The sequence below is a fragment of the Electrophorus electricus genome, chromosome 14 (assembly GCF_013358815.1).
Source record: "Electrophorus electricus isolate fEleEle1 chromosome 14, fEleEle1.pri, whole genome shotgun sequence".
Taxonomy (NCBI): domain Eukaryota; kingdom Metazoa; phylum Chordata; class Actinopteri; order Gymnotiformes; family Gymnotidae; genus Electrophorus; species Electrophorus electricus.
The window spans coordinates 17,235,996-17,522,059 of record NC_049548.1 but is presented as its reverse complement, the minus strand read 5'-3'; the positions used below and the strand labels follow the sequence as shown (position 1 = coordinate 17,522,059).

The window sequence follows — 286,064 nt, the reverse complement described above, 5'->3', positions numbered from 1 at the left end:
GATCCCTTGCCACTTTTCTGCTTTCCATATTAATGGCTCAGATCTGAAATTCAGTCGGGAGAGTTTAAAGGGTTCCTAGGGGTTCCTAGGTGTCGGAGCCACCCAGAAGCTCCGCCCTCACTCATAATCCCACACAGGTTGTCAGTGTTCATTTGCTCTGAGAACAGGAAGTGTTGACTTGTCACCGTCCGTCATTATGACGCTGTTGTACTGTTGCATTGTGGGAAGGTACCGCTTGTCACAGGCTGAGTGCTGCTCATTCTACCGTTGACCAATAGGGTTTCAAGAACGTGAAGAAGGAGAGAGCTGAGAGCGACGAGGTCCGGGTGGTCTTTTAGTGTCAGGGACAGGTGGCACTGATGCCCCATGGGACTTTTACCAAAACGGCTCTTCTGGGCTGGACTCCTTCGATTCACCTGAACATGTGATCTTGAAGCGTATTCATCTGAGACTTAAGGAAAAGTTGGTGGTAGCATTTCTTCTCGTGTCCTGCTGCAGAAGTTTGGTGAAGTTTTTCAACTGTGACCCAGAGAAGCCCTCAGCTCCCTACTTATGCACACATGGCTTTTTGGAAGGCGCCGGGTGGACATATGGTGCCACCCGTCTGCTGGGAGAGCCGACAAAATGGCGCACTTGGCTGCGCCAACCAATGTCCTGGCACACCTTAGCCATCGGTCTGACGTCCACTCTGTCCACGTCACTGGCAAAACATGGGGGTCCCCTAGAACACACCACTACACGAGCAGCATGACCCCAGAGTCTAGAAACAGAGAGAGAGAGGGAGATGGAGAGAGGGAGATGGAGAGAGGGAGATGGAGAGAGAGAGATGCAGGATAGTGGGGCACTCAGACTGGGGCAGGCAGTGGAGCAGAAGATATAGTGATTGAATCTGGCATCTGTTTCAGGGAGGATGAAAATGTAATGCAGGCCACATGTTCTGACGCGGACCAGGGGACGCGAACTAATGTGAGCTGGGCCTGGTACGAGAGTTGTGACTGGGCTCATCTGTGGAGCAGGCCATGCCAGTATTCATCTCCTTCCTCATAACAGTATTAGACAGCCAGGCACATGCTGATATTTGCTATTGTTTCTGCTTTGCTTGGTTTGTTTGTGTCATGGTGTTCTGCCAAGCGATCGATGACGCTGGGCATATATTGTACCATATCTTGGCAGTTTATACACGTGAAAGAGTGTCGTTTTTCTAATATCCAGTCTCCAAGATTCGATTACAGACACTGTCTGATTACAGACGTCGGTTTAACCGTTGTAAGACCCGGCTGCATTAATCGGCGGTGATATGGTCTGGGTTTTGTACCGGCCAGCGGTACGTGGCAGACGGACTGGAAAAAGTGGGGAAAAAAAATGATGATTTTTGAGAGGTGTCACATGTCCGTGCAGGTGGAGCAGTCTGATTTGGCGCAGGGGATGGAGAACCGGAGACAGACGGCGTCCTCATCTGCGCTAGACATTTTTAGCCTGTCTAATGTAATGCGCTGTGTACCGTTTGCTGCTTGGCGGAGAGTCGGAGAGTCTGCGCGGGCCGGGTTAGAGTGCCGTATGACTGTATGACTGTCACGTGCGCCATTATTCATGACACCGAACTGCTGGCTAGACTAGACCCACGTATTATGTTCAATATTTCATGCGAGTGATTTTTAATTTGACAGCAGGAATTATAGCTGGGTATGGAGGTAGCCCAGTTTAAGTGTATGCTAGGCTATTCCGCTAAATCTAATAAGTCTCTATCCGCTTCCTTTCCTATGATGTTAACTCACTTCAGTGGAATTGTTTTGATGTACCATATTGTCTTATCTCTTCTTTCTTGCCATATATTTCATCCTGTTTTCTTTCCTCTCCGTCTCTTTCTTCCTCTCCCCTGCCGTCTTGCTGCCTTTGTCTGTCTCTCTGTGCTCACACGGACCACAATGCTGCACACTGCGGGTGGAGGTTTTCTGACTGGAACAGCGATGGCAGCGTCTCTTCCAGAGCACCGCTGTCGCTTTGCATTTGGACACGTCAGGCCCGTCTGCTTTCCGCCTGCCATTCTCAGCAGTTTTCCGAGACGTCTGTGCTCTTCGTGCCTTTCGGCTGGTTAGTGGAATTTTCCCCCGAGGTGATCGGAGCTGACTGGCCAGGCCAAGCGGCTGATGACACAGAAAGACTGGGCGCGTTCATCAGACAGTTGGCCTTCACTGGGAAAGTACGGAAAATGGGACGAATCCCAATCATAGCAAGAATTCCGGCTTTGAGAGAGAGAGAGAGAGAGAGAGAGAGAGAGAGAGAGAGAGAGAGAGAGAGAGAGAGAGAGAGAGAGAGAGAGAGAGAGAGAGAGAGCTTTTTATAGGCACTGTTGATCAAGACGAGCTGGACTGTCTTTAATAAATGCACCTTCTCTCTGAATAGCATATTGTGCTTGGGGTCCACTTCAACACAGCCTCCCGGACTAAAACGAACCGTGCCCTATGGAGAATATGCAGCTTTGGAGGTTTTCTCCTGATTGACATCTATACTGCACGTGAAGAAGAAGGAACCTTGAAGCTTCAGATCGTTTTTTTTCCCCCTACACTGCAGGAAGTGCACCACGGTAATTGATCCACGGCACGAGGATTTTCAAGGTCACCGCACAGCTGTAGGAAGAAGGTTGGGTCTCTGCGTTAATCCGCGCTACTCATAATCTGCGTGTTAATCCATGATGCAGGGAAACCTGGACTGTGAGGATTTTGGTCACCCCATTCGTGCCTAGTGGTACTTCCTGGTCACCTGCCATCACTATTGCCATTTTTCTCTTTACATGTTTAAATGAATTAATTAGTTTCATTAATTTCAGTCTCTTTACTGTTCCACCTGCATTATGGGAAGTGTTCAAAGCCTGAGCTCCCTTCCAAATCGAGAGCCAACCGAGATTGGCTTCGAAACCAGGGGCATCTAGTGGTGTCTCACTGGAAACGTATATGAAGTCAGTACCATTAATCGCGACATTTGCATTCCATTCAGTGAAATGTTTCATTCCAGTTGGCAGAGATGCAGAGATCCAGGGAAATGCAAGCAAAAAAAAAAAAAAAAAAAAAAGAAAAACACAAAGTCGAATCCTCGAGCTGCAGCCGATGCTGTGAGCCTGAGCATTTCCTCAGGGGAACACAAGCCAAACAGCTGCTCTTAGTGTAGGCGACAGGTAGAATGAGTCACGATCTACGAATGGTCGGGTAGCCCACAGCAAAAAGGCAGTGTACAGTTGTTCGAGGTTGAAGAAGCTACGTGGGCCTTGTTAAAGTACCGTACGTTTGTGTTGCCATGAGCGGAGGCGTTCAATGGACCGAACCATGGGCAGACCAGAGCAACAATGCTCGTTCGATATTTGGTGTGAGTGACTGTTAATTTGACAGCAGGAATTAGAGCTAATCCAGCAGGCGGCCTCGTTTCAAGATGTTCCCTTCTTGCTAATCTGGGTTCTACCCAGTTTCTGCATTGCATCTCTGCAGGAAGGCGCTATGGCCCACAGGGGGTTTTTCCCAGCTCAGGGTGGAGGGCGTGGCTTCTGCATTTTTCCCCAGAAACCGTGTTCGCCATCTTACTCACCTCACCTCACTCACACCTTTCCTGGAACGTCGCCTCCTGCTGATTCATGAGCTGGGCTCGTGCTGGAAGCACTGGCGAGAGGAAGCAAGTTGGACCGATCTGCCCATTGTTTTTGGTTTTGTTTTATTTCATGTCTATAATCAATTCATTTTCTGGTATTTTCATTACCGCGTTTGCGTTCCCACCTGCACAGCTCCTGTGTGAGCGCGTGATCTGGAGAACGAGGGATCCGGCAAACGGGGAGCTCGGGGTTCCGCCTGCTATTCCAATATTTTCCGTTGCTTGTGCTCTGGTCACTCCAGAGGTCTTCATTATAGAACACGTGGCAGGAGAGGGAATACTAATGCAGGGAAGTCATCAGCATTCCGAGTGCTCCCTTTCCTGTTCCGTGTCAATGACCCTCATGCGTGCACCCACACACACACACACACACACACACACACACACACACACACACACACACACACACACAGACACACACACACAACCTGCCTGACAAAGCTGTCACACTTCCTAGCTCCAGCGAAAGGCCTCGATATATAAACATTCATTGCGCTAGTTGGTCTTGTTTAATTGGTTTTCTCAGGGATAAAACCTACTTAGCACGGTATCTAGAATGATAATAACAAACACTCCATATGCCAAGGCATCTTGTGATAAGAGGACTTTCATATTCTTAGTGGTGTGCGTCCTCTTTTATTTATAGCTTTTTTGTTTATTCATCATTGCACGTATTACATTATACAGTAGGTATTATATTATGAATAGGTTTCAGGGAGATTGGGGTACAGGGAGGGTAGCGTGTGATTGGTTAGTGCAAGGTGGGGGGGGGCGGGTGTTGGTTGGGGCCAGCCTGCATCCGCCTCCTTGCTGGGAGAGATGATGTGAGCTGTGGCGGTCAGAGGCAGAGCGGGCTCCTTCACGCCTCGCCGGCCCCCTCTGGCCCTGACACTTCTGCCGCTTGTGCACGCGCGGGCTGACCTTGTGGGCGGAAGCTGCCCACCCTGCAGACGCCACCCGGGGCCACGGGTCGCGACCTCTCCCGTCTCGGTCCGGATGTTACCGTAATGAATCATTCATTTATTTAGATTGTATTTACACTGGATGCCGAGAAAGCACCAGTGTCTGAACGCAAGATACCACCCCGGTGAATCTTCTGAAGGCTCACTTAACCAGTCCACGCTGAGGCAGTTAGCGTGAGCAGCGGCGTGGCTAGCCTGGGTCTCGCAGGGCTTCATTCCAACTTGCCAGAGAGCAAGCCAGCGCAAAACCAGGCAGGACACACCACCCCTTTAACAAGAGGGGAACCATGCAGCACGCTAATGCCACCGATCCCTGAAGCACGAACGCTGCCGCCTTCTGGACCCAGTGGGAATTGTTCTGATTATGCTGGAGCTGAGGCTAGCTGAGATAGAGGGAGAGTAGGAAAGTAAGTGAGAGAGAGGCAGAGTAAGAGAAAGAGAGAGTGTGAGTAAGACAGAGAGAGAGAGAGAGAGAGAGAGAGAGAGAGAGAGAGAGAGTGGCTTGGTAAATGAGAGAATGGCTTGGTTTTGCTGGAGCTGAGATGAATGATCTCCTGGCTGGGATCCCAGCTCCCTACTCCACTCTGTGCTGTGTCTCCCTGAATAATGCTAATCCACTGTCCATTTGGGAGCAAAAAGCCCCGGGAAGCTTCTATGAAGCCCATGCTGACCCGACCTTCGCTCTGTAAAAGGGCTGTGAGGCTTTCCCAGAGCATGTGCACTGGTCTCTGGGGGATGCTGGAACATTCAGGCATGGCTGCGCTGAGCATGCATGGTGCCATCTCGGATCAAACCTCTCATGCTTGGGGAACAGCACCTAACCAGTGCCTAAAACTACATAACCAGTGCCCAGAACTACATAACCAGTTCTCAGAACCACGAAATCAGTGCCCAGAACTACATAACCAGTGCCCAGGACCATGAAACCAGTGCCCAAACTACATAACCAGTGCCCAGGACCACATACCCAGAGTCCAGGACAACCTAATGTATATTTTCTGTCTGAGACAGACATCTGTCCATTACAGCTACTGACATGTGCTATATATATCATATATAAGATAAAACCTTTAAGCCTTGAACGTCCAGGATTCCATAACTGACTCAAGTGGCCACAGCATACATGTTTATATTTTGTATAATACTGAATAAATTAAAACACACACATTTGTTACAATAAGATGGCAAAAAGTGGTACGTTTTGTTGTTGTAGCATTGTTGTTGAATCATTATTAATTTTTCAGTTTTTTATGGGATGTTTTCTGAGGTAAATCAGATGAAATGTGCTGGCTATCTGTTGCCAAGGTAACGTCTGACTTGCTGGAATAGCAAGAAAAGAGGAGGCAAGGTGCCGTTTAATAATGTATACGGTCAAAATGACCACTATGGCCTTTTAAGGTAGAAATACTACGAAATTGTTTGTGCTTCTTAATTCTGCTCTCATATCAATATCATACTAAAATATTCAGACTAAAAAGTCAGAGAACAGGAGACATGGGTGGTTTGTCAAAGCTATTACATCTCAAATTTTCCAAACATTCAAAATGACCGTTTTGGCCATTCAAATGCCGACGTAATTAAATTAGGCTTCTTCTCTTCTTTCTTCTTCATTTAAAAGCCATTACACTTGACTCACTCTTCCTGTCTAACTGTCACTGAGTCTATTCAAATTGAGACCAAGTGCTGAAAACCAGCTCCTCTGAGCTCCTCCCATCTCCACCCAGCTCAAGCCAGCTCCTCCCATCTCCACCAAGCTCCTCACACCTCCAAACAGCTCCACTCAGCTCCACCCAGCTCCTCGCAGATCTACCCGGCTCTGCCAAGATCCTCCCAGCTCCACCAAGCTCTTCCCAGCTCCACTCAGCTCCTCTCAGCTCCACACAACTCCATCCATCCCCACCCAGTTCGTTTGTGTTGTCCGGTGCAGGCAGCTCCTCAAGCGCCCACCGACAGCTCAGGCATTCCGGGCTTTGAGCGCTGTTTGCTCAAGAGCTCCGTCTTAGGCCTCGACGAGACCCAGGCTCGGGACTCGGAGCTCCGTCCACCGGCTGATTCCAGAACAGCCCCTTTCTGATACAGACGGCTAACGGCGCAGTCACAGACTAATCTGAAAACGACAGGTCTCCTCCACTTTCCCCTGAGTTCCTCTCTGAGCTTCTCTGGGCTGAAATTGATGGAGTATCGAGGCAGTGTGAGAAACATCCATTTGAAACTGGAGTGCTTTCCCGGTATTAAAATGAGATTTTGTGACAGGTGACATATTTGATGTCTAATGAAGCCCAGGGGCTCCTCTCCGACTGTGCTGTCTGGGGAATAGTTGTTCTCCTTTCCTCTTCCTGAATGCTTAATATAAATATTTAAGATTAGTTCATTAAATATGAGGGAGGACTGGATTTTTATTTATCACCCCAACACCCCAACAAGACCCATTTACTGCAGAATAAAGCACGCTGTTTGTGCTTGGGTACTTACGGTAAATAGTCCAACAATGAACGTAAATCTGGTTCCTCTGCTGTTCGGAATGCCCATCGAGGATGCCTACGGCTCACTATTCTGGAAGGTTCTTTTTTTTCTGCCTGTGCGGAACCGTTTGGGCTTCTCGGTGTGTGTGAGCTCAGTCCTACCGCAGTGGTTGATGAGCACAGGGGGGTCAGTGGAGGACACTTCTGCCTCAAGCCTGCTCACGCGCACATCATCCAGCTGCTGCTCTCGGCGGGTTCGGTGGTGCCACCCTGAGCCTGCATCCCAGTCTCAGGCTTGCGATAGGCAAATTGTTTTGTTTTTTTTCCCACAAATATTCCCTGTCTCGTCTCAATTAACAAATACACCCCCCCCCCCCCCCCCACACACACACACTTCCCAGAAGCAGCTCCATCCCCACCGAGGCAGTATGGGTAGACTTTGGCTGCTAACTCCCAGACTGTGTGTGTGTGTGTGTGTGTGTGTGTGTGAGTATGGGATCAAAGCACTGCTTGGGCACCATCTGACCCACTTTGAACTCACAGAGGCAGAACGCTTTTGTAGTATTTAGCTGGCCAGTGCAGATCACAGAGCATTTGTTTCTAATAACCCTGAATGGCAGAGGCACAAAGCATAATTAATCTTCATACTGTTTTTTTATTTGCCATCAAAGAACCTCCAGTCCCTGTCTGATTTTTCTCTCCTTGCCCTGTTTAAATATCTGATTGTATTATGTCCTGTTTAAATATCTGATTGTATTATGTCCTGTTTAAATATCTGATTGTATTATGTCCTGATTAAATATCTGATTGTATTATGTTCTGTTTAAATATCTGATTGTATTATGTCCTGATTTGTGCCATATCTGCTGTCTGCCAAATTTAGGATCTACGTTTACCACTTATCTGACCTGTGATAGGTACTGAAAAGTCTGGCCATGGAGCTTGGTGGTTCATTAGTCAGTACTGGAGTTCCTCTCCTCAGTTCATTAGTCAGTACTGGAGTTCCTGCTAGTAAAGAGACAGGAAAGGAATTTTGCGTTTGTTCTCATCTTTTCTACACACCCATCTTGAGGATTACAGTTCGTCAGGCTTTTCTCCCCTACATAATCTGCTTAATCCCGTTACACAGATGACTGACTGCAGTATCTCCCTCTGATCATACAAAAGGAATGTCTCCTATTGTCAGGGATCTTGCAGGTGATGCCAGTTCACGTCTCTACCACAGCTAATGCCAGAGCTTTCGTTTCTACCTCTACCGATTTCTAAAACCCCCACCCCTGGATGCTCCAGTATCCTCCTGATAGCTCCACTTGCACTGGCCATTCCATTCATTTGCTTTTAGATTAGATTAGATTAGCTCCACTCATGGGTGGGTGCCTCGTCCTCCACCAGGAGGCAGAAAAACGGGGAGGCGCAGTTTTCTTTGTCATCGTTTTCCCCGATGCTTCCGATACGCGTCATCCGTAGTGCGGCCGAAGCTGCTACCAGATGGCATCCTTGGCATTTACTGCCTCCAGAGGGGCTGGAGAAATGGTGCCACCTTCATGGAAGAAACAGTAAACATTAGTGAATATGTATGGGGCGGGAAAAACTGCGTACGGAAAGGGGCGATCACTCTTCCTGGTGGACGGTGCGTCTGGTGAAAGCATGAGAGGGGAAAAAAAAACTCCTCAGCGGAAATGAGAGAACAACAGATGGGCCACCATATTTCAAGCCCGTAGCTTACGCCATGTTCTGCTCTCTTTCTCTCTCTTCTATTTTCTCTCTCCATCTTTGTTTTCTGCTCTTTCTTCCTCTCTTATTTCTCTTATGTCGCCCCCCCCCCCCCACCATCCAGCACTTCATCACAGCACCACTGAGCTGTCAGACACACGTATCACCTGGCAACCGGTAACCTTGTCTTGACCTAGGTATACACATATATATCTACGTAAACACCCCCACACACCTGTTTGACTGAGAGGCTGGTTTGCTGTCGTCTGAGTCTCAGAGGAGTCATGTCTCTATATAAATAGAGCCCATTCAGCTTAGATCTGCGTCTGAGGCACCCTGCATCAATGCCTCCGTGCTGCAGACTCGCCTCGGTGAGGGGACTAGCGTGCCCTGGGAGACTACGTGCTGTCTGAGTGGGACACGCCGTGATTCCCTGAGGACACATGTCAGAGTGGACAAGCTCTATATCCATCCCTGTACGCACTCATTTGTTTGTTTGTTTTTTCCGAATCACGACCACCTTTCCTCATTCGGTTCCGAGTGAAAGCCCGAGTAATCACATGTGATGTTCATCTTAGAGTCATTTCAGCGGAGGTGTTTAGGCTACAGTTAATCCAATTACCAAGACAGGCGGATACTCTTCATTATACAAGCAAGGACAAAGTCACTTAACAAGTAGCATGAGGCATTCCCACGTAATTACATCTCAGGACACAGGGGCAGAAACATCTGTCAGGTCTCCGTTAGCCCTGCACTTGCTCCCAGAGTTTGCGGTGGCATGCAGCCTGCGCCTGACGATGGCTCAGCACAGAAGGTCCGACATAGACATTCTTGCACTTATCTGCTCCGGTAACTCCGCGGCTCCCCAGCAAATTAATTCCAGCATGGCGGCGGCAAACCGTTTCCCCAGGAATCTTCTCCTGTCCCACCGTTGATTCAGGAAGAGAAAATCAAATTAGCGGATGTGGTTCGGGGTCTTTGCAGTATTTCACAGTGTAACCATAATCAGTGTAATGGAAGATTTGTTTGACAAGAATTAATGAAATGTGAAACTCGATATAAAACATTACTGCACAGACACTAGTGCCTTCAAATGCTTCATTTTTGGTCTGTATAGAAAAAGCATGAAATATTTCGTGCAGCCACAACCTAGCCTTTGGAAACCTTTACCTGCACTCACTGGCTACTGCGACGAGTCCGTCTATCTGGTAGGGGCGTTTTACGGGTGTGCAGTTCCAGGCTGTGACCCATCCTTTGCCTTGCACAGTTTCTAAGGGACCTTTCTCCCTCTTCCCCTGCAGATGAGATATTTGTTCATGTGCTGGACTGCTCCCAACACCGCGGTAACACTGACACGGTGCTGGATGTACTGGTGGGAAGCAAATCCGGTAGAGGTTCTGTCATTAGAGACTTGCTAGATATGAGAGCTAAATAAGTGGTTCTAATAAGGTTTGTGGTAAGTGTGTACTCCAGCTCTGTGACTAACATGTGCTAAAAGTGTCCTTCTTAAAATTGAAGCGTTGCTTCCATTTAAGTAGTTAAATCTTTTAGAAAACAGTTGAATGGAAAGCAAGGGGGCCGGCGTAGTCACATAAAAGCCATCTGCAGACAGAGAACAAAGCGGGGACTTTCTGATGTTTAAAACCAACAAACAGCAACAGAAAGACATTACATATTGAACAACAGGAAAATGGGTAAATGGATTTAATGCCTACTCTCAAAGACAGAAAGATAGCTTCTAATTTCACAACTCCTATAAAATAAGATTTTAAAAGCGTCGTCATTATCTTTGCTTGGGAAATGGCGATAATGTCTCCAATGCAAATGATTCAGCACTGCTCATGAGATGCATCGCTCATATAAACATCTTTGCCAGTTACCTGGTATGTACAGGGCACAAATGCACCAAAAGTAAAAAAGCAGGCTAGGTGTGAGTGTATGAGAGTGTTGTGACAAGTGTGTGATTTAGTGCTATTTGGTTATTGAATATACCGCAGTATGCAATTTGCTATGCGAGTCTAGGTTCTGTTGTCTTTTCTATTCTTTGGCTTTAGTAAACACACCTGTGGCACTCCCCACACATAAAGGGTTTGATTCTGTAATACTTATCAGTGCCACTTTGATTAAGAGGGCCTGCAGGCATTCTCTCTTCTGGAAGGGTTTTTTTTTTAGTTTTTTTTTTAGCAACTGCGTTTAAATGAGTCTTCGTTCCCTCACAAAACGGACTAGCAATGTGGCAGAAAGCATCGTGTCAGGTGTTGGAAAGGTGCGTGTGTTCCGTGTCTGTGCATGCAATGGAGCGAAAAGGTAATTGTGCACATTTCTGTTTGCCTGTCCACGTTCAGATCGCAGCTATCCCATTTGCATACTGATGTTCAAATAGTCCAAAAAAAGGTGGGTTAGCGCACCTCATTTTCAACGGCCCGTTGGGTTTTTTTATTCACTGAATTGAGCCTGATTTGATCGCATTACTCGTACACCTCTTCTGACGATCTTCCTGTCCCATTCTGTAGAAAAAAAGAAAAGAACAGGGAATCATATCCATGCCCAAAACAAAGCCTGGAGCTTCTACTCCTTGCGCTAAGCGATCGAATCTGGTGCTAGAACCGGCGGACGCGGCGCGTCCTGGGGTGGTTGGAGAGTCCCCGTAAGTGAGTGAAATGAAAGGCAGGAGGATCGAGTGCATCATCATCGCTGTGTGTGTCTCTCGAGACGGGTTTTCCTTCTCTATTCAAAAAAGCTAATTGCATCATTTTTCACGCCAATGCCCGGTCCGAGACACAAGCCGGGCCACATTAATCACGCTAATGGAGAAATAAGTGGTCCAAAATAGAACCTTTAATCATGTTTTCCCACACCATTGTCGTTCACACTCTTTAGTGCCTTAGTTTACCCTGCCAAACTGTAAGGTATCGTGTGGTTTGGGCTATTCTCATCTTTTCTGCACACCCAGCTCGAGGATTACAGTTCGTCAGGTTTCTTCAGCTATGGGCGGTGGTTAAATTGAAGTTGCAGAGGGGAGGCGACGTAGTTTCTCATCTATGTTATCAAATGACAGATGTTGGGGGCAAGATCTCAGCTCCCGGTGGTTCTTCAGTCTTCAGACCTTTCATTGTAATTTTAACATACAGTTTAAATACAAAAATGACAAACCACTATATGAAGTGTTATTGATTTAATTAAGGAAGAGATCAGTGTCCACCAACTGCATCATGTACCATAAGTGCTCTAAAACTACTCAAACTTTCTTGCTTGATTGCTTCAAAATGCACACACACACACACTTGGAACTCTTGAAACAGTTCCACCAGCCCCTACCAGTGAGAACAACTGCACCGAACCATCGCCAGGTATACCTTCTGTGAATAGGCACTCGAACGTGCTCAGAAAGTGCAAAGTGCGGTCTATGCATCCCGATTTTAGAAAGTTGCTATGACGGGACACATCAAAACAAATAATGTACCCCAGTGCTAACTGGAGACATCTTCTCTAGTACCTCTGACCTGACTGCCCCATAGTCTTGAAGGTTTGTGACAGGAGCATTTTCAATTAGGGAGGAATGCGTGAGGGGGGCGATATGTAGTAGAGGTGAGTCAGGAACGAGGTGTCCGTCCTGTCAATCAAGTGTGTGTGGGCACTATAGAAAACAATGCAGGTGGAGATGAAACAGGTTTCACTCAGGACGTATTGAAACTGCGGCAAATCCAGCAAGTCCAGCACCACAGCTGGGTTTCAGTCTACCTCGACTCCAGCCTCGGCTCAGTTACACTTTAATGCATCATTAAAGCTGGATTAGATAAAAAAAAATTGGTATTCTTCAGCTCATTCTCACACTCACATTCTCTCTCTCTCTCTCTCTCTGTCTCTCGGCTGTTCCGGGAGCCGTGCTCATGTTTCTGCAGGTCAGAAAGCAGACTGACATTGATGGGAGAGAGAGAGAGAGAAAGAGAGAGAGAAATTGAGGTAGCAAGTTAGAGACAGTTGTATCACTCCAGTAATGAGACCCCGGAGGAGTTGAGAAAGGTAAAGACTGCATGTGTACTAAGGAGCATTTTGAATTACATTGCACCTTTTTAATAGAACATCACAACAAGTTGTTTGTACATGCAAATTGAAGCTCCGGACTTTTCCCTAAAGTAGCGGGCAAAGTGTAAACAGAAGCTGTGCGGGCTGGCTAAAAAAAAAAGAGGCAATTTGAAGGTATAGAAGAGAAGAAAGCGGCTGATGTGTGGAGAAGGTAGTTAATTTGAAGGCTTTTTGAATAGGCTTGCCAATAAAAGGGTGAGGGAGTCTAATTTCAGTGGGGAATCAGAAATTGGTTCATGTATCTACACGCCAGTCACGCCAGCCTTCCGCACTTTGTTGTTGTTTTGGATTTGCTGTGGTTTCTGCCTCTTGTTCTTAAACAAAAAGAAGAAGAATTGTTTGGCCCCATCTTATTTCCACACCGAAACACACACACACAACACACACGCACGCATGCGCGCGCACACACACACACACACACACACACACACACACACACACACACACACACACATGCGCACACATCTTTGTTGTCCGTGGATCAATGACCCATTATATTCAATCATACAGCCTCCACTCTTAATAAGTGCGTTATGGAGGCCTCTCCTAAACCAGGTGCCAATTCGCTTCTGTGGAGCAAGATACACAGAAACTACTATGATGAGTCACAGTGTCAAAAGATGTCAGTATTTATCTGTGTGACTGATTATCCCACAGGTGGAAAGAGATTAAAAGTTTGGCATCCTGATTACTGCGACAGCAATGGTGGATGGGTAGGAAAAAATTTTTTAAGGTGGCTGAACGCGGAGTCTGCAGCACCCGGTCGTGCTATCGGTCGAGCTTTAAGAGGGGAAAACATTCCGCCTCTTAGTTTCGCAGCCCACCGAGAGCATTTTAATTACAGAGTTGTCATCGCAGTTGTGGGCAGTGGCATGCCAGTGGAACGCTTCTGTTCATAGAAGTGTGAACAGCTGCGCCACATCTGTGTTGCTGGGCGAATGTGCTTAGTCACTGTTAAAGAGTACTTGGTGCGAATTGGCTGGCATGTCGAGGACTGAGTTTCCATCAGAAAGTTCAGAAAGAAGGTGGATCATCTTTTTGCAAGTGCAACTGAATTACACACACACACACACACACACACACACACACACACACACACACATCATTGTTTTGAGTTCAGATCTCACATTGTGTTCATTCTGCATGGCATTCGGCGGACAACTCTTGCCGTAAATGCAGTGTTGCCGAATATAAACAGGTCCAATCTGTGAGGGTTTTTTTTTTTTTTTTGTCAGCCTGGCAACGCCTCTCCCCCTGTGGTCAACAAGCTCTCGTGTTTTTCACACTCTCAAAAGTTTTGTAGAATGGTCCCGATTATGCCATCTTCGCTCTCCCAGACAAGTCTCTGGAGATTGTCCTTCTCGGAATCGCTATTTTCAGATGCCTATTATCTAACTGCCTCTCATCGGTACCCGCGTGCACATTACGGGATGTAATCGTCGAGCCTTCACCCTGGTCTGCTTTTAAGCTGCTGTATTGTGCATCAGAGCCGTCTTCAAGAGCCGCAAACAGACCCAGAGGTACAGGGAAGGCGCAATAAACGACGCCCCCCACTGGGGAACGGCCTTCGGTGCGTCTCTGTGTTGTTACGGTGTTGGAATGAAGCTCCCCACGGAGCACGTCCAGATCTCCACCTTTCTTTGTATGGGTTCCGTGAGGTCTCTCCCATCTGCATACTATAATTGAGGTCAGTCTTCATCTCTCTCTCTTTCTACTTCTCTGTCTCTTTCATTCTGTCTCTCTCACCTGCATCACTCTCTTCATTTCTGTCCCTTGAGTTTAACACCTCAGTAGGCATTCAATCAGGGTTGGTAGGCTGGGTGCGCTCTCTATCTCTCTCTCTCTCTCTCTTTCTCACTCTCTCGACTCTGTGATTTGTAGTTTATGAAATGCCAGGACTCGTAACTTTCAGATCAAAACTCCTTTAATGGTTTCCAGGGGGAAATTAATGCTCGCCACAGTGCCTGCACCTCTGGCTCCCCGCGCCGAACGCGCCTTTGCACGCTGAAGTGGCCCATCTTCCTGCAAGGGAAATAACCCTGAATGGCGCCGGCGTGAAAATATGAACTCATAAGATCGCTCCTGTTAAATGAGTGAACACAAGCGCGTGAAGGGAAGAGCGCGGAATAGGCAGCTGACTGTCTCGAAATTCGTCGGAAGTCGCGTCGAGGGAAGGCAAAGAAAAGGCCCGGCGATGAGAAAGGATGACAGCGAGCAGGCTCCGCCCGCACGGCGAGATCAGACGGTCAGACCGATGGAGCATATTCGGGGGGTGTGGCATCGGCTGTCTAGCTGTCAACGGGGGGCTGCTTCTTGGTCCATGGCAGGTAGGGAGAGTTGAGTTTGCGTGAGTGCGTGTAGTTAACCCCTCAACTCTCAGGAATGGACACCATCCATACTACTGGAAAGCTTTTAGCGCTTTAGTGTACTGTGTCAGCAAAACAGCCTTTCCTTTGCGTTTTAGATGCATGTTGCAATGTCCAAACAACAGCCAACAGAAAAACTGAACAATGGAAGGCTGTGGGAAGTCGAACTGGATTGCGCCACCGTCCTCAAACTCATGCTCAGTGATCCACAGGCAAATAGCAATAACCAGTAATTGAAACAAGCATCTTTTGAAGGTCTGGCCTGTTGGAGTGGAATCAGAACCATAGAACCACCATGAAATCTGTAAGGAATAACCTTCAGGATCAGGGTATATATTTGCCATAAAGTGAAACTGAACAATTATTTAAACAATAGGAGCTGAGGGTTACTGCTTTACTGAAGGGTTAACACGCATACTTGATGATCTAGGGTTAGGGTTAGTTAGGGTGAATGCTTTACTGAAGCACTAATAAGCATACTTTGTCTAATTTACCATGGACAGTACATCCAATTCTATCGAATAAATGCAAATATTATATGCTTTCCCCTTGGTGGAAATGATCTGAAGTGATTCATGCAGACAGAGACATTTATGCTCCCTGCAACTTGCACTTGTGAGTCTGCCTCATCGCATCATCTCTCCTGCATCCCGGTCGTGACCTGCTCCCACATCTGGTAGGGCAATATGGCGTTTGAGCTCGTACGTTTGGGGTCACCCCCTGCCCCGGCCTGGCCCGGCGTCAAACGGCCATCCTTCCTAATTGCGTCACGCAGTCACTATTCTCCTCGAGCCCATTCTCCGACCAGGGCGGAGCTTGTTTCAGAGACTGGGGGGCACGCCTCTGGCGCTCGACCAGCATTTTGCTTCCTTCCCAACGCAGCGGGCAAAATCAGTAGGAGACGCTGTAATATTAACACGTAACGATCGATCCTCGTAGAGGCAGACAAAAGGCAAAGCCCCAAATTGGGCATTTGCTTCCCAGGGTTGTTAAAGAAAGACTTCAGATGAACAATTTATCTCGATATCACCTGGTCTCAGGGGCAGAAAAAGTGAAAATTTTGCTCCCTGTTGTTAGCCATTTATAATGGAACAAGAACCATCTGTTTCTGAATGGCCAAATGAATGAGTCATATCCTAACTCATTAACCCAGGTTACTAGTGATATGTTGTTTTGATTTACTCTGCAGCTAGACAATATATCTGATTAATCCTTTATTACGGCCTGGAATTTCAGCTGTGGAGCATTTGTTCCAGTACCTTCCGAGTACTCCAAGCGGTGTGAAAGAGGCCTGACTTCTGAAACACTGTGCGAAGCAGGCAAGAGCGTTAGCATGTGCGTCCATCGGGAAAGCCTTCTTGGACTGGCAAGCAGCAAGGTCGTGTAGCCTGTGTTCTCTTTGTATGGCATGACCACGTTCCGGTGCCATGTTGTTTGTCCATTTTACGTTTTCTTATCTAGTGTCTCGTTTGTATGGCGGTTGCGTTGCAGTTCTATCCTCTGAACAGCCGTCTGGCCTGGTAATGACGCTGTCTGTATTACATATTCTCCCAAAAAGGCTATTATCTTGTGAGCATTAGGGAGCTTTTGAAACTCTTTTTAATCTAGTCCTGATTGTTGTGAACATGTTTTTTCAAGGGGCTTAAAGATTCTTTTTTTTTGTTTTGCCAGCCCAAGTTAGTCTTTCGGCCGATTTATGTTCAGCATATTGTTAGATGGTTTTTTTTCCTGCATAATGTTCATGTTCGTGCGTCTTGCTTCATTCTCTGCTGAAAGGGCTTGATTCGTTTTATGTGGGAGAGGAACGGTAAGTGCTGTCAGCAGCCTTTGCGTTGTGAGTTAGCCGTCATTATCCTGCTCTTCACCAAGACTCGCGCTGCCCACTCCAGACCGAAGCCGAGGGACGCGGTGAGGGGCCATGGATCGGCTCTCTTCTCGAGGTGTAAAACGGAAAGGCTGTGTCGATGCTGCTGATCTTCCCTTGATCTTCCGTTTGGAAGTTCTGAGAAGCTCTGCCGATGGGCTCTGCTCTCGTGGCGGCCATGAGCAGGCTGCGTTCCTGAGTGGCCTGTGTCGGTTTCGTCGCATTTCGAGCTAATCTTCAAAGCCCTTGCTAAATGTGAGCTTTTCATCTGTCATCTGTCCCTTACTTGGTGATCTCGAATCAATCGACCCTTTCCCTCTCCCATGCGACCGTCTGGACATGTCCGTTAGCGGCGGTCCTGTCGTGCTCTCTCCTTCTGTCGTCCTGCTGTGCTCCGTGGCGCCGCCCTAGGGGGCGACTTTATTCGCTGAGCTGCGTCAGTCAGTCTGACAGTGTGCTAACTGGGACTAAGCAGCCTTTTTGCCTAGCCCTGCGGGTCCAGGCCACCAGCAGTAGGTCACTTCTGCCCACACCACACAGGCAGCAGGCGGCTCGTAGGGTCTGATCGTGTCCCTCCAGGAAAAAAAAAAGGCCTGGCGAGTAACTTAATTTGGTAATTTGAGACCCTGTAGGGAGAGGCCGGGGAGGAACGTTTAGCAAAAGTTGGTCAGCATGTGCCTGGTGTTTCCTTGGCTGTTAGGGACTACGTGGAAAGTGCCGTTGCTGGGAGAAAGGAGGGATGTTTTGACTCGTTCGCGGCTCGTTGACACCTGCCGCGGGAGTCCTCATGTCCCACTGCTGAGATTTACACCTCTGTTTCCCTTGGGGCGTAGGGTCAGAGCCTGTGACTTAGACCACTGCAGGCCAAGATTCCAGCTATAAATCCGCTGTTTTGTGAGCCACAGGAGAGCCAAACACCTGATCAAGTAAACATTTCCGACGTCACATAGAAAAGATGGTTGCAAAGATAATCGCAGCAGATCAGGGCGGAGTCAGAGCTGGTATGGGTGTGGACGTGTGACTGCCGATGGCTCAGTGATTGCGTGGCTGCCCCGATTGGCCTGTGCCGGTGCCGGAGGGCACTGACCCCGGTACCGGCACACACAGACCTGACGGCATGAAGATTTTTGTGAAGAGCATGCTGCTCACTCTTCATATTTATCAAACATTTATCAAACTTTGATGTTATCACATTGGGAGGCGGGGCTGGATTCGGAGGTGGGCCGTCGTTTTGACGAACGCAGACGTTTTATGGCGCGCAACAAGTAAAAGGAAACCAAAGCACCAGGAACACTTGCCGATAACAGAGCACAAGAACGTAAAGCGCAGACCAAACGGTTTAGCGCAGGACAGGGTAGCTGAAACAGCCCGACTAAACAGAACCTTAAATACACGCATTAACAAGGGACACATGGACCGGTTAACAAGGGAGGGGCGTGGCAGTGTAGGGTCATCTTAATCACAGTCGCCTTAATCACAGACTGTTAATCACAGACTGTTAATCACAGACTGTTAATCACAGTCTGCGTTTGCACCAACGATGGCCTGATGGAATCGGCCCACTTAACTCCTTAGCTGTCTCCACACGCTTTGCTGACAATGTGGCCCTCCAGTTTCCAGGGGACATCAGAACAACTGCAGAGTGTGTGACACTGGCCAGGTATGGTCCGAGAGTGTGTGTGTGTGTGTGTGTGTGTGTGTGTGTGTGTGTGTGTGTGTGTGAAACATGCTGAGTATGGTCTCAGAGTGTGTGCATGTAAAACAGGCCAGTTATAAACCTAGAGTGTGTGTGTGTGTGTGTGTGTGTGTGTGTGTGTGTGTGTGTGTGTGTGTGTGTGTGTGTGTAAAGCAGGCACAGTCCGAGAGTGTGTTCACCATGCCATAACTCCCTTCAGCCGAGGTGAGATGCTGATAGTTTTTTTTTTTTTTGTTATTCGCAGTACATCATGTTCCTTGTAGGCATATTAAAATGGCACCTCCTGCCGCCAGCTGTGTGCAACCTGTGTCTGCTGACTGTACGTCTGAGATGAGACGTGAGGATGGAATAAATATGGGCCATCGAGACAAGTTCTTATACAGCATAATGAAACGAGCACTCGCAGACAAGACACGCCAACCCTAGAATGCACCGGCTGCTCTTGGCTCTGCCCCTTGCCCGAGACAGAGGTAGACACCAGAGACGTCTGGGCAGAGGCCTGCCTTGTGTGTGTGTGTGTGTGTGTGTGTGCGTGTGTCTGTGTGTGTGTGTGTGTGTGTGTGTGTGTGTGTGTGTGTGTGTGTGTAGAGAGAGAGACAGAATGTACTACATATTTTGTTTGTTTTGAAAAGAAAAACAAAAAAAACATCTAGACAATGAGTTCACCCTCTTTCTGGATCTTCATAGATTGTTCAGTTTTCAAAACGTCACCTTTATATCGATCTTACTATTGGTAACACGCAAAACTAATGGCTTCAAAAACAACTCATGTGTTTACCCAGACTGCAATGATATCTACATTTTTAATACATCTCTGACATTTGTATTGAAGCTCATTAGCATTATGCTAATGTGGAAGATGAATACAGGGAGTATTAAAAGGATCAAGCATTCTGGGAAATGAAGGTCTGCTGGTAGGCTGGATCTCCTGGACTGGACGCTCAGTGCTGATGGGGGTGGTGTTAACAATAACACCAGTGAACAGCCACGTCTCCTGGGTCGAGCGAACTCTTACAGTGTTTATCTGTGCCCATTTGGACTCAAACGCACATCGTATGTGTTAGTTCGACACAGTTAATTCCACTCCAGGGATTTTGGCGTAACGAGATTGGCGGTAGTTCTGGTGTCTGTCTGTTTCTGAAGGGGGGAGACCGGGGCCCTCGTGAACAGCCCTGCTCGTGCGCTAACACCGTATCGGTGGGTTCCGCAGATGCTCCAGGGTTAACCATGCCGTCCGACCAGAAGCTGAGATCACCGCGGCTCCGACTGCACTGTCCAATCAGACGCAGAGATCTACCCACTGCTGTGACCCGCTGCCCGCTGTAGTTCGGTGGTGCCTGTGCTGAATTCAAGGATCCTCTCACCCAAGAAGACACTGGTGTTGATCAATATTCCCATCATGGAGATTTGTTTATACCTCCACCTTTCAGGAAAGACCTCTGCAGGTCTCGAAACCCTATCTTGCAAACACGCACCGCTCCCAGAGGCACGCGCAGCCCGACGCAGCCCGCAAAAAAAGCCCCACCGCCGCAGCGGTGCTCTGTCACCATAGCGACCAGGGACCTACTGTAACTTTTCAAAGTCCCGCTGAGAATTGGACAGGATCGTGCCAGCTGGCGCCGGAGACGCAGTGTGGGGAAAATCGAATTCAGATCCGCGGCATCTGCAGATGGGCCACTTCGACTCTTTCGCGAGGACTCGATCGGGGGCGTCCGTGGCGCATACGCGGATTTATTAAGGCGAATGCGCGCCACTTCTCATCAAACAGGAAGCGCGATAACAAGGCAGGGCCTGGCACAGCTGTCCGCTGTGGCCTGACATTACTGCTACTTCTCAGGTGCTGCTTCTGTGAGAACTGAGCATCATTACCATTCCATGACTAACTCAGAACTTTAGAAAGCAAAAAAACAAAAAAAAACAAAACCCTGAGCCGTGAAATAGGATGCAAAGAGCTTCGTTCTGCTATTGCATTATGTCTCTACAGTGCCCTCTATACTGATATATCTGCTCTATCTATACTGCACCTTAACAAAGGCATACCAAAGACTCATTCTGTTTATACCAAATCTCACCCAGCAGTAGTAACACTGTAAGGCTTAATTTAAGTCTGGGGGTTAGCCTGGGAGCAGTTATTTTGAATCTGAATTTGAATTCGAATTGCGTTTTTCTCTACGGCTTGAAACAAGCCAGAGATGGAGATCACATCTTATAAATTTACTTCGAACCAAATAAGAAAGCAACAACAACAAAAAGAAGGTTTATTTCAGTTGCTATGAGACTGCACCTCGATACTGCCCCCCGGCAGCTGACCCCTCCCAGGATTGCTGAAGATGAGAGAAGTCCCAACAGGACCATATTTGGGAGTCTGCGTAATCCCTCCATCCAAACATCAGAGGGAATCCGTGCATCTTTCATGACCGGTGCGATGTGGCGAGGGGTGGGGTCTCTACTATCCTCCGGTACCTTTAAAAACGAAACATTCGGTTCACGTCGTTCCCAGCGCGAATGATCCACTTGCCTGCCACGTGCGAGATTCATAGGAAATCCATTATAGCTACGAGTTAATGCCGGATTTGCATCGCACACCTTCCTCGAGTATATCTAAACTGACGGATCCCTTGCCGCCTCCCCCTAACAAGAATAAGACATCGACAGCAGAGCATCCCCGAACGTAGCTTTTAAGTGCTCATTAATTTGCTTTATTTAGATGACTGACCAAATTCCTGGGAGCTTTGATAAAGAGAGGCAAGTGACAGCATGATGTCTACATTATTGCGTGATCATGGTTAATCGAGGCAAAGACGTTAAACGCAGAGCGGGGCCGCCTCCCCCTTCGCATATATGATGGCATGTGGCTTGCTGTGCACTCGTGATCTGATGGTCATGACTGTGCTCGGAGGGGTCACTCGCTCTTTTTGCCGTTTCTCCCTGTCAGGCCCCGTCTCCGCAGCGATGCAGTGCGAGACTTTTAATTGGACTATTTTTATACCTGCATTGCAGTGCCTTCCGGAGCCCTTGTGTAGCAGTAATTATGGTACGAGTATTGGGGCAGGAGCTGCCTGTCTGGGGTGGGATTCTGTGCTCAGTCCTCGGAGTTTATGTGGTCAGGAGGACGGAGGGAGGGAGAGAAGCATGCAGTGCTGACCTCTCTTTGTAAAAACCCACGCACAAAGCTCCAGGGTTAATGCTACGCTAACCGTGTTTGCGCCCTGTGCTTAAAGCAGGTGACCTCCACCGGCCCACGCTGCCTTTCTGCTCAAGGAACCGGGTCACGGTCCAATCACCACCTCGTTAGTGGCTCTTGGATCTTCTGCGCTCATGCCGCGGCCTCTGAGAGACCCTCCCGCCCCCTACGCCTATCATACACTCCAAAAATCACAGCCCCCTCGCCTACAGGTGGAGAGGACTATACAAGCACTGGCAGCCACTCTGCTGCCCGGTCTCTAATCAGAGAGCTGCAGAGAGTCAGTTTGGCGGGGTGGGGCGGGGGCGGGGCAGGGTGTTGCTCAGGGTAGGGGCTCGCTCGTTTTGATTCGCTCCCTGCCTCTCCTTTCCGCAAGCCATGTCAAACCATGCGAGGGCTTCGCAGTTGACGCATTAGTCCATCAGATTAGTCAGCTGTCAGGAGGGAAATGTCGTGGACATGAGCTAGATAGAGAGAGAGAGAGAGAGAGAGAGAGAGAGAGAGATGTCGCGTGTAGGAGGGCAACCCTACATGGACAGCATTGCGGAGACAGCTAACTGAACAAACGTGTCAAGGCTGGTGTCAGGAGCGAAGGAACAAGCGCGTGCTGCCTGCTTTGCCTGATCTCTGCGTCGAGGCTCTATCAGCTCCCAGCAGGCAGCCACGCATTCCACCCTAAACAACAGTGTCTTCTTTCTGCCGTACTTTCCCGCGTATGCCTACGCAGGGAGAGGCGCTCATGTTGGAAAGGCCTGAGTCGCAGTAGATAGCGGGAGGAGAATCAAGCAAGAGGCAGAAGATCACTGGGACATTTTGAACGCGTTCGAATGCAGAGGGTTACTTATAACATAACTCGCCATCGCAGAACCAAAACAGCCTAGTGGAGATACTCAGACTCCTTCCCTCTCTGTTAGTGTGACGTGTCATGACGTAGTACTAGCTCTGTAATGTGTTTGAACAGTCTATAATAGCACCAGGCCATGTAGGCTGTGGTATTGTAATTGGATCCCGGCGAACTGAAATCGCTAATAAAGCAGAGTGTATAGATACATGCACAGAAATGTTCACTGTATATGAGTAAAACCTTTTGTTTTTTTGGGGTTTTTTTGGTCTGTTGTTCACAGCTGTACATGCATTCATTTGTAGATCATATAATATGAATACAGCTATGAATATTACCCATTAAAGTTCGCATGACTTTAAAATCACCTGGCAAAGCGTGGTTTGAATTGAGGTGGCCAAACTACCTGAGTTGGTTTTTTTTAACTGGACAAACTACCTGGGTTGTTTTTTTGACTGGACAAACTACCTGGGTTGTTCGTTCGCCTACCTGCCTGTTTTCTTGTTTGTTTGGTCCAGTGATGTAATGGATGCTGTGATATGGCAAGCACACTTCGGGAAATCATTCCCAAAGTTCTTATGATGTTATATATGATGAATTTTACATGAGTTCTGGCACTTTAGTGTAGTCCTAAAGTCTTTCAAGAAGTTATTATTTTGCTCTGCATTGTTTGTGTATGTCCATGGAGGTTGCAGGCTTCACTGGAGATAGGCAACGCCTTGCTAATAAAGGCCCAGATGAAAGAATCCATACGGACACATCTCTGATCCAACTCCACAAGCCACACACTGTCTTTTACACATACTGCGCCCAAGCACTGCATTTCAGTTTACCAAAAAAGCACTTATAAATAAACAAAAATATAGACTTGTCACTGCCGATAACGACAAGTATTTCATGGGACGTGTATTCAACCTATTATATCATAAACACTCTTCACTGGTTTACATGTAGTCTACATTTTTAACCACCCAAAAATATTGCCTGATTTAACAATGATAGAAACACAGCCCTTTAACTGAATGTTTCATTAACATGGCTGGTTGGTTCACCCTGGTTCTAAGTAATGGACTTGCTCAGAGGCAGAGCTATATCCCGGTGACTGTTTACATGTGTAATGACATCTAATGTAAGGAGAATAAATGAGACAGAGGAAGTCCATCTGGCCAAGCCCACCTACTTCAGGACATGCTCTCAGGACTCGCTCTCAGGACTCACTCTCAGGACTCGGTCTTAGGACTCGCTCTTAGAACTCGCTCTCAGGACAATCTCAGCACATGCTCTCAGGACTTGCTCTCAGGGCAATCTCAGGAGATGTTCCTCAGGACTCACTCTCAAGACTCCCTCTCAGGACATGCTCTCAGGTCATAGTCCATGGGTGTGCATCAGGCCACTGGGTCTGCTGATGTTTGGCGTACACGCATCTCCTACGCAACCATACTGTGTTGACGGCAGAATGTGTGCATTAAACATGAGGAAAAGCCACATGAGAATGGACGCAATAGTTTCAGCGCTGGTTATAGAAGACTGAGGGAGGCTTTGAAGTCCTGTATGCCTAGACATACTGCATGGATCAGTTGGAACTTAAATGTCTTATATGGGCATGGTTTTGTCTTTAAGCGCTCCTTCATAGCAGAGCGCACGCCAACTTTGCAGCGGACCTTTGTGCAAATGTCACGTGTGAAGGGTGCAGGAAAGAACGCCCTCGTCCTGATGAACGCAGCATGTCTATGAACCAAGCAGAGGGGCTTGTCCTCTGAACCAGCTGCGCTACGGTCTACGCAGACATGACGGCCTCTCTCCTCCCCGGGCCTCATGGCCGGGCCGGGTCAGGCCAAGCGAGCCCGGCTGCGGCCTCGGGAGAATTCTGTTGCTCCCTCTTCCTCAATGACTGCTCACTCATTCTCCACTCTGTCTCTGTGTGTCTCTCCACAGGCTGTAGAAACGAACCTGGCCTCCAAGGACAGCCACTGGGTGTTTGTGAACGAGGTAAGTGCTTCTCCCTGTCTTGTGTTGCAGATCACGCAGTATAGATTCTTTGTTTCAAGAAAATGGCAAGGAAAAGATAAAAGAAAAAAGAAAAAACATGCCCCCGGTGCGGCGTTGCCGGCACACGTGAGACGAGCAGGCCCGCTGCAGTGTGTGCACCCTACTCATCATTCTACTGTTGGTGCGGAGGAAAAATAACCCCGTGATGTATCTTTTTTTACTAGGTTGAGGTGTGATGGCCTGTGTCATTTTTCAGTCTGAAAGTGTGTCCCTGCAGCGGCACAATCAATTTTCAGAAAATAGGAATCTGTGTATTTAGCAGTAGGCTGTGCGACGTATGCAGTCCTCTCGAGCCCTTCATCAATAGGTCACCTTCAGTGTCTAATTAAAATGTAAAATGAGGTTGGAAGGCTTAGGGGATTGTGAACCGTTATGAAATTACTTCTTAAAGGAGCTTTATCCAGAAAAATCAGAGATTTCAGTGATTTATCCTTTGTACACCGAGAAGTTTGCATTTCTTAAGAGCTTCGGAGTTGGTTCAATTTGTGACACTGATTCTGTGTTTTCTTTTTAAATATGCCCACCTCCCATGTATGCCCCTGATCACCAGTGAATGCATGACCAAATGTCTCCTCCATGTCAATATCAGGGAGAAATGAGGGGACAGGATAAGTTTGACAGGCCATGTAAAATGTGCTGGCGTCAGTCAACCAAAGGCTCTGATCATATACTCCCGGAAGAGAGCAAGAACAGAACAGAGTTGGCCTGTGTCAGTGAGGTCAGCAGCTCAGTCCATCAACTTCCACTTCGCTTAGCGCACTTTTCGAGGACTGTACCAAAGAAATGGATGCAGTGCTCAATTCAGCCGTGGACTAATCTTGACTCGCCAGCTGGCTCCACCCCTAGTACGGTCAGCCAGTCAGGGCCTTGGGATATTACCCAGCATGCCCAATGACACATACAACAGCCACTAAAAACAGCATGCGAATTCAAAGGGAGAGAGAATTACAGAACATTCATAATTTAATTATTAATAAAAACACAAATAATGATAATTATCAAAGAAAAAATGCCTTTTGAGGAAACTGAATTATTGTTGAACCATTATCTCATTAAAAGATTTATTTTATTGCTGTAGATTAGGTGCAAGAAATGGCAAAACTAAGTTAATGTAATTTATTTAATAGACTTGAGCAGTATATGAATTTAAATACATATGCGTTCAAATACAGCTGCAGACAGACTCGTTCACATTTTTTAATGAACAATTCAAGTACTTAATTTTTTTTTTTTTAAATATATAATCGAAGCCAAATTCCTTCTCTCAAAGCATTATATGGTGCGTTATCTACACCGCCTGAAGACATTCTCTCTGTAAATGGTGTTTCACCCTTGTGAAGGGAAGGTTTATATGACAGCAACCTATTTGATGAGTCTAACGTTATAATTTGCACAATTTGTTTAATGCAACAAGTGGACAAAAGTCAATATGCAAAGGAGGGCATGAGGTCAAACTGCGCTTCATTTCCTAGGGCAGAAGGCATCTAGTTGGAGGTGCGCTCCTACTGCAGCGTTCCCTTCACTGTAGTGGCTACGTAGTGAAATACGCAGGGAGGTGCACGAGGTGCACTATGTAGGGAGCAAATTATGTCCCTAAGACCTCACAGAGTGCACTATGTAGGGAGCAAGTTAATGTCCCTAAGACTTCACAAAGTGCACTATGTAGGGAGCAAATTATGTCCCTAAGACCTCACAGAGTGCACTATGTAGGGAGCAAGTTAATGTCCCTAAGACCTCACAGAGTGCACTATGTAGGGAGCAAGTTAATGTCCCTAAGACCTCACAGAGTGCACTATGTAGGGAGCAAATTATGTCCCTAAGACCTCACAGAGTGCACTATGTAGGGAGAAGTTAATGTCCCTAAGACTTCACAGAGTGCACTATGTAGGGAGCAAGTTAATTTCCCTAAGACTTCACAGAGTGCACTATGTAGGGAGCAAATTATGTCCCTAAGACCTCACAGAGTGCACTATGTAGGGAGAAGTTAATGTCCCTAAGACCTCACAGAGTGCACTATGTAGGGAGCAAGTTAATGTCCCTAAGACCTCACAGAGTGCACTATGTAGGGAGCAAGTTAATTTCCCTAAGACTTCACAGAGTGCACTATGTAGGGAGAAGTTAATGTCCCTAAGACCTCACAGAGTGCACTATGTAGGGAGAAGTTAATGTCCCTAAGACCTCACAGAGTGCACTATGTAGGGAGAAGTTAATGTCCCTAAGACCTCATAGAGTGCACTATGTAGGGAGCAAGTTAATGTCCCTAAGACCTCACAGAGTGCACTATGTAGGGAGCAAGTTAATGTCCCTAAGACTTCACAGAGTGCACTATGTAGGGAGCAAGTTAATGTCCCTAAGACTTCACAGAGTGCACTATGTAGGGAGAAGTTAATGTCCCTAAGACCTCACAGAGTGCACTATGTAGGGAGAAGTTAATGTCCCTAAGACCTCACAGAGTGCACTATGTAGGGAGAAGTTAATGTCCCTAAGACCTCACAGAGTGCACTATGTAGGGAGAAGTTAATGTCCCTAAGACCTCACAGAGTGCACTATGTAGGGAGAAGTTAATGTCCCTAAGACCTCACAGAGTACACTATGTAGGGAGAAGTTAATGTCCCTAAGACCTCACAGAGTGCACTATGTAGGGAGAAGTTAATGTCCCTAAGACCTCACAGAGTGCACTATGTAGGTAGAAGTTAATGTCTCTACGACCTCACAGAGTGCACTATGTAGGGAGAAGTTAATGTCCCTAAGACCTCACAGAGTGCACTATGTAGGGAGAAGTTAATGTCCCTAAGACTTCACAGAGTGCACTATGTAGGGAGAAGTTAATGTCCCTAAGACCTCACAGAGTGCACTATGTAGGGAGAAGTTAATGTCCCTAAGACTTCACAGAGTGCACTATGTAGGGAGCAAGTTAATGTCCCTAAGACCTCACAGAGTGCACTATGTAGGGAGAAGTTAATGTCCCTAAGACCTCACAGAGTGCACTATGTAGGGAGAAGTTAATGTCCCTAAGACCTCACAGAGTGCACTATGTAGGGAGAAGTTAATGTCCCTAAGACCTCACAGAGTGCACTATGTAGGGAGAAGTTAATGTCCCTAAGACCTCACAGAGTGCACTATGTAGGGAGAAGTTAATGTCCCTAAGACCTCACAGAGTGCACTATGTAGGGAGAAGTTAATGTCCCTAAGACCTCACAGAGTGCACTATGTAGGTAGAAGTTAATGTCTCTAAGACCTCACAGAGTGCACTATGTAGGGAGAAGTTAATGTCCCTAAGACCTCACAGAGTGCACTATGTAGGGAGAAGTTAATGTCCCTAAGACTTCACAGAGTGCACTATGTAGGGAGAAGTTAATGTCCCTAAGACCTCACAGAGTGCACTATGTAGGGAGAAGTTAATGTCCCTAAGACTTCACAGAGTGCACTATGTAGGGAGCAAGTTAATGTCCCTAAGACCTCACAGAGTGCACTATGTAGGGAGAAGTTAATGTCCCTAAGACCTCACAGAGTGCACTATGTAGGGAGAAGTTAATGTCCCTAAGACCTCACAGAGTGCACTATGTAGGGAGAAGTTAATGTCCCTAAGACCTCACAGAGTGCACTATGTAGGGAGAAGTTAATGTCTCTAACATGTGTTTCACTGCCTAGCGAGGTGTGCTCCCGCTTCGGTTCCTGCCTTTCGCTGTAGGCCCCTCGGTGCCTTATCACCGCACTGCAACACAAACGCACTTGCTTACCTCCAGTGTCTCAGACGCCAATCGCGAGAGAATTATATATCCAAGCAGATGGTGTATAATCAGTCGTATGTGTGCATGTTTACTTTGGGAACCTCTGACGTGGCTCCTGTCAACTTCACAAATTCTGTCACTGAAACACTGCTCTTGTTTGACTCCGGTTTATAAAGATTGCTGTTAACGTGCCGGGACATATTAAGAGCAGCTGTTAAATATTCAGAAATGCAGCATCTGACAACACTGTGCAAATTGCCTGTTCTGCATAATTCAGAAGGGGTGAGACCAACTAATACTGCACGGCCTCAAATCCCTTGTCCTTATTATTTATTCAGGTTGTGGTGCCCATTTTATATTAATAAGAGTGCACTGGGAAAAAAAGGATTACCACTCACCGGCCATTTCAATTGCAGTCATTACCAATACAGGCATTAACATCGCATCCCTTTTCAATAAGGTGTTTAGCGGTGTTTGGTCAATATTAAATGTTCCACTATGCCCATAAACTAGACTGTCGTTTGGACATGGCAGACAACAATAGGTTTTTTTCCCTCAGCATCCATCTGTTTTCCAGTATAGAGGATACAAGATTTATAGCCAACTGAAACACGAGAGACTGCAGCTCAGGCACCAGTTTATTTGCTCTCTCATAACACACCAATTTAAGCTACCGTACCCTGATTGGCTTTATACAAAATTAGAAGTTTCAAAATATGCATCATCCCAGGCATCCAAACACACTATTTAGCCTCATTAGGATTCTGGCACATGTATTGGGGCTTTATGCTAAAAGTATCTCCCAGCTTGTGCAGCGTGTTAAAATCATTAGCTGTATTCAGACAGTTTGCCTCCCATGCCAGACCTGAGGTACGTCAGATGCTCTTGAGTTTATTTATGATATGGCATGTTTTTTTTTCCACTGGCACATGCTGTCATTCAAACAAACTTTAGAGGATATTTAACTTATTTGTCGGGAATTCACTAGTCGTAAAATCCTTTGCATTCCATGCTGTTCTGTAAACAATGGCTAGTGCATGCATACTGGTGTATGCAATAGGTCAGAACTAATGTAGGTGGACCTGCAGAAAGCCACTGGTTGAACAAGTACACTTGCAAAACAGCTTAAGAGCTTGACCTGTTATGTGCAGACCTTTGTCACTGCTCCGAGCCCTGCCCCGAGCATCTGAGACACGTTCGGCTTCTCTTAAGCAAGCAGTTTCCTGTGCACAGAACTCCAACATAACCCCTCCTCCTCGAGCTCTTCCGCTCAGATGTTTGAAACAACGGAGTGTGAAATTAAGAGGGCCATTGCAAGCCTCCGGGCATGGTGGGAACACTGTCAGGCTTTTAGCGTGAACGCACCACAGATCTCCCAGTCCTACAGCCTCTGGGGGAGCGTCAGCGGGCCCACAAAGAAAACGGCTTAAAATTGGAAAAGGATGTTGACTTTGGCACCTTTTTCTAGGTCACCCCCTTACCTGTTCCCTCTAGCCAGGGAGCGAAGGAGAGAAAGAAGGGGACATCATGCCTCTGGGACCTTGTAGTGGTCTGCTCCGCTTTCATCTGCTATTTTACTCGCGACACTTCGCCGCTCGTGAGCGGTGCTCACGAGTAGCAGGCGCATGGCGTCTCACTGATGAATATTCCACGACCGGAGACATTTGTTCTTAATTTATTTACAAAGCGTCTGTGCCCTCAAACTTTCCATTTTATCTTACAGAAAGTGGGTAAAGCCATGTAAGGATATGCAGAGGAAGGACAGGGCCTCGAGGGAATATTATGAATCTTTGAAATCCTTTCACAGCTGCCGAGTTTAAAAGGACATTCAAATTTTGCTGTGCCAGCAAAGCTTCTTAGCTGGACTTTCTCTACAATTTTCATCTAGTGCTTTTTTTTTTACGGCCAAAGACAATTCTGTAGATGCCACCTTAAAATGACAAAAATGTGTATGTGTAAATATGTATATATACATATATGTAGATAGATTTGTATTATGACATAAGCAGGAAATTACCTTTCTATACCCTCACGACTATGAGGCAGTGTATAATTTTACAAACACGATCAGCAATTATTATGTAAATACCAAGTCATAAAGGACGCCTAATGTTAATTCTGACCTTTTCCTTCCTCGCTGCTTCTTAAAAATAGCTGTTTATATCTATTAGGATGTGTCGCGATGATGCAACACTGAAACTCCAGTCTGAGTCAGACGCATTAGAGGAGCGCCAGTGCACGCAGACGTGTGTGTGAGACAGGAGGGTCCATGCGGAAGAGACAAGGGTCAGGATGGGAGATGGCTTACTGATAACAGCCCTTCAAACGCAGACTGAAGACCCGTCTATTTGTGGAATATTTAAATGACCGCTCCTATGTTGACTAAACTCTAGTACTTATTGTAGGCTGTTGTTTATTATGCTGATTGTTGTCTGTTATAGATCTTATATGTGTTTTGCACTTCTAGGCATCAGCATTGATTCCTGTATTTCAACAGTATTCTAGTTCAATTGTATATTGGACTCTAAGCTACTGTACTGGCTCGGATGGATTCTATGAATAAATGACGAAGCACTTTTGTAAGTCGCTCTGGATAAGAGCGTCTGCCAAATGCCAAAAATGTAAAGGTAAATGTAAAATGACATAATCCCTGCCGCAAGGAGGTATGAGACACCTCACAAATGCCCATACAGACTCAAAGGTCTCTTCAAAAAAATGTGTATGACTTGCTAAATATGAAACAGTTTTTAATGACTTTAACTGTGTTGTCATATCGTTTAAGAAAACTCCTCCAATAATTTGTTCTAGTCACCACAGTTCTCCAACGTGCATAGTGATTTTTTTCTGTCTTCTCCTCAGTCTTTGTGGCAATTTGCTGAAACCAAGGTGTGATGTCCTTTTACATTAGAACAGGATGATACTGGACGTCATTACGTGTCCGCACCCCCGAGAGCTGAACAGAGCTCATTGTGTGACCTCATAGCTACAATTGAGCTACATTTCGAAGCTTGAACAGGAGCATCAACAATAATTGCCTCCACATTAAGGGCATTAAAATATCCAATGGAAATGATTGCCTTATCATTATGTACTATTTTGAAAATTACCGCATCAATTCAGCTTCTGTTTTCTTTTGTGATAATGCAGACAACAAGCAAATGAAAACAATGAACAGAATACACAACCATTGGCAATTACAAACTCACCTGTTACCTGTTAAGAATATAGTTAGTCATATGAATAAGTTTCCCATAACATTGTCAATGACTCTCTCTCTCTCTCTGTCTCTCTCTGAAGGAAATCAGTGACACGGAAATCATGGAGCTGGCCCACAGTGCCTTGGGAAGGATGACGGTTATCCGTCAGATTTTCCCACTGTGGAAAGACAGCAGTGTGAACTGCATGAGGAACAGCCATCGCATTTCGTCCCTGCTCTGTGACCCTCAGGAGGGCTACCTGCAATCACTAGAGGTCAGTTTCCATTGGTACACTGTCACTGGCCGGGTCCTCAAGGGAGTTCCACAAGTGCCAATCTTTGGCCTCATGTTGAGTCGATACATTTATGCTAGAACATGCCTCAAAGGCAGCTAAATTCAATTGGCCTGAAACTCTTAATGAAAATATATATTGCTGTGTGAATGCTAATATTAGATTGACACCTTGAGGCTAGAGGGTATGTCTCAGTCTGTGCTCTGGCATTTTATGATTGCGTTTGCTGCTCAGTAAAACATGTAGGTGTGATTGCTAGTGATTCCTGTCATGTAGCACCTACAGCTCAAAATAAACAATGAATATTTTAGTTAAGGAGGTAAGGTGATGAAACCTATTTATATATATATATATATATATATATATATATATATATATATATATATATATATATATATATATATATATATATATATATAAAAAATTTCAATGTGTGATGAAACCTTATGCAGGATTTACATTTTCAGGACTGCATAAAGTCCTTTCATTGCTGCCTTGTCTTCAGTCAGTGGACTGGGCCCAGGGTGGACACTTGCGTCCCGTGATGTAAGGCAAGTGTCCAGTGGGGAACAAGTGACAGAGCTTTGCTCCAGCTCCTTCAGCAAGTACTCTCCTCAATAATCCACGCAAAAGAGGGTTAAACGCTGGCCGATGTTAGCTCACCTTCAGGACAACAGGACCAGTGGTTCACGGACGTGAATCCGGCCGTATTTCGCAGTTTTGCAGTTTCCATGGAACATCTCCCCACTGCATGACACGGAGTCAGCTAAATGAACTACCACTGTGTTCCCATCTGTCCTTCACTGGTCAGATGATAAAAGACCCCAGTGGTAGATTCAGACCTTTCATACTTTAAATGAGCCCTTGCTACAAAAAAAAAAACACGGAAAATCAGCCGTTACCCCTTTTCGTGTAATCAGTTATTTTAGTTTTTGATTTTGTACTTTTACATTGAAATTACATTGAAATGCTAAATATACTTTACCATACTTCATGTGGACATTTAATAATAAAACTTGCAATAACACTTCATATTATTGTTTTTATTTGGTAGAATGTGGAAAAAACAGTGGATGAACATTCATTGCAAGGGCTCAAATAATGTTTATAGAGTACAAGGCTAATCTGCAACCTGACACATCCCATTCTGCACCAACCACTCAGCCAGTCTTGTATTTTCATTGCTCAAAAATCAGACTTCAATTGCTCAACAAGCAACACAGTGAGGTCAGAAGGTTTATTTCATACATAAAACAAAACCCAGCAACTGGTTGGCAGAATTAGAGAGCGCACTTTGTCAAAATCCTTCATTCTTTTTCTTCCCAAGTTTTAGGACATCAGAGGGTTCGATTCTAGTCATGGTCTGGTTTCCAGTCGGGTGGGGGCAGGGGGCTGCACCACCCTCCCCAGAAGATGCCCCCTGGCTTGAAAAGTGGCACTAGTTACCCTGAGCATTAAAACTCCAGCCTTGCATCAGAGCTGCTCCACCTCTGTCTCACAGCAGTTAAAGGACAGTTAAAGGATTAGTTACATGATGCAGGATTATTATTGTACTATTGTACTATTGTAACTTCTGGTAGTAGTTATGATAACACTACTACTAATACTACCAATCATCATCATCATCACCATCATCACTGTTTCGATCACTAAACCCAACTTAACCTTAACCATCCATAAGCTCTCATATGAGTTGCATCTGAGTGAAAGCAAAATGACTTTCTTAGAGGGGTGTGCTGATGGACCCAGAATAGTCCTGCCTGGAACTTCCTCTTGTGGGCTGTGAGTGTGGGTTGTGTGCGCTCACAGGCCTCGGCCCAAAACGGCCCTGTCAGTGGGGATGACGCCATGCATTAATTACAAAATGCCATTGTGAGACATCCCTCTTGGCTGAGCAGTCAGGGCTGTCTGAAGCCCACCTGGATGTCAGGCGAGCCTCTCTGCTGGGTTTTTACAGCATTTGATTCATTTCGACTCCCGACACACATCTGGGGGATGTTATGCGTGGTGACAGGTTTTAGGGGAATGTGTCACTTATATAGTCTGTGTGTATACGCTATGTGTCTATGTGTGTTTGGGTCTCATGGGAACCATTGTGTGGATGATAGATTCCAGATGTGATATCATCCCCATCCCCCATCCCCAGTAGCGTTCCTCAATCACAGACATCCAAATTCACACGCACACACACACACACACACACACACACACATGCACTGGCCCCATAAAAATTTAAGGGCCAGTTTCCTAGATTAGTATCAAGCTGAGACTAAAAGGGAATTTCAATGTTCACTTGAAAGTTACAACTTATCTATTCCAAGACTTTGCTTAATGGATATCCAGAAAGCTACTTATGGACTTACTCAGCCTACTCAGTACTGCACATAAATACAAAAAAAACATTTAAAAATAAAGAATACAAAGACAATTGGTAATAAAACTGTGCTACATGGGGAATTGTCTGGTAAAATCGAAAAACTATCGGTTTTTGGTTTGGTTTGTTATTTATTTCGGTTATTAATAATGAACTTTTTCAATATGTATATTTTACACTCACTAGACACTGCATTAGAAACCTCACATTAGACAGCTTAAATAATTGTTTGGTTAGTTTTTGACCATACAACCACTGTGAGATGGATATTTCTGCATGACAGACCACTCTTAGCGCAGCATGCAAATCTGAAGGAGACTTTGATGTGTCAGACTTGTACCATCTCTAAGCCACTAATCATATCAGTGTCAACACTAGTAGTAGTAGTAGTGATTAGTGTTGACAGTGGCTCGCTTCCCAGATAATATCTACTCAGCACTGGTCTTCTGGTTAGAAAATGACCAGTGATGAACAAGATATTGGGCGACTGCAAACTGTGCATGCAAATAAAATTTCATCCTGCGGTTGGTAATTGTATCCTTATAAACCATATTACAAGATTTAAAGAGTCAGGTGTATTTACAGAGGTCATTTAGTGTAGGTAGAAGTTAATTGTTTCTGATAAAGTGGCTATTGAGTGTATTTGAAGTACACAATTTCCCAGTCCCATAACATTGTCTGTTTGCCATTAGGAATGTATTGATTTCCGATGAAGGTTGCCCTGTGTCTTTCAATTTCAGGTGTCCAACCTGTACCTGTACGACAGCGTTCTGATGCTGGCTAACGCCTTCTACAGGAAGCTGGAGGACAGAAAGTGGCACAGCATGGCCAGTCTGAACTGCATACGGAAGTCAACCAAGCCATGGAATGGGGGATGGTCCATGCTGGAAACCATCCAGAAGGTACAACCCCCAACCCCCCCCCCCGTGATATTTCCTCCCAGTGCATAACTCACGGTAGCTGTTAGTAGATCTCTCATTTCTACACTTTATTGTACTTTCTGGGCACGGCAGGATAAAGTGACAAGCCCCTGGAGTCGCAGAGTAAAACATGAAGTGTATGAGACACATGCTTCCTCTGCTATATGTCCGAGCCCCAGACATGTTGCTGTTTAAAATGCAAGTGGATGTTTCTGCCCCAACACCCCACCCTCACGCCCACTATGCTCCTTCTGTTACACTCTCCTTTGTCGGGTGTCCTCTTGGTCACTCGGGGGCTCTTATGTTGGCCCGGTGGCCGGGTTTCTCCAGCCAGCGTCTGTTGGATAACTCGCGGCTTGCACGATCTCCAATTTCATGCTTCTTTCATGTTCTGTGAGGCACAGAGAGCTGCAGAGAGCCTTTAATCTGTCCCCGGAGGCTCCTAGCACGGATAAATGTGTTTCTGTTTCTCCGGCCTTGTCCATGTTAGCCAGGCAGCGACGGTTGGTCTACAGCTAAGACAGTAGCCTCACCGTGATCATTGGCATGCGCTTTCTGATCAAGCTTATGCTTATACAGGCGCTGAGAATCAGCTCTAGATGTGTTGCCAAACTGGCATGTCCATTTTAAAAGTTGTCTCGACTCTTTAGGGGCGCATCACCGGACTCACTGGAGCGATGGACTTCATGGCGAACGGATCCAACTCGCATGTCCAGTTCGAGATTTTGGGCACCAGTTTCAGTGAGACCTTTGGAAAAGACATAAAACGAGTAAGTTGGAAGAAAGTCCAAGGAAACGCTGGCCCACTGAGCTCGAGCCATTGAGACTTTATTTACCACAGGCTGTGCAGTTTTAGGAAAATGTAGCAAAACCTTATCGAAGACCAAAACCGAAATCTGCTGTGAAAGCTTCAGCCCATGGTGTGTGTTTCATCCTTAGTGAGGGCAGCTGTTGGTGCAAACTTCGAAACGTGTCGGCACGAATCTTAGTTTTTTGTTGTTTGTTTGCATCACCTCTGACCCTCTTCCTTCAGCATGGCACACTGTAAAGTACAGTACATTGCACTCACTGTGGCTGCCATGTAATGCATGTAGTGTCACAGGGTACATGGGTCTCGTGAACTAATTTGAGCAACACACCAAAGGTACTCTTGGGAGCTGAAAGTGTAGAAAGGGAGCTGGTGTACATGAACATTCATAGGGTCCTAGAGGCCAATAAAAAAGGACATTTTTTTTTGGAAGCTACATGATACCAGAAAATAGCAAAAGCATACGCTGTTCTGTTTTGCCACGTCACAAAAAGCCCAGGCAGTATAACCATCACCATTAAAGAGTAATGTTAAAATTACAATTAAAGAGTAATGTTACAATAATTTTTGAAGTAGCATTTATATTTAACACCTAGCAAAGAAGCCTGAAAACAAGGATTAGCTAAGTTGCTCAGCTGACTTGTTAACAAGGTTGTCTTCATGCTAATTATAATAGCCAATAAACAGCGATAAATCATTCAACGTTGAATCACAGCGTTAACACTGATAGTAAAATGACCTGATTTTAAATCTTATTGCATTCAGTCACTTTAGCCTCACCATTTAATTCCATTTGAGCTAGTGGACATTTCATTGTTATTTCAGTGTAAAACAAGCTTAAGCTTGAGAGGCTTTCAATAAGGGAAGTCTTTATGCAGAACGTAAAGGAACTTGTTGACAATTTGAGTTTGACAATCCAGTTAATAGAATAATACACTATGCACTGATTTATCAGATGCAAATTGTTTTTTTAAAGCTGCAGTAAATACATACAACTCAAAAACTCAAATGTAGCACGTGCGCCCAAGGTTTGAATTGGTCATGACATCTCACGCAGGATAGTGAACCTACATGTGTCATCCAGCATGTAAACCAGCTTTTAGCTGATCTGGGCAACAAGCTAGCATGGGCCAGATGATGCGCACGAACAATAACCTGTCACTGGTTCCTCTTGAAAGGAACATGGTGCCCAGTTATTGTAGTACCCCGGGGCGTAGCAGACCCTGCAGACCTACTGCCTGCCTTCTGGGCACTAGGTCTCTCCTAATAGCATGGGGTTTCTCCTAATAGCATGTGGCAAACATAAGGCTGGGATGAGTGAGTCGGTAGTGGGGGTGTAGGTGACTCTCTGAGTTGGCCATGTTCTGCGAAAGAAAGTTCCCAGTGGCTTTTATTTAGTTACTAAGCAGGCAGGTTTTAGGAAATCTGATGAGAAGCACCTTCCATAAATCTCAATCTGTTCCTTCATAATCTTGAGGATTCATTTTTTTTCTTGGCTGCTTTTTTTGGTATGTTTTGTTTTTGTTTCCACCAAGATTTTGGGCCCCATCTATCATTTGAAATAAAGAGTAATGTAAATTGCAGGAGAGCGGACTGAAACAGTCCACTGGTAATGAAGATTTAATCACCCTGCATCCAGACTTGAATTATGAACCCAGCATATCGCATTATGGCCATTAGGATCCTGAGAGGCTTGGCCATTTAGCTCGCACACACACGCTCACAGGCGCACGCAGACCCACACACACACACACACACACACAGGCGCACGTGGACCCACACACGCGGAGACACACTCTCCCACTGGGGCGTTGAAGCCCCCTCATACGCTTGGCACATTTATTAGCTGTAATGAAAGGCAAAGACAGCTAATGGCACGTCAAGTGCACTCAGCGCGGTTGTTGTTCTTTATTAGAGCTCTATCCTCATTTTCCTTGCTAGCACCTCCCAACAAGCCTAGAATCCGGCCGACTCCATTCCCACCAACTATGGAGACAAATGGAGACCGTTGCTGTTTATTCGGTATACGGCATGCTTCTGAAACACGGACACGTTCGCTCCATCTCCTGCCTGAATTAGAAGCCCTTCAAAGGCGGACGGCAGGCAGGAGACTCCCGCACGGGCCTCGAACACACGTCTTCGGTCACCCGGGCCGTCAGTCTCGATGTCTCGGATGCCTCTCTCATCTTATTTCAGTTTCCCATCTCTCCAGCGCGCTTGGCGAGATGCGCTCCCGCTTCTTCTCCGAGCAAGCGTTTCCCGTTAGGCAGCACGGCTGGTGGATTAAGCGTAATGGAGATTGAGATGTTATTTTCTCATCCCTGTTCCTCTTCGTTCTTGCCAGACTGTTTTTATTTTTTAATCTGCACATTTGTCCCTCTGGTAGCCTTGATTTCCAAGGCACAGTATCGCCGGTAGAAACATTACAACAGCTCACCCCCCCCCCCCCCCGCCCCAATCAGCCACCCACCCCAAATCTGGCCAGATCCTAGTGGGTCCTATCATGATTCAAAACGTCATGGCGATATAATGGGGCAGGACTAACATCCCTTTTTTCTTCATTTCTTATGGTGCTTCCAACCAGGTGGCCTCCATGCAGTAATCTCCAGTCAACCACACTTGCTTGTGGAACTTAAGATGGCAGGGACATGTTAAAGAAAAAAAAAAACTCTCCCAGACACCGCTTCACAAAACTAACCCAGCACACTAGCAGCTGCTTTCATTAATGGTCCTGGAGTCCCTCAAAGTTCAGTGCGAGGGTCATTCGCAGCACACATTGATGCTGCTGAGGTTTATGGGAAATAATTGGGGAGCAGTAGTGAGCAGACGCTCAGAGAAGGCCATCCACAGCCAAGCTCTCAGCATCCCCATGGCCGAGCCATTAACCTTCCAGTACCACTGTAGTCCAGTTAAGAGGGTCTGATGAGCAGACTCATAATTAGTCTAATTATCTCACTTGTGGAAAAGTGAAAAAGCTCCCTGCATCCCTCATTTCCTAATGCAGTGTAATATGTGACAGACCCTTATTACTGTTTTCATGCAAAAAGTGGGTTGTTTTTTTTTTCTGTTTTTTTCCTTTACGCCATGTGGTGATAAAAATTAACCAGAATTACAGCATAATTGGGTCAAAAAGAACAGCATGCTGAGGGCAGTGCATGCAAAACCACTGCCGCCGAGCTATGGGAAATTAACTGTGGAATCAATTTTGATTCGTTCAAAGTTCAAAGATTTGATTAATTCAGAGAGTCTGCGATGGTCAGCTCGGCCCGGATAGGAGCCGACAGCAGCGTCTGACCCTCTGATAGACAGCAGACCACCATCTCTCAGGTTTCTGGTAAGAGGGTGGAGAATACATTTAGTCACATTAGCATTTAGAATGAGCTATTCATGCGCTCCTTCTTTCTGATCTTCTCTAAAGGACCGGGGCCAGGGGGGAGGCCCTGTGACACACCACAGGTGTTTGTGGACATTGTGGACCCCTGGGCTTTCAAACCCTGATTGGATCACAGCTGGGTCTGTTGGCTTTAATCTCTTCTGGAGCGACAGCGTGATATGGGATGGGTTTGGATGGTGGTGGTCGGGGGGAAGGGATCACAAACTGTGACTATCTATCTTCAGGCAGCTATTTAGTCAGGTTGGAATCCAGCAGCAGACATCTGAAACACGCTGGGTCCCATCAGAACTTTGGAAGGGTTGAACAAGCATCCACAGATTGTTCGGGTCCCATTACCATTTCAGTACAAGTCACAGTCAAAAGCAATAAAGATCAGTTACATGCTCTAAGTATGCCAAATTAATTTGTCATGAAAGGCGAAAGAGCGCTCAGTGTAATAGGTAGCCCACAAAATCACTATCTACCAAGTGACAGCATCAACATTTCAGCTCAGCCTCCGCAGCGCAAATTTAATTGACAAATTACCGACTCACTTTTGAATGAGGTCTTCCTTTGCTAACAATCAAACCACTCTTTGTCAGATTTAATCTCTGTGAGTAATCGTTGCATATGTAATTAGATTTGCAGTATTTTTACATTAGTATATTTACTTAATTTTATTCCCCATTATCCAAGTATGATTAATGGGTGCACAAATATGTAAACAAACATGTTTGAGGTATCTACAAATATGTCTTTCACAGAAGGAATAGGGTAAAAAGAAATGAAACAGTTTGTTTTGTATGTCCTTCGAGCATAATATTACCCTCTTGAGTTCCTTCAAGTCTCTGTTCAGGTGGTCCATCCATCAAGCTCTCAAATTCATTTGTCATCATCCAGAATAGTTTGGCATGGCGAGGTGACATGTGACAGGGCCTTGACGAATCGCCACCCTCCTCTGTTGCCCCGCCCCTCTCCCTGCCCGTGAACTTTCCTCGATCATCACTCCATGGCAGCGGGCTCTCCCGACGGACACGGAGGGCCGGCGTTTAACCCCGTGCCTGCCGGCAGCTGATTTTCCCTCTACAAGGCGGTAGTTAGCCACCAGGCGGGAACTGCGCAGTTCACACGCATGTGTCCCACATGTGTCATGCATGCGTCACTTTTGGAGCACATGCTTTCTGTGCATACCCCTCACAGACACGGGACAGAGGACCTGACACAGGTTCTGGAGCTCTTATGGGTCTCTGCTCAAGGTCTTTTGAAGAATAAGGCAGGAACACAATATCAAAAAGTAGCACGCTTCAGAGAAGGGGCCTAGGGCATGCTTAAAGCAACTTGTGGACTGAAAGTCAGTGATGTATGATCCATCCACATTCTCTGTGGTCCTGTGGCTTTATACATTTTAGCATGTATAACTACTAAATCTATAAAGATTATTTTCATGGAGTTGGAGAAAGAGTTACAAAGCAATTAAACACAATAACAACATTTTTATTAAACCCTTAATTGATATCACTGCAAGATGGATGTTATCTCCATTGGATAACCAGAGCAACTTGTTAGATGTAAATTGCTAGGCAGATCTAAAACTATCATCAGTTTGCCAATCTTTGTCTTTGTGTCCAGATTAGCCACTGTTTCAGGTCAGTCCCATCACATCTAAGCCTCAGCTCATATCCCTTACAACGGAGAGCTTTTGCAGAGGTATTTAGACAGTTCTGGCCATACCTGATGCTCACTGCAGAGCAAAGCCTGGACCGCAGGCGGTGTGAGTGTGTAATCAGGGCATCCCAAGTAGGAGAGGGACCGCTGGAGAGATGGATGGATATTACGACTTAGAAAATGGGGTTTTAGTGCCCCAGGTATGCGATGGTGTGTCTGTGTCGTCTATGGTGGTGTTTACAACATTTTGTTAACACGGTGCTTCGGCACAGCATCTAATTTTCCATTAAAAAGCCGGGAGGAGAGAAATGTTCAGGAGTATTGGCTAAACGTGAGGGCGAAACATTGCCTTTGACATTCGGATGAATGATAGGCAGTAATCACAGCCTATAGAGTGTGTCTGAATTATACGTACATGCTGCTCGGAAGGAAGCTCAGAAGAGAATGGCTTACTAGACATGTAAGCTTCTTCTTAGCTGTTATTCTGTATCATTACTACATTCTGGAGATTAAACCTCATTTGGCCATGTTTCTGCAGGTGATTTCATACTGAGATTCACTGTCCACCTCGGTTTAAGTATGGGGATATGGTTTATGTCAAATGCAGCTTATAACCGTTTCTGAATGTGCAGTGTGTGGATCGCTTCAGTGGGTTGAATCTGATCCTAGCTCTGTGCTTTACAATCAAAACGATGCTGGCGTATAGTGTAGTGTGTAGCTCATGTACAGTAGTGCGTGGTTTTCCCAGGTGTAAACACAGCGACCTGCAGGGGGCGGTAATTAGCATCGAGAGCTAGGTGCGGCCTGATCCAGCACCCAGTCTCCGTGGATGCTGGTCAGACCCTTCCCCACTAAGCTCTGGGAAGCAGGAAGAGCAGAAAGTAGATGTGCCAGTCATCCAAGTTGATGCTCATTTACAGTGAGAATGCCGTAGAAAAGACAAGACACATGAGAGACACAACTGAGCGGGAGACATTTTCTGAATATGATTGAATAATTCGGATTCCACAGTGGTAGAAATGTCAATAAAAGCTTTTATGAAGGAGTTATATCAGTGTTCTGTAATTATATGAGTACTTAAATTAATATTTCCTAGAATTCCTAGAAATTACATATTCCTAGAAATTACAAAAAAAGTATGCGTGTGCAGGGTTTTATTTTATAATTTTCCATGTTGACCAATAAGATGGTATTGATTTTGTAGTTTGTTCTTCTCAGCAAGAAACAAAAATTACATGTGATTCTCACTGCACCCTGAATTCAGGAAGCACCTTTGATATCCATCCTAAACAGGAGGTTCTAGGATGGCAAATGTTTATTTCAAAAATAATTCAAGTGGAACAGGTTAAAGATGGTAATGCAAAGTGACCAACTGGGCATGTCCCACCCAACCTTTCTTATTGACCCTTTAATGACTGTTTGAGTAAGCTGTTTGAGTGAGCTGTTTGAGTAACCTGTTTGAGTGAGCTGTTTGAGAGATCTATTTGAGAGAGCTGTTTAAGTGAGCTGTTTGAACGAGCTATTTGAGTAACCTGTTTGAGTGAGCTGTTTGAGAGATCTATTTGAGAGAGCTGTTTAAGCGAGCTGTTTGAGTGTTGTGGATCTCTTACAGTTAGCCACGTGGGACTCCGTTCATGGCCTTAATGGCAGCCTCAAGGAGAGCCGCATTGAGAACGGCATGCAGGGCGTGATGGTGAAAGTAGTGACCCTGCTGGTGAGGCTTTCAATCCTATTGCCTTCTCTGTTTGCTTTTCATGCCAGAGTAATTTCTGTCTTATTGCCATCATCTGAATCCTTTATCCTCCATGTTTTATACAAAATGTTTTTTAATGTTTTAGCATGGCAGAATGTTTGACATAATTTCGTGTATTCGTTATGCTCCAGTCTTACGTCACATCCTGGTTGTTCAGTAGTGTTCAGAAGATTATCAATTCTTAACGATTCAGAGCTGGCAGATAAAATCAACTGAAGCAAACAATTGATATCTCCCCTCCAAAGGAGGATCCATTCGTCATGGTGGCAGAGAACATTCTCGGGCAGCCCAAAAAGTACAAAGGCTTCTCCATCGATGTCCTCGATGCCTTGGCCAAGATCCTTGGATTCAAATATGACATCTACCAGGTGGCAGACAGCAAGTATGGCTCTCAGCTTCCCAACGGTTCATGGAACGGCATGATTGGGGATCTCATCAACAAGGTGAGCATCACCTCATCAATGGCTGGGCCTGCAAGGTTGATTTTCCATTTCTCAGAAGGCAGATCACTCAAACGACCAAGAAAGGGTTTAGCAATAGTCTACTTCTGCATTATACTTAGGCTTGTGGGTACAAGTCAATCCCTGGTTGTTCATGGTTCACAAAGTTCATAGAAGAGAAACCCAACAAATTAATCCACATGAGGGTAATTATGGAGTATCTAAGGGTGTGATGTGTCCCTTTTGTTATAGCAATAAGGGATTCTTTAACTGTAACAGGCCTTTGTGGCCCTCGAACCCGATTCGGGAACTGTCGTGAACGTGCTCATGTCTCCATAGCGGGCTGACGTGGCCATGTCAGCCATCACCATCACGCCCGAGCGGGAGAACGTGGTGGACTTCAGCAAGCGCTACATGGACTACTCGGTGGGGATCCTTATGCGCAAGCCTGAGGAGAAGATCAACATCTTCTCGCTGTTCGCGCCCTTTGACCTCACCGTGTGGGCCTGCATCGCCGCGGCCATCCCCGTGGTCGGTGTGCTGATTTTCCTGCTGACCCGGATGCAGTCTCTGCGCTCTCAGAACCCCCCAGGACCCCATCAGTCGCAACCTGTGACCAGCACCTTGCACAGTGCCATATGGATCGTGTATGGTGCCTTCATGCAACAAGGTAACCTCCAGGACTTCAAAGGCACTGTCGCCCGGCTCGTATGGGCTTAGTGCCAGCAGGACGTCAAGTGTTTGTTTTTTGTTTTTTTTGAATCATAGAGATGACAGAACAGAAATATTCTGCCTGCCAGTTTAGAGGGCAACTCTGCTTTCAGAGAGTCCTTCACAAATTACTATACAAACACTTAAAGTAAAGGTCAGGATATGAGTATTGAGTTGAGCTGTATCCCACCTAACTAACAATGAGCAGACTCTTAAACTTCACATGTTGTGCTCATTAAGCAGTGGTCTCCTAATTGTAATCGATGCGCTATGCCTTTTCGCCTCGCTAACGAGGGCCGGCATTGTCAGCTGTCACCCAACACCTTGTTTTGTGTTTTATAACCAAGACAGAGCGCTTTTGGCATGGCTCATTCTGCAGTCTGCCTCAAAGCGAGGCGGTACGCTGAGGCACGGGCACACCCGCGCGCACGGGAGTGTGCTGGAGGTGCCTTTGAACAGGAGACACAGAAGTCGCCGCTTCCAGTCCAGTAAAGCTAAAAGGCAGCAAGGTAGCCAGCTCAGCAAGTACGGCATGGCATTCCAGCTGCCTGTGTTACTGCCTGGCACCCAGCCGCCGATGACTTTTATGTCAAACGGCGCGTGATTAAATCAGGAGGTGGTGTTGTCCCATTGGTCCTTGCCCTTCCACCATCTCGGCTCTCCGGTGATGCATAGCCAGCTCACAGCGCGGCCCTTAACTAACCGCGTGGCGAGTTTTTCGACGTTTATCCTTTCGCGGGACTCGGTTTGACAGGTGGAATTAGCATTCATGAGGCAGATAATGAGTCCAGCCTAGCACCCGTGTTTAGCTGATCATTGCATCCTGCTCTGAAGAAAACGCATAGCTGTGTGGAATTGCCCATTTTTACTGATTATTCATGGGCACATGGCTGAGATATAATTACCTTGGTTTGATTTGTTAATTCCCTCCTGATTAGGCATTCCTGTGTAATTATTGCTTTTAGGATTTATTTTGGGAGTTCAGGGTTACGATTATTTACAGATATTTTGTAATCCTGTGGAAATGAAAGAAACTGAATTGATATTTATTGAACATTGAGGTCAATAGAATTAATTGAATTGAGATTAGTGGAGAGAAATTTAAAGTACTGTTTAAAACACTGGGTTTGGCTTTTATTGAATTTGCACCAAAATTCAAATACAGTTTGAACTCAATAACTACTCAGAACAACATTCTCACTAGGCTAGAATAACCACCACTCGTGTTAACTGACTACTAACTGTTCACCACATTAGCAATTGTTAATGACTGTGTCACTGTTTTTAGTGTTTGCAACATTTGGGGTTTTGACGTTAGCAACATTTGTGTCTCTGCTGTTAGCAATGTTAGCGCTTCCATCGTGAGCAGCGTTAGCATGTTGGGCAGTGGAGGTTTAAGCGTGCCCTACTCCCCCCCCAGGTGGAGACTCACCTGTGGGCTCCGTGGCCTTGCGGATCGTGATGGGCAGCTGGTGGCTGTTCACCCTAATCGTATGCTCCTCTTACACGGCCAACCTGGCGGCCTACCTCACTGTCTCGCGCATGGACAACTCCATACGGTAGGTCCCCTTCCGCCCCTCCACTCTGACAGACACGATGTTCCTTGAAGTGCGGGGCCATGCTCCCGGTCACTCTGGTGCTGTCATTCACTCCATGTGTCTGCTGATCCCCTAACAGAGCTTGCTCGCTAGATGCTGTTGCCCCATCCTTATTAAACTAGTAATGCTAATTTCTGCAGCTTGAAATCATGCAGGGCTTTGCCTATACTGCTCCGTTAGCGTGCTGTACACACTCTACACACATAACTCTTTAATGAGTTCCAACTATACTTCATAGGAATTTGACCCTCAGATATCCTAGGATTTTCCAGTGCCTTAATTACTCCTTGATTCAATTATTATAAGTAATATTATATATTTAAAGCCTCTCATTAGATCAATTATTGGCTTGTTAGTTGACTGTTAAAAATTATTTTTTAGCCTCTCAGCCTTTTTACTGAAATGACTTTGCAACTGTGTGTCAGGCCATGCGCCGACTCCCTGCTTTGGTGGGTCACGCAGTGATGTTCAGTACCACCAAACCAACAGCCATTTCCTCCTCTCCTCATTCGGCAGTCGTTGTTTATTTTGTTGTTTTTCTCGGGATTTCGAGCCACACGAAAGCTGTCGCGGGTGCCAAGGTTGTGCTCCTCCTTCCTCTAGCTGTGGGCCCGAAGGGGCGGGAGGCTAATTTGCCATTCACCTCATTTCTGCTTTACTTGCCATAGCCTTGTTGGGGTTTTTTGTTTTTTCTCCCGCTCTTTGGGAGGTCTGGCCTCTGTTTGCTTCTCACTCTCTCCTGCTGACGCTTTCCTGCCTTAGCGATGGACGTGCTGTTTAGGAGAGCTGCCTCCAGGGCTGACCTAATCCCTCCCAGCTGCCTTTCAGCGAAAGGTATGAGCAGGTCCATCAAACCATACGAAACAGCTTAGAATTCAGTGCCAGGAATTCTAGTCATAGTGCGCTGGGGGTTGAGACGATCCTTGGGTAAATAGAAACTCCCTCTCCTCCGAGGCCTCTTAATCTACCCCTCTACAGGAGTCCCCGTCTAGCATCCTGGAAGGGAAATGTATGTTACAGACAGTTAAGACTGCAACAGTAGAAGTAAATGCTCCCAGTTATTGACACACGCACAAACAGACACACACACACACACAAACAAGCTTCAACTTAATTAATGATTCAATGAATAACGATTCAAACTGTGAGCTCTAAGCAGACATCTAAAAATGGCCTTTCAACCTACTGCCACTAAACCCCATTTTAGGTTTACAGCAGAGGTTACCAAAAAGGTGTGTGTAAACAAGTTTTGTGAGAGGGCTAACTAATGGCTGTGATTGGTATGCCTACAGAAACATGACATTAAAATGAAGATTACGAATATGAAAACTCAAATGCAAATTGCAGCGTCACAAATCCATCTAAATGAATTAGAAATGAGAAAGGAGACACTTGGAAGCATGTCAAATATAGGAAATGTCGATAAAACAGTCCAGGTTACAGCAGCCAGACCCATTCAGAAAAGGATACTGCTCATACATAGTACTGAGTGCGTTTTTATTCTAATGCCCCAGTTTTGGTATAGATGGGGTGCCATAGCTCATTGGTTTCCCTGGATACGTCCTGTTGATCACTGGATGAGTCGGGACTTCCTGTGCCTCCGCAGAAAGAAAAAAACAAAACAAATGGGGAACCAAAATCTGTACATTAGTAGAGGAGCAGAGGACAGCGAGGGAATATCTGATTAATTCCTCCTGGGGTCTATACAGCTCTCCAGAGTTCTGCAATTGGATCTGGACCCAAGGCAGTCAGAAGGCCCAGGGTCCATGTAAACAGGAATATTATTTAGTTTAGTTGTTGACATGAAGTATAACCATATGGTATGTAAGTCAGTACCTGTATGGAAACACATCTACAAGCAGATAACATTCCTTTACATCTAACCTTCACTTCAACCAACCATATCCTGCACAAAGCCTCAGCAGATCCATCTATGTAACATGTCCCTTAACCTTTATTGCAACAGGTGCTCTTACACCTGTTACAATAAATAAAAATGAAATCTTACAGTTTCAAACAAGAGCATTGCCACCAACTTAAACACAGAGAGAAGATATGGAACCATGCTTACTGATACTATAACACTAGGCGAGGCAGGACAGTGAGGAGACATCTTGATTAAGCGCAATTAACATCTTGATTAAGCGTCTAGCTTGTCAGCAGGTGTCAGTTATCGTTCGAGACCACTGTTGGAGTGTTTTGGGTGTGCAGGCCTTTCTTAAGCTGTCAGTTACAGACGTGTGGAAAAGCTCCGGCCACACTTCTGGTTCTGATCCCAATCCCAAACTCGTGGTTGTAAAAGCAGTCCAGATTTAAGAATCCAGTAGTCACAAAAAATGGTGAACTCATTATAACCAAAAACAACAACAGTAGCATGTAAGACAGGGAGCCAAAAAATGTTACCTTTACCAAGACTTTGCAAACGCTAAATGAAATATGAGCGGCGTAAACACACCAGGACTAAAAAAGGCACAGGCGAGGAACCTTAGGGGTCGGTAACACCTAAACTCGACAGAGCAGAAGCATGAAAATAAACAAAACAAAGTGGCACGGTCACCATTGAAACTGCAAAAACAGGGGGCCATGACATACATGCCCTCCAGTGGGTGGGAGGGGATGTAGTTAGGTTGGTTGTTAGAGTGTATAGTTGGGATGTAAATGGGGTGTGTTGAACAGGACAACATATACAGTAGAGTCTAGGGGACTTGAATTACTGCAGAGCCCCTGTTGTGTCCATCTGCATGTGCTTTCATGTCCAGAGGTGAAAGGTTAAAGGCATAAGGGGTAAAGCCATTACCTACCTAAAGTTGTGTTTGTTGTGTCAGGTGAACCTGAGAATGATCCAAAGCTGCTCTGACTACTATGTGGAGAAGATGTAGCCAAATGGTGTAATTTGGTGTAATTGTCTACCCCTCTACACCTACCCTTCCCCTTAATAAACCACACCTGAACCTAATCTACCCCTCTATACCTATCCTTCCCCTTAATTAACCACACCTGAACCTAATCTACCCCTCTATACCTATCCTTCCCCTTAATTAACCACATCTGAACCTAATCTACCCCTCTATACCTATCCTTCCCCTTAATTAACCACACCTGAACCTAATCTACCCCTCTATACCTATCCTTCCCCTTAATTAACCACATCTGAACCTAATCTACCCCTCTATACCTATACTTCCCCTTAATAAACCACACCTGAACCTAATCTACCCCTCTATACCTATCCTTCCCCTTAATTAACCACACCTGAACCTAATCTACCCCTCTATACCTATCCTTCCCCTTAATAAACCACACCTGAACCTAATCTACCCCTCTATACCTATCCTTCCCCTTAATTAACCACATCTGAACCTAATCTACCCCTCTATACCTATCCTTCCCCTTAATAAACCACACCTGAACCTAATCTACCCCTCTATACCTATCCTTCCCCTTAATTAACCACATCTGAACCTAATCTACCCCTCTATACCTATCCTTCCCCTTAATAAACCACAACTGAAACCTAATCTACCCCTCTATACCTATCCTTCCCCTTAATAAACCACACCTGAACCTAATCTACCCCTCTATACCTATCCTTCCCCTTAATAAACCACACCTGAACCTAATCTACCCCTCTATACCTATCCTTCCCCTTAATAAACCACACCTGAACCTAATCTACCCCTCTATACCTATCCTTCCCCTTAATAAACCACACCTGAACCTAATCTACCCCTCTATACCTATCCTTCCCCTTAATTAACCACATCTGAACCTAATCTACCCATCTATACCTATCCTTCCCCTTAATTAACCACACCTGAACCTAATCTACCCCTCTATACCTATCCTTCCCCTTAATTAACCACACCTGAACCTAATCTACCCCTCTATACCTATCCTTCCCCTTAATTAACCACACCTGAACCTAATCTACCCCTCTATACCTATCCTTCCCCTTAATTAACCACATCTGAACCTAATCTACCCCTCTATACCTATCCTTCCCCTTAATTAACCACACCTGAACCTAATCTACCCCTCTATACCTATCCTTCCCCTTAATTAACCACACCTGAACCTAATCTACCCCTCTATACCTATCCTTCCCCTTAATTAACCACATCTGAACCTAATCTACCCCTCTATACCTATCCTTCCCCTTAATTAACCACATCTGAACCTAATCTACCCCTCTATACCTATCCTTCCCCTTAATTAACCACACCTGAACCTAATCTACCCCTCTATACCTATCCTTCCCCTTAATTAACCACACCTGAACCTAATCTACCCCTCTATACCTATCCTTCCCCTTAATTAACCACATCTGAACCTAATCTACCCCTCTATACCTATCCTTCCCCTTAATTAACCACACCTGAACCTAATCTACCCCTCTATACCTATCCCTAACCTCAACCAATGATATCCTGAAGATATATCATACATGTCACAGGGTACCGTCCACGTCACTGTGACTGTACCAGGTTGACTTTGTGCTGACAAGCGTCTCTTGCGGTAGGAAATTCTTCACCTTAGTGGATGCTGTCCAGTGTCTGTGCTAGAATCACATCACATGGTTGTGTGTTATTTTCACTTCCTCCACCAGACGGATGCCAAAAAAACTAGCCGGATCCTGTCACCTAGCAACTTTAGATCAGCCGGTTAATGAGCACTTTAAGCTGTCACTCTGTTGTAAACTCAAATGAGTCATCATCACTCCAGGCAGGGCTCATATAAGAGTTGTTACCTCCATTCTGTCTGCCATTTCCCCTAAGAAGCTTTCATAAAGAGAGGATACAATGTACTGCAAAGAGGTCAGTAGCAGTAGTAACAGTGATTATAGCCCTTCTAGTAGCAGTAGTAACAGTGATTATATCCCTTCTAGTAGCAGTAGTAACAGTGGTTATAGCCCTTTTAGTAGCAGTAGTAACAGTGATTATAGCCCTTCTAGTAGCAGTAGTAACAGTGATTATAGACCTTCTAGTAGCAGTAGTAACAGTGATTATAGCCCTTCTAGTAGCAGTAGTAACAGTGATTATAGCCCTTCTAGTAGCAGTAGTAACAGTGATTATAGCCCTTCTAGTAGCAGTAGTAATAGTGGTTAGTGCCCTTCTATTAGCAGTAGTAATAGTGGTATAAGCCCTTCTAGTAGCAGTAGTAATAGTGGTTATAGCCCTTTTAGTAGCAGTAGTAATAGCACCTCTATGTTTATAGGTGCATAGATACACATGATAAAACTTTTGCAAGAGTACTTCTGAAATTTGCCCTTTTTGCTTATTTTTATTGTATTATTGCACTGACATTGCACAATGCTCATCGGAAGAGGTCACTGGTAATGAATGGCGAATTAACTTGAACGGACAAAACGGAAACTTTTCAAAACCTCTCCATGGTGTGTTATATGCCGTGGCAACAGGGCTGTTGGCGTTCTCCAGCACTGGAAACTAAATTAAAGGTCACTAAGCCAATTCTTTCTGGAATTAGCTTTCATCATAAGAACAGTTGTTCAGCAGATGGTGAGCACAGAGATGTTTATATCTTTCTTCAACCCTGTGAGCATAGTCTGTGGGTTTGCTTCTATATCTGATCATCATGTCTGCTGGGCGGTGTGCTGCTTTAAGAAGGTCCACAGTTGATAAAATGCTCACTTTATTAAAAAAAAAACACTTCATAACAAACTGCTAAAAGCCACGCACGGCCTACCCTCCATCTGTCGTCGAACACTGGCTTTGCTAGCCAGCGTCTAGCCTGTCAGCAGGTGTCAGTTGTCCTTCGAGACCACGGTTGGAGTGTTTTGGGTGTGCAGGCCTTTCTTAAGCAGTCAGTTGCAGACGTGTGGAAAAGCTCCGGCTGCACTTCTGGTTCTGATACACCGCCATCAGGTAGACCAGACCAGTATAGTGCTGTGTGGAGAATTATCCAGCATCCATGTTATATCCAGCTTGGGAATGTTCTCGGATACTGACCACGGCTGAGCACTACTGACCACTGAGCGTTACTGATACTGACCACTGATGCACCGGATGGACAGACAGGCTGAAGTTTGAAATTGTACGCTTATAACGTGTGTTTATAAAATATATGTAGCTAATAAAAGGTAGATGCAGGGTGTTTCTAATAAAATATCTGGCGAGTGTATGGAATACTAAATGTAAAATAATCTCACGAATACACCGTACTGTTAAGTAACTTAAAGACTAAAGCAGTAACTCAGTTGCTTTCATTTTATTCTCTCTCCTTCTTTCTCCTTCCCACTCTGTCTCTATACTGCCAGTCCATTTCTCCCTCTTTCTCACGCTTGCCCTGTCTCACGCCCTCTTTCTGCCCCGGCTCCCTTCAGGACCTTTCAGGACCTGGCGAGGCAGGTGGACTTGGACTACGGCACGGTGCGGGACTCGGCCGTGTACGACTACTTCCGGGCCAAGGGGACGAATCCTCTGGAGCAGGACAGCACTTACGCAGAGCTCTGGAGAACCATCAGCAAGAATGACGGGCAGGACCACTCTGTGTCCAGCCCCTCCGAGGGCATCCGCAAGGTACAGCCCGCAGAGCCCTGCTACATCTCCAGACGCACTCCCCGACCACTGCATTGCTTAAACAGGGGAGACTTGCGGTATGGAGCAGGGGAGGGTCCATTTTGGTAGGGCGAGACTCTAATTGGGTTAGAATATGAAGTGATAAAATGATGACCTCAGTGACATTTAATGGAGCGTGATGGGTGTTAATCTCACTCACACTGATCGTGTGAATGGTTTACATTCGTTTTGGATAGAGGTCTTTTCACTGTGACCCAAAAACATTGTCACAGAAACAATACACAGCATAAATTAACCTCCATTATAGCTTCTGGCACAAAGACGGAAAAAGAGAAAGTATTCGCCTCGTTTTCAACAACTCCAATGTGATATGACAACAAATATCCCATTCTCCAAAACGAGTTCCACCCGATCTCTCTGACACAAAAGCTACAGAAGCATATTAATATTTATGAAGGTTAATCTCTAAACTGGCTCGTTTCCACACATGTGGGAGCAGAATTTGTTGCTCACACGTGTGCTGGACGTGTCACTGACTCATCCGTGGCAGTTATTCACAGTTTAAGCAGTTTAATGCGTCAGTGTTTTGAGTGGGCCCCTGCTGTTGGTTTTTTTTTTGTTTTTTTTATGAGCACTACCAACACAGCAGCTTCCGCTCAGTGTCCAGTGAAATACCCACTCGCTAAAGAATCTGTCCCACGCAAAACAGCTTTGTTTGTCCTCCCAAGTCGTCGCGCTAAAGCCGACGTGTGGCATCTTTCAATTTAAACAAGGGGTGCTTTTAAGCGTTTGTTTAAACGTGCAAGAGAGGATACCAGAGAGTAAAGGATCACAAATACTGCAGAAGAAGGACAGAATCGTATTTGTGTCTTTCGGCGAGTAATGATCTTGAGCAGCGGACGGCTCTTTTACGGGTCTTCCTGGAGCTTTTTGGTCGGAGCACTATTGCACTTTGACAGCTTTACATGTATATACGGGAAATCCGTTTGCCCTTCAAACAGCAGCATAACACATTAATCCCTAAAATGTTACCACTGTAACACATTCATCCCTAAAATGTTACCACTGTAACACATTAATCCCACTTCTTTCCTCATGGTAAAACGTACTGCAGTTATCATGAAATTGTCCAAGTTGCTTTATTGGTGGCAATAAAGGCTGTAAATGAGAGGTCTGGATTCCAGATCCAGCTCAGCAGTCACATAGAACGACACGTACGCTCATCCTACTGCTACTATGTACATCCGCAGGCCAAGAAGGGCCCGTATGCCTTCCTGTGGGACATGGCGGTGGTGGAGTATGCGGCGTTGACAGATGACGATTGCACCGTCACTGTGTCGGGCGGAGGCGTGAGCAGTAAGGGCTACGGCCTCGCCCTGCAGCACGGGAGCCCCTACAGAGACCTCTTCTCCCAGAAGTGAGTGCCCGTCTGTCTGTATAACCCCGCCCCATTCTGCCTTCATCACCGTTCACATCCAATCAGCCAACTCACACCCCACAGTTATCCAGGGAGCCCTGGGTGGCCGGAAAACATTCCGTATAGGTGAATTTTATCCGGACGAAGCATAGCCAAGCAAAGCAAGGTGGATATTCTCCTGAGGATATTTCACTATTTGCTTTTGTTTTTACAAGCATCAAGTCCTTCGGTAACCTAAAGTCATTAACCCAAACTTGGTAATTTGAGGAAAATGTCAGCAGAGATGTCTGAAACCTCTTCTTTTGTTTATCACTGCCCCCTTTTTTAAGTGCAAAGTGCTGCTTAATTAGATGTGTTTTCCTGAGCCAGGTTTTACCGAGCATAAACTGGTTCCTTTGCCAGCAGAACAGTTGCGGGCAGATTATACAAATCTCTACTTGTAACCAACTAAGATTGTATAATCATACTGTTCCTGTATGTGGAGAACAGGCAGAGCAATCTTTTCCTCTTGACTTCTCTTTCATGCAGTCTGTATTGATCCATCTAGAATATCCGAGCATGACTCAACATCTTGCAACTCCGACCGCGTATGATTGCTGATCGTCAAGAAGCTTGCGTAACTCTCTCAGATCCTCGCAGGAGCCTTAATGACTGCCAGACTTCTCAATTAGCCTGGACCGTGTGGACTTAACCCCCACGAATCCAAAAGCCAATTACTTCTTCAAAATGTTGGAAAGTCTGGCTGCATGAGCTCCAGCGATGACCAGATGTAGGAGCTAAGAACAGTGCTAGTATGTTTTTACGCTCTGGCACTTGGTGAGAGAAAACCGGAGAAAGAGCCGGACTCCACTCAGACTTGTTTTCATGTAAAAAGTTCATTTCAGCCTGATTACATCATCATGTTCACAGAGGAACTAGTGGATAGTGGATAGTGAGCACAAAGTTATTGAAAACTATTATTTAATTTCTACCTACTCTGTACCAACTCTGGTACCAACTTGCAGCAAAGAATTAACATAACAGGCACAATGTGGCTTAAAACCTAAACTGACCTTAAAACAGGGTCACTGACCAGTGAGCAACAGATTCTCTTCTATTGCAATTGCTGGTAAAATAGATATTTTAGTTTTAAATATTTTTTTTGTTTCTTTCTTTGTTTACCTGCCTGACAGATCAGCGTAAAAAGTGAACTTCCGTCCATGGAGGCCATCTCCACGTTAACTCCCCTGTGGTCATCTGCCAGGCAGCTCTAGGGCTAATGGGCCTGTAGCCCGCATGTCATCTTCTCTAGAGAGGACGATTCATCTTACTTTCTCATTTTCTGCACCCCCCCCTCCCCAAGCCCATAGTGCTCCCATTTATCTGCTCCCCCCGCCCGCAGGTCTCTTGCCGATAAAGGTGCGACTTGTGGCTCTGTCGTGGCTTTCCCTCATTAAATGTTTCTTTACACATCCAGTGCCTGTTTGTTTCACTTCCATTTCCGTCAGTGGGCGACCTCACAAAGTTGACATTTAATTAAGCTGGCCGAGGAATTAAATGTAGTCACGTCGGGCTCGGCGCAGGCGAGCGGTCCCAAATGACATTGCCTGCAGACATACGAGTGAGCGCTACGTCATAAATCAAACATCCTCATAGTTTAATGCCACTTCATACAGTTGGGGTGCAGTTAAGAACAACATATGCAACTTTAATAAACCACCTTTGATGAAAACTCGCCAAACTTTTATGTCTAAAAACCTAGTGCCACCCATGGGTCTAAAAGCGCGACTAATGCATACAGTGACACTGCTTCTCTTCCTTTTATTATTTTCTTATAGGCTTCTTACTGATTAGTTCCAATGTGAGGATGGACCTTTGAAGTTGCAGGTTATGGTGAATGATGCAGCCTAATCTGGGATGGTTGAGTGGTTTTTATGCATCCAGGCCAAATCTGGGATGCCTCTTCTCATGCTGAGTGGTTTTTTTTTTTTTTGCATGCAATCCTTTGTGCTGACTTGCTCACTCCCTCCCGTAGGAGCATAGTGTCTTTCCTTCCCCAACACACCTGGAAAGCCCTGGAAAGGCGTCGGAATCACCCGATGAATCAAAGAAGAGAGTGTGCAGAGTACTAATCCACTTGAAAGGTCCATCTTCACATGGTGCTAGTTAGCAGGCCTATTAACTGTCTCTCTCTGAGCTCCAGACCCCACTTCCTCTTCCTGCAGGATCCTGGAGCTGCAAGAGAAGGGCGACCTGGACGTGCTGAAGCAGAAGTGGTGGCCACGCTCGGGCCGCTGCGACCTGAGCGGCCGCCGGGGGGCGCCGCCCGACGGCCGCTCGCTCAAGCTGCACAGCTTCGCGGGGGTCTTCTGCGTCCTGGCCGCCGGCCTGGTGCTCGCCTGCTTGGTGGCTGCTCTGGAGATGTGGTGGAGCGGCAACCGCTGCCGACAAGAGCAGTCCAAAGAGGTGACCGAGCTCAGAGCGCGGAGGTCCATGCAGCAGGGCGAGGACAGAGCCACACTCTACTTTAAGGATCCAGCCACAGACGCAGGCCCTGACTTAGTCGAGCTCCAGTACACTCAGTTATAGGTGTGCTCTGCTGAAATCAAAATTGGTCTCATCCATCCTGACAGAGGAAAGCCCCAGGAGCAGGTTGTCTCGGGGTCGCCACATCCACCCGCACCAAACCGCCCCGCCCCCGCTCACCTCGTCACCACCCTGCCAGGCCAGGCTCAAGGACAGAGTACTGTCTTTTACCAATACAGCATGAGTCCAGCAGTTATTGGGTTTTGGGGGAGCCGCTGAAGGATCTTTGAACCAGATGGCTTTTTAAAGCATTTACAAGAGTATTTATGTAATTGTGTAACAGAATAAGAGCTGTATTCTTTTGTTCTATTTATATTGTAAATGATCTCTTTGGCTTTTTATTTCATTGTAAGATTTGAATTCTTTATTCAGAACTCCACCAAATTGCGTCAGTTGGGGGAGAGGGTTGGTCTATATTAATATTATTCCGTCAGAGTTCTGTCAGATAATACTTCTGAGTGCAATAGAGATGACCCCCCTGATTCTGTTTCACCAGTTCATTAAGAAACAGGTTCCAGGTGACTGAACTGGGATTAATTCATACCAGAAGGTCCATGAGAACCTCTTCCAAATCCCAATAACTAAAGACTGTAATAGCTAATACTCTGTAAGGAGAGATTTAATTGCCTAGTCCTTTGACTAAAACCCCTTTCTCTGCCAGAGCTGACATTTGTATTACTATTTTGACTGTTTTCTTTGTATCCTTTCGAATTTTTTCTTTCATCATCGTTGCTGACCCTTCATGCTGGCAGACAAACGTTCACTTTGCTGAGCCGTTCTGCTTCTTTGTTTTTTCCTTCAGCAAACCACAACCGCAACTAAGCTTCTTAGCCAGGCTCGCACTCGCACCTTAGGATGAGTCGGGTGTCCTCTCAAACGAACCCTGCCACTTTACCCCAGAACCCCCCGCACAAACTCTTCGTGATAGGTTGGCGCGGCTTGACGTGGATCCATAAACTAAAGTGTCGGCAGGAGGTTGCTTGCGTGGGTCTGTCTGTTCAGTAGTTCAGCCCCTAGCAATGAAGACACACCAGTGCACACCCCTCACTGCAACCTGACTAGTCTGCCATCGCCAGCAGCACACAGCGTGACGTCATTTTGCAATGATATGTCAATGTGGACCAGTTTGAATTTCTCTTTATTATTCCCCTCCCCCCATTTCTTCACATTTACTTCTATATTTATTTCCTTTTTTTGTTTTGTTTTGTTTTAATTTCGCTTGCTTTCTTGATATGTTTATGATCTCGTGCAGGTTACTAAGGATTACAGAGGGGCAAGGGTGTCAGATCCATTGAGATATAATGATATTGCTACTGCGTCAGCGGAGGGGAGCAAGAACATTTGGACAGAGAGAGAGAGAGACTGGGATGAAGCAGAGGCTATTGACACAGGTCAGAATAGCGCCCGTTAAGATCTGACATGCTACGCGGGGGCAGACCGGGGGCCGAGAACGACGGGGTTGGGGCAGAGGAGGGGTAGATACCCATCTAACAGGAGATCATATGTCGGACTCATCTAACATGACAGCATGATAGGTAACGCTCGTATAACATGATAAAATGATGACATGATATATAGGACCGATATAACATGATATCATGACATGTAGGAAGATGATATTATAAAATGTAAGACATATGACATGATAACATCATATGTTGGACCCATCCAGCATGAGAACACAATGTGTCAGCCCCATATAACATGATAACATTACATATACGACCCATATGACATCATAACATTATATATAGGACCAATATAACATGAAAACACAATATGAAGGAGCCATATAACACAATATGTAGGACCCGTTTAACATAACAAGATATGTAGGACCCATCCAGCATAAGTGGATATGTAGGACCCATCTAACACGACGAGTTCCAGTTTAGCTTCTCTTGTTTCATTTGATCTTCTCTCAAAAAGTAAATGTACTCTTGACAGCCATCACGCTAAGAAAAGGACATCATCCCTTGTGAAACCACTGTGAAATTCCTGACACCCAGTTTATAAATAACTGATTTGATTATACATTGTTTAAAAGACTGCTGTCAAGTTGATTAAACATGAAGTAGTCTGTCTCGTCAGCCACCGGACATGCATTTCTGAGCTGATTTGTGATTCAGTAATAATTTGCAAATTTAAAGTTTGTCTTTACAAAACACAGACGTGGGTTAAGTGGTGGCATTTATTAGTGTTGCCTTCTGATAAGTGCACCAAGATCAGGAACATAGAATGAGAACATTTTTCTAAGACAGCAGCATTATCAAAGGGTGTCGTCTACCGTAAATGTTGTGTTGTCTGGACTGATGGCGTGGGGTTTGTCTTTTGCAGTAGCTTCCCCAGAAAACCAACACAGACCATTTTACCCAACACCACAACACGCACGAGACAGTGACAGCCCTTATTATATATGACGCATTCGACAAACCCGGGGAGGTCTTTTAAAAAGCATTTTGCAAAGTGCCAGGGGGGAGATCAGTGTAAACGCAGGCGAGTGCATTTCAAGCACAAGTGTGTCGGAATGATCATTTGGAGCGAAATAGCTGGTCCACTTTGAGCAAAGTTAGTTAGAAGTTGGGCAGGAACCCATTGGCCCATGTCCTTCAGGCCTTCCTGGGACAACCAAATGGTCAATGGCTAATAAACATTCCTAAGAATCTCAAGTAATTGTGCTCTAGCTATAGGCTCTTTGGTTCTAATAGTGCCGTAGTAATAGTGAGAGTAGTGCGCGAAGTGGCAGCGGAAGCAATGCAGATTCACTGATATAGCTTAATTGACCTGGATGAGTTCTTTCTGAGGTCCTGTCCTCAGAGGAGAGTTAAGGCCTTGTGCTGAGGTACTCGCCGACTCCATGTAGGCCATGTAGTTCCCTGTCTGGGAAGCCCCAAGCTATTCCGAGTCATCAGTAGCTCTCCTGCCTTCCTCGAATTAATAAAGAGCTTCTGGTATTCTGCCTCCTTGGTTAATAGAACACCTCATCCCATTCCTCCACCTATTAGATAAGTCAAATTGAATTACTCCAACGAGATGTACAGACCACCATTCTGAAATAACAGCAATTCCTGTAATAAAAAATCCGCTTTAACCTGACATGCCTAATTCACCCACAGTAAATGGCTTTGTTATCCCAACTCGAACTTCCTGCCACCCCACCCCCCCCCAGATTTTGATTACTTCCCGCTGTGGCTCTGTAATTCCCACTTGTGGCTCAATAGTAGAAGTGTTTAAACATGCTCACACATCTCGCGGAGACAGAAAAGGAAAAAAGGCAACGTTGATTCAGATCGCCTCGGGAGTCAAGCTGGGCAGCTTTTACATATCTTTATATCATTTTAAAAATATTTTTATAACACCATTAAAACCCCACTGTTTCACATACTCGAATTTAAAAAGCCGACACGAATTCAAGGATCTAGAGTGGCAGACGTCTTTATTAGGAGGCGGTCTTTATTCCAACTTCATAATTCTTCCCCTGTAATTCCATCTCCCTGTGCAGTAATTAAAAGCTTAGAACCGGAGCATAATATCGTTTAATGACTGTGTGGTTCGCGGCATGGTGTTGGTGTGAACTAGCATTCGAACGCTCACACTAAGCAATAAATTAACACGCAGGTCTGTCTGCTTGCTGTTATTAGCACCATTAGAGAACGCAAGAGAACGCAAACCATATTGGCTAATATGTTTAATCATTATAATTACACAGAAAAGGAACATTTGTAGTTACAGATAGATCTTCAAGAAAATTTCACCAAGAGATTTTCAACTGATCAGAAAGCACATTTCTTCTCGCACTGATGATATTGTCAATAAAGTAACAGGAAGCCCTTAAATTACAACATAATCGTGAACAAACAAAACGTACACGCTCTATTGAAGGAGAGTCACTCTGATGATGACATCGTAATCCACGCTCATTGCCGCTTGCGATGGATAAACACACCCATGATCACGAAAGCACTTGGCAGAACATCTCTCTGAGATTTTGGTCCAAACGCAGCAACCAAAAAAGATCTGGCCAGTCCTGCTCGTGAATCAGCTGGAATCGAGTCTCCTGGCTCCTCAGACGTTTCCACAGAGCAGTCCGGCTCCACCGTTATCTCCATGTGTCTCACTTTTCTCCCTGAAACGCCAGTCTCACTTGGCTTTAAAATGGTTTCCTGTCCTCTGGCCAAATTTGATTTCAAGGTGCACATTCTATACTCTCATTCCAAGCCTCATTCAGCCCCTCGATGATTCCAATTGGCCCTATATCGTGTGCGACCCGACCGGCGAAACAAACCAAAAACAAGGGTACAAATGAATTGCATGGAGCTTCGGTTCTCAGACAGAAAGCTAAGAAAAGCAGGCTGCCTGCAGGCCCAGCCAATCTCAGCCTCTCTGTCCCTTCCTCCCTCTCTCCCCTTCCTCTCTTCTCTTGCCCTCCGCAGGACAGGGAGGTGAACCTGGAGCAGGTGCGTCCGCGTATGAACAGTCTTATGGACGAGGACATGGCGCACAAGCAGATCACCGGCCACTCTATCGAGACCTCTGCCCTGGACATCGCCGGCATGCAAGCCAGCCAGCCTCGGGAAGCTGGCCGAGATTTCCCGGGCGTGGCGGCGCTGTCTGTGAGCACGTTTCTCCCCGAGCAGACCCATGGGGTGGGCCGGGCCCTGGCGCCGGGGCCCGGCAGCGCCCTGCCCTTACCTCTCAGCCTATGTCCCATGCCATCCATCCAGTGCAAACACAGGGCTCCCAACGGGGGGCTCTTCCGGCAGAGCCCCGGCAAGATGCCCATGCCAACGTCCTATCTGCCAGTACCGGGAGGACCCATCCCAGAAGCCACTGAGCCCACGCACAGCACGTCCATCTGAGGCTGCCCGCCAGGCGAGGGACCCCTTTTGCCAGAGGGGTGCAGGGACGAACGAGGGGACAAACAAGGGAAGAGGCGACTGGACCGGCCGGAGTGAACCATGTAAAAACAAAATGCAAGGATGGATTGAGGAGTAAGAGATTTTTAATAAAGATACAAAATGAAAACATCCCTTTTCTTGTAAATATTTGTAAATAATGAAAGAGCGAAGTGAGTAAAAGTGTATTTTGAATATTCTCAATTTTTGAAGTTGAGTTATAAAAACAAAATGAAAACAAAAAAAAAAGAGAAACTATTAAAAAAGACTCAAGGATGACTGTTTGAATGGCTTTGTACATTTTGTTCTCTATGGATAAAGACGCAAATTCATTGTGATTGTTTTCTAAGTGCCGAAATAAAAGATGTCTCTCTACCCTTTGGTACTAGATTATCAGACACTTCTGTATGGATTATCAGACATTTCTGTATGGAAATCATGATGAATATTAATAATTTTGCACCCTTTTTATGGTTCCAGACATTCTTTGGTCTCAAAGTGCACTGTGTCCATTTGGATGTTCCGCTGTTTAATTTTGCTGTCTGCTTCTCTTGTATGTCTAATTTTGCTGTCTTTTAAGCGTCTTGCGTTAGCACCAGGCCTGCGATATGCCCGTTCATGTGAGGTATTCAACATAAACATTTTGGAATGGTAGCAGGGCCATGGGACTCACTCTTGAAGTCCTTGCTGGATACGCGTTAACGCTGAATTGTCCGGTGAGCCTGCAATTCTTTGAGCACAAGAATCCTTAAGGAGAACGTGGGATATCCACATCACACGGTCACATTTTCTAACTCATATTTACCAGTGTTGGGCTGCTGGAACAGTTTTGTGATGGATAGTGATACAATGGAAGTTTTGTTTCTTTTTTTCATAATTTCTTGATGAATTACATGATGATATAATGTGTAACATATAGAGATAATTCCCTTTACAGAGTAAACTGCAAATAAATTATATGGTTTTATTGTTCAAGAATATAAGAACACTGTAGAAACAGTCATGTAATGTACAAAAGGTATGAAAAATACATACTGTGACTATTTTTTAACAGAAAAAAAAATACAATCGTGCAAAGAAAATTATGATTGTATCTTTATGAAGTAAGTCACTGTATTTTTTATGAGGGAGATTGTGTTTCTTTGATGGAATTATAATGAGATATTTCTTCACAAAATGACAGGTTCTGCCCCTAACGATATAATTATTTCCATTACATGATACGAGATCTTGCTGGCTAAATTACTATATCGGTAGAAAAAGATATTTTTTTCACTAAATTTTCAATTGTGCAGTCACGAATATTCTTTGTGTTTTCTATTCTGTCTTTTTTTTTTTGTTGCTTTTTTAACTTTACCCAACGTGACCACCTCAGGCTGTGAATGAGTGCGTGTTACATTTCAGCCGCAGTTGACCATGCCCGCCTAGTGCTATCCAGCCAATAATCAGGCTAGCTGCCTGGCTGACAGACCAAACACCCTACACCAGCTCCACATAGAAGGGTTTGTCTCTAGGAGGTCCACCAAGCAATCCCTAACATTTTACTCATCTTTTCCAAATTGCCAGTTGCAGGACGCTCCTTTTAGAAAGCAGGTAACATATCAGCAGGTTCTATGGGAGGAGGGGAGGGATTGTGACATCAGCAAGCTCCACCTATGCTTTCTTGCCAATCACAGTCGTAGCCTGTATGTTTTGTACGAGTCTAAGTAGTTTCTAATGTGAACCAAAGTGAATATCATATTACACTGTGTAATGCAGCTTGTGGCTCTGAGACGCTGTTAGTGGAAGTGTGGAAGAACTTTACAGTACAGCCTTGCGGGCTCTCATCGCCTTACACACACACACACACACACACACACACACACACACACACACACACACACATCCCTCCCCTTCCCAACTTCAGAAAAGGGTGATATAAAATTTAAAATATTTATAAAATAAAAAATAAATTAAAAAAGCAAAGTCTATCATAGTGTAGTCTGTAACATTACACCTGAGGGAGACTCTTATTTTGTTTATGAATATGCTGCTTGGAGTTTCTTAATCTTTAATAAAGAAATATGGTTTACATGCTTTGAATGATGGCCGGTCAATTGTTCAGCCGGGGTTGTGCAACGGCATCGCTCTCACAATGCTGCATGCAAAAATGATGCTGAATTCAGTGTTTTGCTTCCTTGTTTTTAAGGCCCAACTTCTCAGCAGTAACATTTGTGCCACTGAGCTTGTTGCTTGGGTCAAGTACTCTGAGAAAGCCTTCCAATAATATGGAGGGATCCCATAAAAAAAGCTACCCTCACACGCACACACACTCACCCATCAATGTCTCTCAGATCGGGTTGTATGTAGTTGCTGAAGGACGAAGGATCGGGAAGTCCAGCCTGTCATCGGCTGGTCCGGTCTGCCGCTGCCGTCTCCACCGTGAGCCGACGCAAAATTTGTCCTCTCACATGACATATAGCAACCAGAGTGCAAACGCTCAAACTGGCAACTTCCAAAGCCGTGTTGCTGCGGTTGAACGTGTTGTCAGACGGGGGACAGCTCCTGAATGCTCCTGATCCCTGACGTCCATGCCTAGATGAGACACATCGTGTCTCCTCTAAAAGCAGGCGGCTGATGAGCGAGATGACTAAGAGACGCTGGGCACGCACCGATACGTGCAACGTAGCTAAGGTTGAGTTGAGTGCGCTTATATAAACCATTAAGTCCAGTTCAATGCCGTATGTTATCCAGAACAGCTTAAGGAACTACAACTACATCACCCTACTGCAGAGGGTGATTGGTTATTGCTCCATAGAGCTCATAGTGTAAGCAGGCCTTCTCTGAAACGCTGGCCAAGTCGTTGTGTTACATGACATCGTACAAACAGAGCCTGAGTGTTTTGTATGAGCTATATAGCAGGCCCCATAGGGCCAGCCAGAGACCGGGTGCCCCCTGGCGCACCCAGCCATCCTGCCTTAGCAGGGTCATGGAGGTTGCGTTCCAGAGCAGAGTGGAACGAGTCAAATCCAGAGTGGGAAAAATGACACACAGTGGGAAAAAATAACTAAAGATCTAAAACACCCACCTCGCACAGAAGTTCTGTTATCAAGACAGCGAGACGGCGTGGTCAGCGAGAGAAAAGAGACAGTAGAGTCAGCGAGACGAGGCGTCGGCCTCGCAGGTGCTCTGACCACCTGATCAAGTGCCAAACACAACACGGCCAGTCAGCGAGCTCTGTTCATAATGCGGAGGAACAGATGTGCCCCATGGGTGAAACCCGTGGAACATAATGTACCAAACCTTTCCTCAAGGCCAATTGCACCTGTGAGAGTTTGACACTCCTAAACCTGTCATCTCCGTAATCATCAGATGGGCTGTGTTGACACACCACAGTTGCCCAGGTGTTGCGTGCAGAGATGAGGACAAACAAAACGCTGTGGGAGAAGCAACGCGCACACATCATTCATTCAGGTGCGTGCGCTGTTCCAGCAGCGTACATCGGTGTTGAGGCAGAACGTGGGGCGAATATTTCAACTGAGGTGGAAATACTTTAAAGGTCTTGGTTGTCGACTGCCACCCGAGCTGAGCGAACTCTTGTGTCAAATTGACAAAACTCTTGGTTCAGACAGACACCAACCCCTGCCACCTAATCTCACTATCCTCTACTGTGACACTCCCAACTGTGTGATCACAGAGTCGAACCACAGAGAGGCTAACACCACCCTCCCCGGGAGGCCAGTAAGCAGGCGGCTGCAGATGAGCAGCAGGGGGTGATGAACTGATACTGGGGGAAATTGCATCAAACGACACAACTCCCTGATCGTCTTCTCTCCAGGTCCATTTTTCGCTCTCTGTAAAAATGGTCCGACCCATCCGCGAAAGTGCATCGCACATGCAGCGAGCACTGAGCTGTTAATCAATGGCAGGGACCTACAGTCAATAAACTGAGAGCTATCAATAATCGTTTCGGTCCCACATGACACCAAAGGGCCCCGTGTTCTGCTAACAGCATACGTGAGCGCGCCCTGGCGCTGCGTGAGCCCGACTCGCGTTTATCGGTCCTAGCAGGTGGCTGAGGTTAATGAACCCCTCTTGCACCTCATAGAAAGCGACCCCTTTACGCACTGCGTTCTGCCATACGGCACCACACAGCAAAACCAAAAGAGTTAGCACCCATGGCGATCGTTTAAGTCCAGCTGGATGCTGAGTCGATCCAATGGCGGGGATTTCACAGAGCGAAACGCAGCTCGAGGACAGCCGTCACGTCGCCCATGGGTGATAAACCGTGCAGCCGGGAGCCGGTGGGGAGAGGCCGCATGGATTGAGATCTGAGAGCATGCGAAAGTAGCACAAAGGGAAAAATCAAAGGGGGGGGGGGGTGGCACTCACTAGCACACGTCCTCCGATTCCCCGCAGCCCAAATCCAGCGCCTCCGCCCAGGGCCTCTGTAGACACAGCCGAGAGCTGGAACTCGAGAGATATCGGCACTGAGTAAAGGAGAAGAGGATGCAGGGATGGACTGTTCAGATGGGCGCCAGTCAGAGGGATGGGGAGACGTCCGTGGAAAAGTCTAATTCCATAAGCATGTGACATTTCACTTGAAGAATTTCTCATAGTGAATGCTGTTGAAGTAAGCAAACGGTAGGTAGGTGGCCTATTATACTATCATCTTTAACCTCTTAAACTCATTCCTACTTCTGCAGTCATGATCTGGGTCCTCAAGTGTGACAACTTGTGCCAGAGAATTTTTTTTGTCATTGTAGAGAGAAGGATTTCTTTAGCACTGAATTAATTGTTCCCCCGGTATGGATAGCCACTCACAGAAAGGTAGTAATTGGTAATTGGTAGCACAAACATTGAGCTGTAGTCTTTATCGTTCCCTCAGGCATGCCGATATTCCTCTCAGATTTGGACGACCCGAAGAAGCGGTCAGAATGCCAGCCTGAGCGATGCACCTCTGGAGCTGCTCTGGCAGCCAGATTTCACTGCTAGAAGATGCCTGGCTTAAGCTGCATAACAGAATAAGGTGGATTCGATTTTAAACCACAATCTTTGTCATCACATGGTTAACACCAGTTCACCACATTCCGTCCCTTGCCAATCCTCTTTCGGGAGGCAGACGTTGCAGGCGATGCAAAGACCTGCCTGGAACCTGCACGAGTCCACCAACAACAGGATATAAACGGAAAAACTCTCTCCCAAGCAGCTCTTCAGCTGAGAGTAAAAAATGCCTGACAAAAGCATTACTCAATCGGCTGCCTGGATTTTTCTAAAGAGGGCTGCACAATGAGAAATCACATCCTGTTCTTGCCACGGCACACAGTATCGACGGAAGGTGACAACAGCACCCACCGGTTTGCTTAGTCTGGCACGTGTTACACTGCGCGTCGCCGCTCTGACGGTCCACGTTGGCCGTTTATTCCGCGTTCGGGTATTTTTGCGGGACGACTCTTGGCTAAAGGCTCAGGCCGCTCGCTGAAGAGCGCGACGACGACTGTCAGGACTCCCTCTGCAGGCGTGCAGCTGGCGTGGGAAAACATGGAAGCCGAGCGGCGAGACGCCACGTGTCTGCTTGTGCATGCTTCGCGCCGCTAAATGGCCGTCTGCTGATTCCTACTCCTCCAACAGTGATTCATGGACCAAATAAAAGACGCGCAGCACATCCCAACAGGTTTTGTGGCGGAGGTCATGTTTTCCGGCAACCCCCGACCCCTTTGCCATGCTGCATGTGTGTGTGTGTGTGTGTGTGTGTGTGTGTGTGTGTGTGTGTGTGTGTGTAAGTGTGTGTCTGTATGTTAGGGTGGTCCAGACCCCAGTGTAGACATTACCAGATTAATCACAGTGACAGCACTGATAAATGGAAGCCCCTCAAGAGGGCCAGCTCACTATGCTGGGGCCGTGTACAGACCACCATTAATTATCATTCAGCCAAGCCCCGTGGGCCCTCAGATCTGTCATCGGCTAGCCACACCCTCAAGAGCCGGCCCCGTCTACTCACACACTAGTTTCAAGGACAGTTTCAAAAATTTCTGACTGATATCATGAAATTATATATTTGATGATGTTCAGTGTAGTTGTAAAGCTTATGTAATTTGTTGCTGACAAGTTTACCCTCCAAGAAATATAAAGCAGGTCTGGTTTGTTTAGGTTGTAAATGAATGAGATATTACCGTAGTCAATTTTATTGTTTTCATCTCTGAAAAAAAAGCCCTTCTGTTTTACCTATTAGCATACAGCCATTGCTATTCTGTACTCACAGTTAGAGACGCATATATGGTTAATACACTGTTCACCTTATTGTAAAGTTATTCAAACAGTCCCATTTAAAAGTTACTAATGCCTTGCCCTTTTTCTTAGCAGTTCTGAATTCACAGTTAAGTATTTAATTGTACTTCGTGTCTGCAGTCCGTGAACATTTAGCGGCAGACAATTTACCCCGATAGCCTCATGAATCACTCGCCGTCATTTCCTAATGAAATCAGCCCATGGGTTTGAGCGTGTCAGTGCAGGTGCCACGGCATTATCTGTGACCTCGCCGTTCAGCTAATCTCACGCAAACAGAAAAATTGCCCCTAAATCAGGGTTACGCCCCGCCAACACTTTTTGAGATGAAGTAATGATAATGCCGTTTTATATTGGCCATGCAATTAAATATCTGAACATGGTTTATTAGCGTTCCGAAGTAATGGTCTTAGCGAAATGTGCAATATTATTGGTGCAGGCTCACAATACATCGCCACCAACAACTGGTTAATTACGCACAGACATTTATGTCATTGTGCAGTGAAAGATGTTCCTGCAGAAGGGAGCGGCTGCGTGCATTCTGAGTAGGCAGCACGCAATGCAGATTCAGAAAGCCATCAGAACCTAACTGGCACCGCACTGATTAAACTATTGTTTTATTGAATATGTGGTATTATGTGATAGCACAATGTGAGCGTTGTATCAAAGTTACTGTGTTGCAGATCGGTGATGTCTGTGGGTGTACACACAATGGAATTTCCATTTGTAAATGAGTTTTTGCAAAAAGTGATTTATGTATTTGTCTAATTCATATAATTAATCTTAATTATGAATGGAGCATTTTTAGTAAAAGTTTCTGATCCCATTTTTTTTATATTATAGATAGAACATTACAAACACACACACACACACACACACACACACACACACACACACACACACACACACACAAACACTTTGTCGTCATTCTTGCCACTAGCTTTGAAATAAATGTTATGCTTTAAACTTTAAATATCTTTTGAATTTGAATATCAACTCATTCACCTCGTTCAGCAACAGAAACACTTGTATGTGTGATTAAAGGACTACCTTCCAAAAATATTCACCATACATATGCACCACACAAGCAACTCAAAGAAAGAGCACTTAGGATCAGCTGTTCACTCTCACAACAGAACCACGTTCATTAGGACCTGAGTGGCATAATCTGGTCCCAGATCTGCCCTCACACTGTCTCAAAGGTCTGGTCTGCATGGCGTGAGCTTGCTGCTCACACAGGGATGGATGCTGGGCGAGGAATAAGAGAAGCCTTGGCCTGGGCAGCCGGGACGCTGTAAACAACCTGCCAGCTTCAGATCAATAACTCGAAGACAGGTCTACGCTGGATTCTGACAATCCATTAAAGTTTCATCCGATTCTTCGGAAGCGCCAGGCACAAGCGTGAGACTTGGGTTTAGGAATAATCAACAGACACAGTCTCTCTGTCTCTTTAACCGTTGCGTTTCTTGTCAGTGGTCTCCATAAACATCAGTGTTTGTGTTTTTAGTTAACTGGCGCCAAAACCTAGGGCTCAGCGCGTAATACATACAAGCGCGCAAACACGAGGCGTGCTGTCTGAAGGGAGGTTCAGCAGCGTGCATACTGGGGCTGCCCTGCCTCGCCCAGGGTTCACGGCTTCTCCTCCTGCGTGGGCCGAATGCTGAAACAGGGGCGGTGGTCTTGGCTATGTGCAGCCTGGTTTTGTTTCTCTCGTATCAGCTTCCCGCAGTGTTCAGCCGACAAGGGCACGCGTCCCCATCAGGGACGTCCTGGCGGTTTGGAATTAACAGATTAAATTGGGGGGAGGGGGGAATTTATTTATTTTTTTGCATTATTATTATTATTATCATTTATGACTGCATTAGGAATGACTTCTATTTTTTTAACACATGCAAGAGTGTGCAGTGCTGCACTATCTTGTGTCAAGACGCCTTGCACCTTGGGGTTTATGCGCTAATCCAAGTCACTGCAAAGAAATTACACATGGCACAACAAAAATGCAACAGACTAAAGATCGCTAAAACGCATTCTGTGCAGAGTCTCCGTCCAGACGCAGTCTGTGCAGAGTCTCAGTCCAGACGCAGTCTGTGCAGAGTCTCATTCAACATGCAGCCTGTGCAGTGTCTCAGTCTCATAGCACAGTTCTCTCATTCAAGATTCAGCATGTTATTGAACATTGCCCAGACAGATCTCATTGAATCTGATTCTGAATGGATCATGGGATACTTCTTGAATGTGCCTATTAAATGTAAGATGATGGTTTGTTTGAGAAGTCTTTATATTATGTTATATTAGATGGTAAAATCATACAGCATCCCTAAAAATGCTCTGGATGTTGTCCCGGGGGCGTCAGTGAAGAGTACGCCTCAATTGATATAGAAAGCATTTTCTGCTCTGAAGCCTTCAGAAGCATCACTTTAAAGTGAAAGGCTGCAGTGAGGAGAATCTTACAGGTATGAAGTGATGTGGTATAAGTCAGAAGAGATCTGGCTATTGGAAGCAATCAGGACAATTACAGGCTCACAGTGCAGAGAGTAGCGGAAAGAAGAGATGGTCTCATCACGTGGAAATATCTCTAAAATATCTCTCTCTCTCTCTCTCTCTCTCTCTCTCTGTGTGTGTGTCTCTTTCTCTTTCTACTTTTGTTATGATTTGATCTGAGGTGTGCTTGTCGGCTTATTTGTTCAAGCATTTTTCAGACATGCACCACGTGCAACATTTATTTATTTAAATCCAGTTTACTTCAGGTTGATCTGTACAGTCCTTTTTGCAATAGACATCAGCTAAATGTAGCAGTACCTTCAACTAGGTACAGGCCTCTAAGTAAGACAGGGCAACAGGAGAAGGCAAAAATGTTCAGAGACGGTAAGTAACCGCGAGCAGAAACAGGACTCTAAAGGGGAAGCCATTAGAACTAGAAGATTACTGTCTTTCTCACTTTTTCCTGTTTTGATTCCGCAGTAGCATCACGGCAGCAGCACTGATAATGTTATAACTGAAAGGAATGCATGGTAAATCTCTCCCTTTCTCCCTTTCTCGCTCTCTCTGCTCCCATGCAAGCCTTTTTGCACAGTACAATTTCAGTTAACTTAGATCATATTTGCTACAGCAGGCGTTTGATTTTGAAAAACAAGATCTAAAAAAAAATTGGTCACAGTGCCAATGTGACCGGTAGTAAAGCACCCCATCAACACGCTGTAATACCTTGGGGGAGGAGGCTTTAAATCAGAGCCGCTTGGCTTCTAAGGTCCAAGCGATGGCAGCGCTAATCAGCCAACACCACTTAACGCGGTATTAGCACCAAAAGGAAAAGCTACAAATTTGGTTTTCCATTTGCCGAGACGTCGCGCTAAACAGCGCAAGGGGCGTGTGCCTGCCCGAGATCACACAGTAACCAGCCTGCACATTAGTGCCAGTGCTGTTGATTAGTTAAAGATAGAGCGGCTTGTTAGCGGGCCCCTCGCAGGCGTTTGGGGGAGGGGGCACCAACTTCATCGCCGAGCTCCTTGCCAAAGATATGGTTTTCTGATGTACGGCTGAGCAGAAGGGTTTCGGAAATGTTAACAGCACTTCGCAGCCTTTTGTGGCAAGTGCACTGTTGTCCGGGAACTCTGCCGAAATAGCACGGCAGACGAGCTGGAACAAATGAAGCAGCCTTTCATCAGGCACGACTCTGCAGTCACGCCGCACCGTGGGAGCCCGCGCCACACGGCACCGATGATGAATGGAAGTTGCAAACCAGATGCCTGCAAACGGTTTATCTTCCAGGAGCGGAAGAGATCACGCGCAGGGGCGGAGGCGGGGGCGGGGGTGGGAGGGAGGTGAGGGATGCGTTTGTCTCCTCGGAGATATCCGAAGGAGAAATGGTGTGCAGCATCACGGACAATGGACCGAATTTGCGCTCTCCGCCCACATTGTTACAAACATTTATATATCAGAAAAGTCTCACGGGGGCTGTAGTCAGAGACTGAAGCCCGTCTGTTACTGTGCAAGTGGGACCGGAGTCCACAGCACCTACAGATCTGCCATTAGTGTGTTTGTTCTCAGCTGATCAGCTCTTCCTCTGTGGTCAGCTCATGAGCGCCAGACTGATGCGGACCGCGGGGATTTACAGCATCACAGCTGTGCCTGGCTCACCACTGAGGAATGGTAGCTTGGGTTTGCCTGCCAAAACGTGCCCAGAACAAATGGACTGTCACTGCACATCTGTAAAATGCACATATAAGGGGAATGTACGTAATAAATTTCCCAGTGAGTGTAGGTGAAAGGTACGGTCTTTCTAATAAACGGGTGGTGAGTTTACCGAAGGTTACCAGTTTTTGTGCTTTCAACACTGTAATGGCTGCCTCTTCTATGCCCTTGACCATGTCATGCCTGTTTGGTTTTGTTTGTCAGCATGTCACCATATGTGCTGTGTTTCTGCTTCGTTCCTCTTCTGCTGCCACAACCCACTTTGTTCCCCTTCTGTCAGGTCCGGTTAGCGTCTAGTTAGCGTCCTCATCACTACCTGTATAAATGTCATCCATGACTTTCTCATAGTTGTCGGTTGTTGTAAGTGAATGTCTTCATGGATGTATGTTATGTTATTTTCTTGGCTTTTGCTTTCATTAAACACATTCATTTAGGATCACTTTTTTAGCTGTAGGAACATAGCAACAGTAATAAAACTTCCATGTTATTTTTTATCATCACTCTAAAATCATTAGCGAGGTATCTTATCAAATAATAAATGTATCACAATGACTTTATCACAGTAATATTGACCAGCTTGAAAAGCCAAAGGCAGAAGAAATTTCAAAGTCTAGTTTTTAAAATGTAATAAAAAGGAAGATGGAGCCAAAAGGTAATGCAAGTATGAGGGCACTCTTGTACAGTCCACATTTAGAGCTGAGTATTCTCAGTATACATCTCATTTAGAGCTGAGAACTTCTCAGTCCACACATCTCATTTGGAGCTGAGTACTTCTCAGTCCACAAATCTCATTTGGAGCTGAGTACTTCTCAGTCCACAAATCTCATTTAGAGGTGAGTACTTCCCAGTCCATGCCGCATTTAGAGCTGAGTACTTCTCAGTCAACACATCTCATTTAGACCTGTGTATTTCTCAGTCAACACATCTCATTTAGACCTGTGTATTTCTCAGTCCACACATCTCATTTAGAGCTGAGTACTTCTCAGTCAACACATCTCATTTAGAGCTGAGTACTTCTCAGTCAACACATCTCATTTAGAGCTGAGTACTTCTCAGTCAACACATCTCATTTAGAGCTGAGTACTTCTCAGTCAACACATCTCATTTAGACCTGTGTATTTCTCAGTCCACACATCTCATTTGGCACTTACTTCTCAGTCCACATGTCTCATTTATGGCTGAGTACTTCTCAGGTCTGACCTGTGCTTCTCTAAGGCAGGGTGCTCTTAACCCCGTACGTCAGTACATACTCCATTTACAAGAACTGCTTTAAACGAGGGAGATCTAAAAGTCATAACCACAGTCTGCTGCCTGACCTCAGCTCTGGGATCTCAATAACAAATGACAATGAGAATGACAAAAAGTGAGGCTTGCCTTTAAGAGCCTCCCAGTTATTACCGAAGCCCATAAGGTGTGAGCTGGCTAGATACTTTATCCCGTGGGGTCCATCACCACGAGGAAGGTGGGCAGGACCAGAGCGCACACCGTTAGGAGTCGTATTGCTGTATTTAGCCTTCCAACCCCGTCTTTCTATAAGCAAAAAAGGTGTAATGTATGTAAAACATAATAAATGTATGTGACTCCAAATTATGATTGCCAATTATCCTGGGAAGATGTCAGGGGCGATTCACTGGGAATGGATTAGTGCAAGTTATGAAAAATGGCTGTAACCAACTAGAAAGTTTCTCATCGCTAAATTACCTGAATGTATGGTTTTGGCAATACACAAAACTGTAGCTGTTTTTTCACTCCTGTTAGTTAGTGCTTAAATATTTACATTATGTGCTTTATTTTTAGAATGATCTGATCTTCATATGAGCTTACCTGTTCAAGGTAATACAGGCTTTATTACCAAAATACAAGCCAATCAGTTGCACATCACAATTGGATAGATATTGTAATGAAGCTATACAAATAATATTTTAAATATAGGAATGCATTATAGAAAATACTACTTGAATGTTACCTAATAGATGGAGAGAGAAAGACCATGGGAGAGATTTTTCCAATACAGCCTTGTTTCAGCTCCACTCCAACTCTCATCCCTAGATTTCATATTCCTTCAGTCTTACCTTGACCAATCAAAAGTGACTTCACACTACGAGCATCGGGTCAACCATCAGGCATTCACTGTCAGGATTTACAGGCCAGAATAACAATTTACTATTGGTGGTGGGGAGGACCAGGGGGACCACTGTGTTTCAGACTCCCTTATCTGTTTGAGAGACCACAGATGTGCATAGCAGGGTGGGCAAAAGAGCATAAGACTTCAAAGACCAGCATCTGGCCTACAGCTGTGTATTCCTCACAGAGCAGGCAGAAAGGTTGCGGTCGGTCATTTTGAAATCATGATCACGTGACCAAAATTATACTGCTATTCCACAAAAAATATACACTGCCTGGTCTCACACACTAATATTTAATTGGACCGCCTTTAGCTTTGATTACGGAATGCATTCACTGTGGTATCGTTTCCACAAGCTTCTGCAATGTCACAACATTTATTTCTGTCCATTGCATTAATTTTTCCCCATGATCTTGTATTGATGATGGGAGATTTGGACCACTGTGCAAAGTCTTCTCCAGCACATCCAAAAGATTCTTAATGGGGTTCAGGTCTGGACTCTGTGGTGGCCAATCCATGTGTGAAAATGATGTCTCCTGCTGGTGAACCACTCTTTCACAATTTGAGCCCGATGAATCCTGGCATTGTCATCTTGGAATATGCCCGTGCCATCAGGGAAGAAAAAATCCACTGATGGAATAACCTGGTCGTTCAGTATATTCAGGTAGTCAGCTGACCTCATTCTTTGGGCACATAACGTTGCTGAACCTAGACCTGACCAACTGCAGCAACCCCAGATCATAGCACTGCCCCCACAGGCTTGTACGGTAGGTACTAGGCATGATGGGTGCATCACTTCAGCCACCTCTTTTCTTACCCTGATGCGCCCAACACTCTGGAACAGGGTAAATCTGGACTCATCAGACCACATGACCTTCCTCCATTGCTCCAGAGTCCAATCTTTATGCTTCCTAGCAAATTGAAGCTGTTTTTGCCGGTTAGCCTCGCTTTATTAAGGCTACACAGCTGTTTAGTCCCAATTCCTTGAGTTCCCTTCACATTGTGCATGTGGAAATGCTCTTACTTTCACTATTATACATATCCCTGAGTTCTACTGTTGTTTTCTATGATTTGATTTCACCACATATTTAAGTGATCACCAATCACAATCATTCAAGAATTTTTTCCGACCACATTCCTTCCTCGAAAAAGATGTTTCCCCACTGTCCTTCCACTTTTTAATGCGTTGGACGGTTCTTAACCCGATTTTAGTAGCTTCAGCAATCTCCTTAGATGTTTTCTCTGCTTGATGCATGCCAATAATTCGATCCTTTCCACGACCACAGGATGTGTCTTTCAACATGGATGTTTAACAAATGAGAAGCTACTCACTGCATCAGTTAGGGTTATATAACTTGTTGCCAGCTGAAGCATAATCACTCATGCAGTAATTATCCAATGGGAGGCTCTTACCTATTTGCTTATTAAAATCCAGTTGATGACCTTTTTTTTGGCCAGGCAGTGTGTGTGTGTGTGTGTGTGTGTGTGTGTGTGTGTGTGTGTGTGTGTGTTTGTGTGTGTGTGTGTATGTATGTATGTATGTATGTATATAAATATATATATATATATATTAGTTTGATACGGTCTGGACTGAAGGGAATAACAACGCTGGTAATTCCTAATTCATTTGAATAAGAAGTAAACAGAAGCAAACTGATACTTGTCCCCTGAAATACGCACTTGCCTCTGAGCTGGATGAATCTAGCTGCAAGGTGGAAAGTAATTTAGCACATTTTCGATCAATAACATTCATGTTTACACAAATGCTTCGCACCTTGTCACACATCTGAAATCTCTTGAGGTCTGTGTAATGCATAACGTGGTCTTGAAAACCTGTGTCACTACTCCTTTCTTTGGTGTTATTTATTCATGTATTATGGAGTTTATTATGGAGTTGGTGTTATTTATATGGATATTATAAGCCTCTGGGAGACTGTGTACATGGAGTGTAATAGGCTGCGTGGACAGGTTGATGATTGATCTTTCCAGATTGATGATTGATCAGGAATTGGCTGCAAGCAGCATGGTCAGGAAGCTTTAGTTATCCCGACGCGTCCGTGCGTGGCGCCGGTGCCAGCCGCGATGCCACTTACCGCCGGCATTAAACGCAAGTTGATCAATCAGCACAGCACGCGGGGGCAGAGCTACGAAGCATTACAAAGTGCTATGAAGCGCTAATGCACTGAATGATATTAAGATCCCCGAGAAGCTGTAGGGAACAAATCACATGGGCCCGTGCATGTGGAAAGACTGATCTTTAAAACGCTGCCTACTTGCGCATTAATTCCATAGGCAGGTTAGGTCGGACAGGGGTGGGGGTAGGATTGTGCTGAGCAGGGGACCACGAGGAGCAGGGCCAGGTATTAGGCCTCTCCAGGAACAAGAGCGGATCCGTCTCATAACACGCTCACGGCCTTGTTTGCACTTCACTGAAACGGTTAACCTTTGATCACTGCTCAAGCTCCTGGGTCACGTACCCGTAGCTGAAACCGATGAGCATTCATTGCGGGGAAATCCGCAGTTTGATGCCCTTCTCACGTAGACAGCCGGGCAGTGCCCTGCTTCACGGCAAGCCCACCTTTCGTTTTGGTGGTCGAAAAGGGCATAAGTCATCTGGCGGGTCCCCTTAAAAGACATGTCAATGTTCACTCCGAGCTTGTCGTCTTGCTCTATGCCGTTGAGGAGACCCTAGCAAACCTCGCTGGGACACGCTTGGACAGGTCCGCCCAGATTTCAAACACCGTCCTCTACAATGTGGCAGGTTATGTTTAGTTTTTACGGTCTGCTATTGGCGTGGATTCCAGTGCGGGCGTGAGTGACTGATGCTGTTCTCATTCGCATTAAAATAAAAATCAGACCTCGTCTTCTTTTCCTTTGTCCTGTAATGCAGTAAGACGAATTGGAGGAAGTGGTTTGTATGCAGATCACACGTTTGAACCGGCGTGAACAGTGTGCCGGGAGTCCTCTGTGCACGCAGTCTGAGAACAGCCATAGGAATGATAGCAACCAAGATTGTTGTATCGGTCAAACTTGTCCTAGAGAAATATATAACATGCTGGTTCTAAAGAAGACTCATAAGAGCAGTAATCAATTACAGTGCAGAGTGCCACAGTATCTTTCCAAATCAGACTTAAATGCAGGCATAAACTATTTATGTAGCATTTTTTATGCAAATCAAATGAGACAAAAATCGAATATAAAAAGGCTACCATGAAACAATCATTCAGAATTTAAAAAGAAATTGGCCCAAAAAAGAAATAATTTTTTAAAGAAAAACTGCATAAAATAATGTGATTTCAAAATGGTGTAAAAATAAAAGGGGAAAAAAAAAAACATTTATGAAGTCCAGTAAAAAAAAAAAAAAAAAAAAAAGCCAGTGTAAAAAAGCCATGGGAAAAAAGCCAGTGTAAAAAAGCCATGGGAAAAAAGCCAGTGTAAAAAAGCCATGGGAAAAAAGCCAGTGTAAAAAAGCCAGTGTAAAAAAGCCATGGGAAAAAAGCCAGTGTAAAAAAGCCATGGGAAAAAAGATCTCGAACCCCCCTCACAGTCACATGCTTCAACAGGTGGCCCAGTGGCAGGGGTTTTTTCCATCAGGGACTGCGCATGCTTCATGGCTGCAGAGAATGACTCTTCCCCTGCACGTTGGCTGCATTTTTGTTTCTGTTTATGTCACCCCAAGAGGCACAGGGAAGCAGGCGGCCTGAACTCAACGGCGTGGAAGGCATTTCCATTTAATTATGTCGTTTGGTAGCTTATTTTCAAATTATGACTCAAAGCTTGCTGGTAGCACTTGCTATGACCCCTTTTTTGCATAATACATTATAAATACATTTATAATGGGTTACATGCTATACGTAATGCCTTATGATGATTGACATTAGCCATTATAAATACTCATAATTAAGAAAATAAGATTTGTTAAATATATGTTCAAAATAGTGCCGCTTACAATTTTTTATGAAGTACATGTTTATAGTCAATTATAAACACGTTATAATATATATTTATATAACATATTATAGAGCACTGATAAGGTATTATAGTCTTTTAAATATTCAAAAAATGAACAGTAATAGTAATGATAATGATGTGTTATGAACTGTTCTCATGATGTATTATAATTATAATTTATAACAAGCTCTATAACTAAAGCCAAAGCAAATGTGATTTATTAAAACAAGGACAGTTTTCTAGGTTGCCTGAAACAGCATAACCACTGTAATACTATATAGCTCACGTCAATCGTTGGAACGTATATATACTATATATAGTATTGCTCTGTTATAGTATGTAATATGTCTTTTCAATGCCTAGATTTGCTGCTGTGTTCCACACTTAACTAAAATGATATGCAATTGTAAAGAATAGTAGAGGGCATTATAAGTTATTATAAGGCACTGTAATGGCATCTTATAAATGTCTTTACAATATATAGATAAGAATATATCACATATATAGAATTTATTAAGTGTTATGCATGTTTTGAACCTCATTTGTCCTATTTGGTGCATACTGGCATACTGTTTTGTCTCATGTCCAAGATTTGGAACACCACTCCTTCTTCCCTGTTAATTCATTTTAGCACTCCAACCCCCCACCCCCCGTGCAGGGCAGCAGATTGAGAGGCTAAAACCAGCAGTGCTGGGCTGGTCAGTGAGCCATTAAATTCGCTCAGGTTCGTGCTGTGCTCGCCGATTCTTCTCTTCCCCAAAGGGCTTCCCAGAGGACAGAATCATCTACTGTGGGAGGTTAACAGGAGCACAAACACACACACTCCCTGTTCCCACTTCATTACCTGCCGTGTTTCTTACACTCCCCTCACTCTGTTAGGCCTCCACCGAACTTCACCCTAAAAGTGGAATTTCAGGTGCTCACCCAAGGGAGTTTTCCTAAACCAACCTGAGAAAGTGTCGCTAATTCAAAGAGGACGGAAAAAAAGATTATCCATAATCAAAAGTTAAGTTTGATATACAGAAGCGTGTTTGGCAGAGGGGACATGGCCGAGCGTTGCCTGTGGGCAGAGAGGCAGCGCAGGTGAACCAGCAGGTGATTAAAATTGGTCGTACCTGTGGGTCATTTACGGTAGCCTGTTTACATGCTGTCTTTTATCCAAGTAGGCTACCAGACTCAGAGAGCCGACCTCCAGAGACTCCTGCTAGGAAGCAAAGCACCTTTGCTGAAAAGTGAATTTAGAAAAAGAAATCTTGCATTCTTTTCGTTGCTGCTGTTGTTCTTGTGTTTACAATAAAAAGGGACTGATTGTCATATCCCTGCCTGCTACATCCTCATTCCATTCCCAGCAGCATGGAAGTGCTGCAGTATGTTAGCGTGGCTATAAGGAAACCTGATGTCCCTAAAAATGCCATATTATAGGAGAAATGTAACATCTTGTCAGTGAACCCACTAGATTTTATTCCAAGTCATTTTGGTCCATTTCTGTTGGTCTATTCATCATGCAATATTCCTACAACCTAAATGGCAGTCTATGTTTTGGATAGGTATATTTCTGTTCTTGAATACCGCAAGTTGTTTGTTTAATGGACCGCCACTGCAGTAAAATTACTGTGCAAATGGCAAATGTCCCTTTTAGAATTGAAAGCTCACCACCAAGCTAAACGTAGGTTGATCGCGCATGACCTCTTCCAAGTTTGGAAATCTGACTGAAACAAGCCACCTGCGCATGCATTCTGCTCTCTATGTCAGTCTGCTCTCTGTGCTCTGTGAAAAACATCACGGAACGTTTCACAAGCGGAAACTGCTGTCTCAGCTATGATGCCACTTAATTAGCTGCTTGGCTAAAACCTCTCATTTAGGCAGATTAAGATGTGCTGAAGTGTTAGGAGGTAAATAAGAACAGTGCGGTATCCTGTTGCTGCTTGTTCACTGAACAACAACTACTTTGCTACCTTCGGTAACTGCTTTACCACATGTGCTCACTTAAACCCGAGTTCTCTGTAGAAATGATCCATGATAGTGGGATCACTTAACCAGTTCCATGCAACTCAGACTTTGCTGCTCAGATAAGGCCTGGTGGGTGTAGCGTCCCACTACGATAGTGAGAAACAAGTGACAGACCATCAGAGGACAACGTGGGAAAAAAATCCCCAATCAAAGCGGGAAGCAATAACCACCAACACCTCTGTGACTAACCTGTGCTGACACAAAGGGTGTGCCAAACACACCTGCAGCTGCAACAACTTTTAAAATTAGGTTAAGGTTCTAAATAATGAGTCCTAACTACAATTTGCAACCCTTGTGTACAACCTACTTTTGTACTACAGTGGTCAACACTGATTAGGCTTGTTCTGTTTCAAGTACATTCAGTCTCTAACAGCACCACCTCATGCATCCAATTCTCTGTGAAATGAACCTAGCAAGACGCCCAGCCTTGAGCCCACATTTTAGCATATTCAGGCAGGCCCATAGCACTACATTTATAGGCCAATCTGGAAAGTCACAAGCCAGCCCTTTTAATATTACTCTCCTCAAATTCTGCCTGTGCTCGCTTTCCACATAAATCACCAACATCATAAATTCATCGTTGTTTCTGGCCAGCCTTATCACTGTCAGCTCCAATCAGTTGAACAGTTACCATGCGAATCTCAGACCTTGTTCTTACTAAAACCATGGAGTCTGTTAGACTCCAGATCACTGCTCAGTTCTAAGACCATTTGTTCTAAGACCACTGCTCAGTTCTAAGACCATTTGTTCTAAGACCACTGCTCAGTTCTAAGACCATTTGTTCTAAGACCACTGCTCAGTTCTAAGACCATTTGTTCTAAGACCACTGCTCAGTTCTAAGACCATTTGTTCTAAGACCACTGCTCAGTTCTAAGACCATTTGTTCTAAGACCACTGCTCAGTTCTAAGACCATTTGTTCTAAGACCACTGCTCAGTTCTAAGACCATTTGTTCTAAGACCATTGCTCAGTTCTAAGACCATTTGTTCTAAGACCACTGCTCAGTTCTAAGACCATTTGTTCTAAGACCACTGCTCAGTTCTAAGACCATTTGTTCTAAGACCACTGCTCAGTTCTAAGACCATTTGTTCTAAGACCATTGCTCAGTTCTAAGACCATTTGTTCTAAGACCATTGCTCAGTTCTAAGACCATTTGTTCTAAGACCACTGCTCAGTTCTAAGACCATTTGTTCTAAGACCATTGCTCAGTTCTAAGACCATTTGATGACCAATGATCTCTGGCTAGCTTTCCAATCCAGCTTCTGTAAATGCTCTTTCAGCAGGTCTGGATCACTCTGTGTTATTTTATTGGACCTCGGTGCAGCTTTTTCACACCATGAACTTTAATGCTCTCTTCCGAAGGCATTACTGGCCTGGTCTGTGAATGGTTAACCCCTTATCTCTCTGACATTCAAGAGCTCATATCTCTAAACTCTCTCAAATCCAAATTCCCCTGTTACTCCTGGTGTTCTACAGGGATCAATATTCGGCCCTGTACTCTTTATCATTTATCTTTTTCTGCGGGGCCTTACAATCAAACAGTACAATAGTGGGTATTCCATTGTTATGCTGATAATACCCAGTTCTACATTTTCACTTTGTCTACTCCCTCCTCTGTCATATCTTGCCTCTGTAAAATATCTAACTGCATGACTCACCTTTTTAATGCTCAGCTATAACAAAACAGGCCATTTTAACAGGCTCAAACAATCTCAGCAACCTCTAAAGCACCTATCTAATATTTCCTTTGATGGTATTTCTCTGCCCCCTTCGGCATGAGTTTAGACACCGTTCCCGACAGCACTCTTTCCATGGAATTTCATTCTAACTCCCGTTAATGACACTGCCTGTTTTCATCTCCAAAACATCTCCAGACTTAACCTCTCCTTTTTCCCCCCACATAAAACTGAAATCCAGATCCATGTCAATGTTATCCAGGCTAGACTACCATAATGCTCTATTAATGGTTTACAAAAAGATTACTCAGTAGATTCCAGATGGTTTAGAAATCTGCAGCTTGTATTATCACTACATTACCCTTTACAGTCCATGACCTGGCTTCCAGAAAGGCAGATGTTTTTCAAAATAAAGTTAAAAATGTACACATTTTACCATTTTGTTTTCTATATGCCTTTCATAACAATATTATTATAACATGTTTTATACAGAGGAACAGAAATCTGCTGGCACTGGGAGCTCATCAGTATAAAAAAATATGCTTGTTTGCTGAATCACCATGTTCTATTTACCAGCCTGAAAAGAGCAGATAATGGCTGAACTTCTGAAAACCCATATGCACACACGTACTTACGCGCGCACATGCTCGCACACAGATGCTCACACACACATACGCACACGCACACACACACACACACACACACACACACACACACACACACACACACACACTAAATATGATTCATACAACGTAATATGGAAAGTGTTAAGTTCATAAATCTCTACAACGTGTATTTTTAATTCTATTCATTAGCAGATATTTCCTTGACAAATTTCTTTGTGTATGGACTTTGAGTCAGAATAGGAATTTAACTCCATGTGGGTGTTTAAATTACAGGAACTTCTTGGTCTTTGTAAAGACAGCAAGGCTCCGGGTAGGGGCTATATGAAAGAAGGGGAGAGAGATTGAAAGAGGTTCCAGTAAGAGCATCTGATAGGTCATCTTCGCCACCATGCTCTCACCAGTGAGGCTTCTCTGTCCCGAGCCCAGTGGGCCAGGCCCGACAGCAGCAGGGCAGACTTTCAGCGTGTAGCTGCACGTGGCTTGGTCGCCTCGTCTCTCGAATCATGTACTGAGGCGCTGTCCCTATCAGCAGTGCTGAAATGTTAAGCATGGTCGCTGTCCATGGTCCTGTTCTAGAGACAGGGCAAGAAAGATACCAAATATGGCAAAATAGTTTCTTCTCAAAGTGCCTGACATCTGGCAGTTACTAGAAAGAACGCTATGCTTTAGTTACAGGAGTTGAAAATATATCGAGGAAATAGAAAATCTAAATATATAATTAAGCCTTATGTTCATACAGGTCAAAGGATAAATTAGTTAGCCGGAATCCAATGTTGCAAAGTTTTTATTTTCTCCATCTAATGAATATTTTAAAAAATTATAAATAGCATTATATAACAATCAATGGCCCAGATAAAAAAAAAAAAAATTAAAAATAAATAAATAAATAAAAAATTGCTGAATCAGTGGACACAAAGTCATAAAATTTCATAAAAAATCCTAACAGTGCTGATTCAAAAGTGTAATAAATGGTAAATCTAGAAGCTGGAGCAGCTCTAGGAAGATCACACATTATATTTCTCTCTTTTTTCTCACTCCCAGCCCTTCCCCAGCTCATCTGTCTTCCTCTGGCCTCCCTCACCACCACAAACCCCTATGATCTCTCATCGATTGCTTTCCCCTGTCTGTCCCTCTCGTGACACAACTGGCCATTGTGACGATCAGTGCTCTGAAGATCAGATCTTATTGCTTTTTTGTCAGGAAAAAACTAACTAAAGCTTTTGCCTAGAAAAAAAAAAAATTCCCAGCACGCAACAACCTGTGTCATCTGAGCCCATTTGAAAGCCACTTTTTGAAAAGTGCCAAAGGAAATATGGCGTTAGTGAGCAGTCCGGTCATTGACGCTGGAAAGCTCGTGTCAGGCTAGGGCCAGTTATAATGAGGGTCAGCTGCAAAGGCCTCCATGATACTGCGCTCTCTTCACAGACTGTGATGCAAGCTTCATGTTGAAGAGACCTGCCAACTTCATGTTGGACAGACATGCCAACTTCATGTTGGAGACAGATAGCCACCAGCTTCATGCTGGAGAGACCCACCAGCTTCATGCTGGAGAGAGACAGCTACCAGCTTCACGCTGGAGAGAGACATCAACTACATGTTGGAGAGACCCGCCAGCTTCATGTTGCAGAGAGACGCCAGCTTCATGCTGGAGAGCATTGCTAGCTTCACGCTGGAGAGAGACGCCCACTAGCAACATCTCAGCATCTGCCTGGTTGTCCTTTAACTGCCTGAGGCCACAACTGAACCAAAGCTTTGTCTTCCTGTAGAATGCAAAATGAAATGGTGTTTTTGGACTGCTGAGCGAGAGAGAGAGAGTGAGAGAGAGAGAGAGAGAGAGAGAGAGAGAGGGCGAGAGGGAGAAATGTGCCTCTTCGTGTCATTACCTTTACCTCCACAGAAATGAAACAGGGGAAAAGCTGATAAATAGTGTATTAACTGTTACTGTGTGTTAGGTGCACAGTAGAAGAACATTTCAGTCCCTCTATATTTTTTATTATCTTCTCTTTTGTTTCTGACACTGACACATCAACACTTTGGGAAAAAAAGCTTGCTTGATATGGAAGTAATAAAAAACAGTAAAAAACAAAAAACCTTCAATAAGATCTGTTTCAAATAGCAAAGGAAGGCTTGGTGCAAGGGGAGATTTACAACTGCTGCACATGACGTAAAGACATTTTGTACTTCCAGTGACTATTGTTTAAGCACAGCTGTTCAATTACAGACCATTTAGCACCAAGATTAGACATCCATATTCTGTCCTGTTTGATTAATGCCTCAGCTACTGGACTCAAAGAGGGCTCCACCACCCCCACCCACCCCACGTCCTCCATACACCCCGCTCTGTGTCACTGTGTCCCATGCTGTCTGCTGTGTTAAATAACCATGTTTCAGCCACCGTTATGAATCATTATCATGTCAATGTGCCGATAGGGAATGAATGGATTGTGAAATTCTGCGTGCACTGTACTCAGGAGGAAAACTGACTTACATGACTTATGGGGGCGGGCCGGGGGAGGGGTGTTAATAGCTGCCATCTATATGTGCTGAAATAATGGCGTCACTGTTAACTGCGCCGTCGGTTTTCACCTCATTTACCAAACGCTGTAGTTTTACAGTTTCATTTGAACCACAGGAGTGCGAATAAGGAGCATGTGATGCACATCCTACGCAACATCACCAATGAATGTTCATATGAAATGTTTCTATGGAAAGCTGAGCATTTCTGGGTTGTGCAAGTTGGGTCTTCCTATTGAACCCTTGTACTGATAAAAACCGCTCAAAATCATAAGAGCACAATCACGGGCGGAACTTTGTCCTCCGGCAAAAGAAGCCGCGGTAATTGATGTGTGCTGAGCAGCAGGCAGACCCTAGTCCATGGTCGGCGAGTCCCACCAGGAAAGGCTGCTGTTTCAGAGCCGAGGACGGGAACGCAAGCGGCACAGGGGTGGATCTGACATCATCGGACTGTGGTGCGAGTGATTGGCCTCAGTGAAATCAGAGAGATAGACAGAGGGGGGCAACGCTATAGAGAGGGGCATAAATATATTAAGAGCGAGGGGACAGAGATAGAATGAGAGAAAAAGAGGGGAAAATATAGGCAGAGAGCAGCTGGGAGAGAGAGAGAGAAAATAAGAAGATGAGAAGAGGAAAAGATCGAAAGGGACCAAGGCAGGGAAAGAGAGAGAGAGAGGCAGAGACAAGGAGAGAAAGAGGCAAGGATAAAGGCAACGATAAACGAGAGGGAAGAGAGAGAGAGAGAGAGAAAGAGAGAGAGAGAGAGAGAGAGAGAGAGAGAGAGAGAGAGAGAGAGAGAGAGAGAGAGAGAGAGAGATCGCCCTCTATGCGTTGGAGACTGAAGACTCAGTGTTCTCCCAGAAACGCCAGCATCTCAGTATCCCACATTCACCTGGGCCACACAGCCTCTGACGCGATTTGACAGCTAAAGCACGCCACGTTTTGTAAGTGCATTACACGGAGTGTAATATGACGGCTTGAACTGGCCATTTATATCCTGACCTCTATGCTTAATGCAGTAAATGTCAGTGTGGTGTGATTACTGGCCCGGACGGACAGTGCCAAATTCATAGGGCATGACTCAAGGCTTTAAAAAAACAGATAAAAGGACGAAAGGGAGTTTGATGGCCCCTCTGCAAAAGCTGTGTGTGTGTGTGTGTTTACTGTTCCTACTCACTGCTGCCACCAGCCTAATTTAAGCTGTTTCTGTTGCTTCATTCATGCCATTTGTCTGCAACCAATTACACACAGTCAGAGAGTCAGGAGATGGGCATCTCCAAGGCCCAGGAGGGAGCCGGGCTGTTCTCACAATCCCAGGCCCAGATCAGGCCTGCGTGCATGTGGTAGCCCTGTATAAGCCCGGCAAGGAGTTGTGAGGTCCACCTTGAAGCGTTCGAGCGTGTGCAGCGGTAGTATCTGGAGTGAATGTGCAGTGCTCAGGTGCAGCCTGTCATGAGTACATCACTACTGTCACTCTCACAATAATGCTAATACTACCATAATATTTTGACAGAAAACTAATACTGGCAAATTTCCTGGTTCGTTAAAATGATCAGAACCCCTAATGCATATCAAATGCTTGTATGCAGATTTTCAGCGCCATGGTCAAACATTTTAATAAAATTGTTGTTTATTAACACTTTGGTTGTAATAGCTGTTTTAATTAGCCATTAGAGTCCATCAAATATAAAAATGTTGGTCACTAAAATGTTGTAACGAGATGTGAACCAAAGCCAGAACATTCTGTCAACCCAATTAAAAATAGTCAATAGCAATATAATTAATCTTCCCCTGCAGAGAGAAATCTGCGGTCCATTGACCTGCCGCGACTAAATTCTGCTTTCACAGTAAGAACAATGATAGCGATTATTACATTACTTTTAATAGCTGTTTCGCAAATAAAGCGTCAGGAAAGTTAGGAACGCTCTGTGCCGCCTGAGTTTGTTCCGCCATGTGCTCAGTAGTTGATTCTGTGTACAGGATAGCAAGGATCAGGGGAAGGAGAGATTCTGTGCTGGTTTCAGCACCGGGGCCTTTTGCCAATGACTCGTCGTTTATCGTTTAATGAGCCATGCGTCACCCTCATCTCTTCGGTTTGGGCAGCCTCCTATACTGCCTGCTCGCTGCGGAAATGACCGCAGCACTAATTACTTCGCTTCAGTGTGGATTTTAGTGTGTGTGTGTGTGTGTGTGTGTGTGTGTGTGTGTGTGTGTGTGTGTGTGTGTGTGCGTGCTTTTCCAAATACTCTGCTGTTACATTACTAAAATCTGGCATGCAGACGTAGTGACTAGCTATCACTATCTATCTGCACATTCATATGCAATTTCATATTAGAAACCAGACAGCGAAGTGGTGTATAAATCTTTTTTTGATGGAAACCACCTTGGCGTGTAACGCACATAGTATAAAACAGGCTCTAAAAAGCCATTATGGGACATAATGTGTCATGCAGGAAATTCTGGGAGGAAAGATGGCCAAAACTGTGCAGGCATGTCATTTCAGTGCACGATTAAAGGTTACGCACACCTTCTGACGAGCGGTCCTTAGCTTCCCGAGGGCTTCGCCGCATTGTCAGACACCCGCAACTCCGGGCCAAAACGAGGCTGTATGTTCCGAGTCATTTCCGGGCCCTGCTGGAACACAGAGAACCCGACCGGGAATCTGACACGAAGACATAATTGAGCATGAAACGCGTGCAGCAAAATCACCCTGACTCCATTTACATAAGTCTACAGTTTTTTATGTGTTAATTAGCCTCTATTTTAACATATAGGCTGGTGACAATTCCATTAGCACTATTCCTTTAAATGCTCTAATTAAGTAATAGAACTCTGGCCATTTCTGTCTATTGCAAATCTTTCCCAGGAGTGTTGTTTGTTACACTACGCTTTATGGAAGATTTCAGCGAGGCCTACTTGTTTGAAACCAAAGTTGTGAAACCTTTTGGTGGACACATTCCTCTGTTTCATTGGGGTTTTTTTATTTATTGAACAGTGATGTCAAAGATGGAGTTTACACGCTCACTCGGAAACACAGCATCTCAGAATAAAATGGAAATACTGTAGCACCACTCTTGCAGCATGTCCATTACAAGCTACTAAATCCATATATTGGGTCAAAAGATAGACACCATTTGCTTTGTTTGCTGTGTGTTTACTGTCATGATATATCTTCAGCAAGTCATCTTATGTAAAAAAGGAAAAGAAGAAATGAAATCCTTTAATATAACTATGTTCTCCTAGATTGCCATGAAATGAGATTTAAAGGGCTTCCAACGTCGTCTTTGAGATTCCCACACACTGTGCCTCTTCTTCAGTATCAACAGAGACCGCGACAAAGAGCACAGTGTGCTCAGATGTGAAAAATGATGGCTACATAATCATTTTCATGCATTTCTGAGACTGATCAAAATACAAAGCCCCAAGTATGAACTCAAAACACTTTTCCCTCCAACACTAAATCACTGAATTTATGATCGTCTTAGCAATCCACATTAATTGGATAACTCTGTACATTTACTGATTCTCTATTGACATTAACATATTAGTACATTTTCTCATCATTTCACAATTTATATAGACACTTTAATACAATTCTTGTGCCATTAAAAAAAATCGATATATATTTCTTGTATTATCCAGCGGTACATTTTATAGTTTGTCCACTCATTCAATCCAGTGCTTCACTGAATGGAAAAAATTAGGAGATTCCAGCAAGACAAAAAAAATGTCCTGTGTAGTGCAGATTATCCTATAAGGACATTTAGGAGAAATATATTTGGCAAAAGCTGACAGTAGAAACAGATGTGGGATTTACCGTTACCATTACTCCTGAGCTATTGAAGCTTGACCCTTTGAGCAATAATGTTTTCCTATGGGGAGGTGTAAGATTCAAAGCACAGAGATTAAAAAGTCGAAAGATAAAACGCACAAAATCCTGTGGCAAAGAACTCTTGCGCTCTGTAAACGTGGTTGCACCTTTCAGTTGCAGCCAGGAGGAGCTAATTGAACAAAATGAATATTTGGCCTTCCTGGCTAGGGTGGGGTGCTGGGATATGTAGTCTGAGCTCTACAATGCTGGGTTATTTTTGGAGAGTGTGAGAACACTTCACCCTCGCTCACTAATTTTCACATTCTGCTAATACCCTGTTTAAGAGAGCTGAATACTGCAACTGTTTTTAGGATATTTGCCGGTGTGGCGTCGGCTCCTTATTCCGTGGCGTTTCAGAGATGAGCAAAACCGGAATATTTCAAAGATGATTCACCGATTGACTGCGAATGAGTGACTGCGACAGCTTGCCAATTCCCTATAGGCACCTTTCAGTCTTTCCCTGTCACTAGCTGTTCTGGATCGCTGCTGCCAGGCCTCGAGAGGAATTTTTGGCCCTGACACTTTCTAATGTTACAGCGCGAAGTGAACCAGCTATACATCCGATCAGTGTGACTACACGCTCAAAGAGAGACCAACCGGGGACAGGATGGGACGACCGAGGAACTGGCATGTCTGTGAACAGGACGAGTCATCCCAATGTGCTCAGTCAGGGATCTATAGCTATATTACTACCAGGTGAAGCGCTGAGAAAACTGTGGATGTGACAGATTCCTGCAGCTGCCGGATGATCCTGCAGAAACCGCAGGACGGCAAAAGGAAGTCATGGCGCAGTAGCGTGGGTTACATTCAGATTCATCATGCCGTATCGCTCCCAGCGAAGGGGACCATCGCTCCCGCCCGTCTACGCCAATGCGGAGGAGCTCCACCACAGCAACAGTCACTGATGCAATCGCCACCGGAAACGAAGGGACTTCGCGGCCTGTCAAATCTGGCGGGCCTCCCCGCAAACGCCCGCGCACGACGGCCCTCTCCCGCTGCCCCCTCCGCTCCTCCTGCATGCCACTGCGGCGAGAAGCGATCGGGAGAGCTCTCTCCAGGCCGCGTGTCGACGACGCGAGCGAGCCGAGCGGGGGCCGTAACAGCAGCGCGACCCACGCTGAGAAAACGGCCGACGAGGAGGCCCGGCTGAGAAATAGAGAAATAGAGCCGACATGGTCGGCAATCCCACGCATTCCACCGCTGTTTCGGAACGTGACGCATCACCGACATTAGCCGGCATGAGGAGCCAGGGATAGACAAGGACAAACAGGAAGACAGAAAGGAAGGGCGTCTGCGGCAAATGCGCCGGCCAGCCCATGAAAGCGGGACCGGCTCTCCTTTCACCGTTATTGCTCTCCAGTAATTCCTACCCTCTGTAGACAGGGATAAATCGGAAGACAAAGACCCCCACATTCATAGTTACCTATGGGAAAGAGGTGTCGCTCCAAGCCTTATTTCAGTTTTTTTTTTTTAAAGATGAGAAGGGAATTTAAAAAAACCAAAAACAAACAAAAAAAAAAACTGCCAGAGTGATTTTGACAGCTTGACATTTTAAGCATTTCTTAGATCAAGTTTGTGGTCTGAAGCCGCGGCACAGAGAGTGAAAGGTCTAAACGATGTGGACGTCATCGACCACTGAGGAGGGGGAGGGGCTTTACATCTGCAGATCACATGAAATGCCAGTAGTGTTTGCATATGTACCTAGCCCTTACATGTACACACTTGACTGTTGACACTGCGTGGAAATGAATATTTAACTGGCACTCTCTGTATAGATCAGACCGCCACCTCTCAGACTAACTCTGCATGTACCCTTGCTCACAAAACACACAGCAGCAAACATCTGACCCCAGACCTCATCTCAAAGCAACACCTAAAATCTAAATAAATCACAATTAATAAAGCAAAATCTAAGCTAACTACCAAGTGGTGTGATGCAGACATGCCCATATTCACCTATTCCTTCACAAGCATATGCACCCAGGTTTCCTGTTCACCACTGAGAAACTGACTTGCTCATCTACCGTACCTAAATCACACTTAACGACTTTTTGTGGCAGCTTGCGGCCAGTTAGTGGGAGCACACAATACCACAGCAATCTCTGCTGTTCACAGACACACAATACCACAGCAATCTCTGCTGATCACAGACACACAATACCACAGCAATCTCTGCTGTTCACAGACACACAATACCACAGCAATCTCTGCTGTTCACAGACACACAATACCACAGCAATCTCTGCTGTTCACAGACACACAATACCAGAGCAATCTCTGCTGTTCACAGACACACAATACCACAGCAATCTCTGTTCACAGACACACTTGCACACACACAGAAATTAGTAATGCAGCAGCAGAGGCTTGGAGGAACACACACACAGACAAAACACACACAAGAGTGTGTGTGTGTGGCGGGGGCGGTTAGTTAGTTAGGTTGATTCTTGGGGCTTGTGGTGTCTTTCTGGGACCCTAAAAATGTATTTGGTGGTGGGCCGTATTTTATGCAAGGGGCCCATATCTGGTGGCATGCATGTGTATGTGCCCACACACACACACACACAGGAGAGGAGGAGTAGATGTTGGAGTTTAATGTGGGCATTAAACTCCCATTGATCAGACATTTGCCTCACCACTACGGACTGACCACGGCGCAGAGGACATCAGGACAGATCAGTGCAGGACAGTGGGGTGACATGCAGCATGCTGGGATTCAGGACGGTAAACCGCAGGGCAATGTGGTGATGCTTCTTGCAGAATGAGAGAAACTATGTTCCAGACAAGATTAGTCCCTAAACCTAGCCACCCCCCCGCCCCCAAAAAAACCCAAAAACTAGTTAGTCTATGGCTAGCCGTTACCCATGTCTACAGAACATATATTATTATAAATGTAATAAAAAAACAACATGAAGATGTTAAAATAATGTGCCGCAAAGTCTTGCTGTCTTTCTGTGGAGAGCTGATTGCATACTGGAGTCAGCGACTACAATCAGCCTCTACTTCATGCCCACAAAGGATTCTGAAGGCTTGCCAGAAAAAAGGGGGGGAAAAAACCTAGACTGTAAGTGAAATCAAGTGCCCAAAACTCAGCACACATCAGTGGAATGCTGTTTGGATCTCAGTTCAGTGGCGAGATTAAACAAAACCAGAGGCTCAGGAAAGTCAAAGCGCCAAGCCTGAGCCTGGTCCGGATCTTTCAAGAGGACAGCATCCGAAACCCACTCAGGAGCGGTTGCCGTGGTCATAGCAGGCGCAGAAAGCCGGCAGGGGTGGTTGAATAGAGGAAGAGCCCCAGCCACTTTTTATATTCTCCCTCACTTCATTCTGTACTCAGTGAGAGTCCGTTATCTTGACAAAGGAATAAAAGGTGCTAATAATTATGATGTATTTTGAAAAATGAATAAATAGATAGATATATACAGTATATAATGTAGTTTTCTCAAAAACACGTCACAGTAATAGGCACTGACGCACTCAGAACTTCTTTTAACATCCTCTTTTCTTTTGCATAATTTTACCTCACCGAAAGGTTAGAGTTCTTTCTGTGTCCATTGAGATGATCAACAAGAAAGATGTTATTTTCAAAGCTTTTCAGTTTTTCACTCTTTTTTTTTTAGTAATTCGTAACAGCGGCGTTCTAATCTTGCCACCGAGACCTCGCGACAGTCGGATCAGACAAAAGCCTCCATGCGTACGGCGGGGAAGTAGGGTTCCAGCGAGCAGCCCTGCGTGGACGCGGCAGGTGGTGGGACCACGGTAGGACGCGTTGGGCTCTCCTCAACACTCATCGCCCCTACGAGCCTTTCGGGTGGCAGAGGAGATCTGCACCAGCGTTCACACCAATCCAATTTCTCCATCCAGCGTTTCTCACATGTAGTGGCATGGTTTTCTAATCACTGCTTGCTTATCCCCTTTAATTGAGATTTTAGTTATTTGTCTTGAAAGGTTGCTCAAATTGTGATACAAATGATCAGATCATTTACAGCATGCTGTTTTAATGATTAAAACAACCATATGGTGCCATATAAATAATTACTGTGTGTAGTGCAATAAATTAACAACAATCCAGATTACATGCCTCACAGCTGCAGAAGAGAAACCACATTGGCATCTCAATCCGTCTTTGCTTTCTCCACAGATTAATGTGATGTTTGCTGGCCTTAGTTTCCTGCAGAGTAGATTTTTAAAACTGTTTATGCATTTTTCAGTTTTAACTAATCCTTTGTACTGAAATTTCTAGCCTGGAACACTATATGTGCCTGACTTCAGATATTTGTTTGGTATGTTGATGCACAAGGTGTATTCTACTCTTCTTCTTCTCTCTCTGTTTGTGTTTTCCCCAAGTCCACAACAGTGGGGGAGCAGACATTTGACCCCTACTTTAAGTCCCGGGGCAACACCCCACCACTCACTTGGTTGGTTTATTTCGAAAAAAAATACTCCACTCTGCTTAGATTTCTTTTTACAGTAGGGTTACATGCATTTATCAACACTGAATTTACTTTTCCAAAACTCTTCATACAGCTTTCTGAACCAACATACTGCCCACCACTGCAGTTGATCTCGCACAAGAACATTTGGTTATTCATTATACTTTATGCTGAAAAACAACATCAAGTAGCATTATAAGATAGTTTTGTCTCTGATGGTTTTATTATAAACCAGTATTCTGTTACAACACAAAAATGAAAGTGCTTTACTGTGTAGAATGTACAGTCCTTATAACATGAATGAATCAGAAATGATGAAATACGTTTTAGTGTACTTTATGTCTGCCATTTTTGCAGATAGTAATTCCAAAATATGCTAAATGAAACAATGGTTGTCCCAAGAATGTATATAAAAAATACATTTCATTCCTATACTGCAGATACACTGCCACATACAGATATAGACAAGTAATAAAAATACCCTGATGTAAAAATGTAAAAAAAAAAAAAAAAAAGTGATGCGCTAAATTTACGATTCAAAATTGAATAAATAATTCATACTGCAGTGGCTGTGCAGTGACTACACTGATGTATTATTTTAATTATATTGTAATGTGGAAATTATGTAAAACTGAACTACTGCGCTGTAACGCTAATCAACTGTCTCCTGCATTTGGCTGCATGTTCTCACCCACATCACACAGGACACCATGTGGAGCAGTGCACCTGGGACAGAATCTCTTTTCATGCCTGATCCGCCGCTGGCGACCTGCTACGGTTATGTCCATGGCATCCAGCATGCACCGCAGTAAGGGGGGGATATCGGGACATGAGGGTGCTGATCACACGCCGCCCACTTCCACTTCCAAAAGAATTCCTCCACGGGACTGAAGAAAGGAGAGTAAGGAAGGAGGAAAAGGAATATAATGCTTGGATGAGCCGTGAACTGTTTGGTTGCTGCAAGGGTGGAGTGAAATGTCACACTGTCCAGAGCTATTCCGAAAGTCTGAACGTGTTGTCTCACATGCACGTTCTCCTCGGGGGGCCATGAGCGGTCCCTACAGGTCACGCAAGAATGTCATGAGGCGTTCTGCACTGCATGGTCCAGTTAGTGGTTTATGCATGATCAAGCCATCTGGGGCTACTGCTGCGCTCATTTTGTTATCCGCTCCCCTCTGGTGCTGGAACGTTCGCGCTTGCTTGTTCCCAACTCACATTGCTCCCTCTTCCACGTCGGCGTGCTTTGGCCAAGATGGGACCGGCTTCATCCACAAAGATGAATGCATGGGGTGTTTGGCTGGCTTCGCGCTCCGTGACTCGGCCAGAGGAGGACGGGCCCACCCTTTGAGTCTTGGTTTCTCTCAAGGTTTCTTCCTCATGCTCTATAGGGAGTTTTTCCTTTCCCCTATCGCCCTTGGCTTGCTCAGTAGGGGCTTGAACTTGGAGATTTGTAAAGATACTTTGTGACATCATCTGTTGTAAAAAGCGCTATATACATTTTGATTTGATTAGATTTGATGACTCCGTAGGTATCAGCATTGACTCCTGTATCCAAGTTCAGTGGTATCCTTGACTCTGACCTATTGCACTGGCTAGGATACATTCTATGGTTGGATGAAAAAGCACTTTTGTAAATCACTCTGGATAAGAGCATCTGATAATTGCTGAATATAAGTAAAGTAAAAAATTACATACATTTTCAAATATTCTACATGCATATCTAAAACATGGATGTGTGTGCTGTGCCAATTTTTATTACATTTTTCAAAACCAGTTGCTGGTTATGCGTCCTACTTTTTTCTTTGTCAGTACTGTATCAATCTTCATCACATACATTTCAAACATTTCCAAACATAGTGTTGTCTGTCAACGCTCCATCATATTTCATGACATTTATGAAGTTTTATGAAACTGGTAGCGACCAGATAGATAAGATTTAAACCAGGAAAGGGCTGTTCCCCTAATCCCAACAACATTTTCGTATCTATCTAGTAAAATGCTGTGAACTATAGAGTGAAATGCTGCACTTACATCAAGTAATATAAGCAAAGAGACATAACCCTGGTCAGAAGCCAACAACAGGTCATTAAGTACTTTAATTAGTGCTGTATCCGTACTATGATTAGGCCTAAATCCTGACTGAAAGACTTTATGTATTTGGTTCCGATTCAGATATGAGTTTAGCTGCTGAGCTACATCTTTTTCTAGGATCTTGGAAATAAATGGAAGGTTTGAGATCAGCCTGTAGTTTGATGGCTGACATGGGTCAAGGTTAGATTTTTAGATTAGGTTAGATTACAGTTATGGCTAATAGAAAAACTGATATACAGCAGGCTTGGGATATTTCAAGGTCAGTGAGTTATGCTCAAGTTAGGACACGATATAGCCTGTAAGAATGTTGTTTAGGTGTTTGTTTGTTTAGGCCTACTGTTTGTTTCATCGACATGTTGAAAATGGAGAAGGTACTTTAATAGGTTCAAAATAAGAAATTACATTTCCAAATTATTTTCTGCAATCACCAGGAATTTACTCTTGAATGTGTCTAAACAGCCAAGCTACTACTAAGTTTCAATCCACCACATTTGGAGGTCTGGTGCCACTGCTAGTTGAAATTGTGGATTATACCAAGAAACATAAATACCTTGCACTGACATAGCACTGACTGTCACACCGGCTCCCACTAAATCCTAGAGGATCAGGCGTGATCCCATATTTGACTAGGAAATGCCAGCTTGTTTTGTCTTCATCAAAAACTGTGCAAAGCAGTCACTGTAAATTTCATCACTTAATAAATTCTATCACAAATCCGTAAAAACGTAATTTAATAACCCGTAAATCTTAATTAAGCTTTTAATGTGGAGCTCTTGTAACAGATTGACTCCATGACCCGCCGGGAGGTGTTGACATTCGGCAGTGAAGAGCGGTTAATAATAGTTGCTTCGGTATCAGTCCAGCTCTTTTTCCTCTTACCCGTAACCTTCACACTTCCAGCCACTGATCATTCACACCAGTAACACCGTTCTGCTCGGTGAAGAAGTAATTCTGCACAGTTCTGCAGTGTAAAGACCCTCCTTCGTAGATCGCCACACTGTGCACTTCACCCATCTTTGGCATGTCATGCTCACCCTTCCTAAACAAACGCAGTCATAATTTTAAAGAAGCTTATTAAATTCAGCAATGCTAAATGAGGATTTTAAAGAGTTTTATGCAGTTTCACTACAGGAACAGCCCGTTGTTTATCATATCCCTAAATTAGCGTAATTAATGAAACCGTGGATAATCACAAGGCACTGGATCCTAGCAGAGTTGTGACGGAATTAGTGTTTGTGAGGATCAGTGGATCCTCACCTTTAGAGAGAGAGACGAACTTCAGTCCAGCTCACAAACCGGGTGCGCAGTTCGTGTTTATTGAATTGAGTCTTTTTCCTGCTCTCGGTCCAGAAGAGGAAAATGTCAGCACGGGGGGCTGCTGTTCTCCTTTTTTAAAATGAAGAGTACAAAAATGAGCACGGTGCCATGCACACGGCGATCGGGTGAGCAGTGGTGTAAGAGGATCCCTCTATCCACCATTTGGGGTAAATTTTAGAGCAGCATATGGTTCAGTTCGATGATGATAAAATATTAAAAGCTTATTCGCGGCCTGGGGCGATAAAGAACTTCTGCAGTCTTCAGCACTGAGGGTCAGCAGAAATATATTTGAGTGCCAGTAAAATCCACTCAGACAAAAGAAGAGCCAAACCTTCCTAATGAATCGATCTTTCTTGAGCAAAGACAAAAGCATTTGCATGCAAACGTGATATCAGGATTTTTATATCCATGAATTTTAACACATTCGTTAGAGATTTACCTCAAGGAATGAGACCACCATACAAGAAGTTCTTAAACCTCTTAAACGCCAGAATTATTCAGACATTAGGCATACTATTCTAGCGTGAATTATTCCATAACTACACCGAATGTAATACAAAACGTGGAGTTACACAAGTGAGGAATGAGACTTCTGGGTCCACTAGTGTAAGGGTCAAAGTGTCATGGCCAAATGGCCAAACGTGTTGTATAACCCCTATCAAACACCTCCTCATGGAGCAACTGTTTACTGCAATAATACTATGGTTCAAGATCCTAGGTCCTAAACCCTAGTTCTTCCTGTCTGAATGTGACTGCAGTACCATTTAACAATATGCCAGTTATTCAACACGGTCTCCAAAACTGCAATACCAGTCCCTCTGGTCAAAACAATATAATAGCTTAATGCACCATTATACTGGTGGCCAGGGGCTGTTAGATACATCTTTTCACTTGGTTATTTCTATTTGCCCTTTCAACAGACCGAGCCCATGCTGATACAGCGGGCCACTCACCACTGCTCCTGCCAGTCTGTGATGCACTTCCATTCCTTCAATAGCGAGTTAGCTAATCGCCATTTCATTCACAGGGGTGTGTCAGGCACAGGTCAGTGGGGCACCAGTAGGAGATTCATCAGAAGGGGGAAGGCTGCTACCCAGAGAGCCATTTTGCAGGGGAGGGGCTCTTCACTCCAGAGGGCGGGGCCAGAGGTTGCAGGAACATGTGGTGTGGCAGAGATGGCACGAGACGGAAGGTTCCACTGAAGCAACTGGGCACTTTAGCGCCACAAGATGGATTGGTGCGGTGGAAAGCAGCATCGGCCAACATGGACTATTTTTTAAAGACAAATACTGAAAATGTTATTCCACACAAACAAAATACTGCCCCCTCTCTACACAACACAAACAAAATACTGCCCCCTCTCTACACAACACAAAACAAATACTGTTCCCTTTCTACACAGCACAAATACTGCCCCCATTTCTACACAGCACAAATACTGACCCTTTTCTACACAACACAGTGAAATACTGCTTCTTTTGTTTACAGCACAGCACAAATACTATCGCTCCTTTGCTACAAATCATTGACAAATACTATCCCTTTTTACAACAAATTAATCTTTGTTTATATATAACAGCATAATACTGCCCCTTTTATTTAGAAGTGAAATGCTACTCTTCTGCATACAACACAACCACACACCACAGCCTCCTTATACAAAATAGTTTGTCCCCCAAAGGCAAAGTTTGCTGTTGAATTTGCCTCCTTCATTTTGGAATAAAAGCATGCTTTGAAATTCCTAAAAATGGCCAAACATTCATTGAATACAAAATAATTGTCCAAAAAAATTTTAGGAGAATCTTGTATGTTTTCACTGAGAGTGCATGATATTCCGGGAAGGAAGAAGGTATTTATGTAGCCAGGAAGAGGAACATTCGGTCAATGTGATGGGTTTTTCTGGAGAGGACCAGGAACAACATGTGTTTGAAGTGTTACCATAGGTCCCCATTTTGTGAGCTACTTTTAGTTTGTTCACCAGAGCTCCTTGTTTTTATATGATCTTTGTCATGTACTTTCTTCACTGATGCCTTCATGTCAAAACAAATCAAGTTCATGTGATATTTTTAAGGTAGGTACATATTGCCCCGTAGCAACAGGAAAAAGTCTTCACCTGGGAATTTTGGAGTATCTCTGATCTCTTCATTGTAAACCTGGATCCAGCTGTTCACATTCAGACATTTCCTCAGCAGACCTTTAAACCAGTGGCAGCTGTTGTTTTATTGCATGGGCTAGAGACTGAGACTGCTCTTGTGCCCAATGATTTCTTGTCTTTTATTCATGCTGATTTTCCAACAAAAGGAAATAAAGAGCTAAGGAATCTGACCTTAATCCATAAAGGAGAGAGATTTTACAGGTCATTTAGCATTCATGTTAAGTACTGCTGTCTTGAGATCATATGACTTCATATAAATGAGTTCATTAGCTCAGTGTATGTCTATTTCAAGACAGCCCATATAAAATAGTACTTTAACTCATAACATGAAATGCATTGATCTTGATTTGCCTAAACATACTTTTACAAAATTGACACATGGAAAATAATTTTCTTTGTGCGTACAAAACTTTTGCATTATTGCTTTGTAAAAGCTTTCATAAAGCACAGTTAAAAAATTTGCTAGGCTGTACCATGGTGAGATGGATAGTCATGGAACACAAAAGAATATTAATATTCTCTCAGTCTGCACCTTTAAGCTATTTATTCTTTTAAGTGGTCTGGCGTGCTCTAATGATATTGGCTGAAGCTGCTTAGCATGGGATATCATGCCCATACAAACTTCTTTGCTAGAAAAATGTCATTTGAAGCACCTCTGACTGTGTTCATCTGCTCCTTCAGCACTGAGCGTGTGGGCCATTGGCCTTGTAAAGCTCTCTTTAGCTGGGAGTGAAGCAGGTGCAGATGGATGGACTCGGTTGTGAGAGACCTCTGGGACGAGTCTCCTCACTGCAGGTGGCATTCTGTTCTAATCATGTTCGTCAGGTCATCCATCCCTGGGCCTGAATCACATGCTCCTCCAGCCGCGGGCCACCCGTCCATCTCCAGATCCCACCTGTGGTGCCAAGCCCCCCAAATTAATTGCCGTCACCGGCCATTGCTCCCTAACTCGGTGTTAGTCGTTTCAGCGCCAGTCATTTCGTTTCTGTTTGCCCTTTTTCCTTCTTCGAGTATCTTTTTCCCCCTATCCTTATCCTACCTTCCTTATGTGCCAGAAAGGTTTTTCCCTTTTACTTGACACATTTGCCCCGGATAAAAAAATTTCTCTGCATGGATTCCATGCTCCCTCTGCTTTAATGTCACTGGGAAAATCTCAAACTTTTCTGGAATGACTGCATAACTGTGACACTCTGAATAATACCAGTGATGGATCAGTGCTGGGTTTTTGACCTTTTACTAAAATTACAACCACTCACAACAGGGCCAGTTCTGGATTATAACGCCCACCCCGTATTTAACGTGTCATTCTGCCATTCTTTCCCACTTGCTAATGTGCGTTACCTTGCCTGTTACCTTCCTGATCGACTTGAGAACCTAATTACCGTGAGATCTGAGTACCACTGGACTATTTGGTAAATATATCCATTTCAGAGCTTTATTGACTAATCTAAGGATAGCCATTCCACATCCTCACCCCCGCCCCACCCCAGACCATCATTAGATGAAGCTCAGTCAGACGGAGCCAAAACGCTCCTCTTGCTGAGCGCAGATACAGGACTCTTTGCCCAAACTGTGTGTTCCTTTCACTAACGCTCAATAGGCTGCTTGACTCATCATGCACCTCTCCAGACCCCTGGAGACCGGCTGGTGAGCTTGGACATGTCCGCCAGCGGACCCTCAGCAGAGCGGCGCCAGGAACGAAGGGTCTGATAACAGAACGGTGTGGTGGACAGGGGACACAGAGGGAGGCCTGGCACTAGCGAGTATGGCATCGCAAAAAAACACCTCCTTCCTTATCAGTTGGCAGCACTGGAACAGTACTCTGACACTCCTAACATAGCCCAACAGTTATTTACAAAACCATACGTTCAAAATGTAGCATTGGCTCAGGTATAGTATGGGTAAATCCTAAACTGTGCAATGTAGTGCTGGGGTCCTCTGAGACTGGAGAAGCCCTTCCCTTTAACACAAATCCCTTTAATAATGTAACATTGTCACAATGACCTGCTCCTGAACAGCTACCAGGCTGCAGACCTTCAGCTGCAATCCATTCCCCCTGTCTAGGTATACTATACATTTCGACTATTTATCCATCTGTCTGTCTCTGTCTGTCTCTCTCTTTATTGCTGTCTTTAGAAGGATTAGGTACATTAGATTAGGGCTGTAGATTTTTATCTACAGGACCTTGTTGGGCACCTCTGTTACAGCGGTGGGAAAGTACCTAACTCATGGCTTTCTGTCTCTCCTACCATTTTATTGGATAGTGAAGACTGGACCCTTTTCTAGGAAGGTTAATTTAGTGACTAGGCCTACAGTCAGCTAAAGGTGCTGCATCCCAGTCCTAGACAGTCACAGTAGTGTCCTGGTGCCAGATTCAACTGATTCAATTCATCGACTATTGAAAAGGTTTCCCAAGCATTGAATCACCTGTGTCAGAATAGGGGAAAAAAACACCCAGGTCACCTTCGAGGTCTGTGACTGCACTCATCATCCTACCATTCTTTACAGGCCCTAAAACCAGTTACAATCAGCTGTCTAACTCCTAGATCACTGCAAACAAATTGAGATAAATAGTCTCATCCTCACAGTTGCACGTGTGATGCTTGCTAATGTACATACATGCCATATTATTAGCATATTTTAAATTGCCATAAATACTACACTGGGCCTGGTGATCACACTGGGAACAGAAAGGTATGAATATTTAATGCTGACATGTTTTATGCATTTTTTCCCATGCCTTCTGGCTGAATGTCCTGATTACCTTTGATGACAATGATAGTCTCTAAACTGCACTAAACTGTTCCAGAGAAGCAGGGAAGACTCACTCCCTGACAGACTCTTTCTCCGTTTGCACATCTCTAGGGTCCAAGGATATACTGAATTTGGTCGTTCACCCTTCGGAGACTGTGGCGTGCCTTCCATTACTTCCACATTTACGATGTAACAGTGCTCCCATTTTGACTCCTAACTATGTACAAGCTACAAGTGCAGACTCCCCGATTCAGCAGTCCCTGAAATGGCTATTGGCTGGGTACTGATAGGAAGAGCATCTTTCAACAACCATTTGTTTTGGGTGGGCCATAGTACTTCTGGCCTACAATAAGAGAACTTAGAAAGTATGGCAAGTTTTAGAACTATATCTCAGCTGTCAGGAAAGATTTGATGCTTGCTCCCTCCTTAATCAACAGTACAGCCTAGCTCCCAAAGACCGGTACTCACCCCTGTCACACATACAAAGCCCTGTTTTCTTACTGATTATCAATGAACATGACAACTCATCCCAATGCACAATTATCCCTTCCCCAATCCAATACAAATTGCATTTGTTGCCCATGGCTCCGTATAGGTTTTGCAAAATCCTGGCAAAATCCAGCCCCATTGGACTGGGCCAACCCAGGTCGCCGCAGGCTGTGCGGGTGCACATGTGTGTAATAAAATTTTCTATCATTACTGTTTACAGTTTCAGACACAAGCGCAGTAGCCTGGGTGATTCAGACACTGCAAACGGTGACAGAGAGACCAGAAAGCGCGAAAGCGCCATGAGAGAGCAGAGAGGAGCAAAGAAGAGCGCTTACATCACCACGGCAATGTACTGTCATTTCAAGCTTTTTCGCACTGTAATCTCACCCAGCTATCAAACCTGATTACAGCTCTATTACTTATATGTCTATTTTTTACTCTAAATGGGCAAATATATGCATCTTGTATGCACTAGCCTTGTGTATGTGTATATAAAGATATATATATGACAGCAGGGTTTTTTTAAACTCAGATGATTATGGTTATCGTTTGTCTCGTCGTTATATCTGTCTCTCTCCGACGTTCCCCGTGGAGCCTTGTCTTCCATGCACTTTTTTCTCACTCCGCACGCCCAGACCGATCTCCATTACCGGGGAATTGGCTGCGGCGTTCCCAATTTGTAAAAGCCTGTCAGTGAACCGGTGGGGCCCCCCACGTACCCCACCGCTCCACTAAGCAGTCCAGCTTGCAAAAGCTATTCAGCTCCAAGACCCCATACCTGTCCAGAGAGGATATTCGGGGTATTTTGGAGGGGACAGATGGGTAAGGAGGAGAAGGTTGAGGGGGAGTCTGTTCTGAGTAATGCTGTAGATCTACAGAAAGTTTTTTTGTTTTCTTTTATTTTGCTTTGTTTTTGTATCAGAGTAGGCAATGTATATCAAAAAAAGTTGTTTTTTTCCTGGTGATTCCAGGAAGTGTTTTTTGGGAACACTGGAAATAGCACACATTTCTGTTGCTCTTGATGGTGTCTCTTAAATGGCATGTGGGGGAATGGAGGCAGGAAGCCTAACCCGCCTCTTTTTTTTCTTTTTTTTTTTGCTGCGTTTGATTTGCACCTGACTGTGGATCAGTACATCTGTTTTTGTTTGCCAGCTCTCCAGCTGTAAAACTCTTAAGACGTGTAAGGCCAAAACGTGTCCCTGTAATTATATATTTAGAAGGATATGTTCAGGGATATGAAGGTAGAAGTTATGCACAGCCCGAGGAACTCTGTTAGTTCACATGAGTGTTGTGCATTTTCTGCTGAGTACATTGTAAGTGCAGAGAAATTCACATGGTATGTTCAAGGTGGTTTATAGTGGCATAAATTATATCGCCATAATAAAAAGGATGACCATCTGTCTAATGGAACATAAACGCTGCTTATCTAATGTCTAGGATTTTTATCTGGTTTATGTTGGCCTTCTAATAGGCTACTAGAGAGACTTCAACACTGTAATCCATCTTCAAGACTACTACTATTGCAACAGCCATAATCTAAAATTGGAATTATTAATTTACTGATTACTGAAACAGATAAAACTGTTTTTAAAGCACCTCTGACATCACATATTCAGAAATTTGATATTTCTAAGTCAGCCTGAAGCATTTTTTCATTATCACCTCAGTAAGGATCTAGTTTTTATGCTCTGGTTTTTTATCTATGTCTTTATAACTTCTGCTGTACTTATTATTTGTTACATTTTATGTTGATTTTTGATGTCCCAGAGGGAATACAACTTTGGTTTCAGTTATTTATGTGCTGAAATGTTGCAGAAATGTCATAAAAGAGAGAAAAAAAAGGCTTACTCTCACTCACTATCACATACTATCACAAACATGCTATGTTGTACAGGGCTTACTTATAGCATGAAGAGGGAGAACCCATTTATAGGAAAAACTACCGCGGGGTTCAAGCGGACCATTGAAGGAGATCATTAAATCCGGAAGACTTGGCTGAGGGGTTCTAATTGCTGGGCATCTACCCAGCTGCACATGCTAGCAGGTAGTATTAGCATGACACTGCTAACATAGCACTTGACTGACAGGGCCTGGGGAATAGTAGTCACTAACTGAGCCTTTGATTACGAGCTAAGAGCATCCAGGTATGCACTGTGGCTCCATCTGAAACACTTTCCCCTCGAGTTCTCCAGGGAATGGTCCTCCAAATAGCATGAGGAGGTTGCTCTGGATGACAGAGAACATTCCTTCTGGCAGTCTGTCACAGTGTTATTAATCCGTCCAGTGTTTCCATTTACCACAAAAAAAACCAAAAAAAAAAACAGTCGAGGCATAATTCAGCATTGGTGGCAACTAGAAGGCAACTGCAAACCTCTAGCCTTAATAAACCATTTGTAGATTTTTGCATGAACTAAATTGTGCAAATTACTGCAAGTCATTGAGAGCCTGTTGAGTCCCACAATCCTAGGGTTTTATAAAACTAAGAGGAGTAGAAGTTCTCTGTGAAATTCGGTGACTATTGTGAAATGTTGCGCAAACTTGATGCATTGCACCGAACATCACCTCTGCTCTGCTGGCTCCTTCATTTTGTGACGCCTTTCACTATTCTGTGAAAGACGCACTAGTTAGCCCTGCCATTTCCTTCAACGCTAATTAGCCAGATTTGACTTCACATTATTCTCACGAACCCAACAAGTGAACATTGAGAGCAAACTGGCGCTTTTTTTGGAAGCATAGCTACCTTCTGGACTGCTGAAAACAAATGCCCCAAGAAAAAGGCAATCAGGCATGACTGAAATTAAGACTTAAGACAGGGCAGATAAGTTGAAATTTATGATCGGGGAAGATGCCAATTGAAATCTACCTCAGACCTCCAGCCATACCAAACAGGTTGTGTTAAGCTCAGTGGCTGCTGGGATTTAGGTGTTATGTAGGTGACCCAGGGCATGCAGATAAATAAGTGTGTACTGTTTGGAATTTACTGATAGAGCGAGATATTGCTTTCTCCTGCTGGAAGACGCAGTCTCGTCACTCCAAAACACATCCTGTAGATATCTACACTTAATTGACAGGGGATACGAGCTCGACAGGCCAAAGCAACAAATCCCTGCTGCTGACAAACAGTAACTCGATATTGGACAGCTTGTCTGGGGACACCCCCTCATTAACCCATCAAACATCAGCCGTTCAAATGGCAGAAAAACAGAAGTCGCGTCAATTCCATTTCAGACTGATTCAATTAGAGTGCTGATGGCAGCGGTGTTTAATTGAAGGCACTTTTAATTAAATGGCATTGTTTGTTTGTTTTTTTTGGAGTTTGAGTTCCAATCTACGGAGGAAAACAGAAGGCTTATGTCAGGGCCAGCGTGATGTCAGAATCTGCTTTGGACTTGCAGTAAAAGCAGCTTCCAGTGATGTGAATCTACCCTCCTTACTTGCCAGTCACCTACAGATCTCAGGTGCAGCATCATGATGGCCAGCCTTTTCAAGTCCCCAGTGCATTCTGGGACTTTGGTATCATGAGGACCATTAGGCTGAATCAAATCCGTCAGAGCGCACATGACGCGCAATGCATCAGAAGGGGGAAAAAAAGACAGAAAACAAGTTGCGCTCATTTATGATCCTAACAGCTGTTGACATTTGTGTCCAAATATAATCATATTTATTTCTGAATGCGTTATGGCAGGCTGGCATGTAAACTAACTAGGCAGACAGAATCTGTCATACTCAGATGAATGTGTTATTGACCCTGCACCCCAAAGACTGCGGTGTCATTATGAGAACGAATGCTCTCGCATTTCTGAGCATGACAGGGCAGACCGCTGTGCAGAGGAGACCGATGGGGTGGGCTGCTACATGGAAGGTTACAAGAAAGCTCTGCAGATACCGTTGGTTTGCGGCTGCGGTTGTCTTAGAGGGCAGAAGGATGAAAATACGCAGCTGCTCACAGAATCCCTTTTTAGGACAGATTCAATGCATTTAGGGCATTACAAAACAAAACAAAACAAATGCAAGGATGTGATCTTAACCACGATTATCCCAATGATCTGCTCTCATTTGTGCTATTTCCTGAAACTGTTGTAGGCACCAGTTAGCTACTTTGTTTGTTTCCGTGACAGCACTAATTACTGTTAATTACTTTTACTGTTAATTATATAGTTATTTCCCATGCTTGTCACAAATCACTCACCTTAAACATTTTAAATAGGATATAAAAATACACTCTGCAATTGTGTGCCTGACGTGAAAATAAACCTTGATACGTCTGACTTCCTATTAAATCAAAGTGGATTCAGTGGTTCAGAACCAAGCTGGCACAAGGTCTCAGGGCATTAAGACAAAACAGATTGCATACACTCGCTTTGGACAATCTTCTCTATTGATCCAAGGGCAAAATTTCCCTAGCCAGTTCATGACCTACACTTTAGCCATGAAAAGCTGTGTGTCTCTGATCCTCATGTCAGCCAGGACTGCGCCCCCCCCCCCCCCCGACACACACATACACACACACACACACACACACACACACACACACACACACACACACAGCGAGCAGCCTCAGTCTGTTTTTTGTTTATGCTGTCTCTTTTGTTTCACAAGCTTTATTTTTGGTGACACGCCATACACAGGTGGCACAGGTTTCCATCCCTTTCGCCGCACCACCTGCGTGTCATGTTCTCATTTCCTTCCATTCAAAGCCTTCAAACCTTTTTGTTTTAACCACTTGGTCGGTTATTAACGCTGCTTGGTGTTTCGTTCATTTTCACCCGTGCGCCAGTTTTGAGTTTCATTCCACTCGCTTTTGCTTAGTCTTTTCTTGACCGTTCTTCGTCCATGACACCAAGTCAAATGGGAAACATGGACCAAGATTTCAGGCCTGTACCTTTCTATCAGATTCCAAACGCGGTCTTCATTAGGGAATGTCAACCCCCCGCTGCCGTGTTTGGAAAGGGAGTCCGTCGCAGTGGGTTTGTCTATTTGTCACAGGCAACTACGCCGAGATGTGGGTAGGCTACTGCCTCACAACTCCACCAGCCAGCACAACTACAGGCAAAACAACTCCACCACAAAAAAGCTCTGTCACTCGTACACTACACTATAGTCCTATACAAGAAACAAGTGAATTTTTTTCCCCCCAATCTATAAACACATTATACTAAACACTTGTTGTAATCCCTTTCTAAAACAAGTATATGTGGCATTTCGGTAATTTTAGCCCTTGTCATTATAATGACGGCCAACGAGGCTGTAATTGCAATAGCAGAAGTGTAAGAGAGGGAGAAACAGGACGTAATTAAGGTAGCCAAAAAGGTCTGGAGCCCTAGGAATCTGTTCAGTATGTAGGCTAATTGCCACGGAACTATTCAGCAGTGCTACGTTCCATTTGTTTCTGCTAAAGAATAAGAAATAGATAATGAGATAACGATCTCCCTCTGCATTTGCTTGAATAGCACAAAAGGGTGAACCGTGCTGTCTGCATATCTGTGCATGAATGAGGTGCCCTTTCCTAATTATTAATGTGAAATTGAAGTGTTGTGATGCAAAGACATCAAGGATATTCTGACAGAAAAATAAGGCGCATACAAACTAAATATAAGCAACAAATAAAGCAAAATAAACCCATGAAGCAGCTGGTGTAGTGGCATCCAGCTATGCATGCTCCAAGATAAAGCATTCTTTCAAGCAAACAACTTTTAATAAAGATTAAGGTTTGCTGTGGATTTTATACATTGACTTTTTTCAACCACCTACAGGTGCAGTTAGTTAAGCAGCGTAGTTACCTAGACGGTTTCAATAATCGTCACTTAATTGCAGTGTAAATGACAAATGTTATGAACAATATAATTGTAATTACCTTTGGCAATACTTCCAGAATATTCACACAAATTATGCTAACCACAAGGTGATCGCCAAATCCACTATTATACATATTACACTTATATTACACTTATATGATATATACCAATATCAAAAACCTAATTTAACTAATGATTACACATGGCATATTAAGTTAGCTACCTAGTCCCACATCTTGTTATTGGCAGTTTCAAATTAAACATACAAAGTTCTGTACGGTCCACCTGTTTAGTTTGTGGGATATTAAACGAGATCTGATTAAAGAAATAATTCACGTCAGTCTTTATTGGCTACCTGATCTCATAATTTTACTTAAGTAAAAGAGCAGGATCATTTCAATTACTGTTTACTTCTAGTTGAATAATTAATATTTGACACTAACAATACCTTGAGTACAGTTTATGGGTCCTTGACCCACCTCTGTATCCATCGCTTGGCCATGCAGATCCTGGCGCGCTGGAGAACGCAACGGCATCATCAGCTGCTCCAGCTGACTTTAGCGAGCTAGCAACGTCAGCCTGTGCTGCCACAGCGCTTACAGCGCCGGACGCCTGGCCCTGAATGTGACCCAGCCTGTCCCACTGTTTGTATAAACATGCTAAAATTATGTTTATTGGGTCAGTGTGGATGAGAGTGTGGAACGGGCTCTTTATTGGGCAAGTTAGAAACCACGGTTGTTCAAGCTTCAGGGAGTTAGCATATTAGCTTTAACAGTGACGTGTCCCTGCCTCGCCTTGCAGATACTCAGCACTGCCATGCCAAGAGCATGCCCTGCAAGAATGACATCCATTGTAAAAGTCAGCTTTACTGGGTAAAGTTCTTCCGTACAGCTGACAATCAATGATGATTGATCCGTTTCCTCCCCAAGTTACCACGGCTACTACACACAGATACAGGAAAATGAAAGGAACTGAGAATGAGTTCATCCAGACTGTGCAAAGGGGATTAGCTGTGTGAGGAATAGTACCTAGTAAAACATGGTGCGGTGGCTTTAGAGAAAATATTAGAGCACAGAAGAACATTAGAGAACAGAATTGTCTTTGTGTGGTGATTTATACATAGCCTACACAAATTTGGTAATATCTATTGGCAAAGAAACATTGTATTAAAAATAAATATATTGTTATATTCTTATACAGCACTTAAAAAAAAAAAAAAAAGATAATAGAAGTATCAAACACCATGAAAATCTCCCCAAACCCTGGCAATTGTAACCATAGATCATGACATGCTGTGGATCAACAAAGATGCTGTGGTTTACTATTTAATTGAGGGTTAAATGGTTGTAACTTTAAGGCACAAATGTGCTTGCAGGACATATTTTTGTCCAGCTGGTTTCAGTGGGGTAGCATGTTAGCGTTAGCCTGTGGCAGGAGATGGCAAGCTGTTGAGTCAGAGGCAATAGCTGGACCAAATGGTTGTGATCGGCTGCTCTCCGCTCTGCTGTGGTACCTGCAGTGGTTGGAGACGGTGCTGTGGTGGGCGTGAGTGCCAGCTGGCCTCAGATCAGGAGCTAAGCTGGGTTATTTTTCGCCGCTGTCAGATGGAGCACCACCCTACGCCTGGCAGCCTTTGTGCAGACACCTCTGCACCTGTCGAGGAGGTGCTATGAGGGATTTTCAAGCTCAAACCTGACCCAAATTAAAAAAAAGTGTAACCCCGTGAAGTGACAGAAAGTTAGGTGGAGCATTGGCAGGGGGGATTGAGAAAAATGCAAACGACGTGTCGGACAAGAAGAGAGCTCTTCGGGCCCTGAAAGTGAAGAAGCTATGATGCCCTAATCCAGCATGTCGAATCTAGCTGAAAGCATCTCTCGGGTTCATCCAAGCTCAGTGTCATCCATCACCTCCGAGCAGCTCCCAGCAAACCGCCGTCCTTCCCAAATCTTAACTAGCAGTAACTGGCGGAGCCTAAATGCACCGAGTGATTCGGCAGTCGAAGCCTTGACTTTCTGACTCAGAGCATTGCTTGCTCCTGACTGAAAGACTCACCTCCCTCCCAAACTCCTGCAAAGGGCTCAGCAGCTGGTGCCCGGAAAACATCCTTTTATCGGCGCGTCACAGACCCCTTTTCCCACTTGCGTTACTTCTATCCCACTGATAAAAGCGAGAGCTCGTCACATCCATATCCCATCCAGTCCCCTTTGAGTGACGTTCAGCAGTGCAATGTTGGCCATCCATGGTTCAAATTTGAAATCAATTTTGAAACATTTGGAGGCATGTAGCAAGGTGTCGCAAGCAATCTTTCTGCACGCATAACAACGCGGCATGAATAGCGCAGATTGGTCCGACATCTTGTGTTTAAGGCATCCATTTCTGGGGACGGTTTTGCCATTTCTTTAATTAGAGCACTAATGCAACATTTACTACCCAGCATGCTCTAATCTTTGATTGAAGCTATTAAAACGCACGTGTGGGCTGATGTTAGGCTGAGACTTCCGTGCTTATAGTCGGTATGTCTGCGTTCGAAGACAGGGAGAGGAGGAGTCTACGTACATGGCATGGCATGCAGCCAGGTTTGGGTTCCAGCGTTTGACAAATGCATTTAAAGTAATAGTTTCAATCACCTTACATAATGAGTTTTTGTGGTGTCTGCCACTAATTGAAAAAGAAGCAAATAGAAAACACAATCAGTCACTTTAATTAATTATGTTTCCCACCAAAAGCCTGAATGAGTCAGGGCTACAACTCAATATTCATGCTGAGAGAGAGTGTGAGAGAGCAGGGGTGATAAAGAAGTTGTGTCGAACTGTTGCAAGCATAGGTAACTTTACTGGGTTTCCTGTGCATCACTTGAGAATGGCTAGGACAAGTAACCCTAATCTTTACCTGTAACTTTTTGAAGTAACTTGTGAGTTTCTAACAAGTGTGCAACAATGATATCCCATTGGGGAAATAAGACAAGGAGATCTACCGTGCCTTTCCTATGCAAATGTAAGGCTCTCTCTGTGAATCTGTCGCTTCTAAGCAAGTGCTGCCTGTTTCTTAGAGGCTTTTGGGTGTCGCTGTGTCTAGGTGCCTCAACCTTATTCATACTTTGTCTTAAAACTTTTATAGTGTCAATCGTTAGATCCCCCCTGGAGCATACACACTAATAAATGTATATGTGTTATTCCAGATTAGGGCATCTGTCCTGTGCTGTAAATGTACTGCAACTGTTTATAACAAGGCAATTCAAGACTCATCTTTCAGGAAAATATATTAATCATTGCTGTTAAGTCAGCATAATACCTTTCACACAGCACCATTTTTATCAATACGGAGAATTAAATAAACAAATTATGTGTACATTAGTCTTCCCCAGGCAATAGAGAAGAATATATTTATGACTGTTTAGCTAAGAGTGAATGTGTTCTAAAAATGACATGTTCTCCCCCAAACACAGTTTGCTTCCAATTTTGCAGTCATTTATGTCAGCGCGTCCATACTCAAAACATCGAAACATCACGCCTTTTATTGTATATTTCACTAGAACATCAAGTTCCTTCACAGATGAATTAGTCTTCTATCTCTACACTGACCATTTTCTATAATCTTTTCTAGGCATTGGTCCAGTGATTTGCTACAGGGGAAGCATTAGTAGTTATTTCTCAGTGCTGACTGTTATATGGAGATTTTTTTCCTGGTAGTTCCTACAATAAATAAGCAGCCGGGTATCACTGCAATTCTCGATGTCTTTGACCGAGTAACTTACACGGCTGCAGAAACCGCTGCATTGGCCATAGCGTTTCTGTTAACGTCTCCTTCCCTCAGCCGTGGTTACTGCCAATGCACGATATTGTACATGCAAGCAGAACACTTCCTAACAAGGTGTTGGGTGTCTCCTTCACTCGCGACCGTTTCCCTCTCAATTTTGAGATATTGCCTTCTTGCGCTTCTTATGCGCTTTAAGAATTATTTATGAAGCAGGCTCTTTTTTTTTTTTTTGGTTTATTTTTTGATCGCGTGACGCAGATACTGGCGTGCCCTCCCGCGCTGCGGCAGACTGGCTCCTCCGAACGTCCCGCGAGCTGCAGCGCGTTTTTTTCTGCCCTTAGATGCTTGGAGCAGGACTAAAACAGGCCAGGCATGTAGACAACGGCACTGGAGGAGGAAGAGGAATGCTATACCGTGCTGTTAACACACGTGCTGTCCTCCCCGGCGGGGCCTCAAGGCTTCTGCTGCTTTGAAATATTCATACACCGAGAATACGATGGAGGATTAAGCGCAGACCAAGATGCATTTCCACCAGAAAACAAACAAACAAACAAACAAACAAACAAACAAAAAAACCTTCACACCTGTTTTTCATTGTTTTGTTTTGTGTGTGTGTGTCTCTCTCTCTTTATCTCCCTCTTCTTCTGTTTCTCTTTCTCTCCCTTGATCTCTTTCAATTTTCAAATTTCAATTTAAATTAGCTTTAATGGCATGACAAAATCATATTGTATTGCCAAAGCATTTGTCATAAACATAAGTAACACAAACAGGAATATTTAAACACACATGATAAACAGAGTAGTCAACAGAAGTTTGCACATTACATACCCTTTACAGTGTGTGTGTGTGTGTATATATATATATATATATATATATATATATATATATATATATATATATATATATATACATACTATAATATGCATACAAATACTGTATATATACACATACATACAATATGCTATACATAGTACTGCAGAGAGCAGCATGTACTAATGTAATGTAATGTAATGTAATGTAATGCAGCACATCACTGATGACTCTTCCCTCAGTCTGTGAAAAGCATGGACATTTTGCAGCAACTTCATTCTCTCCAGTAAGATCTGCAGTAAGTGATTATCCTTCAGTGTTTTAAATTCTAGAAGAAGTGTTTAGAATCTGGGGCAGAATATATCTTGTAGTTGTGTATATTGACTACAGGTGGTGAGGAAGTGTAGCCCTGTCTCCACTGTGGCTCGACTACAGTGGACACAGAGGCGCTATGGTATGGCCAGCCAGGTGCGTCTGTATCTGAACCATCTCTACTGCATGGCTGTGTTTCTCAGTCTGTACCTTCTTAGAGTTCTTCTTTGTTTGTTGTTAGTCACTGTGCTCAGATAATCTTCTGTTGTGTATTCTCCGTGGAGGGGCAGAAGGTTGATTTTGGTTGTTTTAGTTCAGATTCCATTTTCTTTTTATTAGTATGGGCCGAATTCTCTGTCACAGTCCTGCTGTTATCTGTTTGCCCTGTTGATACCAGCAGTGTGTGAGAGTGTGTGGAGCTTCAGTTCTGTCTGAATCAGGGGACTTGTTTCAGTGTTCATCTCTTGGTTCTTTAGGGCTTTGAAATAGTAGCAGCTCGATTTACTGTATTTTTTTATCATTTCAGAATTTGGTGTTTTTCAATGTGGAGTAATCTTGTGTCAGTGCCTAACCCTGCCCTGCATGCGCTGTCTCTGAGGATACTCTTACAGGACTCTGCGTGCAGTGTTTCAATGGGTGTTTGTCCCATTTTTCATATGCATAACTGGTTAGTGGCTGTATAATGCAACAGGTTCTATCATTGACTGGAAAATTTAGAGTCGGGTTCTTAATGGTAATTCACACTGAATAGCTCTTTTAATAGCCCAGAAAATCTTCCTGGTTTTCACTTTTACATTTTTCATGACCAAGTTGAAATTACACAAACTGATTTTCAGCCCGAGATGTGTAAGATTTAGCCTGCTGGATTGTGGGTGTTACAATGGTTAAATTGGATTTGTTTTCCTGACACTTCGATTTTTTTTCTGGAATGTTAGTATCCAGGTTTTTTGATGGTTAATAGTCAGGGCCCAGACACAGAACTGTCTTACAGAACAGATTTAGTGTGTCTATGTGCTGCTGTAAAGCCTGGTTCTGTTGGGGATAAAAGAACCACATCATCTGCAAAAAGCAGAAATGTAATAATGAAGTCATGTAAAGGGAGACAGGAGCTGGAGAATGGTAGAGTGACGTAGCCGATTGGTTAATATAGATGCTGAAGAGGGTAGAGACTGGTCGAGTGACATTCCTGATTGGTTGATATTAGATGTTGAAGAGGATGGGTGAAAGTGGGCATTTTTGCCTCACACCACATTTTGGACTGAGGAACTGAAGATTTTTTCCAATCTTAATGGCACATTGGTTGAGTACATGTTTTTATAATATTGTATGTTTTCCAACCCTTTCCATGTTTAGTCAGTTTTGAAAATAGATATTCGTGCCAAATGGAGTCAAAAGCCTTTTGGAAATCTACAAAGCAGACAGAGTTTAGATTTATTTTGGTGCATATATTTCTTGATTAGAATATTTGCTCATTAGAATATGTGAGAATGTGGTCTGACATTCAGCAGTTTAGTAAAAATCTTGCGTTAAATAGCTTGCCAAGATGACTACTTGCAGATTTAGCTGGCACTTTTATCCAAAGCAACTTATAGTCAATACAGCTTGAGCAATTGAGGGTTAAGGGCCTTGCTCAGGGGCCCAACAGAGGCAATACCAGCAGGGCTTGAACCAGCAACCCTCCAACTATAAGTCAAGTACCTTAACCATTGAGCTACCACTGGCCAGACTGCACTGGAATTATTGGAGTGTAGTTTGTCTCCACTCCTAAATATGGGTGTATTGAGTTCAGGTATCAGGGAAGTAATCCACAATCAGTTTTAGGATAGCCAGTCAGAATTTTTTTAGCATCTCTCTCTCTCTCTATCGCTCTCTCTCTCTCTCTCATATATATATATATATATATATATATATATATATATATATATATATATATATATGTGTGTGTGTGTGTGTGTGTGTGTGTGTGTGTGTGTGTGTGTGAAGCACACAGTCCACTTTGAGTTCTTAGCGCTTGGTTTTTAAGCATGTTTACTACACACTTGGGCTACAAACTCTCTATAATCTCCTCACTTACGTGTGTGTGTGCAGTTCTGAGGGCTCTGCAAAAAATATGATTAAAGCATTCTCATTTGATAGGTTCAATCCATCATAAAAATACCATAGACTCAAATGGCTTCATGCTTTACCTTAAGATTTGCATTGTTATCCTTGCCGAGTTGAACCTAGAGCAGGTCCCTAAAGACACATTTACTCTGCAGGGAAAGCAAAACACACCATAAATGTTTGCACTATTGATATTCAGTAAGGGTCTTCATCAGAATAAAGTACACTAACACGGCAATGCTTTTGATTAAAATGCTATCCTTAAATTCTGCAGCCTGTATGAATTTAGCACCTTTCAAGAGCTTCACCATTGAAACGTCACAACACATTTGCTAACATGTGCATGATGCTCAGGTATTGTGTGGGAATAGAGTTTTCCTAATGATCAGTGGAGTTCAACAGTAGCTCATTCACTTCACGACTCCTGGTATTTAGCCTGGAGCTATCTCTGCCTCTCACATCCCCCAAAGAGGCTTTGCCTGCTGAAGGTTCCGAGTTTTTTCCAAACTAATGTATTTTATATTATCACTGTTGCTTTGCCACGTTGCACAAACCCAGCTGGAGTCAATAGTGCTGTTGTGCGGAGAGGAGAAGCATCACTCAAACATAAGTCGAACATTCTCCTTTGAATCGAATAATTAATGAAATGCAAATCAGACCACAGAGGTGTGACCAAATTCAATTAACTTTGCTAAGCAGGCCCGTGGATTCATCATCCCCAGAATCCAGCTTGGGAAGCACAATGGAGTGATCTGGCAGTGGTAAATTTCTCCCTCGGTTGACAGCCTCATTAGTGAGAGGTTTGGCTTTTTTTCTAACATCTTCACTGAACGGGGCGTGAAACCTGACGTTCCAGGTGACACCACAGGGAGTCCAGAGGTTACAGCTACTTCTCAGAAACCGAGGGCTTCTTTTGATCATAGGTGAACACGTCGCTCCGCACGGCTGCAGCTGTTTGATCACTGCTGTTGACCTATTTAATTGTGGCTTGCTCCTGGGTGAGGTCCGACTCCTGGCAATCCCTGCATCCACTTTGGAAATGCTGAAAAAAACTTCTTCTCTGACTTGCCACCTATGCAACATTTTATTTCATACTACCGTGAAATTCTCTAAATATTTAACTAAGAACAGAACTAAGATCAGGTGGAGTGGACACGAACCCCAAACATAATCCTAACCTGATCCTCAAACCTAAATCTCATAAGGGAACTCAAAAGAGTGCTCTAAGATAATGAAAAGGGGGGAATCTTCCACTCAGTTGGGTTTTAATTGCACAGTACGCGGGGAGCATAACTCCTGGCCAAGCTTAATTTCCTCAGATTATCTGTACAGGGCAGGCAGGTAATAAATAACCTAAAACCCTGGGCTGAACCTGGATCACACATCCCAGCTCTCTTCGCTCATAGACACAGCTTTGAAGCAGCACATCTGAAAGGATGCCAAAGGAATGGCGGGGAGGTGGAGAGTTGCTCTGTCTCTTCCCAAGCTCAACCTCCCGATAGGAGCTATTTTGAGTTCGACAGGGAAAGGTGGTTCCTGGATATGCACGTAAACCAGTGGTTTTACCCTCAAGAAAGAAGAATGACTGCTTCATGTATAGAGTATGCAGTTAAGTTCAGTTACTGTGGGTGTTTACAGTGCATCCTAAGAGTCAACAGCTAAGATTGTGCCGAAACTGTTGGAAAAACTTACTATGGCGGTTCATTATACGAGTTCATGTCTACAGGATTCTCGGCTGCACCTGTAGCATCGGCAGTGAAGAAGGACCAGGAAGTGCCGCTCTTTCAGATGAAAATGCTCTTTTAAAGAAGCCTAACAACAACAGGAAAGAGACTGAACTACTGGGGAAAATGGGGAGGGTGACTAAAATACACACACGACTCTCTCGCCCCGTCTTCTCTCGCTCCGAGTCCCCTATCACCATGTACCCTCTCACCCCGTGTCTTTTCTTGTCCCAGGTCCTCTCTCATCCTGCTTCCTTTGACCCAGGCGGACAGCTGAACACAAGCACGTGAGGTATCCTGAGCTCACAGCTTGGGCGAAGCCCTTAGGGGATGCCCGAGAGGTGAGGGCACGTCATGCAGTAGTTTCACACTTGCTTGCTCCACCGTCGTATGGAAATCAAAACCTCCTTCTCCTCCATGAGTCCCCCCACTACCTAGCACTGTGTTTTTCTCCATAGCGTCTTTACACCGACAGTTAATTTCTGCCCTCTCAGCCTGAAAGGCGGTCGCTCGGAGGCTGGCAGTGCGGCGATCAGCAAGCACCTGCAGTTCTTTCCTTTTCTGTGTTAGGCAAACATGTGTCGCATTGACGTTCAGCCATGATGCCAGGTGGCTACTTGCAGCTGACCGGGGTATAGTTCCCAGGCATGCAGGGAAGACACGTATCGTCCAAGCCATTGCCTCTCTCTTGCCGGGCACCAGCAGTCTCAGCCTTCCTTGCAGGCTTCTTGCTCTCGGCTGGCTGGACCCATCCTGCAGCGGGCGGGCGTAACGCACGGCACCCACTTCCTGTGAGCTACTGTGCCACCCTCCGTCAAGTTCATTGATGTGCCGCTGGATTTCTTTCAGTTCACCAGCCACATCCCACTTCAGACGCCAGCTCAGCGGTTAAGGTACTCGATTTGTAATCGGACGGTTGCTGGTTGAAGCCCCACCGCTGCCCAGTTGCCACTGTTGTGCCCCTGAGAAAGGCCCTTAACCCTCAATTGCTCAAGTTGTACTCGGTCCTAATTGAAAGTCACTTTGGATAAAAGCGTCAGCTAAATGTAGATCAGGATGTGACATTCCTTCAAATGAAAATCATAACAACAAGGAAGGGACTGAACTAACTGGGAAACTGGGAGATGGTAAGCATTAGAATATCGAACCATTTCATGCTCATGTTGCTGGAGAAGCAACACGTCAAACCACAGGCTCTGTCCAGTTCGAATGAACTCAGTTTAATGAGCTCACATATGGCACAAACCTAAGACACACAGGCCAAGGCTTCTCAGCTACGTCATTAGAAAAACCAGCCCCTTCCCTTGATTTATGAAAGCCCCTACCGGTCCTGGTTTAGCATTAGATTTAGGGTTTAGGGATTAGGATTAGGTGTTAGCAATTAAGATTAGGTCTGGGCTCTCCACCAGGCCTGCTCATTCGATTTGTTCCCAGCAGCCCAGCGACACAATCATGAGCAGTTAATCTTTCCCTTCCTCCACAGGTGGAGAAATTTTTTTTTTATCCACAGCCCTTCTGCTATCTCTCTCTCTCTCTCTCTCTTTCTCTCTCTCTCTCCCTCCCTCTCCCCTGACAGAGCCGTATTAATAAATCTGCCTCTTTGTCAAATTAGCTCACGAATGTCCCACAGTTTACCATCCATAATGCTCTTCATCATGCTATGGCTGCACAGTTCGCTGGACCATGGAAAGCAGTCTCGACCGTCCTTCTGCGTGCTAATTGGTGTGGGCGGAAGATCTGAAACCGTGTGGGGCTCCTCGCCCGGGAAAAATGGGAGCGACAGAGGAAGGCTGTCTGGAGGGGAGCAGCGTGGGCGGAACAATGCCAGGGGAAGTTATGAGGTGTTTCTCGAGCTGGATTTCAAAGCCCACGTGCAGCTGTGATAATTGCAGTGGCATTCCGCGCCATCTCTGGCACGGAACCGATCCGAAAGTATTCCCCCGCAGAATTCTATCAGGGGCGTCCTCGTCACTCGGAAAGCCCGAGGGCTCTTTTCTCGGTTGCTTTCTGCTTTAGAAACTGCGGCAACAGAGCATGCCCTGCCTATCTGCCTCAGCCCCCAGCTCTTGGCGGGAGAGAGCGTACGCTGTGCCGCATATATCCTCCTCTCACGTTAAGGAACCGTATATTCTTAAACCCTCCTTCACAGTCTGCCTGTGGCTTTCGCTGATTCTCTGGCAGCCTGTTTGGCATCTCACAAAGACATGCATGTGCACACACACAAACACACACACACTCACACAGAGTGGAGGCTCAGCAGGTGTGAATGGCTTCCACCGGGTGCTCATCTGCGGCCTGTGGATTAGAGCAGGTGGGGGGGGCGTTATGGCCCTGGAAGCACACACCTGATTTACTTTCACACTAATTACTTTTAAAAACAGACACCGCTCCTCCTCTCCACCACGCGAGCGCGCTCGCTGCAGGTTTAAGCGTCGAAATCCAATTATGGATTGGCAGATTAAGTGGACTGCAGGACTGGAGACTCCTACGCTCCGAGGACTGTGTGGGAGGCCATCCCCAAGGGAGCGGATGGACACAGACAGCTCTATTCACCGGGTCAGGAGACGAACGCCACGTAGTTCTTCGTAATCTGTATACAGCCGCCGCGAGTGCATATGCAGGTTGGCTTTATTGTTAAGAGCAATATCCGTGCTCGGCCATTCTGGTTTTGAGGTCTTAACACAGGATAGGCATTACACAGTTATCCATTTTGTGGAACTCCTGTGTGTAACAAGTGTCTGATCCACAGGGACTGGATGTACCGGACTGGATGAATGAGAATCCATGAATCTCTGAAGTTGGGAACAAAATCTATAGACTGGAGTTCATATAATGACCTCAGGAGGAGTGGCCATATTTCTCGGAAACTGCCTCGTTTTATAGTGTTGGTACTTCAGAGGCCAGAGGTTCTAGCCACGTTTTGAGTGCCTGCCTCTGAACGAAGGCTGAACGAAGCCCGGCTTCTTTACGAGTCCTGCAGTGGATGGAGAGAGTCTGAAAGGGCGCCGGGGGTTTCTCTAGAAAATAAGTGCTGTGTGCAGACCCACACTCTGCTCGGATTTGTTTAGCCTCCTCAGTATCACACCTGAACAAAGGGCAAAGCAGTCATCATACCCCCCTCCACCCACCCTTGCCCCACCCTCGCCCCCACCCCCGCCTCACCCTCGCCCCCACCCTGAACCCCTAAAGTCTTGCCTGGCCTTGCTAACACGAGGGCTCATAAAAGCCTCACCAGGGGCCTCTTCAGCAGTGTGCCAAGCCATCTTTACTGCCTATCAGCCTTATTTTTACTTTTTCAATTGACAGCGTTAGGGGCGGAGCTTGCTGTCTGGCTCTGCTCGGCCTAGACGCGGGAAGCCTCACGGTAAACCCATGAGTCAGCTTTGGCCCACGCCGGCCCCGTTGATAGCTGAAATGACAGCTGGACACATGATTCTTTCACATGATTTTTATTTCCAGCAAATCAATTCACAGATGTGACAGGACAGAATTTGCTGTTTTCCATCAGTATGGCCACGACCCCAGTCTCGCGGCGTCGCCAGACCGGTGTCACTGGGAGGACTCCGGCTCGCGTGCGTACGGTTGAACCCGACTGCTGTTGGTGTCACACACGAGGCCACTCCCTCACTTGTCTGCTGGCACGCATTTAAATGTGCTACAGCAGATCTGGGTGAAAGGGCATCTTCTTCCCTGAACAGAATAGCATTAAGACGTGCCTACCGTTGCTCTCCTGCAGGTCTTGACAGCTCGGGTCTCGCCGGTGGTCATTTTCGATCGCGCTCACCTCTGATCTGCCGGCACTCTCCACCTGAGAAGCGCTGCATCTCCCTCTCCAGGCTGGCTGGGGATTCAGCCCTTTTATGATCGCCGGTCCGGTCGATTCCGTCAGCTCCGCTACCCCGTCACGCCCTGCCATTACCTCTGTTTTCCCCCGCAAGCAAAAAGCGCAGCGCCCCCCTCCCAGGAGAGGCTTTCCCCTTTTCACAGCTTAACTTAACTTTACTTAACAGCACTTCCCGGTACGAGCCCCGCGCCTGCATTTGCATGTACGAGTCTAACATGCTTCGACAACCTTGACCTCGAAGGCTTCATTGTAAACAGAACATGATGAGAGCGACGTGCGCCTAGCAACGGGCAGCACCCCACGCATGCTCAAAACATGCCTGAAAGTCAGTAAGCAGACAGCCTCACACATATACGCTGGAACAAACAGGCAGGCTCCCTGCTACTCGGACAACGTGGCGGGCACACACGGGCCCAAATCCCGCCCTCCCCCGGACCGTCCGCTTCCCTTGAAAGGCTTTCTGTTATTCTTTCCCTGTCCTTTATCTTGTTCTATCCTTCTGTCTCCATTCTTTCTTTCTCTCTCTCTCTCTCTCTCTCTCTCCCCCCCTCCCTCCCTCTCCCTCTCTTTCTCTCTCTCCCTCTGTCTCAGTGTGATGCCTTTGGTTCCCCTCGTCAGCTAGTTAGACTGGAGATCAATGGTGCCCTCAGACACTGTTCTAACGATAGAAACACAAGGCCACACTCATCAGACACCACCATAATCCCCAGGAATTCTGTGTGTGTGTGTGTGTGTGTGTGTGTGTGTGTGTGTGTGTGTGTGTGTGTGTGTGTATGTGTGCGTAAGAGAGAGAGAGAAAGAATGAGAGTGTTTATGTGCCGATCAGACAACCCCTAATTGCTTCTGATGCATATTTGAGTCGATTTAAAGTGTTAGTGAATACATCTGTCCACTCCACAATTAACAGTTTTTTTTCCAGGGACAGGTGTGCTTTTTCGGTGGGTAAGGATTTGAGAACCATTTTCATGAGGAATCCTTGAGTGGGAAAAGTGGATCCTTGTTTGAAAGCATGCCAGGGTTATACAGATACGCTTTCTCTTGTGGTTCGGTCCTTGTAGGTGATGAATCTGAACAATGCACAGGCCATCTGATGAAATCGCAATCCAAAGCTACTCTAATTAGAAAAAATAATATAATACGTGGTGCGCATCTACACAGCCTTCTTATCCATCATTGTAATACGATCCCATGGAGCCCTTCTGACAGAATTAATTATGCGCCAAGCCCTGTTGCTTACCTTTCACTGCCAATATGATATAATTAGAGATGGTCAGATTTGCAGGTCTTGGCAGTTCAGCTCTGTACATCATCTAGTTCAGCCTATCACGTAGTAGCTGACTGAAAATAAACCACAACTACAGCTTTATCGAGTTATTTTTAAAGCTTCTAAACACGCTAGAATCAAGATGATGAAATTTGTACAAAACATCTTGGAAAAAAAAGACACAAGCGAAATCCCAGATAAATACTGTCAGTAGGAGCAGCCGAACAGACCGAACTGGACAAAGACTCAGAGGTGCTTCAGACAGAAACACCTCTTCTCATGTCAATAATGAGCATTACAAAGGCAGGATGAGGGCGTTGGGAAGGGGAGAAGGAGGAGGGAAGAGTCCTGACATTCAGGACCATTTAGACCAGGAACAAAATGTCAGCACACACCTCTGCTGAGGCTGAAGCTCTAATCACAGTCTCCCCACGCAGCCATGGTGCGTCAGAAAGTGAGGCCTGCTCGGAGCCCTCGGTCAGGTCGCCCCGCTACTTTTATATTATAATTGCATTCAAATTAAATCCTGCCTCCCAGCTCTGTTCATTCTGCTGGTAAGGGGGGAAAAATGTCCATTTAATTTTGTAAGGGCCAAAAAAAAAAAAAAAAGATTAAATAAATAGAAAATGAGTATGTCTCAGTACTCCTAGTGTCAGAGTAGTATGTGTGGTCAAACAATGGCTTTTAGATAGAACATCCTGTATAATTGCACACTGCTTTTTCTTTACATATACACTGGCCGTGTTAGCACTGGCACAGAATAAATTAAGAATAAGCAAAACTCACTTTCATCAGGTGCTCGGAATATAACCTCGGGGTAAACCTATTCACCGGGGCCGGATTTCTCAAAGCATGGCTACGGCGAGACGGCGATGACATCAGCATGCCTGCCACCCCGCCTCCCTCGGCCCATTCGCACAACGGGGGCGCCATACGGAGTCGTAGGAGTGACGGAGGTGAGCGAAAGCACAAGAGCAGCTGGTGCCTAGCTACGCTGGCACGGGGCTCGCTGGCAGGACAGTGTGTTGAGGGCCCGGGCACCGGAGGCGAGATGAAACTCCACAGTAATCCAACTTTTTTTCAGCAGCGAGTCTGCAGGTCGGCTTTGTTGTGAAAACGCCGCGCCAAGGTGGAACCGGTGACTTTATCGTAAATACAGTACGAAGTCTTAGCATGGTGCTACAAGTCAAATACAGTAGGCTGTCGGAGGGATGCCAAACACAGCATTCTAGAGTTTTGCTCAAACGGACGAGAGTAGAGGTATGAGCAGGAGCCAGACAGAAGAGGAGGGGAGAGGTTGCTGTTTTTCTCTTATCCTTTACCCACTCCCAGTTCTCATTAGCTCAGATATTTCTCTGTTCTTCTCAAAGGTTTAAAACCAAAAAAACCAAAAAAAACAAATTAACAACTGCACAGTATTTTCTGATTTTCCATGTGCACTTGATGTCCCTCACCAAATTAGGATACACCGACCGTACGCAGACTGCTGTATTAACAGTTGCCATGGTAGCTGCATACAAATGGTGGTGGTGATGGGATGGAGGTGTGGGTGGGGGGGGTAATAAATGAAAGGTGGGAAAAACGTTTCTTCTTCCTCATGCGCCACTCGCTATGCACACAACCCTCCAGCTCCCCCTAGTGAGTCTGTAGCGCAACTTGCCAGCGGCACTACAGGTCCTGCAGCTGGACGCCACGGGGCTCCCACATGTGGCGTTTGCAAATGTCACCGCCTTTGTAATTAGTTCGCAAAACTGGGCCTGGTGGTCCCAGTCCCAGGCTGGTTACTATGGCAACCCTTCCAACAGCGTCAAAGGACCCCTTTTATCTGAGAGGGGTTAGAATGACTTGGGGAGAAAGATTTAATGGTAAAATGAATGGGTGGAGAGGGGAGGGATCGAATGATCCCATGGCTATAAGTGCTCGGCGAAGAAAGGATTTTATCATAAAGGACACAGGGTCTCTTCTGGTAGAAGAAGGACAGATTTCACACTAGTGTCTATTTTTTATACAATAAAATGAGAATTGTGGTACAGCTCTGTTATCTTAATTCTAAGACGGTGCAGTGAACCTAACTTCACCCAGAAGGCCAAATTAGCACGTCCATATGCTGCTCCGAAAGCCCCGGTGTTATAGGAGGGCGGCCGGTGAATTACACTCTGTCGTTCTCATTTTCTTTAATGAGAACCCTGGCTATATTAGTACACACCACATGGTGCCAATAAAGAAAAGAGAATCTCAAAGCTTTTTTTTTTGTTTCTGTGTCTGGTTTGTTTGGTTTTTTACAGACCATGTGTGCCACAGGCATGTGTTCGTTTGCTGGAACCGCTGCATCCGTACAAGTTAAAAAGATTTTCTTGGACGTTTTTGGTCATCGTTTCTAGAAAATGACGAGAGCTACTTAACTGGATGAAGCCAAAAAATTCTTTGCAGTAATGCACAATGCAGTAATAGAAAATTCAGTGACAGAGAACGCAGTAAGGGAGAAGTGCAGCAGTAGAGAGTGCAGTGAAGAAAACTATAATGCAGTAATGCAGAATTCACAAATGGAGAATGAAGTGGGGAGGATGCTGTAATGAAGAATGCAATAGTGAACAATGCAGTAACGGAGAATACCGTAATGAAGAATGCACTAATGGAGAAGGCTATAAAGAATACAACTGATTAACCAGAGAAAAGAGCATCAAATGGGTAAACAGAACTTTGTCATCTTCAAATCAACGTCATCCTAGCTGCTTTTGATAAAAATAATACCAAAGAGAAGAACATTATTCTTTTTTGCAGTGAACACATATGGGGGAACCCCTTCCCCCCGTTCGGAATGAATCATACGCTGAAAGGGTGCCGTGTCAGAGGTGAACAATTCATTATTTACAAGGGCTCCTTTTAGAAAAGGTCATGAGGCCTTTTGGCATGGCAACATCCCCATCTACCGCCTCGGTCCTTAGCTCACACGGAGCGGTAATGTATGTTATTATCGATTAGATAGGCTCGAGTGCGGAAAGCAAAGAGAACAGAAGGTGCTGTAGGCGCTTCGTACCACGCACTCACAAGGCGAGGCGTCACGCGGTGAGGCGTCACGCGGCTGCAGCACTGAGCTTCCGGACAAGCCAAGCGTGGCCAGGGAGGACTTCGCCGTCCGCTCCGCCGAGGGTCTGCTTCCAATTCCAGGTGATGCCTTCCAAAGCTCACAAACGTCCACTCGGTCTTCTCCCTCACACGCCAGCCATCCGATGCTATCCACTGGGGTTGCTTAGCAACAGCACACAACACTTAAAGGAATAGTGCTCATGTGCTGTGCAGTGAAGAGTGTGTGTTAGCAAGCTCCACTGAAGCCTTCAGTGTCCAGAGCCTCATACTGAGCGTTCCACTCCTACTAATCACTGCTGCTGGGGAAGGACACACACTCCTGCTTAACCCTGGAGTGCTAAACAGAACCACAGTATCCAGTACTAGACAGAACTACCGAGCCCAACACCGTAGAAAGCCCAGCACTTATTAGAGAGCCACCAAACCTAACGCTTAACGTATATCAACAAATCAACCAAGCGAATACTCCTACATATCAGCCAAAGTCGGCGCTCGTAAGAGATCAACCAAACTCAACATTTATTACAAATCAGCCAAACAAATCACCCTTTACAAAACAGCCAAAGCTAACACTCATTACAGATAAACCAAACAGAACACTCATAATAGATCAACTGACTCTAACATTCATTACAGATCAATCAATCCCATAACTCTGGACCAATTTATACCAAAAAAAGAAAACATGAAAAAAATTACTGCAATTAAATAGAAGAGTAGTACTAGAGTCAAATCTCAGTGATGGACTTAGAAGTAGACTTCGAAGGACACTTGCGAAATGACACAAAACTACAGAAGCCAATCTTCACCTTGGTGATCCAATCCTGACAATAAAACTGAAATCTGGGATTAATGGTTGGGCAGAGCGATAAAGCAAGTTTTCAGGGTCGGATCCTGGTGTAAGGAGCGCAGTAACTGGGCATGTTCCATTTATCCTGAGGGTTGTGTTTCACCTTTTTTCTTCACATGGATGTGTTATGTATGTGGAGAAATGCAGAATGTCTGCTGCTAACAGGTAACGATGGCAGAAGATCTATAACGGTATTGCAGCCATATCAGTGTAGCAGCAATGTTCAGCTGTTGTTCTGCTTGGCCCAAAAGTCCCTGGGGAATATGAGGCCATTTCACAGGACCAGGTATATGTAATGTACCTTTCGACGTACCTACATTTCAAGACAATAATACTCACTAATACAGAAGCTCAGGGTTTTGGAAGTTCTGTAATGGGGCAAAGTAAGTAGCTTTCCATATACGACCCTCAAAGAATGATCCAATATCCCAGTACACACAGTGCGAGACTTACATACAAGTCCCTACGTTTTATTAGGCTAGTTGGTTTTAATGTATTGTTGTTTATTTCCATTATTTAGTTTTACACATACAGTGGTGTGAAAAAGTGTTTGCCCCCTTCCCGATATCTTTTTTTTTTTTGCAAGTTTGTCACACAAATGTTTCAGATCATCAAACACAATTAAATATTGGACAGAGATAACACAAGTAAACATAACTTGCAGTTTTTAAATGAAGGTTTTTATTATTAAGGGAAAAAAAATCCAAGACTCTAGTTTTACCTTGTTATTTATGTTCGCTCACGGTCCTAACTCACCTCCGTGGGAAAGGTCAGGGCACTTTATCTAAGCAGGAATGAGAGACATTTTGTCTTTAACGCAAATAACTGATGCAGGACACTACAAACAGGATGAGAGCAAAACCAAGCCTGGCTCCCAGCATTCATCTCACATGTGCCAGTCATCAACTGACAGGCACTTAACCATGGCATTCCAAGAAGTGTGCCAAGCCAAAAGGCCTCTTAACCGACTGTGAGAGTGTGTTTATATCATTTGGTCTTGGCTGATACCATTTTATTTAATTTATTTTGTAAAAGTTGATTTTTCACTTCTTCCCTTTCAGGATCTTTTTGGTGCAGTTTATGAAGTGCAAAAACTGCCATAGCTGGTAGTATTGATTTTATTTTCTATCGCTTAATCGTTATTACTGTGCAATTTAGTATTTTATTAATATGCTTGAAAGCCCAGTATTGTTTGTTTATTTAGCTTCCTGCTGTGTCCCTAAAGATCTGAACTCCACTACTGGCCGATTCCACGACCCAATCACTTCTTCACACGTAAACCTAGACGAAACGAATACATAACACGTCCTTTGATATTTGCTTAATTTGACAATGGATAATCTCATACAAAATAACAGAAACAAAACATATAAAACATTTTTAAAAAACAGGTATGCTAGTCTTATTCCTCACCCTTCTTCTTTGTTCTATTTGCCCACATTATTAAAAGCTCTCCAGCTGCAGTGGTCAGCTGTAGATCACCACAGACATGAGGGTGCTGTTCCTCTCCACCCACTTAAACACTGACATATCAGCTACTGAAGACTGCAAAGGCTTCGATGTCTGATAGTTACCAGTTAAAGTGTTAATACGCGTTTTAATATGTTCGGACAAGGGAGCAGCAGGCGGGCGGGAGGGTCCAGTTGTCGCGGACACTTACAGTTTGTGTGCAGGTTTTGACAAGCCTCCTCTTCTGAAGCAGATGGCACAGGCTCTGCAAAATCACTTTCAGCTTTCAAATGTTCTCGTGTTGGACCACAAGATGAGATGATAGTGGCAACATTTTGCTCCAGCGGGACTAATTTCAGTACATGGAGGAAATCACAACTGCACCTGGTGGATAAAAGAGATGCAATCTGCCGCATTATGCGCTTGATGTACAAATAATATTGTTTCCATCCTATCAAATGCCAAATCTTGCTTCACTTAAGCTAAAAGCTGGAAGGTGCTTTAATGTGTTTAGGTCATCCATGATTCTTCCTGTTTTTAAAGCAACTAGCCTATAGAGAAACTCTGAAACCAGAGTAACTGCTGAAAAAGTAAAGTGTATGATAACTTTTTTTTTTCTTTTTTGAAAGATAGGAAGGTGCCCTTCCAGCATAGTAGGATAAATGTAAGCACTTGTGGAGGACCCTATTAGCCCCCCAAAGATTCTAATGGGAGGTGGGGGACACTATTACGCTGCTATTCTTTATGGTCTGCCATCTGTCCTGTCTCCATTCTCAACAAGCGCGCCACACTTAAGCACATGCTATTCAATCCACAAGCACTCACTACTCAACACATACATTCACACACCAACACACAAAAAGCCAGACAAAAACGATGAACTGGTCCTCTCAACATGGGCTATTTCGTGTGCCAACAAGGTTCAATAACTCTCGAGAACACACAAACGCCGCGAAGCCTCCAAACTCCCTAACAATGCGGCACCATAAGATCCATATAAACTCTTTAACATGAGAAGTGAGGGGGGGGAATGTCTCCGCCTCTCTCTCGGCGACACCCCCCTCCCACACCTCCCAGTGGCCTACTCCACATTAGCAGGGAGGCCGGGGGCAACGCTGACGGAATGACGGAAGTACGGCGGCGGACGCCGGCGTCCAGAGGACCGGGGACGGACGCCTATTCGTAAGGCTCAAGTCAATCGGTGTGAAGTCTGACCAAGGGAACACCTGGATGTTTCGCAGCATGCAGCCAAATTGCCCTCTTTAATAACTCCAGCAGCTGCCCACACCTGCACGTCCAGCAGTGGTCGACAAATGAAATATATATATATATATATATATATATATATAGAGAGAGAGAGAGAGAGAGAGAGAGAGAGAGAGAGAGAGAAGGTAATAAAAATGTCAAAGATTTACACAAGGTTTCAGGGAAACAGACTGTTTTGATACAGATGTCCTTCATCACCTTTGCCAGCAAAAGCCCTCTGTCCAAATTATCCTATTATATCCAAAATATCCCTGTGTCCAAAATATCCTTTTTCTCTGGAAATCCAGCATACTACTCTGCAATGTTTACTACTTCTACGTCTTTGACCTCGGTTCCCCTCTTTCTGTGAGAGTGTGTGAGCTATCATGTGCCTGAAGGTTGTGAAGGTGGTGGCCAGGAGCAGGCTGAACCCAGCAGGAGCCACACCAGAGAAGCGGCTTGTCTGTCTGAGGGTCTGTCTGGTTCCCACCTGCCAGTCGGCTGCGCCGGCCCTAGCACCACCCTCATTAGTCCCCGAGCTCCAGAGCGCTTTGACGAGGTGAACCTTGTCAGCCGCGGACCTCGTGATCCGAGGCCAGGGGAACCAAGAGAGAGACCGTGGTGGGAGGTGCGGGCCGAGCCAGTGCCCAGTGGCGATGACGGATGAGGTGAGGCCATGTAAGAGAATGAAAAAAGAATATCTCACTGTAGCATCATTAGAGGTGTTGACAGCACTTCAATAGCCACCACAGATAAACAATATATATAAAACAGATTCAGCAACACCTCGGACTGTTTTGTCGTTAGTACCGGGGGAGCACCGGGTGGTTCAGCGAGTGTAGTTCACCTAACAAGCTCTCTGAACAGAGCTGAGGTGGAGAGCACCACGGCCCGGTGAACACCGGTGTTTACATAAGAACTTCACAGCGCACCGTGTGGTTATGTACGTGCTTCTCAGATCTAGCCAGGATTACATACTCCCTTCCATGCCGTCATGGGTGGGATCGCGCTCCACTCAGAGCACTGAACGCACCCCTTCAGCGCTGTTTAGGTGTGCAGTGCAGCAAGCCGCAGAGTCAGGGTGAAGTGCTCATCACAAAACAAAGAGATTTCGGAGGAAGAGCCGCACTTTTGTTCAGTTGTGTGCAGTTCTGTGTTGTTCAGACACAGCCAAACAATCCAACTGTATAATCCAACTGTATAATCCGACTGCATAATCCAAGGTTTCCCAACAGACGGAACTTTTTGGATACAGGTCCTTCATCAGCTGTGTAAGCAATGTAATTCACTTTTCAGCTCTGACTATATTTATGTGTGTGTGTGTGTGTGTGTGTGTGTGTGTGTGTGTGTGTGTGTGTGTGGGCGTACGCATGTGTATGCATGTACTTGAAAACCATAGCTTTTAAAAGGCCCTAGAGTTCAGAGCAATCCTCACTGCATGCTAGAACTTGAGTTTCAGAATGAACAAAGCAATCTGGAGGAAAGTAATGTGTTTCTTCAGGAAACCAAGTGTCTGCCCTACTTTGGAACTATGGAACTATGCCGAGTGTAACTTCTGTTTCATTAGTGTTGGAGTGCTGTATGCTATACACACCTTACAATGTCCATGGTCACAGAGATAATGGATTTTATAGTTTTCACTATAAATGGCAGAAAGCAGAATTACTGTATTTTATGGTTTTCATATGTTAAGTCGTGCACTATGGAGGTATTTGTTAAGTCTGCTGTAGTATTGTCTTTAGGTTTCCTTCCTCTACCAAGTGTAGCTATAAGTGTGAAAAAATGTAATTTATGAGACAAATGTATTTGAAAGGCACTACAACCAGAAGGTCCAGTACTCTATTTGTGAAAACCGTCTGCTTAATTAACATACTATTAGCATTTGTTTATTGTTTGTATTTAATTATGTTAATGCTGCCAAAATTTTGGCAAGGACTTATAGAAAATGAATGCAGGGGAAGTTTCAGCACTGTAGTGTGCTTAGGACCATGGCAAAAACTCTTTTATTTACTGGCATGGTTTTCTCCAAAGTACTCCTTCTCTATGATGCCCATCTTATGGTGTTTCTGCCATCACGTCTCTGCAGAGAATTAAGTTTGCAATAACTGCTTCAATATCAGTGGCTGCCTTTTTCAGTGGCTGTAGTGTGAAGGGCCAGCGAGGCTGAAGTGTGGAGGGCCTGCAAGGCTGAAGTGTTGAGGGCCTGCAAGGCAGCAATGTGAAGGGCCAGCAAGGCTGAAGTGTGGAGGGCCTGTGAGGCTGAGGTGTGGATTGCCTGCCAGGTTGAAGTGTTTAGGGCCTGCGAGGCTGAAGTGTGAAGGGCCTGCGAGGCTGAAGTGTGAAAGGTCTGCAAGGCTGAAATGTGAAGGCCCCGCAAGGCTGAAGTGTGGAGGGCCTGCGAGGCTGAAGTGTGGAGGGCCTGCGAGGCTGAAGTGTGGAGGGCCTGCAAGACTGAAGTGTAGAGAGCATGCCTCTAATTATGCCCTGTTTTGCTACATCAAGAAGTTTGATAAAACTGTTTTGTGATCATATAATAAGCAATTGTGAACATAATGTATGTTTGAGCCTCAGTGGTAGTTTCTTAAAGCCTTCTTTTAAAACAGAATTTATACAGGTTTCTGATGATTGTGTAATGCACACAGACTAACAGCAAATGAAACACAAATCGTTATGTTGATGCACTAGCAAGCAAAATATCTGAAAAGCACTATTTAGGATAGAGTGCTACATTACCAACACCTACTACACGTGCATTGCGCTAATCCTGTTGATAACATGTTTAACATTAATTGTTCTCATTGAATTTACAGAGTTGTCGACATAATCAGTAACAGACACCTTCAGCTCTGTAAGAACATCTGGTGACCAGAGAGACTGAAGAGGGTAACTAAATTGAAAAGTTTAATTCAATATAATTTTGTAATTAAAAGAAATGTTTCTGGTCACTGGTTGTTTGGCTTCCATCACTTAACCATGATTAGCACATAGTTAGCGAGTCTTCAAATAAGCCTCCGTAGCAAGCTGTTAGTCAGCTAGCCGAGCATCTTACACTCACAATGGAGCAGACAACCATGAGAGTTAAGGGATTAATTTAGTCCTTTCAATGGCATCAATTTTATCGATCAACTTAATGAAATTGGTTCAGTGTATTTGTTTATAGTGGCTCTTTTCCAAATGAGATGTACTTGACATGTTTACCAAAGGATTATGAAAGAAGCATACTCTATCATACAAGGCCCTGTGGTGAGCTGTACACTGAGAAGCCTTTTACTTATGAACTCCTGTTATGAAGCCTGTCTCATTTGTTTTAATTATGGCCTATATGATTACTAAGAAAAAAAAAAAAAAAAAAAAAGTACCAACATCCCTGAAGCAGGTGGGCTGATTCAATGGTGGTTCTATATATCCACTGAACACTCATATGGAGGCTACTTAGAATGCAACGTAGAAAAACGATACTCATTTTTTCATTGCACTCTTAGTTATGGGGTTATCTTTTCAATATATGAAGCTATCAAAATAGCTCAATTATATGGATCTATAAGGACAAAACTATATTATCACAGTAAATGCCAGGCTGTGAAGGCCTTTTCTCATCCCCACCACACTTGTCTCTTATCCGGAGATCCTTCCACTGAATGGATCTGAAGTGTAGAATGACCTGATTAGAATTTCAGATCGGACCAGGGTAGACAGAGGCGCTGGCCCCGCAAATTTGCCAGGTGCCACGTGCATTCCATGCTCTTTGCTGCTGTTGAGAGGAATGAGCCATTAGCTTATAGCTTCGTCTGCCCTTGAGCCAGTCTGAACGGCCGCGTGTGGGTACCACTGTCGCAAACTCAATCAAGGGCCTTTTGGAAAGTAGCATGACACGTGACGCTGTGTTTGAATCAGAAGCGTGTCACGGAGTCATGGTGTAATTATGATCAGGGACAGCGATGATCATCTAAAAGTCCAGTTGTTGAGTACAGCACAGTGTGGAGTCAGCTTCATGCCAGCACAACGAAAAGCCCACAAAGAAAAGAAAACCCAATAAATGTGAAAAACCTCAAAACCTTTGTAGTAAACTGTATGACTTTGGATGAGATTCTGCACTCGTGTTTGTTAGTCAATGTTAGCCACCCCCCCCCCCCCCCCCCCCCCCCGCATAAGATAACTACTGAACTAAAACTAAGAAACTGATTTTTGTTTTCGAGATGAGCTGGTGGAGGCTTTTCGGTGGTTGTCGCGTTGCTCGGTAGGGAGTAAGTCATGCTGTAGTTTACGAGTCATGAATATTCAGTGTGAGGTAATCTGTGATTCAATATGAGTTAGTGTTACGTGTGATGCATGGTGTCTAATGTAATTCTGAAAATGTGGTGAGTGGGCAGTGTAGATATTTTGAAATTTCAGGGACCAGTTTAATGCACAACATGTGTTGCACCAAAACAGAAGTATACAGAAAATAACAGACCTGCTAACAGGGATTATGTTAGATGGGAAAATATTATACAGGACCTTTCTGTAATTAGTACTCACTGAGGAGCAGACCACTGACTACACAAAGACTCTAAATAAAAGGCCTTGAAATATATTCCTGTTCACAAATTCCAAACATAAAACAGTTAAAAACATTCACCTTAACTTAGACTCTTTTGAGAGATGGTTTGAACAGCTGTAATGAACCCATTTCTCATGGCCTCATATCAGATGATATATTCTGACAACCAAACCCACATGGGAATTCTGATATCAGTTTCATCCCATTTGAATTCCTCCTTTATAATCAGGCATGGGATTGATTGTGTGGGACAAGCTTGTCCTTTGATACTGACTCATATTCACAGAACTACAATAAGAGGTTCACAAGGCCAATGCATGAGTTTTTAAAGAGGAATCACAGGCAAGCATCCCAAATTCACATCCTTTCCCCCACTCTTCCAAGCTTACTTTCCACTGGAAAAGCATTAAGACATCCTAGTCTTTGAAATTTCTGTAAGAGGTATATACAATTGCCTGCTGCAAAGCCAATCTTTGCACATAGAAATATGACTGTCCCAGGTTGGGCCTGAAAATCAGCAATACGCAACATTAGTGCAGAACACATCACCGAGAAACCGTTAAGCCTCCATCACGGCCAGTTTCCCTCATTCCTCTGTCTAGGTTCTGAAATTTTCACACAGCTGCCCCAAAACAACCCCAGCAAAACGTTTCCTACAGAGGTATAACCACACAGACACAGAACACGCCACAGGCCAAATTTTTTCAGACACAAGGTTTTATTCTTATGCTCTCTTTTGTCAGGTGACCTTTCTTCTCAAGATCAAGAATAATTTTTTTTTTTTTTAGCATTTAGGATATGGAATTTCTGCCTTACAAGTTTTCCAAACAGCAGACTGCCTCAAAGTCGATGCCTTTGTCATCGTTGATTGCAGGGTGGAGCAAAACACTCCACCGAAACTCCATCACCTGGAGGTCTTCCAGAATGTCCCCCTGACAGTGCCTAGTGCTGGTGATGAGGGAATGCTCCAATGCGCCCCATCTCAGGACCCTTTGAACTGATTAAAGTGCCTGTGGCTGGCAGGAACAAGAATTATTTCTGTCAACTTGAGAGACCAATGGCGAGCAAGCCCTGAATTCATGAGATTAGTTCTGCAGTGCAGCACTGAATAAGCTCTGATGTTGCTACCAGTGACGATGGAAAGTTCCACCGGGATTAAGGCCACAAGGCAAATGAATATGTGTATAACCTCAGACATCAAGTAGCACATTTGAGCCATCAAATTCTTAGTAGTAACCCAGACTAGTACAGTGAATGTGCCCATATAGCATTTATAGGCACTGCAGTTATCAACTGGGGATTCCATTTAGCTTCATAAACCTTTACACGGTCCCTGGTTATTTGCAATTCCTCAGAAGTATGAGATAACTTTATTGGCACTATACAAGTTTAAGCAGATATTATTTGTAGCAAGCCTGCAGAAATATTCAAGGTTATAAACACTTAAAATACAATCTTTAAAAGAAAGACAAATGCTAATTCAAACTGCAAAGTGCACAATTACAAGAACCGCAACAGTGGAAGGTGCATAGCCACATGGCATCTGGGTGGTAAAGAAGTTAAGATCAGGGCCAAAGAAGGCCATTACGATGAAGACAGCAGGTCACATTCTCCTGAGTCTCTTTCCTCTTGCCACAGTAATATGACAACAAGCACAGTGCTGTGTTCCAGTTTATGAGCCTTGAACACGCTTTTGATTCTTATTACTGTTTCATTCCCTGGATCCGAGTACTTGTATCATTAGCATACTGTGCACCAGCACGCCTTTATCTGATTCCACAGAACCGCAAGCTGGATAATTACGCTTGTAATTACGCTCTTTTATGCTGAGACAACTACACCTAAACTACTGCTCCCCGATCGACCCCCAGAAATCTGTCGCACAGGAGAGCTGGAGCATCAAGTCACTGCTGGAAGGAAGAGGAAGTGGAGCTTTCAGCACTCAGGAATTCGGCACAAGGCCTAGTGTTTGCCCCTGGGGCGCTCTGGAGTAGCAAATGAAAGCAAGCTGGGTATGGCAAGATAGCACACATTTCTCCTATGCTAATGGATCCATAACCTGTGGCATGTGTAATGAAGAACTTCGGAGTATTTATTCATTTTTTTTTTGCTGCGAAATTTTAAACCATCATATGTAAATAAGTATATTGTCAGTCCCTACATTATTATTAGTGTATCAGTGAGATTTCCAAACTATGCAAAAACTTAAAAAGCTTCAAACTATGCATTACAAGGTTTCTTCATATTGATGGCATGTAACTATCATAGGAAGCATAGCTAAGGGTCCTGTGTAATTAGCATAACCTTTAATGCAGAAGTCTACCTGGGGATAAATCAACATTGCATCATGACACCTTGAGTGGTAGCTAGCACTTTTTCCTCAGTTTGCTAGCTTTGATAATGCTAGCTGTGTTTATGCTAGTTATGTGTATGATAGCTGTGTTTTGCTGGCTCTGTGTATGCCAGCTTTGGTAGTGTAATGTTACCATGTTCCATAATGCTTTTGGTTACGTAACGTTAATGTTGCACTCCAGGGCAATCTCAGCTGTTTACAACCTGCCATACTGTGACTTCTAGTCACAACAAACCTGCTCCAGGGAAGGTGAGAGACACTCATCTGAGGTTTCCTAGGGGGGTGGGGGCCATCATCGTTGTTGGGAGAATGGAGCCTGACCGGTCTACCAATGAGGCTGCCTCAAACGACTCAATGCTGGATCCAGAGGCCCGTGAAATTGCCAGACGACTGCACTGAAGCTCTGGTTGAGTGGCCTCACTATGAAATAAAGGGTTCCACACCATTCATTAATAACTGAAATGAGTTTTCATAGGGAGCAGTAAGTATTCCTTCAGGAGCATATGAAGATATAGTGTTTTTTGGAATTCAGACACATGAAAGGTTTGTGAATTCACTACAGCATTAAACAGCTTGTGAGGTGCTTATGTATGTGAGACTCTCCTTTGTAATGTGTCATAGTTGCCTGGAGATCAGATTACCTACAGCCTGCAAGAAAACAGGCAACGGATATTACAAACTCAAATAATTCCAGTTTATATGAAATAAACTGCATTTTCCTGCTTGCCCCAGCTTCAAGAGCTGTGCTAGCGTTTACTGCCTCAGAATCGGGAACTCGCCAAAGTGCTGTACCATTCTCCACAAAGGCATCACACAAACTGGACTTCTTTAAGACTGTCAAGCGAGGGAGAAAGGAACAGTTCACTCCCTTGACTGTCGGGAACACAGGGGGCCAGCTTCCCAGGGATCGTCCACCCAGCAGGGCGAAGGATTTACCTGACGGTGCAGCACTTATCACAACAGAGCATGTTTAGGCTCGGCTCTTCCTATTCTCCCCCACACAGCCGTCGGACAAAGAGGCAGAGGAAGGGAGAGGCCTGGATTGATGAGGAAAACTGGAGATAAGTACTGGCCGTGAGCCGATTACGAGCCCCCCCCGCGGCCACTGCAGCAACCTGCCGAGCAGAGCGGACCCGCAGAGTGTTGCGTTTCGGAGAACAGAGTCGCCCCGCATGCCTAAGGGTGATACAGGCTCTCGTGGCAGAGGCAGAACAACTGGACCTTTTTTCTTTTTTAAATATGCAGATGAAGTAGGGAGATGGCCCTCTGCCCAGCATTTACAAAACCACCAACCTGAAACGTTTACGTAAGTGTGCCGTTGTGGGAGCTTTTCTGAAATGCCTGCCGTTCCAAAGCTGAAGTGGACTGCCTGAACAGAGTGGAGTGAGAGAGGTGTGAGGTGTTTCAGTGCACGGGTCGAGGGTTGCCGCGGATTGCAGAAATGAATACAGAATTCCAAAGACTTCACTCATTCGGTGCCGCAGAACACCTTGCACAAAAATGTTCTGGAAAGAGGACACTCAGTAATTGTGTAAACTCTAAGTTAAAAGACTTTTCAGAGAAAAAAAAACGAAAGAATTATGACTGACTAAAGAATTATGAGGTTTAAAAATAATAATAACACTAATAATACTAATAAAAGAAAGAAATAATCTGCTTCATTGCTCTGCAATGCTGTCCTTAATCATAGCGAATGCCAGTCGTTCACCTCAAATTAGCTCGCGCTTTTGGTCCTGTGTGCTCACCCACCCCCTCTCCAGGGTGCTCATTACAAGCCAAGCATACTAATTACACCCGGCTGACAAGGCACCCAGAGCCTACTCATTCCACGCCTCCGCGTGCAGGGCACCTGTTCCTGACAGCCAGGAAGCCAGGGCCGGCTGGGACAAGCCACTTACGCACGGGATAGCGGGCCGCAGATTTGGGACTCACGCCTTCACACCTACGGGTGTTTTTTCCAAGAGTCTGAGCTTAGTGGGAGGAGGTTAGTTCATCTCAGCGGAGGCTTAGTGGCATGCATGTGTTGTGGGGTCTCTCTCCCTACATCTACCCCCCACCTCCCCATGAGCAGGGCAGGTGGTAACAGCTGCACACTCACACACCCGCTCGAGCTCAAACCCAGCCTGCCGACAGTGTCGCTGGGAGCGCGGGGATATCTCAGTCTTCCTGGTCCACGCTCACAGCAGGTATTGGAGTCACTGGAGTGGATGCAAAGCTCTGTCAGGGATCAATAGTCTGCTCTAACTGGGAAGGAGGATGAGGACAAAAAGATGGAACCGAAAGGCTCCTCAGGGCTCTTAAAAACAAAAGAAGAAATAGCCCAACCGCCCTATAATAACCCCGCAACATATAATGACTTCATGCCTTCACACGTATCTGTGTTACAGTCTTTGTATGGTGTCCACACAGCCTGCAATGCCTATTACAGGTGCAAAGATAAGGATGAAAAAGGGCCCCTTATAATGACAATGCTTTAAATGTGCCACATCTTCACCGTGACTGTCTGGCCAAGAGTTATTAGGGAACACTGGTGAAAAGCGTGGGGAAAAAAAGTAAAGAAAGACGACAGTTCGTTTTAGGTCCACTAATTACGCTCGCTGCATCTTTTTCTGTTTGGCTGTAGCGGAGAGGTTAGGAGTGGCCCCGCCCACCGCCTGGCCCACAGGTCAGAGTCACGGTGAGATCACAGGGGCCTCTCTGGTCATTACATTTCCCTAGGGTACTTATTCCTGTTCCAGAGCTGCCTTATTCAAACTGAGAATCCAATTACACTTAAAGCCAAATAGCAAAGTCTTTCACTTCCAGAAAAACCAAACCATGCTGCCTCCAGTGTTCAGCAAAATGTACATTAATTAAAGGATTTGCACAGTGTTCTTTTTAGACATGAAAGACTAATCACCAGTGTCAGAAGGGGTATTTTAAGAAAGCATTACTCAGCAGTCTGACCCGTCTGTTTTCACAAATCTAGAGAATTATGCTGTTTCACTCACTCACTGCTTTTATTAAGGGTATTATAACGGTATCCAGGGCTCTCAGCCACTGGATAATAGACATGGTCAGTTTCAACTGCTGCAAATTTTTGGGATCAGACCACTGCATTCTCGAGTTCTGTTTATCCAGAAGGGCCATGCTGAAATCACCTTCAGATGCATTCTGCCCCACCTGGTGGGCTTACAGTAATGAAGGGCCATCTGCTTTCTAGTACCACCCAGCAACTGTGACTGCAGAGATTACCTCTATACTACAACATATGCGCACACACAGACACACACACACACACACACACACAGACACACACACACACACACACACACAGCTTCATAACATTTTTTTTTCAGCCATACAGGTTTGTGGAATGGGGAGGGGGAGTCTAATTAAAACTAATCTTCTCTAATCTTTTCTTTTTAATCCATACATCCTGTAGATTAATTCTGGCTAATCTAGCTAGCAATATTAATCTAAACGTAATGAAGCTAGAAGAAGGTGGCATATACAAGATGAAACAATAACAATGTCCCTTTTATTTAGCACTTTTTAGGAACATCTTTAACACCTTATAAAGTGGCTGCTTTGCACAGTGTTTTTGACTTTTAATAAGATTTTACTTTTCATTTTCAATTTAATTTTAGTTATTTTTAATAAGAATGCAAAGTTCGATGCTGGAAGACAAAATAAAAGGCACGCTGTCATGTTTTCAAGTACGTGCCAACCATGGTTGAGCTCCGCAAAGCCCAATCAGGAAGAGCAGGACAGGAGCAGGAACCTCCTTCCTCGGCTCACGATAATGGAGAATATTGGCTCTGACAGAAGTGAAGTTAAAAATGCCTGCCTCAAAAAGAAATAAATAAAAATAAAAATCTGACAGACCATCATCCAGGTGGAATTTTTTGTTAAAGAGAAATAGAGCATGTCTTGAGCCTAAGGCCATTAAAACACCATTAAAACTGCTTTTCATGTTCATCTGACAAACAGAACATCACGGATCGAGCCAGTGACAGGATGGATGTGTAAGATAAAAGGGAGACTAAATAAACTGAAACTGCCAGTTGATTAGGTTGGAAAATTAGAGAAATCTTTCGCGGGGATGAGTGGGACGGAGGAGGATAAGGAGTCTGAAGAGTCTGCGACAACAGGCTGAGTAAAGAGACCTGATCGCCTGGGTGTGAATTCCTGAAGCTTCGCCGGAGAGCACCGAGCTGCAGCCGTTGGGCGCCGTCCTCTGTGGTCCCCTCAGTTTGGCGCTGGGAACAGGACATGCTGCAGGGTGGTACGCATACGTTTACAAGTCTTTTAAATCAGCTTTTTAAAACTCAACCACGACATCAGCAACAAAATACATGCATTTTCAGAAATTACTCCCAACACTTGAGGGTACTTAAAAAAGTTGAAAAGCAAAAGCACTTTAAAAGTTATCCGACACAAAGAGGTGAGAATAAACTCGGAGTGTGCAGACTGGTTAGCTTTTAAAGTGTTGCCAGCTTAAACGGAACTCACACTGAGAGTTTGCATGATGGCACGGAGATGTGTCGATGATGAGGGGTTTTTTTTTCCCAAACTAAATTATCAGCTTTACCACACGAGAGCAATTATCTACACAAGAACAATAGATTTATCAGTTTTACTATGTGTAAATAAAATTCAATCCTTTCCAGCGTTGGCCCTTATCCCTTATGCAATGTACCAACCCCCCCCCCACACACACACACACAGAATACAGTGTTATGCAGTGTTTGCAAAACCGAACCGTTTTGTTGCAGTGTTTATTTGTGCTGTGCTGCTACAGAGGTTCCTTTTCAGTCTGCAGCAAAAGCATTGCAGTGCACATTGAGACGCATGCACAGCTAAACCTCACAGTGTGTACTGGAGTGTATTAGGGAGGCGCAGGTTGGTGCGGCATTCTCGGGGAGCCGAAGGAGCTGCTCTCGCTGTTATTTCTATACACACTTCTGCAGCAGAGGGGAGCGGGGACGCTGACGTGACATTGTGTACCGCGAAAGGGGGCGTACATTTAAATCTAACCGGCTCTGTGGGTTAGCAGCTCGACCAGGGTTGAGAGGGAAGAAGAACAGGGGCTGTATCTTTACAGACGAGGCCACGTGGTTCATGCTCACGGTAATGACAAGCTTGTTTCTCTCCCCTTTGAAGAAACAAACCCCCCCGGGGGGGGAAGTTAAACTGAGAAGCACATTGAATTCCGATCCCTTTCCGAACGGGCCGTCGCTGGTGTGCGGCTTCGCCAGCGTGAGGCTCCACTGTTGTGTGCCTCAACCGGAGCTGTGGCAGCTGGAGCGCAGCTACACTGGTCTTCTAAGGTATGACCCCTCTGTAAGTATGTTGCTGTGTTGCAGAACATTCCCTCCTGGCCCTGCTAACTCTTATCCTCAGAGCACATTTGAACTGACGGTCTGCTACACAGATAGTGCTGAGAACAGTACCCCACTGAACCACTAATTGAGCATGCATTTACACACACACACACACGCACGCAAATATGAACACGACACTAACAGCAGACGTTCGTGCTGACTTTATTTCAGGCTCTCAGACACTCTGCCTAAAGAGAATGCATCAGGACAGAGAGACGCAAACATTGCGAGCTTTCTTCCATCATCTCACGCCTGTGCATAAAGTGCCTTACTGACTGAGGCTGTTGTCATGGTTTTTTTGTTTATTTGTTGTTGTTTTGGGGATTTAGTATACAGTGACAATGACACATTGTAATAAACATTCAAATAAATAACACAGAATTGTACATCATACAACAGTGCATACACATTTGAGTGTTTATCTATTCTCTTATTGCACAAATTAAAAATACGTTATGTAGACAGAAAGGAGTGGAACACAGCCGTCAAGCCACGAGGGAAAGAAAACCAGTGCAGAGCATTTGTCAGGGGGAAGCAGCATCGATGTGACGCCACCCGCTGGGCGCTTGCAATAGCTCAAGGATGGCCACAAGCCGCAGGGGCAGGTTGGGTAGTGGTGTGGACAGCACACGGTTGGAGTCCCGTAGGCCTCGGAGCACACGGCGACCAACGGCTTCTCTGTTAACGTACTCGCTCGCTGGCAGAACGCATATTAGAATGGTTACGAAGCAGAGGCGCCAGGCCAGCCAGAGCGGACCGGTCCACTGGTCCTCGTTGGGGCCAGGCAGACGGAGACTCTTCCACTCAGACATCGCGCGGTACAATCGCGCCAAGAACACTGCCAGAACACCGTGTGCTTGGTTACAATAGTAGGCTATATGACATGCAGGGGGATATCATGGGTAATGCCGCCATGTTTGTGGGTGGAGCGGGGAGCTCGGCTGGGGAGGTTATAGAGACGGAAACCCAGCCTGAGACGCTTGCCGTACCCGCAGGCATTCGGACGCGCTTCTCCCGCTCCGGAGGACCGCCGGGCTTGAGCACTTCGCGGGCTGGCCAGTCTGACGGGGTAATGCTTCGAGCTGGCCGGAGACATGAGCACAAGACTCATACATGTTACAGGCTTAAAAAGCTGTCTGAGAAAGAAAGTTAATGCAGAAAGCTCAGCTCTGCATCGCAACATGCCCCTGGTGTTGTGTGCGAGTGTGTGAAGGAAGGAGGTGTGGGGGTGGGGGGGGGTTCCCTTACAAACTTTCCATTGCCCTGCATAAAGCAACGGCTGTTGCAAAATGGAATCCTAACAGGAAAACCCCATATTCAAACACAAAACTACTATTTTACCGCCCAAAGCCCAAAGCACGAGTCTGCCGGAACCAGACCGAGCACTCTGAAATGAGGGACCCCAAAGCAATTACAAGGCACGTGTGCTCTAGGCATGACGTATGACACAACACACCAGAACAGCCAGAAAACATTCAACACCATCAGCTTCCACTCTTAGACAGGCTTAGTCCCTGTCTATCCTGTGCCGCATCTTCAAGATCTGCCCTGTGTGCAAACAAGTGTGTGTGTGTTTACAACCGAGTGGCTCTCTTACTAGCCCACTCTCTTCAGCTGCAATCAACAGGAACTAAACACACTTCAAGATCTATGAACTCACTCTCTCTTTCAAACACACACACACACACTTTAAGAACTACCTACTCACTCTCTCTCTCTCTTGCTCTCTCTCTCTCAAACACACACACACACATTTCAAGCCACTTTATTCCAATACTAACATCTCATGACTGTAAGAGAGGCCACATCTGGGCATGCTCACTTGTCTACTCTCTGAAGAGTAGGACTTGTGTGTGTGTGTGTGTGTGTGTGTGTGTGTGGTCATCGGGGGTGGTAGTCGAAGGTGGTAGTTGAAGGGTAATTAGAAGTCAAGAACACTTATAGCGGGATTTGGGGATTACAGAGAAGGTGTCTTGTTTAATCTGGAAGAAATCACCGCAGTACCTGGTCTCAGGAATTAGGCCACCGACCACAGAGTAGTGAGATCGGGGTCTGTTGCGCTTGACCTACTGCGCAATCATGCAGACATACACTGGTTGTTACCTGTGAAGCCTTAGTTAGAGGGACAGCCAAAGTATGGGGTGACAGCCGAGCTCGATCCGGCGAACTAGCACGGAAAGGGCATTCGGCACAACTAAAAAAGCGGGAAATCCCGGACTGGGTCCTATGGCCTTTCAAGACTACCAGGCCTAGCTGGAGACGTGATGGTTCTGTCCAACAGAGGCAGGAGAGCTGGGCCCGTTTACAATCTGGAAGCAGCTACTGACTTGTCACAGGAGAGTGAAGAAGAGATTCTACGTAAGGCCCATCCACCTCGACCCACAGGGCAAACGCACGAGTACACGCAAAAACGGTTCATGTATCCTGTTCATATCATCTGAAGAAAAGCCCATGACCAACCCTGAGGGGAACCCCGTTGCGGGCCTCTGGGTAAAATTCCTGTCGCTCAGCCAGTGGCCGGCGCCCCCTCTTTCGCGCGACTGATCTAAGAACGAGCGCCCAAGCTCACGCTTCGGCCAGAGGGGATGTGTTGCATAGACAGGCGGCTGGGCTAAGCGCACTTTGCACCGCTTTGTTTACTTGGAAGTGCGGAGTGCAGACAAGGAGCTGTCTACGGGATCACGGGGGAAAGCTACTGAAAGCAGACTTTTAAAAATAAAGTTGTATATTGTACAATAGGCCTGAACCTCCCACCGGCTTCCGCGAATTACGGGAGATCCAAATTACGGCTTTGCGGAGAAAAAGCCATGCGCCATCCTGCTCTGTAATCTTGTCATCATGAACTGCTCTTACTTTGCTTCTTTATCTGATTTTTGGTACGACATATCAAAATTACAGGGGACAAGATGGTAATTCCAGCCCGGGGGGGATTGGGGGGGTGGGGGGATCGGCCAATAGGCTGCTGCCACAGCCTGCGTAACCATGCCAACCGGCCACGAGCCTCTCGTGGCACGGTGGCAGTTTTCTGGTGATGCGCCCATTTTTTCTTCCCCGACTCTCTGGGGCGCATTGGATGGCTGGCCGGGGGGGGTGTTCTGCCCCGCGAGCTCCAGGCTCCACCTGCTGGTGAGGACTCAGGTGGGGCTGAATGAGGCCAAGAATATTTTTAGTGGTGTTCAAGACTGACTGCACATACCGGGACTGGCAGAAGCGCGAGAGGGCTTCACGGAGCACTCTCACTGAACACCCACACACATGCAGCACCCTCACACACACACACACACACACACACACACCAGAGTAGGCCAAAGGCAGGTCTCAAGGTGTCCTGGTGAGGGAGAGGTTGTTTGCGCTCAGGCGTTAGGAACAGAAGGAGCCTCCATGCTGTACTGTTTCCTCAGACTGTGCGCCTCCCTCTTTTGTGGCGCACGCACACACGCACACACACACACACACACACACACACACACACAGACACACAGTATCTGATGCAATCAGAGCAGTGCGGGGCTCTTACAGGGCAACAGAGGATGATCAATTCGCCTAAAAGCTTGGACAAAGCAGGCGCCACCTTTGGCTCCCAAGCCGGGCTCTAAACAGGACAGCGGGTCCTGCGGTCGACGCACGGAGTCCGACCTTCATTCAGAACACGCAGCTGACAAGGAGAGAGCCCTCAGGACTCTCTCAGTCATCCGGTGTGGGCTTAAGTCCGGTAGGCCTTCCAGCGCGATCGCCCCGGCGCATTAGTGAGAAACACGAGGAATGAAGTGGGGTCAGTCTGGGCTACCCAGAGCAGGGTTCTGTTAACGTCGAACCGAGTCTGCGTTGGCAGAGAAACGCGGCTCACCAGCAATCAGTGTCTTTGTGTGTCTGCTTTTCAGCTGTCACAACTGCCTTCCAGTTGTTCTTTGTAGTGTATTAGCAGAGCAAAAGGAAAAAGTTCTTGTCAACAGCTTTCCACACTCAAAACGTATTACATTTATAAATAGCATTTTCTTTTCTTTTTGGGGAAAAAAATGTATTTAGATTTCACGTGGCAGAAACAGTAGGAAAGTCAGTGGAATACACAATGATCGGATTTTGCACTGGAGCCATTTTGCGTTTCTTTTTTGTTTTTTACGCATCTGAGGCTTTCCTGATGTGCTAGATAACGTGGGCAACTTGACAGGTGACCTTGAGTGCATGTCTTATTTAGAGAGCTCAGGCAGATCAAACACAGCAAACGCACCCCACAACTGTCGACGGGGGGGGGGCTGTTATGGGGTTGGGGGGGGGGGTTGTGTTACACAGTATCAGCAACACCGAGAGGGGGTGTGTGTGTTTGGGGCCGGGTCCGCTTGTGGAGGAGGAGAAGAGAGCAGAGGAAGGTGTGGGGCGTCAGTGGCTCTTTGGCGTGCGGAGGCGTGAGAAGCAGGGTCGGGGTAGCTCGCTTGCTCGGCCTGAACCGGGCTCGGTGTCTCTGGTAGTGGAAGCGTCCCCGAGGACGCGGGCGGGAGCAGCGGGCGGTGGCCGGGCACCGAGGGTGGCAGCCTGCGGGGCCGAGATGATGCAGGGGAGGCCTCGCGACGGAGGCGGGAGGCGTCTAGGCCAGGGCGGAGCCCCGCCCGGCGACTCTCGGCCCAGGCCGATCCGGGCGCTGACCCGGGCGCCCTGCGGGGTGGCCGTTCTCTGGGCGCAGATGAACGACCGCGACGGGTGAGGGTCGTCGGGTCGCGGCTTCCGCCCGCGCGGGCCGCGGACCGCGGCGCTGCGCAGGTCCCCGATTCGGAGGTGCGTGTGGAGCAGCAGGCGGAGCCCGTCCGGACCGGAGTCCCGCGTCGAGCTGGAGGCAGCGATAGCGGCGGTAGGCGCGGTGGCGGGCGCGACAGCGTTGGCGGGAACAGCAGACAGGACGACAGCGTTACTGACGGAGGAGGCAGGCAGGACCAGAGTACAGGGCTGGGGCCTCACGGAACCGTCACCAGGCTGGGCATCCACGCGGTCACTGGGGGCCCCGGTGGGGACCGGGCTTGACAGCGTTTCCAGCTCCTGGTGTCTGCTGGGAGACTCTGGGGCAAGCTGTAGTATCTGAGGCTGAAGGAGGAAAGGAATAACATTAATGTGGAGGCTTGACAAGTCAGCTCTGATACGCCTCCGAGAACACTACAAGCAGCAAGCGCCTGGGAAACTGCATTCACCTGATTAGCGAGTCACAGCATGGTTCTACAGCAGGACGTGTATCCCTCCTTCATTCTACTTTATTCAATTATAAGCAAACACAGCTGCAAGGCAATCTCCACTGCACATGCACACGATGGTGTGAGCGCGCGCTCAAGACCTGATCCAGTGCGCCCGACATTGTGCGCCGCTCCAAAATAAAGCCGGCGTGCCACGGTGCCAAATCTCGCTCGCGACTGATGTGTGCCGTCTGCAAAACCCGCGCCGGATCATCCCAGTGCCTGGCTGGTCCGACGCAGGAGCCACACACGGCCCGCCCCCTCACCTGCCTCGACTGGAATTATTCCGAATTAGTCGAGTTATTTCTGGCAGGAGCTTGTGGGTTTGCGCTGGGCCTTTGCGGAGGCCTGCCTTTGATGTGCACTCTGCCGTTTCGTTAGCGCGGCCACCCCTGTTGCTTTGAGGTCTGACCGAAGGGATAACACGGCAGAACTGGGATTAAACACCGCTGCCTTCGCCGGGAGGGCTTCGGATCGAAACAAAACACAGAACAGGTCTCGAAACACATAGCGCTCACTGGGGAGAGCCGCCCAATCCGTAACCATGGTGCAACTCTTTCCAACGTGGCCCGAAATGGATTACAAGCTGTGGTAATCTACAGATGGCGCTTTAAAACCAGATTTGGCAATGCCCTGTGGAAGCCAGCGGCTTGGAGCCGTGGTGGCACAGCAGGTCAGACAGAGCAGGCTGGACAAAGCTCGACGCGCCCCTCACCTGTGGGGCACAGTCGAGGGGCAAATCTCCTGGCCCACAGCTCCACCTATTGGTCACGGCTGGTAACAACAACCACTTACTTGCACCCTCGGTAAGAAACCCCAGCACCTTTTCATAATGCTGGCCACGTCAAACAATGCATCTCCCTCCCTGCCTGTCAATATTTGCCCCTGGCCTCTGGCTATGTCTTCAAAAATACATTCTTTGTTGTTGCTGGGTTGTTGTTGTTGTTTTTTCCCTCCTCACTCATGGATTCAACGAGAGAGAAAGAGAGAATAACTCCGGAAGAGGGAGAGGAGAGGAGAGGAGTCGAGGGGGCGGGGGGGGGGGGGGGGACCACGTTCCTCGGCCCAGGCCTCTGTGGCCGAAGCATGGCTCCTTCAGGGAAGCTTTTGTTCGGAGTGCACGCCGCAACCGGGAAGGGCGCTGGCCTCGAGCTGCTGCTTCATCAATAATTAGTGGCAGCTCGTCCGGGATTAGGAACCGACTGGCTGACAAAATGTAACATGCCGTTCTTGACGAGGAGGTAGGGAAAGACTGAAAGGGAGAGAGTGAGCGAGCCGGGGAAATCTACAGGTTACGCTAAGAAATGATTTGTTGAAATGACATGAAGAGTGACAGAGATCCGGAAGGACAGTGTGACAGAAAAAAGAGCTAAACAAACAAAGACAGACAGGAAGACCGAGAGGAAGGAGAGAGACAGGAAACAGTGGAGGCGGTGTGACAGAGACAACAGTATGATTGATAATCCACATAAAGTCCAAGAAGGGAGAGTTCGTGATATCCAAAAAGCCCTGGTAGGCATGCGCTCACAAGTGACATCACCCACTCAACCCTGCTCACCACCCACCCCCGATGCACGCTCTCCCCTGGCTGCGAGCTAATTTCGGTTTAATTCACTACCATCTAAATTGACTGCAAACACACATCCGAATAATGGCAATGCAGCCCCTCTGGCAATTTCCGCAAGTGTGCAACACTTTAAATAATAATTAGAATAACAATAAAAACACAGCAATCAAAGCCACTTCCTCTGAGCCATTGACGAGCCAGCCACGAGTGATTAAAGTCGATTTTAACATGAGTGGCGCGTCGTCTGCTCCCGTGCTGAAGAGGTGCCATCGCGCTGATGTCATCGCCATGACTACAGAGGCAATCAGGGGCGGGGTCAAGGGCCACACATGCTGCCAGGTCACACCACTGGACCACTTTGCGAACAACCTTTGTGGACCGGCAGCGTCTGGGTAAGTCTAAATTGGATGAGACACCTGTGACGTTTTCGGGACGTTTCTACCACGTGCTTATAAAAGCGCCTCCGCGATCTCGGTTTCCGGGATGACCACTTGGTCCATGGCAGCGGCTCTCTCGGAGAGCTCCTCTCTGTAGGGGACGGGGAGGTGATGTCGTTCCACGCTGCACTGTGATTGGTGCTGCCATATTGTCAGGTACGCTGATCTGTTTCAAGTACTCTGGCTCATTGCGTCCTATTTGCATTCGGCCATTTCACGCACGCGACACACCAGGGAGGCGGCGTTGCAAAATGAACAGCTTAACGACACAGCAAGCAAGTGCTGCCCTTGCCCCAGAATTTAACAAGAACCACTTTCAGTTCCTCAAAAGAAGAATCTAATTGCCTACTTATACATTAGACAAACGTTTGCATTGCCACCTGTTGCATTTGAAATCTATAAAACAGAGCAGGAACGAGGTGGTGGGATGGTAAAGGGGATAAGCAGGGTGGGAGAGGAGCAGTACAGGGAGAGACAGAACAGGAAGAAACTGGATGGAGGAGGGGAAGAATACAGTCCAGGGAGGTAAAGACACTCAAAACAGCTGGACAGTTACGGATGGACTGTCCATATGAAAAGGGGAGAGAGAGAGAGAGAGAGAGAGAGAGAGAGAGAGAGAGAGAGAGAGAGAGAGGTGGGGCAGGGGTAATGCGGTGAGCGTGAGGGTGAATCGGGATGTTTTAGAGAGAAGTCAGGCAGTACTGTACCACGCTGTATCTCTGATGTAGTGCACTAGCTCCTCCACTCCTGTGCCGCAGGAAGTTTGGGAGAGGCAGAGGGAAAGAAGGAGAGAAGAAAAGGAAGGAAGAAAGAATGGACCGTGGTCAGGGGACACGCTCACACGCACACGCGCACACGCACACTCGCCACCCACAAGCACAACACCCACGCGACTCTCTCTCATGCGGTTTGGTCACAAGCTCAGCATGTGCTCGCTGTGGTTCAGTGTCCTCCAGCTGCTATGTCAGTGCCTGAGGCTTCATGCATCGCATGCCAGGGTGCAAACAAAAACAAACGTGGGAAGAAAGAAACAAAAAAAGACATGGCCAGAGAGTGGGGCGGCGGCCAGAGGCGGGAGACCACCTCACCGCCACGCCACTCGTAAATGACTCATAGTCTAACATCACCTGAGCGCTCCAGCACCTAAGGTGTGTGGGTTCAAGGCCTCTCACACTGCCTCTGGGGCTTCAGGAAACGAGCAGCGCATGCGTTCGCGTCTTAAGTGCACACGTGCGGGCATGTGCAGGAGTGAGAGAAGCGCAATACTGCCCCCCCCACCCCGCGAGGCTGCGGGTGGTACTGCAACTCTGCCGGGCCGTCTCGTAGGCAGCACTGTGGAGAATTAGTGTGCGACCGTGCATCTCGCTCGCGCACGCTCGCACACAGAGTAAAAGGAATTAGAGCGTTTGCAACACCGCCGAGCGCTATCAGAGTCCCGCAGGCGTGCTTCCTCCCTTACGGAACCATACTGACTAAATCAGCCTGGGGCGCGGGAGCACGGTGGGCAGTTTTCGGTTCATTTTTCTAATGTATTATTTCATGAAACCTATTACATCTGCTCCTTCTGAAGCCACTTAAGACTGCTGGGAGAAGCGAGAGCAGGTGAATGTAGCTGGAGTCTGTTTGGTGGTGGTGTGTATCTGTTTTCTAACCGAATAAAGCATTAAAAGTTGTGTGACTGAGGAGATGAATTGGCACGTTATTGTCATTAGTTCCTGATTGCCCCGTTGCCCTGAGGTGTCCTGATCCAGCCGTGTGGAGGATCCTGGTTTGTTCCGTAGCGGGTGAACGGCACTGGTAACTGTCTATGGCTCGGAAAGAAAGAGGACAAAGACGAAAATAAAAATAAAACGCGTTGACAAGAAGGGGGTGAAATGACCGGGAGAGGACGGATAGCGGCGGAAGGGGGGGGGGGGAGCGACCGGACCAGCACAACGAAAAGACTGGAGGACGGAGGGATGGAGGGGAAAGGGGCGTGGCCAGGGTGGATGGGGGGGGTGACTACGTGCAGACGGAGGACGATCGCAGGCTGGCAGCACACGTGTTGGGCGGGGCGGTGGGCAGGGGCGTTAAAAGACTCACTCTGGTGGTGGTGGAAGGGTGCGCGCAGCTGCGGAGTCCCCTGCTGTAGACGCTGGGGAGAGAGGAAAGAAGAGAGGGGCGTGGCCTGCACAGAGAGAGAGAGAGAGAGAGAGAGAGACTGGACTCAAACACACACACACACACACACACACACACCCACCCACCCGCACACACGCACACAAACAAACAAACGCATGTAGCCACACACACTCACACGCACCCCCACACACAGGCGCATGTGCGCGCATGCCTACAGCTCTGTCTGGTCTGCTCAGTGTTCGGTTCGTGAGCTTGATTTGAGATGGAGGGCAGGTGTGTGAGTGCGTCAGTGCACTGCACCATCTCCCCGAGTCAGCTCAATTGCCGCGTGTTTATTAGTAAGAGCGTGCGTGTGTGACGTGCTGGCACTAATGTGGTTCCTAGAGGCTTTGTAAACCTCACACTCTCACAAACAGCATGGAAGACTCTTTTCTGTATGAACAGCCTTCTTTTACCCGCCCTGTCCGTGGCGGGTGTGTCCTCTCCTCTCCCCTCCTCTTATCCCTTCGCTAGAGATAAGTTGGGTGACCATCCTACTGACGTTTAACTCCAATGCTTACATTTGTGGTGGGAGCAGATTAGAGGCTTCATATTTATGTTTTTGTTGTTGTTTTTTTGCCTGCATATGTGGCCTGACTGATCTATGAAGTTCAACAACCTCTTTGTCTTCTTTTAGTTTTAGTGTGTTCTCAGATCTTCTCAGTGGTGGCAGCTGAGTAAGAGGTGGTGTGTGTGTGTCACCTCATATTCGCTTTGTTCAACAGTCAAACGGGAAGCTGAATCAACCGTTAACGTCCTTAAAGAGGTCCCTGAGGATGTCACTTTCACTAAACTATATCTAAGAATTTTTAACCATGAAGATTTTGAAGTAAAGATCCAGTTGGTCACGAACAAAAAAACATTTCAACGGCATTTGTGATCACCTTTGCTAAGGGTGGCAATAATTAGAATTCTGTATATGACAAACTTCAACGTGGCATTTAGCTTCCTCAAAAATCCGTTTTAAAGTGACTGATTTAGCTGAGGACATGAGGAAGAGCTACTTCACAATCAGCCAGTCATGTGCTGTGCCATCCATATGAAGGCCTTCTGAGGTGACCCAGGTGCAGATCCAGGACCATGTGGCTCTTAGGAGACGAGACCATGCCTGTTACTGACAGGGGTGCTTCTGCACTTCTCCCGTACAAACCATCAGGGTCTCTTACCCAGCACTTGTTTAAGATACAGCACCGACTCTGTGATACCCAACAGCAACGTCTCTGCACGGGTTGCTCGCCAAACGCATTGCTTAGTGCTAAAGTGGCTAACAAAGACTGAAGAGCAATGGGAATGAGCTAGCAACAGAATTTTCCGCGTTACTCTTCATTCAGTATAACCAACATGTTCTTTAAGCACAGGTTTCTGTCTTTACAGAGAGGGGAAATCCTAGCTGAAACTACAAATATGCCATCTACTGGACTACTTTAGCTTGAATATAAACCCAGATGACATCTAATTACAGTCTCCCTAATCCATGTCTCCTCGCACTGCCGTGGAGTTAAGGTCATTCCTGAGTGGATAAAAACAGCACTGAAGGGCAGAGATGGCACTCTACTGAAGTCTCCTCTGCTCGCTTGTCTAGACACTGGGCAGACCCCACGCAGTAGCTCACACACCAAAAGGCAGAGTTGGGTCTGGGCCGATTTCATTTTCTCTCCTTCAGCGTTTCAACCAGCCTCATAAAACACAGAGAGACAAAGGGAGATATGGGAGTGGTCATTACCTCGCTATCTTTGTGTGTGTGTGTGTGTGTGTGTGTGTGTGTGTGTGAGTATGTGCGTGTGTGTGTGTGTGTGTGTGTGTGTGTGTGTGTATGTCTCTTCCACAAGGCCTCTTTCTCTCTTATCTCCAAAACAGCCACAAAATCCAGAGTCCCCACTATTCGGTGAAAATGTCAGCTCCGTCACACGCTGCGGTTAGCCTTCAGAACGTGAAAATGTCAGCTCCGTCACATGCAGAGGATAGCCCTCGGAATGTGAACGTGTCAGCTCCGTCACACGTGGTGGTTAGCCCTCGGAGTGTGAAAGTGTCAGCTTCGTCACACATGGCGTTTAACCTTCAAAGCTTGAAAGTGTCAGCTCCGTCACCTGCAGTGGTTAGCGTTCCGAATGTAAACGTGTCAGCTCCATCGCACGCGGCAATTAGCCCTCAGAACGTGAGAGCGTCAGCTACTTCACGATGTTAGCGTTCAGAAGTGGCCAGCAGCCGTCACGAATGTGATGGAGGTGCACGCTTTGAATCCTGTCCATCCCTGAACAGCGCTACAGGACATTTGCAAATTCGATTAGAGTATCAGCCCCAGGCTTTCCCCACCCTGCCCAGGTGACTCTCCTTGCTTGTCCCAGCCTGCCGAGCAGCATGGCTTCCTCGTTCACAAAGTCCTGCCACGTCTTCCTGTCTCTCTTCATTTGCCTTGCTCTCTTCCGTCGGCTGCCCCCCTTCGTCTCTCTTCTACCGCCTCGTCTTCTCATTCTCTCTGTGCCTGCTTTTTTTCCTTCCCAAGATGCTCATCTCTGTACAAGCATATCACATCTCTCTTTCTCTCTCGCCCTCCTCCAGTTATTACCTTGAGTTCTCACTTCTCACGCATCTGATTAAATTATATTAGAATAAAGGGATATTAACATTTTTAAAAATCTGTTTCTCTCCTTCTCCCCATGAATCACTTTCTCTCTCCATTTCCCTCCCTCCTGTTATTACCTTGCTCAGGTGAGGCCAGTCAAAGGTTTATAAGTCCCCACCCCCAAGCCCTACCCATGTACCCACGATGCCTTTCCTCCCCAACCGGGAGATGAAGGTGAATATATGCCTGTGCCGAGGGCCAGCTGCTTGGCGGTGTGCCAGCCGCCCTGGCCGTGGGATTAAACACTGGGACTGCCCCTGCATGCTGTTCATTTTCCCCGCCCCTCAGACGCCGGGCACCGGCCGTCAGCATCGGCTATTGCCGGATGTATTTCACGCACGTTTCTCAATACGATCCCCAATGCTGCTGCTCCTTGCCTCACCGCCGGACTGATGGGGGAGAGAGAGAGATGATGGCCAACACAAAGCAATTTCCATGTTATTGCCGGGGGTAAGCCAAGAGAAGGTCTTTATCTGCCGCTTGCAAACAGCGCTGCATCACCTGCCAGTGGCGTGGGCCACTGTGGATCTCTGCAGACCCATGGTTGCACTTTACCAGCCTCTATCAGTTTATATCACACACGGCCAGCCTCTATCAGGTTCCACGTCTACGCAGGACGTCTGCACAGGAAGGCGTAGACCTCACCCAAACCCCACCCGCACAGGAAGGCGTAGACCTCACCCAAACCCCACCCGCACAGGAAGGCGTAGACCTCACCCAAACCCCACCCGCACAGGAAGGCAGGGACCTCACCCAAAGCCCACCCACACAGGAAGGCGTAGACCTCACCCAAAGCCCACCCACACAGGAAGGCAGGGACCTCACCCAAAGCCCACCCACACAGGAAGGCGTAGACCTCACCCAAACCCCACCCGCACAGGAAGGCAGGGACCTCACCCAAAGCCCACCCACACAGGAAGGCAGGGACCTCACCCAAAGCCCACCCACACAGGAAGGCGTAGACCTCACCCAAACCCCACCCACACAGGAAGACATAGACCTCACCCAAAACCCCGCCCACACAGGAAAACAAAGACCTCAGCTATGTTCCAATTTGTGTACTTGTGTTCGGTGTATTGATATACTAGCTAAATAATGCAATTAAGTACACCAGCAAGTTTACTTTCTATCAGTACTGAGCTACTCAGGAACATAAAATTTAAGTACATGCAGGAAACATGAATAGTGCATCCCTCAGCTTGTTTGCAATTAGTTTGCTAATATATAAATTTTACACAGGGAATGTAGGGTAGTAGAATGTAACATGTATACTCAGGGTGTATACTCGGGTGTTCTCTCGGGGTGTGTACTCACGGTCTGTACCCTCCATGGTGTCTGAGTGCCCTTGTCTTGATGCTCTTGTGTCTGGGGCTCCCCCTGTGGGCAGTGGCACTGGGTCACATCCATGGGGGTAGACTGTTCAAGGCGACAAATAATATACACATTAACATGTGTAAATACAGCATTTGGATAACTGGCATGCAATGTACCCCCCCCCCCCCCACCAGTTTCAAATCCACAGGCACATACATCACACCCTTTCCATATAGTCCCCATAACATTTCCAGAAAATGACATACTGCATCTGTGTGTGTGTGTGCGTGCGTGCCTGAACCATGTGGCCATTAAAGCCTTCCCCTACACAGACGTATGTGTACACACACAAAATAATGACTGTGTCTCTGTGTGTGTGTGTGTGTGTGTGTGTGTGTGTGCTGCTCTAATGGCTGCTGGCACTAGTCAGGATGCCCCAGAACACAAGCTTTTATTTCCCAAAGAAAACAGCAGCTCGAGAAGACAAATTAATCCTGTCCTAGCAGAGCAAAGAACACAACAGAGAGTGAACAGGGACTAAGAGACAGAGATGGAGAGAGGAAAGGTGAGGAAGGGAGAGAGCGTGTGTGTTTGTGCGCACGCGCGTGTGTGTCAGGCTCTCAATCAGCTTCCTCTTTACATTCTTTGGCATTTTTCATTAGCTGGAGCAGGACTACACAGAGACAACAAACAGCCTTGTCCTTCTTCTGAAAGAAACAGCCACCTCTCTAAAGCAGCTTGGTCAAACTCCACCACACACACTCACTCACACACTCACTCACACACAAAGCTTGTTCATTCGCCACTACACGTGCACGGCTTAGTCAAAGTCCACTACACACACACACACACACACACACACACACACACACACACACACACACACACACTAGAATCAATTCTTAATGTAGCTGTATCATTGCCCTCTGAAACTTGGAATGCATTTGTATATCTGAATAATCATTTGAAACAGATTACTGAAATAAGTTACTTATGAATATGCACATATTCACCACTCAGTAAACTGTCTTCCAAAGCCCATCTTAAAATAGGCTACCTCTAAAAGGTGCAGTTAAAGTCAATATAATGCATGTTTATTAATAAATTGTTTGTTACACATGGATTTATTGTTTCAGTCCCAATTTCTAAAATTACTAAACATGGCTTCGCCACATATATATGACTGCCTTTAGAAAGAATTGCATAATTATGCATGAATATGCAAATTTGAGAGCCCCCAACCTGGCTCTACTACTTGTTATGCTATTACCGATGGCTTACTCTTATAAAATGGCGAAAAGGAAATGTTGGGAAAGCCTAAACCTGTGAAAATATGATAATCTTAGACTGACAAAAACCCAAACATAATTCTTTATTTGATAAACAGCACCTCCCACTGCGCTAAGCGTTGCTCCCATAATATAAACATGTCACAACACACCATGATGAGAACAGTCACTAGTTTGCAGGAAAGAGCCTATAGGAAATGAAAGGTGGAAGTTCCACTTTGATTTCGTACACAGATTAAGCTGAGGCTGGCGACACATGCAGAGACGAGCGAGGTTTACTTAGCACAGATTCATTCACGTTAACCGTAATGCGGTCCTTATTCAGATATACTCTAGACAAAGACGCGCAGATGGAAAATATAGTAAAACAAAGTCAAAGAGACATCTTTACAACAATGACCAACAACACAAGAGCCATAAGTACAGGTAGATTAGGAAGAGGTTGGAGTTGAAAAGTCAGAAGTGGAATAACAGTAAAATGCAAAGTCTGCTGAACGTCAGTTGCAACTAAAAAGTAGCAGCATGAGCAATTTGTTCCAGCATATATGACAATCACAAATACAAGATGCTTTCCCAGCGGCACCCAAAACACCTGCTAAAGACAGCTATTAGCCCCTTCATTCCAAGTCCTTTCTAATTAAATCAAGAAAACGTGGTTTGAATAAAACTGTCATTTTCCAGACCCAGAGAAAGTGAAAGTGCGCCATCTGCACTATGGTAACAAATGCGGTCAGTATACCAACGCGTATATAATCACAGTTAGACCTCCAACATGCTTCTCAGACGGATAAGTGACATGATAAAAGTCATTACTGACAAGCTACGAGGAAGGAATTGTAAATTCTAGTTTGGATAGAGGGGAAAAAAAAAAAAGAAAATCTATCGCATTCCTGCGCAACATCCTCTGGAGTGTCGGCATAGCAGGTGTGTCTGACCTAATCTGTTCAATTCATCAACGAAAATCAGCAAAACAGAGTTTTATCTCCCTACAGAACACCAGCTGAGCTTTAAATAAAGGCGATGAAGCTTCAGTTTTTCCAAGTAATTATAAGTTGTTTATTGCACACCAGAAGAGGGTCTAATTTAGAAGGTGTGGGACTCATTAAAGCAGAATAACAGAGACTTAATCAATAAGGAGCTAGTGACAGCAGGATTTCATTTCTCCTGTTTATGTAATCCTGTAAAAATTTCCTCTCATGATTAGCCAAAGCAAAGGAAACAGGAGACACAGCAGTTCAGACAATAATGGCACTGCCCGAGCGAGAGAGAGAAAGGAAGGGAATCTTAGGTGTGCGAGTAGTCGTAGGACATAGTTTCCCCACAGGTGACACTCTGCAATATAAGACCTCCCGTCCCCTCAGCTCCGGGAAGCAGCAGCAGCCTCTTCTTGACTAATTAAATGTGTAGTTTTGGTAATGAGCCAATCTCTTTTAGAACGGTCAGTTAGGGTACAAACAAACTAGGGATGGGTCCAAATGTCTGAATATCAATACAGTCATGTTTTTTTTTTTTATAGTAAACATTTTTAATATAAGAAGTTTAGCTTATTTCAAATGTTCTATGTTCTTATAAGACCAATGTGATATGAATTAACTCATTCACATTTTCACAGTGTCCAACAGAGGGCAGAGCGGAGCCTGCATCTTACATATGAATCAAGTGAAGAAAAACTACAGACAACGTAGCACAGAAGGTAGGGGTGCTTAGTGCTTCTTCTGTGCTATTACACAAGAAAACTCAATGAAGTTCTGAATTGGATCTGGACTGTCTAAGCAGTAAAGTCACCAATGTCCAACCCCCACGGGGTCTAGACTACCACACCCTGGCCAACAACCCCACCAAATATCCTGCCCACGTTGTTATAGCACATGGCATCACAGAAATATGCCGGTTAGCACTAAAGCATTTTACTCTCTTGCTTATAAATCTGTACATCATTTTGTGAATTTATCACATTTGGTTTGAGCCAACTACCTCTTTACAAGCTCACTGTTTTCAAGCTAAAGAGAAGTTACGATGTGAATAGGCTTGTGTTAGCCGAGATGAAGTCACATATATCTGTTGAACTTAAAGATATTTGGCTGACCACTTAATGGAAACCCCAACAACCTAATATAGATATTTGTGGTCAGTAAGACGTTCAATGGCATGTTTTTGGACATCGCAAGCCATTATTGGATCAGTTTTATTCCATTAATATGAGCTGAATCCGACCAGTGAGGCAGGAGCAAACATTTCAACTTACATGCTATCGTCAGAGCTCAGCTTCACTGGTTGGATTCGGGTCATACTAAGTACATAAAATGTATCAAAACATCTGCTGGATTTTCCTGACCTTTTGGCAGTGTGTGGGCGACATTCTTTATTTTTGTGGACATTCTACTATTGGTTTCACACAACTACAGCAAATTTCTTTGTTTTTTAAAAACATTTTTCTTTGGATTGAGAGCAACTATACACCTTTTGTTTTTCAGTGAGACGCCATTAATTTAAATAAACTTTCAAAAAATGTTCAAATAATATCTTACAAATTAAAATATCACGTGATCAAAAAGCCATCCTTAAAACAAACAAACAATTAAAAAAAAAAACTCTTAAAAGTTAAATGAACTAGCCACTGGCATGGACTTGAAAAATTCTAAAACAAATTATGGATCCAAAAAAAGGAAAGGGGGCAGAACCTAGAATATCGAATCAAAAAGCCGATAAAACTAAATCTTCCATGTTCTGACGCATGGAGCGCGCCACCCGAGCTCCACCGAAAACCACGGGAACAGCAGGAGCTCAGGGGACGCCTGCCCGGCGGGATCAGCTCGGTGGGGCCAGATCCTTCCACAGCACTGCCGCCTTTTGATCGCATGCGCGTGTGCTTCCCCTCCTCCCAGTCTGGCAGCGCTCCGGCTCCGCGGGCTCCCCTCTGTGTGTCTGGTATGAGGAGGTTGGCCAAGCACTCGCGTCTGCTGCTCTGGGCTCGAGCGTCTCCTAATGGCTCCTCCTCGCCACGGCGTGCATGTGTGTGTATGCTGTGTTTCTTCGGTGACTTTAAGCAGCAACATCCAACGCACGAGCGCATATTACAACCACCAAAGGAGCCAAGGGAAATAAAAACATGAAAACATCCTGCACTTCGCGTAGTCGTTTAAACGGGGGACGAAAACACGCAATTAATCTCATCTTCAAATGAGGACTAGTTTTCTTTTGGTTCCTAGCTATGAAGTGTCTGGGGTTAAAGTAAACAAACAAAAGCTGTGGAAACTGAAGTTGGAAGGTCCTTTTCAGACGATACTGACTTACCATCTGCTGAGTGAGCTGAGTGATCAGTCGCTCTTTTCCCCTCAGCTCTTCTCTCAGGACCTGAACCTCTTTGAGGAGCTCCTCCACCTGGAACAGAACGAAGTGTGAGGATAACCCAACACACACACACAGGCACACACACCTGGAACAGCTCAAAGTCTACGGTTAACCCAACACACACACACACAAGCTGCAGCCCTATTTTTTAAGATTGGTTAGATTGATTGGGGTATATAGCCTAAAGTACCTGTGAAGGTTACTGCCCTTCACAATCCTTCAAATCTTAAAATCACTTTAAGAAGCAGGTCTTAAAGATCAGTGTAAAGCTTCAGGCCAAAGGTGAGCCATTTAAACCATTTTTAAAGACAGACTGGTGGATTCATGTCTGTTTAAACTATTTAAACCATGCCATTTACACCAAGACAGACAGGCGGATTCATGTCTGTTGAAACCTCTTTTCTGCGGAACCCTTTCTGCTTCTACATCCGAAGGCGAGTCACAGAAGTGCACTATACCAGCAGGGTCAAATCCCAGGTGCGCCATGCGCCCCCCGTGGCATAGAGTGGGTGTGTGCTGCAGTGGATGCTGGAGATGGACAGCATGGATGTGTCTCAGTGGCAGAGAAATGCGCGGAGATTCAGTCATACATGGTTGCATAGCAATAGCCTCTGTCGTCCTCGACTACAGGCAGCGTAGTAAAGTGTGCAGAGAGACATGAGAGAACTAGACACAGAGGGCTATCAGCGCGAAAGCAGAGGAGGTGATCAGCATTAAAATGCATGAACCTCAATCTCTCTCTCTCTCTCTCTCTCTCTCTCTCACACACACACACACACACACACACACACACACACACACACACACACACACACTGCTGTGGGGAGGGGTGAGAAGAGACAAGAGCATGCTGGTGGAAAACAGCATCAAAAAGACACCGCGAATGAGCGGAAACACGCAAGCGTCGAGCAACAGCCGAGCCACCGACGAACAAGCCCCCACACCAGTCGCCCCAACACAGCCGACAGGGCTTCCAGCGTGCAGGTCCAAACACTGGATCACTCGGGGGGGGGGGGGGGGGGGGGGGGGGGGGTGTCAGTACCAGCCCCGCAACACGCGTGCAAGTCTGCGTCCGCTCAGACAGCACCCCCCGGTGGACGGCTGAGGGTACTTCCACAGCCCAGGAGTTAAAGGTACAGGGCGTTCCATTTAAGCTCCGGCTGAGTGCCGTCATTCTCCGGCGCGAGCCATACGGACCGCAGCCAAGGAACCACTAGGGCCGAACAGGCGATAAGCAGGGCAGCCCTAACGACAAGTGTCTCACTAACTGGCGGGGGGGGGGATCAAATGAAAGTGAATTCACGTGGCGGTGGAGGGGTGCTGTCAGGGCTTTCAGATGCCCTAGCACTCCCAACGGGAAGGGGGCTTAATCATATTTTCCGACAGAGTTACAGTAAATGAATCGGTACTCTCCTGACACAGAGGTACGAAGGAGAGAAGCTTACGGAGAAAAGAGGTTTACATGGGTACAAAAGCCACCAAGTCTGACACGTTTTAAAATCACAAGGGGAAAGTGGTCTATTTTGAGGTGTTTTTTTTTTTTTTTTTTTTTTTTTACTTTATCCATACAGCTTTGTTTGGCATATGGACGCTCAGCTGAGATGCTTATTTAAACGGTAAATCAGAGAGATGTCGTTTTCCCTTTTATACACTTCAGGCTTACTTGCTGATGGCAGCTTGTGTCTTCAGAAGACGGACTGGCGGTAGATTCTCCGACGTCGTCTCCGCAGTCGTCCTGCTCCATCTACAAAGTCATGGGCAAACGCACAGAGCAGCTCAGCCTGTTTAATTCTGCACAATGGCCCACCCTTGGGAAAGTCCTCTTTCTGCTAAGCTGCAACCCTGACTTCCCATTGTAAGTCACAATAACACTCACTCTGGGCTGTAATGGAACCAAAATGCCTTCTCCTGCCCGTGTTTAGAGAACAATAAGGAGACTAAATAAGAAAATGGAAATTAATGGTGCGTGGAACGCCACAAAACTGCTGGCTTAATTATGACATGCAAATAAAGGATAGACTCTTCACCAGTGGAGGTGCTCCCTGTCTAACGATGGAATTAATCTGGGCCGGAGAGCAGAACGTCAACGGGCGCCTGCCGCGCTGAGGAGAGTGCGCACGCCCACGCATAACTGATCCCCTATCAGCCTTCAAGTCCTCTTGACGTCTCGAGCCCTAATCATATCCATCATGATGCGCATTAACAAACTGACCCGAGAGCTGGTGATGGAGGAAACCTGGATGCTGGTGTGGAATGCATATGAGGTAATTGAGATAGCCCCACCACCCACCCCCACCAACACCACCTCCACCACCACCACCGCAGGTGAAAGGAACGGACCATCTGTCTCACAGACGGAATACTGCACAATGCCTTAAAGGTGTTGTTCGAGATTCCGACCTGACGGCTGGCATACGGTCCGCACAGAGAGCCCGTGCTTGGGGCTGCTGAATGAAACATACATCGGGGGCATCAGAGAGACAGCCTCAGAAGCCAGGATGAGCCCGCACGCTGGGCGGGGTGGGCCGAGCACTTTCACTAAAGCTAATCCGCTGACCCGCGCTCCTTTCTCTTCTTCTGTAAATGCCACGCCTTACATATATCTCCATCAGCTTTTGATAAAAAGCACTACCCTTTTAGAGACTGGTGGGGGGGGGGGTGCAGACAAGCTATGTGGACCACTGTGTCTTTCATATAACTGTCAGAAAACTACAGATCATTTTCCAGCAAGCTTCCTCAGCCATGGCCTAAAAAGAAGCGGGAGGGTGTGGAGCCGATCAATCTAGGGCCGATCTAGACGAAGTCTTAAACGCATAATGCAAGATCTCGGCATCACGCTAAAAGCTAGTTTTGAACATCTCAAATGGCAGGCAGTAGGGAGAAGCCTGAGTGGTTCTTTGCCGTGTGGATTGGTGAGAGCACCCACTCAATGATGAGGGGCAGACCAGCAGAACAGGACAGACCGCCTGTGCTTCCAGCCGACTGATCTCTCCGTCCTTCTATTTCTCTTTCGATCATCCTTTTATCCCGTTTGAGTCCCCACCAACACTCCCTCCGAACCCCTCAGGAAAGTCAAGAATCAAACCGGAATGCTGCTCCAACTTCTGCCAGCATTTTAAGTACCAGGACAGTCACAAGTCCACCCCTAGAACCGAAGCTGATCCAACATCAGCTAGTGTCCGAGGGACAGTGAGCGTCTCGGGGCGTGTTCATCACAGCAGAACCAAAATTACCTCTGCTTCCAAATAACAATCCTTCTAAATCTATCGCATCTGTTCTGAATGAGACCGGCTCGCTATGTTTCCATCTATTTCTCGCAGCATTTCCGTTTAAAAGGAGGTTACGTGAATGACGCCGCTTCTATCAGGAAAGCGCCTGGCTCTACTCCTATGTCTACCAAAAGCTTTCTTGACACCACATATTAAACCATACAGAAAACAAGGCAGCAGTAACCCAAATAGATGTCTTGGTAATTACACTCTTCTGAAACCTTGGTGAAGTCACGCATCAAGCCTATAACTTCTGTCATTGCCACAGACAAACTAGCATGTAGCCTTTGTGCACCACTATCAAAAGGCCCTGGGTATGTAAGGAAACTAGTAGCTTCAGACACCGATATTGACATTTCCCCCCCACAAAAGGCCACAACAATGCAGGATGACACTTTATTGTGTAGCTTGTTTGAAAATTGTCCCTCTGATTGCAGTGCATACAGCTCCATTCATCCCGCGTGGGGAGTCAATGTCATTTGCGCCGCGCTGAAAAGCAGTGACGGCTCTGAACGCCATGGCGGGAGTGAGACTTCTACAGGGCCTCATGAATCCTAAAAAGCCACATTATGCTCGGAAAGCATGTATGAAAGAGGCAAACCGACAAGTCCCATTGACAGCGCAGGACAAGTCAATTTCGGCTGCAAAATAAATGCGCATACAATGAATGGCAAAGTGGAGAAAAAGAAATGCAACAGCATTTCAGGGTAGTTTGGGTGGGGCGGAGGGGAGGTTGTTTGACTCCGAAGTCCGAGTGACAAGAATGTCTAACAAACAACTGGCAAGTGAAACTTCATGTAGCCTTATCTTCATTTTGCCGTGTTAATTCCAAGAAGATTAAAAGGTCAAATACATAATTGAAGTGTTTGGACTGCAGAAGATCCATCGTAGGACTGCCTGAGGGAGAACAGTGTATTAGACATAAAACCTTGAAAAATAGATCCCAGTCGTTAAATCTTCTCTTTCTTCTATGAATGTGTGGTTTTAATCATGTAGTGCAGTCTGAAATTTCAAGGAGGGGATTGATTTCTCCTGAGGAGCCCTTCACTGAAGTCTCAAATTTCTCCTGAAAGCATAGTTACTGTTTATTGTTACCAGTCAGTTCATCCATTTGACAATTATTCCGATTGTACAAACAACCTATTCCACTACATGCCTGCAAGGTGTTCATCATCTCCTTAGAGGCGCATCTCACCTCTCTCTCTCTCTCTCTCTCTCTCTCTCTCTCTCTCTCTCTCTCTCTCTCTCTCTCTCTCTCTCTCTCTCTCTCTCTCTCTCTCTCTCTCTCTCTCTCTCTCTCTCTCTCTCTCTCTCTCTATTCCAGTGGTCAAAGTTTCTGCAAACTTTCACTCAGAGGCACTGAGCCCTTGTCAAACAGAGACAGCATGAACCAACATGCCCTGCTAATGAGGGTTACGCTCCGACCCACAGGACGCAGCAAGCGGACACGCCATTCCTGCCCAGGCAGGCCGGCCTCGTCTGGCACGGCGCAGGGGCGCCGTGGCAACAAAGGCAACACGTGCATGGAGCCGATCGATGGCGGGCCGTGCGCGGCGGGCGTGTTTAACATGGGTTAACGAAAGCTCGGCTCCTTCCCTGCCGCTATAAAGAGCGTTTCGGGGAGAAACCTATAATCACGGAGGCCGGCGAAGACGGCGGGATGAGGATCGGCAAAAATCGATGAGAGAGCAGGACTGCTGACAGAACAGGCTGGTACGTATTAGTCACACACAGTGGCCAAGCAACCGCACATCGTCAGCAGAGGAGAAAACGGAATCGCACAGCCAACCTGACTGAAATCACAGATGGGCCGGCGTCCATATTGACATCCAGTAATATCTGTGATCAAACATGGCAGACGTGCCCCTGTAACTTGCTCATCAACTGTAAGAAAAAAAACCCAAAAATAAAAGCTGATACATAATATGGCCACACACTCATTAGTTGCGCCACTGGAGCATCTTGGAACGAAGGGCATTTAGTAGATTTGAGCAGAACACTACAGCTTAGCCTTCTGTTTTTCTGCTTTATTTCCATAGCTAGATGTTTCCTTTTGTTGTACCTTCATTCCAATAATGTGTGTTAAAGGAGCTCTATGAAAAGACACACTTGTATACACTATATAAGCCTTGACAGACTATATACTACTTAGTCGTTGTTAACTTCCAATTGCTGGAGCAGGAACTAAACTACAGGCTAAGACACAGAATACAGGGGGCAGGGGAGAGTTAGCTCAGGGTGGGTGGGTTCATGTGTGTGTGTGTGTGTGTGTGTGTGTGTGTGTGTGTGTGTGTGTGTGTGTGTCTGCGTGCGTGCGTGCGTGCGTGTGTGTGCGTGCGTGTGTGAGACCTGCAGCAGTCTTCTCAGCTGAAGCAGCTGTTCTTTGACGCATGAGCAGTCCTGGGTCATGTGTTTCAGGATCAGCTCGTCGAGAGGCGCCTGTCCTGAGTCTCGCCTCCCCAGATACACGTGCCCGTCGTCAACCGAGCACCAGACGCCTCCTCTGTGGAACAGACAGATGGGAGAGAAAGGGAAGGGGGAGCGTGGAGGAGGAGAAGAGTCCGCGGCCACAGACGTTCGGCAACGTCTGACGTTCGGAATAAACGTCGTGGCCAAGCGACCTCGGGGTCGCGCTCGGGGTCGTCTCCTGGCTCAAGTTCGCTTAGGCTGCGTTGCTCTTTACAAACAAGGGCATTCAATCGCAGAGGGGGGAGATGGGATCGATGTAATCCTAATGTGACAGACCCATGACGCGCTGGGCAGTGACCGTGCATGATCCGAGGGCCAGTGGGCGGGGGTGGGGGGTGGTAAAGAGAGATGTGTGCTTGGACGTTACAGGTTACAGACATCGCGCCACACCAGCTAACCGGCAGCCGCGTTTTTACCAGCTGGAGCGGAGCATCTGGGATAAAAGTGCACGGCAACAAGCTCCGCGGCTCACCTGTTGTCGTCGTGGAGCTTGTCCTGCCTCCCCCACCACTGCTGCTGTCTCCTCCACGACCCCGGCCAGTAATCCCCCTCGGAGCGCTCGTAGTGGCACATTCCGTCAACATCTGCAACAGCCACACGGACACAGCAGACCGAACTATTGAATCAAGAGGGGGGTAAATAAAAGACGATGCACGCCGCATGGCTAAGGACCAACGGCACTCGCGCACAGGCGTTCCTCGGTACAAATACGGCCTGACCGTTGTTCTGTCCAGCTGGAGAACTTAGAAACAAACTAGAGAACATGGCTAAATCAGATAGCAGAGACTCTGCCTTAGCAGTCCTCGTGAGATTTTCAAAAGTAAAGCTCGCTCGCTCGCTCCACTCACACACACACACACACACACACACACACACACACACACACAGAGCCAGAGCGTGGCTTTATGGATATGATTTCATCTTCAGCAAAACCGAACTGCCTCTCAGGTATGGTAAGATCTCAGGCGAGGAAAGTCAAAGCACTCCCGTTTTGTCCACCTGAGAGAAAACGGTCAAAAAACAAGAATCACGTAAACCAAGCCCACATCACCAGCCCCCTCTCAGCCATCCCTGTAAACATTCCACTTTGTGGAGCTCGAACGCAGACAAGCCGGTGTCTCCGCCGGCCTCGTTGACACAGCGAACAACAAGCGCGGCTCCTTGCGACTCGCGAGGGGGGTGTTCGGGGGGGGGGGGTTCTTTCTTGTAGCTGACCTGACCTGCAAACACAAACTCTGAGAGAAGATGCTGAGATGGCATCTTTTATTCAGTGGAGGTAGCAGACCCGCCGAGTACGTGTTCCAACAAGTATGCCGTGAGATGTTTAAAAAAAAACCTCCAGAGCTGTACGATGACCTGTAGGGTCTTGAGAGTGGAGTCTAATCTCACTTAATGATTGGACACACTTGAGATAAGCAGCTTTCAAGCAGCCACTGGAAAATATAACGACCCGTCCGGTGAAGCCGGCAAACACGTCGAGACGGCACAGCTGAGGCTCGCCGAGCCGTTAACACTCACCGCTGTGAAAGGAGACGTCTTCGGGCAAGTCCACGTCGAGCATGAGGTCGTCCTCCTCCAGGTGGCCTGACTCCAAGTTGTCTAGGTTGTTGAGAATGTCCTTGGGGACGTGAACAAAAGGTGCGACAAAAAAGGAGAGGGAAAGAGTGAAAAGAGAGAGGGATGAATGAGAGAGAAACAAAAGAGCGATACAGTTTCGGTGCCGAATGATCACGGACCTCAGATGGGCAGAGGGTCAGTGCACTTTATTTCCCTACGTTTCACAATGCAGAGAGCGTCTTTTAGCGAAAAAAAGCCCTTGAAAACAACAAACAGCGTTATTGGCAGAACTAGCCGGTAAGCAGAAGTGCAAAGCAGCTTTATCGATACTGAGGCCATCTCGTTTTGTTACGAGACGAGAGACCCACGCCATTCAGTGCCCCTGAATGGCTTGAGATAAGTGTGCTTGGAGATCCTGGGTACAATCGATACTCTCAGGCGACGAGCGACGGCACCGATGCTCGACGCTCAGGCGCCTTATCTGGACCTGGCGGCACGGGCCATGGGTTGGAGTGGGGGGGGGGGACCCTCGAGCGCAGGACGTTTGCCCCGTATTCCCCCCCCACCCGATACTTGATAGGCCAGCCGTTATCTGTGTGGGCCGGTCCCATGTCCGTGTTCCGCTCCATCGTCTGCAGCGGCACGCGGGAGCTTAGTCCCAGTCCGGGAGATCTGGGAAATGACTTTTCCCCCATGAGCAGCTCCACTCGTCGGCGCAGGAATATCGAGGGTGCGGGAGGCTTTACTGTGGGGCAGGTATGAGCATGGAGGAACAGTGGCTTTAGAAGAATCAGGGTCTGCGATGGGGCACTAAACCGGTTTGACTGACGTGGAGTTCAAAGTGGAAGGCTAGCCTGACAAAACAATCGGGTCGCACGCTGAAGGCCGAGGAACCGCGCGTCTGTATTTGGCGTGGCCAAAAGGCATGGGCCACCGTCAAACTTCGACTGCTTTAAGGGGAAGAGAAGAGTCCTACAGGGCTGTCAGTAATGATAGGGAGGCAAAGCAGTCTCAACTGTGGAAGCCAAGAATCAAAAATGAATAGATGGAGAGATGCAGAGAGAGAGACTAACCTTCTGCGCGTTGAACTCAAACCGCCTTCTCCAGTTTTGGTCATTACAAATGCAGTTGTGTGTACGAATGCAGTTGCGCGCGTGTTTTTTTCTGTTCGCGAGGTGGCCTTGTTACGAGCCGTCGCTCGATGCGCCGCGTTTTTTTAATCCCGTTCCAGGCTGTGTTTTTGTGCCAACTTCACAAACCCTCCTCTCAGCCACTCGTGTGCCGCTTCAACGCGCTTTCTGTTCAATTTCACACAACAATGCCGTGGTTTTTTTTTTTCCTCAATGGGGTCCTTCGTGCGGCGTAGTTCCCGTCTCCTCTGTTCACGGCCCCGCGCTCCCGTGCGGTTCCGCTGCCCCCCCGCTCGCTCCGGGGTGACTCGCACGTCGATGGTGATTTGAATGCATGCGTGTGCACACATGTACGACGCATCCGAGGCGCCCCGAATGCCTGCCGACCTCCGCCGGCACAAAGCAGGAGATCGATGGACACGCTGTCGGAACAACTTATGGAAAGAGGGAGAGACGCGCCGGAGCATTCGGACCAGGGAAGATCACTATGCCCCAGCAAGGTTACGGGCGGCAGGAGAAGTTCTCAGTATGCCCCTGTGACCTTATAGCTTAATAAAACCTCTGCGGTTCGCCATTAGTCATCTGGCAGGAAGGGGTAAAAAAAAAAAAAAGTAAAAACAAAACAACGCAAAAATAAAATAAAAAAAAAACGACCCATGATGATGTATTAGCGGGGTGAAATTCAGAGAGGCTGTTCAGCGCTGTGGCGGGCAGGATGCCTGGACGCGCCCAGTAGGCAACAGTAACGGCAGCGGGCTGCCCTGGGGATGCCGGAGATCGGGCGTGAGTGACACACCCTGCTCGCATATTATCTGCTCTAACAGCCGAGGTGATTGGTCAGATCTGAAGGAGCGAGAGAGAAAGAGAGAGACAGGGAAAGAGAAAGAAAAGAGAGGGGTGAGGAAGAGGAAGAGAGAGCAAGAGGAAGAGCTGAATCAACGTGTAGTGCCCAAGCGCTAACTAGCCCTCTGCAGCCCTCGCTTTTCTCACCGTGGAGCAACAGTGCCCACTAGTGGCGTGTTGCGTCATGTCCACTCACTGCAAGGGGACCGGTATTGTGGGCTCTCTGATCTGCAGGTCCTCTCCAATGCTCAATTCTTCCACCCATGAATTAAATTGGGTGTCCGCCGCACGCAAGCATCAGACGGTTGAGCAGGGTCGTCTTTTAAGATCCTGAAACAAACCTACTCACACCCTGGTTACTCTTCAGTTTTAGCCTGAAAAAAAAGCAAGCTTTTGTCCCATTCACCCCTTCAACGCAAGACTAGATATAACATATTTAATATTGATTAGTGCTACCCTGTGGAAATCCATGCTGAATTATTCCAGTGTAGTTACTTTTTTCCAACTGAATGTATTATGCTGAACAGTGATCATCTTGGCCATTTAAACAAAACTCTAAATCGGTCCAATCATCTACGGGGGACAGAAGGTCAGTCAGGGTCGAAGGGGCGGAGTTTACACCTGAAACCACTGCGGCACACATGGCTAGGACAATGATTCTGCAAACTTACATACGGACGAGACCAGCACTTTGCAGAGGGAATGATGCAGCGGGTGTGTGTGTGTGTGTGTGTGTGTGTGTGTGTGTGTGTGTGTGTGCGCGCAATCAGATCCCCTCTAAGATGTCCCCTACAGATGACCACAGCACTGAGCTCCATTCCTTTGTCTACAAGGGGATCTGAACTCTGCAGGGAGGCAGAAAGCTCAACGTAGACCCAATTGAAAAGGTCGGGCTCCTGAACAGCTCTGGAGGAGCAGGACCCTGGTAGGAGCATCAACTGTGGCCCAGGGCCGATAGGTGTTCCCGGGCAGGGGTGGCAGAGGTGTGTTGTTTCTCGCTTTAATACCTGGCCTGGTACGGATCGACATGGGAGAGACCGCATGATAACATTGTGGTGGGGGGAGAGAGAGAGAGAGAGAGAGAGAGAGAGAGAGAGAGAGAGAGAGAGAGAGAGAGAGAGAGAGAAGGAAGGAAAGACAGAGGGATGGAGAGGAAGATGCAAGGGGCAGAGAGAGAGAGAGAGAGAGAGGGAAAGATTGATTCATCTAATCCTTTTGTGCCGATAACAGGCGTTGGTCTGAAAGTGTGAGGGAGACATTTAAGCTGTTGCTAAAACACAGCATAAACTCTTAAAGGACGCACAGGTCATAGTGAGCGCCCAGAGCACGCACAACATGGCAGCAGCTGAAAATTCTAAATTAAACATGGGGGCTGTCCATAGTTCTTGCCAGGTTAACATGTACACACGTACATAGCACCTGAAACCTCTTAAATGTCAGCTATAATTGTGCAAGTTGAAATGATCACATTGATGCATTTACAGTTCAGCACATACCACAAATAATTCCATAACATTACCAGGGAATTGATCAGGAATGAAATATCGGTATGGTGATTTATCGTGGGGCAGTGGGAGTATGGGGTAAACACATGTAATTGTTATGTAATTTCATAATTAAAGTCACTATTAATTCCAAAACATAGTGCAACACACACACACACACACACACACACACACACACACACACACACGGGGGAAAGGCCCATATCCTAAACCTATACGCGGGTGACGCTGCATTTTGGTTGCGGCTTGGGAACTCTATGCAATAACAGCGGGCGGCCACAAGAGGGTGCTCGCACACCAATTATTCGCAGACCCAAGGAGCAGCAGCACTTAAATGCAAAAGGATTTCACCAGAACCTGCTTATAACGTGAAATAAAGAAAACAATTATACTGTCATGAGTTACGTCGGAACGGAAGCTTCTCTACATGAGGGCACTCACCGTCCCACCAACAGATTTCAGGTCAGGTCATTTGGATTAGCAGCGTGTCATTGTCATCAAGGATTTCCCCCTTGATAATAAAATGCACATCATTGTTGGGATTCCATTGCTTGTTTTTTGACCCTAACGAGAGATTTAGGGGTTTATCAGAATTCCACCGTAGGTAAGCATATTATGTCAGTCCAGGGTCTGAACTACAGAGATATGAAATACACTTAATAGGCTGAATAAGAAGAACAATATAAATATAAATGCCTTTTAAGAGATTAAATATTTAAAACAATTCAAGATACAATATATCTATACACATAAAATATATGCGTGGGCTACATGTTAAATATACATTTCTAAACTCATCACTCAAAAAAGAGGGTTAGGTTGAGATTGATTTTAATCTCGTGCTTTCATCTGTGGAAGGAGATAAACCCGACTTTGGTAGACTTTGGAGTCCTGTGGTCACGACTGCACCGTCATTCCTTCAATTAATTCCCACAGGTCTGCTTCCTGACAGGGCATGTTACGAGCATTCTGATTGGCTGTTGTGGCAGGTAAAGGGAATAGACCACCAGAAACAACCAATCGGAGCCCTAATGGATAGGCATCATTTCACAGGGCACGGTCAGTGGCACAACTCCAACAGCAGAGGGGTCTGCGTGTCAGCACAAAGTGTTCGGCTGCTAAGCTCTGCGCATTAAAACTGAATCACGCTACGTTTACATTTACAGGGGCTGCCAGATTGCTCAGAAAGACTTCCAAAAGTGCTCTGCTTGGAAAGTTCACATAGTAACTTCATCAGAGACAGGAGCCAGTACAGATACATGAATACACATAAACTACAAACGTGGGTTTTTATGTTGTTGTTTGTGTATTTGTTTTAGGCTCATGTCCCACACACATCGAGCCCCATGCCAGGTCACTGGTGCCTTACGCATTATCCCCTTGGCATGGATACAATCCAGAGGTTTCAACAGGAGATTGTTACAGAGTTACTGACAGTGTTATACTGACAACAGCACGGATTCCAAGCAGCGACACACGTAAACAAACATGGCCCCACCCATGTAAGTCGGCCAGACTAGCGAGCCCTCGCTGCATTCCTGTCGTGCCTGATCTGTCGTGATCTGATCTGATCCCAGTGGGCAGAGCAGAAAAGCCAGCGGTACCCTTGCGTGCAGAAACGCGTGTCCAGGATTATCCAGCAACCTGTGAATGTTTACCACTGTCGATGCTGAAGAAGTCAAAAAAAGAGGAAAAAAAATGAATAAAAAGATTTGCCTTAGGTGTCCAGTGACATTCCCTTCTTCGGAAAAGCCAAGAGAACACAAACTGCCACTGTTTACTCGACCTACTGATAAGCACACTGACATGGCCATCAATAAGATCAAACGTCCAATCCATACGCTCAACTATAGTGTAGTATTGTATAGTGTAGTATAGTACAGTGTAGTATAGTACAGTACAGTGTAGTATTGTATAGTGTAGTATAGTACAGTGTAGTATAGTACAGTGTGGTATTGTACAGTGTAGTACAGTACAGTGTAGTGTTGTATAGTGTAGTATAGTACAGTGTAGTATAATACAGTGTAGTATAGTACAGTGTAGTATAGTACAGTGTAGTATAGTACAGTGTAGTATTGTATAGTGTAGTATAGTACAGTGTAGTATAGTATAGTGTAGTATAGTGTAGTATTGTATAGTGTAGTATAGTACAGTGTAGTACAGTGTAGTGTAGTATAGTATAGTATAGTACAGTGTAGTATAGTATAGTGTAGTATAGTATAGTGTAGTATAGTACAGTGTAGTATAGTATAGTGTAGTATAGTGTAGTATTGTATAGTGTAGTATAGTACAGTGTAGTACAGTGTAGTGTAGTATAGTATAGTATAGTACAGTGTAGTATAGTATAGTGTAGTATAGTATAGTGTAGTATAGTACAGTGTAGTATAGTATAGTGTAGTATAGTATAGTGTAGTATTGTATAGTGTAGTATAGTATAATGCCTCATATGTGGGAACCTGAAATAAGGGGAAGCAGAATGTACGGACTGCCGTCTTTGCAGCACCCGCAGTGGAGTTGTGGTTTTGTGGTAACGGTTGGGTACAAGCAAATGAAATCTTCAGATAAACCCTCTTCCCAAAGCTCTCTCTTTGGTAATGATCGTGTTTCAGCTCAGAAGTGGCCAGCCTCAGCGAGGCCTTCTTCATCACTTCCTGATACCGTGAACCGTGCGTGAAAGAGGGCGCAGGTTGTACTGCGGCTCACAGAGCGATAAGAGAGAGAGAGAGAGAGAGAGAGAGAGAGAGAGAGAGAGAGCTAATGATCAAAGAGTGGAGTTTGCACACACCATGCTGTTGAGGTCAGAGTCGTAGCTTCCACACCCGTGCGGAACTGCTTCTAGAGGCTCCAGGACCTCCTCGTCCCACATGTAGGTTCCCCCAGAGCTGTCAGAAGGAGAGAGGTCCAGCGAGGAGCCGTGGGGTGCGTCCCCGCTCACCGACAGTACCTCGCTCACACAGCGAGGGGAGGGGCCAGCCGCCACTCTGCTGCCTGCACAACAAAAACATGAGGATCCAATGAGGTCCCAGAGCCAAACAACCTGTGAACCAAACAGTGAATACATAACACAAGGGAGCAAACTGCATGTCTTTTTTTTTTTTAATTGGACTGAAGTTGTTCGAGCGTTTAGCTTCAGATGTTTTTTTGTTTTTTGTTTTTTACAGCTGCCAACAAAAACAGCAGACCAACTGCTCACATAAACAGACAATAGGTAGTCTTTATGCCTCTAAAACCTCTAATAAGTGCAAAGGTTTTGTTTACAGTGTACAATATTTTCATTCTCCAGACATTTTTACTTACTCTTGAGGTCCTGGAACCCCTTACTGTTTATTTCGTCAGCTTATATGTTTTTGAAAATGTTAACTGGCTAGCTTAGCATTAAAGCCTGTTGCCTTTAATGAAGGAAAATATATTTAAATACATTTAAGTGTGTGCATCAACTGCACTATAACATGCAGGATATAACAAATACTATACGCGACCCACTGAACAAAGCGGTCGACTGGGTAGTACCTGTGATCCCCATCTCAGCCCAGTCTACTGTCTCAGATAGGAAACTGTGTAGACTAGTGACCGACGAGCCCTCCTGATACTGGCTGATGAGGGCATTATCGTCCTCGCAGAGCGCCGCCTGGACACTCCCCCGAGCCGCCAGCAGCAGGGACCCACCCCCGTTGCCCAGGTCATCGAAGTCGTCCATGTACTCTTCGCTGATGTCATTGCGCTCCAGAGAAGATGTGGACGATAGTGACATGTCCTCCGGGACCTCCAGGGCTGGACCACGGCACACATCCGTCTCCTTCCCAGAGGAGGGCTCCTCCGGCGTGGTTCCAGCACTTTGGGTGTTGCTGGAAGGTTCGGATATGGGCGGGGCTGTTGCCTGAAAGCTCATATCCCTCTGGGTTAACTCCGTCTTCGCCTGGATTTTCCCTGCCAGTAGAGGGCGGGGCTGCTTGATGAGCGACGGCCGCATTAGCCTATAGCTAAGGGCTGACGGCTTGCCAACAGAACAGCTAGGCAAAAGGGATTTCTTCAGGGCCGTGGGCGGAAGGGGGCATCCGCTACTCGGGGCTAACGCAGGCTTTGGAAAGCCAAAAGCTCCCACCTTTTCACTGGCCAGCACCAGAGACGGTTGAGTGGCAGGAGACCTGGCCAATGGGGACTGTGCCAGTGGACGGGGGAGCTCTTTGGCCAGCTCTGCCGCCCGGTTGAAGGAGAAGGAGCGGGTGAGTGCAGGGGCAGTGGAGGAGGTGGGGTTCTTTAAATAGCTGAAGCTCCGGGAGCGGACCACGTGCTCCATGGGGAGGGACCGGAGGCTGTCGTTAGACTGCGACAGCGGGGACAGGGCAGAGGCCGCGCCAGGCTTCACGCTACCCGAGCTGGAGGAGATCCCGTTGACGCCGGCTCTGCTGGCGCCCAGCGGCTGGCCAGGGGAGGGGGGTTTGGGCACAGTGGCGCGTGGGTTGGCCCTGGTGGACTGGAGGGGTGTTCTAGGACCGGGGCCTGCTCCACACGGGGAGGGACGTGAGGCTTTACCCACCACGGTGGCCGACGGCTTCCTGATCTCCCTCGCAGCCACAGCAGAGCGCTGCGGCTGCTGCTGCTGGGAGCGGGGCGGCACTCCGACATCCTCGCCAGTATCCAGAACCTTCTCTCCGCCGTCCTCCTTCCCCTTCTTCCCCTTGAGAGAGAGGGACGGGGGAAACCGAATGACGCCGTTCTGCTTCCCTTTAGACCCGCCGCAGGAAACGGGTAGCGCGGAGCCGTTGGAGAAGGTTCCGGGCGCAGGGGTGCGAGAGCTGAACTTGGGCAACCGGGACACCATGGCAGGCTGTTTGAGGGCCGTCTCTTCCATCGGCTGTCTCCCCTACCATGGGTCTGAGCACAGGGGTGGAACTGGGAGAGAGAGGGAATGACAAAGATGGAGAGAAAGAAAGAGAGGTAAAGATACATACGCCGGGTGATGAGGCTCAAGGACATTTTAAATGTAGGGTATGGGAATACGATGTCTCCTGGCCCTGTGATTGGTCATGGTACAGGAACATGTCTCCGGGCCCTGTGATTGGTCACGCTACAGAAATATGATGCCTCCTGGCCCCGTGATCAGTCACGTCTGCGAAGATTGCATTTATGACAGTCAGAGAGTAGCTAAAGGGAAGGGCTAGAAAAGTAATGAATGAGTCATGACCACTCAGAGCAGTCAAATCACATTATCAGCATGGCCAATGAGATCACCACAAAGCTAACCGCACCATTTCCCTGCCATTATGCTCAAACAGTAATGACCACGCACTCAAAAAGAAACAAAAAAAGCCTCAGTTTATAACCCCACCTTTATTAGTCAGAAAATGTGGACATTCTGCTCATCTAAGTTTTATTTGTGCAGTACTTTTTAAAGCAGGTGTCATCAGAAAGCAGCTCGAAATCCGAGTGGAGACCTTTAACGTGCAAGCCGAAGGCGATGATGGAAAGGGGAAAAAAAAAAAAAAAAAAAAACCAGGACAGCAAGAGGAACATACTTTGAACCAGACACAAAAAGGGAAGCCATCCTGTGCTGAGCAACACAAGCTAGTGGAGTTTGATGACTGAAGTTTGATAAGGAAATAGAACTGCTAGTGGTCACAGGCCTTGACCGACATCAGGCCCTATTTCATAGCTATCGGTTTCTAATCAGAAAGCTACACTGACTGCAGAGGCTGGGAGCTACGGCACAGAGCGGCGTTAACACGGAGGGCTTTGACGATCTTACCTCCGCTGGAGCTTCTGCACCTGCTCCAGGGGTCAGCAGGGCCATTCGAACAAAATACGACTATTTTCTGAGGACGAGCCGGCTCCTCGTGCTAGACCCCAAAAGGCTGGTGGATCTCCTGGAGGGCCAAAGCTCTCCAGCTAACTTCTAATATCTGCAAAACCAAAGCCTCTTTTCGCTCCCAGACACCAACACTTCTGTTACAGGGCTGGTGTTGGAAGGTACTACCACTTCACCGATAGCAATTCCCTTCGGTTTATTCAGTGGTCGCCACATGAAAGGAGGAGACGGTACCTCTGAGTGCCTCAGCCTCAGAACAAGGCCACCAGGTGAAGTTCGTGGAAGCTTATAAGAATGCCGGACCAAAAGAAAAGCTAAGAAACTCATGACACGCTCACTCCAAGCGTGTTAGTCTGCAGGGTTGGGAAAGCAGATGTATCGCCAAATCTCCCGTCCCCGCTGACAATCCTAACACACTCTCTTTGGGAGGAGGGAACGCTAAAAGTCTCATGTCCCACCATCAGCAGCTCAACCCGAGGAGAAACTCTTGATAGCTCAAGCACAATGCGATGATTGCATATCCATGCCCAGGCCGTTCCGATTCATCACGTGTCTGTGCAAAGCCGTGCAGTAATCGATGGCCCTCCGCCTGGTGCCCAGAGAGACCATAAAGACTGGCTGTAGAGTGCACAAATGTGTGTGTGCTGCATTTAAGTTTGCTTGGTTTACAGTGCATTAGTGTTCTAGGAGTGGCAATGATTTTCTTTATGCTCATGAGAGCCGGCTGAGGTTACAGATCCACATGGGCCGTGCGTCACGTGGGAGTGGCGCACGTGTGCAAGTAGGGTGGGAGCAGGCGGAGAAGAGGCACTGCTGCAGGTCGCGTGTGGGCGCGTGTTCTCTGCTGGGTCTGTGTATGCACTGCAATATGGCAAGGTTGGCCAAGGACAGGCCCTGACGGATTGAGCTGCACTGTGGCAGGGAGAGCAGTTTCACACTCCACAGCCCTGGAGTGTGCACGCACACACACACAAAAATACACCCCACATCCTCTGAGCAGGGCTAATAGAGAGATAAAGCTTAACAGAGGACAGCAGTGGTAGCCCCTGCATCTCTCACTTACAGGCTGGTGGACACACACACACACACACACACACACACACACACACACACACACTACTCCACACATACTCTCAACAGGCCCACTCTCACATTATCTAACATGTACACACACACACTCTCACTCATACATGCTGACTCACACATACACTAATGCACACACAAGCACATACACACAATTATGTCTACCCCTCAGGTCTTTATATATACAGACACCACCTCTGGACACAACCTCTATCGCTGTATAGATGGCAGTGTGATCACCATGTTCTGTGGAAATTAAAATTCATTTAAAATGTAGTCTGTAGTCTGCGGGGGGGGAAAAAAATTGCCCACCATTCCATATTATTTCTCTTGAGCCTAAAAGTCACTCAGAGTCAGCACGACACTTTAGATTCCACACAGACAGACAGACAGACGCAGACACAAACCATAAATTCACACTTATTTTGTGAGCCACACTCTACCTTCCCTCCCTTCTGACACTCTCAGCCCTTGCTACAAGACGCGCTTGTGTGTGTGTGTGTGTGTGTGTGTGTGTGTGTGTGTGTGTGTGTGTGTGTGTGTGCGCACCTCCCCACTGGTCAGGGTAATTCCCCTTGAGCCCTCCCCATATTCAGCATTCAGAACTCATAACCAGGTCAGAACCAGCAGCCAAGTCCTGTCACTTACTGCACGCGCGCGTGGGGGGGGCGCGTGGGGTCTGGCACTTTATGTGACAGGTGTGACGTATCTCCCAGCAATTCGGAGGGAGCCCCACAGGACAGTTGTATGGCCTCGCAACTCAGGATTCAGAGCAGGAGCGCTGGCGTGGAGCTCAAACGCCACGACACAGGATCCTTTTACATGTAGCCACCGGATCCCTGGCGACAGGGAGGAGAAAAAAAAAAAAAGCGTGAGCCTAAACCCTCTAGAGCTCCTCGAAGGACAATTTATAGCAGCGAGTGCCATGTGAGCCGCTCGTAGTGGGTCGATGGAGGGAATAAAGGAAGTCTGATCACCATCCGCCCTCCCCGAAGCACCAAAGGTAGATATAATACAATAAAAATACGTCAGTATGAGAACATGTAATGGCTCTATTATGGTCATTAACTGAGCAAAGAGAGAAGGTTAAAATTTCTTCTGAGACCTAGAAGATTCCATCACACTGAAGCTGGATTTGCACATTACAGTGCTAAGCTGTAGCAGGAAAGACACACAATCATTAAATGTTGAAAGGGTCTGGGTTTTAAGTGCCTCCCTGCCAAACAAGTCGTGCTCCTTCATGGTGAAAGATGCTCAACCTTTATACTTCACCAGTTCAACTTTTAAACTTCAGTTTTAACTTCATCTGTAGATGTTGACATACTTTTAGAGGAGACAAAGCCATAATAGCAGAAGGCTAAAGGATGGACAAACAAATATGATCTCACAAAGAACATATTGTTAAAACAAGCTATTGGACCTAATGTTCACTGATCATTTCTATCAAGTGGGTGCTATCATCTTAATCTGGGCTAGGGATCAGTCAAATTCTGATATCTGGCAACCAGTATTCAGCACACATGAAACCTAAAGAAGCTACAGCAAAAATAGCAGCATTTATCAGCTGTGTGTTAACTTTATGCAGGTTATGTCATCAAGGTCTAAAAGTGTACAGTCTGCCCCATTCAAAATAATCAGAACCCTGAATAGATCAGATATCAGGAGAAGACGATAAAGACCAAAGAGTGCTTAACTGAAAGGAATACGAGGCCATTATGAGATTTATAATGGAGCTATATATGAATTCACATTGCAAGGGTTTACTTGATTCGAAACAATTGTTCTTCCACAGTCAGGCCTTCTACACAACCAAAGGTCCACAGATAGACCTTCTACACAACTAAAAGTTCCTTTTTGAACTTTTGAGAACTTTGAGAACAAATCCCAAGGAAAGCTTCTCTCCTGTCCCCCCACGTTTCTCTTGGAGTGTGCCGAAGCATAATACCTCCAGGCCAATATCGACGCAGCCAACCAAAATTCAAGACCTAGATTTCCAGCACATCATACGTGTCTCCATGGCAACACTGTACAGCACGTCTGACCGCTCGTCATACATGCCCCGGGGGGTGGGGGTGGTGGGGTGGAGAGAATCTGAGGCCTACTTTAACACACGTGACTAGACACATGGGCGGGTGCAGAAGCAGAACAGACCCAACCGGAATATGAATTTCGTGAGGTTATTAATGCTAATAAGTGACCTTATTACCACAATCCTGAGGTAATTCTATGGGTGAAGTCTGTCAAGGGACTTTCATCAGGACTGCAGGAGTGCTCCTCTCCGGGATATAAAGGAACGATCATTAAGAGGTTTTGAATGGAGCAGTATAATGCTCATTGCACATTAAGACTACTAAACGCTCTGAATCAGTGAAATGTTCATGTCGCGCCTGTCTTTCCTAACCGATGGTAAACAAAAAATAGGGACTTTAGCACTGGCAGTCAAGATTTTGCCCACCAACAGAATTTCCTCCATTCCAGACTGAAACTGTGGGGAATGCGCAGACAGCAGATGCTCTCAAAGGCATCTCTCACAAGAGTCGCTCCATGCATGCCTCTTCGAATGTGTCAGTCACCGAGCCCAGTAAACCGAATCAGACCGAGCAGCACTATAGACAGGCTTGGGAAAAGGACATTCCTCTCTCTCCGCAGCCGGTTCAGCCCCCCGCCCCCCCAGTGCAAATCTGGAACAAAGCAAGTGCAAACAGTGCAGCTTTGCTCATTTTCGCGCGAACCCTGACGTTCAAGAAGCACCTGCTAAAGGTTTGTAAAGAGAAACCCCGTGCACCTGTTGTCTGTTCACTTTCCTCGCCGTCGCGAGGTGTGGTCCCAAAGGGACGAGCAGGTGCAGCCTGGTGTTTGCCATCCGAGTGGATCTGGAGCCACGCCTATGATTACCGAGTGGCACAGAGTTCAGCCACTCCCACGAGAGCAGAGGATGGACACGGAGAGATGGAACATCACAGAGAAATGCCTTGTAAAAAAAAAATCTCCACAAACTCGAACAAAACAACCACCCTGGTGACTCATTGTCTTCCCAGGTGTCACCAGGCATGGTCACCTGTTAGTAATGTGGAAGTCTCTTTTCAGGAGCACCAGCATGCAGCTGAAAGCAATGCAAACTATGTTTATAGACCTTCTAACGTTCAATTAGCTGGAAGAGGTTAGATATATACTTATAGCAGTGGAAAGGGTCTGGGCTGTGTGCCAGTCATGGGGTTGAGCTCGGGGCTGGGGATGGAGTTAAGGGTGGAGCTGTATGGGTGGAGATTATGCGGTAGTGAATGAGGCGTAAACACTACATTGTTCTGTCACAACAGGTCTCAAAGCTGAAGTAAATGAACAACCGTTCTGAGACGGAAGCATGTAAAACGCTGCAGTAAATCTATATGGTAAATCTTCAAATTAGCCATGTACATTTTAGGATATCTGAAAGAAATCAGACCGTGAAAAAAGATTTTAACATCTGGCTTGAGCAAATTCACATTAATAGTGATCCGTACTGCACAAGGGTATCATTTTACCTGTGACAGCGATCAGTAAGGCACACTTCCTTTTAAAAGCTGATGTTCTAGTTCTAGCGTGTGGAAAATAACCATTGCACTTCATGGTTTGTTGTTGTAGTATTATCCTTAGCAGACCAAGCGTTAGTTCATCATAAAAAGCGGACAATAGGACCCTGCAGCTCCACACAGCGGGGCATGCGGCTTCACGCATGGCTCATCAAGCTGCCAGATGCCTGCCACTCTGAGGAGAGCAGTGAGGTTAATATTTCATGAGGAGTTTGTGTCTGTCCCTGCCGTGACTCTGGGGAGAAGGACAGCTGATGGCTCTGAGAGAACCACTAGCAACCCACGGCATCGATGGATCCATCATGCAGCACCATTCTGGCATCACCCACCTAATTAAACATCTGTGAAACTGAAATTATTGTTTGGCCCATAAAAAAAATTTCTCTTGCCCCTCCCTAATTGAAGTAGGTGAAATGCTCCCATTTCAGTGTATTCAGTGACACTTCTCCTATACTTTTGTTAGCGAGAAATATCAGCATTAGGTTTAGGTCAAATTAAAGTTATTAGTCCTTAGATGTTGGCAAATAAATACCCATATGGTGTTACCTAATGATGAATAGCAGCTAAAATTTTAATAAAGCACATTCTTATGACAAAGTAAGTAATTAATCCTTAGATTAGTTCATGAATTAATGACATACTGCAAGACGTCATTTCACATTTCTTATAACTTCGATTTCCGGGAACAGAAGGTAAAGAAAGCCAAAAAATGTATAAAAATTGTACAACATGGCCTAATTATAAGATCGATTCTATTTAAAGCCCTCCAATATGACGGTATAAAGAAATAACCCTATTTCTCCCCACTAGGCAGTAACAGTTTGTGATATACAAACAGGCACAAGCCTAATTTATCTCTGTGGGAGGCAGATCTCAGTCTGAACAACCCAGCAGCAACAGTCCTGCTGGTAATTGGTACTGGTAGTCTTACTCATAAGAGCACGCAATAAATTAAGAGAGAGAGAAAAACAAAAAACTAATTCATATTGATCAGCAGTTGAACAATGGAACATAAGGTGTAGCGGAAAGCATACGGTCACGGTTTGACTCAGCACCTTTCCGAGGAGACGCACCTGGGCTACTATAAAACAGGAGGTCTGGAGTGGAGATGAGCATTACTGAGCTAAGAAAGCAAACACTAGCTCAACTAAAAAGCAAAAAGAAAAGGAGGGGCATCATCATATTAGCTGTCTGTGCGCACAGATGGTCAAGCTCACAAGGTCACTGCAGAGCATCCTGCAGAAATGCTAGCATCTGGCCAAATCAACTTTTCCAATCAATCACTGAGCTGGCTCCGCCACACACAAAGTGAACTTTAAGTACATTTCTCTTTAAACTATGCAGGAGAAGCTCTCCATGCTAGCAGATGGTGCTAGTTCATGTCACCTTCACCTGAAACCGTAAGTGATCGGCTCACGCTGGCCACTGAGGTGTGGGGTAAGACGGTCTTAATACAGTTCTCTAACCCAAGGAGCATGCATCAGGAAATAAATCTGCCATATTATATGTTCTATAGTGTACTCGTGACAGACGGAAGAGTCCATGATTTGCAGTCACATTGTAATGGTTGACCAGGAAGAGGGACCTTATTCTCTGCAGTTATTTTGATGGCTTAACAAAACACATATTGTTCAAGATAATTAGCTTGTCATCCATATTGTTCACTATTCGTGGTGTACAAGTTTTTGCTTACTAATAACATTAGAAAATGTCATGTGGCCATATTTCATGTAGCCTATAGTAGCCTAAAAAAATGTTAACAGGTCAAGAAAATCTCGACCCTAAGAAAGTCCCACAGTAACTGACTTGCTAAAATTTACTCTAGCTTTCTCAGCCAAAGAAAATAAAGAGAACACCAGAAAACAACTGGATAACTGCAATAACAGACATTTTGAGGCACACTCAGGAGTGTAGAATATTTTCTATGAGAAGATCAAGTGTCCTTTATGGTCACCTGCGCTTGGATCAATATACCACAATATACCACAGTTTTATCACACCACTTCCAATACTGTGTAGGTAGTGGAGATGTGATCCTTCACAGCACACCATCAAACTCACCTTTAGCATCTCAGGAGTGTTCATTACACCAGTGACATGGTTCAAGTTTCACGAACACAAAGAACTGGCAGAAACACGATCGCAGGCATTTGACATTATTTAGGCCTGTTTATTCTTTTCCATTTTTATATTTTGAAGTACTGTTTTGTTATTTTATTAACATGTCATCATCCTTGAGATCTAGAAACTAAAATTGAAAAAAGCACTATTTAAGTGATGATGATAACATTGACTATTACTTCTTTGATCATCGTTATTAAATTGTGTACATCTTCCCAGCGTTACCAGCTCTGATGCATTAAGATGCTGATGAAGAGCATCGCTGAGCTCTAAACCTCCACGGCTCTGTTCCAACCCCATCGTGTCTCCATCAATCCGGGACCTCAGAAGGCCCAGTGTGATCATTGTAGCCTCACCAAACACAATGTGGCTGTTGTCCAGGGAGAGGGAGTCAGCTTGCCCCGCACATGCTCAAAGAGCCTCGTCTCCTCGTCGTCGCAAGGCCACCTCGTTGCTAGCCCAGGCTCCTGCTCGGAGCTGCCAAACACACTCAAGTTCGATCCCATGACACGTATGGGGGGGGGGGTTACCTTCTCAGATGGCAGAAAAAGCATGAAGTGACAAAGACAGTCTGTTGTAGTAGTACATACGTCTGAGTGGGCATTCCACGGAGGCTCAGACAGACTTTGGCCTGAACATTACAGAGGCTCTCCAGGCCGGTGTGTATGCTTAGTTAAAAGGACAATATGGGCAGCATGGGTGTATGAATCCCGGCTCTACTCCAACAGAACATCCCAAGTGTGGAGAAGGTGAGTTGGGTGAAGCATAACTGGCTGAGAAGACATGTCTGCTTAGTCTCTGAAATACCCAACTTCAGGAGCACAGCTAGGTGATCAGCAATAGTTTCTCATCGTGCTCAGACTAACCCCGGGTTGCCCAGACCACAAGACACACACACACACACACCCACACTGACATACGTACACTTACACACACAAACCACACCCAGAGAAACCAGAATATGAGTGATCTGGGCAGATCAGACACTACAAAAAGCCACAGATGAAATGCAGAGGAATATGGAAACCATGAAAGAAGAAGCAAAATCATTAAATGAATATTCTGCAATATCTTTGGAGTTTTTCCCAGGAGACATATTAAGTAAAAGTTTATCTACAAGCATGATACCTATGAAGTAAGTGTATGTTTATGACGCGGAACTCTACTGTGGCAGCATTAACTATCTGGCGACTAATCTTGCTAGAATGTGTGGTGAAGAAACTTAATCCTTTCACAACTGTTAAAAAGACACACTAGGGAACTCGTCGGCCCATTTCCAAGCCCCTGTACAGTTTGTGACCTTCACAGGCCAGGGCTGGCACTCGTCTTCCTTCTGTCCGTTCCCGAACAAAGGCAATGCAGACGTAAAGACTATGAGTTAAAGAAAGGACGTGCTCACGGTAACTCACTGCCTTCTCACACTTCTGAGATAAGGACTACAGCAATCAGGAGGCTGTGTAAGGAACATGGGCCACACAAATAAGGAGAAGGGAGTGTGTTTCACAGGACGATCGTATGGCGCTACCATTTGCTCCCGTACAGCGACATCACATTTAATGACTAAGCACAGTAATGGCTCTATAAGCCGGAGCCTGAGGGATGAGTGACACCTATAATTTTAAAGTATTCCTGGAATCCCATTCAGGAATACACACAGACCCCCTTTACAACGGCAGGCCACCAAAGCTAGCTGCTAAAGAAGCCAACCTAGCTACTGACATCCGGCGTTATCGGAAAGAAATTGTGTCAGAGCTAACCTATATATTCCCGGGAGAATTATTCCCCCCTCAGTGCTGTTTTTGGACATGGAGGTTGAATTCGAAACTTTCAGGTACCTATTTCAACTGAAACAATCCATCAACCTCCAATTCCCGAATCTACATTAAATATAAATGTGGGTCATAGCAGCAAGGCTTCACCCAGGGATTTCTGTCAAGTGATAGTCAAGTAAAACGCCTTTTAACCAGTAAATAGATCATACCAGTAAATGATAGGCACAGTACCAAAAAAACATATTATCTGCAGAAAATACTGTCAGAGAACTCCAGCTTTCTGGAAACTTGCAATGCTGTACCTGAAGGTTTTGTAAACATTGGAAATAACAGTTACAATGCAACGTTGGCGAGCGCATGTAAACAAAGCGTGGGCCGACACGAACACACGAGTCCTAACCTAAAACCAAGCACTTAGTTTCATAAACGAGTACGATAGGTATAATCATCCCCATACCTTGTCAGAAAACCGGCTTTATCTGCTTTATCCGACTGAAAGGGCACCGAGCCAGCCGGTGCGTCCAAATCAAATCCGCGGGGGTCACAACGCAAACATGCTGACAAGCTAGCCTAGCCCTCCAAGCTTACCTCTTGAGCTAAAGCAGCCAGCGGACCCCGACTGCTCTGTCACTGTAACTACGCATTTATGTAGACATTTTTTAACGCATAATCATTCAGATCGATAATGTCAAGCTGATATATTAGCCGAGAGCTCCAGTGCCTGACCGGTGTGAGACTGTGGTGATTTTCCCTGAATCACACCAGAGAACAGCTGACACTGACGTCACTGTGCCCCCCCTCAACAACAACCACCACAACAACAACAACAGCGCCCCCTGCTGAGAGTCCCGAAAGTCCCTTCGTGATGGGACGATTTATCGCAAGATCAATTGGGGTAAAAAAAAAACATTTTTTTAAAAAAAGACAAAACGCAGTTGAGTAAAATGTTCGAGGTTTATTCATACGAGAGAAAGAGGGACAAAAGGAGAAAAAAAAAATGAAACAGCTTGGCTACTGGGAAAGTCACGCAGTTTATAAACAGCCTGTGGTGAGAGACAGGATTTTTACAAGAGGAGGCACCATGTTAGCATCACGCAGCTGCTTGGTACTTCACATGTGCTTTGGGCTCAAATGCAGCAATCACAGACAGACAGGGAATAGTGTGATGCACTTTCGATCAGCCTAACATACTTAAAAATAGCTCTTTGGAAATCTTTTCTGAAGAATAATACAAAATCAATCTATTTTTCTTTTAGACAAGATATACATTATAAAAACTTGAGAAATACTTTCTATTCTTATCTATATTCAGTACAAACTGCATTAGTGCAGACTGCTGCCCTGAATTTGAGCCAAGATAGCAACACACATCCTGGTGAAAGGCTTAGCCATGTCCTATGATTCCCATCAGCCTCTCCCTCAGGGCACCGTTCAGGCATACACACACTTATGCAGCTTGAGGTTGCGCGGGTCGGCGTAGCGCTTGCCGCACTTGTCGCAGATGTACTGCTTGCCACCGCCGTGGATGTGTCGTTTGTGCGTGCGCAGGTGGCTGCCCTGGCTGAAGCGTTTGCCACAGTACTCGCAGCTGTAGGGCTTCTCGCCCGTATGCACGCGCTCGTGCAGCTTCAGGCTGTTGGAGTTGTTAAACCACTTGTCACAGTAGCGGCAGCCGAAGGGCTTGAGGTCCGAGTGCGTGCGCCCGTGCGAGATCAGGCTGCTCTGCTGGCTGAAACTCTTGCCGCAGTCCTTGCACGTGAAGGGCTTCTCGCCCGTGTGGATGCGCCGGTGGATCTTGAGGTTGACCGCCTGCCGGAACGTCTTGCCGCACAGCTCGCAGGTGTACGGCCTCGCGTCCGTGTGGATGCGCTCGTGGTTGCGCAGGTTGACCACGTGCCGGAAGGCCTTGCCGCAGACAGCGCACGTGTGTGGCTTCTGGCCCGTGTGGATCAGGTGGTGCGTGAGCAGCGTCTTGGCGCGCGTGAAGCTCTTGTGGCACACGGCGCACGTAAAGCTCTTCTGGCCCGTGTGCGTGTGCTGGTGGCGTGCTAGGTTCTGCGCGATGTTGAACTTTTTGCCACACACGTCGCAGGCGAACGGCTTCTCGCCCGTGTGGATGATCTCGTGCGTCCTGAGGTGCGCGGCCTTGCCGAAGCACTTGCCGCACACCTGGCAGACGAACGGCTTGTCGCCCGTGTGCACGCGGTGGTGGTCCGCGAGGCTCTGCTTGTGCGCAAACGCCTTGCCGCAGAGCACACAGCCGAAAGGCTTCTCACCCGTGTGAATGCGCTGGTGCGACTTCAGGTTACTCAGGGTGGAGAAACTTCTCCCGCACTCCGAACATATGAAGGATCTCCTTCCTCCGAGGCTTATGGGATCCTGACTGCCCTCAGCACCCTCTCCTTGTGCTCCCCCTTCCCCTGAACCAAGGCCAAAGTGATCTGCAGGGAGTGCAAACAGACATGGATTACAGTCACATTGACTAGTCACGTCATTCAAAAGTTGCTTTCAGTCTCTTCAAATGGCCTCCGTCACTGTGTAAACAGGCATAAAGGGGCCAAGAGCCTCTTGGGAAACAACTTCAGGCTTTATTGTGGCAGACGGACATACACGTGAAATTAAACCAAAAGAACCCAAGATAAAGTAACTCAAACGATTCCTTGTCGCATATGAACTCAGGAGACCAATGTGGTTTATAATGATGTAGCGCTTTGCAATCTGAAAAAGTAACAACTTTCTAAATATACCAAACTCACCCACAATAATGGACTTCAAGTCAATGTTTCCAAACTCATCTTTGATCGACACAGCCAGGGTGAAGGGAGACTCGGGACGCTGAGACTCTGTGTCTGCAGTCTGAGAGAAATGGAGTCACTCTACAGTGACACCTAATGGACTTGAGGTTGTTTTTATTTAATTTACTTATTTATTTTTGATCAGGCAAAAAAATTAAGCTTTATAAACAATACCACATATGATGCAATTCATGTAGCCTAAGCCTATTTAAAATAATTCTCCATTTTTGCCAGTCCCCCCCACTCTTTAGACATAATCACTTCCCTTTTAGACATGAACTAAGATGGAGGCTAATGAAAACTGCGCTAAATGGCTGATCTCCAGAATATTGCAGCAGGTGTGAGAGGAGTCTGTGACCTTACTGGCCAATGACAGGGGAAACTGTTTAAAAAAAAAAAAAAAAAGTTAGCCGTCACTCACACATCTGAAGCCTGTTTGTTCAAATGCTGAACTGCTCCCTACATCGAATACCTGTAACTATTTCAACAAACAACACACGAATATCCACACACGGTAGCCGACCTCCATTATGGTTCTTGCCTCAGAGTTTCTTCCACATCCGTCATAGGAATGTTCTTCCTCTGAAATTTGAGCATAAGAAGACAAGGCAAAACAAAAGGATGTTGCAACCTTCAACAGAAAGAGCCACACAGGCAGAACCGGCGGGAATGAACACAAACAGCCCCACAGGAGCCGCTTACCCAGGCCTCCTGCCGACAGGATGTTTAAGAAGCTTCCCGGGTGCCGCGCCCTTTTGCCGGAAAATGTCTTGCATTCCAGATCCAACAGAAACTTGGTCTCATCCACGAGCTTGATGACTCTTCCCAGTGCCTCGTTGCCCAGGACTTCCATGATTGATGCAAACTGCTTCTGTCGGAATTAAAAGATTTGTTTCCATTCTAAATAATGACAATATTCAATTGTCCTTCACAGAAAATATTAAAACACACCAAGCAAACACCCAAGAACACCATCTGGAAGCAAAACTCCCACTTTCTTAGCAATTAACGGCGTTTCCTGTGTCAGTTTTATAGACACACCATTTACAGAGAGAACCAATGCTGTTCCATGGCCGGCAGGTGTCATTTAGTGCGTAGTCATCCTTTGGTTTGAGTGTGAACGTTAGTAGTTTAGTTTTGTTTGTCATTCCTGGTGGCATGTTTGACCTATGTGAGCATTTCACATGTTAGAAACATCCTTAGTTTATTAGTTCTTCCAATTAAGCATTTATTGTACCATACTAAAAGTTCAAAGGCTATTTTACTGGCTCAGGACTTAATCACAGTTTAAAAAGGCTTTTCTCCTGCAAAGTGTAGAAGGCCCAGCAATTGACGGGTGTGAAATAAAACGCTGATATCTGAACATTTCATGCCAGCTGATCTCCCATTTTCATGTTCACTGTACCCTTTCCACTTTTCCTCATGCTGCTTTCCGGTTTTAAATTCCCGTTCTGGTGACTGGATATACGTATTATGAAATCGTTAGATTGGGACACATGCTATTTGAAAGCCTCTGCTTGGTTGCTTCTTCACTGAATTCAACATCTCATTCTTAAAACGCATTATTTATGCGTTTAACAGCCCAGTATCCAGCCGTTGATACATGTCTCTGAAAACAAAGCAAACACACTGGGGTGAAAAGCGAACCTGTACAATTTTCCTGACTAACGGGTAGCTACAATGAACAATCAAAAAACAATCTAGTACTGGACGAACAACTCGGATGGTTAAAAGCTAAATGGACGCAAATGCGTTAAATGTCCACACAGACCTGCGCAGAAAGGGTGCAGATCTTTATAGTATGTGCTCATCTGCACTTAGGGTGGCTTTCACGTATTTTGAAAGTCGCCATGTTTCGGCATTCAGGCCTACAATCGCCATCCCAGCGAACTCTTGAACCTACCATTCTTTGGTCGTTTTCCTTTCGCATCTTCGCTTTTAACTCCTCGTTTTCGTTTTGTTCGAGTCTTAAAACAAAGTCAGTGCTTTCCTCGACAAGTTTGCACATTTCCGCAACTGCCGCGTGGATTAATGCCTCCACGACCGAAGCCAGGTGTGTTTGCAAAGCAACGCAGTGCGACATTCTGCCACCGCCGAAAGACTTGCACCAAGTGCTCGATCCTTTAAATTTTTACTGATATACTTAACTGAACACACGTTAAAATAGCTGAGTCCGCATTAATGGCTTTTGTAAGTAGTCAAACATACAGTTAAAATACTTTAGGAAACAATCGTAGCTGTTGGGGGAAGTACAAGGTCATGTGACATTTTAGCTCTGGGTTATATCAAAATAAAAGTCTTTTTTGTTTGCGCAAGATTGTGATTCACTTTACTGTCCAGCACTACCCGGATTAAGCAGATTGCTCTCGACTGTAACAGAAGATCGTTGGAACTTGATAGTCCTTCAGTATTAACATCGCTTATATTTTTAATCATATTTTATATAACCTGTAGGTGGCAGTACTACGTTTTGCTGCCTGTAAACCGTCCGTCGTAAACAACAAAGAACCTCGAATTTATGACGTACGAACAAGTACTGGCGGGAGTTTTTTTTTACCGCGACTTTTCTGTTTCGTTCGCTCGTGTACATCTATCGTAAACTAGAGCCGTTGGCTTACCGTTAGCTAGCTGTTTGTATATCTGCTACCTGCCACCTGCCTAAAGGTAAGTTGTCGGGAAAAACGACAAATTCATTAAATTTGTCTTTATTTTTGATTAGCCACTTATTGTCGGATAGGTAAGCTAACTTTGATAGCAAGTATTGCTACGACGAAACTTGGCTAGCGTGCTAATTTGTAGATTCAGTCTCTCAAACTGTTTTATTTAGTGCGAAAGGAGTTTAAAGGGCTCGGAGAACTAGCTAATCCTGCGTTATAATGGCTGGTGTGTTTTATATGGTCATGTACGCAGACATGGGTTTACTGGAACAGTGCGAGGAGCTCTTCCAGACATCAAACCTTTACGAGGTGCTCGGCGTCCCCAAAGGAGCGTCAGACGGGGAGCTGCGACGCGGCTATTATAAACTGTCCCTGCAGGTGCATCCCGACAGATCCCCAGGCGACCCCCAAGCGACCACCAAGTTTCAGGTAGAGTCATTCTTTTTTTTTTGGAAGCCTCTCAAGTGTTCAACTTTTGTTCTGAATTAAATAGTGTCGTTGGACAGGTAGTAGGGAAGGTGTACGCTGTGCTGAGTGACGAGGAGCAGAGGTTGGTGTACGACGAGCAGGGTACAGTGGATGAAGGGTCTGGCTGTCTTAGTGGAGAGCGGGACTGGGAGGACCACTGGAGAAGGCTCTTCCCAAAGGTATAATACCAACATACAGGGCCCCACCTGGCCTTTTGGTATAGGAACAAATAACGCGCAAACAACAAGCAAAAATGTTGTTGCAGTGATGCAGTCGCAATGATGAAAGCCTGACCTGTAGCTGCTGTTGTGGAATAGTTTTTTCTCAAGCACATATTTTGTGTTACTAATTGCTTTCCGTCTTTCCCTTCCTTAACTCGGGTATAAATTATTACCGTAGGGTTAGCATTGTATGACCCTGACTTGAACAGGGGGCATGTGTACTGAATAAAGTATGTGTACACGATAAGCAACTATGTAAAAACGAAAGACCCATAATGGATCACATGCGGCACCAGTAAGAACGTGTGGCTGACCTCTGCGAACGTAGAGGCCTTAGGTGTTACGTCAGACAATGACATGAGGTTTGAGTGCTAACACCAGCATTGACCCACGTGCACGGCTGCGCTAGATCTCGCTGCAGGACATCCTGGACTTCGAGAAGCAGTACAAGGGCTCGTCGGAGGAGGATCAGGACCTCCAGAGGCTGTACATGCTACACAAAGGGGACATGGACCGCATCATGGAGGGGGCGCTCTGTTGTAGCCACGCCGACGAGCCGCGCGTCCGCGCTGTTCTGCAGCGTGCCATTGATGCCCAAGACCTGCCTGCCTACCAGGCCTTCACCCACGAGAGTGGCAGGAAGGTGGCCAATCGCAAGAGAAAGGTTTGTGTGCTGCCCACCTGGGACGGAGGTGTTGAAATTTCAGAAGAAAAGTGTACTGACTGTTGGTGCTGCGCTAATTCATCAATTCAGATTACCTTGTCAGGATGAATACAACTACTCACCAAAATGTGCTTTTACTAAAGCTACATGTTTCTTTGTTTGGTTTGTTACAACTTAATGGGCAAAAGATGGTTTCGTTTCTGAGGTTAAGATGGGGATTAGGTTTATAACATCCTTGTTGCTTATGTGTAATATTTCTCGTTCTCGCGTGCTCTCTCTCTCTCTGTCAGGCACAGAAGGAGCAGCGGGAGGCGGAAGCTCTGCAGAGAGAGATGGGTCTGAACCCTGAGGACAACCTGGTGGCCATGATCCAGGTGACAAATCCAAACTGGGAGGGAGGGGGTGACCAAAATGTGTCTCTGTGACAGGTGACAGACTGGCATGACTAACATAGATAAAGATCAAAGGTTATGACCTCAAACTGAACTGAGTGCTTGCCATTTTCTGTCCTTTATCTGTAGCAAAGGCAGAAGTCCAAAGAGAAAGAGTTCAACTCGCTCATCTCCGATCTGGAGGCTAAATACTGCAAGAAGCCCTCCAAGGGAACAAAGGCAAAGAAAAAGTGAACCGCTGCTGAGTCCTGACTAACCATGGCACAATTGCTTTTTCAAAATTGCCAGTAAACAAGTGTACAAAAAGCGATTTACTGGGTTGCTTTTCCAACTGCACACCCACGTTCTGTTCTTGTGGGTTGTCAAATATGGTTCCGCTTTTCTTTTTTAACGTTCGTGTTGTGGACCCCAGTGAAGTACCAGCGTGCGCACATGAAAAATTCGGCCAACTGGCACACATTGTCCAAAAAGCGACTTCTCCTGTGGGTTTTATTCTTGCTGTGCTTTACTTGGCAACCGCAGGGAGAGAGCGTGCGCTCTTGAGAAGACGTGATCTGATTGGACCCAAGCTGGACACTTCCTTAGATATGCCTGCTTCCCACGGGTCACAGCTTGTATGATCAGTAATGAAGTGATTCACCTGCTTCAGCTGACCCCAGTGTGTTTTATTTCACAGTCTCCTGCAGCCAGCCAATGCACAGTGAATGGTTAGTGCGTTTATGTATAGTTTGTGTACGTACATCTACACGCATCATGAGAAAGAGGTCAGAGAAAACGGTGGAAACATTGTATGAGTTGTGTGCAGTATATCTTATCTACAAACTGATAGAAAATTTCCAATAGTAAAGCCCAAAAACTCAGGCTTTTCCATTTAGGACTTGCTGTATAACCGGTTTCTAATGGCCAGCTTTGCAAGTTAAATGTGCCTGATAAATTTGGAAGGCAGCTGTAGCTAACAGTAATGTGGTTTCTAAATTAAGCTTGTGGTAAGTACTTGTATGAAGCTTGTGGTAAGATTGTAATGTTTAATTCTGTTGTACTGATCATTTTTACCAAAACAAGTGAAAATTTAGGAAGAGAGGCATGTGGGTGCATGTTTAAATTTTGATCTGCCATTCTGGCAGTGAAATAAGTTGCTTCAAATTGTCTTGTGGCATGTTTTATTGTAGATGGATCATAACTATTAGAACTCAATAAAAACATTTTTTTTTTTTTAAAGGAAAGGTGTCAGTCATCTGATGCTCAAGCATTGTAAAGATGTTATGAGCTGCACATTTGGTATACTTTAAAGTGTAGCAAACTTCACCTGAAGGTCTGCAAATCTACACTAAACCTGGTCACAGTTTAGTTTAAGAATATATCAGCATTGATCACTATTCTACAGTATTCTAGTTCATTGGACTCAGGTACTAGGATAAATGACAAAGCACTTTAAGTCGCTCTGGATAAGAGCGTCTGCTAAATGCTGTAAATGTAAATATGTGTGTGTGTGTGAAATGGTGGTGGTTTTTTTTTTGTTTTGTTTTGTTTTTTTTAATTCAAATTAAGTTATCTGAAGACAGCCTGCAGTATCTGCCTTTGGAAAGGGAAAAGTCCAGACTGCAGACTTCGTGTTCCACGTGGCTGCTGTCTCCCCTGCAGTCGTGCTTCCCTGCCTCACTGTTAGAGCAGCATACCAAGGCCTCTCGACCTCTACGTGAGCCCGGGTGAACCAGCCGTCAGTAACAAGGCAGCAGAGTTGTGGCCGAATTAGCGTTCAAGCCTGGTGACCAAAATTGTTACTTGTCGACACGGTCAGGGGCACACTGAACCTAAGAAGGCCCATCTAAAAGCTGCAGGATCACCAAGGGTAAGGTTTAGAGGAGGGAACCACCGGCAAGATTACAAAAGGCTCATGTCTGAGCTGTGGATTCGGTGGCGTGCTTCAGGCAAGTAGCGGTAAAACTGGGCCTACGAAGAAACAAGCTGTGCCAGGGTGTTGACTGGATCAGGGATTACAACCAAAAAGCAGTAGTGAGTCAATATACATTCAGCACAACATGTGTGCCTTTCTTTTGAAGTTCATGTACTAGCATCTTCAGTTGAAATACTTTCCTTCGACATTTTTCTATGTTAATTATATTTTTAAAAATGCATCAGATTCCATCATGTAACTCTCATTGTGTATCTGTTGCCTTTCTCTGGGTCGCTCTGGAAGATGAACAAGCATTTTGAGTTCATCTGCTCTCACGCTTGGGTTTACTGTGATGAGAAGGCTCAGAGGTGACCTATACATTCCACACGGAGACCTGCGCTATTTCAGTTTAAGCCCTCGCTCGTCAGCCCACTCCTGGATGAGCCGGTTGGCTACGGCGTAAGCGGGTGGGATCCAGAAGCCTGGAGGTTGTGCCTCTGGGTTATGTGGGGGTTTCCTGATCGTCAGTGCTGCCTGGATCTCTTCCAGACTGCACCAGCGGGCATCTTCCAGCTCTGTCTTATCCAGGCTTACCTAACACACAAGATGAGGAGGACCAGAGGAAACGAGAGGGCTTCAGAGTTCCTGGGAGACATCGCAAGCATGTCATGATGAAAAGCCTGAGAAGCTTGAATATCAAGCCACTGAAAAGCTTGGCATGGCATTAAATGTTCCCAGGAACCATTACCTTAACGAGCTCCGTTAAGTTGTTAATCTGCCTGCCCCGCTCACCTGCGTTTTGTGTGGGCTGACTGTAGCGTGGCAGGCCACCATAAACGAGCTCTGAGGGAACGGCCAGTGCTGTGACGCTGAGTAGCGCAGATCCTCCGCCTCCAGCCCCACCTCCTCGGCTAGCTCCCTCCGCAAGGCCTCCTCGAGCGTCTCCCCTACGCGCACCACCACCGTTACCTCGCACCGTAGCCACTTGGCATCGTCAAGCAGCTCAAAGGGACCACTTACCAAAAAAGGTTAGGTTGGCTAAAAATGAGCAAGAGCTCAAAGTAGGGATGAGTTACCATGACCTTTAAGTTCCTCTGTAAGTTCCTTGCCAAGAGTGGCTTCACATGTGTAATGTTGGTGAGTGTGGTTAAAGGGTTCTGTGTCACAGGTCTCGGAGCGCCGATATCAGCCATTCTGGTGTATCGGCTGTGCCGGCGGCGCAAGACTCACCGAGGTCACAGAAACCAGCCAACGCGCTGTACATGCCCGTAGGGAACGAACGCTGGCGAGCCAGGAGACACCTGCTCCCATCCGACACCAGAACTATCACCACTGGCGCCATCTGCAAGCCATCAACACCCATCACAAAACCCATTACATGCATACACTGGAGCAGGGTGAGTCCATCTGTTTAATCAGTTAATCTCAATCTCAGTTGATTAAACACACTTTGTAAACAAGACTGGTCACACCTGGATTGGAGTTACTAATCTGTCATATCCTAATAGCCAACGCAAGTGGATAAAGCCCACATTTCTGCACAGGTTGAATCAAGGACACTAAATCACATTCTTTTTGTTATATTCCATATGCCTCGTCAAGTGACAAGGACATCCCAAATCTTGGTCTTGCTCGTCTCCTTTCCTCTCCTCAATCATTTGAGAGCATAACACTAAACAATAAGGAAAAAAGGGCACAAGACAGAAAGGTTTTTGGATCGTACGTTCGGCGCACACTCTTATCTGGAGAGATGTCCCCTAGGAATCCAACCCATGACCTTGATGACATTGCAAACGCCTTACTCTACCAGATGATCTGTTGTGGATCTAGCCAAAGCTCACCTGGGGGTAGTAGGTGACGCCACTGTTGGGGCAGACACGCTGGCTGCCAGACTGGTTGCGCACCGTGGGCTGCCCAGTGGCACTGCAGAACCCATGCGTCTGGTGCCAGCGCAGGAGGGCCTGGCCCTGGGAACCGAATGCAGCAGGAAGACAACCAGGCTTTTATAAGATCCAAGAATGCATGTACTGCACTGCATGAACAAAAATACAGTACGAAAAATGCTTAAAAAAAAAACAAAAAAAAACACACACATCCAAAAATAAATACAATCAGCTCCGGTTAGGTTTGGCTTAACTGAAATGATTGTGTGCAAGGTAGAGGAACCTATTCTTGAATCAGGTGCGTACTTTAGCTGCCAGAGAGGCCTCTGGTTCTGTAAGCAGAAAGAAGGCTTTCCTAAGATCAGTGAAAACACCGTTGCAGAGCTGCTCCATCCCATTCCGATCGAATCCGCCTGCAACACAAAGGGTCGTCAGTTCGCACAATGTGCCAAGAGAACCAATGCACAGTGTTGCGATTCTGTGCGGTGCTCTCACCGACATCCAGGGCAAACTGAGGCACGCCGGTCTCTCTGCAGCCAAGCAAAACTGCCTCTCTGATGAGCTCTTTACCTTTTCCCAGCTCCTCCAAAGTTCTCCCAACATCTTAAAAGACCAAGTGTAACGCACCACATTAGTCACGGCAAAAAGAGGCCGAGACTCTGTAGGAGCAGTGACCACGCGTATTGAGGCTGCATCTTCGTACCTGGACAGGTAAAACGTGCCAGGTGACAGGTGCCTTCGCTGCGCCGCAGGAGAGGCGCGAGCTCGTGGTAGAGCAGCAGGGTTCCGGATTTCAGCGCGTGCCGGCACGCTTCGTCGTCCTCTTTCAGCGTCATCAGATACCTGAACGAGACCACGCGTGACTCTCAGACTGCAGTAGAAGTTATTCGCGCAGTGTGTATAGATCACGATCAGTAGAGGTGAAGTTATTCGCGTAGTGTGCCAGCGATCGGTTGTTTTGTACTTGTATCCATGTATACGTGTGTGGAAAGAATGCATGTGGAAAATGTGAGACCTCGTGCGGGATAAGTAGGTGGAAAGGGGCCGGGAGAACAGCAGATTCGGGTTGAACAGGAGCTGCAGCGATCGCATTTTCAGCAGGCTGCCTGCAGGTTGCATTCAGCAGAAGGTTTTAGAAGTTCACAGGAATGAGACAAAGGGTGAAATTTTCAGTCTTGGCATGCAACGGCATAACTGCATTTTTACGTTTTGCATCAACAGTTCATAACTTACAAATGATTCGCTTGTAGGAATTATTTTCTTGCCAAATCTCAGGGAGACTAGAGGCTAGTTGTATCTTACGGAGGACAATTCGACGACGGAGGACGTCTTGTAATATTGGACGGACAATCGGTAACTTTGTTTCCTTGGTTTTCTTATCCGACTTTCTAAAACGCAGTATGAAACATGTCAAACACCGGCAGCTAAGATCCCTCCCTGGAACAAAGACAAAACTATGCTACCGACGTCATCCGTGGTTCCTGTCCGGCCAGCGTGGGAGAGGAAGGCAGCGCCCCCTGCTGTTTGTCCAGTGTAGCATAAAAGAGACTAAGTGTAGAATAACATTTATTTACTAAACAGGGTGCAAGGGCGACCACCATATGACAAATGCTCTGCTTTGAATTTGCCAGACTTATTTTATTTATTTATTTATATATATATATATATATATATATATATATATATATATATATATATATATATATATATATATATATATATATATATATATATATATATAATTCTGGCAAATTCAGGAGAATTTCACAGAGACGTCTTAGGTGAATAATTTAATAATATCCCAAACTCTGCTTGGAATTCAGTGGCTGTGTAATAAAAATGTAATATAAGTGGTCTGAGCTTGCAGTCTTAGTTATGATGGTCCCCCCGTTGTACACCCAAACGCTGTAATCGCAAGACTGCGTGGTGTACCTAATGTGCATATACACGTACACATCATGAGGTGGCGACACTGAGCAAAGGGTCAGGCTGCCCTCTGCAGCAAGCGCTTGTAGCGAAACTGGAGCAGCGGCGGAGAAACGTTTATCGATCGCGTTGTCGGTAAACCACAAGATACGGTAAGTCCGCGGGGGCCCGGGCAGTAGGGTTGAAACGCCCAGGTGGTCAGTCACGTAGCTACATCATGATCCTCCAGAAATGCCCTCCTCATCTCGACTCATCGGCAGCGTAGACATGGCTTTCCCGTTTGTTGTTGTGATCGGCCGCTTTTTAAAAACGAACAAAAAAATAGTCAGCCAAGAGATTTGGCGTTTAAACCGCGACGACTAGGTGTCTCCTACCTCAAATCTTTTGGTTTGTTTTTCTTTGTTAACGTGTGCGCCGTTACGGTGATATAGAGAAGCGGAACTGTGGAGAACCATAGTTTGCGTTTAGAGGTCGGCGTTTTGTCGATTCGTACCAGATTTATGGAGACCGAGGATACGCAACCCGGCTGGCGGTTAACCGTGTAAGGTTTCTCTCTGCGCTTCCTGCAGCTCCCTCCTCAGATTGCGGAAAGTTGATGGGTTTCTCGAGAAAAAAATGACCACGCATAGACCCCGGTGACCATAAACGGGCTGTGCGCACAAGCGCAGGGTGTGGGCGAGGACATAGGGGGGCAAAATTGCTAACGTTCATCCCAGCGGCAAACTGGCCGGCCAGTAGAAGAAGTACCGAATTGCGTTGCGTTATAGTCCGATTTCCGCTGTATCATCCGCCGCTTGGGGAACAGCAGTGAGGACTATCTACTGGGGGAGGGGTGGCTACGTGGCAGTCCCCCCCAAACCTATTTTCAGATCCTATGGCAACATGCGCTATAAAAACCATATAACTGCATTCCTCTGTTTCTCCCCGAGAGAAACACGGGGGACGAAGCGTTCCAGTAATGCATGACTGTCAAAGTCTTCCCCCCCCCCCCCCATTTGCTCTTGGTCTTGAACATTTGTTCTCCATTTAACTTAAATGTAGGTTCATTAACACAAGAACTTATTCAGAGGACATGCTTCTAGCAGATTGCTGTATTAGGAGCTAGAGGCATTTTGGCCAGTCTCATCGTGGGCCGTCATTCGCTGGAGGATTACGCACCGGCTGAACATGCCTTGACTAGTAGCCTTCTAATTCCTGTGAATTGAGTTGGAGGTTGGCGGAGACCCAGGGTAGGGTCTGTCTTCTTCCAAAGATGTCCTCTTTCTCCTTGGCTGATCGTTTCAGTCTGTTCAGGAGCACAACGCTAGTGTGGAACACGTCCTCGTATTCCTGTGGGTTTACTTGATGATACATCTGCTCCTTCTGATAAGACAGTAGCTGTAGATAATTTGCTTATGAAATGACTTGCTGTTTCGTACAGTTAATGTGATCCAAATCACCACATGTACAAGACATCCGTCCATCTCGATGTCAGACATTTGTTCTTTTCACAAAGATCTCATCGAGTTTTTAATGGGGTTGTTAAAGGCAAAATGGTGCTTGTTTTGTTCTGTTTTATTCTATGAATGGTGTTTTATTCTACGTATAAATAGATGTCAGAGTGGAATACACAGATGTGGGCGGGATGAATAGATGTGGGTAGAATTAGTAAAGCCTAGTGAATGTGGACTGGGACAAATGGGTGTGGGTGGGACTTTTGAATGTGGGTGCGATGAATAGATGTGGGCGGGGTGAATCAGTGTGGGCGGGGTATGGAACAGAGCAGCCAGCCACAATGCAGGGCAGGCAGCTTCACTAATCAGTGACCCATTACAATGTCCAGTTACAGGAGTGAGGGGATCAGTTACTGACCCTCAGGTGGACTTTCACCGTTCCCAGCACTTGTGCTCTCTGGGCATGAACAGCCAACCATGTTTGTTATCCACTTGACCTTGATCACAACTGCTTAACCTCTGTCACAAAACAAAACACACAGAGCAGGAAAAATAACTACAGTGAACTAATATTCTAACTACATTAGAAGGTAATAAGGATCCATTGGATGTTTGTGTGTGTGTGTAGATGGAGTTTGGGACTATGTGGTGCGTGCTCCTGTTCAGCTGTCTTCTTCGCGACTGCTCCACCCACAATGACTTCTTCACATCCATAGGTGAGCCCCTGCCTCTCACCATGCACAAGATCGCCCTGCATGCAATGCTGTCCACGTCTTAGTCGCCGGAAGCTCGTACCGCTACGATCGGCCAAAACCATCTGACAGTTACTTGCTGCTGGGCCCAAAATCCATAGCTGCCGTTTTGACTTTTTCGAAACGTGTCCACCTTTTTGTCCAGGCCAGATGATGGACCTGCTGTTTACAGAGAAGGACTTGGTGAAGTCCCTGAAAGACTACATCAAAGCGGAAGAGAGCAAACTGGAGCAGGTTAAACGGTCAGTCGCGCACCCTGGATTACCATGCACTCAGCCAGGCAGATGAAGCCTTACTCAATTAATTAGATTAATACTCTAGCGTCACGACAGACATAGCCACCCAAGGACTGGCAACCCATCCACTCTAACCTTTCTCCAGATCGTCTCCCTTCCCTTCAGTGACATGCGGTGACATCCTGATTAGTTAACGCCGCCAGATCCTGTAGTCTTCAGCTGCTGATTGCAGCACCCAGTCAGCCTTTTTTTTTTTTTTCCTCAAAGACTCTTTAGCCGTAATGCTCTTAAGAGCATTTCTTATAGCAGCTTTAATTAAATTCACACTTACACAAATTTTTGCTCACAGGGAGTTAGAGAAAAAGCACATTCCGATCACACTGGTGCATGGTGGTAGCATAATCTCGTTTGTGTAATGCAAATGATGAGCACTACTTTGGCCATTTACACCTAGCTTCTGTCTCCAAAACCTGTCTGGTAGTGCAGTTTAAACCGGAGACCAGTTTGACCCAACTCGATCACCCTGGTTTATTCAGACCCTTTTTTTTTCTTTGGTTTATTCGTGAAACGGTCTCATGGGAGTTTCGGTTTCATTCCTGCGCAGCGTTCAGTATGTCCTTGTCACACTAGAAACAGGACTTTACAGGAGCACCCAGTCCGTTGTAGCGCGGTGGCGAAATATGTTGAATATTCCCATTTATGAATATTCCTGTATTCCAAAATATTACATTTTAGGTAAATGTAGGTAGCAGGGTGGGCCCATTGTAATGTGCAGGGAATGTTGAAGATACACTTGCAGTGTTGAGAAACTCAATATTGTACTGGGTTGTTACTTACAGTAGGTTGGGTCAAGCTTACTGCATATCACATTATGAAACTGATGACGCTCCGGGGTGTAGCATTTCCCTGAATTCCTATTGTTCGTAGCTTTGTTTTTCAGCCGTGACAGAGACTACCGAGGACAGAGTGTTCTCTTTAGTCAGTGACCCATTAAGTCAGAGCAATAAGGAACGTGTGTGAGTGTGTGTGTGTGTGTGTGATCAGGTGGGCTGAGAAGCTGGACGAGCTGACTGCCACGGCTACACAGGACCCCGAGGGCTTCCTGGGCCACCCCGTCAATGCCTTCAAACTGATGAAGAGGCTGAACACTGAATGGAGCGAAGTGGAAGACCTTGTTTTGCGAGACATGTCTGACGGTCAGCTGCATGGCTCTCACACCCAGCTCAGTTGCCCCTGCTAAACAACGAGTGACCCCTGGAGTGTATTTTTTACTCTAGTGAATTTATTTTGAAACACTGTGGGTCAAACCATTTGTTCTTTGAGTGTTTTTAGGCAGTGTAAAGTACTTCAGGAGCGAGTTCCCACTGATTTTATGAGTTAAAGATCTTAATCTGAACGCAACTGGTGACTGGCTGTTTGACTTTCTACAGGCTTCATCTCCAACCTGACCATTCAGCGTCAGCATTTCCCAAGTGAGGAAGATCAGACAGGGGCGGCCAAAGCTCTGCTCAGGCTCCAGGACACCTACAAACTGGATACACAAACCATCTCCACCGGAGACCTTCCTGGTGAGTCTCTCCAGAACAGGAGCAAATACTGGCCCCTGTATTCCTTATGCAGCATACAAACGTTGGTCAGAATAATCCCAGCATGTGTTTAATGTCAGTTTACATGTTCACCAGTGGATTTTTACCATAGAGGCTTATCAAGACCAATCATGTGGTGTTCGCAGTTTAATCATAATTTCTACTTTTTTTCTCCAGTCTCCTTACAGCCAAATCTGATTGGATAGGGAGTTTGAACCTGGAACGGTGGTGCAGTTTTCATGTGTGTTCTTACAGGGGTGTCCACAGATTTGCCTTATAAAAGTACTTTGATGCCGGAGGACTGTTTTGAGCTGGGAAAGACCGCGTACTCTGAGATGGACTACTACCACACGGAACTTTGGATGGCACAGGCTCTCAGGCAGCTGGACGAGGGCCAGGTGTCCAGCTTGGATGCAGTGACAGTCCTGGACTACCTCAGCTACTCAGTTTACCAGCAGGGTGGGCTGGAGAGAGCCCTGGAGTATACCAAAAGGCTGCTAACACTGGGTAGGGTTAAGCCTATTAAAATGAATGCCTCTCACACAATTGAAATCGGTAAAGATCGAAATGCTAATAATGACTAAAGATTGGTTAGCATTATCATTGGTTAACTTGAAAATTGTTTAGCACAATCTTATTAGCATAAAGAAAATTTCCCTTTGGAGGTTTATAAAATGTTATCTTAAAATGCTGAGTGAGCCCATGCTTAAACTGTGAGGTTTTGTCATTTTGTTCAACGTAGCCTTTAAAAGTAAACAGTGGTGCTCTGCGCCTGACGCTGGCACAGTGCCTCCTGGTGGGCTGGCTCTCAGTAATCGCGTTGTAATGTACAGACCCAGACCACAAGAGAGCTTCCGGTAACCTGAAGTACTTCGAATACCAGCTGGCCAAGCAGATGAAGGCGGCGATAGAGCCGAAGAGACTGCAGGAGGTGGCGAAGGAGGGAGAAAAACGAGAGAGTGAAAGAACGACAGAATACCTTCCGGAGAAGAGGAAGTATGAGCAGCTATGCCGGGGAGAAGGAATCAAACTGGTGAGGTTCTGCTGCTGTGAAGATTCGGGTTTTTTTGTGATGCTAGGGCCGATTCTATGAGGGGCAGTGGTCATTTTGCACAGTGGCTTAGAAAGCAATGTGGAGAGGTTCAGCACTGACAGCGTTAGTGTCCGGTTGTGATGGTAACCTTTGTTTCCAGGAGACAGTTGGCCAGACTGCTGAGCTGGAACTGGTTTAGGGAGCCATTGGCACTGACCAAACCCCTCTTTCCATGCCAGCCCTCTTGTGTGTGTCTGTGTGTGTGTGTGTGTGTGTGTGTGTGTGTGTTTGAGCGTGTGCATGTGCGTGTCTTATCCTGCTGAGTGATTCAGAATATGGTTGCGTCGAAGCAGGAAAAATCCGTGTGCTGTGTGGAAGCCCGGGTTGTTGTTTAGTCTGAACCCATAAGGCCCTGCTTCTGAACATTAATAGTCTCGGAATGTTCCGCCTTCATGTGCAGTTACAGAAACAGCATCTCCTCACTGGCAGGAATCCTTTCAGCAGGACTACAGTTTAAAACAGTCAGAAAAGAGTCCCTGTTGCCTTGAAGCAGATTGGATCTGAAATAATCAGTTATTCAGTATGACAGTATGTCATATTGCATTTTCCAGAACTACCGTATGCACTCTGTTCCCATGTTATCACAGATATTTCTTCATTAGGAGCCCTTGCAGGGGTGCAGTCAGAGAGTGCAATTTTTGCTACCATGTGCTAGCCAACCCCAAGCTTTTGACTACAATACATCAGGCGGCCAGATATTCTGGGGTGGCAGACAGCTCTAAACCCAGCCGTGAGTGTGGGTGCGAGGTTGCATCTAATAGTGAATGTGTAATTTAATCAACTAATGTAACCTATTAAAAGTGACTTAATGTATTATAATATGATTTTATTATTATGATTTTATTGTTATTATTTTATTACTATGTGTAATAAAGTAATCAAGTAATAACTTAATGTGTAGAAACCATACTTGGTTTGGTTCGATGCTGTTGACAGCCACTTAAAAGCTAAGCGACACCTGTTAGGAACTAATCATGAAACAGAACACTGGCTGTCGTCTTTCGTCACGTTGATGACATATTTAGTGGTCAACATAAGTTCTTTTTCCTTTTTTTTTTCTTTTTTTTTTAGGATGGAAAAAATAGCCAACAGTTGTAACAGATTTCTTAGACCATCCTCCACCATCTTCAAAAATTATGCTTATTACCCCATTTTAATACAGTTTCCCAATGTAGTAAACATCGACATCTTAAATCTCAGATGATCGCTCCTGTTTAACCTTTGACGTGTGCTCTGGACCTCAACAGACCCCACGCAGACAGAGCCGGTTTTTCTGCCGTTACTACGACAACAACAGGCACCCGTACTACATCCTGGGCCCGGTGAAGCAGGAGGACGAGTGGGACCGACCACGCATCATCCGTTACCATGACGTCATCAGCGAGAGAGAGATGGAGAAGATAAAGGAACTGGCCAAGCCCAGGGTGAGCTGGAGCAGCCGTTGGGCTGCACTCAAACGCCAGTTAATGTAGTTGCCATAGTTACCACATGGGCAGTCAGTGGCATCTCTGACACCAGGCAAACTGTACTGGGCCGCAACCCCCATGTGTTTCACTGAGTGAAATGAGTGATTTTCCCACAAAAAACAGGTCATAAACAGATGGTGGCCAAACAGTTTCTATAAACCTTTTGAAATGTGTCCACTATATTTTAGACTTGACTTTAGACTTGTGCTAGGTCAGTTTTGGCTAAGCCAAGGAAACCCTGAGGATATGCTGCTGGCTTCCTGAGGTGGTCACGAAGCCTAACAGTGTGCTGTTGGTTTATTTGACGTTGAGGCTGACTGTCCGTGGGGTCCCCAGTAGTGGTGCGGTCCCAAACCCCTGCGCCCAGGGTGGGAGGTGGGAGTTGGTTCAGGGGCAGGGGCGGGAGCGCAGCATGTAACTCGTCTCCTCTCGGCCGGTTGGCTCCACAGCTGCGCCGAGCCACCATTTCCAACCCTGTCACTGGTGTGCTGGAGACTGCCCACTATCGCATCAGCAAGAGGTAAGAAGCCCATAGGCAGACGGCCGTGCCAATCCTCCGGCCACGCCTCCGTCCCGCTTTCCAACTCAGCAGCTTTATTGAGGATGGAGACAGAGGACTGTAGAATAATCCCCAGCTGCAGAAGCAGTTAAACCTGAAAGTGTAAGACCAAGTAAATGCTCTTGTGGCTATTACTGAATGAGAAATAGTAGAGCCAGTTACTATAATCCCATGATAACGAGCTATGCCCATTAGCTATCATACTCCCATGTTCTCATAATCTCATGCTGTTATCGTAATATCATGATAACTAGCTGTGCCAATTATTTTAACCTCACACTAACAGCTATGACAATCTCATACCAACTAACTTTGCTAGTTGCCGTAGTCTCATGCTAAATGTTATAATGGCCTCATGCTCTGCAGCTGTGTAAATTGCCCCAGTTCCACCCGACTCTCAAGACGGAATTCAGAGAAAGTGCGCTATAGTCTCACACCGTTACCATAATGGCATGATAAATATTTTTGCCAATGATCATAATCTCAAAATACCGATATCTTAATTTTATGATAATCAGTGACGTCAGTGATCATAACAACATACAAACTAGCTGACATGTTTTTTTTAGCACTTGCATGCTAATAGGCCCAGCCTGGTCTTATTTATTGTTTGCCACATTAGCCATTTTGGTGAAACATGTGTACGTGTCATGCTGCTATTATCACCGTGACTCAATTCCCTAGAGATGTGGATGAGCTGTAAGCGATGTGTGCAGTGTGTTCCTCTCGATATGGCTGATCACGGTAAAGTGGGGGATACGGGATTAACCCCGTCGCCCGCATCTCCCCGCATAATCGGGATTAATACGGTCGATCGAACAGCCATGTAACTCTCGACGTTACCGAGGCAGCAGTGGGCCTCAAGCAGGTGCCGTTGGTAGTAAATACACAGCCTGTGTTTGTGCTCCTGCTGAAGGCTTATCGCAGGATATGGGATGGTGAGGGCCAGGGTGGACATTAGGAGGATTAGTAAGCAGTGATGCACTCTTTTTCTCTCATTCTCTCTTTTCTGGCTCTGTCCTTCTCTGTCTCTTTCCTTTTCTCCTCTTCTTAGCTCAGACGTGCCACCGTGCATGACCCCCAAACGGGGAAACTCACCACAGCCCAGTACAGAGTCTCCAAGAGGTAAGGGGTTGGGGGTGAAGGGTTGAAGGTCAGGAGACATGCATCCTCAACCCATTTGGGTTGAGGTGGCCCACATGTACGTTGATCCGCTCATTTACCTTGTTGTACTGAAACACAAGTAACCAAAATCTCACATAAAAATCTACAAATCCACATACAGATGTGGTCGCACCAGGGGAGTGAACTGTTGGAGACTGAGACAAAGCAAATCTGGGTCTTTGGCTGCAAGGCTGGTCTCTCAGATGTGTGTGAAAGGGCCACACCCACTGGTTCTGCACGATCTGCTCTCTCCCAGTTCACAGCCACAGGTGTCTTTATGACACATCCTCATGGCCGAGCTACGTGTTTGGTTTGGTCACAATTAGGAGCTTTGTGTGTATCTCAGGTTTTGTGAGACAGGACAGGACAGGACTCTTTACTCCCTGAGGCTTACACTGGCTAATTCTGTGTTTGCTTTTCAATGTGGCCTTAGAAAGTCAGTCATTTTGTAAGCTCCTATCCTAAATCTCCAGGTCTGTCTGTATTTACACAATACTGTGTGCTCATGCAGTCGCTGGCTTTTATTCCAAAGGGTTATGTATAGTTATATGCAGCTGTGTAAAACTTTACTGTTATAGGCTAGTTTAAGAGAGCTATGTGTGGTCTTCACCCAGCCATCAAAGCCTGTTTGTCCAACATTTCCTTCACACAAGAGTCAGCTGCCGAACTGTCGTTCATACAGATCGGTGCAGAGTTGTCCCGAAATGACCTCTTTGTCAAGAGTGGAAAAAGACTGAAATCCTTTTAAACGATGCCTTTCCCATTACTGAATTTCAACATTTCATCCATCTGACCATGCTTCTAACATCATCTTCTAACATAATAAGATAACCCTGCTCTCCTGCGCTCCCCAGACCTCCCCAGACCTCTGGAGCGCTTCACCCAGCAATGCTAAGGCTGCCAAGAGTGACTAAAGCCTAGTAGTGGCCTGGTAGTGTTATGCAAATTAGTTTCCCAGGAGCTTTTTGATTCGTGCTTGGCTGCGTTAGTATTTAGAGGTGAAGTTTTTTTCTTCAGTCCTCCTTTATTACGCTTAGCAACCCCACACCACATGCTGCATGCTGATGCTAAACTAACCACTCAAATCCAGCTATGCTGGGTGTTATGTAGTGTTCTCACTGGACTGTGTTGACACTCATGTTCCACTGAACCTTTGGCTGGGTTTCCCAAAAGCAAAGCAAATATCATCTTTAAATGGTAGAGGAAGTATTACTCTTATTACTTGGTGCTCTTTCTCTCGTTTAAGATGATCTAAACACTACAGTGATTTTGGGAGCCCTGATTAGTTGTTTTCTTCCCACAGTGCCTGGTTAGCAGCCTATGAGCACCCAGTGGTGGATCGCATCAATCAGAGAATCGAAGACATCACAGGTCTCGACGTCAAAACAGCAGAGGAGTTACAGGTGTGTGTGTGTGTGTGTGTGTGTGTGTGTGTGTGTGTGTGTGTGTGTGTGTGTGTGTGTGTGTGTGTGTGTGTGTGTGTGTGTGTGTTCTACCAAGCATAAGTATCTCTATAAAACTCTCTCTCCCTCTCTCTCTATCTCTATCTCTGTTAATTTCAGTTCCAGTTCAATTAAAGGTGTTTTATTGGCATGTGGTTCCTTGATTTTTCCCAAATTCCAGTAATATTAAGTACACTCAAATAGAAAAATAAAGATGCAGACTCAAGAATCAATTGAAGAAAACAGGAGATCTCGTGTTAATATGCAGTTCAGTATAACGTACAAATGAGGCATTATCCAGAGAATGTCCCAGGAGGGCTCGGTCTTTGTACACTTTCGTCAAGGACAGTTACACAACCACTTTCTTTTTTTTGTACATAGTACTTTTCAGGGTTTTCACCATTATGTCCAAATAAATCAAAATACAATATCAAGTTTATATCCAACCGTGAATTTATTTATTTTTTTAAAAGGTGATCTCATCCAAACCACCTGGTGCCCATCGTGATATTGTTTCTACCGGTGCCAACCCGAGATATCCCAGCCTTAGACCAAGGACTTTGGCTGAGGCCTCTAAAGTCCTGGCACAGATGCCTGCTGATGAATTACACTGAGGCCTACAGAGGCCTTTTTACAACATATTTTAGACCAGCCAATATAATTTTATTACCTTCGGCACAAGAAATAATGGTAAATTTGATTGCTAAAGATTGGGTTACAGAGTTGGAGAGTATTAAAGAATAAAACAACTACAAATTGAACATTATATAGTTTATGAGACTAGAGAATTGTTACGATTAAGCTGTTAATTGTTACGATTAAGCTGTTCAACGCATTAAGCATTGCAATGTGCAATTTTCTGGAGAGAGAAAACTCCAATAAATAAAGGTTTAAGCTGTAGGGTGTTTGTGTTATAGTGAAACAGGCAGGTTTTGGGGTTTTTTTTCCTCCCGTGTGTGCATGACAGCACATGTGTGAATAGGTGTGTCTACCCCCCGACATTGTTACACTGTGCCTGTGAAGCACTTGAAAAATTGCTGCCTGATTTATGGTGGCGCGCAAGGTCGTATTGTGCTACTGATGTACTGCACCTCCTTATGTTCCCAGAGCAGATGTGGTCATTTCTCTTTCTCTCTCTCTCTTAAGGTGGCTAATTATGGTGTAGGAGGCCAGTACGAACCACATTTTGACTTTGGACGGGTAAGCAAAGCATTCAATTCCTCTGTAACGCTTGCATGCAGATTAAAGATAGGGGATGCTAATTAAACCTGTATTAGTTGTTACTTTGATCTTTATGGGGATCTCTACTTTGTTTACCACAATTATGTCTTGTGCTGATTTTTTTAGACTGATCAATACAGTGACCTTATAATGATCGTTACCTCGACCTCTGTACCCATCTATGTACTAAATCTCTGTGCTGATCTATATGCTAATTTCTGCTTTGATCTCTGTACCGGACTGCCTACTGATCTCTCTATTGATCTCCCCTTTATGTCTGTGACAGAAAGATGAGCCAGATGCCTTTAAAGAGCTGGGCACAGGGAACCGCATCGCAACCTGGCTGTTCTACGTGAGTGACTTTAAGACAGGAAGCCAGTCGCATGTGTCTATTTACATAATGGATAAGTCTTCCTCCATGCTGTAAATGCAAATATGGGCCTACTTGTTCTTTTGTGTTGCAGATGAGTGACATAACAGCAGGGGGCGCCACTGTCTTCCCAGAAGTAGGCGCTTCAGTAAGGCCAAAAAAGGTACATGAGGGAATGGGGAAGGTCACGATTTAGGATTAGACTGCTAGGCGTGGGTGCTGGGAACGCCATATTTGTCATGTCATATCTTTTCTCAACCGTGGTTTCTTCATCGCCGCGTGCAGTGGTTAACCAAGTCTGTGTTTACTTCACTCCAGGGCACCGCCGTGTTCTGGTATAACCTGTTCCCCAGCGGGGAGGGTGACTACAGCACGAGGCATGCAGCCTGCCCGGTGCTCGTAGGCAACAAGTGGGGTGAGTGACTCGGGGGGGGGGGTACACACCTTCCTCACACCGGACCTCATTTCCTTAAACCACGTCCCACGTTCATGTGGCACTCTGTTCATCAGCGGTTTCACCGATTTCTGCCCTCGTGTCTTCTAGTGTCAAATAAGTGGATCCATGAGAGGGGCCAGGAGTTCCGGAGGCCATGTGGCCTGCGGGAGACGGATTGATGGCGCTACTTGCTCACTCCCCTCATCTTCCTCGCCCATTCCCTCTCTCGGACTCAGCGGGCGGAGCGCTTCAAGGTGCTCTTGGTACCCCAGTGGGTTCCCCTTAACAGCCAACATGCATCTCCCACATTATATTTTTATTCGAGGTGTGTGTGTGTGTGTGTGTGTGTGTGTGTGTGTGTGTGTGTGTGTGCGTGCGCGCACGTGGTTGCGCTTGTGAATGCCGCTAGTGCCTTTCATTGTAGCACCCAACAGCTGCGTCCGTCTGCAGAGGGGAAAGCATGTCCCCTTCACCACACTCCAATCCACCCAGCTCCCTAATACTTCCACAGAACTCTCAGACCTTGGAAAGCAGGCCTGCACGCAAAAACACACAGAACCCGCTCACATCAGCTGGCACTGAGTCTGGAGCAGTGCCTTGCCAGTTGTGTGTGTGTGTGTGTGTGTGTGTGTTTGTGCGTGATGTAATGACTAGGTCATGATAAACCTGCAGAAACGCTGACGCGACAGTCGAGGCTTATGGGCCTACGTGGTGGGTCTCGCAAGGCTCTGTACCCACCACTCACGGCCTCATTCTTGCACACACCCACCCACACACCCCTTTAGAAAGCCAGGACACTGAGATCCAATTTCAGCATGAAGGCCATTCACACAGTGACAAACAGTCCAACAGCGATATTTGAAGCCAAAGTACATGATGTGGTCCATATCTCTCGTCAGTAGAGGTGCAAAAGAATAGGACGCATATGGATCCCTCTCTCAGGGAAATGGAGGTAGTGCAAATGCTAACATTGGGTTAAATAAAGTAAGGACCTGACCCCTTTCCCATAGCTATACCACCTGACCTGTCAACATGACCTCATTCACACAGAGCTATACTAAATGACCCTTGCTAGTTCTCATGCATCATTAGGTACACAAGTGGTCGTCAAATTATTCCGCTGTCAATCAAAGTGCACTGCAAGGGTTTCACAGTAGGTTTGGAGAGATAATGTTGGCAAAAAGACGTCCTTTGAGGTTTTAAGAGTAACAATTTTAAGACCTTTGGTTTTAACTCTGTAGTGTAGATTCACCTAAAATGTGTCTTACGTCCTCTTGGCCTTGTTGAAACCCCCATTACCTGTTCTGTGGTGGTTTTTTTAAATACATTTTCCAACATGCAGTACATTGCTGTGTGCCAAGATTTATGATCATATATTTTGTAAATGTGAACATTATTTTTTCTACAGAAATAAATCAGCTCAAACCTTTTTGCCCCTTTGTGGCCTTTTATTGTGCAGAACACCAAAGAAGGAGTCTAAAGAAGGCAGCTATGGAGTCAAAATAAACTGAATGCATGTCCAAATCATTAATGAAAAGGTTTGCTGTCATTATTACATGTTGCTCCTGGGGATATTTGAATCATGAAACGTACAAATACAAAAAGATCAGTTGCAGTCTGGTTTCCCTTAAGAAAGGAGAAGACCTTTTGCACTCAGGGGTCCGGAATTTTGTAATCAGCCGAGTGCGAGCCTTCACGGACTCGTCCGAAGCAGCCCAGCAGGAGATCCACCGCTGCGTCTACTGTTGAGCGGACTCCATTGTCCGTTCCGCCTCGCTTCGGATTCACTTCCACCATGTCGACGGCGGAGAGCAGCCCTGCAGGGTGGCACACATGGGCTGGCATCAGGCCTTCTGCTCCGGCAGTAAACTCTTACACTTTCAAACTCCCCCCTTATTGTTTGGATATTCATTTCCAGGGTTAGACAACAGCTAATTGTTTTCAAATATTTAGATATTCATTTTAAAGCTAGGCAACAACAACGCTGAACCCTGACAGCGTTTAGTTCGGTTGATGCAGATCTTAGACAATTTAAGATACTAGTGTTGATAGCCTACTCGGAATACCATGGCTTCCTGCAGACACATCACACATTAAGCTACATTAAGCTACTTAGGTTTCTACGTAGGATATTTTTTTCTAGTTGCATATTTTTAATGTATTAATCATATGTTCTGTTGATCATTCTAACGCTTCGTTGTGTGTGTAAGTGTAGGCCTCGATAACTCAGCATAGTTGTTTTGTGGCTGTTCCAAAAGTGTATGTGGAGTTAAAATATTTTTTAAATTATTTCAATATAACATTTATAATACTTATATTTTAATACAGCATTTTAAAATATTTGACTGCAAGTCTTCAGTTTGGCTCACCTGTTTGACAGATGTGCTCGGTGATATAAATGCCCTCTCTGTACGTCAGACCTCCCACCACTGGGGTCCCAGTGGCAGGAGCCAAAGATGGGTCCAGGGCATCGATGTCGTAACTGAGGTGGATGGGTTTCTTCACTCTGCTCCAGAATAAGGCAAAGTTCCAAAACCTTTGGACCGACCCGAACATATTTATTGTAGCGTTTGTGCTTTAAAGTATGTCAATCTGGAGTACTTGCTTTGAAAAGATGTGATCACACGTCTGTTCCATAACTTTGGCAATTCCAAGATAATCCACCTCTGTCATCGAGAAGGTCTTGATACCAAGATACTTCAGGATGTAACTGGAACGTAGGATGTTTTCCGTGTATATGTGGGTGCTTCCAAAATCTTTCTGTTCATTTGTGAACAATCAATGGCCTTGTGGTTCAGCTCTTAACTTACTGTTCTTCTGGGTCTACATCTCTGAGGCCGATGTACACTACATCCTCTGCAGCTATACATGGCTTTAACCATGAGAAGTTTGGCATAACAGGAATCTACAGAAGAAGAGAGACATAACACAGTGTAAACACTGGCTTGAATAAATAAGACGAAAACAGATCAGGTGTTCAAAAACTCCAGAAAACGTATTAACAAACTGGCTAGGCAAGTCTGATTTATAATGACTAATTTATGTGCCAAAGCTATCAGGAGGTGAAGTCTATCAAACAGATCACAGAGATATTTGTTTTTAAAGTAAATGAGCCGCTACAACAGCTTGTTCAATGAGTTTCTCAGGTTCTCATTCGTGTTGCTGCCTCAGAGACTGCCACAAAACCTGAATGACATGAATGGACATGTTAGTGCGGAGATGACACTCCCTTGGTCCACTCCTTAGGTAAGCTAAGTGTATCTTTGTCATTCAATAATACACTGCCTGGCCAAAAAAAAGGTCACCACCTGGATTTAACTAAGCAAATAGGTAAGAGCTTCCCATTGGATAATGACTGCATGGGTGATTGTTTCAGCTGGCAGCAAGTTATATAACCCTAACTGATGCAGTGAGTAGCTTCTCATTTGTTAAACAACCATGTCGAAAGACACATCCTGTGGTCGTGGAAAAGATGTTAATCTGTTTCAGAGGGGTCAAATTATTGGCATGCATCAAGCAGAGAAAACATCTAAGGAGATTGCTGAAACTACTAAAATCGGCTTAAGAACTGTCCAACGCATTATTAAAAAGTGGAAGGACAGTGGGGAAACATTATCTTCGAGGAAGGAATGTGGTCGGAAAAAAATCTTGAATGATCGTGAAATGTGTGGTGAAATCAAATCGTAGAAAAACAAAAGTAGAACTCAGGGATATGTATAATAGTGAAAGTAAGAGCATTTCTACACGCACAATGTGAAGGGACCTCAAGGGACTGGGACTAAACAGGTCCAAATCTCCCATTATCATTAGAAGATCTTGGGGGGAAAAATTAATGCAACTCTGGACAGAAATGAATGTTGTGACATTGCAGAAGCTTGTGGAAACGATGCCACAGCGAATGCATGCTGTAATCAAAGCTAATATTTTGTTGGACCACCTTTAATGTGACCTTTTTTTTGGCCAGGCAGTGTAGTTCATAATCCATTCACAGTACAAACAACTTCCACCACAACTGCAAATGTAGTTTACCATGGCCTGTATTGACATATTTGACATATTTATGGTACAACACTTTTCTCTACAAAATCAACAGTGTGGAGGCTGTGAGTCACCTTAGAGCGTAGCTCGTGAATGAGATAAGACATAGGCTGCCCGTGGATGTTACCAGTGGGAGTCGTCAGGGGGGTGTTGATGTCAGCGTGGGCATCGACCCACACCACACTCAGCTGGGTTCCACATGCTGCGTGTCCGTGGATCGAACCGATCGCTAAGCTGCAGGAACCATCCAAAACACACAAACACCACCCACTCAACAGGTCTGCAGTGCAGAATGTGTTCCTGGGATATAAAAATAATATATCAAGAGCTTCTCTAGTTGTGTTCGTGTTCGGTTTATGAATGATGAAGGGTACCTGTGATCCCCCCCGAGCATGACGCAGGCATGACCCTCATTCTTGATCTTACGCACAGCTTCGGAGAGCTGTTTGTTTGCCTGGCCGACAGCCCGTGGCCTCTTCGCCCTCCCAGTGGTCTCATCCTTGGCCACCTCCTCGAATGTGAGATTCCCATAATCCTTCACTGTGCAGCCTGTGAGAAAGGCACAGCCTGAATGTGTCAGTAGCTCAGTCAACAGTGGAAAAGCCATTCCTTTGTGGCCTGTGTGGTGTGGGAAACAGTAGGAAGACAGCTCAGATTCGAGTTCTGTTTTTGGTTTATGCAGGCTTCAAAAACAAAACAGGAAGTTTGAGGTTGATGAGTGACAGAAAAATAATCACCGCGACAGCATAAGGCATTCGAAAACAGCCGAAGCACTGAATTGTGCAGGATATATCAGCGATAAGGCACTTTGTGAAACTCAGCAGAGGTTCGACTTGTCTTTCACCTAATATACACACAACCAGAATAGTGACACTGGACACGTTTGTGTGTTTGTGTGTATGCACATTCATCATGGCTTCTCAGAACTGTTACTATGCCTGCTAAAAACACACACACACACACACACACACACACACACACACACACACACACACACACACACGGGAAGGACAAGGTCAATGAAGCCCGTATTATTATTTTGTACTACCCAGTCGTTTCTCTTAAGTTCAAAGAATATAACACTACACCCCCGCCCACACACACACCCTCTGCTCTGCTAACAGTTCTAGCTATGATCCTTAAATTCGACCACACACTCTAACTCCCTCTTGCACTATCTGGCACACCCCAGCCTTCCAGTGGACTGTTTACTGTTACACTATTTTTTTTATTACTCAGACTGGCCATATACATTCTGAGAGTGACTGATCTATGGAGAGATTACATCTACTACCAAACTTCTAAAAGCCATTTTAGTGTCCATTAGTGTAATTATGGGCAAGCAGTGCAGGGAAGCATGCAAAAATGCATCATGTTGGCATGGTAATCATATCATTGTAATCACACACGACGAGCAAAGCAAAGAGAATTTAGCAGAAATAAGTCACAGATAGTAAATTATTATTTCTTATTAAAGAACCAATTGTGTAGATGTAATTCGTCTAGAGACATGGGCTTGAGACTGAAAGGTTGGTGTTTTGAGCTCCTGAACCTGCTGAACTGCCCTGGAGCAAGGCACCTAAACCCGGTTGCACCCTGGGTGCTGTACCAGGTGGCTACCGACTGTTCAATGCAGATGGGTTAAATGCAGAGAGGAATTTCCCTAAGGGGACCAATAAAACAGTACTTTTTTTAAGAACAGGTTTGTTAGACATTTTTGGCTACTTCTGCGAAGAGCTGAACTTGATTAAAATTTATTACCAGATTCCACTGGAAAATTGCCTACTTCTAGCTCACTTTGAAGTGTCTTTGAATTGTAAAATGTATTCAAGTTCATTCTGCAAAACAAACAAACAAAAAAAAAACAAAACCCAAAAAACTACTATTATGTATTAAAGCTTTATCGTTTGCAATTAGACTATAGATACAAATATTTAACAGAGTTTTCTACATTAAATTCTGATTGCAGAGAGCAGCGCTACCTTGTCCTTTAAGTTTCTCCACCAATCCGGCTGCGCGAATGAGATCCGGTCCCAGTTGAACACCATCTCTGGACTGAAGCAGGACAGTCATTTATTGGAAAGATTATTCTCCATCGACAAAAGGACCATTAGACAAGCAAAGACAGTCGGGTCACTGACGATCATACGTCAGTGTGGTACATGCAAACGCGCGTAAAACCGTCAAACGATCGATTTTATTCCTAGCAGAACCACGGCTCACCTGGCCTTTGGAGAAGGGCGCGCCGATGATCCCGACGGAGTGGTGATTTCTTCGGAATATCTTGAAAGCGCCGTGTAGAGCACCGGAGCCCTTCATCACGAGGAGGACTCGAGTCACACCCGTCCGCATTTAACGGGCAGCTCGTCGTGTGACGATACGGCACGCCGGTTCGAGTTTTTTTTTGCGCCGCCCTAACGCAAGCCTTCCCCTTCCCCACGGTGGCCACTTCATCCGATATACCGGTCATACCATTTATATACGGGAATATTTGGGATACAATTCCAGGTTGTAGCTTATTTATTTACCGACACGCACTTTTTTTTCCCCCCAGCCAGTCGATTGGACTGGAGCTTTTTTTTATTTATTTATTTTTTTTTAATAAACCCATGTGGGAAGGTCACTTTTGGGTGGAGATTGGTAAAATGCCAAAACACCTGCCACCAGTGGTCCAGTGTTCAGATGAAGAGCCACAGGATGAACACATGGTCACAATCTAATTGAGCACTAAATGTTGGTTAGGTTTCAAATAAAGTGAAGAAGTGCAAGTCAACCTGTTTCTATACATTTTCTTCCCGTGACACGCATTATGTACTAAACCATACACCTTTGGTGGTTGTCTACCTCATTACACACCATCAGTTTAGATGTAGAATATTGACAAGGCCATGTTTAAAAATAATCATAATCATTGTGTAACATAATGGAGAAAACAGGGTTTAAGTATCCAGTATGACATTGTTTTAATCATCAAGATACATTTTGCCACAGGTAGACGTCCATAGAACAATACAATGTATCAAAAGAAAATATCAATCTTCAATGCATAAAGTTTTTTATATAAAAAAATGAAAATCCAAACTAGGAATACAGTGAACACATTGTTCTTACATCGGTAGCATTTGACAAGGTTTTGGGGGTTAAAAATAATCTTTTCTGAATGTCTGAGAGAAGGTGACCGTACAGACAGGCAGGGACTCTGATCTCTAGTCCACCGGTCAGTCCGTGCCTTGGACTCGCCAGCTCATTCATGACTCGATCATTTGTGCAAAATGAGACAATTAATGTGTAAACCTGCCGAGATCAATCCAGCCACGATCACGCTTCGGTCCGGCCTGGGCCAGGACTCCACGGAGTAGGAGTCACGCTTCTGCTCGGCCAGGCAGAGGGGAAGCAGGCGGAGCCGAGTACCCCAGTGCTGGCGTTAGAAGTAGCTCTGCAGGGATTCTCCGAGGATGGTCTCCATCTCCTGGATGACGTTCTGAACGTGGTACTCCACCTCTTCACATTCATCTACAAGAAGACGTCATTGCATGTTGATGCTTTGAGACACTCGGAGGTTAGGAGGGAATGTTTAAAAAGACCACTGCATCAACGCTTGGGGTTAAATGACAGACACCGGAATTAAAGGGGCAAGGTGGTCTTGCACACGAGCGTCTACTGCTAAATATGCGCAGGACGACATTTGGCGCGAGACATATGAACACACGCGCACACAGTGTCTGCACGCACAGCCTACCTTCCATGAGTTCAGCCAGGAACGGAACTGTTTCTGGCAGGAGGACCATGTAGTTTTCCTTCAGTTTTCCAGCCAGCTCCAGTATCATTACCAGAGCAGAGAAGCGAACCTGTACCAGACGACAGGAGCATGAACACACATGCCATCAGCCCACAGCGCTTGACACTCATGTTTCCTTGGTTCTCATGTTTCCCGTATCAGTTTACAGTTACGCTGTTTAGCTGACCTTTTTTTTTTTTTTTTTTTTTTGGAAAAAAAAAAAAGTTGTCTGGTGAAACAGAAAAAGTGACAGAAGTGAGAATGTGCGTGTGTGTGGTGTGCACGTGCCGGGGGGGGGGGGGGGGGGGGGGGGGTTGGGTGTACTCTGGGCAGCCTTTCGGCCCCGTTTTACCTTGGGAGAACTGTGGCGTGTCTTCAGCAGGATCTTGTAGTTCAGGACCTTCCAATGCGAGTCGTCGCCCATGGCAACGGCAAACTGAGCGATGCATGGCACCAGGTGCTTGATGACGCGAGTCTGGTACACATCCTCTCCGCCGAGCACGTTTTCCAACTGCAAACAGGCCAACGCATCGTCAAAAGCCTCGCCAAGGCGAACCCAACAGCAGGACGCCACATCAGCGGAAGCTGGAGAGCAGTGAACTGACGCATCTGTGAATGTTCAACTGGGTCACGAAAACAACTGTACCAAGAACCCTGGTGAATATTTGGTCTTTCTTGGCATAATGTCTGAGATCGTGTTACACTAGAGTTTCCAATTTGACAATTAGGCTTTGAGTGCCGACAGTAGATAACGTTGCATAATAACATGCAGTAATTGACACACCCTGGAAGTACCTGCCCACTGTTCTGAAGCAACATCGCTTTATGCTGATTGTGACTGTGTGCTACTCTGGTTCTACAGTGTAAGGTACAGTACAGTGGCAGGTTGAGCTTCTGAAGTTCCAAAGTCGTCTATTTTTAGTGTCTGGACTGGCCGTCATACCCACCTGATCCACTAGGGAGCCCAGGAGAGCATCTGCTCGCTCCTTGCTGAGGAAGCGCTGTGTGTCGTACAGGAAGATCTTGTGCAGGCAGTCCAACATGTACTCCAGCAGCAGACAGCTCTTCTGCACATTGCTTTCTTCACCATCATTATCGATATCGTCGTCGTCATTCTCCGAGGTGAAGAAGACGTCATCTAAAATAGGCACCAGACAAAGAAGCGGACAACTAATTGCAGTACTGCGATCCACAAGCCTTTGGTACGCTCCTGTAGGGTAGAGATATACCTCTGGTGCACGACTGTAAGAATCACAGTCACTCCCAGCAAGACGTCGCAACCGCAGACCAATCCCATCTTACAGAATGCTCAGTGTTCTGACCAATCACAGTTGCCCATGCAGCCTGAGGGCAGGTGACCATGCACCGATATGCACCATCAACCGAAAATTAGCAAACATCACCTGCTGTTGGTGCTTTTGGTCAGAAATGCATGAGGCAGGCCTACCTGTGAGCGTGGCGTTGAGCTGGCGGAGAAGGTCCGAGAACGGTTTCACCAGCTGCCCAGCGAACAGCACGAACAGGCCCTTCAGCTTGTCTGCAAGGCGGTCGGCCAGCCTGCAGAAGGTCAGCATGCGCTCTTTGGATGCCCCCTCCGTCTTGCTCCAGTTGAACAGCTGATGAAGAATAGCATGAGATGGTCAGAACTCCCCCGTTACTAAAGAAATGGCTTTTCTTTTGGGACTAACTCAGCAGATGTGGGCTTTGTTGTTAATCTGAGCATGGTCACAGATGCCTATCTGGACTGAAGGTGGCTATGGAGTACCGGCCCACCGTGGCCGCTGGAGCTTCCTCATACCTTGAAGAACAGTGGCCTGAACGTGACCTCGGACAGCTTCATGACCATCACCAGTAGGCAGTCTATGACATAACCCTCGATCTCCGCCGTCTTCTCCAGGTTTCCCTGTCCGACCAGACCAGGCATGAGAGTCAGCATGTTTCCAAGGCTTATTCGTTAGCGGCTGCCATGGAAGTACAAGACGACTTCTCAGACTGCTGGAATCACGTTTGGGCAGGACGGTTACCTGGCAGTGCTTGGCACGGTAGTCGAGAGCAGAGAGGAAGAAGGAACTGAGCTCTGATTGGTGGGAGGCCAGCTGATCCTTCTCCATGTGACCAATGTGCTCCTTCAGGATGTTCAGGAGGGGGCCGAGACGGCTCTGAACGAGAGAGCAGGACACACGCGCGCACGCTTTGAATCACTAATACTATACATTTCTCAAACCAAGGTTGTGGACAATGGATTTCCATTAAAATATAGATTTACACAAAACAACACCAACCACAGCTACATTTAATCATCATCATCATCATCAATCAGGTCTTCATACAGAACAAAAAGCCTCAAAGCAGGACTGAGGCCTTTCCATTTCTGCAAACGGTATAATCACGCACACACATACGCACACACCTTCTGGGAGTCCACCATACTACTGTAGCACCTGGTGATGGTGGGTAATAGGACCCTGGAGGAGACCTTGGTGGCCAGCGTTGAGCTGAGGGAAGCGAGCCTCGCGGTGAGCTGGGGGCAGGAGGGAAGGCGCTCGGCGACCCGCGTCAGACGCGACACCTGCGGCGCGACGGTGGAGGAGGGGAGGCGGTAACGCGTTGTTGTACAGGAATGATGTTACTGTGAAGTTGAAATCCCAGAGCAAATGAAACACTGGGCTGGAGTGTGTGTGTGTGTTACCTGCGATACAGTACCCTCGAGGTAGGGGCTGATGAAGTGAGGCAGAGTTTCTGCTGTTTTCTGTAAGGCTGTGACTGCACTCAGCAGGTACACCTCATTAGACAACAGTTCCTTACGCTCCTTCAGGGCCTGCAACACTGCCGGCATCAACCTGACACGCGCGCACACAGTATATAAACAAGGTTAAATAAATACATGGTCATCTCTACCTTCCTGGCCATTAAAACCCCAGTTAAATTAGCAGCAAGACGCAAATCCCTAAATATGTCTGCATCTCGCACCCTAAAAACTCCAGAAGCGTGCACACTAACATCCTACTAGATTAGAAACCTAGAGTTACAGCAAAAACACAACCAGACCAGGAGTACTAGTACATAATTCTGATGGGAGGATTTAATATCTTGGAGATTACTCTATTTCAGAAGAGTACTGTAGGTCAGGTCAGAGATTAGTAGCACATCATTCGTGGAGTGGAAAACCTGTACAGTGAGGTGATCAGTAGTGCCTCATTCTGGACGAGGACTGTCTGCATTAGGGGTTAGTAGCCTGTTCTGGAACTCCCTGCACAAGGGGTTAGTGGTCTACCATGGTGACCCAGGTCAAGGGGCTCCCTCCATACCTGTGTATCTGGGGGATAGCAAGGGCCTTCAGCGTGCTCGTGACCTCGGCCACGCATAGCAGCGCGCTGCCCATAACATTCCTCTCCTCCTCGGGGTTCGCCACCAGCTCCACCGTCCGGCTCAGCACCGGCAAGAACGCCTCCTGGTGGCCGGCGCCAAAACTGCGGCACATCAGCTTGAGTCCGTAGAGGGCTGTCTGCCTATTAATGGCCTGCTCCTCTTCCTCTTGGCAGCTGGCCTGGGCGCGGTGCCGATCCACGATGCTCAGGAGGTCTCCGATCAGCTCCAGCAGCATGGCCACCTGGGATGTAAACGGACTCGGGAGGTCATCCATCTGGTTGCAACTCGTTTCAGGTAAGAGTTAGGTAAGCAGGAAGCCTGTCGGAGGGCGTGTCTGTCTGCACCTGTGGCTCCTCCCACTGGGTTCTGTGCTGCAGCCTGTTGTTGAGCAGCTCCAGTGCCTTCCTCCGCACCGACGGCAGCTGATTACCCATCAGCCCCCGCACCACCGTGATGAACGTGTCCATGGGCAGCAGGGCGTTGACCTTCCAAGGAATATGTGAAACATGAAACGACAACACACCCCACCGCGGCCAAGATTTAAAGCATGTCTAGAAGGTTCTACAGCAAGGTTGGCCCTACCTTGTCCAAGATGTCGTAGGACTTGGTGAGCAGCGCCCTCCAAAACTTGGCGGTGGGTTGTTCCGAGTTCTGCTCCACACACAGGGCCACGGCGTGGATGTATCGCAGTGTCTCCTCCAAGAGGCTGAAGGCAGACGTCACAAATGTTTTTTTGTGTTTGTTTTTTTTTTAACCAATAAGCTATTGTGGTGTCTAACAAGGAACCTTAAAAGGCCTCTCACCTTTGCTGAAGTTCCTGCAGGGCGTGACCTGTCAAGTCCGCACAATCGACCACCTGAACGGGACAAACACGAAGTGTTGAGATTCACAGGTCTTTTGGGGAGCACAGGTCAGGGGTTAAGACGCTGGGGGGTTTGGTGTGCGACAAGGCGGCAGCGGGCTCACCTTCCCCACAAATCCCCCGGAGGCCAGGAGCTGGCCCATGAAGGACAGGGCGAGGAACTTAAAATGACGGAGCTCTTTCCCGCTGTGTGCCTCCACGCTGAAGATCAGATCAGCGACGCTCTCCTCCCGCTTCCCCGCCCTTGCGCCTTTCCGCTCCGGGACTACGGGAGCACAGCAGGAGATGCACGACACGCATCCAAAAATGTTACAGGCGATGCAGGAACACAAGTCTCCAGACAACGTGTTTCAGTTCCGAAAACAACCCGCTGTACGCGAGACCCAAGGCGTTTTAACATAAAAATTTATGTGTTTAGGGATATTTTCCAACATCAAACAGCACTTCAGCTGAACCAAGCATGAGGCTGTTGGCTTCTTTCACAAACTTATGTTCCAACTGAAATGTGATGCACAACAGTTACCTTACTCACATTTTCTGCCCCACCTTAATGGCCTCTTACTGAATTTGTTCATTCCATCATTTAAGATGGCGTAAAATAGGAATTGAAAAGCCAACTCTGGCTTCACGAACGAGGCGACGTGTTTATTTGATACATTAAGAAACCAACTCAATCTGTGCTTGGGATGGCAGACCTCGTGGGCGGAGCCCTTACCCTGCTCTTTGTCTTTGGGCAGGGCCATGAGGAACTGCAGGATCTTGATGAAGGAGGTGAGCTGCTCCTGCACCTCAAACTCGCAACACACGGAGACCCAGAACTCTTGGTCCTGCTCCAGAGCCGCCTCCTGGACAAACATGGACAAAGACTTCAGAGGCTCCCAAGAACCTAAAAGGCTAGCTCTCTGACAATCTTGGACCAGATTACCGATGGAAGGCACAGATGTCCCTCCACAAATAGCCGTCTGCGGCATTGTACATGCTTTAACTCAGTTCCCAGATCAATCGTACTAGGTATTCTGTGTTCCTGATTGGTTGGATCAGGTGTGTTGTTAGCTGGGATATAGAATCTAGTCCATTCCCAGGAAGGACCAGAGAATGGGTTAAAGGCGGGGCTTGTACTCTCTCTCAGCAACGCTGTGGAAGTGCTCGAGGCCGAGAGGCAAGCGGAGCGGAGATTGTGAAGCCCACGTACCTTCTCAGATGCGGCGCGGGAGCTGGAGGTGCCGGTGTGCTGCTCGAACAGGAGGAGCAGTAGGACCCAAAGGAAGCGGGCGGGCCCCAGTGCGGACAGCAGCTGGTGCAGGACGGGTAGTCGCCTGTGCTCGGGCACATGGGGCAGGGCGTCGACGAAGACACGTAGGAGACGGGTCACCGCTGCCTCGGTGGCCGCCTGCGAGCTGGCACTTGCCCCCTCGTGAGCCTGGCGAGGGTGGAGACACCAAATCGAAATCTGACTCCTATAAAACATCACTACTGGAATTACACTGCAAAATTATAATAAACAACACCACCACCACCACAACCACAGATCTAAATCATTATGCAAATGATCTTAACGGAAGTTTCACTCAAATAGCAAATTAGGAAAAAAACGAACAAAAAACAGCCTTTTAAACCACTTAGACCTCGGCAGTGAAGCTCTCAGCCATTCTGAACAGGTACCGGAATAGCGGTGTTCCCGTTGCTTTAACAGGCTTTGCTCCGCTTTACAAAACCCAACCCGGCGGTAAACGTACGCGGATGAGGGCGGGGATGACGGCCTGCACGGTCCTGCTGATGACCTGCAGGCTGTACGAGTCGTCCAGGCGCATGACGTTAGCCCCCATGAAGGTGAAGATGGCCATGACGTTGTGCAGGACCTTCTCCTGCGGGGCAAGGGAGAAGAGGCGGTCAGCCGGGCTTGGGGGCGGGAGTGCGCGCGCACGCTGAGGGACTCACCGGGAAGATTCCGGCCACGGTGCTGAGCAGGAGGAGCGCGTGGTGGTGCGTTTGAGGAACGACAGACGTGCGCACGCACTGCACGACCAGCTCCACGCTGAACTTGTCCTCATCCAGCACGTCTGCAACGTAAGGAGATCAGGGGTATATATTAATACCCCATATATTGGGGTGTAGGGCATGTGCACGCAGGGGTAATGGAGGCGCGGGGGGGCGGGGGCAGCTACCCTTGCTGACGGCGCCTCCATGCGGCGAGAGCTTCTGGCACACGTTGAGGAGAACACTCAGCAGCAGCTGCTTGGTGTACTCCATGTTCTCCTGCTCCAGCGACGCCTCCAGGCACCTGCACACAAACGGCGGGGTGAAGCGGCCCCGCGCGCAACCCAACGCAAGGTCACTACAGCCCAGGAAAACCATCGTGCGTGTAACCCAGAGAAACCTCAGAGCATTACGAGGAAAAACAAAACACAGAAATCTCATTCATCGTAGAATACCAGTAAATCCTAAATGAAAAATCTAAAACACCAAAAGGTAATGGAGACTAGTTGTACGTGCTCGCTGATGTGTAGGGAATTCTAGGAAGACGTGCTCCTCCAAGTCTCGGCGCATGGGGGGGTTGTCTGTAGCTCTACCTGGCTAGAAGGTTGAACAGCGTTGGGACCAGCATCTGAGGCCGCCGGAGCTTCTTCTTGTGCTGGAGGAGCTCGAGGATGAGGGTGACCCTGGGCCATGACACGGCGCCCTCTTCAGGTGTGGCATCCAGAGCCTTCCTTATGGGGAGAGGAAAGAAAAAGGACATTACTATTATTGTAGTCTGGCTTAACCTGGGTTTGGGCGCCTGATTAGGCCATGCGGGTCCTGGGTGGGGTCAGGCCAGGCCGGGGCCCAACCAGAGCTCGGGCCCGCTGTGATTGGTCGCTTACTTGAGCTGCAGCTTGCTTCGGCGGGTCTGCTGTACGCTTGCCGACACTCTGGGCTTGTTCGTGGGAGTCAGCTCGTTAGACACCAGCTCTGCATCTACAGTTATCTGCAAAGCACCACAGTCATAACCACTCCTAAGCTCTCATAGCCAGCATGGATTTGGCGCAACTCCTTCCAAATCACCAATGTTATCCACTCTTCATATTCCACTGCTTAGTCATTACGATAACTCTCTCCCTCATCCCTAATCGTTAGTCAGTCATCTTTTTTTTTTGCTTAATGCTCATTTTGCTCAAAGGAGGATTGGGCTCTGCCTTTGAGTCTCGGTTCCTCTTGAGGTTTCTTCTTCGGACTCTAGGGGCGGTGGTGGTTTTTTGTCTCGCCACTGTGGCCCTCGGCTAGCTAAGTTTCCATTAGGAGCTGACCCCTCACCCCTTTGAAGACGCTACTGAGGGTCTGGGAGCAGGCAGGGTCTTTGGTGTCCACCAGCACGTCAAACAGCACTCCCAGGATCCTCTGCTGGACCTTCTCGTCCGCCAGGGCAGCAAAGAACGGCTTGGTGATCTGTGTTCAGCGGGAGAAGAAGACGTGTCCACTCAGTGCCGACGCAAGCAGCAGTGCTCCGTGTAAACAGCGCCTGTAAGCTTAAAGCCTGAAGGCTGGAATGAGCCAGGCTGCGGGGACAGCGACGGCTGGAATTCCGGACCGCCGCGTGGCACGGGGTCGCCGTTCCTCACCCACCTGCTCAGCGGCGACGACCTGGAGGCTGGTGATCCCAGGGCGGGGCGCGGAGGAGGTGCCCAGCGCCGTGAGGAAGAGCTCAAGGCTGCGGGGGTGGCGGGTCAGGAGAGGGGCAGCCGACGCGGTGTACTTCCCTAGTAGCAGGCTCAGGAGCAGGGCCTCGTCCGGCAGCAAGGGGGCCGCATCCGAGGCTCGCTGCTCCAGGAGGCGCTCCATGGCCGGAAGGAGCGTGGACAACACAAACTGGCAGGGAAAGCAGAAGGGAGGGGCACAAAAGCACGCCTTATATGATTTGGCTTAGGTAATCGTACAGCATTTGGTGCGTGTGCGTGCACGCGCGTCCCACACACCTCTCCGTTGACGTCACGCAGGGCTTGGAGCAGCACTGTGGCCACGTAGCAGGGACAGTCAGGGGACTGCACACAGCGCAACAGCTGCTCCACGGCCGCCAGCAGCCGGGTGCCGCTCTTCCCCGAGGACATCGCCTCCTCGTAGAGCCTGCCCAGAGCCTGCAGCCACCCAGACACACACACCCAGACACACACACCCAGACACACACACCCAGACACACACACCCAGACACACACTCTAAACCTGCGAGTCCAGAGGTCCAAAAACACTTCCTAAACAGTCATTTACTAGGTTTAAAAAAACTTTAAAAAAGCTTCATACACAACAAACAGCATTTATAGCGTTTTCGCACGCCCAGGGCACCTGGCTGAGGTAGGATGGGTCAGAGATGAGCTCCTCGGCTGCGCTGAGCAGTTTCTCCACCAGGGGGCAGTACGGCGAGGCAGTGGTGCCGGCGAGTAGCTGGAGGACAGCCAGCGCTGCTCTCCTCACTTCGGCCACTGCGCAGCCCAGACACGCCAACAACGACGGGACGACTGCGGACAGCAAAAGGGTGAGCTTGTTCAAAAAAAGGCGAATAACCCGGATACCCTGGCTGCGTCGGCCTCTAAGGCGGCGTACCTGGCGAGGAGGCCGAGGCCAGCGCCTCGCGTGAGCCGGCCGGGACGGAGACAAGAAGAGCCCGGCCCACGTACAGGGCGCGAGCCTGCAGCAACGGTGTCACCCGGAACTCCAGCTGGTCGCCTAGGTTACTGCCGTAGACCCATAGCAGTGGCAGAAACCTGAAGAGGTGTTCAGTCGCTTGCAGGTGCACCTGAACAGCCAAAGGACAGGCGAGAACTGCGTTTTGGCCAACGATTCAGAGCCAACTCGCTCGACCGTATGAAAGCAAACCCAACTTAATTTTAAACTTTCTGGGAATTCTTTATCTACATTATTGAGCATGCATCCAGCTACGTTACTCATTTTCATATCAGACGTTGCAGGGGGATAAAAATCGCCAAATGAATCAGATGGAAAGGTGCTAATGAGCCAAACATGTCAGGCAAAGTTATGTAGGATTTCCTAGGAAACGAGCATGGCGAGCTGCTCGGCGTGGTACCTGGAGCAGAGGCTGCAGGAGGGCCCTGAAGCTGGGGGCCAGGGGCCCGCGGTTGGCCCCGCCCACCACCATGTCCAGCAGCCGGCACAGCAGCTGAAGGTAGCAGCAAGTGCTGGCGTCCAGCTTCTCGGGGTTCCACCAGGGCTCCTCTGCAAATGCACAGCCAGCACGTCAGAACTAAGGCCCGCACGGCTACGCCCAGTCTGCCGACGCTAGCAGCTGACCCGATCGTACGGATCAGCGTAAGAAACCTGGTCACCATACAATCTAACAATCTCCTGAAAATGATGGGGCAAAATTACATTACTAATTATTACAATATTACTAGTGTGTTAAAGAAACCACACTAGTTTGGTTCACCAACAACAACAAAAAAAAATCAAACACTTAAAAAAATGTACTCTCAATGCCTTGATGTTTTTACCGAACTATAAAGCTTTCTTCCATAAACGTTTCTTGACCCTGAACCACAAGGTCATGGCCCCGAGCTGCAAGCCCCTCCCCCGGCTCCTGCCACACCTCGCTCGTGGTAAACAACTGGCAGTACCTTTAAACGTAGGCTCGGGGCATTTGAGGGCGCTGATGAAATGGTGGAGGAGCGAGAGGAGGACGAGGCCCTGCTCTCTCGTCGCGCACAGCCCCGCGTGCAGCTTGGACAGGAAGCTGGCCAGCAGGGCGTCCGTGGATGGACTCTGCCCCTCGGGGACCCCACACAGCTGTGAGGGAGGATTTTAAAATGATTACCACAGGAGCGCTGGGAGTGTGTGTGTGTGTGTGGGAGCGCTGGAAGCATGCTGACCTGCTCCTCCTCTTCCTCCTCCTCCTCCTCCTCCACCAGCGTGGCGAGCGTCCTCAGCGCGGGCTCCAGCAGGCCGAGGAGCGTCTGAGCCGTGTGGAGGTGCTGGCTCTCGCTCAGGGTCCCGAGGGCCTGCAGCAGGGCGCCACTCAGCACCACAAATGCGGCCCTGTCCCTCACTGTTGCGGCCGTGCGGGCCAGCAGCGAGCACACACTCTCAATCTGTCACACGCACAGAAAAGCAGTCATTAGCCAACAGCATGCACCCATTTTGATTAATATGAGGAATGAAGCCGTGAGTGTTGGCTTCATAAGCGAGATAAGCAATAAGCTTATAAGCGAGAACTTGGGTTGGTTGTCATGCTGACGGTGGCCCTTACGGCATTGCGTCTGGCCGACGGCTCCATGCAAGCCAGGTTTTTGGTCAAGGTGCCGGTGAACGCTTGGCTTGCCTCGCCCACCACGTCTGCTGGAGCAGTGTTCTGCAGCACAACTCCAAGTGCTGTCCACACACACACACACACACACACACAGGTTGATGGTGTTCACAACTTGCTAAGAAATCTTACGAGCATCTGTTGTAAATGATCGTATGATCACATGACCTTTAAAACCTTCAGAAACGTGTGTGTGTGTGTGTATACCGTTGGCCCAGCCTCGGGTGAGCGGATGCTGGGAGAGTAGGTGGGTCTTAGACACACACAGCGCCAGCTGCAGCTCTGGCGACTCCGCCGCAGGATTGGTCACGAGCAGGAAGGGCAGCAGCTTCCAGCCAATCCGAGTACAGAGATCTGGGCTTCCCGCAGTGAGGCGTGGGTCATCGAGCATTCGGACCACCTCCTCCAACACCAGATACCTATAGGGCCCCAGCCATTGGTGGAGACTTAGTCATTACTGTCTGGCTGGACTCTAGTTATCTAAAGGTTTTGAGGCCGTAGTTGATAATTTGATCCAGCAGAGGGTGCCCTATGCCTTGATCAGTCAGCTTTAAAAGCCCCCGGTGTTAAAACCACACGTCATGCAGGACTGGAGGAATGTGAACACAAAGTTATGAACATGGAGGCATGCCCTACACACTCACCATTGTCCAATGGCTGGTGACTGAATTCGCTGGAGAACAGAAATAAGGCAGGAAGCTGTGTTCTCCGGGTCAACGTGGTCAGCGTACAGCTGGGGAATAAACCAGGAAACAAAACCTATTGAATTGATGTTTGGTAGGCTTAAAATACACCTGCTAAAATGGCAGGGAGACTGGAAGATGATCTGAGCCAAATCTGGTTCTTGTGGCCATTCTGAACACTACCAAAACAACGTTCTAACCAGCAGTTTGAAGTCCAGATGGATGAATGTGTGAAAAACAGGAACTTTTCCCTTATAGCAACGGAACTGCTCCTGAGAGGGCACCCAGGTTTTTATAGGAAGCAGCAGAACAGAAGAGCACCCTCACCTGCAGGGCTGAAACTGCTGACATCACGACCTCAGGATCATCATCCTTTAACCTCTCCAGCAGAGCATCCTTCAGAAATGCCTCATCAAATCCCTCCTGCCAGCACGCGCGCGCGCGCACACACACACACACACACCCCTCAAAATCTGCTCCATGTGGTAAACCTCTAAGCAACTGTGTGCTAACTGCACCAGGAATGAGGACACTCACCTTTCCAGAGATGAGAACCTCCTTCAGATAGTCTACAGCCATGTTCCTCACAGACGACAAAGGGTGGTTAAGACTGAGCAACAGAGATGTGTCAGAGTCTGGCAAAACCTAAACACACACACACAGAGACCATGCATCCAGCTCTGCACTAGAAGATGTCCAACACAGGGAGGCCAATGTTCACAGGAGTGTACCTCAAACACTTGGCTCCTAATTGGTCCTGAACCCTCCAATGTAATTAGACAGACAGAGAAGAGTTTGCAAGCTTCTCGGCATACCTGGTACTTCCCGCAGCTCATGGTCAAAGAGAGAAAGTGATGGAGAAGTTTCTTTTGCTGCTCTGACCTCTGTGCACTCATGTGGCCTTCAAAAATGGCATCCAGAGCAGTGGGACACCTACCAGAGAAGCCAGGATTAAGGTTAGAGGGATACCGTGACACCGACCCAACACTGTCCTGACAGGCCCAACCAACGGGGATACAGGATCACCAAGCCTGACCCAACACTCTTGCTGAAGGCTCACACCTCAGCTTGTAGTCACGGGTGAACAACTAGAACCCTGGGCTGGGAGTTTTAGATCAACACTCACTTGCACTCGAAGAGTCTGACGATTGGCTGCATCTTCCCGTTGAGGGTGGCGAGTCCGTTCGAGGACAGTTCCGTGCCCGCTGATACATATCCGTCAAAGAGGAGCCTGCGGACATCAAACAGCGGTTACCACGGGAGTCGGCTCACGCTGAAGAGGCATGGGCGTGGCCTGACCAGAGGACAGAAGAGCCTGGTCTGGGCCTATCCCAGCGCTTACCTCCCCACGGTTGCCTCCAGATCGCTGTTGAGGGGAAGGGTCTGGAGGACGGACTCGAGGAGTCGGCCGTGGGCAGAGCCGTCCGAACGCTCGTCCTGCAGCTCGTCTGTGTCGAGGAGCAAGGCACCAAGTGTGCAAATGAAGACGAGCTCAAAACGCAGACACTGCAGGAACGTTACATTTCTGGCACGTGGAAGCTCTTGTACAGAGAAACTTCCATATTCATCAGGACGACTGGGAACTGAACCGAAGACCAATGCTACAAAAGGTAAGAACATTTTACACTCCCTTTGGCAGCGGGGAGCAAGAGAAAAACTAGAATAATGCCCCAGGACACAATCCCTGCATGTAGAAATGGTTACCGTGGCATGCGAAGACCGAGTGGACGAGTTGTGGCAAAAGGTAATGTAATAGTGGACTGATGTCATAGGAGGCTGCGATACTCTGGAGGGTTGGCACCAGAGTGGGCACTGCACACAGGTACCCAAACGTCCTGCGGAAGGATGGGAGAGTCTGATCACAATCACTCTACCACAACCGTCTCCGATGCACCGACAGACCCAGAAGTACGTCTGAACATAAACCTGCAACCGGCCTCTGATCACACCACTGTAAAAGACGTCAAAATCATCGCATGTGGCTCACTTTGGGCCGAGAGGTCAACAAAGTCCCCGAAACTCACTTTGGGCCGAGCGTCGCTTCCTTCTGGTTCTGCAGGAGAATGATGAGGCAGGCAAGTCCCTCGGAGGCCAGCACCGGAACTCTGCCCAGCGAGCGGCTCACCTGCACAGCCAGCGAGTCCGCCAGCTCTGCCTGCATAACCACCTTCACAGCCAGCTGGGCCACGATCATGTAGGTGGCCGCTTTGTAATCCACCAGTTCTGATTTCAGACCCTGGGGTGAAAAAGAGAAAAACGCGTTACATCTACTGTTTGTGACCTAAATAAGTGATTAAACTAATGAAAAGTCAAGGAACAGTTCTTCTCATGTCCAGATCAGGGTCAAACGGTCCATCTGACTTTGGGCCAGCTTGGCCGCTAACTCGGCCCAGTCTTAATGCTCGTGTCTCTTTGTGACATATCCGCACTCGTGCTTTCAGCCGAACCCGTTTAAGGCCCTTTAAGATCAGACCTTACCAGGTGCACGTATGGGAGCAGCTTAGCTATGACTGAATCCGTGACCTTCTCCACAGCCTCCAGGGACGGGACGATGGCCGCAGCATAAAACGAGAAAACCACTCGCAACTGCAGGCACTGTCCATCTCGAACAGCTCCTGAATAGGCCTAGGACGCATACGACGCGGCGTTAATCAGGCTGCAATAGGTTAGCACCCTGCGTCAACCACAGCTAAGTTAAGAGTGGGTAAAGACGATCTACCTTGACTGACTTGGTCACCAAGGTGCAGACGAAATCCATGAAGCTCAGATCTTTATAGCAGTGAGTCAGCAAAGTACCTCTGGCCAAAGGAACGCCAGGTTTCTGAGGGGGTAGGCGTGTGTTTTTAGTGCAATAAATTAATTCAGAAATAATGGTACTGTGGAGTTAAAAACATCATTTGAAATTGCGATAAAGCATGAAGCACTGAAGTATAACCATTCTCTTGACGACAACAAAATGTTTCACCTGAAGTCCATGTAACCAGTGCCATCTGTGGGTGGGATCATCTATCTTTAAAAGCTGAATGACTCTCACAAACACTTTGGTTTCATGATACGGCAAGACACAGGCAATCAGGCTGTCCTGGTTGTACAAGTGAATGTGGAATCTGAAACACATTCAGCAGAGGAAAAAAAAACAACCATTCATTCAATTCATTAATTCATTCAATCATTCATTCATTCTCAGTTCACACGAACAAAAGATAAGAACTTTCTCAAAATATGCCCAGTTTTAATGCGGACATCACAACGCCTGGTTTAGGAGTGCGGTATGGAGAACGAGACGCCGCAGTGCGTGAAAAGGCACCTGTGAATGAGCCACTCCAGACACTTCAGGGCCGGTTTAAGCAAGAAATACGGGGACAGGCGGGCGAGGAAGAGCGAGATGCCCTTGTCCAGCTGCTTGTTGACAGCCCTGTCCTGCACACTCCGCTCCATGCTTAGGGAAGCCTGACTAAAGAGGGTCTGCTGGAACTCCGCGAAGGCTGGTTCAATCCCCAGTAGCTCCTCAAGCCCCGTGCAGCCTGTACAAGATCAACATGGAAAGATTATGGGCACGACGCTTGCAGCGATGCGACTCAATGCAGCTGCGCGGGTTACGAAGCGCTCCCGTCGAGTAGCGCGTCGCACCTAGCGCGTGGAACGTGCTCCCGTCCATGCTCGCGGCGTCCTTCGGCTCGAAGAGCACGGAGGCAGTCTCGCGCCGGCTGAGCAGACTTGGCTCATTCTGCGGCAGCGCGAGCCGCTTCAACTGGTGGGCCAACGAGGTCATCTTAAACGTTTTCTGCAAATTAAAAAAACAAAACTATTATAAGGCTTCGCGTATGACAGCCCAACTCACACCGTTACCTAGCTAGCTAGAGAGCACAGCAAACAGGCTTAAAGTTAGCTAGCGAACATTTTTATCAAACAAAGAACAACAGCAAAACGAAAACACGTTTAGTGATACGTGTAAATTGCAGTTGCGATTAACTCCACCAATAAATATGACAAACGAGAGAAACGCAGTTTTTTCGTACCTTAGGTCCCACATGTGCTGGAGCCGATTTCTTCTTGTGTTTTGCAGTAAGGACAGCTGATAGTCAGGGAAACACCGCCACCTACTGTCATGGGGGCTCCATTACTCCGTGCATTGTTAATCGGCGTCAATTTAGCAGATAAACTAAATGGTGCGTATCCACGTAATTGGCCTTATTTATAAAACTTACTTTCACTCTACCAAAGTAACATTAGTTCCTCCACTGCAGACCCAATGACGTTTAATGTTGAAATTAGCCCATGTAGGCTAAATAGACGTATATTAGATACAATACAAACTCTAATCTAGGATTTTTAGGCCTTCTTTTAAAATTAACTTTAAATATTCTGTTTTGCAAGTTTAAAACTACAGCGTGCTAGCCTAATGAACAATGACTGGCAGTGGTGAAACATATCTAGCAGCAGATGGCGCTGTATTAATAGGGCGAATCTGCCAGTAAAGCAGATGGCACTCTGCAACGGAGTGCTGGGCAGCACGCGAGAAGCGCCGTTAACACAGAAAAGTTTGAAGTATTGTGTGCTTTATATTGATTTGGGAACAGCTGCTTCCACACAAATCCCAGACGAAATCACAATGAGAAAAGAAAAGTCAAACTGACCTCAAAACATATTTCGTTAAGTACTTCATCATGAACAGTGTGCGCATAGACGAAACGCTGACATGCTTACTGGATATATGCAGTATGATTTGGGACAACTAATAGCCAAAAGGGCTGTTATGTCATATAATAGCTTGGAAGTGTCGTTTCACCGCATTGAAACGATACACAGCGTTGATGGTCGTCATGAAGCATTTTGCTCGGAAGATCCAAAATAGCTGTCTCAGCATAGTGTTGCTGGGTTAAAGAAATAGGCTACTGTCGACACAGCAAAGCCTACAAAACGTTCATATGAAAGCCTGATCTAGTCACATGGTATAATCTGTTTAATTACGGTGATATGCAGTAGTATTATAGTATTTGTATTAGTTTAGTATTATAGTTACTGTACAGCAATATATAATATAGCTATAGCGATCACAGTATCACCTCACCCTGGAGTTCATGAACAAACTAGTGAAAATTCAGAGGTGCCATGTTTCTGTTTAATGATGAAATCCGGCTTTGGGAACGTGGCTAAATAAACGCATGTGGCGAGGTGTCGAGATACATCTGGTAGGATATTCAAGGCGGATTAATAAAATTGCGCTTGTGCCTAACTCGGCGCGCGCTATGACCCTGTCGCGCGAGTTTTTCTTTACAGCAGCGGGTAGCGAGCCGCTGCTGCGCGAGAGCCAGAAATCCGCAGCTGAGAAAATCCAGAGATCAGGAATGATGTGGCGAGCAGGGATTAAACGCCAACGGGAAAATTCCGGGGTGCACCACCGCTCCAAATTTTCACGATCTGCACGAATGCTTTAGTGATCGACCGCGTTTTACGTGGGTTTGGCTTGAACGTTGCAATAACGGCTGATGGAAGATGCAGAGCTCGTCACCCTGGTCGTGTCCGGCTTTTAACGGATATTGTCCTTATATTTGTCTGCATTGATCGGCTGCTTTTTAACTTCGTTTCTCGTTATTTTTTTTTCTTCCGAAAACTATCTCGTGCCAGTTCAGTTCTTATTGGAAACATTTATTTCATTAGAAAATCTGTATTTTGCATGTCGGGGCCAAAGCGACAGCAATGTCTCTAGTGAACCGCAACGGAAAAGCCTAACGGACGATGATGAAGACCGAATCCTCATCCTCTAAACCAGCTAGCACCACGCTTCGGAGCCCCTCTCCGCATCGGAACGCGTATGAGGCGGGGATTCAGGCGCTGAAACCGGCCAACGATATTCTTAACAACGCCGCAAACGGCGACGCTCAGGATGGCAAAGCGAAGCCTTCCACTCGCGGTCGCACGTACGGCTCGAACGTGCACCGCATCAAGAACATGTTCATGCAAATGGGCGCATCCTCTCCGACGGAGGGAGAGGCCCCGACCAAGGCGAACGGCGACAGCAAACCCGTTCGCCTTGCGCTCCCCAGGGCTGGAAGTCTGAACGAGAACGTGGATCACAGTGCGCTACTGAAGCTCGGAGCCACGGTGTCGGAGCGCGTACACCGCTTTGATCCCAAAGCGGAGGGCGGAGATGCGAGAGGGTCCTCCAGTTTCTCCAAACTGCAGGAGACGCGCAAGATATTTGAACAGCAGCACCAAGAGAAACAGGCGGCTTCCAACCGAATCTTCCTCAAGAAAGAGCGCGCTGCCGGCTTCCAGGACGGGCGTTTGGATGTGGTAGCTCGCTTTAACGGGAGCACGGAGTCGCTGGACAGTCTGGATGCAGTCGGCGGAGCCGGCGAAGCCGTGTCACCCACCGTTAGCCAGCTGAGTGCCGTGTTCGAGAGGGCCGCGGAGCTGCGCAACAACCTGCACCGCCTGTCCAACACGCCCCCGCCGCCGCCGCCGTCGCGCGGAGTCACAGCCCGCGCGGGCGCGCTCAACTCCAAGATCATCACTAAAAGAGTGCGCACCTTCCCCCCGGGGGCTAACAAAGAGGACGAGGCGGACGAACGCCGGGAGCAGGATGGGACGTGCAAGACGCTTAAGGACAAAGAGCAGGCGCTCTACGCGGAGATCCGGAGAAGGACGGGAGACAGTGTGGGAGACTGCCACAGTGAGTCTCAGGCCGCTGAGAAGGCTTTGTCTGAGCCGGCCGGCGACGCAGCTGTTATCCAAGCCGATGCCCATGCGTCTCTTGCTAACGGGACCGTGTCCACCAGTGAGGAGTCCTTGGTGCCAGGTTTGACCCAAATGAGTGTCAACGACGCCGGGCAGGCAGAGGATAGCGGCTTGACGTGTCACCCCAGCCGCTCCGTGGGGGTCAGCAAGGAGGAAGACGAGGACGACGAGGGCACCCTTAAGGAGGACTTCTCTGGCGCCGACCTGGTGGACATTAGCACCTACAGCGCCGTGGGGGAGGACTCGGGGGACAGCCAGCCGGAGGACGAGGAAGAAGAGGAGGAGGAGGAGGAAGAGGAGCCGTACGAGGCAGAGTCCGGCTGCACAGAGGTGTCAGGACTCCCCGTGGAGGAGGACCTGCCCCCGAGCCGCAAGATCGGCTTCAGCACGGCGCCCATTAAGGTGAGGTGGTCACATGCTGATCTGGGTCCTGTTGACCTTAACTCACAGATGCCATGAGCGAAAGTTACACGACTGGTCTTAGGTAAGTAGCACAGGGCAGTGTCTGAGTGAAACACTTTCCCCAGGGGCTACTCTTGTTCTCAGCTTTGTAATCACTGGCATGGCCATTAGAACTGTGTGTTTGGCGATGCAGGTTTACGTTGACTTATTGTGCAGCAGTGAAAAAACAGCTCCGCCCCCTGCCACCAATCACCACTTTCGGGTTAAGTAACACAGAGGGAGCTCATTTTAGTGCCCTTATGGAATACAGCCATCTTGGGACCACTGAAGTGTAAGAGAATGTCTGAGCTTGTATGCCTGCATGTGTGTGCGTGTTCCTGTGTGTGTGTGTGAGACAGGGTGAGAGAGCTTGGTCTTTTCCGCTGTTCAGTGTTGTGTTCCTCAATAGGCCCTTTCTGCTCCACAGTCAGGCCGTCAGAGTACCACGCTTGGCTACAGTGAGAGTGAGAAGGCTTGCGTGCGGCATGGAGACCTGGAGCCGGGAGACGGGTCTTGCGTCCCACGACCTTGCCAAAGCGACGTAGTCAGATGCGCAGCTGTTAGTTACTCGCGGCAAAACGAAGGGCTGCAGCAAGCAGACATCAAGAGGGAGAGAGAAAGGCACAGAATGAGAGAGAGAGAACAAAAGAGAGAGAGAGAGAGAACGACAGAAGGAGAGAGCGAGAGAAAAATGAGTTTGTTTGGATATTGCAGACATTTCACCTCAAGCTTTGTCTATGCAAATCCAGTGTTCACTGAACCTGCTTGACTGGCATTTCTCTAAGAACGTCCTAGACATACAAATATCTAAATGCGTATCAGCTTGTGAATCCTGCCGTTCATACAGCATCAGTGTGCTTTGGATGAAAGTTTCCTGCACTGTTTGGCTTGACTTCAGTGGAAGATTCTTTACAGCGTGTACTGTGCGGCTGAGATGTCTGAAGATCTCGGAGGCGCTCTGAATTAACCAGCTTTCAGTTATTAGACAGCATGAAGCATCTTTAGTGTCTGCACAGACAGTGTGTGAGGACACTTCAGCTCACAGGAAGCATGTGACGTGTTCCTGAGACATAGCTGAAGCTGACAGTGTGACTGATGGGCGTATGTGTGTGTGTGTGCGCGTGTGTAAGAGAGAGTGTGAGATACACCCACACATGTGAGGTGTGTGTATTTGTGCTTGTTTGGCGGGGAAGAAAACTGAGAGGCGGGATCTATAAATGGAAACGCTGAAAAGCTGTGCACGAGGTAGAGCAACAGTGGGAGGTGGATGGTGCCAGAACAAGGTCTTCAATACGGACGAACAAAAAGATATATACTGCAACGACAAAGTCACAGTTGTTGCAAAAAATGCTTAAACTGCAAACAAAGCTGGAGAATTGTGATGGTTCATTTTTACCATGCAGCAATTTTTTTGCAATGCTTTTTGTTTGCATTTCACATCTTTTTGCTACAACCTCTTTTCATGCTCCTTTTCCCCATTTGAGTTCCTCTTTTTTCCCGTTTTGCGGGTCTACACACACTGCCTGTCTATACACATGGCCTGTCTATTCCACCTGTCCATACACTGCCTGTCTATACACACGGCCTGTCTATACACACTCTAATACTCGCTGTGAAATCCACTGTGCTCAATCCAGACCGCCTGGGGTCAGCAGAGGGTTAAGATGCGCAGGGGTCACAGAGCGGCTATACAGACATCCCCTCATGCCGGTGTGAGTCTGAGCAGACTCTAGGCATGCTGCCTGGTGATTAGCAAGCACTGAGCTATAACTGGCTGTGTCGTTTCTTTTCTTTTCTTTCTCTCTCCCTCTTTCTCTCTCTCCTCCGTTCTCACTGTTTCTCTCTATCTCTCTCTCTCAACCCCTCTGTCTCTCTGTCTCTCTCTCTCTCTCAACCCCTCTGTCTCTCTCTCTCTCTCAACCCCTCTGTCTCTCTCTCTCTCTCTCTCTCTCTCTCTCTCTCTACCCCTCTGTCTCTCTGTCTCTCTCTCTCTCTCTCAACCCCTCTGTCTCTCTCTCTCTCTCTCAACCCCTCTGTCTCTCTGTCTCTCTCTCTCTCTCTCTCTCTCTCTCTCAACCCCTCTCTCTCTCTCTCTCTCTCTCTCTCTCAACCCCTCTGTCTCTCTCTCTCTCTCTCTCAACCCCTCTGTCTCTCTCTCTCTCTCTCTCAACCCCTCTGTCTCTCTCTCTCTCTCTCTCTCTCTCTCTCTCTCTCTCTCTCTCTCTCAACCCCTCTGTCTCTCTGTCTCTCTCAACCCCTCTGTCTCTCTGTCTCTCTCTCTCTGTCTCTCTCTCTCTCTCTCTCTCTCTCTCTCTCTCTCTACCCCTCTGTCTCTCTGTCTCTCTCTCTCTCTCTCTCACTCTGGTGATCTAAGACCCAGATCTCACACTGGCCACATTGTTCTTTTTTCCTCACTCCATCTCTCCCTGTCAGTTGCTCTCTTCTCTCCCTCGCTCCTTCTCCACTCCTCTTTTTAATCTCTCTCTCTCCTCCTCTCTCTCCCCATCTGTGGTGTTCCCGCAGCCCTCCTTTAACCCACTCGTCCTTACACACTCCTTCCATTTCACTCATTCCTCTCAATTCCGGACTATGATTTTCCCTTCCAACCATCTCTCTCTCTCTCTATTATTGTTTTCTCTTACACACACACACACACACACACACACACACACACACACACACACACACACACACACACACACACACACTCACACTCACAGACACACACTCTGGAGCTTAGGCACAAAACCCACACTGTATGTCTTTGCAGTCAGTAAATGCTTACCATTCTTCTCCATGATTGAGCTGTAGACAGTGAGGGCTTATGAACATCTATCTGGAGAGGAGAGTTAAGGCCCTCTGAGGTTACAGAGTATAATTAAGCCATATATCTTCAGACAAACACCCCCCCCCCCCCAGAATAGCTGTTACAGTGTTATTCAACGCTCTCCAGAGCACATACAGTAGCATACAAAGACTGAGCTGGTTTGTATATTGTCTGTTAATAATGAACTACGTTTGTCGTCTGTTCACTTTGCCTAACACAAGTAGTTTCCCCATTTGCAATGGCACCTACATTTGCCTCAGTGTTTTTTTCTTTTGCTTATCTCTTGGGGACCGACGGTAACTGGACCTTTGGCTGTGGGGAAGACCTGTGGCAGACTTCTGCAGGATGTGGATGGGAGTCTAATACAGTGTTCTGATCTTTAAGTTGATTTGAAGAAGGATTCCACCATGTAGCCCAGAACTGTCAGTGCTGCTGAGAGGGTTCGCACCCTAAAGGAATCAGGTCGTGTGTGTGTGTGTGTGTGTGTGTGTGTGTGTGTGTGTGTGTGTGTGTGTGTGTGTGTGTGTGAGGGGAGAGCTGGTTAAACTCCCAGCAAGGAGACTGTGCCCTACTTCTGCGTTTCTCTCTACTTTGCCAGCACTTTCAAGGCTTCCCCTGGACCAGACCAGACTAGTGCAGGAGAGAACCAGAGCAATATGCCACTGGTTACCCTGGTTACTCACTCCCGATGCTTCACGGAAGACACAATAATCACCGTGTGTTTATAGAGGAACACAGCTGGCTGAAAATGGTAAAAATGTAAAAAGAAAAAACCCAAAAACATTTCTGACATGCTTTCCAAAAGTGAGCTTGCATGTACAGATCAACACATGGTCAGGCAACAGAAATTATTTTACACCTCCTTCTGCAGGAAACAGCATGTAATTTCTTCCTGTTCCTTTTTTTTTTTTTTTACGAGCCAGGCTCTAGACATCTGGGTAATTTCATACCTCAGTTTTACCACGACACTCGGTGTCCAGCCTGCGTTCGTGTACACATATTAATTTTTTTTCTTTGGTTGTGGTTACCCCAGTTTGAGTATGTTTTACACATCATGTGTTCACATCTGCCAGGTTTATTTCTGAACTGCCTCCTGTGTGTCACAGTGTTCAGTAACATGCCCTCCAAGGAAATCACGTACACTTTTCCTGGCTGTGGTGTGAAAGGTATCATGTGAGGCAGGTCAGCGTTATCCTAATGATCCATCGTGCGGGTGACTAGCCGCCTCTAACTCAGCAGCAGAGGATCCACAGCCCAGCATGCCCCGCGCAGCTTCTAATTATGGGTGAAAGTGGTTAAGGCCGTTGTGCACCATGAGAATCAGATCATGAAAATGAGTGTTTGCATGGTGTTTTTTTTATTTTTTCGCCTAAAAGTTCCAAAGCGTCACCAACATACAGCCTGTGACACACATGCACGCACGCACACACACACACACACACACATACACACACTCCTCTGTCTGTTGTGTAGTGTTATGTTTAATGTGCTAGTACAGAAGTGAGGTGGCTTCTGAAGTGCCTACTACCGTAGCACTACACACACTCAAACACATTCATTCTGTCTGTCTCTCTCACTCAATTTCATTCTGTCTCATTTTCTGTCTTAACCTAGATGAAGTGTTTATTTGATGAAGAAGTATATGAAGAAATGATTTGATTCTTTATGGCTTTATTAGTAGTTTAAGTTACTGAATGGTTCAGACTGTACCTAGATATACTGTTCCTGGGTGTTTGGGTGTTCCTGGACATGCTTCTAGTTGTTGGCCTCTTCATTTGATGTTATACGTGGATGTTTGGCTATTCGTGGACATATTTCTAGTTAATGGACTGTCCCTTTGATGTTGGACTATTCCTGGATGTTTGGCTGTTCCTAGACATGTTGTTGATAGTTGTTGGATGGTCCCTTTGATGTTGGACTGTTCTTAAACTGTTTGTGGCCGAGACCTAAAATGTTGGCTTACAAACATTTATTACCATATTACTAATTTTAGGTTATGCAGCGATGCCATGGAGGTGATGATGTTTGTGTGAAAAGACCATTTTTTGAAACGTGTTTACGACAGTCTGGGTGGAGTCGTTTCAGCCCCACAGCACTGTAAAAAATCTCTGTACTGTATGTGGATTGGAGATGGATGCGGTCTGTTGCGCATTCTAGGCTGGCTTGCTCAGATAACCCCCCCCAAACGCCACTGGTCCTACAAGGGCTTCCATGTTGCTGCAGCGCCTAATGTGGTGAACTGGGACACACAGCTGAGACACGTCATCCTCTCTTCCATGTACCGGAGCCGGAAGAGCGGTTTTTCAGCAAAGGACGTTTACAGGGCACTGAGGACACTTGCACCACTGTTAGACACACCCACAGGCATCAGTACACATACGGTCATCAAAACGCTCACAGTGACCTTAGCCCCATTTCTGACATGTTAAGATCTCAGAGATCTAGTTTTAGACACTGGGAGACATCGTTAGGGAGACACTGTTAAGAGGGTCCAGGAGCTGCTATGTGAACCAGCAGTGATGGAAACAGCAGAACTGGCCACAGCCCTCAGTGGGGCAGAGCCAGGTGGGGGTGGGAGAGGGGCAGCAGAAGGCAAGGTGGGGAGTTCCTGGCCATCTGTTCAGAGTGGCGACCTACTCTCTCTGCCTTACAACTGGAGAACTGCATTTCTCCTCCCTCATCCCAGCTCTCTCTCTCTCTCTCTCTCTCTCTCTCTCTCTCTCTCTCTCTCTCTCTCTCCATTTTCACCTCCCTTAATGCTGATGTTTGCATCCCAGAGTGGGGCTGCAAACTGGTCTGAATGAGCTCTGTGGCTGGGTGGGTTGGTTGTGCACACCCACACAGGATGGGATAGCCTGCTGGTTGGATGCACACCAGGTTAGTGGCGATTTCTTGCTTAGAAGGTTATGGTGTTAGACGGTCACATCGTCGCTTTATTTTTCTGGCATGTAAAAACTATTTAAGAGAGAAAACACAGAAGCTTGACGAATCTTAACGCTTATGCAACCCCAGTGGACAGATGGTTGCTGTTTCCCAGGAAGCCTTACTCCCTGCAGACTTTCAGTCTGGACATCTGACAATTACATAATTACATTGTTTATTGCTGTAAATGTAACCAACGCAGCCGAATGCCAAAATCTGCCTCCGCTTAAAACAGGCCCTATAAAATCATTCAAAAATCAACCTGTGACCACAGAAACCACAGTGATTGGTCATGGGTTCTTAGGCGTTGAGTAAAGTAACAGGGCGGGATAAAAAGGCAAGCAAATGGTGGAAAGAAATCTGCGTTAATTCGTGGCTGATTGGTGGCACGTGAGCTGCATGTTCTACAGGTTCTTCTCGTGGACAGCTGGCTACATTTTCTGGGTGCATATAGGCAGGGTGTCTTAACTAAATAGACCAGCATCTCCAAACATGAGATTTCAGATAGAGGTAAAAAACACAAGCACAACAACAGACCAGCATATTAAAGTGAAATTATAAACACGCCCAGGGCCTCGACAACAGGAGTATTGGAACTTGTAGGTAGAGCTGGTAACTTTCTCAGCTTTGATTGTGGCTGATGTCTAGCGTTTGCTTAGCTTGGCTGCTGCTGAGACACAGAGGGCTTGCCTGATATATTGTATGTAAGCTTTTATCACAATAGCGGTGTTTCCATTAAAAAAAAAGAAAAAGAAAAGATTAAAGCAGAATTTATTATGGCAAAGCTGTCAAGTCAAAGCAACTTCATAGATGCCCAGGTCTATTCTCCCAGTGAACAAGTCAGAGATGACACAGCCAAGGAAGAAGTCCCTCAGAGTATGAGGACGAAACATTGAAAGGGATCAAGACTCAAAGTGGGAACCCATTCTTCTCTGGTTTACACTGGACACCACAACAGGAACAAAATGAGCAATAAAAAACAAACAGAAAAACAAACAATCTGAGGAAAATAAGCAATAGAATTCTGGGAATTCTAGGAGTCTGGGTTCAATGACTGCATGTCCGAACTCCATCCGGAACCACTCAGGAACAGCTGCCTGATATTCACCCCAGCCAAGTGAACCTAGAGCCTTCTCGATGTTTCGGGAAGGGGAGGGAACCAAGCGGGTGGAGAAGTGGAAGGGTGGTGATTGTGCTGATGAGGGTGGGAGGAGCTACAGCAAGGGAAGAGATCAGTGTGTGGGAGGATCCAGAAGAGGAGAGATCAGTATGTGGGAGGAGCCACACGAGGAGAGATCAGCGTGTGGGAGGAGCCACAAGAGTAGAGATTAGCATGTGGGAGGAGCCACAAGAGGAGAGATGCTCAGCAAGACCATGCCATCTGCGAGTAGATGTACCTCGGCAGAATGAGAGGATGGTTTAACATGGTCAAATAACACAGTGTGAAAAATAGGAGCATATAATGTGTGCAAGGGTGGACTCTGCATCTAGCTATGGTAGCACAGATAAAATGATAGAGCCAGAAAGGAACAGAGACTTAAGGGCTCCCTGGAATATCAGAAATTCGCTGCTCTCAGTAAACAAACTTGATTGACAAACGAGAGGTGAAGAAACAGCATCATAACATCCCAGTTTACCATAACTCTCAATGCCGATGGACCCTCAGATCTACACCTTTACCTAATATAAGATATTTTTAACCAATTAAGAAGTCCAGAATATTAAAAAAATGACTTATGTGTTTGAAGACAGTAAGGAGAGATCTGATTTGTGTGAGTGTGTGCAGGGGGAGGGTGGTCTATCTAATATATAAGAGGTATGTAATGTGTGGAATAGACACGTTGGGTGTGGAGAGTTCGTATCGGTATCTGAGGGAGACAGGCAAACCTACTGAGCTCAGAATCCCAGAACAGTCCTCCAGATACCACATATTTTAAACAATTCATCAAGTACCACAAATTTTAAATGATTAGGCAAGTGCTGGAATTTTTACCACAGATATTATCAAATTGTCAGATTAATTTATCTTGCCCAAGGCAAGATATTCAACACATTTATTGTTTCATGACATAGCCAACACAAATGAGAAGCAGAATGAAAACAGTCCATGTAAATGACCAGGGAAACAGCACCTAAAATGTTTAGCCACAATTAGAAAGTACTTCAGCTAATAAATGTGTAGCTATGTGTTTTTAACAGCTGTTTTATTTTAACTTGCTGAGAGATCTGAAAATTATATCAGCCTCACAACAAAGGTGTGTAAATAAAAACTGAATCAGAGTGCTGGGTGGTTGTCATGGTGACAAAGCCACAGTATGCACTGAGTTCGCAGCAGTGCTAATGTACTCGAAGCAGCTGGCAGAGGATGGTTTAATGTATTGACTGAGCCACAATATGGCAGGGAAAAGGTTCTAGAGATGACCCTTTTGCATGTCAGAACTGATGGATTTGATTTTAAGATTCAGAACACTAATAGATCATTGCAATAAGCTTAAATATATTATATTGCATATACATGCATTTTTCTTGCAAATACATGTGTTTACCTGTATTACATGTATGTGCAAGTGCAGGCTTGTGCGTGCATATGTCTGTTCACATGTGTATATGTGTTTGTGTGCATGTGTTCAATTATGTTGTTTTGTGCATGTGTGTGCACATGTTCACGTGTATATGTTTTGTGTGTTTGTGTGCACGTGTATGTGTGTGTCGAAATGGCTGAAGCTGTAGGAGGATTGTCATCTGCTGTGACTAAGTGGGTTGTTTAAACTGGCAGCAAATCTGTGAAGTTCCCCTGAAGTGCAACTCTTACCGCCCGCAATACCTGATCCCAGAGGAGCTCTGTGCTACACACAGTAGCTCTAATGCACACAGCTCTGCCTCTCACAGGGCAGCTCAACTCTACCCAGAGCAACAGCACTACTCCACACAGAGCATCCCTACTCTACACAGAGCAGCTCTACCCCACCTAGAGCAGCTGTAACTCACAGAGACAAAGCACATATTCCATCCAAATTGCCTTACTCCACACAGAGCAGCTCTGCTCCACCCAGAGCAGCTTTAATGTTTTAGACCTAGCCCAGGAGCCCAAGCTGAATCTGTAGAGGAAAGTGTCTCTCAACTACACTTTGCTGTTTTATAAGTGCAAAAACTGAGCAATGCATGATATTAAAGGACACAGTAAATGTTGTAATAGTCATTGCTGCTGTCACCCACAGGTTTTCCTGACCTACTCCAATGAGGACTATGACAGGAGGAATGACGATGTGGACCCCATGGCTGCCTCGGCCGAGTATGAGCTGGAAAAACGAGTAGAGAAGCTTGACCTCTTTCCCGTGGAGCTGGAGAAGGGTATGGTGGAATAGATGGATGGATGGATGGACTTGTAGAAAAAAGACAGATTGGATAGAGGACATCAAGTCATCAGTAGACAGATGGAGGCATGGATGATAGATGAATGTTTTTAAGGGATGAATGGTTGTGGTGATTGAACATTGTGGAAGGGTGGTTAGGAGAAATGGTTGGACTGAAGCACATTTCTTTCTGCATGTACCAGTGACAGAACATTACCTTCTAGAGGTCCCTCATGCCTTCAAAATATTGTTTAACATGGGTGTATGGATAAAGAAGTGAACGAAGAGATGAATAAAATGATTAGTGTAGAATCAGAAGAAGACAAGCAGTTGATTTTTCACAACCTCTCTCATGTAGATTCAGCTGAGTTGCAGTTGGTCCTTTAAAATAAAGTGGAGATTGATTTTTTTTTTAGGACCCATTGTATTTTGTGAGAGCTGGATCATTGACTGCCACAGACAAAGTCTGAGGACAGCCATACTTGATAAGCATTCCCAGGGGGCTTAGAGACAAAGGACACGTGCACCCATGTGCCACTTGATGTAGAAAAGAATACACAAAGAAGCCTCCCTGTAAAGATAACAGTTATATGGATGTAGTGAGGAGGACAAAAATTGATCCTTCCACATCCTCATAAATGCACAGAGATGCACAGAGACATGTTGAGATGACTACATAATGCATAGTCTACTGTCACGTGTAGTCTTGAGAAAGGAGTAGATGGACGAAAAGCTGGAGTCAGAGAATGAAAGGGGAAGGGGCCGAAGGCAGAAGGTTCTGAAGCTGTGTGGTTCGGCTTGGTTGTGTGTGCAGACAGAGATGGACTGGGCATCAGCATCATCGGCATGGGCGCAGGAGCAGATATGGGACTGGAGAAGCTGGGCATATTTGTGAAAACTGTCACTGAAGGAGGGGCTGCCCACCGGGATGGCAGGTGCACACACACACACACACACACACACTCACACGTGCATTCACAAACACATACACAAACACACACATACACAGCCTCTGATCTCTCTCCGTCTCTCTTTCTCTCTTTCAGGATCAAAGTGAATGATTTGATAGTGGAGGTGGATGGAACCAGCCTGGTTGGAGTGACTCAGAGTTTTGCAGCCTCCGTGTTAAGGAACACATCCGGTACAGTTAGGTGAGAGACACCAGCTTACATATTCACACATGCAGACGCCCTCACAAACACACATGCACACACACACACACTCAAACCCATAAACCTACACATATCCAAAGACGCACACACATCCGTACCTATCCAAACATACCTGATTGAACCTAAAGAAGAAACAGCAAAGTTTGTATCTTACAGTGCTCCAGCGCTACATTCAGCATCCTATATGGAATAACGTGTGAATACTCACAGTTACAGGTGTATTTTAAATCTTGAAGAACATTTTAGTGCTAATAAATCAGAAGCTGTGGGATGATTGTCATAATGGCAACCCACACAGTGCCAAACTAAGTGTTAAGATTTAGGTGCAGGTTTGTCCTCCACTTAAAGCTTCATTCTGTATTTCTGTGCTCTACTGTGTATCTTTAGCCTGCTGTTCTGGATGGAGCTCTGCAATATTTCCTCATGACCTTACAGTAGGGCACTGCGAGACAATGGAAGGTTGAGAATAAAGCTGCAACAAGCCTGCACGTTAACCACAGTAGATAGTTTACGTATTTTACATACAGATGTCACCGTAGCTACCTCCTGACATTGCCAGTCATGTGAAAAGCTGATCAAGCAGTTTTTAAGCAGCTTCTCTTCTCTTCTGGTCAGCGCTGGGATTTGTAGTCTCTCATCCTGCCTGTTCACAATCCAAAGCACTGAACAGGTGCTGGCTTGTTGATGCACTCGCGGTGCTTTGATTGGTCGGTTCAAGCAGGTGCGGCTGTGCGCAGGTTCACAATTGGTCGAGAGAAGCCGGGTGAGCAGAGCGAGGTGGCCCAGCTCATCCAGCAGACCCTGGAGCAGGAGCGCTGGCAGAGGGAGATGATGGAGCAACGCTATGAAAACTACACGGGAGATGAAGAGGAGGTGAGCGTGTGAGTGTGTGTGTGTGTGTGCACATGTCTGTATATAGCCCAGCTTGTTAGGTGTTACATAGTGTTCCTGACATGGTAAAGTGCTTCTCACACTTATTTTTTAAACTGAAATGGCAAAATCTATTTTTGGCTAGGGTCAAAGTTATGCTTCAAACACTGTGTGTGTGTGTGTGTGTGTGTAAGCAAGTACAAGTGCCCCAATTTATCTGTCTCATGGCCAAAAATGAGAAACATGAAGTATAAATGGTACTGTGACAACCACATGAGAGACTGAACATTACTTCCTGTAGTAATGTAACCGTTGAGTTTTCTGTGGATCCGTGTGTAAGCCACTAATAAACCAGCGATTTCCATGTCCTGTCACCTCCTATTGTGGCCTGTCATTAGTTACTTCACCACTGCCACGGCCAGAATGGCCAATCCCCATGACAACCAAACCTACAGCCAGTCCGGTGCCTTTCTGTTGCAGGAGGATGGGTTGGGGTTTAGTTTGCAAGTATCCAGTGTTGCAACATGCCATGTTCCAGCATATCTAATCAGCTTCAGTATGACAATCATAACATGATTTGATTCACTAATGATGCACCGTTGCGCTCAAATCAGAAAATGTGAGTAGTGTCAAGAGGGTGGCATGACCACAAAGCAGTTTGTTTGTTTGGAGTAGGCTGCTGCTGATGAAGTGGTACATACGGGTCTGAAAAGTCCAATGGCTCCATCTTGTGGCCAGAATTCACTCCAATGCCACAAGGCCATACCCATATCGTCCCACTAGGGCAACAGAGCCAGTGTTCCTTACAAGTTCAGTTGCTCAGCTCAGTGTCTATCTGCCTCTGCTCATCAGCCGGCGGCCTACGGCACTGATGAGGAGGAGGAGGAGGAGGAAGATATGAACTCCACATACCCCAACGCCATTGAGGTGTTTGACCTGGCCGAGAACGAGGACATGCTTTCACCTGTGGAGGTGGACCCTGAGAAGCTCGCCCACAAATACAAAGAGGTAATTAATAAACAAACAAACAAACAAACAAATAAATAAAGAGAATGCAAATGCTCTTTTCAGCACTTAATTAGCTGCTGTCTTGTTGCAAGCAGCATCACTGGCAATGAATTTTTTCGGAAGCAGTGTGCTCAGATGTTCTCAGAAAGGGAGGCCCTGTTGTTCCTGTACTAGCTACAGCATGCTGTGTTCAGTGGGAAGGGGGCGGTGGTATGTTTGGTCACATGATTTACTGCTGACTGTGTTGGTTTACGCTGCAGCTTCAGATCAAGCATGCCGTAACTCAGGCCGAGATCCAGCAGCTCAGGCGGAAGGTAGCCCCACTCACTTATCACTAATGCTTTACGTCACCTGTCTCTCATAATTAAGGTCTCAAAGTTTCATAATTAGAACTGTTTGTGTTTGTTTTCACGTATTTTCTAGAAGAAAATGTGTTGATTGTGTAGAAAAATGAGAAAGACGGGGGTAAGACGGGACTCTGTGTGTGTGTGTGTGTGCACGCTTGTGTGCGGGTGTGTGTTTATGTATGTCTGCACATGTGTGAACATGCTTGTGTATGGGTGTGTGTTTATGTATGTCTGCACATGTGTGAACATGCATGCATGCATGTGTATGTGTGCGTGCATGTGTGTGTGTGTGTGTGTGTGTAGCTGAGCCACGCAGAGCAGGAGAAACAGCGCTGGCGTGGTGAGAAGACCCAGCTAGAGAAGAGCGTGCATGATAACCGGGAGCGGATGGAAAAGCTGGAGGGTTATTGGCTGGAGGCACAGAGCTTGTGTCAGGCCGTGGACGAACACCTGAAGGAGACCCAGACACAGTATCAGGCCCTGGAGCGCAAGTACAGCAAAGCCAAGCGCCTCATTAAAGAATACCAACAGAAGTGAGTGCACCAAGCAGAAGCCTCGGATCCTAAACTTCACATTCTTGTAGTTTTTGTGTTCAAAGACTTTGGTCAGAAAATGGTGGATGATTATTATTTTATTTGTTTTAGCCTACATGGTCAAAGACACCACGTTACATTACACATTAATGAATAGAACATGGCCCTGGCTGAAATCATTGCAGGAAATAGGTTGCCAGGATTGTGCAAATATGATTCAGCAAAGATACTGTAATGTAAAAAAATTATAAAGAGTACTCATTTCCTGTTGTATATAAATATTACCAGAGTATTTATAGTTTCCACTGAAATTGGTTCACTGCTGTGGTGATACGTGTGGGGACAGCATAAATCTGAACCTTTCTAAAATAATTAAATATTGCCATGTGTGGTAAGTTAGCAATAGCCATCAAAAGTAAGTAAAATACTTGGTGACAGCACACAGTGATAGCCATCTAATTGTTCAAGTGGAATCCTGTTATGCCACCTTATGTGGGATTTGTTGGTTTGCTAATGGACGCCCTACGCATCTGCCCCCCTTGCATGTAGGGAAATTGAGTTTTTAAAGAAACAGACAACTCAGCGGATGACTCTGGAAGAGACAGAAGCGTCACACAAAGAGGAGGCTGAACAGCTCCAGGACAAGGTAGTGTATGGGTGCAAGCTTCATGTCTCACTGCTAGTCACTCTGAGCCCAGATAAGCGCTGTAATATGTTTAAAATCTACTCTCAGCCTAGCCTTTCTCTTTGAGGTGTGCATGTTCATTTTGTATATGAAATATTAAATATAGTGTAAAACATGATGTGTCATGCTCAGATCAGTCATGTCAGACACCTGAGACCAGCATGTTAAAGTCTGGCACTGGGGCAGATTTTTCAGGCACATGCAGCGTCATTAAAAGTGAGCAGTGGTAAAGTAGTGTTGCATTTCCCTCACCTGACTGTAGATTATTGAACCACAGGATAACCAAATTTAACCTGATTCTTTAAGCCTTTTTTTTTTGTTTTTTTTTGAGAGGGGGGGGGGGGGGGGGGGGGATAGCTAGACTATGCACACATAGGTGGATTTAACACTTTTTAAGTAAGGTAAAAAAGGTAAAATCAATGTTTCTGTGTATATTACGGTCAACAGGGTGAAGAACTTACCTCATTGTTCTCTGTATTTAGGTCACTGATCTGGAGTGTCAGGTGGAAGAACTTAGGTCACCAGAACTTTTATAAGAATGGTTTATAAGAACCATTTTGAACTACTGTAAGAGAAGAGGTGCTGCAAGATATGAAGATCAGACAGCGATCCACTTAACTCCCTACGATTTTATCTCCAGGGTTCTTTCTTGTCTTGAACATTTCCTATGTGAATATTCCTATGATCAGTGTTAGTTTGGTTTCTTTTACCTGCAACCCTGTCACACATCAGATGAACTTCACCTTGGTCATATTTAACAGATTCAGACTGTTCCTGAGTCACTTGACTTTCTTGAGTAAAAACCCATTTGAGACCTACTAGCTGATGAGTCTGGTCCTACTTTTACCTGCAGAAGATGTTTCAGAAACTTGGACTTGGTGGTTTGCCTTTGCAAATACGACCCAAACATCTTACTGTATGATCTTCTAACCATTTCCGTTCATTTGTTTCTACCGTGTTTCTTCTGCAGTGGCATTGGTCTTTATGTGGTAAGTCCATCATGGCAAGTGTGATTTGTATATATTCTTTATAAATATATAATAACATAATCGTAATGTTTTAAATCTCTTGGGCAAATTGGTAAGCACATGCTTCTGGGTGGAACTGTGCGTTTTAAAAATGAATTTGTAGGAAAATGAAAAGGCCTCTCATTAATCCCGTCTCTTGAAGGTAACGCTAAGATTGAGTAGCGTATGACATACGACGATGTAGCCTCCCGCCAAACGGCCGTTTCGCGTTCCTGCAGACGTCCGATTATCTTGGCCTTAACATATCTCCTCTGCTTACAGCATCCACACCTTGATTCACTTTCTGCTTCTCAAGCCATGTGTTCACTGTACACTCTGCCCAGGGCTTGGACCTTAAAAACCAACCGTTGCCTTTCAGTGTTAGACCAGCGGGAAGAAGTGATGCGGGCTTCCACTACTCCGGACGTCGCTTAAACGGCTAATGTGTGCAAACCAGTCAAGGCCGGTTAGCAAAGGGCTCGCGTGCGCATCGCTAACTAGCTCCTGCTAGTTTTCACTCATCAAAAACCTTTTAGCAGCTTTTCCGATACAAATTCCTTAAAAGAATACAGGCTCAGATGTGTTTTCTAGTCATGCTAGCTGTTTAGAAACCCGCTCCCGCTCCCTAGTGAAGATCAGTTAGTTTTAACAGTGATCAACCGTTTCCCAGTAAGCCTGTTTATTTTGTGTTGTCTTACTGTGATAGAGAACAGACATGGAGAAAACGATTGCCAAATTTCTATAGCTCGTTCTCCTTTTTCCTCTCTTAAATAAAAGCTGTTATTTTGTCTGGCAAGAGTAGATATAATTTAAACAAAGAGGGGCTGAAGATCTGTGTGCATCTTATTTCACAGCAGCAGCCTTTAAAGTAGGTATTCTTTCATGATGGAAAGGTTTAAAAACTGGTGACAAACTGAACCACATTAAAAAGTATTAGTTGGATATATGCTGACTGTCATACCATCTGCAATAATGGTAAAGTGATTGTCAAGAAACAGTGAAACAGCACGAATATCTGTGAAAATGTATCCATGCAATACATGTGAAGGTAACTGGAATTATGCTTGTGAAGTAGTGCTTTAGATTCCGCCATTAGTCTCCGAACAGTGGTTGACATGAAATTAGGCATGTACTAAAGAAACAAAATGGGAGGGGCTTGTATTGAACAAGTTGAAGAGTTTTGTTAACGTACTTTTCTGAAATAAACGGTCAACAGTGAAGTTGCGGTGAGTGTTGTTTGGTGCCGTTGTCGTGATGAAGATACTGTGATGTGTTGATGAAGATCGTGTTCCTGTGATGAAGATGTGAAGATGCTCAACCTGTGTGCTGCCCTTGCGCCTGTTGTGCAGGTGTGACTCACCGACTGAGCAGCAGGTGTAAGTTCATCGGTCAGAACTGGTTAGGTAGCTGCTCCAGTCTTCTCCCAGCTAGGAATCTTAGACTTCAGTTTTAATGAACCTTTCTTTAGTTTACCAGACTTTTAGTTTTAACACTTTTCTTTAGTTTCCATTAGTTTGAACACTTCATTAGTTCATCAGGGCACCTGGCAGCCAATTTTTTTTCCAGGTTTGTAAACTGATAAAAAGTCAAATAAATCCTGCTTCATGGTATTTTGTAAATTGCATTGTTGTGCACTTGTAATTCTTAAAGAGTTTTTACAGACATTTTACATATAGGTAGAATAATCAGCAATTGGAAAGTTATTTTGACCAGTTTGAATATTCATTTGACTTTATTAAAAGACACTATTTGGTACACTTTCTGGTAACTTAAAGGCTCTTTTGGCCTGTGCATTTGCAATGTTTATCTGATAATCAGAGAGTCATAAGTGAACTGTTGTACTTTTTAAAATCGATTAGCAATGATGTCAATGCAGCATTAATGTACACATGACCTATATGTCAGATTTCAGCAATTTAATCTTAATATCTGTAATTTGGAATAATTTCCAGGACTTTGATTCATCTTGGGTCATACACACAGTTTTCCACCAGTCCACTAGGCACCATTCTGCAGTTGGGAGGAACCCAAGCTGTGTCATAGCCATTAATGTGCCAGAATTTCGGCAAAGGATGGCCTTGATAATTGATCTTCTTTACCTTACCCACTCAAACTTTCAGCTTGAGGACTGCCAGCTGTTCGTACCTTGCATTCAGGGGATACCACCGGGCTTTCGCAAAACTATGACTCACATAGATGCCACGGCCCATCATGGTGTGTGTCGGGATGGGATGAAGCCATATTACATGATCTGATAAGCATTGTACCTTGTCGTGCCATGGTACATGATGCAAACATTTCTGTTTCTGTGATGTCTAATGGCAGTCCGCCTCATATGCCTCTCTTTGTTCAGCTCCTCATCCTTTTCCATCTTCTCCAGGTCCACCTGAAACTCCTTCATTGTCTTAACATCTTCCTCATCCATCATGGCTTCAAGAATGGATCTCTATATGTGTTCACAGCTGCTAAAGAATAACACACACACACACACACACACACACACACATATACATTATACCAATGTCATAGTTGGCCTCTTTCATTTTTTCTGACTAACAGTGCCAACCACAGGAATATGCATTCCTCAGTGGTGGAAGTGGTACTGGGTAGGGCTTTAGATACAAGGGAGGTGTAATGAGGAAGCATTCGGGGGAGGGGCCGTATCGTGACAGAGCCCCTCCCCAACAGCACAATTCCTGGCATGTCAGCCTATTGGGCCATGGCCCTGAAACCAATGCCAAATGGCGAGGCCGGAGGACTGATTGACCCGACATGGGCCAGCGCAAGCAAGACAGAGGGGGAAAGGATAAGGACCAAGACGACAACAGATGCAGGGATGGACACACCAACTGGCACAGGCACAGACACCAAAGGGGACAAAATGACTGTCACAAATAACGTGATGGGGACACGCACAGTAACTGGGACGGGTACAACATTATTTAACAAGTTAACAAGTCCAGGTAAGCTGGCGAGAGCCCCGGGCTGTTCCCCAGTTGTCGGCTGGGTTGCAGTCTATCCCGCCTGTGGGGAATCGCTCCTTGCCGATTTGGAGGGCGGCAACCTTTGCTGTCCCACCACAGGGGGCGCACCAGCCTTCCTCCTTCCGGCATCACCTCCTTCCTGCCTCTACAAGGCTTCAGAACGGGTGCAAGCGTTCCGGGGCTGTGTGCCCTAGTGAACGAGGCTGCCTCTAGGTGTCTCATGCTGCCTGGCTTGCTTGAGCCTGGGCGATACCTCCTGGGCGGAGCCTTGTGCTGCCTCGTCGGTGCCAGAGGCTCGTCATTCTCGGAGATGTCAGACCGAGCATCACTGTCCGTGGGTGAATCCCATGGAGGACCTCCTCCACCTCCATCGGTGGATCCTCTGCATAATCGGAACCCCATGTCCTTCCCTGCGAGGGCTGTGGAGCGGTGTTTTCTACCCTTTTACCCTTCTTTTTCTTCCCTTTCCAGGCATCCTTGGTCGGTCTGTGTTTCTGTAACGAGGAGTTCAAGCAGGAACGCGGGGACGAGTTGCAGACACAGAACAAACGTTTATTTACACACAACATATAACAATTAACTTGAAGGCTAACGGGGATAAATACAGACAATACAAACTTGTAAACAATAGACTTTTATATGTGTATGCTAATGACACAATGAGGAGCAGGTGTGAGACACAAGGAGGCCACTGACGAACACCCCCCCCCCCCCCCCCCCACACACACACAAAGGCGTTCGGAGGAGGGGCCATATCCTGACAGGAGGACAGTATGGACCAGCCATGGTAGGGAGTGTTTAGTGGTGTAGCAGGTACAATCCATATGGAACTGACAGCACTGATCATGCATTAATGGTACCAATTTGGCTGGGTATGGCCTTAGTCACTGGTGAGGCCATTGTGGATTTTCTGATTCATTTTGATTGGCTGTGCAGACAAAGGTTGGTGGGTCAACTTGGAGACGGTTGGGTCAGGGATGCCAGACCTCACTGTTGAGCATCCTGGAGCTGTCAGGGGCCTAATTCAGCCAAAAGCCAATGATGGGTAGTGACTACCTGATGAACCCTGTGACGAGCTTGTTAAGGATTTAGGTTTATGTGGAGTGTTATTAGTGGACTAGGCCCTATGTGAAACCATAATAGTTTGCCAAAGGAAATTTGAAATCTCATCCTGTGTATAATTACATTTTGTGAGTTTTATTTTTGCATAAGTGCAAATAAAATAATTTAATAACAAGTAAACAAAAATGTGCCTGTTCTGTCTGTTTTGCTAAACAAATTGTCATTTTGTCAAAATTCTAGCTGATTATCACACTCACAACATTGGCTACACTCTTCTCCCCTGTTTCTCATCCCCCTCCCCTGTTAAATAACCCTCTCACATTACGTTTGGTGACTTTGGTGTTCTCTCTGCAACTCTCTTTTACCATTGCTGTCTTATCATTTTGAATCTGCCTGTGCCTTGCTTAGTTTAATTTACTGCTGATCAACCAACCTGCCAGTTCTATTGAATATGTATTTGCCTAAGATGAAGATTGCAGTTTTTGATGCTAGCAGGTAGCAAGCAGTGTTGTATTTTTAAACCCATTGATTTTTAAACTATGCATACTAACCATCTTGCTTAGCAGTCTGTGTTACAACTACACAATGTCAAATTTATTCTAGTAACTGGTTTGCTTCTATAATATAATAACAAATGCAGAGTAGTCTAAACTTATCAGACTCGCAGATACAGTTGAAACTTCTTCAAAATTGCTGAAGACTGACACATCTTGAAGTCCTTTAAGAGCTCTTAGACTTGAGACTGATCACTGCGAGTGGAGATTAACTGTGAAAGCCCTGTTATGCCCATAAACACTTGACATGCTCAACATACTTCTGGTGAATTTTACATGAAAAACTGGCTCAGTTTAATTTCACTTGATATGATACAGGCCTTACTCCATGTCAAATACTCCATGTCTGTGTTTACTATAGAATTATTTTCTGATATTTTTTTCAATGTAATCATATATCTTGCAGACTACAGCAGAAGAACACATTTTCTCATACTTCATACTTTTTTCACAAGAGAAAACTTTCCTGTTTCTGACTGAAACTTGGCAATAAAATATGGATTTTTCCACCTGAATGAACTTTGCCCTACAGATTGTTCATTTGCTGGAGCTCCTCATTTGTCAGTCGCTGTGGAGGTCTTGGTGTGGTTTGTATAATTCAGAATGCTGCTTTGAGACTTCCTACTAAGTCAAAAAGATGGTCTTACATTACACCTAAACTTAAATCTTTTCACTGGCTCCCTTGAAATATCCATATCCATTGAAATTTCCATTGAGTGCTTGCTGACAATGCATGCTGCAAGCCATCTTAAGTGTTCACGTTAAATCATGTTATGCCACATTATGTGGGATGTGTTGGTTGTTAATGGACACCATACATGTCTATCCATGTTTCCTGTAGGGAAATTGAGTTTTTAAAGAAATGTAGCTCAATGTAGGACTGTGTAGGAAGTGTATGGGTGCAGGCTGCATGTCTGACCTTTTATTACATTTTTATAAACCAGACTTTCTTTAAGTTTTAACACTTTTGTGTAGTTGTAACAGTTTTCTTTAGACTTTTCCAAGACACCTAGCAACTAATCTTTTTCCAGGTTTGTAAACTGATACAAATAGTAGAATCCATAGTGAACACACAGTGATATTTCATTCAGTTAATTGGTACTATAATACATTGAATAAATACAGACTGAAAACACTATCATCAGGCTCTGTATGAATCACTAATCTGTAAAAGTGCTTAGCAATGAAGTTTTCTTCATTTTTTTTTTTTTTACTTTGAACACCTAAAAAACAAAATATGTCAAGTTTCCCATTCTGCAATAAAACCATTGGTAAGACACAGCCTTTAAGACATTATACAAAGGAAGACACTCAAAGGAATATTGGTCCTGTTGGAATGAGCCATCTTGGACCAGATGAGTCCACCTGTGTTGCTCTCCTTTTCACGTCTGTGATGCGTCTGTGATCAACTGTGACTATGGCTTCCACTGACGTTGTCTATGGACCACACTAGCAAAGATTCTTCACTAGCAGGTACACAAAGGAACATGAAAGAGTCCTGATAAAACTACGCAAAAATGCACAGTAATGTAATGTCTGAAAGATGAAAGATAAATAGACATATTCATCATACATATTGATAGCTCTTGCAAATAAATTCAAGTGCACGGAAAATTTTGGTTGGCCTGGTTAAAGTTAAAGTATGGTATTTAACAAAATAGGGTTTAACCCGTAGTAGAGGTCTGCAAAGTTGTGAAAGGCAGGATATCCACACATTCCCAGCTTGTGACTTTATGACCCCTAGGGCCAGCAGAAGATGACAGGAGGGTGTAAAACATGTCCTTGTGGAAGTCATAAACCTTCATAACACTTTAATCCTGTTAATGGTGCTGCTGCTAAGACTTACTGGTGTCAGGTGTGTTATAAGGCTTGATACTTAGTTATCCCATGTGGTGTATTGTATGTTCCCTGGAAGGTGTATGTAAGGTTTTATGTAAGTGGGAATTGTCCGTTCTCCACAACAGCGCATTCTTTATGCTGCTAAAACCACCTCACATAAGTAATATCACTCTGCGTAATTATTCAGCAAATATGTTGTGTAGACAGACATATCTAGAAGATCCGCTGAACTTCCATATATTTAAAACAGAAGCCCCTCCAGCTTTTGATTTGAGCTAATGTTACTTTCTTGCTAAGGGTTAGAAATTCATCTATAATGTACATGTTCATATACAAATATTCTGTAGAATAAACACGAGTATACGTTTGCATATGTTGGGTATTTGAAACGAAGGCACGCACACAAGAAAGAGGATCCAATTGAAAGAGGTTTTATTCAGTTTTGGGAGTAGGTGGGGACTGAATGTTACAAGTCAGGTATGTGGGAGTTAGCAGGTACTCTAGGTCAGGCTGGTTATAAGAGTGGAAATACTTTGCAATGAGAGTGTGAGGGAGGGGATCTTAAATAGGAGAGTGGTTAAGAGAGAAAACAGACAACAGGTATGTTTAATTAGTATCCTGGAAATTCTGTTGTTATTTCACACTTGTTTCAATGTACTTGCCGCTTTCAATTTGTTTGGCATTGTCTGACTCTTTATCACACGTCTGTCTCAATTACAGACTCCACAAATGCTTAAAAATGAAGAAAATACTGTCACGATTGGGCACACCATCCTAGCGACCCTGTTCCCGGTCGTGTCTGTTTTCCTTTACCTGTTACGTTCCTTGGTTTCGTTTTCTCCGCCCCTCGTCTGTTCCTTAATTCCAGTCCTTGTTTTGGTTCTCCAAGTTCATATGTTCACCTGTGTCTGGTTAGTGCTTGATTGTCTTGGTTATTTAAACCATACATGAATCTTAACCATCTTGCTTAGCAGTCTGTGTTACAACTGAGTTTGTAAAATGTGAGATATTCCACTCCAGTTCAGAACACAGTAGCAAGCTCATTTGCTGACATACTCTGGCATGTTATAATAATGTCTCCATTACCCTCTTTTATTTTTTTTCTGACTATACCATGAGATGAGAAAATATGTGTGGCAGGCGGTATGGATTTTCTCAGTGTATAGAATGACTAGCTGTGCAGAGGTATGTTGGTGGTTGATCTTGGAGAAGGGTGGGATTAGGATGCCAGACGTCATTGCTGAGCCTTCTGGAGGTGTTTTTGGGCCTAATTCAGGTAAATGACAACAAAGGGGAAATGCCTGCCTGACGATTCGTGTGAAGAGCTTTCAAGATCATGGGTAGTGGGTTCTTAGAGGATATTATGGAGTGATGGAACTGGGCCCTATGTGAAACCCTAATGGTTCGCTGAAGGATTTTTGACATCTCATAATTACATGATATTAACTAGTTTTATTTTGCATACATGCATATAAAATAACAGAATAACTAAAAAAATAAGTAAACAAAAAAAATGTAACAAAAACTTGCCTGTTTTGCCAAGCAAATGGTAAATCTGAACTTTGACACCAGCAAACACTGATGACTGTGATAAAACATGATAAGATAAATAAAAGCCCTTTGATTTTGAAACCACTGGTACACATTAAACATATAGTTATGAATTTTATTTGTTGTTTCTCATGTCAAACTACAGCAAATGTAAGAAATTTTAGCTCATTGTCATGCTCACAGCCTTTCTCCTTTCCTCTGTTTCCTGGCCTGTCACGCATCTACCCCTCATTAGTTCCCTACTTAAACCTACCCAACTCTCCTTCATTGTGAAGTCTTATTGCTGAGCGGGGTTTTTTTTTTTACTGATTGATATGTGACCTTGTTGTGTAGTTTTGGGTCTTGGCTGTGGCTTGTTTTCTCTGACTGCATTCTTTGGATTGCACTGTAATTTGTAAACCCAGTGATTATTAAACATCAATAAGTGCTAACCATCTTACTTAGCAGTCTGTGTTATAGCTATACAATGTCAGATGTTTGCTTGAAGTAACTAGTTTTATTCTGTAATCTAATAACAAATGCAGAGTAGTCTAAACTGAAACTTCCTGAATATTCCTAAAGACAGACATTCTGAATGCATTTAAGGGCTGTTAGACCTGAGACCTGAAAGCCCTGTTATGCAAATAAACACTTGAAATACTCATCATTACTTCCGGTGAATTTTACATGAAGCTTTGGCTCAGTTTACTTTCACTTGATATAGGCATTACTCCATGTCTGACTTTTTTTAGAACATTTACTATAGAATTTTCTGTTTTTTTTTTCAAACGATATAATCAGAAATCTAGGTGACTGAAGCCCAGCTTTTACCCCAATACCAAACAAAAGAAAACTTTTGTTCAGAAAACTGGCTACCTCGTTCACCTTGTAATAAAGGTTTTGGCTAAACCCTTCATCTAGGTTTTGGTAGATTTTGTTTGCTGGAGATAATTACCGGAATAGTAGATTTTTTTCTCATAACTTCCAAGAATTTTATTGCTTATGGCATAATATGCTTTGTGAATCTTTGTGCTGGAATCAAACTGTGGGCCTGGGCCAAATGACCAATAAACAATCTTGAAACAAGAGGTAGCAGGAAAACTGGTACTTAAGCTGCTCTTAACTCAAATGGCATTAAAGCCTTTCCTGTAGCTGTGACTGTGCTGTAGTTGTGACTGTGCTGTAGCTGTGACTGTGCTGTAGCTGTGACTGTGCTGTAGTTGTGACTGTGCTGTAGCTGTGACTGTGCTGTAGCTGTGACTGAAAAAAAGCACTTTGGAAGTTCAGACAAACAGCTTAACAGCTCCAAGGTATGAACCTATTTGTTCCCTCCCACCTGTGGGTTACAATGTCCTTTTACTAAAAGATTTTAACAGTTTCTTACCTAATAATTAACATATTGGTTATGAAGGGCATCATAAACTGTAATTTAACCAATTTGACTTATACTATTCGCGGCTCATGTGTGCTTTTGACACTGCAGGCCTGACACCAGTATTCAGTGTTCAGTATTCAGTGTTCAGTGTTCAGTATTCAGTGTTCAGTGTTCAGTGTTCAGTATTCAGTGTTCAGTGTTCAGTGTTCAGTATTCAGTGTTCAGTGCAGTCAACCTTATTCTGGTCTCTGTATTATCTGACATTCTCAAAGGCCAACAGTACAAGAAAAAGAGCCCATGGTAGTAGACTCAGAAATGCAGGATCAGACTGCACTTATATTTTAAAAGAAAAATAATATTTGAGCATTTAATTAAAGAATTAAAATAATAATCATAATAATAATTTTTAAAAAGTACTCACCCTCCTCACACAAGTGCTAGTTTCAACCTGAGTGTTATGCTCTGCACATTTGTGAAATAGATGTTTAATGTTGTTGTTGTTTTTTAAAAATACAGCTGGCATGCATTTCAGAAGCTGTCAGCTGCTGCTTCTCTGTGTTTGTGTGTGACTGAGGCACACTGCAGGTCCTGCTGCTTGGATCTCCTGGTGTGGTGCTGTAGAGCTTGGGATGTCTCCTGTGGTCAAGACCAGTGTAGCGTGGCTCGTGCTTTAATTGCATTCCCGCTGATGTTGACGTTTTGGTTTGGTGGTGACTGATAATAAACAGCTTGAAGACTGTGACAGCATAAAGGGACAGAATAATGGGGATGTGCTGTAGCATAAGGCATGTTTTGGGTGTCATAATACTCTAGTTTGAAATAAAAACTAAGGCAATGTAAGTTTATTTATGTATCACTTTTAATTCACAGTAACGTTTCATGCACATTTAAAATTCTTAACAATTATAATCTTTTTTGAATGATTGAATTACTTTAAAATTTATTTATTTATCACCTCAAGCTTAGAATACTGCCTTGCTGTACGGATATGCCAATAATACATTTAAAAAAAAAAATCAAAATGTTGGTTATTTTGGCTTTCCATGAACTATAAATAAACTAACAACTTACAAGAACTCAAACCTATTATTGTATTTGACAAGTGTGCTCAAAAAGGTCAAGTGATTAGGAAGGCTGTGCACTCTCACTGCACACAGCACACTCTCTGTGTGTACTGTATGAAGACTTCAGTAACACAGCACACTCTCTGTGTGTACCATATGAGGACTTCAGCACTACAGTGTACTCTGTGTGTACTGTATAAGAACTTCAGGACCAGAGTGCACTCTCTGTGTGTACTGTATGAGGGCCCCCAGGAGTTGCAAGACATCACTGAGGCTTCAACCTCTTCTCGTGAGGGTGCTGAGGAGGTCCTAGAGCCGTCCGACAGGCGGACGATATGTACACTCTTGGGGCAGGCAAAAGTCATCTTTGACAAGAAAGTGGGACATTTTGAAAGCAATGTGTTTACTGTCTAGCAGGTAAATTTCATATGGCTACAAAATATTATTATTGAAATGATCTTGCCACTAAGTCCCTAAGCAATGTTATCATGCAGTATGATTTGCCGGGAATACTATGATAATAGGTTGCCGGATGCTTAACCTGTCTGGGATTTATGAAAATCTCCTGCAAAGCCCCTCAACTACATAAAAACTACCCTGCAAACGTGTGAGACTCAGACACACTCATTCTTTAAATGTAGGCTGAAAACCTATTTGTTTAGTCAAGTCTAATAATGCATACCTAATACTTAATGCATCTGTGTATCTGGTATATCTGTTTGTTATATTTCTCTGGTAAGCTGTATGTCTTCCCCTGCTGGGTTACACTAGCACATCCTAGTTACACTAAGTTACACATTATAGAGACCTAACAGACTGCTATTTCTCTCTGATGAGGTGCACATGTGTACCTGCTGTCTGATAGGATGCTGCTGTGTGGTACCATGTCTAGGTTGTCATATCAGTGCCCCTCAGTTTCCTGGACCAGCTCAATCTAACACTTAATTACAGTTGTGATGATTTTTCATCTGGAACTTCGTGGTCTATTGTACCATCTGTATTTTGTTTTATGATTGTGTTCTTCCTAGACTAACAGAGTGATTTTACTCTAACAAGAATTTTATTCTTACAATAAATGAACAATACTACAGCGCTCTCTGTGTGTACTGGAAGAGGACTTCAGTACTATGGTGCACTCTCTGCGTGCACTATAAGAGGACTTCAAACTCTCCTGGCATACTTGCAAGTTGCAGTCTCATTTCCTCTAAATGTCATGGTTTCCCAGTAACTCATTCTCTCCTCAGTATATAACCCTGCAGCACTGGGGCTTTCTCTTCAAGTTCAAGTTCGGTTTATTCGTCACATACATAGTCATACACAGTATAACACGCAGTGAAATGGTGGAGAGTGCTCTGTCCAAACTGAGGAAGAGAACCAGGGGTGCATAGAGAAAAAAATATATATATATACAGATAAATATATATATTCTATGTATGTACAAAATATATTAACAATGTATGTACAATATATGTATATTATGATTATATACACAATGTACAATGTATATGGTTGGGTATATATGTACACAATCTACAGAATGTACAGATCCATTTTGTATAATACCATATCTACAGTTGTTGTGTAACAGGGTAATTGAGTATAAATCTAAATCTATATATACAGATGTACAGATATACAGTCATGTTACATGGTGGTGGTGGTGGTCCCCACAGTTTATCAGTTTCCCTGATTCAGGGCCCGAATGGCCTGTGGAAAGAAGCTCCTCTTCAGCCTCTCTGTCTTGGTCTTCAGGGAGCGGAAGCGCCTCCCTGACCTCAACAGAGAGAAGAGTCTATTGTTGGGATGGGTGGGGTCCTTCACAATTTTCCTGGCCTTGGTCTGGCACCGCTTGTAGTAGGTGGTCTGCAGGTCAGGAAGTTCCGAGTGAGTGATGCGCTCTGCTGAACGCACTACCCTTTGGAGTGCTTGTCTGTCCTGCTTGGTGCTATTCCCAAACCAGACTGTGATGTTCCCCGTGAGGATGCTCTCGATAGTGCAGGTGTAGAAGTTCTGCAGTACCTTGGAGGGCAGCCTGAAGTCCCTTAGGCGTCTGAGGTGGTAAAGACGCTGACGAGCCTTCTTTGCCAGGGAGCTGCTATGGCGGGACCAGGACAGGTCCTGCGAGATGTGAACACCAAGGTACCTGAAACTATCTACTCTCTCCACCGTGGTTCCACTGATCCTCACAGGTTGGTAGTGCCGCTCCTGCTTCTTGCTGCAATCCACGATCATCTCCTTTGTCTTACTGACGTTTAGGAGGAGATTATTTTCCTGGCACCAGTTTTCCAGGTGTTTAATCTCCTCCAGGTAGGCCCTCTCGTCGTTGTCCGAGATCAGACCCACGATAACGGTGTCGTCAGCAAACTTGACAATGATGTTAGAGCTGGAAGTGGCTGTGCAGTTGTAGGTGTACACTGAGTAGAGCAGGGGGCTTAGGACACAACCCTGAGGAGCTCCAGTGCTGAGGATGAGGGTGGATGAGGCGCAGTTGCCCACCCGTACTGATTGTGGTCTGTCTGTTAGGAAGTTGGAGATCCAGTCGCACAGGGATGTATGCAGTCCTAGATCTCCCAACTTAGTAGTGAGTAGGGAGGGAATGATAGTGTTAAATGCTGAACTGTAGTCGACAAATAGCATTTTAACATAATTTCCCCTCCCTTCGTCCAGGTGAGTCAGTGTAGTGTGGAGCAGATGTGCAATCGCATCGTCAGTGGAGCGGTTGTGGCGGTATGCAAACTGCAGTGGGTCCATGGAGGCTGGCAGTGAAGATGTGATGAAGTCTCCGACTAGCTTTTCAAAGCACTTCATCACGACTGATGTGAGGGCGACAGGGCGGTAGTCATTGAGGTCGGAGGGTCGAGGTTTCTTCGGGACGGGGACGATGGTGGACTGCTTGAAGCTGGACGGGACAATACCGAGCGTCAGGGAGAGATTGAAGATGTCGGTGAATACCGGGGCTAACTGATCTGCGCAGGCTTTGAGGACCCTCCCGCAGATACCGTCTGGTCCCATCGCCTTCCTGGTATTCACCCTTTTAAACACTCTCCTCACGTCACTCTCCGTGATGATGAGAGGGCGCTGTTCTATGGTGGGCCCCGCGCATGTGCCATCGGCTGCGCTGATAGTGCCATTAGCACTAGCGCCGTTAGCATTGGCGCTGTTAGCACTACCGCCGTTAGCATTTGTGCTGCTAGCATTAGCGCTGCTAGATGTAGCCTCGAAGCGAGCAAAGAATGTATTCAGCTCGTTCGCCAGAGACTCATCCGCACTCAGCAGTCCGGAGGGTGGGGTCCTGTAGTCCGTGATCGTCCGTAGTCCCTGCCACAGGGATCTAGAGCCACTCTGCTGGAACTGTGTCTCTAGTTTCTTCCCGTAGCGCCGCTTCGCCTCCCTCACCGCCCTGCGCACTCCGTATGCTGCGGACTTGTACTCGTCCATGTTCCCGCTGATGATCCCCGCATTGTAGGCAGCAGTTCGAGAGTTCAGAGCCTCTCGGATGGTTCTGTCCACCCAGGGCTTCTGGTTGGAAAACTTCTTGATGGTGATTCTTGGGATCGTGTCGTCCACCAGTTTCCCAATAAATCCTACTACTGCCTCCGTAAACTCGCTGACATCATCAGTGCTGCGCCGGAACATGTCCCAGTCCGCGTCATCCAGAGCGTCCTGCAGAGCGGCCACCGATTAGTCTGTCCAGCGCGCGACCTCCCTCTGAACCGGAGCTTCCCGTTTCCGCGGTCCGACTTACCAAACGGTGGATGAGCTAGTGCCTTGTAACTGTCCTTGTATGGGGTGTAGCAGTCATTCCTCAGTTTCTGTGGAGAGACCGGAGCAGTTGATCAGAACAACCTCAGCTCATTTTTTTTTTTTTACTTCCCCTGCAGTGATACAAGGTAAGACTATATGACAATTCACTAGTATGTAGTATACAGTGTAGCCTATCTTAGGCTGTTACTATAGCCTTTTTGTGTTTTTTGTATATTTTGTGTCATAGGGGACAGCAAACGACATGAAGACATGTGATAGTGAAGAAAATCAACACAAAATGTAATCACATTAAAAGTATAAAAAATTATTCTTATTGTATATGTATACTGTAAATTTGTAATTACATTTATTGCAGAGGGGTTAAAACTAAAATGTTCATCTTTCAAACAGTTCGGCAGAGATTGATTGATCTTTAAATAGTCTGGACATGCTGCATGAGTGTGTTGTGTGCTGCAGGATTTACACTGTGGCTGTATTACTCAGATAAATCTGTTCTCCTCCTCCATCATGCAGTCAGGACTTGTGGCTTGCTTCTAGCTGTCTTATTGCTACTAACTGATATCATTGCTTGGCAAAAATGTTGCCTATTCAGGTGAACTATTAGGTAACTGCCAGCAAAGTTTTCAAATGATGCATGAATAATTTTTTAAATAATTTTTTATTAACTGTGTTGTTTCAAACATTTTGATAGAATAGTAGACTAACTGCACTCCTGTTAAGAGCTGCTTAACTTTGCAGGTTGCATCTTCATGACACCGCCGACACCACGCCCACTTTTGAAAGACACCCATAGACACCCACAATTTAGTGCGACTTTGTAAATTTGCTTATTGAGTAACTCCTGGGTTCTTAGATTGTTTTGGGTTTCAAATTGCTATTACTGACAGAACCAGTTGGGTCTGGTTACATGGCTGGAGGTGGATGTGGTACACACACTGCCATAGAAGACTTGACTGTTCATTTTTCTTTTTTAATTTCAGGGAGGAGGGGTCCTACCAAGCCACTGAACAGATCAGTGTTGAGTTAAGCCATCTTACTAAGTTTAAATTTCAATTGCAGCATTGCTTACATTTATGTGAGCACAAAATATTCACTGTTTACTATAGCCATTGAACACTAATATTTGTGTCATTCTCTGAACTGCAGTAGAGGCAATACAAAAGGTGCTGACATGGCTTCTGCTCATCCTGAGACACTTCATGTCCTCACCTGGAATGTAAACGGCCTACCAACTGCATTACATCCGAACAAAAGGGTAGATCCAGAGACTAATGAACATCTATTCTCAAAAATAATTAAAGATGCACATGTTGTGTTGTTACAAGAGACTCATATTGGCGAGAAAAATAAAAATGTTATCCAGAAGCTTTCATCCAACTGGCACTTGCATTACACAGTGTATAAAACAAAAGAAAGAGGAGTTGCTATATTGGTGAACAAGAAACTCCAGTTCCAGGTATCAAAGGAGTTTAAACACAGTTATGGAGAATACATAGTCCTCCAATGTGAAATAGAAGGTCAGACGTACATTTTGGTGAGTGTTTACAACCATAAGTCTGACAAAGAACTTCTCAGTGGACTTTCAGATCATCTACAGCAATACACCACAGGAGTCTTAGTGATTGGAGGAGACTTCAACACTGTACTAAACCCATACATGGACAAACTCGTGGAAACAACATCTCAAGACCAATCCGCATTACTACCTAGCCTAAAGAACTTCATGAGGGCTCATCAGCTAGTAGATGTCTGGAGAAGGTCTACAAAAATCAAATGCTTCTACACTTTCTACAGGAACAATAGCAACTCAAGAATTGATTACTTCTTCCTGCCAGAAGAGTGTGTTTGGCATGTGAAGAGATGTGAAATAAATGACGTACCCTCTGATGACCATCTGCCCATCAGTCTTTATTTGAACTCAGGAGACAGTGCAGCCAACATACCCCTAAACCCTATAGTCAGAGCCCAACCCTGGGAAGAATCGATTCCGTGGATGTACAAAGTACGCAGTACAGAGATTGAAGAGGCCATCAAGGCTCTACAAGTGTCTGACACACCAAGGCCTAATGGAAGACCTGTATCCGATTACAAAAAGCGATCCCCTGAAGTCATCCAGGAGCTGATGGACACCTATCACAGAATCTGTAATGGGTTATTTAACTTTGATACTAGCTTCAGTGCATCTTTTGCAAAACAGAATTTTCTTTTCTTTAATGTTGACTATGTCATCTTGGCGACAATTGTGGCCAGGCACTTAGAATGTTCCCTGGAACCGTGTAATCATAGAAGGGTAGACTATGAAACACATGTCCCCATCTGCTATCGTATTGTTGGACATGATGTTATATCTGTTGAATGGGGGGAGCTCGAGAAAGCTATTTCAAATGTTCTTCAAGCAGGAAATCCCCTTTTGAATATCCTGGAGAGAATGCTCCCCAGAGAAGGCTCACGGATACTTCTATACTATGGCTGCCCTTTGACTCCAGTGCTGAGGAGCTTTCTCGTGAGGAATCGTGCTGAAGATGATTTGGAACAAAACCTGAACGTCACACCAGCCGAGCCCCTCAGGGTTTATGGAGATGATGTGATCGCGGTCATTCCTAGAGTACCGCCTAACTTTGATCAGGATTTAGAATGTGGGGCCTTTATAGTGAGACGAAGCACTGCATCTGTCCTTCATGTCTTACATTACAATTAGAGACTTATTCCTCACATTGATACCTTCACACCTTTATAATAGTGTCAGTGTAGTCATTGAATAATTCATGGTGAGGGATGAAATTATTGCAGACCAGCCACTCCTACTACAGCAGTGTTGCTTTGGAGATGATGGTTCAGACTGTGGAGCTGCAGTCTATGAAATAGCTTTGTTGCCTTTACCAGGCTGAAAGTATAGACATTATTTAATCTCTAGAATTCTTAAGAATGCATATACTAATGAGTTATGGGTATTGTAATTTTGTCAAGTGTACTGTTGTACATGCATGATAATCATGTTATTGCGTATCTCAGCCCTTTGGTGGATATACAGCGATGTTCTAAACACCTGTTGAGGAGGGGATGAGCTGTTTCTGTGTTACTGTTACAAATGACACTGCATGTGAGTCAGTCTCGCTGGAATATTCTAGATGTGAAGACTGGCTCCCTGGCACACCTTATAATAAAGGTTTTTGCTAAACCCTTCATCTAGGCTTGGTTTTCCCGTTACTCTCGATTCCACTTATTGCCTACCCCTTGTTGGATTTGTCTGCCTGTGTTTTTGACCTACGGTTTTTGGGACTCCGAGTGTTTTTCTCTGATTGTGATTACCCTCGACTGCATCTCTCTGGTTCTGACGCTGGCTAGTTGAACCCCTACGGATACGGATTATAATATAACTCCTGCCTTTTGTCCGCAAGCGTCTGACTCTGCTTTCAGTGTTGCGAACACTCCAGGCTTGACACCACAGTTCAATGCGGTTAACATTATTCTAGTCTCTCTGTATTGTCTGCCCTTCTCAAAGGCCAACAACACATGATAAGAAACCCCCTACTGAAGTAGTCCAGCACTAATGCAGAGTCAGATCGCAGCCCAGCAATTGTAATTAAAAAGAATAAAAACCATCTTAACATGTAATTAAAAGAAATTTAAAAACTGAAAAAAAGATACACACGAAGCGCATCTTAACCAAATGCCATGTAATTTTCAACCAGAGTTTTAACCTCTGCTGAAGGGTGTTCTTAAGGCAGTATATTACAACAGAGTGCCACAAATTCAGTACGAACAACTTTATCACAGGGGCACAAAACCAAAACAAACTGAAAACACCAGGCAAAGAAACTACACAGAACACGAAGCGTCGCCGTGGGAACCACGATGCCAGAGTAGGGATAATCTTGACACTCAGCATTGCTGCACTGGTGTTTATACATTTATACGTAACTTCATGTGTAACGTTTACACATCTCTTGACTTTCATCAGTCTGTACAGAGAAAATACAGTAATTTGGCAAATTTCTTTGTCAACCGACAGGAGAATACCTCCATACATGCGGAATCTGAGGATAAAGCCAGAAAACCTCCTCTGTGTTCTCTGTGTTTGGCTGAGACTGAGACACGCTGTTTGCCCTGCTGCTTTTCTGTGTTTGGCTCGGTGTAGTGTGGATCGTGCTTTAAATGCATTCCGGCTGAAGTTGACATTTTGGGTTCTTTATTTAAATCACTGCATTGACATTCCTTATTGGAGGCTTTCTGGATTGTTATTGTGTTTTGCATCGAATTGTTTTTTTCTTGACTTTTATAAGGTGGATTTGTGTCATGTTAACCTACCATAGTTTGTCAACATGCCGCAGCAGTTTTTTGAGTACACAGCCTTCCTAAACAAAACAGGTCATGCAACAAAACAGATAAAGACCAGCAACACGAACCAATAACCAGTCATAGAACAAAACAGGCTAGGCACAACACAAGTTAACAAGAAGACAAGACAGGGAAAACACAAGGTTTAAATACACAGGCTAACAAGGAAACAAACCAGGAACAGGCGAAATTAATGAAGGGCAAAGAACTAAATAACGAAAAGATAGCATGGAATAAAACCAGGAAGTATACCGTAGCAGAGCACGTGACAGGCTTGCTGTGGAAACCGCAAAGTTCGGTAGGAGCCAACCATGTTGTTGCTATACGGACTGATTTTCAACACTATTCGCGGCATGAAAATTTTCCCTTTTGTCTTAGGATAAGACAAAGTGCGCAGTACTATTTCATGTTGTTTGAACACCGGAAACCTTTGTGGATAAGGCACAGTGAACTTTTTTTTTTTTTTTTTTTTTTTTTTTTTTTTGTGGGGATTTGCAGGTGTGGAGAAAACTAGAAATGAAAAATAATTTACATCTTCAGCTGAGGCACTTGTCCTGTCCGCTTCCTAGCGTAGGGCCGCCCCGCCGCACATGGTCGCATGGCCTGCTTTATTCTCTGTGAAAAATATCAACGTGTTCACCGTGTTTTTTTAAGCCCCCCCCCCCCCCCCCAACGGTTACTTGCAACTCAAAATATGTTTTAATATTTGATCCATGTCTCAAATTCTAATGATTTTGAAAAACTAAATATCCCTGTCAGATTGATATGATACAATGGAAAAAAGATGTGTGCTACATGTTTATATGGGAGACAGAACTCCCCATGATAAAGTAGAGCTACACAGCAGATCATTTCTTCAAAATGTAAGACCAAAAAGGGCGCTACATAAAAAAAAGAAACGGATATGCACTCTGTACGGTGTTTTCATTGATATATTGTTTTCTTGTTATATACGGGAAAAAAACACATACAAAATTTATACACAACATAAACTGTCTAAACAGGAGTATTTCTTCAGGGTGGGCTTTAAGCCAACACAACAAACAAAAAGTCTACTAAAGTGAATTAAATCTTTAACTTCCCTAAAACAAAAGAAAAGAAAATGCAAACTACTCTTAATTCAAGTCATCACAAAAACAGAAATACAACAAAGCAAAAAAAAAAAAAAAAAAAAAAGAACATGGCACCCACACCTACAACTCCAAGCAATAAAAAAGAACAATATTCAATATTTCTGGCAAACAAATATCTGTATATGACTCTCAGTGGTCCTTTTGAAACTGGCTGTAACAACTCAATGCTGCTAATGGAGAAGCATTTCCTGTAGCTACTCAAGGCCCTGTGCATAAAGCCTCTAAAGAGTGAGTACCTGTCAAAGATTCTATTGAAGAGCCTAGCTGGACAGCAAGTAATAACTTATAAGGCCCTATTCAAAGAACCTGGGACAGAAAAAGAGGACAGTCAACCTCAACACCCCAATCTCAAAAAGAGTCTGCCACAAGCAGTGATTGTATCAAATCAGAGCCCTACAGAGCAGCGTCTAACGTGGCACATGAGGGGTCTACTGAGCAAGACACCACGGGGCCACTACACATTCATGACACAGATTTTTAACAGGAGGTTAATTATCCCTTTAACCAACCAGGTCATCCGTTGTTGTGAAGATGTCATCTCAACAGCTCACTGGTTCTCAGTGTGCCCTCGTGTGGGTAACCTGAACAACAAATTCTAACACCACAGCACCAAAAAAATAACTCAAAAAAGGTCCCAAGGACATATCAGTCCTCCTCTGAAAGACTCAAAAATGAATGGTGCATGATGGCAAAAAAGCCTATATTACCCAACACATGGAGTAGAGCTATCTTCATATGAGGCTAACATGCTACATTTATATGGTTATTGATTTGATTTTGTCTTTATTGCATAGCAAATAGGCCATGCAGCTGTTGGAGAAATTGCTATTCCCCACCAAAGAAAGCACTTTTAACACACAGAGTAAAGCTTTCTTTATTTGTAAGCAATGATTGAGTAATCAAGCCATAAGAACATCTCCAAAGTACACACATGTACCACTTCCCCTTATTAGCACATGCTCTTGACACCACCCCTCTGCATCAGCAGTTTCTCAGAATAACATGTGCTCACACCCCAACACTCCATATAGGAACAAAATCAAGCATGCATTCAAATAAACTGTTAACACTGAAACCGTTAACTGTAAATACATCAGTGCATGAGATGTTAAAGTTCCTCACACATCAGCAACTGGATTAGGCAGATTTCATGGAAAGCAGTTCCAATTTTCAGCTAATACTGGTCTGTGCTCAGGAAACTGCTCTGTATTAAGAGGTCACATTTGTCAATAAAATTGCATCCTGCATGAAATCAACACAATGCCTTTTTAAAATTCTTCAAAGGCTGCTTTTACTGAATATTGCACCCCAACATACATTGTTATAGTTCATACTGCTTCATTAGGCTTAAGGTAATCGACAAATTATGTAACTAATACTCCCCCAAACTGGAATCAGATCTATTCTCTCGTCAGATGTCTCAAATATGTGACAGATCATGTACAAAGACCTGCACATTGCTTCTTCTAGGAGTTACATAACCACAATAACCACAAGGAAGCCTTTGTTAGCTTAACAATTAAAGCAATGTCACCTGAGAGATTCTTACATTACCCTGAGCATCTCCAAAGGTTTGTCAGAATGACAGCATGCGTTCTCTTGGAAGAGAACTCATAACATTGGTGTTGTCAGCATCTTGCTTTATGAACAATTAAAATCCCCCATTCTGTAGGTATTTCAGCCATCAGTCATGATGCCAGACCAAATTTTAAAGACAGTAGACACTATTACCTGAGCATATTTTCTTCTGCAGATGATGAATAGGAACAAAGGATGCTTCCAAGTTTATGAAAGGGCCACACCACTTACCTACCCTCTGCAAAGTAAGGCCAACTTTAGCTTTCAGCACCCACAAACCTTATTGCATGAGCTTGTGAAGGAGTTTGTTCCTGAGCAGTAACACATTCCAACAAGAAAGACAAGGGTTTGGCCATAAAAGCAAGGACAAAGTGGTAGTGCTTTAACCTAGAACCTAAAATCTAGAAATGTGCATTTTCTAGAACACACAGTGACTGTGCAGCTTAAGTGATTCCTGCGTAGTTATTAGGTGGTTCCCATAGTATCCCCAGTGGTTGCTAACGTGGGACCAAGTTGTTGCTATGGTTGCAATGGAGTCCCATGTGGGGGCTAGGGTGTTACCAAGTGGTTGCTATGGTCTTGCTAGATGATTGCTAAGGTGTTACCAAGTGGATGGTAGGGAGACCCAAGCGGTTACCAGTTTGTTGCTATGGTCTTTGTAGGTGGTTGCCATGGTATGGCAGGTGACAGCTATGCGGTTGCTATGTTGTTTCTAGGTGGTTAAGTGGTTGCCATGGCGTCCCAACTGATTGTTAACCAGTAGTGTGTAGGCAGTTAGTGTGTAATCAGTTAAGAGTGGTCATGGTATTGTACAATCACTAAAAATATACTGTCGGATAACAATATTGATTGCAATTGCATCACGTAATCACTAAAAACATAAATTAAAATAAAGACAAAAGAAAAATAGATATTTCATTCCACTGAGGAAATTAAAAAAAAAATAAAAACAGGCTTGCAGTTCTCATTCAAAGTTCAGTCCAATACAAACTACTGTCCCATCAAAAATAATACTCAGATCTGAACTTCAGTAGAACTCACATTGGACAAAAAAATACTAGGCTAAGTCTTTTCTAACATACAACAACTCCTTTGGCCAAAATGTGATGGTTTGCTCAGACCTTGTCTTAGGAACCACAGAAACCCACACTTCCTAGTGGGGCCATCTTTTGATGCCAGACCTGTTCTTTGGTTAGCATTCTCCACATGCTAGATAACTTTTCAAAATTTTAAGTAAGCTATATTATCTAGTGATTGTGATTCTGAATCGTTCAAACCACTTGAGCAAAATGAATCAACTGATTCTAACGAATCCTTGAGAAGCATGAAGAATTTGAAGCAAATGATTTTAAGTAGTGGCTATTAATGTCATGTGGGTCATTCTGTTTGCATAGTTCTTAGTTCTGTACATGTTTTGTTTTTGACCATTTACTAAAAATATAAGGGAATAAAAGTAAACACTTTTTACACGTGTATAACAACAAGAATCAAATACTAACTGTAGGAATCAGTTGTTAATGTATTTATTAACAACAGTATCTATGCCCAAGGCTGTTTTGTGCATTTGTTACCGGTATTAGGATAGATACCGGTACCTAAGTAACTGTAAAGAAGATGGAGAACCAGACATGCTTTAGTGTGCAAGGTCCTGAACAAATAATTTATTTATCTATGTTAAATCAAGTATGCTTCCCTTCATGCATAATATACAACATCCTTTTTTCCCCCATGTATTGATGGTTCTGTGGAAGTTCTACTTTCTCTGTTGTATTATATATTTACAAAAATATAAGTACAAAAATGTACAATAAACAAGCCCAATTGTAATGGTGTATTTTTTTTACTTTGACCAGGTATTTGTTAACTAAGAATGTATTAAAACAACAACTATAATCATGAATAAGCTTCTTTCTGTTAAACATTCTGTCATCTTAACATTTTCTAACTTGTCCAGGATATCTGACGGCGTTTTCACACTAGAGCTTGTTTCTAGACCCAGGTCCGCTTGCTCTGCAAATTCGACCCATTTGGTGAAGTGTGAAAGCAGTTTAGGAGCCCGGGGGCAGTTCAGGGCACTGATCTCTGGTCCTTCTGACGCCGGTGGTCTGGGCTTCGTTTCTGACGAGCTGTAGTGCGGTTTAGTGCAAGTGTGGAAGCTATCAGCTCCTGGCGCCGTGTGTGGGGCAATGTCATTGGATCATTTTGCAATGTGACTGCTTTTGTAATGTGATTGCATTAATTCCCTTTTCAAGTTTCATGTATTTTCTGAGTAAATAAACGCTCCAGGGGAAAAAAAGATTTTTTTTCTCAGATACATACAATTTCTACACAGCACTGTATAGTATATTTTACAGGAAAAAAAACCCACTCTGTATACATAAACCGCAACAAAAAATCTCATACGAGAACGGCTCCTTGTTTCCATGCATCCTAAACGCGCTGTTCTTTGCCGATTGAGTGTTTGGATCCAAGCAAAACAACAAAAAAGCAGCAAACGAAACTTTTACGTGCAGAAAAGTGACGTGTGGAATTGCGCAATCGACAAACGGATTTTGTGTGTGAAAGCCCAGATTGATTGGTTGTGGCGTTCATTACCACTGGTTTGCTTTCACGCTGAAGAATTCAATTTGAATCGTGGATCGATTGAGCAAGTCCATATTTACTTTTCTGGCGCAGGTTTGTAAAATGGTAACTAAAATGTTAGCTTAATTAAATCAAGTTATATCTTACTCACTGAACATAACTCACTTACATTTTGAGTTGCTTTGTAACCATAACTTCTCTTGTTACACAAAGGTTAAAAGAGAACGATGTGGGTTTTCCACAACATATCAATATCTTAGTTCGCTATCTTAACATAGCTATGGTTAATAGCAATAGTTAGGAAATTGCAGCCGAGCAGATTCATCCAGCACAGTATAACAAAATCTAAACATTTCATATTTTAGTCGTCATCTTCTGTCACTAATCAATGCGATTTTAACTTAAGATAGTGTAATCAACGTGTTGTTTTAGTTTTGCTCAATATGTGTGATACTGTAAAACTTTTCACTTACATGTAACCAAGATGGGGACCCGGACCAGCTTTAGTGTGCAGGTTTCTGAAGAGACTTGTTCAGAACCTCGGCTCACTATAGTGGCTAGTGCCCTCTAGCGGTTTTACTGAGGTACGGTACTCCACCTTTTTTGAAGCACATAACTTCAAGTCTAACGTCAAATTAAAAAAGAAAAACGCATTAATTTAATAATTGATAATTACAGTATAAATCAATAATCACAACACTTTGATCATTAGCAAGTTAAAAATCAAGAGTGAATTGTTGTACATTTACCATCAGTTAACGATTATATCAATGCAGCAATAATGTTTATACAATATATGATTTATACATTCGATTTTAATCATTTCACTTAACAAGATTATTTGGAATAATACCCAGGACAGTGATTCGTCTTGGGTCATACACGCAGTCTTCCTCCAGTCCGCTAGCTACTATCTTACAGTTAGGAGGAACCCAAGTTGTGTTATAGCCATAAAAGTACCAGGTTTTCTGTATGTAATGGCCTTGATAATCAACCTTACCGAACTGAACTTTCATCTTGAGGACCGCCAGCTGCTCATGCCACGTCATTGCTCTAAACTTGGTTTTAGAGGCGATATGTTAAGGGCAGACGTGAAAGACTTAATAGAAGTAGCTGAAAGGGCTAGACAGTGGCTGTGGATGAAGAGAGCACAGGCTAGTTTGGGAAATGCAACATAAAGATGTATAGCTGAGGTTTTCGTTGTTTCAGGTATGTTGAGGGCCAGACAGGTGAGTGGAACTGTCATGTCATGGTGTTGTCATGTCTAGACTGGTAACATCCAGATGGAGCTGGGGGCATGAGCATTTAAATGGTGCCAGTGCTGATGAGTATGGCCTTAGTCACTAGGGAGACCTGCATGAATCTGCTGTGTTAGGGGACGGTTTGGTGGCATAGTTGGTAAAATGCACTGATTATGCATTAATGATGCCAGTGGGGCTGGGTATGGTCTTAGTTGTTGGGAAGGGCCAGTATGGATTCACCAGTTCCATATGGATTTTACTAGCTCACCATTAAGCCTTCTGAAGATGTTGTGGGCTTAATTCAGCAAAAACAGCAGCAAAAGAGAGGTTCCTATCTGATGACCTCTGTGAATCGCTTGCGAGATAGTTGGTTGTTAAAAATGTAAGGTTTCATATTAGTGGAGTGTGTTGGCTGGTCCTTATGTGAAACCTTACTGCTGTACTGCAGGGTATTTGACATCTCATCTCTCTTTTGCTCTTCTTAATATTCTACCCTGAAATCATCTAATATATGGAGGTGCTTATCTGACCCCTGTGAAGAGCTTGTAAAGTAGTGGATTCTTAAAGGGCAGTATGAAGTGGGGTGGAGTGGGATCTGTGTGAAACCCTAATTGGTTTGGCGCAGGATGTTTGGCATCTTATCCTGTTCATAATTACATTGTATGAGCCAGTTTATTTTGCATAAGTGCAAATAAAGTGATCTAAAAATAAGCAAACAATCAAACAAAAACATACTTATTCTGTTCATGTGTTTTCCATGCAAAATGTCATTTAGGACTTGGAGCCCTTGGACCTTAACGAACCACTGATGGTAGCATCACACAAAACAGATTTTATTACATGACTGAGACATAATAAGTTAATATAAGTAAAACCCTTTAATGTTAAAAACACCACCTTAAACACCTTAAACATATAGTCATACATTTTACTGAGGTCTAAGGAATTTGATGTTTCCCCTGCTGTAATTGATGTAGCAGATGGAAACAATCAGATTGTAAGCCACCCTGATTAGAAGATCTCATATATACATATCATATATAAAAAAAATATATATAGTACATATACAATGAAATACCTTTTCCCACATATCCCAGCTTCTTTTGAGGCTAGGAGTCAGCCTTCATACAGCCCCTCTGAAGCCAAGATGCTTAAGGACCTTGCTCAAGGGCCCAACAGTGGCTGTATGGCAGAGCTGGAATTTGAACCCACAACCATCTAGTTTGTAACCCCCAACACTACACTACCACTACCCTTGATGGGCTACACCCTTGTTACAGAGAATGGATTCTTCATAATAAGGTTTATTCTTGCTTTTTAAACAGTTGCTGTGCAGTGTTCTTCACTTGTCCTGCACCTAAATTGGAGAAGAGAGAACTCTCTCCACAACAATTGCACCGTTGAGCACTAATCAATTAGCACGTGTCTCCCTCTAGTGGTGGCATAACTGGCACTGCGAGCCACCTCTTGCATCCATCCCTATGCTACCTCATTCTCACACTCACAGCCTTGGCCACACTTTTTATGCCACCTTATTCTTCTCCTGTTAAGTAACCCTCTCACATTTCACTTGGTGTGAAGTTTCACTTGGTTGCTCTGAAAACTGAGTTCTAAGCCATGTCTGCTGCTCGAACAGGCATGCCCATATCTGACTGTTTCTCTTGGTTCTGTGGTTACCTAGACCCTTGAAGCTGAAGAATGCAGTTGTAATGGTGGTATAAGTGAAAAGTGCTGCTCACACCCAGAACAATATATCGTAATTCCCATTCATAATTCCACCATCTGCCTTTTAAGGTCTTTTCATTGCTGTTCCCCCGCCACAAAAGCAATAACCATTTTATCTTCTTGTTGTGATATTTGAATTTAGGTATGCATTGAGGCATTGTGATACAGAGTTAGCCACAGAAACACCCCTTCATAAATACTACCATAATCCATCAGAATACTCATGTCACAAAGAATAATAACACATACTGTTTGGATGTTCTAAGAAGCGATTGATTAGCCAGCCTGAGAAAAGCATTACTTATACCTTTCTCAGTGCTGCAGTGACGCTGACATGGTAGAACTACATTATACTGTATGGTATGGTAGTACTACATTATACTGTATGGTATGGTAGATCTACATTATACTGTATGGTATGGTAGAACTACATTATACTGTATGGTATGGTAGATCTACATTATACTGTATGGTATGGTAGAACTACATTATACTGTATGGTATGGTAGAACTACATTATACTGTATGGTATGGTAGTACTACATTATACTGTATGGTATGGTAGTACTACATTATACTGTATGGTATGGTAGTACTACATTATACTGTATGGTATGGTAGATCTACATTATACTGTATGGTATGGTAGAACTACATTATATTGTATGGTATGGTAGATCTACATTATACTGTATGGTATGGTAGAACTACATTATACTGTATGGTATGGTAGTACTACATTATACTGTATGGTATGGTAGATCTACATTATACTGTATGGTATGGTAGTACTACATTATACTGTAAAAACTATTGTCTCCTGTGCCCTCACCTGAATTCTATCTGCTTCTTTCCTTTATTTTCCCCATATGTTCCTCATCTACCCCTCATTGTTCCCTATATAAACCTGCCCAGTTCTCCCTCGAGCATGTACTGATCTTAGACCTTAGTTCTGTGTTTGGATCTCCCTTATTTCTTGTTTTCACTGACTGCATTCTTTGGATTGGGTTATAATTTGTAAACCCACTGATGTGTTAAACCGCACATGAATCTTAACCATCTAGTTTTAATCATCTCACTTAACCATCTCGTCTGTGTTACAACTACACAATGTCAGATTTTTTCTAGAAGTGATTGTTATAAGGTTATAGAAGCAATCCAATTTTTGAGAATTCTAAACTGAAAGGACTCACAGATGCAGTTCAAACTTCTGGAAAATTCCTGAAGTCCGACACATCCTGAAGACCTGTTAGACCTGACTGAAACCCGTGCTACGCCCATAAAGATATGACATACTCAACATACTCCTGGTAAATTACACATGGAACTATGACTACATTTACTTTCACTTGCTATGATACAGGCCTTACTTCAGCTCCGAGACACCTTGTAATTACCACAAAAGATTTTCAGCACATTTACTATAGAATTTTTTTCCTGATATTTTTTTCAAAGTAATCACAAAGCAGTCCAGCTCTGTCAACAGTACCAAACTCATTTCAGTTAAAGTATTTTGTAACATTTTCCTGTTGTTTTTGTCTAAATCCTATATTATTATTATTATTATTATTATTATTATTATTATTATTAATGCATTATGTTGATCTAGATGGTCAAAGACACTATGTTCCCATGTCATTTTATGGTGCTTGCACACTAATGAACAGTAAGATGGGCTTGCATCCCCTATGTGTCTGCCCTTGTTGCATGTAGGGAAATTGAATTTTTAAAGGAGCACGGCTCAGCTGAGGACTCTGGGGGAAGCATATGGATGCAGGCATCATGACTGACAAAATGCTAGTCATTCTGGCTCCAGATAAGTACTATTTCATGGATAAAAATGGCTAGCATTTCACTCTGCGTAGTGCATTTACATTAACTGCACTACACAAAGTGAAATGCTAGGTATTAATTAATGAAATATTAATTGCAACACAGTGTAAGACATCTTCAGGGTACAGTGCAGAAACATCCAGTTCAATCCAGGTGGTCAAATGGTAGTTCAATGAAAATATCCTGGTACCTTGGATATATGGGTGGCTGAAATTACACTCATAGATAGTGAATTTTGTGCATACTGTGCCCATACTAAGAGGGAAAGATTGGTGATAAATTCAATTGAGAGATGGGCAACAGGGCTTGAGGGTACAGGAAAAGAAATAGTTTTCCATACTGTACATGAACTAAATGTCAAGTTGACTTCCTGTGCCAACATTGGCAATGGTGGGGCTTGAACAGACAACCTTCCAAATACTAGTTAAGTACCTTAATCACTGAGCTACGACTGCCCCAGCATACAAGCAACATTTTGACATTTAATGAATTTGTTGTTTCCCAAAAACATTCAATTCTAGGTTATCTAGCTTTCTTTTAGAAGTACTGTATTATGTCTTTGGATATGCCTCTGTTGCACCTAGTTTAATCTGTCTGCTGGTTGACCAACCTACACCTTTGCCTGTTGTCTTGATTACGTTTTTGCCATCCTGAAAATTCCTGAAGGCTGACATCCTGAAGACCTGAGATTGAAAGCTCTGTTATGCCACTAAATACATGACAAATTTCTGGTAAATTACAAATGAAACAATGATTCAGTTTATTCTCACTTGAGAAGCCTTTCTGTTCTTTTGACTATGTATTTGCCTCTTGAAGGTGAAGAAATAAATAAATACATTTTAAGAGCAGATTAGGGGAGTCACAATACCAGATCTTCATTATACGATTCTTGTTGCACAAAAGAATTCACAATTACAATGTAACTGTGACATCACTAGGAAATTGTAACATCTTTGAAAATATGCACACGAATCTGTTCCTTTCAGAGAAACCAAATTGACTAATCACACCCTGCCCATGCAGCTGCTTATGTCAGCTATCGAGTTTAAACAAGAGAGCTGCATATGAGCAAACTACAGTTGTTTCAGGGATACAGATTTTGTGTACACAACAGTGAGTAACAATGAGTAGCCTGTGAAATGTGATCTTAGATGCTGTGTGATATTAGATGCTGATCTGTTATTGTTATTAGGCAAATGTTTTAGCAAATGAGTTGATGTGGAGAGTCCGTAACCATAATTGTACAATAGCTACAAATGCAATAATTAACAGATAGTGAAAAAAAATAACTAGATGAATGGATAAACAAAAGATCCCTAAAGCCTAATATCTGTCTTAGTCACAAAATATAGTGAGGTTCATAGATAATTGGACCACATTTGAGGGCAAGCCTGGCCTTTTAGGGCAGGATGGTATCCATCCTACTTGGGAGGGCGCTGCCCTCCTCTCTTGTAACATAAGCCAGTCTTATGACAGTTCTAGTTAATCTTTGACAATCCAGAACAGAGACAAGGCAGCAGACAAAGAGGCTTAACCAACCTGCTGACCGCTATGGGATGTCACCCTAGGTACACCATATTGACATTGTGTCTGTTCCCTAAGATAAGCAGGACATGTATCAACTTAGTATTATTGAGGAATGCATAAAGGAAATCAGACACTGTATGTTGAGGAGCCTTCTATCACTTAATCCTGACAAAGCAGAGGTGCTTATATGAGGCCCACAGACAGCTAAGTGCTCGCTCTCTAAAGACTTAATGAACCTCAATCGTCTTCCGAACACATCTTCTTTAACAGTTAAAGCTCTTGGAGTGATTATGGATCCCAGTTTCTCGATTGAAGCTGAGGAAAATAATATTTCTAGGACCACCTTTCTTCACCTCAGCTCCTCTGAACAACTTCTCTGTTGCCCTTAATGGACATTCTTTTGTGGGATTGGTCTCGGACAAATGCACATCACTGGGACAAGACTAGGACCTCTAGAAAGTTGGACTAGACATTAATTGCTTATTTTTTTCATTTTTATTTATTTTTCTCTTAAATTATCAGAGGAGGACGTCCCCCCCCTTTGAGTCTTGGTTCCTCTCAAGGTTTTTTCCTCATACTCTATAGGGAGTTTTTCCTTGCCACTGTTGCTCTTGGCTTGCTCACTGGGGGCTTGGAATTGGACATTTGTAAAGCTGCTTTGTGACAACATCTGTTGTAAAAAGCGGTATATAAACACATTTTGATTTGATTTTTGATTTGATTTGAGTGGGAACAAAAGAGCATCTGCACTTAGATGGAATGAGTCTACGACTAAATGAACTGCCCAGTACCACAGTTCCTCATTGAGAGAGTGAGAGGGATTGTTAATATATTGACATTTTTTAAATCAATAAAGAGCAAACAGGTCTATATCCCTCACATGAAGTTGATTCTTTACCCTCCTTATCCATGATTGATATGATTGATGATCCCTTATAATAAAAAAAACCCCCACAGTTTACTCAGGGAGCCTTCAACAAATCTCTTCCCCATTTTTTTTACAATAAAAATCTTTATTATTTGGGTTTGCTATTAACTATAACCAAAGTAAACCATTAACTTGGAAATTGATCCTATTATTGTTTTTGACAAATTGCTCTCTGTGTGTACTGAACAAAGACTTCAGTACTACAGCACACTCTCTGTGTGTACCGTATGAGGACTTCAGTACTACAGCACACTCTCTGTGTGTATCGTATGAGGACTTCAGTACTACAGCGCTTTCTCTGTGTGCCCGTGTGTCTCCATACACCGACTGTCCTGCCATGCCTTTCCTGTATATCCTGTATATCTTCTTTCCTGTATACACCCCATAGTTTCCAGGCAACTCTGTCACTCCTCTATAAAAAACATTGCAGTGCTGCTTTCTCTGCAATCCTTTTTACATTCCAAACCAGGGCAGTTGCTCAAAACAACTTCTCATTATTTTCTTGACTTCCTCTACAATGATACAAGGTAAGAGTATTAGACTACTCACTAGTACGTACTGCACAGGTTTTTTGTGATAAGGGAGTGCACTACACAGACAGCAAGATATGCCATGAAGAAAGGAACACGCAAAGTTTATTCCATGATAAATTGAATATACATTATGCACTTTTTATACTCACATTGTATTTATACATACATTTTATACATTTACCTAAAATGCACACTGGAGAGCCCGCTGTTTGGAGATTACATAGTGACTAGAGCCGCCCTCAGAATGCACCCAAAGATGCATGTTTTCAGAAACCTTGACATTATTTGCAGGAAAACTTAGACTCCAAGAGTTATGTGTAGATGGTCGTAAACTTAGTTTTTGGTTGATGCAGAGCAACCTTTTCAGTTGAAGTTCCCATTTCAGGTGCGATTATTAATTCTATGGGAATAAGTGGGTGCAAGTTTCATGTCCAAAAACACATCAGCTGCCCGCAACCTGTTTGACTGATCCAGATATTGCTTTTCACATAGCTTTGTAATTGTTCTTGAGTCACTGTTTAACTGACTAAGTCATGATATCATATCAAAATTACACTTTTCTATTCATTCGAGAAGGGTAAATGAGGTAGTTGTTTCATATTGTGCTAGACGTGTCAACTATTGTGAATACAATTCCACAGGGACAGGATTAAGGAAAATAGGGAATTTTTCCTTAAACACTAAATAGTCCACAGCAGGGAGTTGGGCCAATGGGTGGGTTGTCCAATGAAAACAATTGTCGCTTTATTCTAGAAAAGTTATGCTGCAGTGTTGAGCTCCTTTACATCTTTACATGCCCATCCAACACCCCTGTGGGTAGCTGATTCAGGTAAATAATTGAGAAATAATGGCAGCAAAGAGCTTTCAAATAAAACCTAGATAACATAACATTTCTTTAAAACCCACTCCCCAGGTATGTGCCACTCATCAAACATGTGAAAATAGCTACAAAGGCTGTTAAAGTGTGGACAGAAGGGGCTGTCTCCTCTCTGCAGCATCAGTTTCATAACACAGAATGGAGCATGTTCTCCTCACAAGCCACTGTGGACTCTCACTCAGATCTGACCAAATACACCTCTGCTGTCATGGATTATATAAACTCATGTATTGATAATGTCACCACTGTCAGATATATGAAAATCATGGGAAGTTATGGAAAATAAAGAGCATGTTAGTTCAACTTCTCGCTTCCTCTCTGCCGTCCCTGTCACAGAATGCTCAGCTATCAAGAAGCGAAGCTAGCAGCCCTGATTGGGCTCACCTGCTGGCTTTCCAGGGGGCGGCTCTGGATCAGCAAAGGCAGGAGACTGGGGAGGTTTGCTCTATGGCACAGTTCTCTGCTCATGAATGATTATGCGGGTTTCATTAGAGAACTGTGAGTGGTATTCAACCATCCCCACCAGGGAAGGCTCTGCGGACAAGTGCTGTTGGGCCTAAGGCAGGGATTGAGATCCATGGCTGACTACGCCATGGAGTTCCGGACCCTGACTGCGGAAACATGTTAGAACGAACCTGTGCAGATTGACGTATTTGTGAACGGGTTGCGGGCTGAATTGCAGTCAGACCTAGCCTGCAGACAAGAGGGGAACACGCTAAACGAGGTCGTTCATCTCGCTATAACCTATGACCTCCTCCTGCAGGAAAGGCGTCGGTGCGTACAATGGGACTCCCCGCAACAAGACGGGACGGCAACCGCCAGACAGACCGACACCCCTGAGGAGCCCATGCAGCTGGATGCAGCCGGGGTGCAGCAGAAAAGAGGAGAAGAAAGAAGAGGCAACAGTATGGTGAGTTGTTCTCTGTCTCGTTCTATGTTTAAAGTGCCAGTTGAGGTGTTGTATAAAGGCCGTGTGCTTTCAGCCTCTGCCCTAGTGGATTCGGGAGCTGCGGGAAACGTTATGGATTGGGGATTCGCAAAGAGGCTAGGTATCAAGGCCATCGCCCTACGCTCCTTGCTAAGGGTACAGGCCCCGGATGGGGGTCCAGTAGGCCCAGGCTACATCACCCATATCACTCCTCGTGTCCTCCTCGTCACCAAGGAAGGACACACTGAACGCATCGCCTTTTTCCTATTACCCTCCCTCTCACACTCTCTCACCCTAGGTCTGCCATGGTTGCGTACGCACAATCCACAGGTGCTGTAGACAAAAAAATGGATCCTGCAGTGGGCACTGTCCTGCAACCAGAAGTGCTTCCCTAACAAGGGATGACCCCTCCAGTCGACCTCGATAGAGAGTCCAGAGGCCGAGAAGCAGGTCCCGATTCCCCAGGAGTATGAGGATTTGGTGCAGGTCTTCAGCCCCATCAAGGCCACGCAGCTTCCGCCCCATTGAGACTCGGACTGCGCCATAACCCTCAAGGAAGGACCGGTGCACCCCCTGTGTAGAATCTATCCCTTGTCGCAGAGGAGCGGGCAGTGGAACAGTACATCATGGAGGCGTTGCAACAAGGGTACATCCCCCCTCTGCCTCTCCAGCATCAGCAGGAGTCTTCTTCATGAAGGAAAAGGATGGGGGTCTGAGACCATGCATGGACTACCGGGGACTCAACAAGCTGCTGGTGCAGTACCCATACCCCCATCCCCGGGTTCAAGCAGTGCTTGAACAGCTGAGAGGAGCCAGGTACTTCACGAAACTTGACTTGCGCAGCACATACAACTTAATCTTGGTAAAGGAGGGAGATGAGTGGGAAACAGCATTTAGCGCATCCAAGGGCCATTGAGTATCTGGTTCTGCTGTATGATCTGGCAACGGCTCCATCAATATTCCAGGCCTACATTAACGAGGTTCTGAGGGAGTTCTTGTCATCCGTCGTGGCCTATATCGATGACATTTTGATCTGTTCCCCTGCTCCAGACCTTATTGCGGAACCATCTGTACTGCAAAACTTTAAAATGCAAATTCCAATGCAAGGAAGTTGACTTCCTGGGGTACGCTATTCAGGAGGGTGTCACGTCCACAGACCGGAGCGTTCCCCATTTCCCGGGCAACCTAGTTACTTCTGGGTTTATGTCAGTCTCTGTGGTTACCTGTCTCCTCCCCTTAGTCTCCAGCTGTTTTGAGTTTGTCCTTAATTGTAGTGTTATAAAAACTCCGCCCCTACGTATCTTGTTTGTTGGTCATTGTCATTGTCTTAGAGTGTCTCTACCATTGTATTTCTGATTCGATCTCGTTTTTTCTCTGTGTTTAGTCCAATCTTGATTGTTCTCTATGTTTAGTCTGATCTCGTTTGTTCTCTGTGTTTAGTTCGATCTCGTTTGTTCTCTGTGTTTAGTCCGATCTCATTTGTTCTCTGTGTTTAGTCCGTTCTCATTTGTTCTCCAAGTTTAGTCCAATCTCATTTGTTCTCTGTGTTTAGTTCTACCTCGTTTGTTCTGTGTTTGTTTACACTTGCTGCATGCTGCTTTCCTTGTTTAGTTCTGTATCTTCGTCCTCAATATTGTTTGTTCACCTTATGTAGCCCGGTTCTGTGTTCCCATTTGTCTGTCTTTATGCTCACCGTTATGTTTTATTATTGTTGTTCTCTTTTAGTCTTTCTTTAATGTTTTATTCCCTCATTGCCCATTTCTCGCCACCACCCTGTTATCATATTATTTTTCTATTAGTCTGTTTGTTCTTCATTCTAGTTTGTATTGTTAGTCTGTGTTGATTATTAAACTTATTTGTTTATTCTAGTCAATCTGTTTGGTTCGTTATGGCGTCGTCACTTCGAACCTGCGTTCACTCTCCACCCCCTCCCGCGTTACAGAGGGATGTGTAAGTATGCAACCAGGCAAGGTGGGGGCAGTGCGAGCTTGGCAAAGGCCACTTAAAAACGCAAGGCATTGCAGTGCTTTCTTGCCTTTGCCAACTTTTATAGGAGATTTATCAAATCCTTCAGTTCACTGGCGAGGCCCCTCACAGACCAACTCAAGAGACCTGCACAAAGGATCAAATGGACCCCTGAAGTATAAAAGGCATTCGAGGAACTCAAGACTTCTACACCTCACCTGTCCTACAACAACCTGACCCAGAGAGTGTGTTCATGGTGGAAGTGGATGCCTCTGACATAGGAGTGGGCGCAGTGCTGTCCCAACTTAAGGAGAGAGAGGTGGCCTGTGGCCCATCGCATACTTCTCCCGGAAGCTGAGTTTGGCAGAGAGGAACTACGGGGTTGTGGACTGTGAGCTCCTGGCTATGAAGCTCGCTTTCGAGGAGTGGCAGTATTGGCTTGAGGGAGCACAACAACCATTCACCGTGTATACTAACCACATGAACCTGGAGTACCTCCAGACCACCAAAACATTAAATGCCAGACAGGCTAGGTGGTCAATTATTATTATTTTTTCTCCAGATTTCAGTTCCGGGTCACCTACAGGCCTGGGGAGAAGAACACACGAGCGGACACGCTCTCTCTGCAATACAAGGCGGAGGCCTGGTCAATGACCACAGAGCCTGTTCTCTCGCCCTCTTGCTTTATGCTGTCTCTAGAGTGGGAACTAAACCGACAGATCAAGGCTGCTAACCCACATCCATAGTGCCTCGCCAATCGCCTCTATGTCCCACTGACACATCGAAGAGCCCTCATTACATGGGCCCATAACTCTTTGGAGACGGGTCACCCAGACGCAACCCGCACCACACAACTGCTAGGGGCATGGTATTGGTGGCCAGCTATGCATAAAAAGATAGTGAGGTATGTGGCTTCCTGCACTGACTGCTCACGCAGCAAAATGCCCCAGGTACCTCTAGCAGGTAAACTCCTACCCCTGTGGTGGATTTTGTGACTGACTTACCGGTCTTGGATGGCAACACTGCTATCCTGAGAATAGTGTATCGATTCTCAAAAATGGCTTTTTTTGTTCCTTTGGTAGCCCTGCTACCACGCTAGAGATGGCAGACATACTGTTCCGCCAGGTCTTCAGACAGTTCAGTCTACCTGAAGACATCATTTTTGACTGAAGCCCCCAGTTCACATCACGGGTGTGGAAGGAACTGCTAGGGAAGCTTAACATCATGGTTAGCCTCACGTCCGGCTACCACCCTCAGGCTAATGGGCAGGTGGAAAGGGTTAATCAAGAGCTGGGTAAATTCCTGCACCTCTATAGTAAACACCATCCAGAGACATTGAGTACGTACCTCCCATGGGCAGAGTATGCACAAAATTCTCTGACACACAGGAACCAGTCTCACCCCATTTGAGTGTGTTCTAGGCTACCAACCATCTCTCTACCCCTGGAACACCCCTACATCAGAACAGCCGATGGTAGACAGATGGTACAGAGACAGCGAACGGACCTCGGAGGAGACACACCAAAGACTGGCGACAGGCGATCCCTGCCTACAAGAGGAAGGCGGACAGGAAACAGGGAGAGACCCCACAGTATGCTATCAGACAGAAGGTGTGGGTCTCTACCAAGGTCAGCCGTGCTGGCACCACAGGCAAGCTTGAGGTGAGATGTGAGGGCCCTTACTCCATTACTGTCAGGATCAATGAGGTAACCTACAGGGTTGGCCTGACAGGGAGCAGTCGAGCTTCCCGGGCCTTTCACGTTTCTGCGCTGAAGCCCGTGAAGGAGGGTCCCCTCGCCGAGCCGGAGCGTTCCTCGGGAGGCCTCTGGAGATAGAGGAGCTTACAGTATGTGGGCTCTGCTGGACTCCCATAGGAGAGGGAAGGGCATCCAGTACCTAATGGACTGGGAGGGGTACAGTCCGAAGGAACGCTGTTGGGTCCC

The 286,064-nt window shown here is 45.6% G+C and overlaps 11 protein-coding genes across 32 annotated transcripts in view; 6 read left to right on the top strand and 5 right to left on the bottom strand.

Annotated features, from left to right (window-relative positions):
• The window catches only part of grid1b (glutamate receptor, ionotropic, delta 1b), a 217,425-nt gene extending 154,253 nt beyond the window's left edge, over positions 1–63,172 (top strand). The window contains exons 5-17 of one of the 2 annotated variants that reach the window (XM_035533703.1): positions 24,746–24,799; positions 31,888–32,061; positions 35,194–35,355; positions 36,024–36,143; positions 42,832–42,933; positions 43,218–43,415; positions 43,752–44,082; positions 45,544–45,682; positions 52,062–52,257; positions 53,508–53,674; positions 55,879–56,119; positions 57,492–57,630; positions 60,673–63,172. In XM_035533703.1, the coding sequence (XP_035389596.1) occupies positions 24,746–24,799; positions 31,888–32,061; positions 35,194–35,355; positions 36,024–36,143; positions 42,832–42,933; positions 43,218–43,415; positions 43,752–44,082; positions 45,544–45,682; positions 52,062–52,257; positions 53,508–53,674; positions 55,879–56,119; positions 57,492–57,630; positions 60,673–61,073 (2,424 nt within the window). In that variant the 3' untranslated portion in view covers positions 61,074–63,172. The remainder of the gene's footprint in view (positions 1–24,745; positions 24,800–31,887; positions 32,062–35,193; positions 35,356–36,023; positions 36,144–42,831; positions 42,934–43,217; positions 43,416–43,751; positions 44,083–45,543; positions 45,683–52,061; positions 52,258–53,507; positions 53,675–55,878; positions 56,120–57,491; positions 57,631–60,672) is intronic. The other variant, XM_035533704.1, reaches the window with a different exon arrangement.
• Positions 63,173–144,960: 81,788 nt separating this feature from the next.
• On the bottom strand, positions 144,961–183,935 carry ccser2b (coiled-coil serine-rich protein 2b). 2 transcript variants are annotated; one of them, XM_035533780.1, is made up of 12 exons: positions 183,637–183,935; positions 172,339–173,721; positions 171,614–171,816; positions 165,312–165,411; positions 164,266–164,377; positions 163,674–163,827; positions 159,719–159,799; positions 157,999–158,085; positions 153,416–153,517; positions 149,401–149,485; positions 148,026–148,065; positions 144,961–145,171 (listed from the first exon to the last, which is right to left on the bottom strand). In XM_035533780.1, the coding sequence occupies exons 2-12, from the start codon at positions 173,678–173,680 to the stop codon at positions 145,045–145,047; spliced, it is 2,433 nt and encodes an 810-aa protein (XP_035389673.1). In that variant the 5' UTR covers positions 173,681–173,721; positions 183,637–183,935; the 3' UTR covers positions 144,961–145,044. The 2 variants fall into 2 exon arrangements, with proteins under 2 accessions (XP_035389673.1, XP_035389674.1); XM_035533781.1 differs by lacking the exon at positions 148,026–148,065 and having other exon boundaries at positions 144,986–145,171.
• Positions 183,936–184,119: 184 nt separating this feature from the next.
• Positions 184,120–188,348, bottom strand: si:ch211-207i20.2 (uncharacterized protein LOC568537 homolog). Of its 9 annotated transcripts, none has more exons than XM_035533274.1 (6): positions 187,878–187,970; positions 187,016–187,583; positions 186,677–186,845; positions 186,498–186,556; positions 185,936–186,035; positions 184,120–185,620 (listed from the first exon to the last, which is right to left on the bottom strand). In XM_035533274.1, the coding sequence occupies exons 2-6, from the start codon at positions 187,016–187,018 to the stop codon at positions 184,611–184,613; spliced, it is 1,341 nt and encodes a 446-aa protein (XP_035389167.1). In that variant the 5' UTR covers positions 187,019–187,583; positions 187,878–187,970; the 3' UTR covers positions 184,120–184,610. The 9 variants fall into 9 exon arrangements, with proteins under 9 accessions (XP_035389167.1, XP_026881972.1, XP_026881969.1 ...); XM_027026171.2 differs by lacking the exon at positions 187,878–187,970 and having other exon boundaries at positions 187,016–187,141; positions 187,380–187,692; XM_027026168.2 differs by lacking the exon at positions 187,016–187,583 and having other exon boundaries at positions 187,878–188,348.
• dnajc9 (DnaJ (Hsp40) homolog, subfamily C, member 9) lies at positions 187,945–191,594 on the top strand. 2 transcript variants are annotated; one of them, XM_027026175.2, is made up of 6 exons: positions 187,945–188,027; positions 188,885–189,060; positions 189,138–189,278; positions 189,730–189,984; positions 190,275–190,358; positions 190,506–191,594. In XM_027026175.2, the coding sequence occupies exons 1-6, from the start codon at positions 188,006–188,008 to the stop codon at positions 190,608–190,610; spliced, it is 783 nt and encodes a 260-aa protein (XP_026881976.2). In that variant the 5' UTR covers positions 187,945–188,005; the 3' UTR covers positions 190,611–191,594. The 2 variants fall into 2 exon arrangements, with proteins under 2 accessions (XP_026881976.2, XP_026881978.2); XM_027026177.2 differs by lacking the exon at positions 187,945–188,027 and adding an exon at positions 188,495–188,638.
• Positions 191,595–191,848: 254 nt separating this feature from the next.
• Positions 191,849–196,884, bottom strand: nudt13 (nudix (nucleoside diphosphate linked moiety X)-type motif 13). Of its 6 annotated transcripts, none has more exons than XM_027026165.2 (10): positions 196,107–196,179; positions 195,387–195,541; positions 195,169–195,259; positions 194,857–194,996; positions 194,649–194,756; positions 194,460–194,566; positions 194,112–194,237; positions 193,501–193,612; positions 193,063–193,217; positions 191,849–192,864 (listed from the first exon to the last, which is right to left on the bottom strand). In XM_027026165.2, the coding sequence occupies exons 3-10, from the start codon at positions 195,243–195,245 to the stop codon at positions 192,670–192,672; spliced, it is 1,020 nt and encodes a 339-aa protein (XP_026881966.2). In that variant the 5' UTR covers positions 195,246–195,259; positions 195,387–195,541; positions 196,107–196,179; the 3' UTR covers positions 191,849–192,669. The 6 variants fall into 6 exon arrangements, with proteins under 6 accessions (XP_026881966.2, XP_026881964.2, XP_026881967.2 ...); XM_027026163.2 differs by having other exon boundaries at positions 196,086–196,141; XM_027026166.2 differs by lacking the exons at positions 195,387–195,541; positions 196,107–196,179 and adding an exon at positions 196,573–196,884.
• Positions 196,127–209,266, top strand: p4ha1a (prolyl 4-hydroxylase, alpha polypeptide I a). Of its 3 annotated transcripts, XM_027026161.2 has the most exons (16): positions 196,127–196,231; positions 198,141–198,228; positions 198,410–198,506; positions 199,545–199,696; positions 199,931–200,068; positions 200,342–200,593; positions 200,920–201,119; positions 202,427–202,603; positions 203,095–203,165; positions 204,264–204,329; positions 205,672–205,771; positions 206,957–207,010; positions 207,318–207,383; positions 207,496–207,564; positions 207,720–207,816; positions 207,946–209,266. In XM_027026161.2, exons 2-16 carry the CDS (start codon positions 198,141–198,143, stop codon positions 208,014–208,016), a joined length of 1,698 nt encoding a protein of 565 aa, XP_026881962.2. In that variant the 5' UTR covers positions 196,127–196,231; the 3' UTR covers positions 208,017–209,266. The 3 variants fall into 3 exon arrangements, with proteins under 3 accessions (XP_026881962.2, XP_026881960.2, XP_026881961.2); XM_027026159.2 differs by lacking the exon at positions 203,095–203,165 and having other exon boundaries at positions 204,259–204,329; XM_027026160.2 differs by lacking the exon at positions 204,264–204,329.
• Positions 208,206–214,336, bottom strand: arg1 (arginase 1). Its single transcript, XM_027026167.2, has 8 exons — positions 214,099–214,336; positions 213,858–213,930; positions 212,250–212,424; positions 211,950–212,109; positions 210,648–210,742; positions 210,443–210,547; positions 210,207–210,343; positions 208,206–209,654 (listed from the first exon to the last, which is right to left on the bottom strand). Exons 1-8 carry the CDS (start codon positions 214,225–214,227, stop codon positions 209,491–209,493), a joined length of 1,038 nt encoding a protein of 345 aa, XP_026881968.2. The 5' UTR covers positions 214,228–214,336; the 3' UTR covers positions 208,206–209,490.
• Positions 214,337–214,813: 477 nt separating this feature from the next.
• heatr1 (HEAT repeat containing 1) lies at positions 214,814–231,325 on the bottom strand. 2 transcript variants are annotated; one of them, XM_035533254.1, is made up of 45 exons: positions 230,873–231,325; positions 230,484–230,637; positions 230,161–230,377; positions 229,819–229,960; positions 229,573–229,674; positions 229,332–229,478; positions 228,878–229,089; positions 228,558–228,688; positions 228,196–228,301; positions 227,980–228,084; positions 227,669–227,786; positions 227,391–227,498; positions 227,181–227,273; positions 226,815–226,903; positions 226,378–226,589; positions 226,114–226,235; positions 225,737–225,955; positions 225,485–225,653; positions 224,938–225,086; positions 224,457–224,649; positions 224,199–224,371; positions 223,835–223,993; positions 223,485–223,727; positions 223,176–223,307; positions 222,746–222,849; positions 222,455–222,592; positions 222,050–222,165; positions 221,823–221,944; positions 221,621–221,749; positions 221,077–221,304; positions 220,600–220,729; positions 219,989–220,149; positions 219,826–219,878; positions 219,605–219,728; positions 219,367–219,507; positions 218,962–219,263; positions 218,343–218,493; positions 218,064–218,222; positions 217,678–217,812; positions 217,452–217,556; positions 217,101–217,269; positions 216,601–216,791; positions 216,006–216,164; positions 215,615–215,723; positions 214,814–215,388 (listed from the first exon to the last, which is right to left on the bottom strand). In XM_035533254.1, exons 2-45 carry the CDS (start codon positions 230,623–230,625, stop codon positions 215,300–215,302), a joined length of 6,498 nt encoding a protein of 2,165 aa, XP_035389147.1. In that variant the 5' UTR covers positions 230,626–230,637; positions 230,873–231,325; the 3' UTR covers positions 214,814–215,299. The 2 variants fall into 2 exon arrangements, with proteins under 2 accessions (XP_035389147.1, XP_035389146.1); XM_035533253.1 differs by having other exon boundaries at positions 227,181–227,276; positions 230,873–231,324.
• An 817-nt stretch (positions 231,326–232,142) lies between these two features.
• Positions 232,143–252,426, top strand: ppp1r9bb (protein phosphatase 1, regulatory subunit 9Bb). 2 transcript variants are annotated; one of them, XM_035533265.1, is made up of 10 exons: positions 232,143–233,996; positions 243,003–243,135; positions 243,952–244,072; positions 244,184–244,288; positions 245,047–245,182; positions 246,032–246,187; positions 246,448–246,501; positions 246,838–247,067; positions 247,617–247,713; positions 252,215–252,426. In XM_035533265.1, the coding sequence occupies exons 1-10, from the start codon at positions 232,593–232,595 to the stop codon at positions 252,314–252,316; spliced, it is 2,538 nt and encodes an 845-aa protein (XP_035389158.1). In that variant the 5' UTR covers positions 232,143–232,592; the 3' UTR covers positions 252,317–252,426. The 2 variants fall into 2 exon arrangements, with proteins under 2 accessions (XP_035389158.1, XP_035389159.1); XM_035533266.1 differs by lacking the exon at positions 252,215–252,426 and adding an exon at positions 248,235–249,979.
• A 10,476-nt stretch (positions 252,427–262,902) lies between these two features.
• On the top strand, positions 262,903–266,117 carry LOC113587493. Of its 2 annotated transcripts, XM_035533268.1 has the most exons (4): positions 262,903–263,057; positions 263,159–263,211; positions 263,913–263,954; positions 264,079–266,117. In XM_035533268.1, exons 2-4 carry the CDS (start codon positions 263,174–263,176, stop codon positions 265,628–265,630), a joined length of 1,632 nt encoding a protein of 543 aa, XP_035389161.1. In that variant the 5' UTR covers positions 262,903–263,057; positions 263,159–263,173; the 3' UTR covers positions 265,631–266,117. The 2 variants fall into 2 exon arrangements, with proteins under 2 accessions (XP_035389161.1, XP_035389162.1); XM_035533269.1 differs by lacking the exon at positions 263,159–263,211.
• A 6,435-nt stretch (positions 266,118–272,552) lies between these two features.
• The window catches only part of LOC118242392, an 18,407-nt gene continuing 4,895 nt past the window's right edge, over positions 272,553–286,064 (top strand). The window contains exons 1-3 of the mRNA XM_035533271.1: positions 272,553–272,657; positions 273,049–273,148; positions 281,992–282,138. The gene's annotated coding sequence lies outside the window, so the exon portion shown is untranslated. The remainder of the gene's footprint in view (positions 272,658–273,048; positions 273,149–281,991; positions 282,139–286,064) is intronic.

Excerpts from the sequence above, each read along its gene's own strand:
- si:ch211-207i20.2 (XM_027026168.2), bottom strand. The coding sequence starts at position 188,057 with ATGTCGCACTGCGTTGCTTTGCAAACACACCTGGCTTCGGTCGTGGAG. Across the intron at positions 186,557-186,676 it reads CCTGTCGGCAGGAGGCCTGG|AGGAAGAACATTCCTATGAC; the intron begins GTAAGCGGCTCC and ends CTCAAATTTCAG. Across the intron at positions 186,036-186,497 it reads AGGCAAGAACCATAATGGAG|ACTGCAGACACAGAGTCTCA; the intron begins GTCGGCTACCGT and ends CATTTCTCTCAG.
- dnajc9 (XM_027026175.2), top strand. The coding sequence starts at position 188,006 with ATGCCTCCACGACCGAAGCCAG. Across the intron at positions 189,279-189,729 it reads GGAGAAGGCTCTTCCCAAAG|ATCTCGCTGCAGGACATCCT; the intron begins GTATAATACCAA and ends CGGCTGCGCTAG. Across the intron at positions 190,359-190,505 it reads ACCTGGTGGCCATGATCCAG|CAAAGGCAGAAGTCCAAAGA; the intron begins GTGACAAATCCA and ends CTTTATCTGTAG.
- heatr1 (XM_035533253.1), bottom strand. The coding sequence starts at position 230,625 with ATGACCTCGTTGGCCCACCAGTTGAAGCGGCTCGCGCTGCCGCAGAAT. Across the intron at positions 226,236-226,377 it reads CACCCGAGGCTGGGCCAACG|CACTTGGAGTTGTGCTGCAG; the intron begins GTATACACACAC and ends GTGTGTGGACAG. Across the intron at positions 222,593-222,745 it reads CGAAGCAAGCTGCAGCTCAA|GAAGGCTCTGGATGCCACAC; the intron begins GTAAGCGACCAA and ends TCTCCCCATAAG.
- ppp1r9bb (XM_035533265.1), top strand. The coding sequence starts at position 232,593 with ATGATGAAGACCGAATCCTCATCCTCTAAACCAGCTAGCACCACGCTT. Across the intron at positions 233,997-243,002 it reads TCAGCACGGCGCCCATTAAG|GTTTTCCTGACCTACTCCAA; the intron begins GTGAGGTGGTCA and ends TGTCACCCACAG. Across the intron at positions 245,183-246,031 it reads ACACGGGAGATGAAGAGGAG|CCGGCGGCCTACGGCACTGA; the intron begins GTGAGCGTGTGA and ends TCTGCTCATCAG.
- nudt13 (XM_027026163.2), bottom strand. Across the intron at positions 193,613-194,111 it reads GCGTCACCTACTACCCCCAG|ATGGCGCCAGTGGTGATAGT; the intron begins GTGAGCTTTGGC and ends GATGGCTTGCAG. Across the intron at positions 193,218-193,500 it reads GGCTGGTTTCTGTGACCTCG|GGGAGACGCTCGAGGAGGCC; the intron begins GTGAGTCTTGCG and ends TGGTGCGCGTAG.
- arg1 (XM_027026167.2), bottom strand. The coding sequence starts at position 214,227 with ATGCGGACGGGTGTGACTCGAGTCCTCCTCGTGATGAAGGGCTCCGGT. Across the intron at positions 213,931-214,098 it reads CGCCCTTCTCCAAAGGCCAG|TCCAGAGATGGTGTTCAACT; the intron begins GTGAGCCGTGGT and ends GTCCTGCTTCAG. Across the intron at positions 210,743-211,949 it reads TTCACGAGCTACGCTCTAAG|ATTCCTGTTATGCCAAACTT; the intron begins GTGACTCACAGC and ends CTTCTTCTGTAG.
- ccser2b (XM_035533780.1), bottom strand. The coding sequence starts at position 173,680 with ATGGAAGAGACGGCCCTCAAACAGCCTGCCATGGTGTCCCGGTTGCCC. Across the intron at positions 171,817-172,338 it reads GGCTGAGATGGGGATCACAG|GCAGCAGAGTGGCGGCTGGC; the intron begins GTACTACCCAGT and ends TTTGTTGTGCAG. Across the intron at positions 159,800-163,673 it reads AGCTGAGAAGACTGCTGCAG|ATGGAGCAGGACGACTGCGG; the intron begins GTCTCACACACG and ends ATGACTTTGTAG.
- LOC113587493 (XM_035533268.1), top strand. The coding sequence starts at position 263,174 with ATGAAGACATGTGATAGTGAAGAAAATCAACACAAAAT. Across the intron at positions 263,212-263,912 it reads GAAGAAAATCAACACAAAAT|GGAGGAGGGGTCCTACCAAG; the intron begins GTAATCACATTA and ends TTTTAATTTCAG. Across the intron at positions 263,955-264,078 it reads ACTGAACAGATCAGTGTTGA|TAGAGGCAATACAAAAGGTG; the intron begins GTTAAGCCATCT and ends TCTGAACTGCAG.
- p4ha1a (XM_027026161.2), top strand. The coding sequence starts at position 198,141 with ATGGAGTTTGGGACTATGTGGTGCGTGCTCCTGTTCAGCTGTCTTCTT. Across the intron at positions 202,604-203,094 it reads AGGAACTGGCCAAGCCCAGG|CTGCGCCGAGCCACCATTTC; the intron begins GTGAGCTGGAGC and ends TTGGCTCCACAG. Across the intron at positions 207,011-207,317 it reads CACATTTTGACTTTGGACGG|AAAGATGAGCCAGATGCCTT; the intron begins GTAAGCAAAGCA and ends TGTCTGTGACAG.